The 288358-nt window shown below is 44.4% G+C and overlaps 2 protein-coding genes across 2 annotated transcripts; both read right to left on the bottom strand.

The window, feature by feature from the left end:
* Window positions 1-39214: 39214 nt before the first annotated feature.
* Window positions 39215-71168, bottom strand: CAMLG (calcium modulating ligand). The gene is made up of 4 exons (XM_069763852.1): window positions 70905-71168; window positions 63707-64131; window positions 50226-50291; window positions 39215-39609 (listed from the first exon to the last, which is right to left on the bottom strand). Exons 1-4 carry the CDS (start codon window positions 71071-71073, stop codon window positions 39418-39420), a joined length of 852 nt encoding a protein of 283 aa, XP_069619953.1. The 5' UTR covers window positions 71074-71168; the 3' UTR covers window positions 39215-39417.
* A 70068-nt stretch (window positions 71169-141236) lies between these two features.
* Window positions 141237-263622, bottom strand: SEC24A (SEC24 homolog A, COPII coat complex component). The gene is made up of 23 exons (XM_069763851.1): window positions 263349-263622; window positions 237466-237999; window positions 227120-227266; window positions 203254-203328; window positions 189866-190029; window positions 187226-187410; window positions 184000-184102; window positions 183499-183625; window positions 183303-183412; window positions 181805-181917; window positions 178017-178135; window positions 174229-174284; window positions 160328-160534; window positions 158690-158813; window positions 158418-158576; window positions 154775-154948; window positions 151080-151190; window positions 149900-150075; window positions 149147-149284; window positions 148661-148765; window positions 147971-148063; window positions 146738-146841; window positions 141237-144071 (listed from the first exon to the last, which is right to left on the bottom strand). The coding sequence occupies exons 1-23, from the start codon at window positions 263404-263406 to the stop codon at window positions 143957-143959; spliced, it is 3297 nt and encodes a 1098-aa protein (XP_069619952.1). The 5' UTR covers window positions 263407-263622; the 3' UTR covers window positions 141237-143956.
* Window positions 263623-288358: the final 24736 nt, after the last annotated feature.

The following is a 288358-nucleotide window of genomic DNA, read 5'->3' as shown; positions in this document are numbered from 1 at the left end:
ACACCTGAAGCCGATCCACAGACCGTGCTGCTGTGCTAGCACAGTGCTGAAAAACACTTCCCCATATCACATAATGAACGGTACATAGTCCGGTATATGTAGGGCAAGTGCCCTCACATAGGGAAGTACAGCATAGATTAACAGTGTATCAACATACCTACAGTAGGCAGCACAGGTGCAAGGAACAGACAAGCAGGCCTGACCTCGACGCGCGTTTCGGAGCGAGCAGCTCCTTCATCAGGGGATAGCCATACTGAATTTGGCGCGCATATTTAAGTGCTGCTGGCAGGAACCGGGAGAAACGAACAGGAACGCCCCCATAGCCGTAGAAGGGCTCCGGACAGCGCGCGCCACCTCCAACACGGCCGCCGGCACCGGAAACACGTGGGGCACCACGTGACCTATGCCGGACGGCAGTGACAGGTGCGCACACCGACTCGGAACCCCGGCGCATGCGCACATGTAGCCGGGCGCAGCGCCGCCATATTGGAATAGGTAAAACGTAAGGGCGGAAACGCAGGGCGTACCTGCATAAATATATAATGCACAGATGCCCCACACTATAACAATAATAGGCGTAAATACAAGAGGGATCGGTATAAAAGATGCAGAAACCACAGAAAACATGTGGAAACAAGACTCAATTAATGAAAATAAATAACTGCATATAAGGGAATAGAAATAATGCATATACACACATATGTGCGCCAAAAGCGCACACATGTATACATACACAGAACACATCAGTAAACCATAGAGATACCAAAATAACACTAACAGTACAAACACCAATACCTCTTATTAAAATCAACAATAGCATAGCCAAAGAGACAATAAACTGTGCATACACATACGTATACACATATATATGCCTCTCTTTAGTGTGCATCAATATATACAAGCAATATCAGGAAGCAGAAATATACATGCACAAGATACAAGAAATGGTACAGCAAAATATAAATGATGATAATATTAGTAGTAGCAGGCTCCAGATGTTGACACGCAGAAGAGATCTGCCAGCAGCATCATACATGCACGGCTCCAAACTATCACCACTACGCAGACTAGAAATAAAAGAAAAAGGTTAAAATACCAATAAAAGAAACATAGGCCATAGGTGACGTAGCCTATAGAGTGAACAGACAGACGCGGATCACAAAAATGGGGCAAAAGAAATATTTTCATTTAAACCGTCAGGGTGAATAGTACGCAGTGTCCAAATCCACCTTGACTCAAGTTGAGCAAGGCGTTTGGACAACCCTCCACCCCGAATATTAATGTTGAGCAGATCTATACCACGCACCCTCAACGACGCTGCGTCACAGGAGTGGAAGTCTCTAAAATGTCTTGGTAGTGTTTTAAGGGTGGTAACATCAAGACATGTGGTTGCCGCCCGAATACCAAGGACGTGTTCTCTAACTCTGACTTTCAATTGCCTCGTGGTCAAACCAAGTTTTGTGACGCAACAGCGATCTCAGTAGCGATCTCGCTATGTGTGACACGTAGCAGCGATCAGGCCCCTGCTGTGAGATCGCTGCTCATGTCGGAATGGCCTGGGCCATTTTTTGATCGTTGAGGTCCCGCTGACATCGCTGAATCGGCGTGTGTGACGCCGATTCAGCGATGTCTTCACTGGTAACCAGGGTAAACATCGGGTTACTAAGCGCAGGGCCGCGCTTAGTAACCCGATGTTTACCCTGGTTACCATCGTTAAAGTAAAAAAAAACAAACACTACATACTTACCTACCGCTGTCTGTCCCCGGCGCTCTGCTTCTCTGGTCTGGCTGTGAGCGGCGGGCAGCCGGAAAGCAGAGCGGTGACGTCACCGCTGTGCTTTCCGGCCGCTGTGCTCACAGCCAGAGCAGAGAAGCACAGCGCCGGGGACAGACAGCGGTAGGTAAGTATGTAGCGTTTGTTTTTTTTACTTTAACGATGGTAACCAGGGTAAACATCGGGTTACTAAGCGCGGCCCTGCGCTTAGTAACCCGATGTTTACCTCTGGTTACCAGGGACCTCGGGATCGTTGGTCGCTGGAGAGCTGTCTGTGTGACAGCTCTCCAGCGACCAAACAGCGACGCTGCAGCGATCCGGATCGTTGTCGGTATCGCTGCAGCATTGCTAAAGTGTGACGGTACCTTTAAGCTAGTTACACACTAGCGTTTTGAGGAGCTGCAGAGTCCTGCGGAATTCCTCCATGAAGCCCCGCCCCCGGCCGCACCTCCGCCGACTTCTGAATGCGGCCTGCATACCTATCTTTAACATTAGGTACGCAGGTCGTGCAGCTGTATATGGATGCTCCTGCATGCGTCGTTTTGACGATGCGGCGACCAGCGTAGAACGCAGCTGGTAGTAATTTCTTTTTTTTTCTCCGCATCGTCAAAACGACGCATGCGGAAGCATCCGCAAGAACAGAGCAAGGGAAATCTGTACAGTTAGAAGGCAAAGCAGAATCATCCAGTGCAGGTACACGTGTAGCCAGATGCAGTGATCTTCTGACCTCTCTGTCACGGTATTCCCATGACAATGCCTTTATCAGTGTTTACCTACCTGTAATATTATATTGGGGTTGACACCTTTATTATATATATTTTTATTTTCTTATGCTTGTTTTTTTGTTATATATTTTTATACTATTATCTTTATATACTTTCCCTTTTTCAATATTTTCGTTCATTTTTATTTTAATCTTATTATATATTTTCAATTTTTCATGTCTGTTTTGTTTTTACATGCTATTGGAGGGGGGGTTGGCCAGTGGACATGTATATCTTATGTAGAGTATTTTAATGCGTTAAGGCAAAATTCATGTTATGTTTCATGCAAAGTTAAATGTGTTCGCTGCAGGCAATCTGAGCTGCAAAGAATTTAGTGACATTTGGACATTCGCAATAACATTGTAGTGTTTTGCATTTATATACCTTTGGATTCTTGTGAAACCACCTTGGGTATATATGATTGTTTTCTACGTTCTGTGTGCGCAAGTGCACTGTCTTGTATGTGTGTGTTTAGCGCATGCGCACTTCATTATTATACAGTGAGTATGGAAAGTATTCAGACCTCTTGAAATTTTTCACTCTTTGTTTCATTACAGCCATTTTGTAAATTCAAAAAAAGTTCATTTTTTTCTCATTAACCCCTTTCTGACATCAGACGTACTATCCCATTGAGGTGGGCTGGGCCCGTATGACTACCGACGGGATAGTACGTCATCACCGATCAGGTGTCAGCTGATTATCACAGCCGGTATCTGGCACTATGTGCCACATTAACCCCTGGAGCACTGCGATCAAATATGATCGCAGCGTTCTGGCGGCGTAGGGAAGCAACACGCAGGGAGGGGGCTCCCTGCGTGCTTCCCTGAGACCCTTGGAACAACACTATGTGATCGCGTTGTTCAGAGGGTCTCCTACGTCCTCCTCCCTGCAGGTCCCGGATCCAAGATGGCCGCGGAGTCCTTTCGGGTCCTGCATGGAGGTGGCTTGCCGGCGCCTGCTGAGAGCAGGTGCCGGCAAGCCTGCAACACTGCCTGTCAGATCGATGATCTGACACAGTGCTGTGCAGTGTCAGATCAGCGATCTGACAATATACAGTGATATCCCACCCTGGGACAAAGTAAAAAAGTTTAAAAAAAAAAAGAAATTTACATGTGCAAAACTATTTTTTAAAAATTCCTAAATAAAGAAAAAAAATAAATATTGTTCTAATAAATAAATTTCTTACGTAAATTAAAAAAAAACAATAAAAGTATGCATATTTAATATAGCCGCGTCCGTAATGACACGACCTATATAACTGTCCCACTAGTTAACCCCTTCAGTGAACACCGTAAAAAAAAAAAAAGAGGCAAAAAACAATGCTTTATCATCATACCGCCGAACAAAAAGTAGAATAACACACGATCAAAAAGATGGATATAAATAAACATGGTACCGCTGAAAACGTCATCTTTTCCCGCAAAAACGAACCACCATACAGCGTCATCAGCGAAAAAAGTTATAGCCCTCAGAATAAAGGGATGCAAAAATAATTATTTTTTATATAAAATTGTTTTTATTGTATAAAAGCGCTAAAACATAAAAAAAGATATAAATGAGGTATCGCCGTAATCGTACTGACCCGAAGAATAAAACTGCTTTATCAATTTTACCAAACGCGGAACGGTATAAACTCCCCCCTCCCCAAAAGAAATTCATGAATTGCTGGTTTTTAATCATTCTGCCTAACAAAAATAGGAATAAAAAGCGATCAAAAAATGTCATGTGCCCGAAAATGGTGCCAATAAAAACATCAACTCGTCCCGCAAAAAACAAGACCTCACATGACTCTGTGGGCCAAAATATGGAAAAATTATAGCTCTAAAAATGTGGTGACGCAAAAACTATTTTTTGCAATAAAAAGCGTCTTTTAGTGTGTGACAGCTGCCAAACAACAACCCGCTATAAATAGTAAATCAAACCCCCTTTATCACCACCTTAGTTAGTGAAAAATAATAAAATTAAAAAAATTATTTATTTTCATTTTCTTATTAGGGTTGGGGCTAAAGTTAGGGTTACGGTTGGGGCTAAAGTTAGGGTTGGGGCTAGATTTGGGGTTAGGATTACGTTTACGGTTGGGTTAGGGCTGTGTCAGGGTTAGGGTTGGGATTAAGGTTAGGGGTGTGTTGGGGTTAGGGGTATGTTGGGATTAGGGTTAAGGGCGTGTTGCAGTTAGGGGTGTGTTGGGGTTGGGATTAGCGTTAGGGGTGTGTTCGGGTTAGGGGTGTTTTAAGGTTAGGGTTGGGATTAGGGTTAGGGGTGTGTTGGGGTTAGGGGTGTGGCTAGGGATACGATTAGGGTTAAGAGTGTGTTGGGGTTAGGGTTGGAGTTAGAATTTGGGCACATCAGAGGCTCTGCAAACGCAAAGTGATGCCCACAGTCCATTCCATCAAAGTCTGCATTACAAAACACCACTTCTTCCCTTCCGAGCTCTGCTATGCACCCAAACAGTAGTTTACCCCAACATATGGGGTATCAGCGTACTCAGGACAAATTGGACAGCAACTTTTGTGGTCCAATTTCTCCTGTTACCCTTGTGAAGTAACAATTTGGGAGCTAAAAAATCATTTTTGTGGAAAAAAAATGATTTTTTATTTTCACGGCTCTGCGTTATAAACTTTAGTGAAACAGTTGGGGGTTCAAAGTTCTCATAACACATCTAGATAAGTTCCTGTGGGGGTCTAAATTCCAGTATGGGGTCACTTGTGGGGTTTCTACTGTTTAGGTACATCAGGGGCTCTGCAAACGAAATGTGACGCCCGCAGACCATTCCATCAAAGTTTGCATTCCAAAATGGCGCTCCTTCCCTTTCCGAGCTCTGCCATGCGCCCAAACGTTGGTTCCTTCTCACATTTGGGGTATCAGCATACTTAGGACAAATTGCACAACAACTTTTGGGGTCCAATTTCTCCTGATACCCTTGGGAAAATAAAAAATTGGGGCAAAAAGATAATTTTTGTGGAAAAAACATGATTTTTTAATTTTCACAGCTCTATATTATAAACTTTAGTGAAACAATTGGGGGTTCAAAGTGCACACCACACATCTAGATAAATTCCTTAGGTGGTCTAGTTTCCAAAATGGGGTCACGTGTTGGGGGTTTCCACTGTTTAGGCACATCAGGGGCTCTCCAAACGCGACATGGCATTTAATCTCAATTCTAGCCAATTATGCGTTGAAAAAGTCAAACGGTGCTCCTTCCCTTCCGAGCTCTGCCATGCGCCCAAACAGTGGTTTATCCCCACATATGGGGTATCAGCGTACTCAGAACAAATTGCAGAACAACTTTTGGAGTCCACTTTCTCCTGTAACCTTTGGGAAAATAAAAAATTAGGGGTGAAAAATCATTTTTGTGAAAAAAATGTTTATTTTTACGGCTCTACAGTATAAATTTCTGTGAAGTACTTGGGGGTTCAAAATGCTCACCACATATCTAGATAAGTTCCTTAGGGGGGTCTACTTTCCAAAATGGTGTCATCTGTGGGGGGTTTCCACTGTTTAGGCACATCAGGGGCTCTCGAAACTCGACATGGCATCCTATCTCAATTCCAGCCAATTTTGCTTTGAAGAGTCAAATGGCACTTCTTCCCTTCCGAGCTCTTCCATGCGCCCAAACAGTGGTTTACCCCCCAAAACGGGGTATCGGCGTACTCAGGACAAATTATAAAACAGCTCTTGTGGTCCAATTTCTCCTATTACCCTTGGTAAAATAAAACAAATTGGATCTGAAGTAATTTTTTTGTGAAAAAAAAGTTAAATGTTCATTTTTTTAAACATTCCAAAAATTGCTGTGAAGCACCTAAAGGGTTAATAAACTTCTTAGGCTGGAGTCACACTGCCGTATTTCTCCTGCGAGAATGGCATCTTAAAACTTGTACTGGCTGAAGGCTCTCCTGACCTGAGCTTGACAGCTGCATAGTAATCCATCATGCTGTCATGCTCGGGTCAGGTGCCGCCAGTCCATGCAGTGTGATGCGATTATTGCAAGAGAAATACGGCAGTGTGACTCCAGCCTTAAAAGTGGTTTTGAGCACCTTGAGGGGTGCAGTTTTTAGAATGCTGTCACTTTTTGGTATTTTCTATCATATAGACCCCTCAAAGTGTCTTCAAATGTGATGTGGTCTCTAAAAAAAATGGTGTTGTAAAAATGAGAAATCGCTGGTCAATTTTTAACCCTTAACTCCCTAAAAAAATAAGTTTTGGTTCCAAAATTGTGCTAATGTAGAGTAGACATGTGGGAAATGTTACTTACTAAGTATTTTGTGTGACATATCTTTGATTTAAGGGCATAAAAATTCAAAGTTGGAAAATTTTCGCCAAATTTCTGTTTTTTTTTTTTTTCACAAATAAATGCAAATAATATCAAAGAAATGTTACCACTAACATGAAGTACAATATGTCACGAGAAAACATTGTCAGAATCACCGGGATCCGTTGAAGCGTTCCAGAGTTATAACCTCATAAAGGGACAGTGGTCAGAATTGTAAAAATTGGCCCGGTCCATAACGTGCAAACCACCCTTGGGGGTAAAGGGGTTAACCCCTTTCTGCCATTAGACGTACTATTGCGACCATGTGGGGTGGGCTTTACTTCCCAAGGACGCAATAGTACGTCATATGCGATCGGCAGCGCTCACGGGGGGAGCGCCGCCGATCGCGGCCGGGTGTCAGCTGTTTATCGCAGCTGACATCCGGCACTATGTGCCAGGAGCGGTCACGGACCGCCCCCGGCACATTAACCCCCGGCACACCGCGATCAAAGATGATCGCGATGTGCCGGCGGTACAGGGAAGAACCGCGCAGAGAGGGGGCTCCCTGCGGGCTTCCCTGAGCCCCCCGCAGCAACGCGATGTGATCGCGTTGCTGCGAGGGTCTCACCTCCCTCCCTGCTCCCTCCAGCCCCGGATCCAAGATGGCCGCGGATCCGGGTCCTGCAGGGAGGGAGGTGGCTTCACAGAGCCTGCTCAGAGCAGGCACTGTGAAGCAGCCTGCACTCCTATCAGATCAGTGATCTGACAGAGTGCTGTGCAAACTGTCAGATCACTGATCTGTGATGTCCCCCCCTGGGACAAAGTAAAAAAGTAAAAAAAAAAAAATTCAAATGTGTAAAAAAAAATAAAAAAAAATATTCCAAAATAATGAAAAAAAAAAAAAATATTATTCCCATAAATACATTTCTTTATCTAAATAAAAAAAAAAAAACAATAAAAGTACACATATTTAGTATCGCCGCGTCCGTAACGGCCCGACCTATAAAACTGGCCCACTAGTTAACCCCTTCAGTAAACACCGTAAGAAAAAAAAAAAAAAACGAGGCAAAAAACAACGCTTTATTATCATACCGCCGAACAAAAAGTGGAATAACACGCGATCAAAAAGACAGATATAACTAACCATGGTACCGCTGAAAACGTCATCTTGTCCCGCAAAAAACGAGCCGCCATACAGCATCATCAGCAAAAAAATAAAAAAGTTATAGTCCTGAGAATAAAGCGATGCAAAAATAATTATTTTTTCTATAAAATAGTTTTTATCGTATAAAAGCGCCAAAACATAAAAAAATGATATAAATGAGGTGTCGCTGTAATTGTACTGACCCGAAGAATAAAACTGCTTCATCAATTTTACCAAACGCGGAACGGTATAAACGCCTCCCCCAAAAGAAATTCATGAATAGCTGGTTTTTGGTCATTCTGCCTCACAAAAATCGGAATAAAAAGCGATCAAAAAATGTCACGTGCCCGAAAATGTTACCAATAAAAACATCAACTCGTCCCGCAAAAAACAAGACCTCACATGACTCTGTGGACCAGAATATAGAAAAATTATAGCTCTCAAAATGTGGTAACGCAAAAAATATTTTTTGCAATAAAAAGCGTCTTTCAGTGTGTGACGGCTGCCAATCATAAAAATCCGCTAAAAAACCCGCTATAAAAGTAAATCAAACCCCCCTTCATCACCCCCTTAGTTAGGGAAAAATTAAAAAAATGTATTTATTTCCATTTTCCCATTAGGGCTAGGGTTAGAGTTAGGGCTAGGGTTAGGGCTAGGGTTAGGGCTAGGGTTAGGGCTAGGGTTAGGGCTAGGGTTAGGGTTAGGATTAGGGCTAGGGTTAGGGCTAGGGCTACAGTTTGGGTTGGGGCTAAAGTTACAGTTAGGGTTTAGATTACATTTACGGTTGGGAATAGGGTTGGGATTAGGGTTAGGGGTGTGTCAGGGTTAGAGGTGTGGTTAGGGTTACTGTTGGGATTAGGGTTAGGGATGTGTTTGGATTAGGGTTTCAGTTATAATTGGGGGGTTTCCACTGTTTAGGCACATCAGGGGCTCTCCAAACGCGACATGGCGTCCGATCTCAATTCCAGCCAATTCTGCGTTGAAAAAGTAAAACAGTGCTCCTTCCCTTCCGAGCTCTCCCGTGTGCCCAAACAGGGGTTTACCCCAACATATGGGGTATCAGCGTACTCAGGACAAACAGGACAACAACTTTTGGGGTCCAATTTCTCCTGCTACCCTTGGGAAAATACAAAACTCGGGGCTAAAACATATTTTTTGTGGGGAAAAAAAGATTTTTTATTTTCACGGCTCTGCGTTACAAACTGTAGTGAAACACTTGGGGGTTCAAAGCTATCACAACACATCTAGATGAGTTCCTTAGGGGGTCTAGTTTCCAAAATGGTGTCACTTGTGGGAGGTTTCTACTGTTTAGGTACATTAGGGGCTCTGCAAATGCAATGTGACACCTGCAGACCATTCCATCTAAGTCCTCATTCCAAATGGAGCTCCTTCCCTTCCGAGCCCTCCCATGCGCCCAAACAGTGGTTCCCCCCCACATATGGGGTATCAGCGCACTCAGGACAAATTGGACAACAAATTCTGGGGTCGAATTTCTCCTTTTACCCTCGGGAAAATACAAAACTGGGGGCTAAAAAAATAATTTTTGTGGGAAAAAAATGTTGTTTTATTTTTACGGCTCTGCATTATAAACTTCTGTGAAGCACTTGGTGGGTCAAAGTGCTCACCACACCTCTAGATAAGTTCCTTACGGGGTCTACTTTCCAAAATGGTGTCATTTGTGGGGGGTTTCAATGTTTAGGCACATCAGTGGCTCTTCAAACGCAACATGGCGTCCCATCTCAATTCCTGTCAATTTTGCTTTGAAAAGTCAAACGGCGCTCCTTCCCTTCCGAGCTCTCCCATCCACCCAAACAGTGGTTTACCCCCACATATGGGGTATCAGCGTACTCAGGACAAATTGTACAACAACTTTTGGGGTCCAATTTCTTCTCTTACCCTTGGGAAAATAAAAAATTGGGGGCAAAAAGATAATTTTTGTGAAAAAATATGATTTTTTATTTTTACGGTTCTACATTATAAACTTCTGTGAAGCACTTGGTGGGTCAAAGTGCTCACCACACCTCTAGATAAGTTCCTTAGGGGGTCTACTTTCCAAAATGGTGTCACTTGTCGGGGGTTTCAATGTTTAGGCACATCAGTGGCTCTTCAAACGCAACATGACGTCCCATCTCAATTCCTGTCAATTTTGCATTGAAAAGTCAAACGGCGCTCCTTCCCTTCTGAGCTCTCCCATCCGCCCAAACAGTGGTTTACCCCCACATATGGGCTATCAGCGTACTCAGGACAAATTGTACAACAACTTTTGGGGTCCAATTTCTTCTCTTACCCTTGGGAAAATAAAAAATTGGGGGCGAAAAGATAATTTTTGTGAAAAAATATGATTTTTTATTTTTACGGTTCTACATTATAAACTTCTGTGAAGCACTTGTTGGGTCAAAGTGCTCACCACACCTCTAGATAAGTTCCTTAGGGGGTCTACTTTCCAAAATGGTGTCACTTGTGGGGGGTTTCAATGTTTAGCCACATCAGGGGCTCTCCAAACGAAACATGGCGTCCCATCTCAATTCCAGTCAATTTTGCATTGAAAAGTCAAATGGCACTCCTTCGCTTCCGAGCTCTGCCATGCGCCCAAACAGTGGTTTACCCCCACATGTGGGGTATTGGCATACTCAGGACAAATTGTACAACAATGTTTGGGGTCCATTTTCTCCTGTTACCCTTGGTAAAATAAAACAAATTGGAGCTGAATTAAATTTTTTGTGAAAAAAAGTTAAATGTTCATTTTTATTTAAACATTCAAAAAATTCCTGTGAAGCACCAGAAGGGTTAATAAACTTCTTGAATATGGTTTTGAGCACCTTGAGGGGTGTAGTTTTTAGAATGGTGTCACACTTGGGTATTTTCTATCATATAGACCCCTCAAAATGACTTCAAATGAGATGTGGTCCCTAAAATAAAATGGTGTTGTAGAAATGAGAAATTGCTGGTCAACTTTTAACCCTTATAACTCCCTAACAAAAAAAAATTTTGGTTCCAAAATTGTGCTGATGTAAAGTAGACATGTGGGAAATGTTACTTATTAAGTATTTTGTGTGACATATCTCTGTGATTTAATTGCATAAAAATTCAAAGTTGGAAAATTGCGAAATTTTCATAATTTTCGCCAAATTTCCGTTTTTTTCACAAATAAACGCAGGTACTATCAAATAATTTTTACCATTGTCATGAAGTACAATATGTCACGAGAAAACAATGTCAGAATCACTAGGATCCATTGAAGCGTTCCAGAGTTATAACCTCATAAAGGGACAGTGGTCAGAATTGTAAAAATTGGCCCGGTCATTAACGTGCAAACCACCCTTGGGGGTAAAGGGGTTAATGTACATCTTGACTGAAAAAAAAACCAAACATAGTAATTTGAGTTGTGAGGCCTTATATTGACAGGTCAGTTTCCAAATCAAGTCCTATCAGTTTAATTAAACATAGCTGGACTCCAATAAAGGAGTAGAACCATCTCAAGGAGGTTCACAAGGAAATGGACAGCATGTGACTTAAATATGAGTGTCTGAGCAAAGGGTCTGAATACTTATGACTGTGACATCAGTTTTTCTTTTTTAAGAAATTTGCAAAAATTATTACATTTCTGTTTTTTTCAGTCAAGATGGGGGTGCAGTGTACATTAATGAGAAAAAAATCAACTTTTTTTGAATTTACCAAATGGCTGCAATGAAACAAAGTGAAAAATGTAAAGGTGTCTGAATACTTTCCATACCAACTGTTTCAGGACCCTGCAACCACGTCATGGTCGCACCAATGGACTCGTGGAATGACTCGCCTCCCTGATGGCGCATGTTAAATGTCGATGTCAAAGATTAACAGAGTCATTTTACATGTTTATAGTAGCAGGCAGAGCTCCACTTCACTTGCGGCTGTTAGTCAGATGATGACTGAATAATTTGGCAATCATTTGCTGTGAAAGATGCAAGCCGGCATCAAAGTCAGGGACTCAACCAACATATTACGTAACTGTACGTCATATGTTGGGAAGAGGTTAAAGGGAACAGGTCACCAGGTTTAACCTATATAAACTATAACCATTAACTTTAAGCTGCATATAAATTCCGTCCTGCAAAAGCCCAGCTTCACCACATAACTAAGCAAATATCTTGTATCTTTGTCCTGCATCTAAGCTAATCAGCAGCGTCCATTCTGAGGAGCGTCAGGCCATACTCAGTGCCTCCTCTGACCCCACAATTGCTGTCCTTTTATAGATGTGGCTGACATCTCCATGTCATCCAGGCTGTCACACCTGCGCAGTTGAACAGACTGTGGATGACATATGAGACGTCAACCGCATCAATCCAGGCAGGACAGCCAGTGAATCGGGCCCCTAGTGAGCGACTGTCGGACATAATCGGAAAACAGCCTCTCTTTATTTTACTATCGCTCTGTTATTAGAGAAAAAAAAACGAATATTCCAGCTTCCTCTTGATAAAATATAAATCTTTAATCCAAAAGGTTAAAATAGCGATACATGCTCCTGGGACCCACCATAAACCCCGTGAGGGAGAGCGACGCGTTTCAACTGCAGAGCAGTCTTTATCCAAGCTGATCTATCCGACATTAACACCGGTATATAAGGAGGGGCGATGTATCTGCCATACAGGATTTCATTTTTTACATTAACAATAATGATTTCAATATCAGATTTACTTTTGTCAAAAATTTTGTTTCTTGATTTGGAACTTACAGGTGTGGTTAACCAATTGATTTCTACTCAAACTTATTTGAAGCCATTAGCAGGTAACACCATCCTGCACGCGAATAGCAGCCATCCGAAACACACTGTGCGTTCGATTCCTGTTGGGGAGTTTACTAGATTGAAAAGGAATTGTAATAATAATAATGCCCTCTAATATGATTTAGCTAAATCTTGTATTAAATTCAACAAACGCGGTTATCCTAATTGGATGCTGAATAGAGCCCTTAACATCGTATCTCCGAATATTCACGAAAATCCTGCTACATCAACAGCAACTAATGATACGAATATAATTAGTAACTCAAATAGAAATAAAAATAAAAACATCAAATCAGTTACTAATCAACGTGGTGACAAACCTTTTGTTTGCCTACAATACAGCCCACAATTCAATGACATCAAAGCTCTCATCAACAAATCTATTCCGATTTTATATGAGGATCCAATTCTTGCTAATATTTTGCAGGGGGGGGGGTGTAATATTGTGGCAAGGAGAGCACCCACTTTGGGGAATATTTTGTCACCTAGTTTGTTTGTTTCAGGTAAATCGCAATCGACATGGCTAAACTGTAAAGGTAGCTACAGGTGTAACGTTCTTAATTGTTCCACCTGTAGACACATGATTACAACTAAATCTTTTACTGATTATACTGGTTCCAACAGTTTTCAAATACAAGGGTTTGTTAATTGTAATACTCGTTTTGTAGTGTACAAAATTGATTGTGTTGCATACAGTAAATCTTATGTAGGTTGCACCATCCGCAAATTGAAAAATCGTATTTCGGAGCATCTGTATGACATTTCTAATATAAGGAACACTAATCGTAACATTTCCTCCGCAGCCAAACATTTTGTTGATCATCACTAACGTGATATTTCATCTTTTCGAGTTACTGGTATTGAAAGGGTGATCAAACCTTATCGCGGTGGCGATTTACATAGAATTTTACTTACCCGTGAAGCCTACTGGATTTTCGTGTTGGGCACAAGATTTCCTGACGGACTTAATCACAAAAGTGAAATTATGTTTCATTATTGATATTCGCCATCCTGCAGCATGTTGTTCATTTAATGTTATGTTCTCTTGTATTTTATTGAGTGTATTTCCCTTTTTCCCGTATTTTGTTAAATTGTGTATATGCTTTTCCATTTTAACATTTACCTTTCAGGACCTGTTGATTGCGTGCATCATGTGACTCGTGCATGACATTACATTGGTAGTTGGGTCCTTATATACCGGTGTTAATGTCGGATAGATCAGCTTGTATAAAGACTTCTCTGCAGTCGAAACGCGTCGCTCTCCCTCACGGGGTTTATGGTGGGTCCCAGGAGCATGTATCGCTATTTTAACCTTTTGGATTAAAGATTTATATTTTATCAAGAGGAAGCTGGAATATTCGTTTTTTTTCTTTCATACATTCCACGTCTCATCAGGACTGTTTCCGTGCTTCTCTTTAGGATCGGTGAGCTGGCTTCTACTTTCTTTTTTCTCTCTGTTATTAACTTCCTATTTCCTGCCATATTCTCAGTTTTTGTATTTATTTCTTCATCCAGTGATCTAGTCTGCTTTTCACTGTCATGTGTCTCATTATGTGAACTATTGTCCTCTGTTGTCTGCCTCTCAACCCTGTGCTTGTGTGCCATCATAAGCTTGTCATCCATCCCTTGTGCCTGTGCTCTTTGTTATCAGCCTTCCAGCAGTTTGTAATCTGTTATTTGCTTGCTATCACCTGTGCCTGTTCTTGTTATCAGCCTGTAGCTCCCAGTGTCTGTGTTCCTAGTGATTCAGCACTTGTGCCTGTGTAAAGGTACCGTCACACTAGACGATATCGCTAGCGATCCGTGACGTTGCAGCGTCCTCGCTAGCGATATCGTCCAGTGTGACAGGCAGCAGCGATCAGGCCCCTGCTGTGCTGTCGCTGGTCGGGGAAGAAAGTCCAGAACTTTATTTCGTCGCTGGACTCCCCGCAGACATCGCTGAATCGGTGTGTGTGACACCGATTCAGCGATGTCTTCACTGGTAACCAGGGTAAACATCGGGTAACTAAGCGCAGGGCCGCGCTTAGTAACCCGATGTTTACCCTGGTTACCATCGTAAAAAAACAAACAGTACATACTTACATTCAGCTGTCTGTCCCTTGCCGTCTGTTTGCTGCACTGACTGCTGGCCGCAAAGTGAAAGTGAAAGCACAGCGGTGAGTCACACAGCGGTGACTCACCGCTGTGGCTGTGCTCTGCTTTCACTTTGCGGCCAGCAGTCAGTGCAGCAAACAGACGGCAAGGGACAGACAGCTGAATGTAAGTATGTACTGTTTGTTTTTTTACGATGGTAACCAGGGTAAACATCGGGTTACTAAGCGCGGCCCTGCGCTTAGTTACCCGATGTTTACCCTGGTTACCGGGGACCTCGGGATCGTTGGTCGCTGGAGAGCGGTTTGTGTGACAGCTCTCCAGCGACCAAACAGCGACGCTGCAGCGATCCGGATCGTTGTCGGTATCGCTGCAGCGTCGCTAAGTGTGACGGTACCTTTAAGGTACCTTCACACATAACGATATTGTTAACGATATCGTTGCTATTTGTGACGTAGCAACGATATCGTTAATGAAATCGTTATGTGTGACAGCCACCAACGATCAGGCCCCTGCTGGGAGATCGTTGGTCGCTGAATAAAGTCCAGAACTTTATTTAGTCGCTGGATCTCCCGCAGACATCGCTGGATCGGCGTGTGTGACACCGATCCAGCGATGTCTTCACTGGTAACCAGGGTAAACATCGGGTAACTAAGCGCAGGGCCGCGCTTAGTAACCCGATGTTTACCCTGGTTACCATGCTAAAAGTAAAAAAAAAAAAACACTACATACTTACCTACCTCTGTCTGTCCTCCAGCGCTGTGCTCTGCTCTCCTCCTGTACTGGCTGTGAGCCGGAAAGCAGAGCGGTGACGTCACCGCTCTGCTTTCCGGCTCCCAGACAGTACAAGAGGAGAGCAGAGAAGCAGAGCGCAGCGCTGGAGGACAGACAGCGTTAGGTAAGTATGTACGGTTTGTTTGTTTTTTACTTTTAGCATGGTAACCAGGGTAAACGTCGGGTTACTAAGCGCGGCCCTGCGCTTAGTTACCCGATGTTTACCCTGGTTACCGGCATCGTTGGTCGCTGGAGAGCGGTCTGTGTGACAGCTCTCCAGCGACCAAACAGCGACGCTGCAGCGATTCGGATCGTTGTCGGTATCGCTGCAGCGTCGCTAAATGTGAAGGGGCCTTTATAGTCTTCTGTTATCAGCCTGACACTCCTTGTTTGTTTGCTGGTGTCATTTCCTGTGGTTCTTGCTGCTGTTCCTTGGCTGTCAGCTCCTCCTAGTCAGAGGCAGGCAGTGATCTGTGCTCACAGTGTCAGGGGCAGAGCCCCTGTGTGTTCTGGCTGCTAAAGACTTCAACAATGGAGGGAATTTTGAAGAGTGCGCTGAGCCAGGATTGGTTGAGTGACCACAAGTGTTGAGCAATACCGTCCGATACTTGAAAGTATCGGTATCGGATAGTATCGGCCGATACCCGAAAAGTATCGGATATCGCCGATACCGATATCCGATACCAATACAAGTCAATGGGACACCAAGTATCGGAAGGTATCCTGATGGTTCCCAGGGTCTGAAGGAGAGGAAACTCTCCTTCAGGCCCTGGGTTCCATATTAATGTGTAAAATAAAGAATTAAAATAAAAAATATTGATATATTCACCTCTCCGGCGGCCCCTGGACATCACCGCGGGTAACCGGCAGGCTTCTTTGTTTAAAATGCGCGCGTTTAGGACCTGAGGAATGACGTTGCGGCTTCTGATTGGTTGCGTGCCGCCCATGTGACCGCCACGCGACCAATCAGAAGCCGCGACGTCATTCCTCAGGTCCTAAATTCCTAGAATGAGGAGTTTAGTGCCTGAAAATGACGTCGCGGCTTCTGATTGGTCTCGTGGCGGTCACATGGGCGGCACGCGACCAATCAGAAGCCGCGACGTCATTCCTCGAGTCCTAAACGCGCTCATTTTAAACAAAGAAGCCTGCCGGTTACCCGCAGTGATGTCCAGGGGCCGCCGGAGAGGTGAATATATCAATATTTTTTATTTTAATTCTTTATTTTACACCTCACTATGGATCCGATACCGATACCCGATACCACAAAAGTATCGGATCTCGGTATCGGAATTCCGATACTTGCGGTATCGGAATGCTCAACACCAGTGATCACCCTTCCCCTTCTCCTCCACAGACTGCAGAACAGCAATCACATGACTCTCTCTCTCTGTACTCTGATTGACGGCCGATCCTACCGTCTCCTGTGCTGACTCCGTGATCGGATTTGTACTGCGTGCGTGTTTTGATATATGTACAGTACAAACTCAGGGAAAATAACAGAAAATCATTGACAGTTGACAACTAGGAGCCAGGGGCCCCTTAGGGGAAAAGGGCCAGGACAATTGCCTAGTTTTTCCCCCTACTGCCAGCCCTACACCAAGACATTCACACACACTCTCTTACTCTCCCCTACCGCTGTCTTCCTTAGCCTCACTCCACGACACTGACAATGCCACTGTTTTTTTTTGTGAACAGTGTACTTTATGTTTGCAAAGGAAATATGGGGTCATACCTTCCCTTTAAATGAGACACAAAGACTAAGCACAAGGATGCAAAGTAGTCAGTCAAGATTTTGTATTTTTATTCATTAGGTACATGTTACTGAAAACAAACAAAAATTGCAAGGCGATGGCAAGCATATTTCATGTGTTTTAAGGGGAAAAATGAGCAGAATGCATAAAATCACAAAAATGCTTTAAAATATGCACTCATGTATCTGAATTTTTAATAAAAGCATATTCAAGTCCATAAAATCTAGGAATAATACCTCTGCTGCAGAACAATTCTTATATAGCAATAATATAGCTATCTGTACTATTCATAAGTGAGACTACAGGAACAGGAGAAAAGGTCAGCACTGGGCTAGGCTTTCCTATATAAAACTTTTACATCAAGAAACTCATTTAGCAGAAAAAAATTTCAGGGCCAAAAGCCGCAAAGCGGTTTACAGAATGCAATACTATAGCTCCATGCATTTACCCCCCACTCCCTGAAGATGGCTGGACCATGATTGTAAATACACACCTGTACTTTGTATCTCCCCCACCTCATTGTAGATTGTAAGCTCTCACGAGCAGGGTCGTCTTATTTTGCTTTATTACTGTATTGTTAACATTGTTACCTATGACTGTTGTGTTTGAAACTGTTAAACTGTAAAGCGCTGCAGAATATGTTGGCGCTATATAAATAAAGATTATTATTATTATGAGCTGAATATAGGGATAGCAGTGGAATTTGGAACATAAAGCATGACATTTTAAAGTGTTTGCTTCATACATTATATATATATACGCAGTTGTGTGAAAAAGTGTTTGCCCCCTTCCTGATTTCCTATTCTTCTGCACGATTGTCACACTTTAATGTTTCAGATCACCAAACAAATTGAGATGCTGTGGCATGACCTTAAAAAGGCAATGTGACTGAATTACAGCAGTGCTACAAAGATGAGTGGGCCAAAATTCCTCCAGAGCGTTGTAAAAGACTCATTGCCAGTTATCGCAAACGCTTGATTGCAGTTATTGCTACTAATGGTGGCCCAACCAGTTATTAGGTTTAGGGGGTAATCACTTTTTCACACAGGGCCATGTAGGTTTGGATTTCACACTTCCGTGTTTTATCCTCCGTCGCAATCTGTCGGTTTGGGCAAAAAACGGATCCTGCAAATGTGTTGCCCATAGACTTGTATTAGCGACGGATGGCCACACAGATCCGTCGTGTTTTGGCAGACGCGACGCACAAAAAAAGCTCAATGTAACGTTTTTTGTGCATGCGCTGCCGAAACTCCACCCCTTCCTCCCCGGACTGCAGAATGGGAAGCGGATGCGTTGAAAAACTGCATCCGCTGCCACGTAGTGCAGTAATTTCACAACGTCCGTCAGTACGACGCATTGCAACGGGCCCGTACCGACGGAAATGTGAAAGTAGCCTTAATAATAAAGACCTTAATTTAAAAACTACATTTTGCGTTTACTTGTGCTATCTTTGTCTAATATTTACATTTGTTTGGTGATCTGAAACATGTAAGTGTAACAAACATGCAAAAGAATAGGAAATCAGGAAGGGGGCAAACACTTTCACACAAATGTATTTATCTGCTTTGTCCTGATATGATCCAATTACATACCTGTTATCAAGTTTCTACATTAAGACGTGTTATAGCATTTTGAATGCATCAAAATTTCCAGTATGGGCTATCTTAATAAACTAAACTTTTACAGATAAATCTTGAAACAAATACTTCATGAAAATAAAATTATTGCACAAGGAAATTGTAAGGACGTATTCACAAACGTGTTTCAAGTCGTACAGCACTTTAATCTTCATTGTTAATAAAGTCTTGCCTTTTATTTATACAATTGTGGTGTGCATTCTCTTCGGTGGTACTTTTCCTTGTTGTTGTTCCCCTTTTTGCCACTTGATTGCACTCACCCATATCATTTATTATGACACGTGGTGCGCCTAGGTCCCTCCATTACCCTCAAGTCGGACAGCAAATCTGTATGCTGTCCATTTAAAAGTTTATATTGTGCGCTGATTCATTAAAATCTGTGCGTGAAATAGGACTATTTCAGGGCATAAAGTTTTTTGTGACCATCAGTTTGCAAAAAAAGTGAAAAGATAAAGAGTATAGTTCATTATTATATCAGCTGCAACCATCATCCCCATTGATCTACTGTTATTAGCTTAAATGGCCAGATATGAACACTGAATGAAGCTGAACAGCACAGCTTCATTCAGAATGTAGTAGCAGGGTAGTCATTGTCAGAGCTAACAGTTGATCAGCGAGGATACAGGATGTCAGATTGGGCTAGCAGCTTAAGATACCTATTTTTAATTACTCCAGTTCTGGATTCACAGACACACAGCTTAGTAGTGCTGTGTAATATTCTTACCATTCTCCTGCTCCTATGTCATGTGCTACAGAGAAAGAAAAGCTGGAATTAATTTTCCTCTTTATGAATTTTATAGTAAACATCATAGCCACTAGCTTCCACTCACCAACTCAGAGAGAACTGAAAAGTAGAGATAAAGCCTGCAGAGGGAAATTGGGGACTCTGTATGATAGAAGTCATATAATAACCAGAAACCGAACATAAACACACAATTCTTTGGTCTTTGGTACAATACACTTCAGTGCTTCGCTACTGCAGAATATTGTCAGCAGTCCCCGGTATGAGTACTATTTGGAAGCTACAGGAATTTTCAGTAGACCACCAACTGTCATAAGGGGGTTGCTTTTTTGCTGCAGCCATAACCTGCTCTCTTGGCAGTAAAAAGTCTGCAGACAAAAAGAAGGTTTTAATAGCTTTTTAGCTGCATTTTCCAGGATCGCAAATTTCAGCGTTGCTTCCACCATAGAGAATGAACAATGCAAGGTGTTAGGGCACAAATGCAAGACATATGTGAAACCATAAAACATTTTTGGAAAAAAGGGAACAATTTTAAAGTTATTTAGTGGAAAACGATTTTTATATCTGAAAAAATAGTACCAGGAAAATGGCCGCCAGAGGTGGTGCGCATGCGCAACTGAGATCTCAGTGCCAAGATTTCAATCTGCGCATGTGCTGCCTACGGTGGCCATTTTCCCAAAGTCCACCACATTCAAAAGCATGGAAAAAGCAGAGGCCGAGCCCCTGCACCGCTTAACGCCCCTCCTGCTAGCCTGGGAGCCGCAGCATTACCTTTTTTTCACTAAAAACGCAGCAAAAACTGAAGGCACCATTTTTTGCTGCATTTTTTTTTCTTGCTAATTGCTTTCTCTTTTCTTCACTGAAAGAAGCAAGATGCTGCAGTTTTCCACTTCAGCCAGGAAAGAAACCAATGTGTGTGCATAAGATTTCTGAAATCTGATAGCTTTTGATGGTACTGTAAAAAGAAGCTTTAGGGTATGTGCACACGTAGAATGGTCCTCTGCGGATTTTTCCGCAGCGAATCTGATAAATCTGCAGGGCAAAAACGCTGCGTTTTTGCTATAGATTTATCGCAGATTTACCGCTTTTTTTGGCGGATTTCACTGCGGTTCTACACCTGCGGTTTTCTATTGGAGCAGGTGTAAAACCGCTGCGGAATCCGCAGAAAGAAGTGACATGCTGCAGAATGTAAACCGCTGCATTTCCGCGCGTTTTTTTTACGCAGCATGTGCACATCGCGGAACGTGCATGTGCGGAAACGCTGCGGATCTGCATTGAAATCCGCATCGTGTGCACATAGCCTTAAAATTGCATTTACAAAAAGCAGCAAAAAATGCAACATGTTAACATAGCCTAACAATCCATTGATGATCACACTGCAGTGGTGGCTAAAATTGGACGGTGGATTGTGCGAGACATAATGTCCCAGATGTGTTCAATCGGATTCAGGTCTGGGGAACAGGCGGACCAGTCCATAGCTTCAATGCCTTCATCTTGCAGGAACTGCTGACACTTCAGCCACATGAGGTCTAGCATTGTCCTGCATTAGGAGGAACCCAGGGCCAACGTCTTATAATGCAATGTACCTTACCGGTATCGTTGCTGCAGGCTGGGATGAAGGGGTATACAGCGGTGCTCCGGGTGTTGGCGCTGCTACCCAGTGCTCTGCAGGTGTCTCCGGTGCCCGGCGGTGCTACTGTGGGTGTCCTGCGCTGCTGCCCGTTGTTCTGCTGGTGTCTCTAGTGCTGCGGGTGTGCTGCCGGCGCTGCCTGATGCTGCAAGGGCCCACCCCGGCAGTCCCATGGTTTCCTGTGCAGTGGACTCCTGGAAAATGGCCACCGGGCAGGGCGGCGCATGAGCCGATGGAGAAAAGCTGCTGAGATTTACATCTGCGCATGCGCAGCTCCCCCAGCGGCAATTGTCCTGGAGTCCACCGCACAGAAAATCATGGGACTGCTGGGTCTCTGGCCTTTCACAAAGTGTTGGCAGAGCCACAGCAGCACCGGAGACACCAGCAGAGCATCGGGCAGCAGCACCAGAGACCCGCAGCAGGACTGCCGGACACCCTCGCAGTGCTGCCAGGCACCAGCTCCAGACACCAGCAGCAATGCCGGACACCCCTTCATCCCAGCCTGCGGCATCACCCCACTCCTGCCTCCTCCAGCAGAGACCTTGGGTCCCCTCTCCACCGCAGCCACCACCCCCGGTACGCAAGAAGACGCATGGATTATAAGAAGCATCACCATTTTATTAAGAAAAAAATCCTATTTTTCTCCTCAAAATTTGGGTTGCGTCTTATAATTCGGATTTTATTTTTGATATACTATCCCTCAATATTAAAATTAACCTACCCTTAAAATTATAGAATGTTCATGTCTTTGTCAGTGGGAAAACTTACAAAATCAGCAAGGGATCAAATAATTATTTCCCCCACTGTATATACAGCTCTGGCAAAAATTAAGAGACCACTGCAAAATGTTCAGTTTGTCTGATATTTTATCTTTATACGTATAATTTTTGAGTAAAATGTTCTTTACTATACAATTGTCCAAGTGTCACTTCCGTCTTTCTGTCTGTCCTTCTGTCTGTCAAGGAAATCCCAAGTTGCAGATTGGTCGTGGCAATTTTGCCACGACCAATCAGCGACGGGCACAGTCCGGTGGCAAAATGGCCGCTCCCTACTCTCCTGCCGTCAGTGCCCGCTCCGTACTCCCCCTCAGTCAGCGCTCACACAGGGTTAATGGCAGCGTTAACGGACCACGTTATGCCGCAGTGTAACACACTCCGTTAACGCTGCAATTAACCCTGTGTGACCAACTTTTTACTATTGATGCTGCCTATGCGGCATCAATAGTAAAAAGATCTAATGTTAAAAATAATTTAAAAAAATAAAAAATCATTATATACTCACCTTCCATGGGCCACCGGATCCAGCCGAGGCCTTTCCCACTCCTCGTGACGCTCCGGTGACTGGTCCATGCATTGCGGTCTCGCGAGATGATGACATAGCGGTCTCGCGAGACCGCTACGTTATCTCGCGAGACCGCAATGCACTCTTGGGACCGGAGCGTCGCGAGGAGCATCGGTAAACGCCTCGGCTGGATCCGGGGGGCTGACGGAGGGTGAGTATATAACTATTTTTTATTTTAAGTCTTTTTTTAACAGGGATATGGTGCCCACATTGCTATATACTACGTGGGCTGTGTTAGATACTGCGTGGGCTGTGTTAGATACTACATCTCTGTGCTATATACTACACTATGTTCCAAATTATTATGCAAATTACATTTTTCTCGGATTTTCCTAAATGGTCGGTGCAAATGACAGTCAGTCTAATAAAAGTCATCACCCGTTAGAGCATACATTGAATTTCATTGAAGAAACCTCCCAATGATAACAGTATAATCTCCAAAATGAATAAAAACTCAAAATGCACTGTTCCAAATTATTTGGCACAGTAGAATTTCTAAACATTTGATATGTTTTAAAGCAGGGCTGTGGAGTCGGAGTCGTGGAGTCGGAGTTAGTTTTGGTTGGAGTCGGAGTCGGTAGAAATGTACCGACTCCGCCACCAGCTTTAAAAAAAAATGTATTAATTTTTCATAATTGAACTTTCATATGAATTTTGTAAATGTTACTCAAATATATATGTTCTATCAAACTATGAACAACAGTGATAAGCAGTTCTGCTGGAGATAGACATTTCTTACTTCTTGTGTGTCACTGTTCTCCACTGCCCTTATCTAATCTTATACTTGGTTAACCTCATGCTGCCCCAACCCCCCTACTTACAATGTATGAAACAAAGAGAAAATGTGTTGCAAATTCTTAGTAGTAAAGCTCCTCCTCTAGACTAGATGTTCTTATTAACTGCATAACAGTGTTTATTGAATATTTACTTACAAGAGTTTAGAAAAGTTATTTGCTATTTTCTAATTGTATTCTAATAAATATAGCTTTTGCTCTAAGTAGTCTGATTACTTATATGATGGTGAGAAACTGAATAAGCACGATGTTAATATTTGACAACAGTAAATTTATTGTTACGAATTGGCCATTTATGAAGGAGTCGGAGTCTGAGTCGGAACTGTGGCTTACCGACTCCACAGCCTTGTTTTAAAGAACTAAAAAAAAATGCTCATTTGTGGAATTTTCAGCATTAGGAGGTCACATTCACTGAACAAAAGAGGGATTTTTGGTACTTACCGTAAAATCTCTTTCTTGGAGCCTTCATTGGGGGACACAGGACAACCATGGGTGTATGCTGCTGCTGCTGCTAGGAGGCTGACACTATGCAAAAAAAGGAAAAGGCGTAGCTCCTCCATGGCAGTATACTCCCACCGACAGGCACCAAGTACCTCAGTTAGTGCAAAAAGCAGTAGGAGAAAAGACAGAACTGATAATAGTAAAAGTACCAACTCAACTAGGGCCTCCAGGCCCCAAACACGGTACCAGAACAACCAAGTAGGGAGGGTGCTGTGTCCCCCAATAAAGGCTCCAAGAAAGAGATTTTACGGTAAGTATCAAAAATCCCTCTTTCTTTATCGCTTCATTGGGGGACACAGGACAACCATGGGACGTCCAAAAGCAGTCCCGGAAAAGGGTGGGTAGAAAGGAAATGAGAAAAGGTCTCAGGTCGGCCGGTGTGCGACCGCCGCCTGCAGTACCTTCCTACCAAGACCTGCATCGGACGAGGCTTGGGTACGAACCCGATAGAACCTCGTAAACGTGTGCAAAGATGACCAGGTTGCGGCCTTGCAAACTTGCAAGGCGGAGGCCTGGTGAGGAACAGCCCAAGAAGCTCTGACAGCTCTGGTGGAGTGACCTCGCACCCCCGGAGGAGAACGTGCATCATGAACACGGTATGATTCTGAAATTGCCGAGCGAATCCAGCGCGAGATAGTGGATTTAGACGCTTGAAGGCCCTTCCGACGGCCTTCAGAAACGACAAGGAGAGAATCGGATTGACGGAAAGGAGCAGTTCTAGAAAGATAGAACCGAATGGCCCTGACCACGTCAAGCTTGTGAAGGGACTTCTCCGAAGGATGAGCCGGAGAAGGGCAAAATGATGGAAGGACAATGTCCTCGTTGATGTGGAAAGCCGAGACCACCTTGGGAAGGAATTCGGGAACCGGTCTAAGAACGACCTTATCCTGATGAAGAATCAGGAAGGGGGAACGGCATGACAGGGCTGCCAGCTCAGAGACCCTCCTGATAGATGTAATGGCAATGAGGAAGGCGACCTTCCAAGAAAGAAGGGAAAAGGACACGTCATGAAGAGGCTCAAAGGGAGCAGCCTGAAGAGCACCAAGGACCAGGTTAAGGTCCCAAGGTTCCAAGGGAGGACGGAAAGGAGGGGCGATATGCGCAACTCCCTGTAGAAAAGTCCAAACTTGGTGAATGGAGGAAAGGTCATTCTGGAAGAGGATCGACAGAGCGGACACTTGTCCCTTGAGTGTGCTGAGGGATAAGCCCGAATCGAGACCAGACTGGAGGAAACCGAGAAGCTCCGGAAGAGAAAAGGACATTGGAAAAACTTCATTAGTTTCACACCACCGGAAGAATGCTTTCCAGTACCTATGGTAGATATGGGAAGATGCCGGTTTTCTGGCTCTGATCATGGTCTGTATGACCTGAGGAGAGAGACCAGAGTTCTTCAAGACTGCGGCCTCAGCCATGCCATTAAACTCAGCGACTGAGAACTTTGGTGGTAGAGCGGTCCCTGCGAGAGGAGGTCTGGGCAATCCGGGATTCTCCAAGGAGTGTCCGCGAGCATGTTTACGAGCTCGGCGTACCACGGCCACCTTGGCCAGTCCGGCGCTATCAGTATGACTGGAATCCCTTCCAACTTGATCTTCTTTATCACCCTTGGAATCGAGGGGAGGGGTGGGAACAGGTAGGGAAACCGAATCTGGGACCATGGAATTACCAGAGCGTCGTGGCCGACGGCAAGAGGGTCCCGGGATCTGGCGACAAACTGAGGGACCTTGTGGTTCATCCGGTACACCATAAGGTCGACGTCTGGCGTGCCCCAGCGGTGGCAGATTTGATCGAAGACTGCGGGGTGGAGAGACCACTCGCCCGCTGCTAGGCCCTGGCGACTGAGAAAGTCAGCTGCCCAGTTTTCGACCCCGGGGATATGAACGGCTGATATGGCCAGAACGTGGCGTTCCGCCCACCGAAGAATCTTTGCCGCTTCTGCCATTACTTGGTCGCTGCGAGTCCCGCCCTGGTGGTTTAAGTACGCCCCGGCCGTGGCGTTGTCCGACTGTATGCGGACGGGAAGATTCGTCAGAAGAGACTGCCAGTGGATTAGCGAAAGGAAGATTGCCCTGATCTCAAGAAGATTGATGGGAAGGAGAGCTTCCTGGGTGGTCCAACGGCCCTGAGCCGTGTGCTGTCGGAAGACTGCTCCCCACCCGAGAAGGCTGGCATCGGTGGTGATGACCTGCCACTGAAGGGGAAGAAATGATCTTCCTCTCAGGAGAGAGGAGGACAGCATCCACCAGGTTAGGGACTGACGGACCTGGAGAGGAAGGTGGACGGGACGGTCCAGGGAGTCCAAAGACCTGTTCCAGGTAGATAGGAGGAATAGCTGGAGGGGGCGGGTGTGGAACTGGGCGTAAGAAACAGCCTCCATGGAGGCCACCATTTTTCCCAGGACTCCCATGCAGAACCGAAGCGACTGGGGAGCTGGGCGTTTGAGAAGGCGGACCGCCTTGAGGAGCACTGAGAACTTGTCCTCTGGGTGGAAGACCCGAGCTAAGTTCGTGTCGAACACCATGCCCAGGAAGGATAGTCGTTTGGACGGAATCAGGGAGGACTTGGTCCGGTTGATAATCCAGCCGAGACGGGTCAGAGTGTCCAGAGAGACCTGGAGACTGTGAGCACAGTCTAGACGAGAGGACCCCTTGATCAACAGATCGTCCAGGTAGGGGATAACGAGGATCCCCCTGGAACGGAGGAGAGCCATGACCGCCGCTATGATTTTGGTGAAGACCCTGGGGGCAGACGCTAACCCGAAAGGGAGAGCCGTGAATTGGTAGTGACTGTCTTCGATAGCAAACCAAAGGAATCTCTGATGCCATACACAGATGGGGACATGAAGGTACGCATCTTGAATGTCGACAGAGCAGAGGAACTCCCCGGGTTCCATGGCGGCGATCACTGACCGCAGGGATTCCATTCTGAAGTGGCGAGGTCGGATGTGGCAGTTCAGAAGCTTCAAATCCAGGATAGGGCGAAGAGACTCGTCCTTTTTTGGGACTACAAAAAGGTTCGAATAAAACCCGGAAAAACGTTCTTCGGAAGGAACGGGAACTACGACTCCGGCGGCGACCAGAGACGTTCTGGCTTGAAGCAAGCTGGGTAAATGGGACGGTTGCTTTGGGGGACGAGAGAAAAAAAGCGATTTTCTGGGAGGGTAGAAAATTCGATCTTGTACCTGGAGGTAATAATCTCTCTGACCCAGGCATCGCTGATCACTGACAGCCAGGTGTCTTTGAAGAGAAGAAGCCTGCCTCCCACCCTGGAAAGACTCCCAAGGTGGGGGCGACCCGTCACTTGGAACGGTATCTGTTGGAACGAGGTCCGGAAGACCTGGGAGGTGGAGCCCTGGATCTCTACATGGGAGCAGGCTTGTAAGAGGGTTTTCTACGTTCACCCGTAGTAGTAGGTCCCTCTTGTTGCGATGTGGAATCTGAGGCTGCAAACGGGTGAAAGGGGCGAAATGTTCGAGGACCCTTTGGGTTAAAGAAGCGTTTTGGCTTGGACTGGGGGAGAGAGGTACTCTTGCCCCCAGTCGCGTCTGAGATAATTTGATCCAGACGAGCACCAAAAAGCCTGGAACCCTTAAACGCCAGGTTGGTGAGAGACTTTTTGGAAGTAGCATCTGCATTCCATGCTTTGAGCTAAAGAATGCGGTGAATAGAGACAATGTTGCTGCTTGCCCTGACCGAACAGGCTGCTGCATCTAGGGAGGCAGTGAGAAGGTATTTCCCTGCGTGGTTAATCTGGTCTGCGAGGTCAGCCAGCTCTGTAGGGGAGGCCGAAGCCAAAATGCCCCGACGGAGGATCTTGGCCCAGGCAGAGATGGCCTTAGCCACCCAGGTGGAAGCAAAGCTGGGACAGAGAGAAGCACCCGTTGCCTCGAAAGCTGACTTAGCCAGTGCCTCAATTTGTCTGTCCGATGTATCCTTAAGCGATACGCCGTCCGATAAGGAGAGAACCGTCTTGGAAGAAAGACGGGAAATCGGCGGATTGACCTTAGGGGACTCAGCCCACTTGGAGAGAAGATCGGCGCTAAAGGGATAGAGCACGTCCAGATGTTTTCTACCCAAAAAACGTTTTTCAGGATGTTCCCAGTGTTTAGACAGGATAGAATCAAACTCATCATGGGTAGGAAAGGAGCGAGAGGGACGCTTCACCCGCTTAAATGAGACAGAGGAATCCTGGGGGGAAACCTCATCTTGTTTTAGTTTGAGGGTTTGCGAGATAGCAGAAATAAGACCATCTACGACAGCCTGCATGCTAGAAGCCTGGTCTGAATCGGATTCAGAACCGGATTGGGAATCCACATCAGACCCAAATGTCCTCCTCCGAAGAGGGGAATTGGGAGGAGGAGAGAAGTTTGAGCGCTGCGGAGGGACCCGGAGAACCAGACGAAGAGCCAGAGTCCTCTTTCTAGAGCGGCTGGCTGATTTGTCTCCCTGTGGTTCAGGGTCAGGTGCAGCCGACTCGCCATGGGAGACGGTCGGAGCACTGGTGGCTGAAGGAAGCTGTGGAAGACGTTCAAGCGCCTGGAGCAGGGACTGAGATAACTTAGTCAAATCGGAGACCGACTGCGAGATAGCAACGGCCCATTCAGGGGGAGGGGGATCACCCCATCCCGAGAGTCAGAAGCTTATTGCGGGGCAGACATGGCAGGAGGACTGCAGGACTGGCAGAGAGGCGACGATTGGCCTACTGACCACTTTATCTTACGAGCACAGGCGTAGTGAGTTATGGTAGGTTTGGTAGGGAAGGCTCCAGAAGAGTTGAATATAAGGATATTCTGCAGTACTATACTACAGAAAAGACTAAGGGGCCTACAGTGGTATGGATAATACCGAGGGAGGGGCCAATATAGCGTCACAATCCTACCGCACCGCAGAGCAGAGTTGTCTGTGTCCCCCAACGCAAGATGTCTCCTGTGCACGGAGCAGCTGAGGCAGGAAGTGCCAGCAGTGAAGAAGGGGCGGTGCTGTGCTGTGAGGAATAAGCCAAGGCTCCTGACAGGGCCGCACCGAAAGGGCAGGGCGTGCCCCAGATGTAAGAGCCATCCTGAGTGGAGAAGGAAAAGAGCGCCGAAAAAGCGCGTCCTAAAAGGGACGTGGCCTATCGGAGGGGCGTGGCCGGCCGCAGCTGTGAAAGTGAAAGTAAAAACGGCCGGGACTCTGTGTGAGAGCACTGTACATCTAGACAGGGCAAGCTACTGCTGCTGTGGAGCGGCTGCTGAAGCGCTGGTACCTGCATATCCGGTTCCGCAGGTAGAGTGGGGAGAGAGGATCGTCCAGGGGCTCAAAGAGAGAGGGGTTGCTGGAAACTGAATCCTTCGTCCAGAAGACGGCCTCAACCCCAAAGACAAGGGGGAGGGTCACCGCTGGTGACCACCGTCTTCCTCTCAGCCTTCTCCGAGGAGAGGGGTGACGGGGACCGTTTGGCAAGGACCGCCACCATAAAGACCCTGGAGCACCTGGGAGGGTGACAGAGGATAATGTCTTGCCGGCGGTCTGAGAGCTGCGATGCGGACGACACCACACTGCTCGCTCAGCCACCCTCCTGGGGAGGCAGGGTAGAAGATTGCACCCTGGATCCCTGAATGCTGTGATCTGAAAGAGAAAGCCAAAACGTTAATAAAAATAAAACCTGGAAAGGAATCAAGGTTAATAGCGGATCTGAAGATCCAGGTCTGCCTCCTACAGACACTAAGCACAAACTGAGGTACTTGGTGCCTGTCGGTGGGTGTATACTGCCAGGGAGGAGCTACGCCTTTTCCTTTTTTTGCATAGTGTCAGCCTCCTAGCAGCAGCAGCAGCATACACCCATGGTCGTCCTGTGTCCCCCAATGAAGCGATAAAGAAAAAGCTATTTAACTCCAAAACATCCTAACAGGCCAAGTTACATGTTAACATAGGAACCCTTCTTTGACATCACCCTCCCAATTCTTGCAACCATTGAACTTTTGAGTTTTTGGAGAGTTTCCGCTTTTATTTCTTTGCATGAAGTCAGAATAGCCTCCCAGAGCTGCTGTTTTGATGTGAACTGCCTCCCACCGTCATAGATCTTTGGCTTGATGATACTCCAAAGTTTCTCTATAGGGTTGAGGTTAGGGAAAGATGGTAGCCACACCATGAGTTTATCTCCTTTTATGCCCATAGCAGCCAATGACTCAGAGGAATTCTTTGCAGCATGAGAAGATGATTTTGCTCCTGAAGGCACATTTCTGCTTTTTACACATGGAAGAAAGTTGTCAGTCAGAAACTCTGTATACTTTGCAGAGGTCATTTTGACACCTTCAGGAACCTTAAAGGGCCCTACCAGCTGTTTCCCCATGGTTCTGGCCCAAAACATGACTCTTCCACCTCCTTGCTGATGTCGCAGCCTTGTTGGAACATGGCGGCCATCCACCAACCATTCAATACGCCATCCATCTGGACCATCCAGGGTTGCTCGACACTCATCAGTAAACAAGACTGTTTGAAAATTAGTCTTCATGTATGTATGGTCCACTGCAACCGTTTCTGCTTGCGAACACTGTTTAGGGGTGGCCGAATAGTAGTGCACCACAGCAAGCCTTTGAAGGATCCTACACCTTGAGGTTCGAGGGACTCCAGAGGCACCAGCAGCTTCAAATATCTGTTTACTGGTTGGTAATGGCTTTTTAGCAGCTGCTCTCTTAATCCGATGAACTTGCCTGGCAGAAACCTTCCTCATTATGCCTTTATCAGCACGAACACGTCTGTGCTCAGATTCAGCCACAAATCTCTTAAGAGTAAAATGATCACGCTTAAGTTTTTGGGAAATATCTAATCTTTTCAACCCTTGACCAAGGCATTGCACTATTTGATGCTTTTTGGCAGCAGATAGATCTTTTTTATTTCCCATGTTACTTGAAAACTGTGGCCTGCCTAATAATGTGGAACATCATTTTTAAGTAGTTTTCCTTTAATTAGAATCACCTGGAAAACTAATTATCCTGTGTTGAAGATTGATTTCAGTGATCCATTGAGCCATGAGAAACAATACCATCCATGAGTTTATTTGAAAAACAAAACAATTAAATCTTTATGACACTTAAATCCAATTTGCATAATAATTTGGAACACAGTGTATATGGGCTGTGCTATATACTACGTGTCTGTGCTATATATTATGTGTGGGCAATATACTATGCAGCTATGCTATATACTACGTGGCTGTGTTATATACTACGTGGGCTGTGTTATACAATACTTGGCTGTGCTATATTTCTCTGCTGTATCTGTGCATCATGAATCGTGGTATGTCTTAAAGAGGGGGAACCACTGAGACTCTACTCTTTCGCCCGGGGCCCTCAAAAACCTGGACCGGCCCTGGCTTCACTGATTGGTCACGCCCAGCTGCGAACAATCAGCGACAGGCGCAGTCCAGACGCGAATTGGCACGGAATTTGAACCACACTTCGCTAATTGATCGCGGCCGGCCGGCTGAATCCTGTGTATAAATTGCATTATTCTGAAAACTTCATAAATAAACTACATACATATTCTAGAATACCCGATGCGTAAGAATCGGGCCCCCATCTAGTAGTCTATAAACTCCTGACAAAATGTCTCCGAATTTCCAAGCGATAAATTTGGGTTTTTTTCTGACTAAGTAAAATGGTCAAAATTAAAAAAAATATATATATATATATATATATCTCTTTATTATTTCACATGTTGAAACATGAATACCTGGTTTCCCATCCATCCCTACCTATACCTTGCTCTCAGTGCTCACCCTTTGGTATCAAGGGTCAGTTGATATAGCCTATTAAGGTGATATGTTGGTTACATTGTTCATTAACTGTTGACTATCTGTTTGTCGATTTATTATGGTTCCCCAACCCGGAGGATGCTCCTCTTCGCTTGGAGCTTTCACGAACTTTCCCCCGTTCAAGAAGGAATTCGCCGTTGATTCCTCCTCTGAGAAGACAAGAAGACGGAGAATCCCTCTCTTCAAGTTACTAAAATCAAGTATTGCGTAAATATACCATCTAACTGCTTTTTTTCCACAGGTTACAGTTTCTCTTTACTGTCTTCAGATTTCAGAAACCCCACAAATAGACCATTCCCCTAACCAGCACTATTTCCACACTCAGAATACTTTAAACACTTTCGAACATGGCAATCTCTTTAATGACGTATAATGTCAGAGGCCTAAACAGCCCCCCAAAAAGATTCAGCATCAAAAAAAGAACTATCAAAATCTAAGATGGATATCATGTGTATCCAACAGACCAAATTTAGGAGGGGTGACCATCCTAAATTCGATGATAGGAGATTTATGCACACATACGAATCTTGCGGACAAAGAAAGAAGGCAGAGGTTATGACATTAATAAGCAACAACGTGCAGTTTGAGTTCATAGAGGAGGTCATGGACGAGGGGGGACACTTCCACATTCTGATCTGCAACATTAACAATCAAGTACTCACAATAGTTAACACATACGTCCCCAACAAGGGACATATCCGTTTCCTTAGCAAATTAATAAAAAAGGCGGCAAAGGTTAGGAAGGGAGAATTGATCATAGCAGGCGACTTTAATGTAGTCCCGGACGGGCACATGGATTCTACGGCAAAAAATAGACACAAATCCCTTACTCTAAATGATTGGCTATTCCAAAATGAATTTTACGAAGTTTATAGATGCCTAAACACCACATCAAAGGAATTCACCCACTACTCAAGATATATACCACATGGCTTCCAGGATAGACCTTATTATCTGTGACGTTTTTTCCCTGACGAGATTTAGCAACATTAACATCCTCGCTAAAACTATTTCTGACCATGCCCCGGTCACTGCTGAGCTAATCCTTGGACCTCCCTCAAGGAAACAATTCTTATGGAAAAGCAACGCACTCCCCATCAACAACCCACTCCAGAAGGAAACCATAAACAAAGCAATAAAAAACTACTTTGAGAAAAATGGCTCAGAATCAATAAACCCATTTACTTTATGGAATGCTCATAAGGCAGTGATTAGGGGCATAATGATGCAGATATCGGCAAGGGAAAAGAGGTCAAACAGAGCAAAAATAAAAGAACTCCAGGCCCTAATTAGATCCAAAGAAATGTCCCAATTAAATTGTATATCCCCCTCATCGAACGTTCACTCCGAAATAATCAATCTGAGATAGGAACTCAGAACCCTCATATTTTCATTCTACGACTCAGCGGTAAAATCCTCCAAGTTTAAAAACTACTCCTCGTTAAACAAACCCACAAGACACATGATGTGTAAGTTGAAAAAGCAGAGAATTGCAAACACCATCAACAAAATTAAATCCCCAACAGGAGCCCTGCTGCATCATCCTCAAGATGTGGTAGATGAGTTCGCCTTGTTTTACTCTAAACTTTATAATCTCAAAACAGACCCTAACCATATCCAACCCAACCAACTAAATACCTCTACATTTCTAAACGCCCTCTCCCTACCTAAATTATCAGAGGAAAACCTCTCGGACCTTAATGCCCCATTCTCGACAGAGGAGGTTCTGGGGGCGATGGGAGAATTAAAACAGTTTAAGTTTCCGGGGCCAGATGGCTTCATAAACGAGTACTACAGGACATTTAAAGAATTGCTTGCTCCCTCCCTCTCAAGAATCTTCAATGAGGCGGCCAAATCAGGTTCCTTTCCCCGAGAGATGCTAGAGGCCACAATAATACTAATCCCGAAGGGCAAGGGGGACAGGTCCAATATCGCAAACTATAGGCCGGTCTCACTGGTCAACTCAGACATTAAAATCTATGCCAAATTACTAGCAAACAGGATAAATGGTTTTCTGCCAAGAATGGTTGACAAGGACCAGATTGGCTTTGTCAGGAACAGGCAGTCGGTGGATGGCACCAGAAGGATCATCGATATTATAAAATTAATAAACTCAAAAAAGATCCCTTCTGTGGTCATCTCATTAGATGCCGAAAAGGCCTTTGATAGGCTCAATTGAGACTATTTGAGGTCCACCTTGCAATATTTTGGCTTTGACTCACAAAGCATGTCCGCTATTATGGCCCTTTACTCAAAACCCTCAGCGAGAATTTTCTCCAACAACCACTTATCAACCCCTTTCGACATATTGAATGGTACCCGTCAGGGGTGTCCCCTCTCCCCCTTGCTCTTCGCATTGGCAATGGAACCACTGGCCCAAAGCAGCAGAGAAGATTCGGATATCTCAGGATTTCAAACGCCCTCTAAAAATTACAAAATCGGTCTGTTTGCAGACGATGTAATTTTAACACTGACTAACCCTATGACCTCCATCCCCAGAGTACGAGGAGTGATTGAGACACTTTCTAGCATCTCCTACTTTAAGATAAACGAGGCTAAATCCCAAATCCTTCAGTTTAACCTTAATCCCAGACAAATTGAAAAGATTAAAAAACATACGTCATGGAGTTGGGCAGAGGAGGATATCACCTATTTGGGTATCAAAATTACCAGAGACCTCAACACACTAATATCAACAAATCTAGATTTGCTGACGAAAAAATATTTCACTCGACCTAGGGTTTTTTTCCGGCAAAGACCTGACATGGTGGGGAAGGAATCTGGCTGTCAAATGCTTCACAATACCAAAAATCTTATATATATTCAGATCTATTCCTGTCCCTATCCCCACCCCATACCTGAATAATATCCAAAATCTAATAAACACATACATTTGGAGGAATAAGAGAGCTAGGGTGGCCAAAGGAGTACTATATAAAAACAAACACTCAGGAGGCATGGGTCTACCAAATATAATTGCGCACTACAATGCTAACATAATAAAACAGAGTTACTTCTGGTGGGCCACAGATGACACCCCTGCATGGGTAGATTTAGAAACCTTCATAAACTTAAACCAAGCGCCATAAGACCTAATTATTAAGCAACTTCTGAAATCTAAAACCTGGAGCCATAGATCACACCCTGTATTCATGGCGTCATATGATGCATGGCGTGAATTTGCCAACCTGAACACCGAGCCAAATAAATTTAAAACACTTGGAAACATGCACTTATCCTTTATCTTCAGTACATATAATGAAATAATCAACCCCATTTGGGCAAATCACCAAATTCTGAAACTCAGGGATATTTTCAATGGAAAAAATTTCCTTCCCTTTAAATCACTAAGGGATACTTTTGCCGTTCCGTCCTCAGCCTTCTGGGACTACCAGATAGTAAAAAGCCAAGTAAAAAAATTTATCGCAAATAAACCATCATTCTCAGAACCTTTTATTAACCTGCTGTGTAATCCTGGCCATAGCATCTTCTGGAGCTATAGGTACATTTATGGGTGGTTCAGCAAGAATATGGTTTTTACCAAAACTGCTTCCATGATTAGGTGGGAGAGAGACCTTCAAACTACATTCCAGACAGAAGAGTGGGAGGAGGCCCTTTCTTACACTTACTCGTCCACGATCTCCTTAACCCTGCAAGAGTCCTTCTTCAAAATGATATCTAGGTGGTATCTAACCCCTTCAAGGCTATTCTCCATAAATGATGGCATCTCTCCTGACTGCTGGAGGAATTGTGGGAAAAGGGGAAACATACTTCATATTTTCTGGCAATGCCCTAAACTGAAGCCATTGTGGCGAGGAATCTCCAACATTATAAACACTTTAGCAAAAGGGAAGATTGACCTCTCCCCTCAACTCGCACTGCTGTCCATAGGTATTGACCGTATTAACCCCTCTCTTAGGCCCATTGTGGCACATATTCTCCTCGTAACTAAAAATTCCATTGCATTCCATTGGAAAAAACCTTGCCCTCCTACAACGCAAGAAATTATTGATCTGGTCTCCCTACATAAATCTTACGAATATAAATTTTCCATCGCCAATGCAGGTTTTAAAAAATTTGCCATCAAATGGCATCGCTGGTTAGAGATTTATCCCGAATATATCTGGTCATACATATGTGGGTTCTTGTAATTACAGAATGTTGATAAATGTTAAACTTACATTGTTTATTTCTTCTACTACATAAAATATTTGAGTTATTGATTTTCCTAACTAATAAAACCAATTAGAGGTATTCAGTTTTCTAGGTTGCTATACCTGCATTATTTGCTACTGTTTTGTACCAACTACTGATTGTTATACAAATATCCACCTATAAAGGTTTCTATAGTTGCATAAGCTATCTACGCTGCGTACGTAGATCATATTTGTCTTCTTACCTTGTTCTTGTCCCTTCCCCTATGTCCTCATGTGTCTCCCCTTCTCCCTTGCCCCTCGACCCCCACCATTTCCTCCCCTCTCGTGTTATGTCTTGTTGACATGGTTGAGAAAATTTTCAATAAAAATTACTTGAATGAAAATTTAAAAAAAAAACAGTGCTTTCAGACCTCAAATCATGCAAAGAAAACAAGTTCTTAATCATTTGGAAACAATACTAATGTTTTAACTCAGGAAGAGTTCAGAAATCAATATTTTGCGGAATAACCATGATTTTTAATCACAGCTTTCATGCATCTTGGCATGCTTTCCACCAGTCTTTAACACTGCTTCAAAAATGAAAGCAGTTCTTCTTTGTTTGATGGCTTGTGACTATCCATCATCCTCTTGATTACATTCCAGAGGTTTTCAGTGGGGGTTCAGGTCTGGAGATTGGGCTGCCCATGAAAGGGTGTTGATGTGTTGGTCTCTTAATTTTTGCCAGCGCTGTATATACGATTGAGGGTTTGAAAGAATTAAAATGTTATTTAAACCTTCTTGACCTTGCGATTGTACGTTTTTGTTTGCTCCTCCCCTTCTTCCAAGAGCCATAACTTTTTTAATTTTCCGTCAATATGGCCGTGTGAGGGCTTGTATGTTGGGGGACAAACAAGCCCTCACACGCCCATATTGACAGAATGACACCTTTGATTTTACCATACAGTGAGTGTACTGGAAAATGGGGAAAAAAAATCAAGTGCTTTGAAACTACCAAAAAAAGTGCAATTACACAATTGTTTTTTGGGTTATTTATCTACCATGTTCACTATATGGTAAAATTGACCTGGCAATAGGATTCCCCGTGTCAGTACGAGTACACAGATATGAAACATGTATAGGGTTTTGTTTTTAATTATTTTTTTATTAATATTTAAGTGAATTATTTTTTTCTAAATTTGTAAGAACCAAAATTTTTTGCTTTTGTCGCCATTTTCCGAGACCTGTAGCGTTTTCATTTCTCTGAGTCTTGGGCTGGGTGAGGGCTTATTTTTTTGTTCCCTGAGCCGCTGTTTTTATGGATATCATTTTAGGGTAGATACGATGTTTTGATCGCTTCTTATTGCTGCAGACAAAAAACGCAATTCTGGCATTTTGGTTGTTTTTCCCATTACGCTGTTTACCAATAGTATTGTTTTTATATTTTGATAGATCAGACATTTCTCAATGTCACGATACCAAATATGTGTATTTTAAAATTTTTTTTTATTTTTAATGGGGCAAAATGTGTTGATTTGAACCTTTTTTTTCCCACTTTTTACGGACTTCAATCCTTATCGTTAGATCGCCTGTAATAGAGATATATCCTCCGACTGTCATGACAACCCATCGGCGCCCCGTGATCATGTGCCATGGTGCTGATGGGCGGGGTTTGAGACATGCTTTCTGGTGGCGTGTGTTAAATCCTGCTGTCAGTCATTGACAGCAGGATTTAACATGATAACAGCCAAGGTCAGAGCAGTGCTCCACCTGCAACTATTAAATTAGCCATCAAGTGGGAGGAAAAATACAGGCTCAGCATCGGAGTCCATATCAAAGGCAGGGTCATGACCTTTAATGTAAATACATGTCAAAGGTCGTGAAGGGGATAATGTCACAGTAAGCACAAGCCTAAGGACTAATTCACAAGACATCCATTTTTTCTCGTGCGTGAAAAAACATACCGATATTTACCAGTGTGTTAGATCAGATTTTCCTTCTTGATTGGTCAGTGTCAGTTTTAACCATCAGCAGTTGGTCAGTTTTTCTTATATGCAAAAACACCACCAAAAAACTGATGGCGGTTTCTTAAGCCTCTCCTAGCAGTCAGTGAGCATTTTTTTAATGGACCTATAGACTATAATATGTGATTTTGATACAAGTCTCAAAAAAAATGGGCATGTCTCTTTTTGGTGGGCACTCAGCCATCCCACACTCCCCTAAAAAACAACGGATATGAGAACAGCCACACAGAACACAATGGATACATATTGTATTGTTAAAAACACGAATTGAACTGGAATGTAAAACCCAGACCTGTGTTACTATAGATTTAGCCTCATTCAGACGTCCAAGTCTACAACGTGGCTGACATTCATTACACACTTCTATGTCACATTTACACATATGGAAATGCGGTTTTTATAAGTAAGGTGGGTATTACACAAGCCAATATCACTAAGTGGGCAGAATGGAAGTTTTAAGACCATGTATTTCTCATGGGGTTCAGTTAAGCTAATCAACAATATCTAAAGAAAAAGGTTTAAAATATAGCACAACTGCATTTCAACCAGAAAAATCCCCAAAACAGCATGAAATGTGCTTGGCTGAGATGTAAGAGACCACACGTACAAATAGGAGAATTCTCAAGGACAATCTGCTATAGTCTAAAAAAACCAAACAGTATTATTTCAGATCAAATACAACCAAAATATGCAAAAGTATACAAAATGGCTTCAATGTTGCCCTCAAGAAAATGAGTTTATGGCATAAAAGTTTGGGAATAAAGAATGAAGGAAATTAAAACTTCCATGAGCAAAGCTTATATTAAAGGAGTTTTCTGGTGCTTTATATTAAATGGCCTATCCTTAGAATAGAATAGGTCATCAATATTAAATTGGTCGGGGTACGACACCTGGCACCGCCACTGACCAACCATTCGTGATGCCGGTTGGATGTGCTCAGCTGCAGAGCTGAACTACACAGCTCTGTCAACTATATAGCGGTTGCAGCGAGGTATGCAAATTCATGCCGATTTATCTCAATAGGGGCAAATATGCAGTATATCCCGCTGCCGCAAGTCAAAGCCATGCAGTTCGCCTCCGCAACAGAGAATATCCGACTGCCATCAGGATCGGCTAAGTGGCAAGGGTGACAGGTGTCGCACCCCCACTGCTTTGATATTGATAACCCATCCTAATCAGCATAAAGTGCCAAAGTACAATAACGTGTGGCGAAAGCAGAATCTGTTTCTACAGCGATGTATACAAGAGACAGGAGTCCTTCATGTGGACATTGCTGAGCAGTACTTTGTTGGAAGGAAAGATTGATGAACTCTTCTTTGATAAAGTATTCTGGGGAATATATTTATTTCATAGACACTTTCTAGTCGTTATACAAATTGAAACTTCAAATTCCAATTTCATATATGATAAACGAGACTGTAAATTTGTCAACTATGATGTTGCTAATAATTTAGACTCCATATGAGAATAAATCAGCCTGGACTGTTATACTCAGTCTTTTAAAAGCATGACTAATCAAAGATCGTTTGTACCAAACAATAAAAGTACTTCATGACAGAATATAAAGGTGAAGAAGTAAACGCAGAGGTCAGTAAAAACATCCACCATCTTGCCATATGTATCCAGTGAACGACTTATCACTTCAGAAGGTATTCCAGACAAAAGAAGAGCAGCGGTGAGGACAGTTGTTTTAGTCTTCTTTTCACCCTAAAAATGTAAAATAGTGTAAACTTGTTAGTATTTTCAGAACTGTTAAACACATTTTGTCAAGTTTCTCTTTCAATGGTCAAACTATGCTGACTCGTGGGGTCACTAGATGCCATTTCTAAGGGAATCATACTAGTATACTATAAACTCAAAACCTATACCTTTAGAGAGATTTTCTCTGATCTTCCTCACTGCATCATGACAAAATGGAAAGTAATGTGCATTACAGCTAATGTTCCATACAAGATTTATGGGACTGAAGGAAAAAGCCATTCACTAAAAAATGAAAAAAGTTACACTAGCCACGTGCAACCATTTGCTCCGCTCACTCCTGACAGAGTGGGCAAACAGGGGAAACGGACTCCTATTCTGGCGAATGGCATTTATTGCATGACAGAACATTACTGCATAACTGTAGTTTCAGGTAACTTTACTTGATCTGGTGAGTGTGTACATAAAAATAACATTTTTGGGGGCCATTATATAACATGCAGATATATTCTGCATTTTTCAAGAGGATTCCCATCTGCAGACTATTTGTCAGTTGTCCCTGTGGAGAGTAGTTGTTAAGATGTCTCCCATACACTGAACGAAGAAACATTAGAAACTTTTACTCTTGCCTCTCTGTAATGTTTTTAGATGCAGTAAAGAGTATGTTACACAGCAGTTAGCAATGTTGCTGTGAATCCAACTATGAGGTGTAACAAAACGCTTAGTACAAAGAAGCGTCATCCTCTGAGCCAGCTGTAATTGAATCCCTCAGTAAACTGTAATTCCATGTTGTCTTGAGTAAGATGAATTTTAGCTGCAATTGCGATAAATAATTAAAGGCAGTTAAGTAACTGACTAGCTGTATATGCATTGGATAGTACAATTTATTTACATTTGCTTGGCCCATTGATAGCGATGTTCTATCGCCTACTGATAGCAGCTAGTGTCCGAACCGTGAATAGCAACATCATGAGGTGAACAAGACAAAGATAGAATAGCAACAAATATGACTTTAGCTTTATTAAAACCCTAATTTTATTCCTGAATCTGCTCAGGAACCAGAACAGAAGAAGTGGTGTGGAGGCACCAACAGTCAGAAAAGCCTGACGAGGAGAAGATGAACCCAATGAGCGTAAAAAAGCCGGGAGTTCCATAGTGCAGAATTCCTTAATAAAATGCAGATGGTGAGGTCTGACAGAGCAGATAGCACTGCGCTCACCTTGGAGCGAGGTGCAAATACCAGAGGTGAAAGGAATCAGCTGCACTTCCCCCAGGACCAGGAACCACCATGTATCAGAAAAGAGATTGAAAAAATTGAAATAAAAAGGGGGTGATAAAAGCTCTGCCGATTGCGACTGGCAGGTAAGAAATTTCTACACAAGAATTTGTTAAAAGAATAAGGGTTACATGTTTCAACATCAGACAGAGGTTTTATTCAGACCAAGCATGTATGTTATCAGTAGAACAGACAGATTAAATGGACAAAAAAGAGAAAAGGCACCGTCACACATAGCGACGCTGCAGCGATACCGACAACGATCCGGATCGCTGCAGCGTCGCTGTTTGGTCGCTGGAGAGCTGTCACACAGACCGCTCTCCAGCGACCAACGATCCCGAGGTCCCCGGTAACCAGGGTAAACATCGGGTAACTAAGCGCAGGGCCGCGCTTAGTAACCCGATGTTTACCCTGGTTACCATCCTAAAAAGTAAAAAAACAAACGCTACATACTTACCTACCGCTGTCTATCCTCGGCGCTCTGCTTCTCTGGTCTGGCTGTGAGCGCCGGGCAGCCAGAAAGCAGAGCGGTGACGTCACCGCTCTGCTTTCCGGCTGACTGACGCTCACAGCCAGTGCAGGAGGAGAGCAGAGCACAGCGCTGGAGGACAGACGGCTGTAGGTAAGTATGTACTGTTTGTTTTTTTACTTTTAGGATGGTAACCAGGGTAAACATCGGGTTACTAAGCGCGGCCCTGCGCTTAGTTACCCGATGTTTACCCTGGTTACCAGCAAAGACATCGCTGAATCGGTGTCACACACGCCGATTCAGCGATGTCTACGGGGAGTCCAGCGACGAAACAAAGTTCTGGACTTTCTTCCCCGACCAGCGATCTCCCAGCAGGGGCCTGATCGCTGCTGCCTGTCACACTGGACGATATCGCTAGCGAGGACGCTGCAACGTCACGGATCGCTAGCGATATCGTCTAGTGTGACAGTACCTAAAGAGTTACACAATGACATCATGGGGGCAAGGGGGAAAAAGTTAATTTCAGTTCTTCAATACAAAAAGTAAAACGCATATTATATAGAGTAATTACGCACAGGGTGATCTATTTCAAGCGTTTATTTTTGTTAATGTTGATTATTATGGCTTACAGCCAATGAAAACCCAAAAGTCAATATCTCAGTAAACTAGAATAATTAACAAGAAACACCTGCAAAGGCTTCCTAAGCATTTAAAAAGGTCCCTTATTCTGTTTCAGTATCTCCACAATCATGGGGAAGACTGCTGACTTGACAGATGTCCAGAAAGCAGTCACTGACACACTCCACAAGGAGGGTAAGGGGTATGTGCACACGTTGCAGATTTGGCTGTGTAATTTTCTGTGCAGATTCTTCCTCTCTTGGCATAAAACGCAGGTGTGGATTTGATGTGTTTTTATGAGGATTTTGATGCGTTTTTGTCATGCAGATTTGTATGTGTTTTTGTAACCTAAATAAAGATATAGTATTTAACAAAAAAAAAAGAATTGTGATGTATTTTCTTTGTACAACCTCTTCTTTTACATACTTCATTGGAGAATAATGTTTACACACACATAGATAGACATACCTATAGACAGACAGACAGACAGACGTACCTATAGACAGACAGACGTACCTATAGACAGACAGACGTACCTATAGACAGACAGACGTACCTATAGACAGACAGACGTACCTATAGACAGACAGACGTACCTATAGACAGACAGACGTACCTATAGACAGACAGACGTACCTATAGACAGACAGACGTACCTATAGACAGACAGACGTACCTATAGACAGACAGACGTACCTATAGACAGACAGACGTACCTATAGACAGACAGACGTACCTATAGACAGACAGACGTACCTATAGACAGACAGACGTACCTATAGACAGACAGACGTACCTATAGACAGACAGACGTACCTATAGACAGACAGACGTACCTATAGACAGACAGACGTACCTATAGACAGACAGACGTACCTATAGACAGACAGACGTACCTATAGACAGACAGACGTACCTATAGACAGACAGACGTACCTATAGACAGACAGACGTACCTATAGACAGACAGACGTACCTATAGACAGACAGACGTACCTATAGACAGACAGACGTACCTATAGACAGACAGACGTACCTATAGACAGACAGACGTACCTATAGACAGACAGACGTACCTATAGACAGACAGACGTACCTATAGACAGACAGACGTACCTATAGACAGACAGACGTACCTATAGACAGACAGACGTACCTATAGACAGACAGACGTACCTATAGACAGACAGACGTACCTATAGACAGACATACCTACCTACCTATAGACAGACAGACATACCTACCTATAGACAGACATACCTATAGACAGACATACCTATAGACAGACATACCTATAGACAGACATACCTATAGACAGACATACCTATAGACAGACATACCTATAGACAGACAGACATACCTATAGACAGACAGACATACCTATAGACAGACAGACATACCTATAGACAGACAGACATACCTATAGACAGACAGACATACCTATAGACAGACAGACATACCTATAGACAGACAGACATACCTACCTATAGACAGACAGACATACCTACCTATAGACAGACAGACATACCTACCTATAGACAGAAAAAATCTGCGTTAGGCCGGGGTCACACATGTGAGAAACTCGAACGAGTCTCACACCTTAATACCCAGCACTGCTGCTGGCACTCAGAGCGGAGCGTTCAGCTGCATAGAAATACATGTAGCCACACACTCTGGTCCCGAGTGCCGGCGGCAGTGCCGGGTATTGACGTGCGAGTTTGTCGCAAGGGTGACCCCGGCCTTAAATGCAATATCCGTTTAATTTAAAAAAAATAAATAAATTGTGTGGGCTCCCGCGCAATTTTCCAGTCCAGAGAGGGAAAGCCAGTGACTGGGCCAATGTTTATAGCATGGCAAGGGAAATACCCATGGATCTTCCCAAGCTATTAATATCAGCCCACAGCTGTGTGCATAGCCTTTACTGGCTATTTAAATAGGGCCCCCCCCCCAAAAAAAAAAACACCAGCCCGCATCCGCTCCAGAAATGGCGGATCTGTAAGATGTGCCAATTCCGGCGCTTAGCCTCTATTTCCCCTGCCGTGTATCGGTGGCATATGGGGTAATAAGGGGTTAATGTCACCTTTGTATTGTAAGGTGACATCAAGCCCGGTTAGTAATGGAGAGGCATCAATAAGACACCTATCCAATTGTCTCCTCTCCAAATCGCACCCCACCTCACCACCTGTGCGCTTGACCCTATCCCATCCCACCTCCTCCCCAACCTCACCACCACACTTATCCCATCCCTAACCCACTTCTTCAACCTATCACTAACTTCTGGCACCTTCCCTTCTGCTTTCAAACATGCCAAAATCGTGCCTGTCCAGCTATCGCCCAATATCGCTGCTCCCTTTCGCCTCCAAACTCCTGGAGCAGCACGATAACGCTAAACTTTCCTCCCACCTCTCATCTAACTTGCTCTTTGACAATCTACAATCTGGTTTCTGCCATCACTCAACTGAGACAGTCCTGACCAAAATCACTAACAACCTACTTACAGCCAAAAGCTAACGGACAATACTCTGTACTCCTCCTTCTAGACCTGTCCTCTGCTTTTGACACAGTTGACCACTGCCTCCTACTACAGATCCTCTCCTCCTTTGGCATCAAAGACCTCGCCCTATCCTGGATCTCCTCATACCTTTCCAACCGCACATTCAGCGTCTCCCACACTACCTCCTCATCCCACCCTCTCTCTGTTGGAGACCCCAAGGCTCTGTTCTAGGTCCCCATCTCTTCTCAATCTATACACTTGGCCTGGGACAACTCAAAGTCCCATGGATTACACTACCACCTTTATGCTGATGACACTCAAATCTACCATTCTGGCCAGACGTCACCTCTCTGCTGTCCAGAATCCCGGAGGGTCTATCAACCATATCCTCCTTCTCCTCTCGCTTCCTAAAACTCAATGTGGACAAATCTAAACTCATCATTTTTCCTCCATCCCATAGATCTTCCTTACCTGACCTATCTATCGCAGTTAACGACATCATGTTTTCCCCCGTACCGGAAGTCCGCTGCCTCTGAGTAATCCTTGACTCTGCCCTGTCCTTCAAACCGCACATCTAAGCTCTTTCCACCTCCTGTCGCCTCCGGCTCAATATCTCCAGAATCCGTCCTTTCCTCAACCGTCAATCTACTAAAATGCTTGTGCATGTCCTCATCTCCCGCCTTGACTACTGCAACATCCTTTTCTGTGGCATCCCTGCTAACACCCTTGCACCTCTCCAGTCCATCCTTAACTCTGCTGCCCGACTAATTCATCTCTCTCCTCGCTACTCCTCCGCTTCCCCCCTCTGCAAATCTCTTCACTGGCTTCCATTCCTCAGCGTATCTCATTCAAACTACTAATACTGACCTACAAGGCCATCCATAACCTGTCTCCTCCATATATCTCTGAACTATTCTCCCGATATCTTCCCTCACGCAATCTCCGGTTCTCCCAAGACCTTCTTCTCTCCTCCACACTTATCCGCTCCTCACCCAACCGCCTCCAGGACTTCTCCAGAATATCCCCCATCCTCTGGAATTCTTTGCCCTAACACGTCCGACTATCAACCACATTCGGATCCTTCAGACGGAACCTGAAAACCCACCTCTTCAGGAAAGCCTACAGCCTGCACGGACCTTGCTACCTGCTCACCACTACCAAAGCTACCGCCTCACCAACGCCGGAGCTCCTACAACCCTCAACCTATTGTCTCCATCCCCACCATCCTGTAGAATGTAAGCCTGCAGAGGCAGGGTCCTCGCCACTCTGTATCAGTCTGTAATTGTTAGTTTGCTTACTGTAAGCGATATCTGTAATTTGTATGTAACCCCTTCTCATGTACAGCACCATGGAATCAATGGTGCTATATAAATAATCCATTATTAATCCTATAGTAGTGAAAGAGTTAAATAAAGACACACACACACAGCAAGAAAAAGTATTTTAATATTCTTAATTTCACCATATTTACAACCATGCCTAATTCCCCAACGCCCTCAATCACCTGCAAAAAATAATAAACCAATAGTGTATACTCTGTTCCAACGTAGTCCAATTAATAACGAGTGTCCCACGACGATCTCCCCTATAGAACAGTGACATTGGGTGATGTCACTGCTCTATAGGGCCTCCCACGATGCACTGACAGGAGACAATGGCTCCTGCAGTGCATCACTGAAGAGGTTACTTGAGTTCAGGCTCACTTTACGGCAATACTGAGTGGGAATTTTTTCACAGCGCTGCCGGTGAGAGAATGAACTCAGCTGACCTCTCTCCTGATGGCGGAGGGATACACCATGGAGGATTACCTCCGCCTGTCAGTACATGGCGGGAGGCCCTGTAGAACAGTGACATCTCCTTTCATAAAAAAAAAATTAGAGAAATAACCGCATCCGAAGTACAGAAGTACAGGACTAAATTTATATATATAGTTCTACGTTAATTACCGATAAATAGAAGCATATAGACAAAGAAACGTAAATTGAACAAAAATAGAAAATGTTATTGATAACAGTAACAAACAAAAGTTAAAAGGTGGCCAATGGTGCCTGAAAAGAGCCAAATAGATCTTGGTGGCACCACCCTGGGTAAACAGGCAAAAGTGGTTTTGTTACAACTAAATGGCATAAAATGGCGGTGTTACAATAAATGTCCATACCATAGACACGTATATAGATCAAACAGTTACATTAAAGTCATGTGACATATAGACAGAAATCCAAACACGATTAGTGAAAAAACGCCAAAACTGCCAAAAAGAAAGGTTTAGAAGAGACCTTTAAAGCTGCATGTAGAAATACCTTGCCTAGACCCACTTCACCAAAAGCCATAGGTTGGTTTATTATGTTATTTTTATTACAGGAGATCGAGGGCTTCGGGGACTAGGTGATTAGCGAGAATATACTGTATGTTATATGTTGTATGTACTGTCTGTAATGTATGTCTTCCGTATGTTCTGTATGTTTTTTTTTTTTACTACTGAATACATGCATTGTCTGATGGGACTACTTTCCCATCATCGCCAATGCTATGACTGTGAGCATTAATAGCCGGATGGGAGCCGTAGTCCCATCAGACAATGGCTGCTTACACAAACACGTACACACTCACACATACTACGCACAAACCCCCGCACACACATACACGCACATAGTTTCCGCCCACACATTCTTCCCCCTACCGATCTGCAGCGTTTCTCACACTCAGATCCGCAGCAAATCTGCAGGTCTTTTTTACATCTGCGGATTTGCTGCTGATGTGCCTGATTCAATGGAAGTCAACGGGTGCAGAAACGCTGCAGGTCCGCAAAAAAAAAAAATTGACATGCTGCAGAAAATAAAACGCTGCAATTCTGTGCGGATTTTTCCGCAGCATGTGCGCAACAATTTTTATTTTCACATAGAATAACATTGCTTGTGCACTACACTGTGGATTTGATGCAATTTCGGCACGTCCAAAGATGCTGCGGAAACGCATCTAAATCCGCAACGTGTGCACATAGCCTAAAGGTACCGTCACATTAAGCGACGCTGCAGCGATATAGACAATGATGCCGATCGCTGCAGCGTCGCTGTTTAGGTCGCTAGGAGACGTCAAACACTAACAGATGAACGATGCAGGAGTGATCCAGTGACGTACTTATCGCTCTCGCTGGTTGTTCGCTCCATGAAAAAAACATTGCAGGCATCGTTGCTTTTGCTGTCAAACATGACGAATCACGCCGACCTGACGACCAAATAAAGTTCCGGACTTTCAGCTACGACCAGCGATATCACAGCGGGATCCTGATCGCTGCTGCGTGTCAAACACAACGAGATCGCTATCCAGGACGCTGCAACGTCACGGATCGCTGTCGTTCTCGTTGGCAAGTTGCTTAATGTGATGGTACCTTAAGCCACAAAAGGTCATTGCTAAAGAAGCTAGCTGTTCACAGAGTGCTGTATCCAAGCATATTAATAGAAAGTTGTGTGGAAGGAAAAAGTGTGGTAGAAAAAGGTGCACAAAAAAAAAAAAACAGGATAACCGCAGCCTTGAATGGATTGTCAAGAAAAGGCCATTAAAAGATTTGGGGGAGATTCATAAGGAGTGGTCTGCTGCTGGAGTCATTGCTTCCAGAGCCACCACACACAGACATATCCAGGACATGGGCTACAAGTGTCGCATTCCTTGTGTCAAGCCACTCATGACAAATAGACAACGCCAGAAGCGTCTTACCTGGGCCAAGGAGAAAAAAGAACAGGACTGTTGCTCAGTGGTCCAAGATGTCTTCCGATTAAAGCAAATTTTGCATATTATTTGGAAATCAATGTCCCAGAGTCTGGAGGAAGAGTGGAGAGGCACACAATCCAAGCTGCTAGAGGTCTAGTGTGAATTTTCCACAATCAGTGATGGTTTGGGGAGCCATGTCATCTGCTGGGGTAGGTCCACTGTGTTTTGTCAAGACCAAAAAGTCAGCGCAGCAGTCTACCAGGAAATTTCAGAACACTTCATGCTTCCCTCTGCCGAAAAGCTTTTTGGATATGGAAATTTAATTTTCCAGCAGGACTTGGCACCTGTCCACACTGTCAAAAGTACCAATACCTGGTTTAAAAACAACAGTATCACTGTGCTTAATTTGCCGACAAACTCGCCTGACCTGAACCCCATAGAGAATCTATGGAGTATTATCAAGAGGAAGAAGGGAGACACCAGACCCAACAATGCAGACGAGCTGAAGGCTGCAATCAAAGTAACCTGGGCTTCCATAACACCTCAGCAGTGCCACAGGCTGATCGCCTGCATGAAACGCCACTCTGATGCAGTAATTGATGCAACAGGAGCCCCGACCAAATTTTGAGTGCATTTACTGAACATACATATCAGTAGGCCAACATTTCGTATTTTAAAATCATTTTTCAAGCTGGTGTTATAAAGTATTTACTGAGATAATGACTTTTGGGTTTTCATTGGCTGTAAGCCATAATCATCAACATTAACAGAAATAAACACTTTAAATAGATCACTCTGTGTGTAATGACTCAGTTTCACTTTTTGTATTGAAGAACTGAAATAAATTAACTTTTAGATGATATTCTAGTTTTGTAAGAAGCACTTGTAAATAAGATAAAGGTAAAAGTACATAATGTGTGACCAGCGCTATACAAAAGCCTTTTTTGTGTGCAATTTTAATACTAAGCAATCACCCCTCCATGAATTGGTAGGTTGTGAGTGGTTGTCTCATCAGTATTTTGCATTTGTGTTGCCGCCATCTTTATTATATGGGTTTGCTGCATACTGGCAGGTAATACTGTTGCTCTTTTTTGCAGTGTGTAACTTTTCCTTCCTTTCCCATTTTTGCAGTGACATTTCCTTCCTTTCCCATTTTTTGCAGCATGTGACTTTTCCTTTCTTTCCCGTTTTTGCAGCATGTGACTTTTCCTTTCTTTCCCGTTTTTGCAGTGTGTGACTTTTCCTTCCTTTCCCATTTTTGTAGTGTGTGACACTTCCTTCCTTTCCCATTTTTGCAATGTGTGACTTTTCCTTTCTTTCCCGTTTTTGCAGTGTGTGACTTTTCCTTCCTTTTTCGTCCATTTAAACTCTGTTGTACTGATAACATACATGGCTGGCTTAAAAAACAAATCTGTCTGATGTTAAAAAGCCTAGCACTTATTCTTTTTGAGAAATTCTTATACAGATATTTCTTGCCTATCTATTGCACTCAGCAGCGCTTTTATTGCCCCCTTTTCTATTTCAATTTTTTTTAAGAAAAATTTCTGACGAGGTGAAGAACATGCCTTTGAGGAAGAGCAGTACAGACAAGTCTGACTATGGCCACCCTTAGCAAAGTTAACCTTTATTTTTACAGGCATGACTGCTAAGCTGGATGGAGAGGGACTATGAAACGGATGGGTATTGGAAACAGCTAAGCTCCAATGCCTGTCTCCATCCCCCTCACCCAAGTTACATTTCCGAGAATGCTGCACTTCGCATACACTGAAGGACCAATGCTTCCACCCATCTTCAATAGATCGGGAGGGGTTTGCTTGATGGTTGTAACTGACATGCTGTAAAATAAAGTGTTCTGGTGTCTACCCCATTGGAAACTTGTGTCACAGTCCTACTAAATGCTTTAAGGTGATACAAATAGCTCTACAACCAAAATTCAAACAACACAGTATACTACAGGAGCAAGAACATTCAACAACACATTAAAATATTTTAAAAAGACCAAATAAATGCTTAAAGAAAAATTTCAAAAGATTACGGCAGTTTCATTCTTTTTTTATTACCTTTGGAAAATACTTGGACAGTCCCATAAATGCAAGTTGCAATGTAAGGAATGGAGCAAATATTGACTGTAAGAAAAATGAAAACAAACAATTAATATACTAAAATATAGGGTATACCGACACATATATTATATGTATATATGTACATATACAGACATACACAACTTATTTTGGCCACCTCATAAATACCGTACTCAGATAAAGGGTGGAAGAGAATGAGGGAAGGACAATCTTAAACTTCTTCATTTCTTAAAGTGAACCTGTGTCAGCAGGATTGTGCACAGTAACCTACAGACAGTGTCAGGTTGGCGCCGTTATACTGATGGTTTATGAAATCAGTCTTGTGGTTGATTAATCTTTTTTTTCAGTTAATGATATTCACGTGCTTCCGAGGTGGCCTGTGGGGGGTCTCCATGTGGTACTCTGCTTACATATTCTTCTGTATGGTTTCTGACAGGTTCCTGATCCCTCACTGACCTGCCCCCTATTTTACATACTGAATATACTATTGTTTGAAAAAAAAAAAAAAAGAATATTATTCATGCCAGTGCTGTAGCATGATACGATGCATGATATGCCTATATTCAATTTTTGTGGGCATTTTGCTTTGCTGCCTAAGGTATAGCATCTATCCGATCGCCGATGCGCCATTTTGATGTAACCAAATTTTTTTTTCTCTCTAGCAAAATGGCACCAGCACCTAGCATCTATTGAAACGTGAACAGATGCTACTGCGCAGGCACAGCCACCATCAATTGATCAAAATTATTTTTCTTCCAACAAAACGCCTAAATAAAATGAAATTATGTATAGTATCTATCTTATGCTACAACGCAGGTGCTGCCACAGTCGCCTGAAAGATGAATTTTTTTTTCAAACAATAGTATATTCGGTATGTAAAATAGAGGGCAGGTCACTGAAGAATCAGTGACCTGTCATAAGCCCATAAGGAATCATATGTAAGCAGAGCACCACATGGAGACCACCACAGGCCGTCCAGGAGCATGAGCATATCATTAACTGAAAACTACAAATGCAGATTAAACACCAACCACAAGACGGATTTCATCAACTCAAGTATCGCTTTAATCAGTATAACAGCGCCGACCTCACACTATCTGTAGATTACTGTGCACAATCCTGCTGACAGGTTCCCTTTAAGTATTTACACAGGAACATCTAATGGTAAATGGCATGATCTGGGATACCATTAAGTTCTGCAATAAAGATCGCCTGCTTAACCCAGCAGGAAATAAAGTTTTTGCCTCAAAACACTAAAACAGATAAATTACCGGGCTCGGGTGGCAAGAATTAAAGGGAACCTGTCACCCCCAAAATGTGAGCCAAGTCCACTGGCACCAGGGGCTTATCTACAGCATTCTGGAATGCTGTATCAGGGGTGTCAAACTGCATTCCTCGAGGGCTGCAAACAGGTCATGTTTTCAGGATTTCCTTGTACTGCACAGGTGATAATTTAATCACCAACTCATTATTTGTGTAGGTGATTAAATTATCACCTGTGCAGTACAAGGAGATCCTGAAAACATGACCTGTAAGCAGCCCTCGAGGAATGCAGTTTGACACCCCTGCTGTAGATAATCCCCCGATGTATCCTAAAAGATGAGAAAAAGACGTTAGATTATACTCACCAAGGGGCGGTCCCCCTGTTGGTCCGGCGCCTCCCATCTTCATCAGATGATGTCCTCTTCTGGTCTTCACGCTGCGGTTCCGGCGCAGGTGTACTTTGTCTGCAGAGCAAAGTACTACAGTGCGCAGGCGCCGGGCCTCTCTGACCTTTCCTGGCACCTGCGCACTGCAGTACTTTGCTCTGCCCTCAAAAGGGCAGACAAAGTACACCTGCGCCAGGGCCGCAGGGTGAAGACCAGAAGAGGACGTCATCTGATGAAGATGGGAGGCGCCGGACCCGGACCGCAGCAGGACCGCCCCTGGGTGAGTATAATCTAACCTCTTTTTCTCATCTTTTAGGATACATCGGGGGATTATCTACAGCATTCCAGAATGCTGTAGATAAGCCCCTGATGCCGGTGGGCTTACCTCACTCGGGATTTTGGGGGTGACAGGTTACCTTTAAGTACAATAACAAAAGACCAACATTTCTAATGTTTAACCCCTTTACCCCCAAGGGTGGTTTGCACGTTATGGACCGGGCCAATTTTTACAATTCTGACCACTGTCCCTTTATGAGGTTATAACTCTGGAACGCTTCAACGGATCCCGGTGATTCTGACATTGTTTTCTCGTGACATATTGTACTTCATGATAGTGGTAAAATTTCTTTGATATTACTTGCGATTATTTGTGAAAAAAACGGAAATATGGCGAAAATTTTGAAAATTTTGCAATTTTCCAACTTTGAATTTTTATGCAATTAAATCACAGAGATATGTCACACAAAATACTTAATAAGTAACATTTCCCACATGTCTACTTTACATCAGCACAATTTTGGAACCAAAATTTTTTTTTGTTAGGGAGTTATAAGGGTTAAAAGTTGACCAGCAATTTCTCATTTTTACAACACCATTTTATTTTAGGGGCCACATCTCATTTGAAGTCATTTTGAGGGGTCTATATGATAGAAAATACCCAAGTGTGACACCATTCTAAAAACTGCACCCCTCAAGGTTCTCAAAACCACATTCAAGAAGTTTATTAACCCTTCAGGTGTTTCACAGGAATTTTTGGAATGTTTAAATAAAAATTAACATTTTACTTTTTTTCACAAAAAATTTACTTCAGCTCCAATTTGTTTTATTTTGCCAAGAGTTACAGGAGAAAATGGACCCCAAAACTTGTTGTACAATTTGTCCTGAGTACGCTGATACCACATAAGTGGAGGTAAACCACTGTTTGGGCGCATGACAGAGCTTGGAAGCGAAGGAGCGCCATTTGACTTTTTAATGCAAAATTGACTGGAATTGAGATGGGACGCCATGTTGCGTTTGGAGAGCCACTGATGTGCCTAAACATTGAAACCCCCCACAAGTGACACCATTTTGGAAAGTAGACCCCCTAAGGAACTTATCTAGAGGTATGGTGAGCACTTTGACCCACCAAGTGCTTCACAGAAGTTTATAATGCAGAACCGTAAAAATAAAAAATCATTTTTGTGAAAAAAAAAATGATCTTTTCGCCCCCAATTTTTTATTTTCCCAATGTTAAGAGAAGAAATTGGAACCAAAAAGTTGTTGTACAATTTGTCCTCAGTACGCTGATACCCCATATGTGGGGGTAAACCACTGTTTGGGCGCATGGGAGAGCTCGGAAGGGAAGGAGCGCCGTTTGACTTTTCAATGCAAAATTCACAGGAATTGAGATGAGACGCCATGTTGCGTTTGGAGAGGCACTGATGTGCCTAAACATTGAAACCCCCCACAAGTGACACCATTTTGGAAAGTAGACCCCCTAAGGAACTTATCTAGATGTGTTGTGAGCACTTTGACCCACCAAGAGCTTCACAGAAGTTTATAATGCAGAGCCGTAAAAATAAAACAAATTTTTTTTCCCACAAATATTTTTTAGCCCCCAGTTTTGTATTTTCCCGAGGGGAACAGGAGAAATTGGACCCCAAAATTTGTTGTGCAATTTGTCCTGAGTGCGCTGATATCCCATATGTGGGGGGGAACCACCGTTTGGGCGCATGGGAAGGCTCGGAAAGGAAGGAGCGCCATTTGAAATACAGACTTAGATGGAATGGTCTGCAGGCGTCACATTGCGTTTGTAGGGCCCCTAATGTACCTAAACAATAGAAACCCCACACAAGTGACCCCATATTGGAAACTAGACCCCCCAAGGAACTTATCTAGATGTGTTGTGAGAACTTTGAGCCCCCAAGTGTTTCACTACAGTTTCTAACGCAGAGCCATGAAAATAAAAAGAAAAATTCCCCCCAAAATTATTTTATAGCCCCCAGTTTTGTATTTTCTCGAGGGTAACAGGAGAAATTGGACCCCAAAATTTGTTGTCCAATTTGTCCTGAGTGCGCTGATGCCCCATATGTGGAGGGGAACCACCGTTTGGGCGCATGGGAGGGCTCGGAAGGGAAGGAGCGCCATTTGGAATGCAGACTTAGATGGAATGGTCTGCAGGCGCCACATTGCGTTTGCAGAGCCCCTGATGTACTTAAACAGTAGAAACCCCCAACAAGTGACCCCATATTGGAAACTAGACCCCCCCATGAACTTATCTAGATGTGTTGTGAGAACTTTGAGCCCACACGTATTTCACTACAGTTTATAACGCAGAGCCGTGAAAATTAAAAAAATCTTTTTTTTCCCACAAAACTTATCTTTTAGCCCCCAGTTTTGTATTTTCCCAAGGGTAACAGGAGAACTTGGACCCTAAAAGTTGTTGTCCTATTTGTCCTGAGTACGCTGATACCCCATATATTGGGGTAAACTCCTGTTTGGGCACACGGGAGAGCTCGGAAGGGAAGGAGCACTGTTTTACTTTTTCAACGCAGAATTGGCTGGAATTGAGATCGGACGCCATGTTGCGTTTGGAGAGCCCCTGATGTGTCTAAACAGTGGAAACCCCCCAATTATAACTGAAACCCTAATCCAAACACACCCCTAACTCTAATTCCAACGGTAACCCTAACCACACCTCTAACCCTGACACACCCCTAACCCTAATCCCAACCCTATTCCCAACCGCAAATGTAATCCAAACCCTAACCCTAACTGTAGCCTTAACCCTAACTGTAGCCTTAACCCTAACCCTAGCCCTAACCCTAGCCCTAACCCTAACCCTAGCCCTAACCTCAGCCCTAACCCTAGCCCTAACCCTAGCCCTAGCCCTAGCCCTAACCCTAGCCCTAACCCTAATGGGAAAATGGAAATATATACATTTTTTAATTTGTTTTTACTTTTCCCCAACTAAGGGGGTAATGAAGGGGGGTTTGATTTACTTTTATAGCAGGTTATTAAAAGCAGATTTTTATGATTGGCAGCCGTCACTCACTGAAAGACGCTTTCTATTGCAAAAAATATTTTTTGCGTTACCACATTTTGAGAGCTATAATTTTTCCATATTTGAGTCCACAGAGTCATGTGAGGTCTTGTTTTTTGCGGGACGAGTTGATGTTTTTATTGGTAACACATTCGGGCACGTGACATTTTTTGATCGCCTTTTATTCCGATTTTTGTGAGGCAGAATTACCAAAAACCAGCTATTCATGAATTTCTTTTGGGGGAGGCGTTTATACCGTTCCGCGTTTGGTAAAATTGATAAAGCCATTTTATTCTTCGGGTCAGTACGATTACAGCGACACCTCATTTATATCATTTTTTTATGTTTTGGCGCTTTTATACGATAAAAACTATTTTATAGAAAAAATAATTATTTTTGCATCGCTTTATTCTGAGGACTATAACTTTTTTATTTTTTTGCTGATGTTGCTGTATGGCGGCTCATTTTTTGCGGGACAAGATGACGCTTTCAGCGGTACCCTGGTTATTTATATCTGTCTTTTTGATCGCGTGTTATTCCACTTCTTGTTCGGCGGTATGATAATAAAGCGTTGTTTTTTGTCTCTTTTTTTTTTTTTTTTTTTTCTTACGGTGTTTACTGAAGGGGTTAACTAGTGGGCCAGTTTTATAGGTCGGGTCGTTACGGACGCGGCGATACTAAATATGTGTACTTTTATTGTTTTTTTTTTTTATTTAGATAAAGAAATGTATTTATGGGAATAATATTTTTTTTTTTTTTTTTTTTTACACACTTGTAAAAAATTTTTTTTTACTTTTTTACTTTGTCCCAGGGGGGGACAATACAGATCGGTGATCTGCCAGTTTGCACAGCACTCTGACAGATCACCGATCTGTCTGAGAGCAGTGCAGCGTTACCAAGTGCCTGCTCTGAGCAGGCACTTGGTAAGCCACCTCCCTCCCTGCAGGACCCGGATCCGCGGCCATATTGGATCCGGGACTTGATGCAGGGAGGGAGGTGGGAGACCCCCGGAGCAACGCGATCACATCGCGTTGCTGCGGGGGGCTCAGGGAAGCCCGCAGGGAGCCCCCTCCCTGCGCGATGCTTCCCTGCACCGCCGGCACATCGCGATCATGTTTGATCGCGGTGTGCCGGGGGTTAATGTGTCGGGGGCGGTCCGTGACCGCTCCTGGCACATAGTGCCGGATGTCAGCTGCGATAAGCAGCTGACACCCGGCCGCGCTCCCCCCGTGAGCGCGGCCGATCGGCTATGACGTACTATTCCGTCCTTGGGAAGTAAAGCCCACCCCACATGGACGGAATAGTACGTCTAATGGCAGAAAGGGGTTAATGATTCCATAATGACAGGTTCTGATCCACTGACACTGGCATTTAACAAACGCTTCCGGCCATCGGGCCGGAGATGCGCGCACGGCTGACCCCCATCACGTGTGGTCGGCGCTCATAGCAATGCTGTAATTCTACTACATAGAGGCGATCGAGTTATGACAGCTTATAGCCTCCAGTGCTATTAGAGCATGCCAAAAGTAAAAAAAAAAAAAATGTAAATATATAAAGGTTTTTCCCCATTCAAAATAAAATAATAATAATAATAAAAAAAAAAAATCAAACCTAGACATATTTGGTATCGCCACGTTCAGAATCGCCCAATTTGTCAATTAAAAAAAAGGATTAACCTGATCGCTAAACGGCGTAGCTAGAAAAAAAAGTCAAAGCGCCAGAATTACGTTTTTTGGTCGCCTCGACATTAAAATGCAGTAACGGGTGATCAAAAACGTAACTGCACCAAAATGGTACCATTAAAAACATCAGCTCGGCATGAATAAAATAGGCCCTCACCCAACCTCAGATCACGAAAGATGGAGACACTACGGGTATCGGAAAATTGTGCAATTATTTTTTATAGCAAGGGTCAGATTTTTTTTTCACCACTTAGATAAAAAAAGAACCTAGACATGTTCGGTGTCTATGAACTCATAATGACCTGGAGAATCATACTGGCAGGTCAGTCTTAGCATTTAGTGAACCTAGCAAAAAAGCCAAACAAAAAACAAGTGTGGGATTGCACTTTTTTACAGTTTCATAGCACTAGGAATTTTTTTCCTGTTTTCTAGTACACAACATGCTAAAACCAAAGGTGTCGTTCAAAAGTACAACTCATCACGCAAAAAAGAAGCCCTCACATGGCCATATTGAAGGAAAAATAAAAAAAGTTATGGCTCTAGGAAGGAGGGGAGCGAAAAACGAAAAAGCAAAACTGAAAAAAGCTCTGGGGGTTAAAGGAATGGGTGAATAAAGACAGGTTATCAAACTTGGGGTTATTCACTTAAATAAAATGAAGGCTTAGACACCATCTTATTACAATCTACAAATATATGCAGGGACAGCACAGAGATCATGCTGATGCTCTGCCGCAAAACAAACTTACTTCTCATCCCTCATATCCTCCCTGTCCCACAACCCTAAACAGCTTTTCAACACTTTCAATTCTCTACTCCGTCCCCCCGCACCTCCTCCCTCCCCCCTCATTTCTGCTGATGACTTCGCCTCTTTCTTTAAACAGAAGATCGATACGATCAGAGAAAGCTTTGGCCCACAGCGCCCACTACCCCTCTTAGCTGCTCAGCCCTGCTCCTCAAAAACCAGCTTCTCCACCATGACAGAAGATCAGCTCTCCACCCTCCTGTCAAGATCACACCTCACCACCTGCACGCTTGACCCGCTCCCATCCCACCTCATCCCTAACCTTTCCACGGTCTTCATCCCAACCCTAACGCACCTCTTCAACCTCTCACTCACAACAGGTGTCTTTCCCTCATCCTTCAAGCATGCCAAGATCACACCCATCCTCAAAAAGCCCTCCCTCGACCCATCCTCTGTGTCTAGCTATCGCCCGATATCTCTTCTCCCTTATGCCTCCAAATTGCTGGAGCAACACGTCCATCTTGAACTGTCCTCCCACTTCTCCTCCTGCTCCCTCTTTGATCGGATACAATCAGGCTTCCGTTCCCATCACTCAACTGAAACTGCCCTAACTAAAGTCACCAATGACCTACTAACTGCCAGGAGCAAGCGACACTACTCTGTCCTCCTTCTCCTGGACCTGTCTTCTGCCTTTGACACTGTAGACCACTCCCTTTTGCTACAAATCCTCTCATCCCTTGGCATCACAGACTTGGCCCTTTCCTGGATCTCGTCATATCTGACAGACCGAACATTCAGTGTCTCCCTCCCCCACCCCACCTCCTCACTTCGCCCCTTGTCAGTCGGTGTTCCTCAAGGCTCTGTTCTAGGACCCCTACTCTTCTCCATCTACACTTTCGGCCTGGGACAGCTCATAGAATCCCACGGTTTGCAGTACCATCTCTACGCTGATGACACGCAGATCTACCTCTCCGGACCTGACCTCTCCTCCTTGCTTACCAAAATCCCGCACTGTCTGTCTGCCATTTCAGCCTTCTTTTCTGCTCGCTTTCTACAACTGAACATGGACAAAACAGAATTCATCATCTTTCCCCCATCTCACTCTACCCCTCCACCAGACCTATCCATCAATGTCAATGGCTGCTCACTATCCCCAGTCCCACACGCCCGGTGCCTCGGGGTGATCCTCGACTCTGCCCTCTCTTTCAAGCCACATATCCAAGCCCTTGCCTCCTCCTGTCGTCTCAAACTCAAAAATATTTCCCGGATCCGTGCTTTCCTTGACCGCAACACTGCGAAAACGCTAGTGCATGCCCTTATCATCTCCCGCCTCGACTACTGCAACCTCCTACTCTCTGGACTCCCCTCTAGCACTCTGGCACCACTCCAATCCATCCTACACTCTGCTGCCCGACTAATCCACCTGTCCCCCCGCTATTCCCCAGCCTCTCCCCTGTGTCAAGCCCTTCACTGGCTTCCTATCGCCCAGAGACTCCAGTTCAAAACCCTCACACTGACATACAAAGCCATCCACAACCTGTCTCCTCCATACATCTGTGACATGCTCTCCCGGTACCTACCTACACGCAACCTCCGATCCTCCCAAGACCTCCTTCTCTACTCCCCTCTCATCTCTTCTTCCCATAACCGCATCCAAGACTTCTCCCGTGCTTCCCCCATACTCTGGAACTCTCTACCCCAACACATCAGACTCGCGCCTACCATAGAAACCTTCAAAAAGAACCTGAAGACTCATCTCTTCCGACAAGCCTACAGCCTGCAGTGATCCTCAACCTACTGAACAGCCGCACAGCCAGCTCTTCCCTCTCCTAGTGTATCCTCACCCACCCCCTGCAGACTGTGAGCCCTCGCGGGCAGGGTCCTCCCTCCTTATGTACTCGTGTGCCTTGTTATCTGCTCATGTTTAATGTATTTGTCTATATCTGCCCCGTATTCACATGTAAAGCGCCATGGAATAAATGGCGCTATAAAAATGCATAATAATAATAATAATAATAATGCTCTTCTTACACCTAGGGCTGCAATGGTGATAATTGAGCATCCTCTATATCTAAAGGTTTAATCCTAATCACATATGGCAATACTATACTTTAAGAGCAGTAAGATTTTGGAGCTCTGCCACAATATGTTGTTTAGTGAATCAGTCGTTACACGTTCAGGCTATGTGCACACGTTCAGGTTTTATCACGTTTGTTTCGCGGTTTTTCGCGGTTAAAACGCTATAAAAACTCATTAAAAATGCATACATTATGCATTCTATCATTTAGAATGCATTCTGCATGTTATGTGCACATGGATGCGTTTTTTTCCACGAAAAAAAACGCATCGTGGTAAAAAAATGAGCATGTTCATTATTTTTGCGGATTTTCTGCGTTTTTCCCGCAATTCTATGCATTTGGGAAAAAACGCACAAAAAACACGTCAAAAATGCGTCAAAATCGCGGTAAAAACGCATGCGGATTTCTGGCAGAAATGTCCGGTTTTTGTCAGGAAAATTTCTGCAAGAAATCCTGACGTGTGCACCCAGGGCCGTGCTTAGTAACCGGATATTTACCCTGGTTACCTAAAAAAAAAAAAAAACTACCGTATATACTCGAGTATAAGCCGAGATTTTCAGCCCAAATTTTTGGGCTGAAAGTGCCCCCCTCGGCTTATACTCGAGTCACGGTAGCGGTGGGGTCGGCGGGTGAGGGGTTGAGGGCGCTGAGGTATACTTACCTAGTCCCAGCGATCCTCGCGCTGTCCCTGCCGTCCCACGGGCTTCTGTGCTGCAGTTTCTTCCTCTCTTCAGCGGTCACGTGGGACCGCTCATTAGAGATATGAATAAGCGGCTCCACCTCCCATAGGGGCGGAGCCGCCTATTCATTTCTCTAATCAGCGGTGCCGGTGACCGCTGATAGAGGAAGAAGCTGCGGCACCGAAGACAGGAGGGGACAGCGCGAGGATCGCCAGGACTAGGTGAGTATAGCATATTCACCTGTCCTCGTTCCAGCCGCCGGGCGCCGATCCATCTTCCCGGCCGGCGCCTCCATCTTCCCGGCGTCTCTGCTCTCTGACTGTTCAGGTCAGAGGGCGCGATGACGCATATAGTGTGCGCGGCGCCCTCTGCCTGATCAGTCAGAGCAGAGACGCCGGGAAGATGGAGGCGCCGGAACGAGACGCCGGGAGCTGCAAGCAAGGGAGGTGAGTATGTGTTTTTTTTTTTCTTTATTGCGGCAGCGGCGGCAGAGATTTATGTGGAGCATCTATATGGCACAGTGAACGGTGCAGAGCACCGTATATGGCACAGCTATGGGGCACAGTGAACGGTGCAGAGCACCGTATATGGCACAGCACAGCTATGGGGCACAATGAACGGTGCAGAGCACCGTATATGGCACAGCACAGCTATGGGGCACAATGAACGGTGCAGAGCACCGTATATGGCACAGCACAGCTATGGGGCACAGTGAACGGTGCAGAGCACCGTATATGGCACAGCACAGCTATGGGGCACAGTGAACGGTGCAGAGCACCGTATATGGCACAGCACAGCTATGGGGCACAGTGAACGGTGCAGAGCACCGTATATGGCACAGCACAGCTATGGGGCACAGTGAACGGTGCAGAGCACCGTATATGGCACAGCACAGCTATGGGGCACAGTGAACGGTGCAGAGCACCGTATATGGCACATCTATGGGGCACAATGAACGGTGCAGAGCACCGTATATGGCACAGCTAGGGGGCACAATGAACGGTGCAGAGCACTATATGGTTCACACCTATGGGGAAATATGAACGGTGCAGAGCACTATATGGCACAGCTATGGGGAAATAATGATCTATTTTTATTTTTGAAATTCACCGGTAAATGCTGCATTTCCACCCTAGGCTTATACTCGAGTCAATAAGTTTTCCCAGTTTTTTGTGGCAAAATTAGGGGGGTCGGCTTATACTCGGGTCGGCTTATACTCGAGTATATACGGTACATACTTACATTCCGGTGTCTGCCGCGTCCCTCGCCCTCAGCTTCCCGCACTGACTGTGAGCACCGGCCGTAAAGCACAGCGGTACAATGACCTACTCGGAGATCCCGAGTTGCCAGAAAAGCAGAACCCCATTTTACAAACAGTCTCTCAATGAATTCATCCAAGGGAGAAGTGATCATATTGATATCACGGGAGTGACACAGAATTTTATATATACCATCAGGTAGTGAAGAAAAAATGATAACAAAATATTTTGTGGTAACAATGTAATCAGTGTCGTTCTGGTCGGTCTCCAGCAGGTCATGACCTGCAGATCGCTCCAGTGTTTGGGTGAGTCGGAAGTCACTTCTCAATGTAAGTCTATGAAAGAGATAACGAGGCCAGGAAGACGCGGTCATAGACTTACAAGATGGCTGATTGGTACAGCAGCAGTGCCAGAAAGAGTTGGAGACGGCGTCTGGTAAGTAAAATACTAGGGGCAGGGACTTACATTAGTGACATCACTCCAGCACTAAAAAAAAACACTGAAGTGGTGCGCTAAACCACTGCTACTGCCAATACAACTAAAATGTGCATGACTGCGCCTCTTTAACAATCGGTCATGTAATTGCCATCAACCATCAGACTTCTATCTAAAGTGTACATACCTTAAAGGGAAGTTATGTCCCCAAACTCTATTAACCTGCAAATATGGGGTTAATCTGTAGGTTAAGAGCATTCTAAAACTGGGCGCCCACTGCACTGAAAGCCCGCCCAGTCACATTAACCGACACTGATTTACCGGCATTAAAGTGCTATCAACCTGCAGATTAACCCCATACCTGCAGGTTAATAGCGATTGGGGACATCACAGCTTCACTCTAAGTGCCACAAAATGAAGCAAACTCCTAAAGGAACAAGTAAATGGTTGATCCCTGGGATCTCTAATGCCGGTTCTGTTATGTCCCCGGCACCTGCGCTGTAATTTTTTATTCTCGGCATGCGCAGTCAGCGCTGCCCTTCCACTGACATCACATCTTGACCTGCGTGTATGCGCGGCCCAAGATTCCCAGCCCCGTAGTGTGAATAAATCCAATATGCTGTTGCCGGCCGGCAGATCTCTTCGGGCGTACTGAGCATGTGCCTGCCATTTTCTTTTTCAGGAAGAGTAGGCGGAGGGAAGGGGCACAGAGCTGGAGGGACAGGTGGATGGCAGAGGTACCGTTGGGGCTTGGGGACCTCATTTCTCTCTCCTCTGACATGTATATCATGTCAGAAGAGAGATAAATGCTTTTAATAGCGGACACACTTTTTTTACGTGATCACGGACCGGAAAAAAAACCTCTTATCGTGTTCTGCAGGGTCTCTGCTACCACTGGTAGATGAAACCCCGAAGCTTTTACGACGCTGGGGGGCGCTATACCCTTATTCCAGATTGCCATTTTAAAAGAGCATTGAGGGAATAAGACCTCTTAACGGCCACCGTCTTAATCCATATTGGCGGTCGTTAAAGGGTTTTTAAAAAATTGGAAACTGCATAGTGAAGTGGTGATATACTTGCAGTCATGTCACCAATACTGAGCATACGCCATAAAGAATAAATTACAGGTAGAATCTGTCAAAAGGTTTCTGATATTTAATTTGAGAGCAGAAAAATATAGAGCAAGAGATCCTGATTCCAAAGATGTATTACTTACTGGGTTGTGTGCTGTCGTTTGAATACAAGTCGTGTTTTATCAGGAGAATATCACTGCCTGACTGGGATTCACATGCAGCACAGTCCCGCTAATTTGTGTAACCCACCCCCATGACTGATTGGCTGATTGCTGTCCATGAACACAGAAAGCTGCCAATCACAGGTGTGGGTGGGGTTATATAAAGCTCCGTATTCTGACCAATGCTACATCTACAGCAGAGAAAACAGATATTCCATGAAAACTGCCCTGAGCTGCCCAGAAACTGATATATCGCTGGAATCAGGCTCTTTTGCCCTATATTATGCTGCTCTCTAAGCATTTTCTTCTAAGGTATTGATTCTAGTGAAAGCTACTGTGCCCAACAGACCCAAATGGTAGTAATGGATTACGATACAGAACATTTCAAAGGTAATCTTACCAGATACTTGCACACAAACAGCCTAACCGTCAAGGCCAGGAGAGCACTTCCAGCAAGCCTAAAAATGCGGAAAGAGTCCATTTCTTCCACTCCACTACCATTCTCAGGAGTTGGCTTTTCACTACTGAGCTGGTTCCTAAGCTTCATGGCCTCATCAAACCTTGTTATGTATTGATTCAGGCCTCGTGGTGTGGAGTCCAAGGTCACGTCTGTTCTGTTTCTCAGGCCATTGCTGTCTTTCTTGAACTCAGAATTTTTGGTCAAGTCTGTCCTTTCCACAGTGTCCGACTCCATACCATCCCCACTGCCACACGGGTGACCACTTGATGTACAATTGCCTCCAACAAGAATGGACCCCAGCTTGGTTAAAGATGGATGCAATGGAGGGTCTGGTTTATTAACTCGTTCCATTCGGAGATCTTCAACTGAGAAAAAAATGAAAGTGAAATGCTTTAATTAAGAAAGTTATTTTACACAAAAACATTTCTCAGAGACAATGTCGGCGGATTTTTGCTTAAAGGGGTTGTCTCATGAACAAAGTTAATTGTAATCAATACATCTTGGAATAATAATAATTTCCACAATTGGATGCATTTAAATAAAATGTTTCTGTGCTGAGATAATCTTAGATATGTGCTCTAAATATGCCATTTTATTGCCTAATGTATTGTGCCCACCTTATGGATCTGAATATGCACCCCATAAATTGTTGAACGGCTTGTCCAGGACTTAAAGGGAGTCAGCACAGAATGACTGTTCAGTGTACAGGTGCTCGATAGACACTGAGCTGGCTAGCGCTGTTCACCGGCGCTGGGTGCTGAAGACGGCTCTCATCATTCTCCTGGTCTGCCGGCGATCAGCGCTAGCAGAGGAGAATGTTGAGAGTTGTATTCAACTGACAACAATGAGAGCAGGCGGTAGCGGACGGGACTATTAGGCTATGTGCCCACGTTGCAGATTTTAAGCAGAATTTTCTGCTTAAAAACCGCACACCCTTGGCAGGAAAAACACACGCGGAATTAGACGTGTTTTGCATGCGTTTTTCAAGCGTTTTTCTAATGCATGTCTATGGGTGCGGAATTGCCGCGATTCTGCAAAAATAACGAACATGTTGCGATTTGTACCGCGAAGCGTTTCCGCCGTGGAAAAAAACGCATCATGGGCACATCAATTGCGGAGTGCATTCGAAATTAATGGGATGCTGTTTGTAAGCGCTTTTTAAGCGTTTTCGCAGCGGAAAATCGTGGCAAAAATGCTTTAAAAAACGCAACGTGGGCACATAGCCTTACTCTCATCAGCCTACACCTACTGCCGCTAATAACAGTGAGAACAGGTGGCAGATGATGGGAGTATTCATCACCTGCCGTCTGCGAAATAAATTGAAAAAAAAAAAAAAACGGCGTGGGTTCCCCTGTATTTTTCATACCCAGCCAGGTAAAACGGACAGCTGTAGGCTGCAACCCTCAGCTGTCAGCTTCAACAAGCCTATGTATCAAGAATAGAGGGGTCCCCATGCCGTATTTTTTAATTATTTAAATAAAATTTTTTAAAAAAACGACATGGGGTCTCCCCATTCTTGACAACCAGCCTTGCTAAAGCAGACAGCAGGGGGCTGGTATTCTCAAGCTGGTAAGGGGCCATGGATATTGCTCCCCCTCCAGCCTCCCAGAAAAGGCGCATCTATTAGATGCGCCAATTCTGGCGCTTTGCCCAGCTCCTCCCACTTGCCCTGTAGCGGTGGCAAGTGGGGTTCATATTTGTAGGTTTGATGTCACCTTTGTATTGTCTGGTGACATCAAGCCCACGGCTTAGTCATGGAGAGGCTTTATGGGATTTATGTGATACATCAAGAAAGTAGTATTTGTGTGTTCTAATTATTTTAAAAATATAAATCTGAAAACTGTGATGTGTCTTTGTATTCAGCCCCCTGTAATCTAAATAAAATCCTGAGTGACCAATTGGGTCCAGAAGTCACATAATTAGTAAATTGAGTCCACTTGTCTGTATTTATTCTCAGCATAAGGCCACATTCACACGTTCAGTATTTGGTCAGTATTTTACATCAGTATTTGTAAGCCAAAACCAGGAGTGGAAGTGTCAGAAGTATAATAGAAACAAATCACCACTTCTGGATTTATCCCCCACTCCTGGTCTTGGCTTTTAAATACTGAAGTAAAATACTGACTGAATACTGACCGTGTGAACGTGGCCTAATCCAGCTGTTCTATGAAGGTCTCAGGTTTGTTTGAGAACATGAGGGATCAAACAGCATCATGGAAACCATGTAAGACACCAGACTGGTGACCAGCCTGCACATGTGCAAAGCTGGCAGAGACATACCCCAAAAGATCTGCAGACGCAACAAAAAGTGGTCCCACAAAGTACCGGCTCATGGGGGTCCAAGTCATAATTTTCAGATTAAAATTTTTAAATACATAGAAAAACCTTGTATCACTTCCTTTACACATCACAAATACTTGCTAATTTCTGTTGTTATATCACACAAAATATCAATACACACAAGTTTGTAAATATTAACAACAATGAATCTTATTATTAATATCCTCCAGATTTTGTGTCAAATCTGCGCAGAAAAAGCACAGACCCGAAGGCTATGCTCCCACGATGAGATTTTGGTGAGCGTTTGATGTTACCAATTTTCTGCACCCATGAAGTAAAACGGGCACTTGAATTTTTTTTTAAATACACAGAACAAAAAAGCTCAACATTAAAATCATTGTGGAATGTAGGCCTGGCGTCTGTGCACACATTGTGGAATGTAGGCCTAGTGTCTGTGCACACATTGTGTAATGTAGGCCTGGTGTCTGTGCACACATTGTGGAATGTAGGCCTGGTGTCTGTGCACACATTGTGGAATGTAGGCCTAGTGTCTGTGCACACATTGTGGAATGTAGGCCTGGTGTCTGTGCACACATTGTGGAATGTAGGCCTGGTGTCTGTGCACACATTGTGGAATGTAGGCCTGGTGTCTGTGCGCACATTGTGGAATGTAGGCCTGGTGTCTGTGCACACATTGTGGAATGTAGGCCTGGTGTCTGTGCACACATTGTGGAATGTAGGCCTGGTGTCTGTGCACACATTGTGTAATGTAGGCCTGGTGTCTGTGCACACATTGTGTAATGTAGGCCTGGTGTCTGTGCACACATTGTGGAATGTAGGCCTAGTGTCTGTGCACACATTGTGGAATGTAGGCCTGGTGTCTGTGCACACATTGTGTAATGTAGGCCTGGTGTCTGTGCACACATTGTGGAATGTAGGCCTGGTGTCTGTGCACACATTGTGGAATGTAGGCCTGGTGTCTGTGCACACATTGTGTAATGTAGGCCTGGTGTCTGTGCACACATTGTGTAATGTAGGCCTGGTGTCTGTGCACACATTGTGGAATGTAGGCCTGGTGTCTGTGCACACATTGTGGAATGTAGGCCTGGTGTCTGTGCACACATTGTGGAATGTAGGCCTAGTGTCTGTGCACACATTGTGGAATGTAGGCCTGGTGTCTGTGCACACATTGTGGAATGTAGGCCTGGTGTCTGTGCACACATTGTGGAATGTAGGCCTGGTGTCTGTGCACACATTGTGTAATGTAGGCCTGGTGTCTGTGCACACATTGTGGAATGTAGGCCTGGTGTCTGTGCACACATTGTGGAATGTAGGCCTGGTGTCTGTGCACACATTGTGTAATGTAGGCCTGGTGTCTGTGCACACATTGTGTAATGTAGGCCTGGTGTCTGTGCACACATTGTGGAATGTAGGCCTGGTGTCTGTGCACACATTGTGGAATGTAGGCCTGGTGTCTGTGCACACATTGTGGAATGTAGGCCTGGTGTCTGTGCACACATTGTGTAATGTAGGCCTGGTGTCTGTGCACACATTGTGGAATGTAGGCCTGGTGTCTGTGCACACATTGTGGAATGTAGGCCTGGTGTCTGTGCACACATTGTGGAATGTAGGCCTGGTGTCTGTGCACACATTGTGTAATGTAGGCCTGGTGTCTGTGCACACATTGTGGAATGTAGGCCTGGTGTCTGTGCACACATTGTGGAATGTAGGCCTAGTGTCTGTGCACACATTGTGTAATGTAGGCCTGGTGTCTGTGCACACATTGTGTAATGTAGGCCTAGTGTCTGTGCACACATTGTGGAATGTAGGCCTGGTGTCTGTGCACACATTGTGGAATGTAGGCCTAGTGTCTGTGCACACATTGTGTAATGTAGGCCTGGTGTCTGTGCACACATTGTGGAATGTAGGCCTGGTGTCTGTGCACACATTGTGGAATGTAGGCCTGGTGTCTGTGCACACATTGTGTAATGTAGGCCTGGTGTCTGTGCACACATTGTGTAATGTAGGCCTAGTGTCTGTGCACACATTGTGGAATGTAGGCCTGGTGTCTGTGCACACATTGTGGAATGTAGGCCTGGTGTCTGTGCACACATTGTGTAATGTAGGCCTGGTGTCTGTGCACACATTGTGGAATGTAGGCCTGGTGTCTGTGCACACATTGTGGAATGTAGGCCTGGTGTCTGTGCACACATTGTGGAATGTAGGCCTGGTGTCTGTGCACACATTGTGGAATGTAGGCCTGGTGTCTGTGCACACATTGTGGGTTTGCCACAAAACCTGATGGATTTCCTAGTAGCAGCACAGTGAATGCGACACCCTAAGACACAATGTTAGGGAATGTAGACAGTGAGGCCATAGGGACAGCGATGGGAATGGGTGCCGACTTAAACCTTCCGCAGGTCACTACTGTCAGCAGCTTTCACCCATACTAGAAATGGGGAAAATACATAAAAAACATCAGAAATGCAGGGATTTTTTGCTGATTTTTTCCTGCCAAAGATCAGTATTTAATAGCAAAACCATCAGTATTTGCAGATTTTCCTGGAGCAAATTGTGAACAAGTGCATGTATCCTAAGGGCATGTTACAACGTATTTGGGGCAGGAAAAACGCAGTGTAACCCATGGGCGGATTGGTGGCGTTTTTGCTACAGACTCATCTGCAGCACTGAAAAGTGACAGATACTGATCAGCAGCACAGATAAGCTGCAGGCGACAGATACTAATCGGCAGCACAGATAAGCTGCAGGCGACAGATACTAATCGGCAGCACAGATAAGCTGCAGGCGACAGATACTAATCGGCAGCACAGATAAGCTGCAGGCGACAGATACTGATCGGCAGCACAGATAAGCTGCAGGCGACAGATACTAATCGGCAGCACAGATAAGCTGCAGGCGACAGATACTGATCGGCAGCACAGATAAGCTGCAGGCGACAGATACTGATCGGCAGCACAGATAAGCTGCAGGCGACAGATACTGATCGGCAGCACAGATAAGCTGCAGGCGACAGATACTGATCGGCAGCACAGATAAGCTGCAGGCGACAGATACTGATCGGCAGCACAGATAAGCTGCAGGCGACAGATACTGATCGGCAGCACAGATAAGCTGCAGGCGACAGATACTGATCGGCAGCACAGATAAGCTGCAGGCGACAGATACTGATCGGCAGCACAGATAAGCTGCAGGCGACAGATACTGATCGGCAGCACAGATAAGCTGCAGGCGACAGATACTGATCGGCAGCACAGATAAGCTGCAGGCGACAGATACTGATCGGCAGCACAGATAAGCTGCAGGCGACAGATACTGATCGGCAGCACAGATAAGCTGCAGGCGACAGATACTGATCGGCAGCACAGATAAGCTGCAGGCGACAGATACTGATCGGCAGCACAGATAAGCTGCAGGCGACAGATACTGATCGGCAGCACAGATAAGCTGCAGGCGACAGATACTGATCGGCAGCACAGATAAGCTGCAGGCGACAGATACTGATCGGCAGCACAGATAAGCTGCAGGCGACAGATACTAATCGGCAGCACAGATAAGCTGCAGGCGACAGATACTGATCGGCAGCACAGATAAGCTGCAGGCGACAGATACTGATCGGCAGCACAGATAAGCTGCAGGCGACAGATACTGATCGGCAGCACAGATAAGCTGCAGGCGACAGATACTAATCGGCAGCACAGATAAGCTGCAGGCGACAGATACTGATCGGCAGCACAGATAAGCTGCAGGCGACAGATACTGATCGGCAGCACAGATAAGCTGCAGGCGACAGATACTAATCGGCAGCACAGATAAGCTGCAGGCGACAGATACTGATCGGCAGCACAGATAAGCTGCAGGCGACAGATACTGATCGGCAGCACAGATAAGCTGCAGGCGACAGATACTGATCGGCAGCACAGATAAGCTGCAGGCGACAGATACTGATCGGCAGCACAGATAAGCTGCAGGCGACAGATACTGATCGGCAGCACAGATAAGCTGCAGGCGACAGATACTGATCGGCAGCACAGATAAGTTGCAGGCGACAGATACTGATCGGCAGCACAGATAAGCTGCAGGCGACAGATACTGATCGGCAGCACAGATAAGCTGCAGGCGACAGATACTGATCGGCAGCACAGATAAGTTGCAGGCGACAGATACTGATCGGCAGCACAGATAAGCTGCAGGCGACAGATACTGATCGGCAGCACAGATAAGCTGCAGGCGACAGATACTGATCGGCAGCACAGATAAGCTGCAGGCGACAGATACTGATCGGCAGCACAGATAAGCTGCAGGCGACAGATACTGATCGGCAGCACAGATAAGCTGCAGGCGACAGATACTGATCGGCAGCACAGATAAGCTGCAGGCGACAGATACTAATCGGCAGCACAGATAAGCTGCAGGCGACAGATACTGATCGGCAGCACAGATAAGCTGCAGGCGACAGATACTGATCGGCAGCACAGATAAGTTGCAGGCGACAGATACTGATCGGCAGCACAGATAAGCTGCAGGCGACAGATACTGATCGGCAGCACAGATAAGCTGCAGGCGACAGATACTGATCGGCAGCACAGATAAGATGCAGGCGACAGATACTGATCGGCAGCACAGATAAGCTGCAGGCGACAGATACTGATCGGCAGCACAGATAAGTTGCAGGGCCGCACTCACTCGGCCGCTTCCAGAAACCCTTCAGGTTGTCACAAGTCAGTGAGGAAATGAGAGGAATCTGCAATGTGTGCACAGGCCCCAAGTGTCTGAGGGGCGCACAGGACCCCAATATCGGGACATCTAGAGTCAGCCCTCGGTCCGCGCCCTCCTGTACCCGCTACGAGGCTGGCACCGCTGCTGGCCGGCTTGTGGATGCCCATGATCCTGTTCATCCTCTCCTCCGAATTACTCATCAGCTTCCTCCGCCGGATCTCGGCTCTCCTCTGTGATGCGGTCATTGGCACGTCGGGGCCAGGGTCTCCACTTGCCGCTGCAGTCGCCATACTGTGCCAGTCACTCGCCACCGCCCGCAGCACTGCACACACAATAAGCTGCTCACATCGCCGGAGGTGGCGGCGCCCGCTGTTCACGTCACGGACAGGCGCCGGCTGTAGCGCCATCTTGTGGCTGGGAATGGGTCACGCACGCTCAGGTTATTGTCGTGTATGTCTCCTCAGCCTTCCCTTGGGGTCGGCCGGGAGGAGCAGAGACATTTTATCTTTTCCCAGTAAGTTCACATTGGTGAACAAAACGCCACGTTTTAACCCTTTTCTTGACCATGTGATTTCCCATTTTTTCTCTTTCATGTTCTCCTCCCCTTCTGGCTTCTCCACCACAAACATGGACGCGTCTCGTTGTAATTTTCAGTGACACTGTTCATTCTGCCGTATAATGTACTGAGACACTGGGAACAATCGAAGTGGGGTGAAATGGGTAAAAAAAATGCAATTGTTCCTTTGTTTTGGGGTTTTTATTCTTTCCGGAGTTTATTTTGCAGTACAAATTACTGAGCAAAATAATTCTTCAGGTCACTGCAAATATATAGATACCAAACATGATAGTTTAGATTTTAGAGGCTATAAAAAAAAAAATCAGAAAATTGTAAAAAAAAAAAAAAATTAAACAATAATTTCCTCTGGGCTCTTTTATTGGGCTTTTTCTCACTTGCGAGAAATACGTCCGAGTCTCGCATGTTAAAACCAAGCTCTTTTCCATTGTTCTGATGGCAATTGCGGATGCTGAATGTCGATTTGTCACCGTTGACATTGGCTCATTTGGACAAGGAAATGACTCACAGACTATCAAAAACTCATGGGACAACGATTGTATGGGAATGACTTTAATTTTCCCCCGCCACAACCTCTCCCTAACACTGAAGGACCGCCAATGCCGTTTGTTATTGTTGGGGATGAGGCCTTTCAAATGTCTGGCAACATCCTATATATAACATATTGCACGACTCGTTAAAGGGTTGATTGCGACTTGTAGGATCGCTACTTTCAACAGGTGGCGCTATAGAGTTTAAGTCCTCTTTTTCTCAGAAGAGGCAATTTGCATACTGGCAAAATCCTAAAACCGTACTCCAGTCAGGACTTGAGTCACACAAAAAGGATTTTCAACTACTCACTGACAAGGGCACGAAGAACTGTGGAGTGTGCCTTTGGTTTGCTGGCATCTAAATGGCGCATTTTGGGCACAGCCATGAATCTAAAAATAGAGACTATTGATGAGGTTGTGAAAGCGCGTGTTGTTCTGCATACCTACATCCTGTCAAAAGAGCAACTTGAGAAGACTGTTAATACCACATTGCAGGATTACCAACATCACCCTCTGAGGACTACAGTCAAAGTTGCCCAAATGAGGGATACATTTGCAGCCTATTTTGTTTCTGATAGTGGATGTGTCTCATGGCAAAATGAAATGGTTTAACCTGTAAATAAAATGTACCTGTAATGTTATGTACCTGTAATGTTTTCTGACTCTAATATTAATACCTTGAATCTAACTTGTACAATAAACAATAAACACCTTGAGGCTATGTGCACACATTGCGGATTCTCTGTGGATCCGCAGCGTTTTTTGAGGTGCAGAACGCTGCAGATCCGCAATTGATTTACAGTACAATGTAAATCAATGAGAAAAAAAAATGCTGTGCACACTTTGCGGAAAATCCGCTGCGGAAACGCTGCGGTTTAAATGAAGTAGCATGTGACTTCTTTTTTGTGAATCTGCAGTGTTTTTGTACCCATTCCATTATAGAAAACCGCAGGAGTAAAAAACGCAGCAAATCTGCAAGAAAACCGCAGCAAAAACGCACAAAAAACGCTGCGGAAATGCACAAAAAACGCAACAAATCCGCAGGTGCGTTTTCTGCCAGGAGAGGCAGAATCCGCACCAGAAATTCCTAAGGCTAATCTGCAACGTGTGCACATAGCCTTGTACTTCACTCAACAATACACACATGATTAAATAAAGAGATAAAGAAAACACAATGAGACTGGTATTGTGAATCAAAACAATTTTTACTAACAGAAATAAAAAAATTACAATTTTTTTTTAAAAAAAGGAAAATGATTAATTACTTTTGTGGTCTGTGGGAGTAACATGGTGGACCAGGGGGGTGTCGAGCTGTGATGGTAGGTTAGGGGTGGTTGGGGAAGTGGTTACAGGGGAAGTGTAAGACAATTGGAGGATTGGGCCAGACACATTGGGGGAAGACACATTGGGGGAAGAGGACACATTAGAAGTGGAAAACAAGTTGGAAGGGATTGACACATTGGAAGGGAAAGAACGAAGCGAAGGTGTGGACAGACTAGAAAACACAGACACATTAGGAGGTGAGGGTTGAGGAGGAGGGCATGTAATATTATTTTCCAGTTTTTTCTCCTCTGGAACTTGGTTTTTGCTGCTTTTTTTCCCTGGTGCTACGTTGGTGTAGGAGAAGCGTGGGCTGGTGCACTCGGCTTGATGGTGGAAAAGGACAGCTGGGCTGCTGCACTAGGCTGCGTGGTGGTGGATGTGGATGGCTGGTCTTCTGCACTCGGCTACATGGTGAAGCTTGGGATTCTTGGAAGTGTAATGTCCAGCAGTGGTGGTGGTAGATAAGTCCCTTGACGAGTCGGTCCAGGCTGACTTTGTGCCTGCTGATATCGGGACTGCTGCATGGTCTCGGTATAAGAATCCTAACAGGCCTTCATCACAAATAGCTGGAGATCAGGACTAAGGTTTTCCGTCACGCTCCATTCTATAGTGGATAATGTCGCGCCGGTCTATTAAGGTCGCCTTCCAGGCGGTCAAGGCATTTGTGGACTTCCTGGAAGAGTGTGTTCATGAGTGAACCCAGTCTCCATCATATCCACAACAGCCTTCATCCCAGCATGGAAGACCGAGCTCATTGAATAAACTTGGGCATGACCTCTGCCGCTGCCGAGCGGACGCTGCCACTGTGTGGAAATGAAATAAAAAAAGATTATTACAAAAAAGAAAAATTAAATAATTGTGAAAGACAACACAAAAGATACTCACATTCGCTGAGCAAGCGCTGGCTTCAGAAAAGAAAGCTCATTATGATACTTGTATTTTCTGATTTTTCGAGCTGCACCACTTCGAATTTCCTCTCTCATGTCCTTATTAAAGCGATCCTTCATCGAACGCCAACAAACTTTTACTCTCTTCTCTGCGAAGGGGGAAGAAAAATAAAATTGTTAAAAGACAGCAAAATTTACAGAAAAACAGAGGCGGCCAAAACAGATCAGGGACAGTCTAATCAAGGACAGAATGGTGTGTGGCATAAAGGACAGTCATCTCAAATAAAGATTACTGAGAGAGGAAGGCATGACTTTATAGAAATGTATGCAAATCTGCAGGGCTGCTGAGCTCACAAAGCACAGCCTGAAGATGATGGCAGGCACCAGTGAGAATGATGATGACAAGGTACATGCAGTATCTATGAAAGGAAAGACAGGACCAGACTACCCTATAAACACTGTCCACTGCAAGTATTGTGGGAAAAGACATGAGAGAGACAAAACCAAGTGTCCAGCATATGGGGAAACCTGCAGGTCATGTGGCAAGAAGAATCATTCCTCTGCTGTCTGCAGGCAAGGAAGAGGCAAACAGTACAGACAGCTCCACACTGTGACACCAGACACTGACAGTGCAGAGGACATTACATGGCTACAAATGCAGTCTACAACAGAGAAAGTCAATATAGTCGGGCAGTCAGTAGTGAAGGATGCCAAGCAGCTTTATGCAACATTCTTGTTGGATGAGAAGCCCATTAGATTTCAGCTGGATTGTGGAGCAAGCTGCAATGTAATTTCATTTGATCTGCTAAACAAACAGGTTTCTATTGAGCCAACTGACAAGGTACTGGTGATGTACAACAAAAGTGTTCTGAAACCAATGGGGACATGTAAGCTAAAAATACGAAACCCATGTAACAGAAAGAGTTATAGAGTTGAATTTACCGTGTTACGGGGGTGGTAACCATGTACCATTACTGGGAGTAAAAGCAGTTCAGGCAATGGACTTAATAAAAGTACAGTCTCAGAACATTATGTCTGTTGAAGTTGCCCAGGATATACAAAATCCAAAACTAAATGCAGAGCACAACTTGGACATGCAGAAAATAAAAGCAGAGTATGCTGATGTATTTGAAGGTGATGGATGCTTTGAAGGTAAATATAGGCTAGAAATTGACAACACAGTGCAGCCCACCAGATTACCTACAAGAAGAGTGCCTGTAGCGTTAATGCAACCGCTGAAAGTAGAACTGCAAGATCTACAGAAAAGAGGCATGATAGCACCAGTCCATAAGAGCACAGATTGGATCAGCAGTTTGGTCATAGTGCAGAAACCATCGGGCAAGTTAAGAATATGTATTGATCCTAAGCCACTCAACAAGGCGCTGAAACGAAATCATTACCCAATGCCAACATTAGATGATGTTCTACCAGATTTATCAAAGGCTAAAATATTTTCTGTATGTGATGTAAAAAATGGATTCTGGCATGTGGCCCTGACTGAACATTCAAGTTTATTGACAACATTTTCTTCACCATTTGGACGCTTTAAATGGCTGAAAATGCCCATGGGACTAAAACCTGCTCCAGAGATATTCCAGCAGAAATTGATGCAGGCTTTGGAAGGACTTACTGGAGTGAAGACAATAGCGGATGATATCCTAGTAGTGGGAGAAGGTGAAAATATGGAATCTGCAATCAAGGATCACGATCAGAAGATGATACAATTTTTGGACAGATGCAGAGAAAAAAACATAAAGCTGAATTTGGACAAATTCAAATTGAAAATGACAGAAGTGGCCTATATTGGTCATCGACTGACTTCAACTGGGGTCAAAGTGGATCCTGAAAAGGTGAGAGCAATACAAGATTTGCCTACCCCTACTGATGTTTCTGGAGTACAACGATTTTTGGGCATGGTGAATTATCTCTCAAAATTTTGCAGACATCTGTCAGACATGTGTGAGCCACTGAGACAGCTAACCCACAAAGATGTGCGCTGGGAATGGACAGAAAGCCAGGAGACTGCTTTCCGAGCAGTAAAGAATGCCATTGCAGATACAGCAACCCTAAAGTATTTCGATCCAGATCGAGAAGTGGTGGTACAATGTGATGCTTCGGAAAAAGGCCTTGGAGCCACATTAATGCAGAACAAACAGCCAATTACATTTGCAAGCAGAGCCCTTACAACAACAGAGCAGGGATATGCGCAGATTGAGAAGGAACTACTGGCTGTGGTATTTGGGATGGAGAAGTTTCACCAGTACACCTATGGTCGACGGGTAACAGTGCAGTCGGATCACAAAACATTGGAGAGCATTACAAAGAAACCATTACTAAATGCCCCAAAGAGACTACAGCGCATGCTGTTGCGACTTCAGAAATATGATGTTGACATCGGGTACTGTCCAGGAAGAGACTTACTGATTGCAGATACGCTAAGCAGAGCTTACCTTCCTATCACAAATGATGAGGAGGAAGACATTGAAACCATCAATATGTGTAACTACCTTGCAGTGTCAAAAGAAAAGGTCAAGCAAATCCAGACTTTTACAGAGAAGCATAAAAGTCTCCAGAGTTTAAAGACTGTCATCTTGCAGGGCTGGCCAAAATACAAGCAGCATGCTCCGAGGGAAGTCTCACCATTCTTCCACATAAGAGATGAATTGTCAGTGCAGCAAGGAATCATCTTTAAAGGAGACAAGGCTGTTATACCTGAAGTTCTCAGAAGAGGCATATTGAAGACATTGCACTCTTCTCACTTAGGCATGGAAGGATGCCTACGTCGTGCACGAGAATCAGTTTATTGGCCAGGAATGAATGACCACATAAAAAATTACATAGCACAATGTGAAATATGTGCATCCTGCAATGATAAGCAACCAAAGGAGACATTGCAACCTCATGAAATTCCACATAGGCCTTGGTCAAAAATAGGAACAGACTTGTTCACATGGAATGACAAAGAATACCTGATTACTGTGGGCTATTTCTCTAACTTCTGGGAGGTTGATTTGGTGCAGGACACAAGGGCGAGAACAGTGACTAAAAAACTCAAGGCCCATTTTGCCAGGTATGGCATTCCAGATATCATTTTCTCTGACAATGCGGCACAGTTTACGTCGGAAGAATTCAAAACTTTCAGTAAGAAATGGGAATTTGAACACCAGACGTCTTCTCCAAGATATCCTCAGAGTAATGGGAAAGCAGAGTCAGCAGTAAAAACGGCCAAAAGACTCATGCAGAAAGCAAACCAGGCGGGTGCTGATGTATATCTGTCTATACTGGATCATAGAAACACACCCACCCAAGGCCTAGACAGCAGTCCGGCACAGAGGCTCATGAGTAGGCGCACAAAGACACTAGTACCAACTGCGTGTCATCTGTTAGAGCCAAAGCTGCTGGGAAACATCGAAGCTAATTTACAGAAGAATCAAGCTAGGCAAGCTTTCTATTACAATAAATCTGCAAAGGATCTGCCTGAGCTCCAGAAAAATGACAACATTCGGCTGCAGCCAAGCACCACATTTCACAAACACTGGCAAAAGGCAAAGGTTGTCCAGAAACTGGGACCTCGGTCTTACGAAATTCTAACAGACGACGGAAGAAGACTAAGGAGGAATCGGAGATATTTGAGGAAAACGCAAGAAAGAGATGATTCATGGCCTTTTGAACAGTATCCAGACACCCAAGACAACGAGGCAGCAAGTACAAGTCAGGCACCAACAGTGACAGCTGACCATCAGGATAAGGACTCTGGCCAGAGACAGACAATATCAGAAGAACTACCAGATGTACCAGATGTAGAAAGTGACACATCTTATATTACCAGAGCTGGCAGAATTAGCAAAAAGCACCTCAAAGATTATATCTAACTGGACGTACTAGGTTAATTTCTAACTTTGTCATAGTATACATTAGTTTAGTATCTTTTATTGTTCCTCTAGTTAAAAGAGAAAGGATGTAGCAATATGTTATATGTTCATGTGGCCTCTAGGGGTCTCACTACTTTTATGTGTGTTCTATATTCTTTGTTTGGAACTTGTTGGATGTTGTTGTACTCGGAATTCATGTAATGGAGGTTGAGACATGATGTGAATAAAGAGCCTGGAGATACTCACAGAGTGTGATTTATGACAGGATTCATCAAACAGAACACCCTTCTGGTGCTTCACAGGAATTTTTGGAATGTGAAAGAAAAAAATAAACATTTACATTTCTTTCACAAAAAAATTCCTTTTAGACCTAATTTTTTTTACTTTTGCAAGGGTAACAGGAGAAAATGAACCATACATTTTGTTGTGAAAATTCTCCTGAGCATGCCAGTACCCCATATGTGGGGGGAAATCTTCTGTTTGGGCACACGGCAGGGCTCGAAAGGCAACAAACGCCATTTCACTTTTTGAATGTAAAATTTGCTGGAATAATTAGTGGTTGACGTGTTGCATTTGGAGAGCTACTGATGTGCCAAACCAGTGGAAACCCCCAACAAGTGACACCATTTTGGAAACTAGACCCCGTAGCGAACTTATCTAGATGTGTATGGAGCAACTTGAACCCACAGGTGCTTCATAGAAGTTTATAACGTAGAGCCGTGAAAATTTTAAAAAAAAAATCTAATTTTTCGCAGATAAATCTTTTTTGCTCCAAATTTTGCAAGGGTATCCATCACAAAACGTGTAAACCAAAAAATAATTCGGTCACCACTATAGTACTATATTAAAAATGTAAATTTTATTAAACATATATCATTTCTAAAACAAGAACAATAAAATAGTATGCATTACTACATAGATGAAAGAAGGTGCAAATCCTCACAAATGAGGGACTATATTGCCATAAGTAAGCATCAAAATACTAGGCCAAGCATATACATCCAGTAACATCACCGGATCATGGGGAGACACACTCCAACAATGTATCCCACGTGTCAAAATAACCCATATGGTACCATAACCCCTAATAGGGAATGACACGAGATTATATGATGGTCTTCACCCATAGATAAACAAGATGCCCAAAGTATATGTATAGCAGCTTGATAAACGGTGTATTACCTGATAGATGGGCCTAGTGTGCGAACCTCGGCGTCCCTCTGCCCCTACGCACGTTTCGCAATAGCTTCTTCTGGAGGCGTGTCAGGGCAGGGGGTGCACAGGTTTATATATATTAACCCCTATTGTTGATTGGGTGATATCACTATACTAACGTCTTACAGCTGATCGGGAGCGCCGGAGATCTGCGCCGAGCATTGTGGGTATTTCCTGTGCGGCACCATAGCAACATCCCCCTCCTGTACGGAGATCGGAAATGCCGCACAGGTGACCCCTCTGCATGTATCGTACGTACACTCCTGTATGGCCTTGATTACCGCCTCCCGTACGGAGACCGGAAGTGCCGAAGTGTCACAGGAGCTAGAGGCTGTACGGAAAGCTAGTGTGCCAAGGAGAAACGGCGCATGCTCCAAGTGCGGATCCAGTGCCAAATGGAGAGTCAGGTAGCGGCACACGGGATCCAGAACGCCAAGTCGTCCAATTGTCCGACTCCGCATCTCCGCATCCCAATTGTCCGCCAGCCGTCCTCTCCCCTGGTCCGCACTCCGACCATGCGCACATCCTGGCATCACTAAAAGATGATAAAATGCCAGTATGTAGATATGAGAACGAACCTAGTTGAATAAAGTGTCTCGTGCAGTGATCCCTATTGCATATTAAATTGTGTCACTAAGTATCTCTTGTGTACAGTTGAAACCTATATATGGTAATGTGATATATAATATAATAAGGACCTGATATGAGTCTTAAAGTATACATGTAATCGGGTCTGTTTGAACTAGGGCATGCACATGTAATGATTTCTTAAAATACTATAAAGGTGTCCTTCCAACCCTTTGTGTCCATATAAAGTGCCCAATTTCTATAATGGACCATAACTACAATACAAAAAATGTGATATGCAGCATTAATAAATTAGAAAAAATCGCACTTATAAATACAAACATACAGATAAATTTGTGTAAGAGACAAACCTTATCCCAACTAACAAACTATCATGGTACAGTTTTAACAATACAATAGTATTATGATACTATATTATTATAATAGTTCTCCCTCTGGACTCAAGGGTGACTAGAATTCAGCTCATTATCTTCATCTCAGGAATCCTAATGTGTTGATTCCATTCTTCCTCAGTGGTCTCCCGGATAATCACACTCCACTTAAGAATATCAGACCCCTATGCTCCCAAGGTTGATGACGGCAATCATAAAGAGGAATATGATGCTGTAGTAAAACATATAAAGATAAAATGAGTAACAAACCGACAAACACATATAATAAAAACATGTTACTGGTGTGGCAAAAACCACCCAGAGATATAAAAATAAAAATAAATCCCCCCTACCTGTCTACTTCCTCTCTTTTATAAAAATGCACCAAAACCAAAACCTTAATTTAGACCCTGGGGTACCAGAGTTCCCAATCGGTATATCCACTGGCATTCTTTTTTAGCCAATCTTTTGCCCACATCCCCACCTCTTGGTCCCAAATCCAGCATGTCTATCCCCGTGAACACTAATAATCTAGAATTGCTTTGATGATATCGTTTGAAGTGTTTGGGAAGGGTCTTCAATGTGGCATCATCAGTAGCTGTTTTTGCCTTGTCTATATCTAGACAATGTTCACGCACTCTAATTTTGAGCTCGCGGCTGGTCATCCCAATACAGACCTTACCGCATGGGCATTCAGCATGGTATATAATGCCCTTAGACGAGCATGTAATGTGAGTCCTGATATCAAATGTTCTTGAGTTATCATGATTTTTAAAGGTGGTACTTTTTTTCATATTGGCACAGCCCTTGCAGACGCCACACGGGAAGAAACCCTTCCTATTCGTGGTTTTGATATTCCTGGCTATTCTTTTCGGATCATATGTACTGTGTACCAGCATGTCTCGTAGGCTGGGGGCTCTTTTGGCAACTAGGGACGGTTGTACCGGTAGGATTTTTTTGAGGATTGGGTCCGTAAATAGGATCTTCCAATGTTTTTGTATTATTTTACGTAAATCCTCCCATCCGGTACTGTAATTGGTAATAAATCTTACCTGGTTGTCCTGTGCTGTATTTGTTGATATACATTGGTTCTTATATAGTAATTGCTGTCTCAGAGTGTTTTTCGCCCTCCAGTATCCTTTTTGAATAACACGCCGGTTATAGCCTCTGTCTTGGAACCTGCTTCTTAAAGATTTGGCTTGCACTTCAAATTGCTCTTTTTCTGAGCAAATTCTTTTGATCCGTAAATATTGACCAATCGGTATGCTATTAGTTGTGGATTTGGGATGTAATGATGACGCATGTAACAAAGCGTTGGTTGCTGTGGGCTTGCGGAATACTGTAGTGGATAAGTGCCCCTCTGGTGATGCTGTAATGAGTAGATCCAGAAATTCAATTTGACGTCCAAATTTATATGTTAGTTTAATGTTTCTGTCATTTTGATTTAGTCTACTCATAAGAGCCTCAAGTTCTTCCACCGGACCCTCCCAGATAAACAGAATGTCATCAATGAAGCGAATCCAATGATGGATTCGCTCCACACCCTCAACCTCATTTTCTTGGAAGATGGACCATTCCCAAGCGCCCATAAACAAATTGGCGTACGAGGGGGCACATGAGGCCCCCATCGCAGTACCCTGCAATTGTAAGTAGACCCTCCCTGCAAACATAAAAGCATTATGTGTGAGGATAAATTTTAACAATTCCAAAATAAACTTAGATGTATCCTTCTCAATGTTGCTCTGGGCTAGATATATCTCCGCTGCTTGGAGGCCATCTGTGTGCCTGATGCTTGAGTATAGGGCCTCAACATCGGCCGTGACTAGGACCATATTCTCAGTAAGTTGTATGCCCTCAAGGTGTCCCAAGGCTGCGGTGGTATCCTTGATATGGGAGGGTAATTGCACCACCAGTGGTTTAAGATAGTGCTCCACAATATCACAAATGATCTCACATAACCCTTCGTTGGTGGCCACAATTGGTCTCCCCGGAGGATCATCCGGGTTTTTGTGGACCTTGGGTACCAGATATAGCGTGTTATGATAAGGTAATTCAGTACCACAATGGACATAGAGGTCAGAGCACATACAGTGACCTGACATTAACCCAAAAACATAGAACGAGCTCTGAGACGTGGGAACTCTGCTGACCGCAATCCCTAATCCTCTCCAACCACACTAGAGGCAGCCGTGGATTGCGCCTAACGCTCCCTATACAACTCGGCACAGCCTGAGAAACTAGCTAGCCTGAAGATAGAAAATAAGCCTACCTTGCCTCAGAGAAATACCCCAAAGGAAAAGGCAGCCCCCACATATAATGACTGTGAGTTAAGATGAAAAGACAAACGTAGAGATGAAATAGATTTAGCAAAGTGAGGCCCGACTTTCTGAACAGAGCGAGGATAGGAAAGGTAACTTTGCGGTCAACACAAAACCCTACAAAAACCACGCAAAGGGGGCAAAAAGACCCTCCGTACCGAACTAACGGCACGGAGGTACACCCTCTGCGTCCCAGAGCTTCCAGCAAGTAGGAAAAAACAAATAGACAAGCTGGACAGAAAAAAAACAGCAAACAAAATAGCAAAGCAGAACTTAGCTATGCAGAGCAGCAGGCCAAAGGAACGATCCAGGAGGAAACAGGTCAAATACTAGAACATTGACTGGAGGCCAGGATCAAAGCACTAGGTGGAGTTAAATAGAGCAGCACCTAACGACTTCACCACATCACCTGAGGAAGGAAACTCACAAGCCGCAGTACCACCTTCCTCCACCATCGAAAGCTCACAGAGAGAATCAGCCGAAGTACCACTTGTGACCACAGGAGGGAAATCTGCCACAGAATTCACAACAGTACCCCCCCCTTGAGGAGGGGTCACCGAACCCTCACCAGAGCCCCCAGGACGACCAGGATGAGCCATATGAAAGGCACGAACAAGATCGGGAGCATGGACATCAGAGGCAAAGACCCAGGAATTATCTTCCTGAGCATAACCCTTCCACTTAACCAGATACTGGAGTTTCCGTCTTGAAACACGAGAATCCAAAATCTTCTCCACAATATACTCCAACTCCCCCTCCACCAAAACCGGGGCAGGAGGATCAACAGATGAAACCATAGGTGCCACGTATCTCCGCAACAATGACCTATGGAATACGTTATGTATGGAAAAAGAATCTGGAAGGGTCAGACGAAAAGACACAGGATTAAGAACCTCAGAAATCCTATACGGACCAATGAAACGAGGTTTAAACTTAGGAGAGGAAACCTTCATAGGAATATGACGAGAAGATAACCAAACCAAATCCCCAACATGAAGTCGGGGACCCACACAGCGTCTGCGATTAGCGAAACGTTGAGCCTTCTCCTGGGACAAGGTCAAATTGTCCACTACATGAGTCCAAATCTGCTGCAACCTGTCCACCACAGTATCCACACCAGGACAGTCCGAAGACTCAACCTGCCCTGAAGAGAAACGAGGATGGAACCCAGAGTTACAGAAAAACGGCGAAACCAAGGTAGCCGAGCTGGCCCGATTATTAAGGGCGAACTCAGCCAAAGGCAAAAAGGACACCCAGTCATCCTGATCAGCAGAAACAAAGCATCTCAGATATGTTTCCAAGGTCTGATTGGTTCGTTCGGTCTGGCCATTAGTCTGAGGATGGAAAGCTGAGGAAAAAGACAAGTCAATGCCCATCCTACCACAAAAGGCTCGCCAAAACCTCGAAACAAACTGGGAACCTCTGTCAGAAACGATATTCTCTGGAATGCCATGCAAATGAACCACATGCTGGAAGAACAATGGCACCAAATCAGAGGAGGAAGGTAATTTAGCCAAGGGTACCAAATGGACCATCTTAGAGAAGCGATCACAGATCACCCAAATGACTGACATCTTTTGAGAGACGGGGAGATCCGAAATAAAATCCATAGAGATATGTGTCCAAGGCCTCTTCGGGACCGGCAAGGGCAAAAGCAACCCACTGGCACGAGAACAGCAGGGCTTAGCCCGAGCACAAATCCCACAGGACTGCACAAAAGAACGCACATCCCGCGACAGAGATGGCCACCAAAAGGATCTAGCCACTTACTCTCTGGTACCAAAGATTCCAGGATGACCAGCCAACACCGAACAATGAACCTCAGAGATAACGTTATTCGTCCACCTATCAGGGACAAACAGTTTCTCCGCTGGGCAACGATCAGGTTTATTAGCCTGAAATTTTTGCAGCACCCGCCGCAAATCAGGGGAGATGGCAGACACAATTACTCCCTCTTTGAGGATATCCGCCGGCTCAGATAAACCCGGAGAGTCGGGCACAAAACTCCTAGACAGAGCATCCGCCTTCACATTTTTAGAGCCCGGAAGGTACGAAATCACAAAGTCAAAACGGGCAAAAAACAGCGACCAACGAGCCTGTCTAGGATTCAACCGCTTGGCAGACTCAAGATAAGTCAAGTTCTTATGATCAGTCAATACCACCACGCGATGCTTAGCTCCTTCAAGCCAATGACGCCACTCCTCGAATGCCCACTTCATGGCCAGCAACTCTCGATTGCCAACATCATAATTTCGCTCAGCAGGCGAAAACTTCCTGGAAAAGAAGGCGCATGGTTTCATCACCGAGCAATCAGAGCTTCTCTGCGACAAACCAGCCCCTGCTCCAATCTCAGAAGCATCAACCTCGACCTGGAACGGAAGCGAAACATCTGGTTGACACAACACAGGGGCAGAAGAAAAACGACGCTTCAACTCTTGAAAAGCTTCCACAGCAGCAGAAGACCAATTGACCACATCAGCACCCTTCTTGGTCAAATCGGTCAATGGTTTAGCAATACTAGAAAAATTGCAGATGAAGCGACGATAAAAATTAGCAAAGCCCAGGAACTTTTGCAGACTTTTCAGAGATGTCGGCTGAGTCCAATCATGGATGGCTTGGACCTTAACAGGGTCCATCTCGATAGTAGAAGGGGAAAAGATGAACCCCAAAAATGAAACCTTCTGAACACCAAAGAGACACTTTGATCCCTTCACAAACAAAGAATTTGCACGCAGGACCTGAAACACCGTTCTGACCTGCTTCACATGAGACTCCCAATCATCCGAGAAGACCAAAATATCATCCAAGTACACAATCAGGAATTTATCCAGGTACTCTCGGAAGATGTCATGCATAAAGGACTGAAACACTGATGGAGCTTTGGCAAGTCCGAATGGCATTACTAGATACTCAAAATGGCCCTCGGGCGTATTAAATGCAGTTTTCCATTCATCGCCTCGCTTAATACGCACAAGATTATGCGCACCACGAAGATCTATCTTGGTGAACCAACTAGCCCCCTTAATCCGAGCAAACAAATCAGATAACAATGGCAAGGGGTACTGAAATTTAACCGTGATCTTATTTAGAAGGCGGTAATCTATACAAGGTCTCAGCGAACCATCCTTCTTGGCTACAAAAAAGAACCCTGCTCCTAATGGCGACGATGACGGGCGAATATGCCCCTTCTCCAAGGACTCCTTCACATAACTCCGCATAGCGGCGTGCTCAGGCACAGATAAATTAAACAGTCGACCTTTTGGGAATTTACTACCAGGAATCAAATCGATAGCACAATCACAATCCCTATGCGGAGGTAGGGTATCGGACTTGGGCTCATCAAATACATCCCGGTAATCAGACAAGAACTCTGGAACCTCAGAAGGGGTGGATGACGAAATAGTCAGAAATGGGACATCACCATGTACCCCCTGACAACCCCAGCTGGACACAGACATGGATTTCCAATCTAATACTGGATTATGGACTTGTAGCCATGGCAACCCCAACACGACCACATCATGCAGATTATGCAACACCAGAAAGCGAATAACCTCCTGATGTGCAGGAGCCATGCACATGGTCAGCTGGGTCCAGTACTGAGGCTTATTCTTGGCCACAGGCGTAGCATCTATTCCTCTCAATGGAATAGGACACTGCAAGGGCTCCAAGAAAAACCCACAACGCCTAGCATACTCCAAGTCCATCAAATTCAGGGCAGCGCCTGAATCCACAAATGCCATGACAGAATACGATGACAAAGAGCAGATCAAGGTAACGGACAGAAGAAATTTTGACTGTACCGTACCAATGGTGGCAGACCTAGCGAACCGCTTAGTGCGCTTAGGACAATCAGAGATAGCATGAGTGGAATCACCACAGTAGAAACACAGCCCATTCAGACGTCTGTGTTCTTGCCGTTCAACTCTGGTCAAAGTCCTATCGCACTGCATAGGCTCAGGTTTAAGCTCAGGTTATACCGCCAAATGGTGCACAGATTTACGCTCACGCAAGCGTCGACCGATCTGAATGGCCAAAGACATAGACTCATTCAGACCAGCAGGCATAGGAAATCCCACCATGACATCCTTAAGGGCTTCAGAGAGACCCTTTCTGAAAATAGCTGCGAGCGCACCTTCATTCCATTGAGTGAGTACTGACCACTTTCTAAATTTCTGACAATATACCTCTATCTCATCCTGACCCTGACACAGAGCCAGCAAATTTTTCTCTGCCTGATCCACTGAATTAGGTTCATCGTACAGCAATCCGAGCGCCAGGAAAAACGCATCGATATTACTTAATGCAGGATCTCCTGACGCAAGAGAAAATGCCCAGTCCTGAGGGTCGCCACGTAAAAAAGAAATAATGATCCTAACTTGTTGAACTGGGTCACCAGGGGAGCGAGGTTTCAAAGCCAGAAATAGTTTACAATTATTTTTGAAACTCAGAAATTTAGTTCTATCTCCAAAAAACAAATCAGGAATAGGAATTCTCGGTTCTAACATAGAATTCTGAACCACAAAGTCTTGAATATTTTGTACTCTTGCCGTGAGCTGATCCACACATGAAGACAGACCTTTAATGTCCATCGCTACACCTGTGTCCTGAACCACCCAAATGTCTAGGGGAAAAAAAAGGCAAAACACAGTGCAGAGAAAAAAAAATGGTCTCAGAACTTCTTTTTTCCCTCTATTGAGAATCATTAGTACTTTGGGCCTCCAGTACTGTTATGATAAGGTAATTCAGTACCACAATGGACATAGAGGTCAGAGCACATACAGTGACCTGACAATAACCCAAAAACATAGAATGAGCTCTGAGACGTGGGAACTCTGCTGACCGCAATCCCTAATCCTCTCCAACCACACTAGAGGCAGCCGTGGATTGCGCCTAACGCTCCCTATGCAACTCGGCACAGCCTGAGAAACTAGCTAGCCTGAAGATAGAAAATAAGCCTACCTTGCCTCAGAGAAATACCCCAAAGGAAAAGGCAGCCCCCACATATAATGACTGTGAGTTAAGATGAAAAGACAAACGTAAAGATGAAATAGATTTAGCAAAGTGAGGCCCGACTTTCTGAACAGAGCGAGGATAGGAAAGGCAACTTTGCGGTCAACACAAAACCCTACAAAAACCACGCAAAGGGGGCAAAAAGACCCTCCGTACCGAACTAACGGCACGGAGGTACACCCTCTGCGTCCCAGAGCTTCCAGCAAGTAGGAAAAAACAAATAGACAAGCTGGACAGAAAAAAAACAGCAAACAAAATAGCAAAGCAGAACTTAGCTATGCAGAGCAGCAGGCCAAAGGAACGATCCAGGAGGAAACAGGTCAAATACTAGAACATTGACTGGAGGCCAGGATCAAAGCACTAGGTGGAGTTAAATAGAGCAGCACCTAACGACTTCACCACTCACCTGAGGAAGGAAACTCAGAAGCCGCAGTACCACCTTCCTCCACCAACGGAAGCTCACAGAGGGAATCAGCCAAAGTACCACTTGTGACCACAGGAGGGAGCTCTGCCACAGAATTCACAACAATAGTGTCGCCAATCTTGGGTGCAATTTGGTATATACGTCCAGGAGTTTCTTTGGGATGACGTTGCCCTCAAAAGCATCTGTGAGGATACCAACCAATTCCTCTTTAAACTTCAAAGTAGGATTGTGAGTAAGTAGTTTGTATTCATTAGTATTTGATAACAATTTTTCTGCTTGGGCTTCGTACATATGGTTGGGCCATATGACGACATTGCCCCCTTTATCCGCCATTTTGAAGACAACGTCATCCCAACTCCTTAGTTCCCCCAATGCTACCCTCTCCTCCACAGTAAGATTGTCAACACCAAATCTACCAGATCTTGTATTAATATCCTCAACTTCACTGGTGACTATTTTGGTGAAGGTGTCTATAGCTGGGACCAATGTGAGCGGTGGGAATTTGTTTGACTTATTAATTAAATTCATTGGAAACTTACTGATATCGGTGTTATTCTCCTCAAGGAGAGATATAAGCGCCTCCAATGCTTCCTGTTCCCCATCGTCCTCCTCTGTCCCCCCAGAATTTTCTCTGTAATGTAGTTTTTTCAGTATGAGTTTTCTGGCAAATAGGTGGAGGTCTTTTATTGTTGTAAACGGGTCTAAACGAGAAGATGGGGAAAAGTTCAAACCCTTCTGTAATACTCCTTCCTGTGCTTTTGTTAGCACATGTGTAGATAAATTTATTACCTTTACAGAGTCTCCCTTACGGTTGTAGTTTCCTTGGGCGGGTCCCTTTTTGGTGTATTGGCGGGTTCTGGGTCCATTGTGTCCACTATAGGTGGTATCTCCACCCTCACTCATGGACGAGCCTGAGGCGATGGATGAACTCCTCGACACATTCATTCGTGCAGATGTCTTATTAGTTTGCCACTTGAATATTTTTTTATTTTCAAAATCTGCTAAGTCTCTCACATATTTCTTCTGTTTATTTTGGGATATGACACCTTCCCATTTTTCAATTTCCTTGTCCAACTTGCCCATCATCTCCTGGAAAGAATCTACATTGAGGTCCTGCTGGAGTGTTCTCTGCAGGGACTCAATTTCCATCTCTATAGTTTTCAATGTGTTGGTATTGTTTTCAATGATGATACTCATAAATTCAAAAGAGCATGTATTTGCTGCTTTTACCCATCTTTCCTTGAGGGTCTCATCATCCATGTCAAATGTAGGGAATAAGTGTACTCGTAGTCCTCTTGGAATAATCTGTTGTAAAATGTAATTTTCCAAGGTGGTTTTTGTCCACCATATTTTGATTTTTTTTGTGCACTATATTTTTATATTTTTTAACATTTTCTTGCTGGTTATAAGTTGAGGAAGTAGAGAGAGGACCTGCACCCTTCTATATATTTTGTTATATATTGGTGTATATATTTTCATAAGGGTAACAGGAGACATTTGCTGTGCAATTTCTACTGAGTGCGCAGAAACCCAATATGTGGAGGAAAATAACTGTTTTGGTGCACGGTAGAGCTTGGAAGGGAAGGAGTGCCATTTGACTTTTTGAAGGTAACATTTGCTGGAATAATTAACGGATACCATGTCGCCTTTGGAGAGCCCCTGATGTGCCTAAACAGTGGAAATCTCCCACAAGTGACACCATTTTGGAAAATAGACACCATTGGGAACTTGTCGCTCTCAGTGGCGTTGCAACATGGCGGCGTTGCGCAATTCCCCACACATGCCGGCAATTTAGGCGGGCATGACCACCATAAATAGACCGGGGCAGCACTTAGACTCCACCTCCTGACGAAGCCGGTGGTCCGGCGAAACGCGCGTCGAGGTGCGCTCCAGTCTGAGCCATAACCCCCCCTCTCCTCTCTGGTGCGGCTGATCAACATGACTGCAGGTATTATAACTGTCTTTATCTTGATGCATATGTAGCTCTTGTTATTATATTCGGCACGTGTCAGATTAAATAAGAGCGCTCACACCCAGCGAGATTTAGACTACTGAATGTAACTACTTATGTTACCTTACCTCTGATGTTTACTGATAGAATGCAGCATATGTGCAGCTAGGCTTGTTACGTCTTGGCCGGCAGGGAGTGTATTAGGGGGAGGCTAGCTCAGTCTCTGGCTGTGTGACGACTCCGTTTATGTGATTGTTTCTCACCTTATTATTATATGTTGTGTGTTATGTAATGCTGTTTTTATCTTGTTGTTATAAATAAATAGATTGATTTTATAATTATATTTACTCTTGACCCAGTCTCTTCATTGTTTCTCTATATATGCCCATTATGTATTAATGGAGGGGTCTTATTAATATTGTGAGGATATTTGTATGTATTACCATTGGGAACTTATCTAGATGTGTTTTGAACACCTTAAACCCCCAGGTGCTTCACAGAAGTTTATAACGTTAAGCTGTGAAAATAAAAAAAATCTAATTTTTCCCACAAAAATATTTTTAGCTCCAAATTTTGTATTTTCAAAATGGTAACAAGAGAAAATGGACCCCAAAATTTGTTGTGCAATTTCTCCTGAATTCACCGATACCCCATGTGTTATTGAAAACTACTTTTGTGGCACAGTGCAAAACTCAGAAGGGAAGAAACGCCATATTACAGTGCAGATTTTGCAGCCTTTGTTTGAGGGTGCCATGTTACATTGACAGAGCCCATGAGGTGCCAACATAGCAGAACCCCCCCATAAGTGACTCCATTTTACAAATTAAACCTCTCAATGAATTAATCTAGGGGTGCAGTGATCATATTGACACCACAGGTGTGTCACAGACTTTTACACCTTTGGGCAGTGCAGATAAAAATAATTTACAATTTTACCACCAAGATTGTGTGTGAGCTCCAATCTTAACATTTTCATACTGGGAAAACAGTAAAATGGCACCAAAATTTATCCTAGATATAGATATTCCTAGAATAGTTTGCTGATTCCATATAAAGAGCTCATGATTGCTAGAAGCACAGAATCCCCCAAATTTTGGAAATTATAACTAGAGATGAACCAATATCTTCGGCTCCCTCCTTATTCAGCAAGCTATAGTGCTTACTGAAAAAGCTGCATAGGGAACCCAGCTAACTGGAGTGCTCCTGATAATCAGCTGTTCTGAGCCGCAGCTGCATGAGTCCTGGGACATCACTGTATAGTGTAAGATCCTTGATGCAGAGCATTAGAGCAGCATCTGACAGGCAGTGAAAGAGGTATCTCAGGTCCTGCTCTCTGCTGGCACTGCAAAGTCACCTTCCCTAGAGGACTCCGAGGCCATCTTGCGGCTGGAGGTCTCCATGGAGACCATCAGGACAACGCGATCGTTAATGTTTGAGATTGGGGTTCCAGCTCTCTTCAGGTCATTGACAATGTCCTCCCGTGTTGTTCTGGGCTGATTCCTGACCATTATCAGAATCATCCTTAACCCATGAGGTGAGATTCTGCATGGAGCCCCAGACCAAGGAAGATTGGCAGTCATCTTGTGTTTCTTCCATTTTCTAATAAATGTGCCAACAGTTGTTGCCTTCTCAAGAAGCTTCTTGCCTATTGTCCTGCAGCCTATCTCAGCCTTGTGCAGGTCTACAATTTTGTACCTGGTGTCCTTAAACAGATCTTTGATCTTGGACTTAGTAGAGATGTTGGAGTGTGATTGTGTAGACAGGTGTCTTTTATACAGATAATGAGTTCAAACAGGTGCAACTAATACAGGCCATAAGTGCAGAGTAGGAGGGCTTCTTAAAGGGACACTGTCACCTGAATTTGGAGGGTCTTCTTACGATGACGTCCTCTTCTTGTCTTCAGGCTGCGGCTCCGGCACAGGCATAGTTTGTCTGACCTGTTGGGGGCAGAGCAAAGTACTGCAGTGCGCAGGTGCCAGGAAAGGTCAGAGAGGCCCGGCGCCTGCACACTGCATTACTTTGCTCTGCCCTCAACAGAGCAGACAAACTACGCCTGCGCCGGAGCCGCAGCCTGAAGACAAGAAGAGGACATCATCGTAAGAAGATGGGAGCCCCCAGACCGGACCACGACGCCCATCGGACCAGAACAGAATCAGGACCGCCCCTGGGTGAGTATAATCTAACCTCTTTTTCTCATCTTTCAGGATATATTGGGGGCTTATCTACAGCGTTACAGAATGCTGTAGATAAGCCCCTGATGCCGGTGGGCTTAGCTCACCTTCGATTTTGGGGGTGATTTTGGGTGGTTATAAATGGTATAGTCTCTAACTGGGTCGCTGTGACCAGTGGGGTACCGCAGGGGTCAGTATTGGGACCTGTTCTCTTCAACATATTCATTAATGATCTGGTAGAAGGTTTACACAGTAAAATATCGATATTTGCAGATGATACAAAACTATGTAAAGCAGTTAATACAAGAGAAGATAGTATTCTGCTACAGATGGATCTGGATAAGTTGGAAACTTGGGCTGAAAGGTGGCAGATGAGGTTTAACAATGATAAATGTAAGGTTATACACATGGGAAGAAGGAATCAATATCACCATTACACACTGAATGGGAAACCACTGGGTAAATCTGACAGGGAGAAGGACTTGGGGATCCTAGTTAATGATAAACTTACCTGGAGCAGCCAGTGCCAGGCAGCAGCTGCCAAGGCAAACAGGATCATGGGGTGCATTAAAAGAGGTCTGGATACACATGATGAGAGCATTATACTGCCTCTGTACAAATCCCTAGTTAGACCGCACATGGAGTACTGTGTCCAGTTTTGGGCACCGGTGCTCAGGAAGGATATAATGGAACTAGAGAGAGTACAAAGGAGGGCAACAAAATTAATAAAGGGGATGGGAGAACTACAATACCCAGATAGATTAGCGAAATTAGGATTATTTAGTCTAGAAAAAAGACGACTGAGGGGCGATCTAATAACCATGTAAAAGTATATAAGGGGACAATACAAATATCTCGCTGAGGATCTGTTTATACCAAGGAAGGTGACGGGCACAAGGGGGCATTCTTTGCGTCTGGAGGAGAGAAGGTTTTTCCACCAACATAGAAGAGGATTCTTTACTGTTAGGGCAGTGAGAATCTGGAATTGCTTGCCTGAGGAGGTGGTGATGGCGAACTCAGTCGAGGGGTTCAAGAGAGGCCTGGATGTCTTCCTGGAGCAGAACAATATTGTATCATACAATTATTAGGTTCTGTAGAAGGACGTAGATCTGGGGATTTATTATGATGGAATATAGGCTGAACTGGATGGACAAATGTCTTTTTTCGGCCTTACTAACTATGTTACTATGTTGCTATGTTACAAGTTCCCTTTAACGTGTAAAAAAAAATAAAAAAAATTCCTAGATAAAGAAAAAAAAATGTTCCAATAAATACATTTCTTTGTGTCAATAAAAAAAAAAAAATACACATATTTAGTTTGGCCGCGTCCGTAACGACCTGATCTGACCTATAAAACTGTCCCACTAGTTAACCCCTTCAGTGAACACAGTAAAAAATATAAAAAGAGGCAAAAAACAATGCTTTCTCATCATGCTGCCGAACAAAAAGTGGAATAACACGCGATCAAAGAGACGTATATCAATAAACATGGTACCACTGAAAACGTCATCTTGTCCCTTAAAAAATGAGCCGCCATACAGCGTCATCCGAGAAAAAATTATAGCCCTCAGAATAAAGCGATGCAAAAATAATTTTTTCTACAAAATAGTATAATATTGTATAAAAGCGTCAAAACATAAAAAAAGATATAAATAAGGTATCACTGTAATCGTACTGACCCGAAGAATAAAACTGCTTTATCAATTTTACCAAATGCGGAACGGTATAAACGCCTCCCCCAAAAGAAATTCATAAATTGCTGTTTTTTGCTCATTCTGCCTAACAGAAATCGGAATAAAAAGCGACCAAAAAATGTCATGTGCCCAAAAATGGTACCAATAAAAACGTCAACTCGTCCCACAAAAAAACAAGACCTCACATGACTCTGTGGACCCAAATATGGAAAAATTATAGCTCTCAAAATGTGGTAACGCAAAAACTATTTTTGTGAAATAAAAAGCGTCTTTTAGTGTGTGACAGCTGCCAAACATAAAAACCCGCTATAAATAGTAAATCAAACCCCCCTTTATCACGGCCTTAGTTAGGGAAAAATAATAAAATGGAAAAAATGTATTTATTTCTATTTTCCCATTAGGGTTAGGGCTAAAGTTAGGATTAGGGTTGGGGCTAAAGTTAGTGTTTGGATTACATTTACGGTTGGGTTTAGGGTTGGGATGATGGTTGTTTTGGAGTTAGGGGTGTGGTTAGGGTTGGGATTAGGGTTAGGGGCGTGTTCGGGTTAGGGGTATGGTTAGGGTTATGGTTAGGGTTGGGATTAGGGGTGTGTTGGGGTTAGGGTTGGAGTTAGAATTGGGACGTTTCTACTGTTTAGGCACATCAGGGGCTCTCCAAACGTGACATGGAGTCTGATCTCAATGCCAGCCAATTCTGCGTTGAAAAAGTAAAACAGTGCTCCTTCCCTTCCGAGCTCTCCCGTGTGTCCAAACAGGGGTTTACCCCAACATATGGGGTATCAGCGTACTCAGGACAAATTGGACAACAACTTTTGGGGTCCAATTTCTCTTGTTACTCTTGGGAAAATAAAAATTTGGGGGCTAAAAATCATTTTTGTGGGAAAAAAAGGTTTTTTATTTTCACGGCTCTGCGTTATAAACTGTAGTGAAATACTTGGGGGTTCAAAGTTCTCACAACACATCTAGATAAGTTCCTTGGGTGGTCTAGTTTCCAATATGGGGTCACTTGTCGGGAGTTTCTACTGTTTAGGTACATCAGGGGCTCTGCAAATACAATGTGATGCCCGCAGACCAATCCATCTAAGTCTGCATTCCAAATGGCGCTCCTTCCCTTCCAAGCTCTGCCATGAGCCCAAAAGGTGGTTCCCCCACACATATGGGGTATCAGCATACTGAGCACAGATTGGACAATTTTTTGGGTCTAATTTCAGCTGTTACCCTTGGGAAAATATTTTCACGGCTCTGCGTTGTAAACTGTAGTGAAATACTTGGGGGTTCAAAGTCCTCACAACAAATCTACATAAGTTCTTTAAGGGGTCTACTTTCCAAAATGGTGTCACTTGTGGGGGGTTTCCACTGTTTAGGCACATCAGGGGCTCTCCAAACGCGACATGGCTTCCTATCTCAATTCCAGTCAATTTTGCATTGAAAAGTCAAACGGCGCTCCTTGCCTTCCGAGCTCTGCCATGCGCCCAAACAGTGGTTTACCCCCACATACGGGGTATCAGTGTACTCAGAACAAATTGCACAACAACTTTTGGGGTTCAATTTCTTCTGTTACCCTTGGGAAAATAAAAAAATTGGGGGCAAAAATATTATTTTTGTGAAAAAATATGATTTTTTATTCTTACGACTCTACATTATAAACTTCTGTGAAGCACTTGGTGGGTCAAAGTGCTCACCACACATCTAGATAAGTTCCTTAGGGGGTCTACTTTCCAAAATGGTGTCACTAGTGGGGGGTTTCTACTGTTTAGGGACATCAGGGGCCAGGGCCGGACGGGCCATCTATCAATTCTGGAAAATGCCAGAAGGGCCTGTCTGGTCATGGGCTGCCTTGTCTGCTATGTTGTTAGCAGAATCTGTGCTCTCAAGACACCCATACTGTTAAGAGTTTTGACAGAGCACAAAGTCTCTGTTCTGTCATTTACCCCAGCAGGCCAAGGGTATCATTAGAAATATTGGTCTTGTAGTAAATCTTGCTTTCCTCCATGAAGGGTAATATTAATAACTAGATGGTGGCCCGATTCTAACGCATCAGGTATTCTAGAATATGTATGTCCTCGTAATATATTGCCCAGTCACATAGTATATTGCCCAGCCACATACTATATTGCCCAGTCACATAGTATATTGCCCAGCCACGTAGTATATTGGCCAGCCACGTAGTATATTGCCCAGCCACATAGTATATTGGCCAGCCACGTAGTATATTGGCCAGCCACGTAGAATATTGCCCAGCCACGTAGTATATTGGCCAGCCACGTAGTATATTGCCCAGCCACATAGTATATTGCCCAGCCACGTAGTATATTGCTCAGCCACGGAGTATATTGCCCAGCCACGTAGAATATTTCCCAGCCACGTAGAATATTTCCCAGCCACGTAGAATATTGCCCAGACACGTAGTATATTGCCCAGACACGTAGTATATTGCCCAGACACGTAGTATATTGCCCAGCTACGTAGAATATTGCCCAGCCACATAGAATATTGCCCAGCCATGTAGTATATTGCCCAGTCACGTATTATATTGCCCAGTCACGTAGTATATTGCCCAGTCACATAGTATATTACACAGCCACGTAATATACAGCACAGAGCCACGTAGTATATTGCCCAGCCTTGTAGTATATTGCCCAGTCACGTAGTATATTGCCCAGCCACGCAGTATATTGCACAGTGACGTAGTATACAGCACAGAGCCACATAGTATATTGCCCAGTCACGTAGTATATTGCCCAGTCACATAGTATATTGCACAGCCACGTAATATACAGCACAGAGCCACGTAGTATATTGCCCAGCCTTGTAGTATATTGCCCAGTCACGTAGTATATTGCCCAGTCACGTAGTATATTGCCCAGCCACGCAGTATATTGCACAGTGACGTAGTATACAGCACAGAGCCACATAGTATATTGCCCAGCCTTGTAGTATATTGCCCAGTCACGTAGTATATTGCCCAGTCACGTAGTATATTGCCCAGCCACATAGTATATTGCCCAGTCACGTAGTATACAGCACAGACACGTAGTATATTGCCCAGCCAGGTAGTATATTGCCCAGTCACGTATGTAACAGGTTAAAAAATAAAAAAGAAACATACTCACCATCCGAAGAGCCCGTTGTAGTTCCGGGGCTTGTGAGCGGTGTCCGGTCCAAGGATTGGTATGAGCGCAGGACCTTCCATGACGTCACGGTCACATGACCGTGACGTCATGGAAGGTCCTTCTCCCATAGCATCTTTGGAAGCGGAACCTGCCGCTTGCAGTGCCGAGTAGAGGATGCGACGGCAGAAGGTGAGAATAAGATTTTTTTTATTATTATTATTATTATTTTTAACATTAGATCGTTTTACTACATACATACGCAGCATCAATAGTAAAAAGTTGGGGACACACAGGGTTAATAGCGGCGGTAACGGAGTGCGTTACCTGAGGCATAACGTGGTCCGTTACCGCCGGCATTAACCCTGTGTTAGCGGTGACCGGAGGGGAGTATGCGGGCGACAGGCACTGACTGCGGGGTGTAAGGAGCGGCCATTTTCTTCCGGACTGTGCCCGTCGCTAATTGGTCGCGGCAGCCATGACAGGCAGCTGCCGAGACCAATCAGCGAATGAATACCCGTGACAGACAGAAGGACAGACAGACGGAAGTGACCCTTAGACAATTATATAGTAGATATATTCCCATCTGGTGCTTGGGGACGGGAACAACGTGGGCCTGTGTGATTTCAAATGCCAGGGCTGAATAAGTAGTAACAGAGGTTATAGATAGATTTGGACAGTGTCCAGTCAGGTTGCGGACCTGATAGATGATGTGTCTCAGCAGTGTTCCCGCGCCTAGCTGCTGGTGGCGTGCTGCGGGAGCACTGTCCAAATCTATCTATAACCTCTGTTACTACTTATCAGCAGCAACCCCCATATCCCATATGGGATCTACAGTATGCAAATATACATAGTATACCATTTTTACAGTGACTCTATGAGTAAGGCTCGGGAGAGTCGAAACGTCAAAGTTTGGTCGCTTACTGTACATACTACACCATTTCTGCTCCCTTAATGATGTTATGTGAATAAAAATCATATATTGCATATAATTATCTATAGAGTGTGCCGTGTATCCAAAATTCTTATACTGTTTAGGACTTTCATAGTCCATTACACCTGCTCTTCGCCTTTTTCGACAGAGTACACACCATTATATATTCTAACTTTAGAATAAACCATAACATGAGGGGTTCTCATCTCACATAAATTATTAGAAAAAAAAACATCTCTTTTGCACAAATATCGGGCCCAGATTAATTATGACTGGCATTTCGTACGACAATCTTAATCAGTGGCTTTCTTCAATAAGATGTGGCAAATTTATTAAGAGCCACACACCACTTAATAAATTTAGCACATCTTATAGATTGGAGCAACTTTCTAGCATAAGTAATTACACATATTTTATAGCATAGCAGTGTCCTATTTCAGCTCCTCCTCGGCTTTAGCCAAAGTCAGCAACAATTTTTTTTCCTCAACACCCCTTTGCAAAAAAGATTTTGACACTTTTCAAGGAATTTTAAGCCAGTTTTCTGGCATAAAACACTTTGATGAATACTGCTTGGAATTTAAAGATAAGAGTCTTTGGGATCTTTTAAACAAAGCATCTGAAGAGACAAAATCTTCGTTTGAAGATTATTCTAAGAGTGGGCAATAGTTCAGATTTGAGAGAGATATAAAGATTAAAGTTATTTTTCACAATTATGTGAGTAGTCAGTGCAATCGCTTGATTTGCGATACCCTCCTCCAAATTAATGAAAACAGCCCAAGATATTCCTCACTTTGTATAGGAGCAATAATTGGCAAAGACATAGTAGCCTCAAAGATGTGGTCCGGCCTCTAAAGTGTATTAACCCCTTTACCCCTGAAGGTGGTTTGCACGTTACTGACCAGGCCAATTTTTACTATTCTGACCACTGTCATTTTAAAAGGTAACAACTCTGGAACGCTTCAACGGATCCCAGCTTTTCTGAGACTGGTTTTGGGTAGCATATTGTACTTCATGATAGTGTTAAAATTTATTTGGTATGATTTGCGTATATTTCTGAAAAAAATGGAAATTTGACAAAAATTTTGAAAATTTTGCAATTTTCAAACTTTGAATTTTCATGCCTTAAATCAAAGCGATATGTCACACAATAGTTAATAAGTAAAATTTCTAACAGGTAAACTGTACATCAGCACAACTTTGGAAGCAAAATTTTCTTTTCTTAGGAAGCTATAAGAGTTAAAAGTTGACCAGCAATTTTTCATTTTTCCAACAAAATTTACAATATCTGGCAGCACGGATAAACAAACCTTCCAAATGTTATATGTGTACCAGACTATTATTCCAGGTTTTACATCACAGAGGACATAAACCTCTGTGATACATATATATATATACATATATATATATATATACATGCATAGATTCTAAGCAATTCACTGCTAAATGCAGACAGGCCCCAATGATAAAAGGTGAAAAGATAATATACATACATATAAAAGCGGCAGTCTCATCAAAATATACCATTTTCTTCCTTTTCGGATGTAAATCCACACGATTTAAATCCAAAGCTATATATGAATTAAAGAAAATACTTATTAGTCAGGGTACAAAAAGTAATATATACACAGTGTGTGTGTACAGCACAGACCAAAAGTTTGGACACACCTTCTCATTTAAAGATTTTTCTGTATTTTCATGACTATGAAAATTGTAAATTCACACTGAAGGCATCAAAACTATAAATTAACACATGCGGAATTATATACTTGACAAAAAAGTGGGAAACAACTGAAAATATGTCTTATATTCTAGGTTCTTCAAAGTAGCCACCTTTTGCTTTAATGACTGCTTTGCACACTCTTGGCATTCTCTTGATGAGCTTCAAGAGGTAGTCACCGGAAATTGTTTTCACTTCACAGGTGTGCCCTGTCAGGTTTAATAAGTGGGATTTCTTGCCTTATAAATGAGTTTGGGACCATCTGTTGTGTTGAGCAGAAGTCTGGTGGATAAACAGCTGATAGTCCTACTGAATAGACTGTTAGAATTTGTATTATGGCAAAAAGTAATATTTACACAGAGTATTTGTGTATATAAATATATATACAGCTCTGACAAAAATTAAGAGACCACTGCAGAGTTTTATAAAAATCAGCTTCTCTACACGTCTGACAGCCATTCCATTCCAGTGTCAGTTGAATTCCAACCAGAGTACATCTCATTCTACTTAATGTGCTTCTGATTAGGTGATCACCTGAACCAAATCTTATTTCATGAAGGAAAGAAACTCTGCTGTGGTGTTCACAATCCTCTTGCAATAGGACAAGCTGGATGGCAAAAAAAGGGCTAGTAATATCCCTAAAGTAATAGGAATGAAAAATAACTTTTAACCATGCCAAAGCAGTTGAAAAGAAAAGTCTTGAGTGAGGAAAAGAAGGGCTCAATTCTGACTTTATTAGTAGAAGGACACAGTGAGCGTCATGTTGCCTCCATCCTTAAAATTTATAAGATGGCAGTCCATTACAACAAGGTCAAGCAGCAGACATTGGGGACAACGAAGCTACAAACTGGCAGAGAGTGAAAACGACTCTCCACTGACCGGGATGACCGTCATCTTATTCAAATGTTACTCAGCAACCGCAGGATGACATCAAGTGACCTACAAAGGAATGGCAAATGGCAGCTGAGGTGAAGTGCACGGCAAGAACAGTTTGTAATAGGCTCCTAGAGGCAGGGCTCAAGTCATGTAAAGCTATAAAAAAGCCTTTCATCAATGAGAAGCAAAGGAGAGCCAGGCTGAAGTTTGCCAAAAACCATGGGGGTATATACAACTAATCCCACACAATTTCTTGTGAGAAGTACGAAGAGATCCCATAGTAAAAACCAAATGTTTATTAATATTATTTAAAATTCACAGAATAAAAAAGCAAAATTACCGTAGGGGACACTGTTGTGAGTTCTGTTTTTGGGCTCCCTCTGGTGGTTACTGATGGTACTGGGTGATTTGTGTTCTGCTGTCTCTGGTGTCCACCTGTTCTATTAGGATTTGGGAGTTTCCTATTTAACCGGGCTTTCTTGTCATTTCCCCGCCGGCTATCAAGGTTATCAGAGTGTTTTGTTACCTCAGCTTCTGGCTTCAGTAATCTTCAGGACAAGCTAAGTTTTTGATTTTCTTGTTTCTCGTTTTGCTTTATTTTTGTCTTGTCCAGCTTGCATGTAATTGTTTCTTTGCTGCTGGTTGCTCTAGTGGGCTGTAATTGCTCCTCATGTTCCATGAGTTGGAACATGAGTTCAAGTAATTACAGGATGGTTTTTTGAAGGGTTTTTTGCTGACCGCGCAGTTTACTTTTGTATCCTCTGCTATCTAGTTTTAGCGGGCCTCATTTTGCTAAATCTGTTTTCATACTGTGTATGTGCCTTCCTCTCATTTCACCGTCATTATATGTGGGGGGCTGCTATTTCTGTGGGGTATTTCTCTGGAGGCAAGAGAGGTCTGTGTTTCTTCTAATAGGGGAAGTTAGATCTTCGGCTGGTGCGAGACGTCTAGGATCAACGTAGGCACGTTCCCCGGCTATTGTTATTTGTGTGTTCAGGTTTAGGGTCGCGGTCAGCTCAGGTTCCATCTCCCTAGAGCTCGTGGGTGCTTGTCCTTTTGTGATTCCCTGCCATTGGAATCATGACAGTATAGCCGGCCAAAAATGTTTGGGCTGAAGTAGGAGGAAAAGTAGTCTGAGGAAGTTTTTTTTTTTTTTTTTTCTCTCCTCTGAGGTTGCTGCCTAGCCTTAATTGCAGCCTGGCTGATTTTTTTTTTTTCCTCCTCTTAATCCTTGAATGGCTCTGACCTTAGCTGTTTATCATGGACGTCCAGAGTTTAGCTTCCAGCTTGAATAATCTTGCTGCTAAGGTTCAAAATATACAAGATTTTGTTGTACATGCTCCTATGTCTGAACCTAGAATTCCTATTCCAGAGTTCTTTGCTGGAGATAGATCTAGTTTTCTGAATTTTAGGAACAATTGCAAGCTGTTCCTTTCTTTGAAATCTCGCTCTTCTGGAGACCCTGCTCAGCAGGTTAAGATTATTATATCTTTCCTGCGGGGTGACCCTCAAAATTGGGCATTTGCATTGGCACCAGGGGATCCTGCGTTGCTTAATGTGGATGCGTTTTTTCTGGCATTGGGTTTGCTCTATGAGGAACCTAACCAGGAGATTCAGGCTGAAAAAGCTTTATTAGCTCTCTCTCAGGGGCAAGATGAAGCAGAAATATATTGTCAAAAATTTCGGAAATGGTCACTGCTTACTCAGTGGAATGAGTGCGCCCTGGCTGCAAAGTTCAGAGATGGCCTTTCTGAGGCCATTAAAGATGTTATGGTGGGGTTCCCTGCGCCTACGGGTCTGAATGAGTCTATGACTATGGCTATTCAGATTGATCGGCGTTTACGGGAGCGCAAACCTGTGCACCATTTGGCGGTGACTTCTGAACAGGCACTTGAGACAATGCAATGTGATAGAGTTCAGTCTAGAAGTGAACGGCAAAACTATAGGCGGAAAAATGGGTTATGCTTTTATTGTGGTGATTCAGCTCATGTTATATCAGCATGCTCTAAATGCACAAAAAAGGTTGATAAGTCTGTTGCCATTAGTACGTTACAGTCTAAATTCATTCTGTCTGTGACTCTGATTTGCTCATTATCATCCATTTCCGTCGATGCCTATGTAGATTCAGGCGCTGCCCTGAGTCTTATGGATTGGTCATTTGCCAAGCGATGTGGGTTTAGTCTTGAGCCTCTGGAAGTCCCTATTCCTTTGAAGGGAATTGACTCTACACCTTTGGCTATGAATAAACCTCAGTACTGGACACAAGTGACCATGCGTATGACTCCCGTTCATCAGGAGGTGATTCGCTTCCTGGTATTGTATAATTTACATGATGTTCTAGTACTTGGTCTGCCATGGTTACAAACTCATAATCCAGTCCTTGACTGGAAAACAATGTCTGTGTTAAGCTGGGGATGTCAGGGGGTTCATGATGATGCACCTCCGATTTCTATCGCTTCATCTACTCCTTCTGAGGTTCCTGTATTTTTGTCTGATTATCGGGATGTTTTTGAGGAGCCTAAGCTCAGTTCGCTTCCTCCTCACAGGGATTGCGATTGTGCTATAGATTTAATTCCTGGTAGTAAATTTCCTAAAGGTCGTTTGTTCAATCTGTCAGTGCCAGAGCATACTGCTATGCGGGATTATGTTAAGGAGTCCTTGGAAAAGGGACATATCCGTCCATCTTCGTCCCCTTTGGGAGCAGGTTTTTTTTTCGTGGCCAAAAAAGATGGGTCCTTGAGGCCTTGTATAGATTATCGTCTTTTGAATAAGATTACCGTAAAATATCAGTATCCTTTGCCTTTGTTGAGTGATTTGTTTGCTCGCATTAAGGGGGCTAAATGGTTCACTAAGATTGATCTTCGGGGTGCGTATAATCTTATACGAATAAAGCAACGTGATGAGTGGAAAACCGCATTTAATACGCCTGAGGGCCATTTTGAGTATTTGGTAATGCCTTTCGGACTTTCTAATGCTCCTTCAGTCTTCCAGTCCTTTATGCACGATATTTTCCGTGAATATCTGGATAAATTTATGATTGTGTATTTGGATGATATTTTGTTTTTTTCTGATGACTGGGAGTCCCATGTTCAGCAGGTCAGGATGGTGTTTCAGGTCCTGCGGGCTAATTCCTTGTTTGTAAAGGCATCAAAGTGTCTCTTTGGAGTCCAGAAGATTTCTTTCTTGGGGTATATTTTTTCCCCTTCTACTATTGAGATGGATCCCGTCAAGGTTCGGGCTATTTGTGACTGGACGCAGCCTGCATCTCTTAAGAGTCTGCAGAAGTTCTTGGGCTTTGCTAATTTCTATCGTCGTTTTATAACTAATTTTTCTAGTGTTGTTAAGCCTTTGACGGATTTGACTAAGAAGGGTGCTGATGTTGCTGATTGGTCTCCTGCGGCTGTGGAGGCCTTTCAGGAACTTAAACGCCGGTTTTCTTCTGCTCCTGTGTTGCGTCAGCCTGATGTTTCGCTTCCTTTCCAGGTTGAGGTTGATGCTTCCGAGATTGGAGCGGGGGCGGTTTTGTCACAGAGAAGCTCCGATTGCTCGGTGATGAAGCCATGTGCGTTCTTTTCTAGAAAATTTTCGCCCGCTGAGCGGAATTATGATGTGGGTAATCGGGAACTTTTGGCCATGAAGTGGGCATTTGAGGAGCGGCGTCATTGGCTGGAGGGTGCTAGACATCGTGTGGTGGTCTTGACTGATCACAAAAATCTGATTTACCTTGAGTCTGCCAGGCATCTGAATCCTAGACAGGCTCGTTGGTCACTGTTTTTCTCTCGTTTCAATTTTGTGGTTTCATACCTGCCAGGTTCAAAGAATGTGAAGGTGGATGCTCTTTCTAGGAGTTTTGTGCCTGACTCCCCTGGAAATTCTGAGCCCACTGGTATCCTTAGGGATGGGGTGATTTTGTCGGCCGTCTTCCCAGACTTGCGACGTGCTTTGCAGGAGTTTCAGGCGGGTAAACCTGATCGTTGTCCGCCTGAGAGACTGTTTGTTCCGGATAGTTGGACCAGTAGAGTCATCTCCGAGGTCCATTCTTCTGCGTTGGCAGGTCATCCTGGAATATTTGGTACTAGAGACTTGGTGGCCAGGTCTTTTTGGTGGCCTTCCTTGTCGAGGGATGTGCGTTCTTTTGTGCAGTCTTGTGAGGTTTGTGCTCGGGCTAAGCCTTGCTGTTCTCGAGCCAGTGGATTGTTGTCACCTTTGCCTATCCTGAAGAGGCCTTGGACGCACATTTCCATGGACTTTATTTCGGATCTCCCTGTCTCTCAAAAAATGTCCGTCATCTGGGTTGTGTGTGACCGCTTTTCTAAAATGGTTCATCTTGTACCCTTGCCTAAGTTGCCTTCCTCCTCTGAATTGGTCCCTCTGTTTTTCCAGAACGTGGTTCGTTTGCATGGGATTCCGGAGAACATCGTTTCTGACAGGGGATCCCAGTTTGTGTCTAGATTTTGGCGGACGTTCTGTGCTAAGATGGGCATTGATTTGTCCTTTTCGTCTGCATTCCACCCTCAGACGAATGGCCAGACGGAGCGAACTAATCAGACCTTAGAAACTTATTTGAGGTGTTTTGTTTCTGCTGATCAGGATGACTGGGTTACCTTTTTGCCGCTGGCCGAGTTTGCCCTTAATAATCGGGCTAGTTCTGCTACCTTGGTTTCTCCTTTCTTTTGTAATTCGGGGTTTCATCCTCGTTTTTCCTCTGGTCAGGTGGAGCCTTCTGATTGTCCTGGAGTGGACATGGTGGTGGATGGGTTGCATCGGATTTGGAGTCATGTGGTGGACAATTTGAAGTTGTCCCAGGAGAAGGCTCAGCAGTTTGCTAATCGCCGTCGCCGCGTGGGTCCTCGACTTCGTGTTGGGGACTTGGTGTGGTTGTCTTCTCGTTTTGTTCCTATGAAGGTCTCTTCTCCTAAGTTTAAGCCTCGGTTCATCGGTCCTTATAGGATCTTGGAAATTCTTAACCCTGTGTCGTTTCGTTTGGATCTCCCGGCATCGTTTGCTATTCATAATGTGTTCCATCGGTCGTTGTTGCAGAGGTATGAGGTACCTGTTGTTCCTTCGCCTGAGCCTCCTGCTCCGGTGCTAGTGGAGGGAGAATTGGAGTATGTTGTGGAGAAGATCTTGGATTCTCGTGTTTCCAGACGGAAACTCCAGTATTTGGTCAAGTGGAAGGGTTATGGTCAGGAGGATAATTCTTGGGTGGTTGCCTCTGATGTTCATGCTGATGATTTGGTCCGCGCTTTTCATAGGGCTCATCCTGGTCGCCCTGGTGGTTCTTGTGAGGGTTCGGTGACCCCTCCTCAAGGGGGGGGTACTGTTGTGAGTTCTGTTTTTGGGCTCCCTCTGGTGGTTACTGATGGTACTGGGTGATTTGTGTTCTGCTGTCTCTGGTGTCCACCTGTTCTATTAGGATTTGGGAGTTTCCTATTTAACCGGGCTTTCTTGTCATTTCCCCGCCGGCTATCAAGGTTATCAGAGTGTTTTGTTACCTCAGCTTCTGGCTTCAGTAATCTTCAGGACAAGCTAAGTTTTTGATTTTCTTGTTTCTCGTTTTGCTTTATTTTTGTCTTGTCCAGCTTGCATGTAATTGTTTCTTTGCTGCTGGTTGCTCTAGTGGGCTGTAATTGCTCCTCATGTTCCATGAGTTGGAACATGAGTTCAAGTAATTACAGGATGGTTTTTTGAAGGGTTTTTTGCTGACCGCGCAGTTTACTTTTGTATCCTCTGCTATCTAGTTTTAGCGGGCCTCATTTTGCTAAATCTGTTTTCATACTGTGTATGTGCCTTCCTCTCATTTCACCGTCATTATATGTGGGGGGCTGCTATTTCTGTGGGGTATTTCTCTGGAGGCAAGAGAGGTCTGTGTTTCTTCTAATAGGGGAAGTTAGATCTTCGGCTGGTGCGAGACGTCTAGGATCAACGTAGGCACGTTCCCCGGCTATTGTTATTTGTGTGTTCAGGTTTAGGGTCGCGGTCAGCTCAGGTTCCATCTCCCTAGAGCTCGTGGGTGCTTGTCCTTTTGTGATTCCCTGCCATTGGAATCATGACAGGACACCAAAAGACAAGGCAAAATGTCAACAATCCACACTCAGTGGCACTTAGATAGTATCAGTGGATATTTAACTCTAATGCAATGATGAAAGGTGATTAGCACAGTGGCTTAATATATCATATATATATATATGGTGGTTATAGATCCCCATCTAACCAGCATGGGGCAACATCAATATAAAACTCACACAGTGGCTTAGTGTATCAATACAATTGTTGCAGGAGATCCTGGACTGACCGCAATGGAGCAACCTGACTGACCACTAAATACATAGACCAGTGAAGAGATGGTGTTACCTTCTGCTGATGGCGTCCCCTCACCCCAGGAGTTTTATACAGGAGGTTATTACACTTGGGGCTATTTAGTTTGGAAAAACGAAGACTAAGGGGTGATCTTATTTTAATGTATAAATATATGAGGGGACAGTACAAAGACCTTTCTGATGATATTTTTAATCAAAGACCTGAAACAGGGACAAGGGGGCATCCTCTACGTCTGGAGGAAAAAAGGTTTAAGCATAATAACAGACGCGGATTCTTTACTGTAAGAGCAGTGAGACTATGGAACTCTCTGCAGTATGATGTTGTAATGAGTGATTAATTACTTAAATTTAAGAGGGGACTGGATACATTTCTGGAAAAGTATAATGTTACAGGGTATATACACTAGATTCCTTGATAGGGCGTTGATCCAGGGAACTAGTCTGATTGCCGTATGTGGAGTTGGGAAGGAATTTTTTTCCCCAAGGTGGGGTTTACTCTTTGCCACATGTTTTTTTTTTTTTTGCCTTCCTCTGGATCAACATGTTAGGGCATGTTAGGTTAGGCTATGGGTTGAACTAGATGGACTTATAGTCTTCCTTCAACCTTAATAACTATGTAATTATGTAACTATGCAACTATATAAGAATTGGACCATAGATGACTGGAGTAAGGTAATCTTCTCTGATGAGTCTAATTTTCAGCTTTGCCCAACACCTGGTAGTCTAATGGTTAGATGGAGAACTAGAGAGGCGTACAAGGCACAGTGTCTTGCACCTACTGTGAAACTTGGTGGAGGATCAGTGATGATCTGGAGATGCTTCAGCAAGGCTGAAATTGGGCAGGTTGTTCTTAGCGAAGGACGGATGAATCAATACAAGGTGATCCTGGAAAAAGAGTTTAATCATTCTGCTAAGGCAAAGTTCCCCAACTTTGTGGACTTTTTTTCCAGCAGGACAATGCACCATGCAACACAGCTAGGTCAATCAAGGTCTGGATAAGAGACCACCACATCAAATCCATGTCATGGCCAGCTCAATCTCCGGACCTGAACCCCATTGAAAACCTCTGGAATGTAATCAAGAGGAAGATGGATAGTCTCAAGCCATCAAACAAAGAACTGCTAAAATGTTTGTAGCAGTCGTGGCATAAGGTCATCCAAAAGCAGTGTGAAAGACTGGTGGAAAGCATGCTAAAACACATGAAAGCTGTGAATAAAAATCATGGTTATTCCACAAAATATTGATTTCTAAACTCTAGGGTTGAGCAAAACGGATCGTTCATTTTCATAAGTCGCCGACTTTTGGCAAAGTCGGGTTTCATGAAACCCGACCCGATCCTTGTGTGGGGTCGTCCATGCGGTACGCGACTTTCGCGCCAAAGTCGCGTTTCCATTTCTCAGCCAATGAAGGTGGACGCAGAGTGTGGGCAGCGTGATGACATAGGTCTCAGTCCCCACCATCTTAGAGAAGGGCATTACAGTGATTGGCTTGCTTTCTGCGGCGTCACAGGGGCTATAAAGGGGCGTGCACGCCGACTGCCATCTTACTGCTGCTGATCTGAGTATAGGGAGAGGTTGCTGCCGCCAAACCACTTGTGCTGTAGCGATTTCCACTGTCCAACACCACCTTTGGTTTGCAGGGACAGTGGAGGCTAAATTTTTTTTCCTCAGCGCTGTAGCTCATTGGGCTGCCCTAGAAGGCTCCCTGATAGCTGCATTGCTGTTTGTACGCCGCTGTGCAAACCAACTGCTTTTTTCAAAGCACAAGTCCTGTTGCTCCTTCCTTTCTGCACAGCTATCTTGTTTGTTTGTCCACACTTTTGACTTTTTTTTGTGCAGCAGTCCACTCCTTGTTATTGCTGCCTGCCATACTTTGCTGAGATTACTGCAGGGAGATAGTAATTGTAGGACAGTCCCTTTTTTTTTTCGTTATATCTCTTCAAGCCACTTTCTGCCACAGAAAATATACTCTAATACAGTGGCCCAGATTTATTCACTAGTCTCCCTGAAGAAAAAAAAAATAAAGGGTGCAGATTAAAATTGACAAATCTGCATCAGTGGCAGTCCTGTGTGTGGCATCTGTGTCTCATTTTCTGGCACAGAAAACATACAGTCTAACAGTGGGCCTGATTTCTTGCCAATTCTCACATAAATAAAAAAAAAAAATAGTGGGAGATTAAGATTGGCATTTCTGCTTCGGTGCCAGTGCTGTGTGTGGCATCTGTCTCTAATTTTGTGCCACAGAAACCCTAGTGTGTAATACTGGGCCAGATTTTTTTAAAATTCTCCCAGGGAAAAAAAAAATAGTGGGAGATTAACCCCTTTACCCCCAAGGGTGGTTTGCACGTTAATGACCGGGCCAATTTTTACAATTCTGACCACTGTCCCTTTGTGAGGTTATAACTCTGGAACGCTTCAACGGATCCCAGTGATTCTGACATTGTTTTCTCGTGACATATTGTACTTCATGACAATGGTAAAATTTCTTTGATATAACCTGTGTTTATTTGTGAAAAAAATGGAAATATGGCGAAAATTTTGAAAATGTCGCAATTTTCCAACTTTGAATTTTTATGCAATTAAATCACAGAGATATGTCACACAAAATACTTAATAAGTAACATTTCCCACATGTCTACTTTACATCAGCACAATTTTGGAACCAAAATTTTTTTTTGTTAGGGAGTTATAAGGGTTAAAAGTTGACCAGCAATTTCTCATTTCTACAACACCATTTTATTTTAGGGACCACATCTCATTTGAAGTCATTTTGAGGGGTCTATATGATAGAAAATACCCAAGTGTGACACCATTCTAAAAGCTGCACCCCTCAAGGTGCTCAAAACCATATTCAAGAAGTTTATTAACCCTTCTGGTGCTTCACAGGAATTTTTTGAATGTTTAAATAAAAATGAACATTTAACTTTTTTTTCACAAAAAATTTAATTCAGCTCCAATTTGTTTAATTTTACCAAGGGTAACAGGAGAAAATAGACCCCAAACATTGTTGTACAATTTGTCCTGAGCACGACAATACCCCACATGTGGGGGTAAACCACTGTTTGGGCGCATGGCAGAGCTCAGAAGCGAAGGAGCGCCATTTGACTTTTCAATGCAAACTTGACTGGAATTGAGATGGGACGCCATGTTTCGTTTGGAGAGCCCCTGATGTGCCTAAACATTGAAACCCCCCACAAGTGACACCATTTTGGAAAGTAGACCCCTTAAGGAACTTATCTAGATGTGTGGTGAGCACTTTGACCCACCAAGTGCTTCACAGAAGTTTATATAGTAGAACCGTAAAAATAAAAAATCATATTTTTTCACAAAAATTAACTTTCCGCCCCCAATTTTTTATTTTCCCAAGGGTAAGAGAAGAAATTGGATCCCAAAAGTTGTTATACAATTTGTCCTGAGTACGCTCATACCCCATATGTGGGGGTAAACCACTGTTTGGGCGGATGGGAGAGCTCGGAAGGGAAGGAGCGCCGTTTGACTTTTCAATGCAAAATTGACAGGAATTGAGATGGGACGCCATGTTGCGTTTGGAGAGCCCCTGATGTGCCTAAACATTGAAACCCCCCACAAGTGACACCATTTTGGAAAGTAGACCCCTTAAGGAACTTATCTAGATGTGTGGTGAGCACTTTGACCCACCAAGTGCTTCACAGAAGTTTATAATGTAGAACCGTAAAAATAAAAAATCATATTTTTTCACAAAAATTAACTTTCCGCCCCCAATTTTTTATTTTCCCAAGGGTAAGAGAAGAAATTGGACCCCAAAAGTTGTTGTACAATTTGTCCTGAGTACGCTGATACCCCATATATGGGGGTAAACCACTGTTTGGGCGGATGGGAGAGCTCGGAAGGGAAGGAGCGCCGTTTGACTTTTCAATGCAAAATTGACAGGAATTGAGATGGGACGCCATGTTGCGTTTGGAGAGCCACTGATGTGCCTAAACATTGAAACCCCCCACAAGTGACACCATTTTGGAAAGTAGACCCCCTAAGGAACTTATCTAGATGTGTGGTGAGCACTTTGACCCACCAAGTGCTTCACAGAAGTTTATAATGCAAAGCAGTAAAAATAAAACAAAAAATTTTTCCCACAAAAATTATTTTTTAGCCCCCAGTTTTGTATTTTCCCGAGGGTAACAGGAGAAATTGGACCCCAAAATTTGTTGTCCAATTTGTTCTGAGTGCGCTGATACCCCATATGTGGGGGGGAACCACTGTTTGGGCGCATTGGAGGGCTCGGAAGGGAAGGAGCTCCATTTGGAATGCAGGCTTAGATGGAATGGTCTGCAGGTGTCACATTGCATTTGCAGAACCCCTAATGTACCGAAACAGTAGAAACCCCCCACAAGTGACACCATTTTGGAAACTAGACCCCCTAACGAACTCATCTAGATGTGTTGTGAGAGCTTTGAACCCCCAAGTGTTTCACTACAGTTTGTAACGCAGAGCCGTGAAAATTGAAAAAAAAATCTTTCCCCCCAAAATTATTTTTTAGCCCCCAGTTTTGTATTTTCCCGAGGGTAAGAGGAGAAATTTGACCCCAAAAGTTGTTGTCCAATTTGTCCTGAGTATGCTGATACCCCATATGTTGGGGGAACCACCGTTTGGGCGCATGGGAGGGCTCGGAAGGGAAGGAGAGCCATTTGGAATGCAGACTTAGATGGAATGGTCTGCAGGCGTCACATTGCGTTTGCAGAACCCCTAATGTACCTAAACAGTAGAAATCCCCCACAAGTGACCCCATATTGGAAACTAGACCCCCATGGAACTTATCTAGATGTGTTGTGAGAACTTTGAACCCCCAAGTGTTTCACTACAGTTTATAACTCAGAGCCGTGAAAATAAAAAATCTTTTTTTTTTCCACAAAAATTATTTTTTAACCCCCAGTTTTGTATTTTCGCAAGGGTAACAGGAGAAATTGGACCCCAAAAGTTGTTGTCCTATTTGTCCTGAGTACGCTGATACCCCATATGTTGGGGTAAACCCCTGTTTGGGCACACGGGAGAGCTCGGAAGGGAAGGAGCACTGTTTTACTTTTTCAACGCAGAATTGGCTGGAATTGAGATCGGACGCCATGTCGCGTTTGGAGAGCCCCTGATGTGCCTAAACAGTGGAAACCCCCCAATTATAACTGAAACCCTAATCCAAACACACCCCTAACCCTAATCCCAACAGTAACCCTAACCACGCCTCTAACCCTGACACACACCTAACCCTAATCCCAACCCTATTCCCAACTGTAAATGTAATCTAAACCCTAACCGTAACTTTAGCCCCAACCCTAACTGTAGCCTTAACCCTAGCCCCAACCCTAACTTTAGCCCCAACCCAAACTGTAGCCCTAACCCTAGCCCTAACCATAGCCCTAACCCTAACTTTAGCCCCAACCCTAACTGTAGCCTTAACTCTAGCCCTAACCCTAGCCCTAACCCTAGCCCTAACCCTAGCCCTAACCCTAGCCCTAACCCTAGCCCTAGACCTAACCCTAGCCCTAACCCTAACCCTAGCCCTAACCCTAGCCCTAGCCCAAACCCTAATCCTAGCCCTAACCCTAGCCCTAACCCTAATGGAAAATGGAAATAAATACATTTTTTTAATTTTTCCCTAACTAAGGGGGTGATGAAGGGGGGTTTGATTTACTTCTATAGTGGGTTTTTTAGCGGATTTTTATGATTGGCAGCCGTCACACACTGAAAGACGCTTTTTATTGCCAAAAATATTTTTTGCGTTACCACATTTTGAGAGCTATAATTTTTCCATATTTTGGTTCACAGAGTCATGTGAGGTCTTGTTTTTTGCGGGACGAGTTGACATTTTTATTGGTAACATTTTCGGGCACGTTACATTTTTTGATCGCTTTTTATTCCGATTTTTGTGAGGCAGAATGACCAAAAACCAGCTATTCATGAATTTCTTTTGGGGGAGGCGTTTATACCGTTCCGCGTTTGGTAAAATTGATAAAGCAGTTTTATTCTTCGGGTCAGTACGATTACAACGACACCTCATTTATATCATTTTTTTATGTTTTGGCGCTTTTATACGATAAAAACTATTTTATAGAAAAAATAATTATTTTTGCATCGCTTTATTCTCAGGACTATAACTTTTTTTTTTTTTTGCTGATGATGCTGTATGGTGGCTCGTTTTTTGCGGGACAAGATGACGCTTTCAGCGGTATCATGGTTATTTATATCTGTCTTTTTGATCGCGTGTTATTCCACTTCTTGTTCGGCGGTATGATAATAAAGCGTTGTTTTTTGCCTCGTTTTTTTTTTTTTTTTCTTACGGTGTTTACTGAAGGGGTTAACTAGTGGGCCAGTTTTATAGGTCGGGTCGTTACGGATGCGGCGATACTAAATATGTGTACTTTTATTGTTTTTTTTTTTTATTTAGATAAAGAAATGTATTTAGGGGAATAATATTTTTTTTTTTTTTTCATTATTTAGGAATATTTTTTTTTATTTTTTTTTACACACTTTGAAAATTTTTTTTTAACTTTTTTACATTGTCCCAGGGGGGGACATCACAGATCAGTGATCGGACAGTGTGCACAGCACTCTGTCAGATCACTGATCTGACATGCAGCGCTGCAGCCTTCACAGTGCCTGCTCTAAGCAGGCTCTGTGAAGCCACCTCCCTCCCTGCAGGACCCGGATCCGCGGCCATCTTGGATCCGGGGCTGGAGGAAGCAGGGAGGGAGGTGAGACCCTCGCAGCAACGCGATCACATCGCGTTGCTGCGGGGGGCTCAGGGAAGCCCGCAGGGAGCCCCCTCCCTGCGGGAAGCTTCCCTATACCGCCGGCACATCGCGATCATCTTTGATCGCGGTGTGCCAGGGGTTAATGTGCCGGGGGCGGTCCGTGACCGCTCCTGGCACATAGTGCCGGATGTCAGCTGCGATAAACAGCTGACACCCGGCCGCGATCGGCGGCGCTCCCCTCGTGAGCGCCGCCGATCACGCTGGACGTACTATCCCGTCCGTGGTCATGGGGGCCCACCCCACCTCGACGGGATTGTACGTCCCATGTCAGAAAGGGGTTAAGATTGGCATTTCTACTTCGGTGCCAGTCCTATGTGTGCCACCTGTCTCTAATTTTGTGCCACATTAAACATAGTGTGTAACACTGTGCCAGATTTCTTTTAAATTCTCCCGGAAAAAAAAAATAGTGGGAGATTAAGATTGGCAATTCCTGCTTCGGTGCCAGTCCTGTGTGTGCCACCTGTCTCTAATTTTGTGCCACATTAAACCTAGTGTGTAACACTGGGCCAGATTTTTTTCAAATTCTCCCTGGAAAAAAAAATAGTGGGAGATTAAGATTGGCATTACTGCTTTGGTGCCATTCCTGTGTGTGCCACCTGTCTCTAATTTTGTGCCACATTAAACCTAGTGTGTAACACTGGGACAGATTTCTTTCAAATTCTCCAAGAAAAAAAAAATAGTGGGAGATTAAGATTGGCATTTCTGCTTCGGTGCCAGTCCTGTGTGTGCCACCTGTCTCTAATTTTGTGCCACAGAAACCCTAGTGTGTAATACTGGGCCAAATTTTTTTAAAATTCTCCCTGAAAAAAAAAAATAGTCGGACATTAAGATTGGCATTTCTGCTTCGGTGCCAGTCCTGTGTGTGCCACCTGTCTCTAATTTTGTGCCACAATAAACCTAGTGTGTAACACTGGGCCAGATTTTTTTCAAATTCTCCCTGGAAAAAAAAAATAGTGGGAGATTAAGATTGGCATTACTGCTTCGGTGCCGGTCCTGTGTGTGCCACCTGTCTCTAATTTTGTGCCACATTAAACCTAGTGTGTAACACTGGGCCAGATTTCTTTCAAATTCTCCCTGGAAAAAAAAATAGTGGGAGATTAAGATTGGCATTTCTGCTTCGGTGCCAGTCCTGTGTGTGCCACCTGTCTCTAATTTTGTGCCACATTAAACCTAGTGTGTAGCACTCGGCCAGATTTCTTTTAAATTCTCCCGGAAAAAAAAAAGGTGGGAGATTAAGATTGGCATTTCTGCTTCAGTGCCAGTCCTGTGTGTGCCACCTGTCTCTAATTTTGTGCCACATTAAACCTAGTGTGTAACACTCGGCCAGATTTCTTTTAAATTCTAACTGAAAAAAAAAAATAGTGGGAGATTAAGATTGGCATTTCTGCTTCGGTGCCAGTCCTGTGTGTGCCACCTGTCTCTAATTTTGTGCCACATTAAACCTAGTGTGTAACACTGGGCCAGATTTCTTTTAAATTCTCCCTGAAAAAAAAAATAGTGGGAGATTAAGATTGGCATTTCTGCTTCAGTGCCAGTCCTGTGTGTGCCACCTGTCTCTAATTTTGTGCCACAGAAAACCTAGTGTGTAACACTGGGCCAGATGTCTTTTAAATTCTCCCTGGAAAAAAAACAAATAGTGGGAGATTAAGATTGGCAATTCTGCCTCAGTGCCAGTGCTGTGTGTGGCATCTGTCTCTAATTTTGTGCCACAGAACATATACTGTATAAGAATGGGCCACATTTCTTCAATATTCTCCCAGAAAAAATAAAAAGGGGGAGATTTTAATTGTTAGTGTCTGCATCAGCGTCAGTCTTGTTAGTGGCATATCTGTCTGCCACTGAAGCTGTGTACTGTTATACATTGGGCCTGATTTTCCCTGCAGTCTCACTCACCTATAAATGGATATATAAATCCAACAGAAGTTTGAGTTCACCTTGTAACTGGTTTTACAGTAACAAATACCGTTAGTTTGGTTACGTTTTTCAAACAATGAGGAAGTCTGGTGGAAGAGGTCGTGGCCGTGGGCGGTCATTGCCAGCTGGTAATGATGGTAGTGGTGGTGGAGCATCAGGTGGTCGTGGGAAAAACAATATAGCACCTAAGTCTCGAGTTGTTGAGCCAGGTTCGTCGTCTGGCTACACAAGGCCTCGAACGCTCCCTTTTCTATGAGTAGGAAAACCGCTTTTAAAGCCGGAGCAGCAAGAACAAGTTTTGGCTTTCCTTGCTGACTCAGCCTCTAGCTCTTTCGCCTCCTCTTCTGAAACTGCTAAATGTAAAAGCAGCGCGTCGTTAGTGGATGTTCACGGTCAGGGACAAGTCGCTTCCTTGTCTTCTTCACCAAGAACAACAGAGAAGGATGCATCAGGCGACACAACGGGTTACTCCATGGAGCTCTTTACACATACCGTTCCTGGGTTAGAAAGTGAAACAGTTAACAGGCCATGCCCATTACAAGTTGAATCGGACATGGAGTGCACAGATGCACAGCCACAGCCAGATTACTATGCTGTTCCTTTGACTCAGACCAGAACATTGCCCTCGCAGTGTACTGATCCAGAATCAGACCCTGATGAGACTATGGTGCCCCGTCACGAACGCTATACCACCGGCTTACACGTTGACACAGACGAAGTTGCACACGAGATAGAAGAGGAGGTCATAGATGACCCAGTTGTTGACCCCGATTGGCAGCCATTGGGGGAACAGGGTGCAGGGGGAAGTAGCTCTGAAGCCGCAGCAGGTATCAACATCGCAACAGGTTCCATCTGCCGGGCCCATATCTGGCCAAAAACGCGTGGCAAAACCAGTTGTAGGACAGCGTGGCCATCCGTTTAAAGAAGCTCAGTCTGCAATGCCTGAAAAGGTATCCAATAGTAGAAAGAGTGCAGTCTGGCATTTTTTTTTTAAACAACATCCAAATGATCAGCGCAAAGTCATCTGTCAAAAAAGTTCAACTACCTTAAGCAGAGGTCAGAATCGTAAAAGTCTAAATACAAGTTGCATGCGTAGACATTTAACCACCATGCATTTGCAAGCCTGGACTAACTACCAAACGTCCCTTAAGGTTGTAGCACCCTCGGCCAATGAAGCTAGTCAGCAACACTACATCCCTTCCCTCACTGTAAGCCCACTGTTTACCGCACCACCTGCAGTAAATGTGCAGGTTTTGTCGCCAGGCCAAAGCAGCCAGGGAATCACCAGGTTCATGGTAGGAAACACTGCATGTAGGGCACCAGCAAGAATACCATCTCCAACCCTCTCACAGTCTGCCATGTCCACCAGCACCCCCGTTAGTTCCACCATCTGCAGCTCTCCAGTCCAGCTCACCCTACATGAGACTCTCGTTTGGAAAAGGAAGTACTCATCCTCGCATCCGCATCCACAGGGTTTGAACGCCCACATTGCTAGACTAATCTCATTAGAGATGATGCCCTACCGGTTAGTTGAAAGCAAAGCTTTCAAAGCCCTGAAGGACTATGCTGTCCCACGCTACGAGCTACCCAGCCGACACTTCTTTTCGAGAAAAGCCATCCCAGCCCTCCACCAGCATGTAAAAGACCGCATCGTCCATGCACTCAGGCAATCTGTGAGTACAAAGGTGCACCTGACAACAGATGCATGGACCAGTAGGCATGGCCAGGGACGTTACGTGTCCATCACGGCACACTGGGTTAATGTGGTGGATGCAGGGTCCACAGGGGACAGCAATATTGGGACAGTTCTGCCCAGCCCACGGTCTAGGAAACAGTTGGCTGTAGGCGTTCGCCCCCCTCCTCCTCCTCGTCCTCCGCAGTCGCACGCCCACTCCATCCGCAGCTGCCACTGTTTCACACGAGGTGTCCCATTATGGGACAGCTAGTGGCAAGCGTCAGCAGGCTGTATTGGCAATGAAGTGTTTGGGCGACAACAGACACACCGCGGAAGTTCTGTCCGAGTTCTTGCAGAAAGAAACTCAGTCATGGCTGGGCACTGTACATCTTGAGGCAGGCAAGGTAGTGAGTGATAACAGAAGGAATTTTATGGCTGCCATAGCCCTTTCACAACTTAAACACATTCCTTGCCTGGCTTACACCTTAAACGTGGTGGTGCAGTGCTTCCTGAAAAGCTATCCGGGGTTACCCGACCTGCTCCTCAAAGTGTGCAGACTTTGCGCGCATATCCGCCGTTCGCCCGTACACTCCAGCCGTATGCAGAACCATCAGCAATCTTTGAACCTTCCCCAGCATCGCCTAATCATCGACGTTGCAACAAGGTGGAACTCCACACTGCACATGCTTCAGAGACTGTGCGAACAGAGGCGTGCTGTTATGTATTTGTGGGAGGATACACATACATGGGCAGGCAGTTGGATGGCAGACATGGAGTTGTCAGGTGTGCAGTGGTCGAAGGTACAAGACCTGTGTCAAGTCCTTCAGTGTTTTGAGGAATGCACACAGCTGGTTAGTGCAGACAACGCCATAATAAGCATGAGCATCCCCCTAATGCGTCTGCTAATGCAAAGTTTGACGCACATAAAGGAGCAGGCGTCTGCAGCCGAGGAAGAGGAAAGCCTTGATGACAGTCAGCCATTGTCTGGTCAGGGCAGTCTACAGGACGAGGTAGCGGGTGAAGAGGAGGAGGTCGAGGAGGATGATGGGGATGAGTATTTTTTGAATGAGGAAGCTTCTCAGGGGCCAATAGAAACTGTTGGCGTTGCAAGGCCGGGTTCAGTTTTTTTTGAGGGAGACAAGTGATGTAGATTTGCCTGAAACTGCCCCTCAACCCAGCACAACCGCAGATTTCACAACTGGAACTTTGGCCCACATGGCAGATTATGCCTTACGTATCCTCAATCCTCAAAAGGGACCCACGCATTATTAAAATGATGACCGATGACGATTACTGGTTGGCCTGCCTCCTTGATCCTCGCTATAAAGGCAAATTGCAAAATATCATGCCACATGATAACCTCGAACAAATATTAGCAACCAAACAAGCAACTCTGGTAGACCGTTTGATTCAGGCATTCCCAGCACACAGCGCCGGTGATGGTTCTCACACGAGGTGCAGGGGGCAACAGGGCAGAGGTGTTAGAGGTGCACAAATCAGAAGTGGCGTTGGACAGAGGGGTTTTCTGACCAGGTTGTGGAGTGATTTCGCAATGACCGCAGACAGGACAGGTACTGCAGCATCAATTCAAAGTGACAGGAGACATTTGTCCAGTATGGTTACTAACTATTTTTCATCCCTTATCGATGTTCTCCCTCAACCGTCATTCCCATTTGATTACTGGGCATCCAAAATAGACACCTGGCCTGAATTGGCAGAATATGCATTGCAGGAGCTTGCTTGTCCAGCAGCTAGTGTGCTATCAGAAAGAGTATTCAGTGCTGCTGGTTCAATATTGACCGAAAAAATGACTCATCTGGCTACCCAAAATGTTGATGATCTAACCTTCATTAAAATTAACCACTCATGGATTTCGAATTATTTTGCCCCACCTCTCCTGGCTGACACCTAGCTTTCCTATAAAAAGGTCTTGCTTGTGGACTGGTCTTACTGACTGTTCCAATCTCTTAATCTGCAGCAGCTGTTTGTCCAGCATACGACATGTTTACAGGTCCTTCTCAAAAAATTAGCATATAGTGTTAAATTTCATTATTTACCATAATGTAATGATTACAATTAAACTTTCATATATTATAGATTCATTATCCACCAACTGAAATTTGTCAGGTCTTTTATTGTTTTAATACTGATGATTTTGGCATACAACTCCTGATAACCCAAAAAACCTGTCTCAATAAATTAGCATATTTCACCCATCCAATCAAATAAAAGTGTTTTTTAATAACAAACAAAAAAACCATCAAATAATAATGTTCAGTTATGCACTCAATACTTGGTCGGGAATCCTTTGGCAGAAATGATTGCTTCAATGCGGCGTGGCATGGAGGCAATCAGCCTGTGACACTGCTGAGATGTTATGGAGGCCCAGGATGCTTCAATAGCGGCCTTAAGCTCATCCAGAGTGTTGGGTCTTGCGTCTCTCAACTTTCTCTTCACAATATCCCACAGATTCTCTATGGGGTTCAGGTCAGGAGAGTTGGCAGGCCAATTGAGCACAGTAATACCATGGTTAGTAAACCATTTACCAGTGGTTTTGGCACTGTGAGCAGGTGCCAGGTCGTGCTGAAAAATGAAATCTTCATCTCCATAAAGCATTTCAGCCGATGGAAGCATGAAGTTCTCCAAAATCTCCTGATAGCTAGCTGCATTGACCCTGCCCTTGATGAAACACAGTGGACCAACACCAGCAGCTGACATGGCACCCCACACCATCACTGACTGTGGGTACTTGACACTGGACTTCAGGCATTTTGGCATTTCCTTCTCCCCAGTCTTCCTCCAGACTCTGGCACCTTGATTTCCGAATGACATGCAAAATTTGCTTTCATCAGAAAAAAGTACTTGGGACCACTTAGCAACAGTCCAGTGCTGCTTCTCTGTAGCTCAAAAGTGGCTTTACCTGGGGAATGCGGCACCTGTAGCCCATTTCTTGCACACGCCTGTGCACGGTGGCTCTGGATGTTTCCACACCAGACTCAGTCCACTGCTTCCTCAGGTTCCCCAAGGTCTGGAATCGGTCCTTCTCCACAATCTTCCTCAGGGTCCGGTCTCCTCTTCTCGTTGTACAGCGTTTTCTGCCACATTGTTTCCTTCCAACAGACTTACCATTGAGGTGCCTTGATACAGCACTCTGGGAACAGCCTATTTGTTGAGAAATTTCTTTCTGGGTCTTACCCTCTTGCTTGAGGGTGTCAATGATGGCCTTCTTGACATCTGTCAGGTCGCTAGTCTTACCCATGATGGGGGTTTTGAGTAATGAACCAGGCAGGGAGTTTATAAAAGCCTCAGGTATCTTTTGCATGTGTTTAGAGTTAATTAGTTGATTCAGAAGATTAGGGTAATAGGTCGTTTAGAGAACCTTTTCTTGATATGCTAATTTATTGAGAAAGGTTTTTTGGGTTATCAGGAGTTGTATGCCAAAATCATCAGTATTAAAACAATAAAAGACCTGACAAATTTCAGTTGGTGGATAATGAATCTATAATATATGAAAGTTTAATTGTAATCATTACATTATGGTAAATAATGAAATTTAACACTATATGCTAATTTTTTGAGAAGGACCTGTACACCTCCCTAAATGCGCTAACTCCCCCCCACGGGGCCGTGGTCTCGTCACTTGGCGCAAGCACCCGTGAGAGTGACGTTTGTCTGAAGAGGTGGGTGTGCCTGCTTTTGGCCGACGGCACTGCCACTGGGTCCCTCATAGTACAATAAAGTGTCTCTGGCGGTGGTGGCGCGCAACCAACGTCAGACACACCGTTGTAACATGAAGGGCCCTGGGCCTGTACCGCCGGCCACAAGAGAGTTCCCCCCCCAGCTCAAACAGTGCTCTACCACTTGCAAAATTATCTCTCATAGCTCCACCAATGTTTAGTCTATGTGCTGACATCCTTCAATGTCTGGCACTGACAATACCAATTTGTTGACATGTATGATGCTAGTTAAAATAGTCAGGGTCAGTGTCCTATATTGACACCAGTAAATACTTAGCGGCGCCAAATTACTATGTCTGAAACTCAGCAGAGGAACCCACCCCTGTACCTAAGTATGCTACCCTTTTGTTTTTTGGTTTAGTTGTTTTGAGAGACATTAACATCTATTTATTTTTGGGGAGTACTAACTGTGTCAGACACTCATTCCAATCGTCCTCCGCTGAACAAACTAATGCTGCCTGTGTACCCCTGCAAGATAATTTGAACTGCATTGAGCCTAATTTTTTTTATTTTAGGACTACTAAGTCTGTCTGCGGTCCCTGCTTCCAAGAGTCCTCCGCTGACCACACCAATGCTGCCTGTGTACCCCTGGAACCTATTTAAAAGTGCATAGAGCCTACTTTCTTTATTGTAGGCCTACTAAGTCTGTCTGCGGTCCATCCTTCCATTTGTCCTCCGCTGAGCACACCAATGCTGACCCTGTACCCATGTACCGTTTTTTCAACCTGCAGTGAGCCAACTTTGTGGTGTAAGGCCTACTAGCAGTGTCTGTCTGCGCCATTTAATACAACTGTTCTCCTCTAAAAAAAAAAAAAAAAAAGGCTGGTTTTCAGCCTGTCAGAATTATAAAACTGCATTGGGGCCACAAGTTTCGTTGTGGTCTACAAACTGATTCTTCCGCTCCAAGGTGTTCTCCTGGTTGCCTTTCCTGAGCTTCAATCTTCAGGCTCTCGTTAAATAGTTTTTTAATGGAACAACTGCAGTGGGGCTACTAGTTGGGTTGGGGCCTATCAACGGTGTCTGCCGCTCCAAGGTGTTCTCCAGGTTGCCTTTCCTGAGCTTCAATCTTCAGGCTCTTGTTAAATAGTTTTTTAATGGAACAACTGCAGTGGGGCTACTAGTTGGGTTGGGGCCTACTACCAGTGTCTGCCGCACCAAGGTGTTCTCCTGGTTGCCTTTCCTGAGCTTCAATCTTCAGGCTCTTGTTAAATAGTTTTTTAATGGAACAACTGCAGTGGGGCTACTAATTGGGTTGGGGCCTACTACCAGTGTCTGCCGCACCAAGGTGTTCTCCTGGTTGCCTTTCCTGAGCTTCAATCTTCAGGCTCTTGTTAAATAGTTTTTTAATGGAACAACTGCAGTGGGGCTACTAGTTGGGTTGGGGCCTACTACCAGTGTATGCCGCTCCAAGGTGTTCTCCAGGTTGCCTTTCCTGAGCTTTAATCTTCAGGCTCTTGTTAAATAGTTTTTTAATGGAACAACTGCAGTGGGGCTACTAGTTGGGTTGGGGCCTACTACCAGTGTCTGCCGCACCAAGGTGTTCTCCTGGTTTCCTTTCCTGATCTTCAATCTTCAGGCTCTTGTTAAATAGTTTTTTAATGGAACAACTGCAGTGGGGCTACTAGTTGGGTTGGAGCCTACTACAAGTGTATACCGCTCCAAGGTGTTCTCCAGGTTGCCTTTCCTGAGCTTCAATCTTCAGGCTCTTGTTAAATAGTTTTTTAATGGAACAACTGCAGTGGGGCTACTAGTTGGGTTGGGGCCTACTACCAGTGTATGCCGCTCCAAGGTGTTCTCCAGGTTGCCTTTCCTGAGCTTCAATCTTCAGGCTCTTGTTAAATAGTTTTTTAATGGAACAACTGCAGTGGGGCTACTAGTTGGGTTGGGGCCTACTACCAGTGTATGCCGCTCCAAGGTGTTCTCCTGGTTGCTTTTCCTGAGCTTCAATCTTCAGGCTCTTGTTAAATAGTTTTTTAATGGAACAACTGCAGTGGGGCTACTAATTGGGTTGGGGCCTACTACCAGTGTATGCCGCTCCAAGGTGTTCTCCAGGTTGCTTTTCCTGAGCTTCAATCTTCAGGCTCTCGTTAAATAGTTTTTTAATGGAACAACTGCAGTGGGGCTACTAGTTGGGTTGGGGCCTACTACCAGTGTATACCGCTCCAAGGTGTTCTCCAGGTTGCCTTTCCTGAGCTTCAATCTTCAGGCTCTTGTTAAATAGTTTTTTAATGGAACAACTGCAGTGGGGCTACTAGTTGGGTTGGGGCCTACTACCAGTGTATGCCGCTCCAAGGTGTTCTCCAGGTTGCCTTTCCTGAGCTTCAATCTTCAGGCTCTTGTTAAATAGGTTTTTAATGGAACAACTGCAGTGGGGCTACTAATTGGGTTGGGGCCTACTACCAGTGTCTGCCGCTCCAAGGTGTTCTCCTGGTTGCCTTTCCTGAGCTTTAATCTTCAGGCTCTTGTTAAATAGTTTTTTAATGGAACAACTGCAGTGGGGCTACTAGTTGGGTTGGGGCCTACTACCAGTGTCTGCCGCACCAAGGTGTTCTCCTGGTTGCCTTTCCTGAGCTTCAATCTTCAGGCTCTTGTTAAATAGTTTTTTAATGGAACAACTGCAGTGGGGCTACTAGTTGGGTTGGAGCCTACTACCAGTATATACCGCTCCAAGGTGTTCTCCAGGTTGCCTTTCCTGAGCTTCAATCTTCAGGCTCTTGTTAAATAGTTTTTTAATGGAACAACTGCAGTGGGGCTACTAGTTGGGTTGGGGCCTACTACCAGTGTATGCCGCTCCAAGGTGTTCTCCAGGTTGCCTTTCCTGAGCTTCAATCTTCAGGCTCTTGTTAAATAGTTTTTTAATGGAACAACTGCAGTGGGGCTACTAGTTGGGTTGGGGCCTACTACCAGTGTATGCCGCTCCAAGGTGTTCTCCAGATTGCTTTTCCTGAGCTTCAATCTTCAGGCTCTCGTTAAAGGGACTCTGTCACCTGAATTTGGCGGGACTGGTTTTGGGTCATATGGGCGGAGTTTTTGGGTGTTTGATTCACCCTTTCCTTACCCGCTGGCTGCAATATTGGATTGAAGTTCATTCTCTGCCCTCCATAGTACACGCCTGTGCAAGGCAATCTTGCCTTGTGCAGGCGTGTACTATGGAGGACAGAGAATGAACTTCAATCCAATATTGCAGCCAGCATGCAGCCAGCGGGTAAGGAAAGGGTGAATCAAACACCCGAAAACTCCGCCCATATGACCCAAAACCAGTCCCGCCAAATTCAGGTGACAGGTTCCCTTTAAATAGTTTTTTAATGGAACAACTGCAGTGGGGCTACTAGTTGGGTTGGGGCCTACTACCAGTGTATACCGCTCCAAGGTGTTCTCCTGGTTGCCTTTCCTGAGCTTCAATCTTCAGGCTCTTGTTAAATAGTTTTTTAATGGAACAACTGCAGTGGGGCTACTAGTTGGGTTGGGGCCTACTACCAGTGTATGCCGCTCCAAGGTGTTCTCCAGGTTGCCTTTCCTGAGCTTCAATCTTCAGGCTCTTGTTAAATAGGTTTTTAATGGAACAACTGCAGTGGGGCTACTAGTTGGGTTGGGGCCTACTACCAGTGTATGCCGCTCCAAGGTGTTCTCCAGGTTGCTTTTCCTGAGCTTCAATCTTCAGGCTCTCATTAAATAGTTTTTTAATGGAACAACTGCAGTGGGCTACTAATTGGGTTGGGGCCTACTACCAGTGTCTGCCGCTCCAAGGTGTTCTCCTGGTTGCCTTTCCTGAGCTTCAATCTTCAGGCTCTCGTTAAATAGGTGTTGAAACAACACTGCATTAGGCCTACAAGTTGGGTCTGGGTTCTACAAATGGTGTCTTCCGCTCCAAGGTGTTCTCCAGGTTGCCTTTCCCTAACTTCTATCTTCAGGCTCTCGTTAAATTGTTTTTAATATAACACTGCATTTGGCCTACTTGTTTTGTTGGCCCTACCAACGGTGTCTGCCGCTCCTTGATGTTCTCCTACACTGAACAAACCAGTGCCACCTGTTTACTACTGTTACCAATTTTGAACTGCATTTAGCCTACTTACTGATTTGGGCCTACTCACTGTGTCAGCCTCTCATTACAGTTGTACTCCACTGAACAAAGCAATGCCCCCTGGTTAGTCCTGTTACCAATTTTGAACTGCATTTAGCCCACTTTATTCTTTGGGCCTATATCTTTGTTTCCTCCTCATCCTGCCCATTGCCCAGCCAGTGATAGATGAGTCTGCTGGTACATTGACCCAGAACGCTACATTCCCCGTGCACGATACACAGCAAGAATGTGACTCTGCTGAAAGTCAGGTTCCCCTTCCCGCATACCATAACACCTTACACGGGGACAAAGAGGAAGGTGCAGATGAAAGTGCAGGTTCCTTCATCAGGTGGGGGGGGAATACTCGTTGGCGATGTCACTGGCACAGGGCCCCTCATAGTACGCAAAAAGTGTCGCTGCTGGTGGGAGGCGCCCCCGCCGTGCAAACACACCGCCGTATTTTGAGGGGCCCTGTGCCAGTGCCAACGAGTGGGCCCCCCTGCTTGCTCAGGATCACAGCACTTGCAAAGTTTAAATACTTACCTCTCCCTGCTCCACTGCCCTGAGGTGGTCCAGATTACCTGGGCCCACTAAATACTTGAACCAGCCTTACCCCCCACAACTTTAGCCAAATGACCCCCAATTTCCAATGCCTAACTATTATTATAAGGTAAATTAAGATTGACAAGCTTCAGTAACAAGAATGGATGTTTTTGCCATTAAAATGGGGCACTGTAGGTGTTTTCCTGGCCTCCACTCACTGCCGACTATGCTTCCCCATTGACTTGCATTGGGTTTCGTGTTTCGGTCGATCCCCGACTTTTCGCGATAATCGGCCGATTCCACTCGACTCGACTTTTGAGATAGTCGAGTTTCGCGAAACCCGACTCGACCCTAAAAAACTAAAAGTCGCTCAACCCTACTAAACTCTTCCTGACTTAAAACATTAGTATTGTTGTTTTTAAATGACTATGAACTTGTTTTCTTTGCATTGTTTGAGGTCTAAAAGCACTGTTTATTTTTTAAAAATTTTAACCATGTTTCTTTTTCTGAAAAAACAAAAAAAAAACACAACTTATTGCTTGGAAATTCGAAGACCTGTTGTCAGAAGTTTATAGAATAAAAGAACAATTTACATTTTACCCAAAAATATACCTATAAGAACTCATACCCATTTGCGAGAAAAAAACGGTCTGTAATCTGGACCAAAAAACATGGATGCAAACTATGCGATTGTCATGCGATTGTCTTGCGAGTTCAATGCGATTTTTAAGCGCACCATCCGTTTTACATCCATATGACACCCGTATGCAATGGGTTTATTCTCTCTGTATAATCATTTACAGGATCATTTACAGTGTTCTATGCCTCAGAATGGTAAGGTATCTGTAAAAAACGGACGGAATAAGGATGGTCCGTATTCCATGCATTTTTTTCTCGCACCCATTGACTTGCATTGGCGAGTCTCATCCGAGACTCGCAGCAAATCTCAGCATGCTGTGATTTTTTTCTCAGTCTGATTTCGGCTGAGAAAAAAATTGCAAATGAGATGTCACCTATTGAATAACAGTGGTCCGAGTACAATCCGATTTTTTTATTGGATTGCACTCGTTCGTTTTTATCGCAAATGGGTATGAGGCCTAAAGAGAAAAATCAGACAAACTAAACATTTTGCAGTGGTCTCTTATTTTTTTCCAGAGCTGTATATAATAAAAAATGCATAAATTCTAAGCAATTCACTGCTGAATGCAGACAGGCCACGATGATAAAAGGTGGAATGATAATATACATACATCGAAAAACGTCAGGCTCTCCAAAATGTACCATTTTCTTCTTTTTGAGATGCAAATCCACGTGATTTGAATTCATAGCTTCATATGAATTAAAGAAAATACTTATTAGTACAAGAATCAATACATACACAAAGTGTGTGTGTATGTAAATTGGCGGCCATTGTTGCTGTGGCTTTGTGCTGGTGGGGCGGCGCGGTCTGGAGTCATGGGGACTCAGCCTTGCAGCATGGGTTCTGTGGGGCAACAGATCGTCTGCCCTGCTGGTGCATTGCCGCTGTTGCGGTGGTCGCCGCACGGCTCCGCTCCGTTAGGGTGGTAGGGCCCACTACAAGGTTTGCCGTGACGTGGCAGTGGGCTTCATACAGTCTGATCAGAATGTTAAACTGAGAACCTCATGTTCAGTATATAAATTTTTGCCTAGCGGCTTTAGATCAACGTATGATTTTTGGAGGTGCGGTTCATGCTTTTTTTTTCGTTATGTACAAAATATGAATAATAACACCACAACTTTTACTCCACTCATGGTTAGTGGTTGGCTGAAGCCATTTGTCAAACTACTGTTTTCTCATTTTAAAATCATAATGACAACCCCAAACACCCAAATGACCCTGATCAAAAGTTCACATATCTCTTTTCTGAATACAGTGTATTGCCCCCATCTAACATCAGTGACAACTTGAAGTCTTTTGGTAGTTGTGGATGAGGTTCTTTATTTTCTCAGATGGTAAAGCTGCCCACTCTGTTTTGGCAAAAAGCCTCCAGTTCCTGTAAATTCCTGGGCTGTCTAGTATGAACTGCGCGCTTGAGATCGCCCCAGAGTGGCTCAATTATATTGAGGTCAGGAGACTGAGATGGCCACTCCAGAACCTTCCCTTTGTTCTGCTGTAGCCAATGACAGGTCAACTTGGCCTTGTGTTTTGGATCGTTGTCATGTTGGAAAGTCCAAGTACGTCCCATGCGCAGCTTTATGGGCTGATGAGTGCGAATTTGCCTCCAGTATTTGCTGATAACGTGCTGCATTTGCGACACACGCTAGGGCCGTGGGGTACTCTGAACCATGTCAGACGGTTCTTAAAGGGGTGGTCACAGCAGCGGTGACCCGGTCCGTGGCCCTGGGCGCGCAATGAAAGGGATGAGGGGATGTTTGTACGGGATGTGGGAATTGTTTGTGATGCCACCTGTGGTACTCAGCTAGGGAAGGCTGACGCTGCTTAAAGGGACTGCTGGGGCTGATGGTGATGCAGCACAGAAGGTACAGCTCTCCCCAGGTAGAGCCAAGTCCCAGGGCAGTTAAGATGTAAAAGAGGGTGATGATGGGTGTGGTGCAGGTTGGATGGTGCAGTAAAGACAGAGGACACAACAAGGTGTAGTCTTCAGGTTTTACTCACAGTTCTAGTACGGTTTCCAACGGGTGCTGTGTCCTCCGGGTCAAAGATCCAGCCAACTCCCCAGTAGCTTGGGGCACTTGTTCAGAACCCCCTTCTCATGTGCCTTTTCCTGGCCGTCTCACTGCACTGGCTTTCACTTTCCTGCCCCTCACAGTGTCCTAATCTGGGTAGTCGCGGGTCCTGGCGGGCGATGTCCTCACGGACCCCATTGACCATCTGTGACTCTTCCCAGTGCTATATATGTATGGGTCTGTGGCTGTCACACATACAGATACGAAGGCCTCCGGGTTTCCAGCGGAGACTTGTAGTACTTCACAGGCTTGGGGCAGGTCCCCTGCTGCGATCTGGTCCCTCTACTTGACGATGGTCAGCGTGGATATGGGCCCCACAGGTGGTCTCCACACTTCCTGTTCTCTTAGGACCCTTTCCTGCTTGGAGCTTCTCTCTCTTCCCTTCTTCTGTGCTCTCACTCTCCCGTCCTGGAACAAGCTCCTCACAGCTCTGTGGCCTGGGGAGGTCTGGTATTGGGTGCTAGTGTTCGGGTTCTGAAGTGTCCCCTCCTTACCAAAGAGTTGGGGCACCACACCTCTGGCTGCGGTGCAGTAGCTCTGTGGTGACTGGACCCTCAGGGGCGCCAGAAAATTCATCTTTTTTTCAACTTTGACCAAGTTTCCTGTGCCTTTGTAGCTCACACATCCCCAAAACATCAGCGATCCACCTCCGTGCTTTACAGTAGGAACGGTGTTCTTTTCATCATAGGCCTTGTTGACCTCTCTCCAAGTGTAACGTTTATGGTTGTGGCCAAAAAGTTCACGTTTGGTCTCATCACTAGTGATGAGCGAGTGTACTCGTTGCTCGGGTGACCCCCGAGTATTTATGACTGCTCGGAGATTTAGTTTTCATCAAGGCAGCTGAATGATTTACAGCTACGAGCCAGACTGAGTACATGTAGGAGTTGCCTGGTTGCTAGGGCATCCCCACATGTAATCATGCAGGCTAGTAGCTGTAAATCATTCAGCTGCCACAATGAAAACTAAATCTCCGAGCAGTCAAATACTCGGAGGTCACCCGAGCAACGAGTACACTCGCTCATCACTACTCATCACTCCAAATTACCTTGTTCCAGAAGTTTTGAGGCTTGTCTCTGTGCTGTTTTGCATACTGTAGACAAGATACTTTGTGACATTTGCGCAGTAATGGATTTCTTCTGGCGACTCAATCAGGCAGCCCATTTTTCTTCAAGTGCCTCCTTACTGAGCATCTTGAAACAGCCACACCGCTAGTTTTCAGAGAGTTCAGTATTTCAGCTGAAGTTATTTGTGGGTTATTCTTTGCATCCCGAATTTTCCTGGCAGATGTGGACGACATTTTTGTTGGTCTACCTGACCGTGATTTTGTTTTTACAGAGCCCCTGATTTTCCACTTGTTAATCACAGTTTGAACGCTGCTGCTGCTGCCTGGGATTATCAATTCCTTGGATATCTTTTTGTATCCCTTTTGTGTTTTATACAGTTCAACTACTTTTTTCCGTAGATCTGTTGACAATTCTTTTGCTTTCCCCATGACTCCCAATCCAGTAATGTTAGTGGCTGGATGAAAGATGCAAGAGTCTGTCTGGATCCCAGAGACTCACTCCGCTTTTAAGCACACACTGATTACAAGCAAACAGGTCACCGATGAGGATGTTACCCTTAGTAGCCATTCAAACCCATATGTGTCAACTTCTGTGCATGTTATGAGGCCAAAATCACCAGGGTATGTGAACTTTTGATCATGGTCATTTGGATGTGTTGGGTTGTAATTATGATTTAAAAAGAGAAAACACAGTAGTTTGACAATAAATGGCTTCAACCAACCACTAACCATGAGTGGAGAAAAAGTTTTGGTGTTATCATTCATATTCTCTGAAAAAAGGCCAAGAAAGCAAAAATTCTGCCAGGGTATGTGAACTTTTGAGTACAACTGTATATTGCACCCATAGCCCTTGTGAAAATGTAAAATCTGGGACCAAAACAACATATTGGAGGTAAAAATTATTTTTTTCTTCACTGCCCCATGGTATAAAATTCTGTGACACACCTGAGGTATAAGTAGGATTACTGCACCCCTATATTATTTCATTGGGGTGTGTAGTTTGTAAAATGAGGTGACTTACAAGGCTACTTTCACACTTCCGTCGGTAGGGGGCTGTCACAAACCGTCGGCCCGACGTACTGACAGACGTTGTGCTAAAGTTAGCACAACGTGGACAGCGGATGCAGTTTTACAACACATCCGCTGCCCATTGTGATGAGCGGGGATGAGGGGGCGGAGTGCACGGTCAGAAATGGCAGACGCATCGCACAAAAAAACATTACATTGAACTTTTTTTTGTGCGTCGCGTCCGCCAAAACACGACGGATCCCGATGTGTGCCCATCCATCGCTAATACAAGTCTATGGGCAAAAAATGAATCCTGCAAGCACATTTGGAGGATCAGTTTTTTGCCCATAATAACGGACTGCGACGGAGCCCAGAAGACGGAAGTGTGAAAGTAGCCTTACCCTCAAAACATTCCAGCAAAATCTGAACTCCAACCACATATAGGGTATCTGTGTACTCAGGAGAAATTGCACAATAAATGTTTGGGTCCATTTTCTCCTACTTTCCTTGTGAAAGTGAAAAAAAATTAGGGCTAAAACATTTGTGGGAAAATGTGATCTTTTTTTATTTGCACGGCTCAACATTATAAACTTCTGTGAAGCACATGAAGAAGCAACGAAGAGTGGTGGTGGTGGGAGACTCACTACTGAGAGGCACAGAAGCAGCCATCTGCAGACCGGACATAACTGCAAGAGAAGTATGCTGCCTTCCAGGTGCGATGATCAAGGATGTGACCGATAGGATACCAAAGCTCTTCAGCTCCAAGGACGTCCACCCATTTCTTCTGATACATGTTGGCACCAATGACACGGCAAGGAAGGACCTACCGACAATCTGCAAGGACTTTGAAGAGTTGGGGAAGAAAGTAAAGGAACTGGATGCACAGGTAGTTTTTTCTTCTATCCTTCCAGTAGACGGGCATGGCACCAGGAGATGGAACAGGATCCTTGATGCAAACAACTGGCTAAGACGATGGTGCAGACAACAAGGATTTGGATTCCTGGACCACGGTGTGAATTACTGGTATGATGGACTCCTCGCCAGAGACGGACTACACCTCAACAAACCTGGGAAACACACATTCGCCAGAAGACTCGCTACACTCATCAGGAGGGCGTTAAACTAAAAGAAGAGGGGACGGGAAGAAAAACATTAGACTCGAACAAAGACGACCCAGGAAAACATACTCAGAAGGGAGGTAAGAACATTTCTAAAACAATCCACAGTGAGGAGATTGGAACAAAACAAAATCCTCTGAACTGCATGCTCGCAAACGCCAGAAGCCTGACAAACAAGATGGAAGAACTAGAAGCAGAAATATCTACAGGTAACTTTGACATAGTGGGAATAACCGAGACATGGTTAGATGAAAGCTATGACTGGGCAGTTAACTTACAGGGTTACAGTCTGTTTAGAAAGGATCGTAAAAATCGGAGGAGGAGGAGGAGTTTGTCTCTATGTAAAGTCTTGTCTAAAGTCCACTTTAAGGGAGGATATTAGCGAAGGGAATGAGGATGTCGAGTCCATATGGGTTGAAATTCATGGAGGGAAAAATGGTAACAAAATTCTCATTGGGGTCTGTTACAAACCCCCAAATATAACAGAAAGCATGGAAAGTCTACTTCTAAAGCAGATAGATGAAGCTGCAACCCATAATGAGGTCCTGGTTATGGGGGACTTTAACTACCCGGATATTAACTGGGAAACAGAAACCTGTGAAACCCATAAAGGCAACAGGTTTCTGCTAATAACCAAGAAAAATTATCTTTCACAATTGGTGCAGAATCCAACCAGAGGAGCAGCACTTTTAGACCTAATACTATCTAATAGACCTGACAGAATAACAAATCTGCAGGTGGTTGGGCATTTAGGAAATAGCGACCACAATATTGTGCAGTTTCACCTGTCTTTCACTAGGGGGACTTGTCAGGGAGTCACAAAAACATTGAACTTTAGGAAGGCAAAGTTTGAACAGCTTAGAGATGCCCTTAATCTGGTAGACTGGGACAATATCCTCAGAAATGAGAATACAGATAATAAATGGGAAATTTTTAAGAACATCCTAAATAGGCAGTGTAAGCGGTTTATACCTTGTGGGAATAAAAGGACTAGAAATAGGAAAAACCCAATGTGGCTAAACAAAGAAGTAAGACAGGCAATTAACAGTAAAAAGAAAGCATTTGCACTACTAAAGCAGGATGGCACCATTGAAGCTCTAAAAAACTATAGGGAGAAAAATACTTTATCTAAAAAACTAATTAAAGCTGCCAAAAAGGAAACAGAGAAGCACATTGCTAAGGAGAGTAAAACTAATCCCAAACTGTTCTTCAACTATATCAATAGTAAAAGAATAAAAACTGAAAATGTAGGCCCCTTAAAAAATAGTGAGGAAAGAATGGTTGTAGATGACGAGGAAAAAGCTAACATATTAAACACCTTCTTCTCCACGGTATTCACGGTGGAAAATGAAATGCTAGGTGAAATCCCAAGAAACAATGAAAACCCTATATTAAGGGTCACCAATCTAACCCAAGAAGAGGTGCGAAACCGGCTAAATAAGATTAAAATAGATAAATCTCCGGGTCCGGATGGCATACACCCACGAGTACTAAGAGAACTAAGTAATGTAATAGATAAACCATTATTTCTTATTTTTAGTGACTCTATAGCGACAGGGTCTGTTCCGCAGGACTGGCGCATAGCAAATGTGGTGCCAATATTCAAAAAGGGCTCTAAAAGTGAACCTGGAAATTATAGGCCAGTAAGTCTAACCTCTATTGTTGGTAAAATATTTGAAGGGTTTCTGAGGGATGTTATTCTGGATTATCTCAATGAGAATAACTGTTTAACTCCATATCAGCATGGGTTTATGAGAAATCGCTCCTGTCAAACCAATCTAATCAGTTTTTATGAAGAGGTAAGCTATAGGCTGGACCACGGTGAGTCATTGGACGTGGTATATCTCGATTTTTCCAAAGCGTTTGATACCGTGCCGCACAAGAGGTTGGTACACAAAATGAGAATGCTTGGTCTGGGGGAAAATGTGTGTAAATGGGTTAGTAACTGGCTTAGTGATAGAAAGCAGAGGGTGGTTATAAATGGTATAGTCTCTAACTGGGTCGCTGTGACCAGTGGGGTACCGCAGGGGTCAGTATTGGGACCTGTTCTCTTCAACATATTCATTAATGATCTGGTAGAAGGTTTACACAGTAAAATATCGATATTTGCAGATGATACAAAACTATGTAAAGCAGTTAATACAAGAGAAGATAGTATTCTGCTACAGATGGATCTGGATAAGTTGGAAACTTGGGCTGAAAGGTGGCAGATGAGGTTTAACAATGATAAATGTAAGGTTATACACATGGGAAGAGGGAATCAATATCACCATTACACACTGAACGGGAAACCACTGGGTAAATCTGACAGGGAGAAGGACTTGGGGATCCTAGTTAATGATAAACTTACCTGGAGCAGCCAGTGCCAGGCAGCAGCTGCCAAGGCAAACAGGATCATGGGGTGCATTAAAAGAGGTCTGGATACACATGATGAGAGCATTATACTGCCTCTGTACAAATCCCTAGTTAGACCGCACATGGAGTACTGTGTCCAGTTTTGGGCACCGGTGCTCAGGAAGGATATAATGGAACTAGAGAGAGTACAAAGGAGGGCAACAAAATTAATAAAGGGGATGGGAGAACTACAATACCCAGATAGATTAGCGAAATTAGGATTATTTAGTCTAGAAAAAAGACGACTGAGGGGCGATCTAATAACCATGTATAAGTATATAAGGGGACAATACAAATATCTCGCTGAGGATCTGTTTATACCAAGGAAGGTGACGGGCACAAGGGGGCATTCTTTGCGTCTGGAGGAGAGAAGGTTTTTCCACCAACATAGAAGAGGATTCTTTACTGTTAGGGCAGTGAGAATCTGGAATTGCTTGCCTGAGGAGGTGGTGATGGCGAACTCAGTCGAGGGGTTCAAGAGAGGCCTGGATGTCTTCCTGGAGCAGAACAATATTGTATCATACAATTATTAGGTTCTGTAGAAGGACGTAGATCTGGGTATTTATTATAATGGAATATAGGCTGAACTGGATGGACAAATGTCTTTTTTCGGCCTTACTAACTATGTTACTATGTTACATGTGGGTTCAAGGTGCTCACCTCACGTCTAGATACATTCATTGAGGAGTCTAGCTGTCAAAATGGGCTCACTAAGCGGGGCATTTTCAGTGTTTAAATACACCAGTGGCTCTCCAAATACGAGATGGCACCAGTTAATGATTCCAAACAATTACGCTCCAAAAGTCAAATTGAAGCTTCTTCCCTTCCGAGTCCTGCGCCCAAATATTAGTTTTCCCCCACATATGGGGTATCAGTGTACTCAGGATAAATTGCACAACATATTTTGGGGTCTTTTCTCCCGTTGCGCTTGTGAAAATAAATTTGAGGCTGTCACAGCAACTCATCTTTACCCCACAATTTTGTTGTTTGCGACCCCCAATATTTAGCAAATTTGAGGCCACAGTCACTATTGAGCATGGCACCTATGGGGTAAACGATTGGACTAGTTCCGAGCAAGTCAGTTACAATTAGTAAGCTGTAAAACCAAGCCATCTATGCAGCTTATAGAGCAGATTTATATAGCTTATGTGCATGTGTCATGTACAGTACATGTAAATAACATACTGCCAACTGGTTACTACACTACCACTTCCTTAGGTTATGTGAGAAGTGATAGGCAATCATTAACGTAGTCGCTTCATTGTCACTGTAGCACAGGAGAAGCAGTAAAGATTCTCATACGGTACAATAGTCTGCGCATTTTAAAGCAGTTTGCCATGTATTAAAATAAATTTGAATCAACTGGTCTTTGATTAATAATGAGTTTCACAATTGGATGTGTTTAAAAAAAAAATGTTCCTGTGCTGAGATAATCTTATACATGTGCCCCCGCTGTATAATGGCTGTGTCTGACCGTGCAGGAACATGGTCTGATCATATCAAAGCTCAAAGTAGCGATGAGCCAATGTGCTCAGGTAATATCTTATCAGACTATCTTTGGCGTGCTCGTATATTATGTTCGAGTCCCTGCGGCTGCATGATTTGCATCTGTTTGTCATCTCCAACATGTGTTAAGGTACCGTCACACTAAGCGACGCTGCAGCGATACCGACAACGATCCGGATCGCTGCAGCGTCGCTGTTTGGTCGCTGGAGAGCTGTCACACAGACAGCTCTCCAGCGACCAACGATCCCGAGGTCCCCGGTAACCAGGGTAAACATCGGGTTACTAAGCGCAGGGCCGCGCTTAGTAACCCGATGTTTACCCTGGTTACCATCGTTAAAGTAAAAAAAACAGGATTTTTGGTTGCTTACCGTAAAATCTGTTTCTCGGAGCCTTCATTGGGGGACACAGGAACCATGGGTGTATGCTGCTGCCACTAGGAGGCTGACACTATGCAAATAAAAAAAAGTTAGCTCCTCCTCTGCAGTGTACACCCGGGACGATCAGAATGACTGGCACCCATCCCGCCTTGATCTTTTTCGACAGCTTGGAAAGCAAGGGAAGGGGTGGGAACCGATAGGGGAGCAGGAACTGCGACCAAGGAATGCAAAAATGTCAACACCACTGTGAGAGGATCACGGGACCCTGGGCCGACCCGAGGGACCTCCTGTTCAATCGGGACGCCATGAGGTCCACCTCTGGAGTCCCCCATCGAAGAGCAATCCGACAGGAAACCTCCTGAAGTACCATTCCCCTGCCGCGAGGCCCTCGAAGCCGAGGAAGTCGGCGGCCTAAATGTCCACACCGGGGACATGCACTGCGGAGCTCACCAGGACCGTTGCCTCTGTCCAAAGGAGGATCCTGGAATCTCGGCCGAGGCCAGAGAATGCCGAGTCCACCCCTGGTGGTAGACGCATGCCACTGCTGTGTCATTGTCTGTCTGGGTTCGAATTGGCAGGCTGCTAAGAATCCTTACCCAGTGAAGGCAAGACAAAGATGATCCGGAACTCGAGAACATTGATCGGCAAAGAGGACTCCTGCGCCGACCAACAACCCTGAAAGAACAGGAGACAAAGCCCCGCGCCTCCGCCGAGCGGGCTGGCGTCCGTCGTCACCACCTGCCAGGGAACTGGAAGGAAGGATATGCTGAGAAGGATCTACTCTGGGATAAGAGAAGTGACCTCGGCCACCAGTCGAGGAACCATTTGACCCGGGAGAACCGGATCGGACGATGCAGGGAGAAGACAGACCTGTCCCCTGTGATAGAATAGCCTGCTGAAGAAGTCTTGAATGAAACGGGCGAAGGGAAAATTGCTTCCGATGTTGCAACCAACCTCCTTAGGGCCTTTAAGGCCCATCGGAAAGGAGGGGAGCCGAGAACCCTGGAGCAAGCGAACTTCCTGACAAAGGAGGGATATCTTGTCTTCGGGAAGGAAGACTCTAGTCCGACAAGTGTCGAAGAACATGCCCGGAGATACGAGGCGCTGAACAAGACGGAACTTCTTCCTGTTGACGAGCCACCCGCAACGGTTAGAATGTCGGGAAAGATGGATAGACTTTCGGGAGCCTGAAACCGAAATTCCTGAGCCTCCATGGAAGCGATTACTGAACGGGGGAATATCGTCCTGAAGTGTCTCCGACGAAACTTCTTGTTCAGCAAATTGAGATCCGGACTGGGACGAACCTTGTCGTTCTCTGTCAGTACAAAAAGATTCGAAGAGAAGCCTGTGAACCGTTCCTGTTCTGGGACGGGAACGATTACTCCGGATTTAAGGAGGGAAACAATGGCAGTAAAGAAAACCCGGGACTAGAGCGGGGTCTCTTGTAGGTTGGGATTTGAAGAAAACGATCCCAGGACCGTGAAATGAAGATTTTGTATCTAGAGGGAACAAGTGCCCTGGCCCATGCGACCTCTGCTGAGGAGACCCAGACGTCCCTGAGGAACAGGAGACGGTTGCCCAGCCTGAGAAACGGGCTGGGGTCTAGTCGTGGGTCATGCCTAGGTGGAACTTCCAGTCCTGGACCTGGAGAATCCACCTTAGGAGTAGCGGGCACGCCGGGAAAGAGTGAGCCGAAAAAGGTCGAAAAGACCAAAGTAGCCGCCTAAAGGGAAGTAGGTGAGGTCTGGAGAAGGGGACTGGTGCCACCAGTGGCGTCCTTAATAATTTGGTCCAGCTTGGAACCGAAAGGACGTGAACCTTGAAAAGGCAGGCTAGTGAGGGACTTCTTCGATGACTCTTGAGCCAAAGAGTGCGACAGCTGGCAACAACATTACTGGGCGCCTGTGCGGCAGAAGACGCGACGTCCCGGGAACAAATTATTCCCCGGCATGAGTAATCTGGGTGGCAAGTTCCGCCAGCCGGCCTGACGGAGCTTCAGCTTGAATGCCCCAACGGAGTTGTTTAGCCTCTCAGATACAGACTTCGAAACCCAAGTGGAAGCCAAAGCCGGGCATTGGGATGATGCGGCAGTTTCGAAAGCAGACTTCACGAAGGATTCCATGATCCTATTGATGGAATCTTTCAGAGCCGCCCACCGGACAGTGTAAGGACTGTGTTGGCGGCAAGTCTAGCAGCCGACGGATCCACAGGGGGAGAGGTCGTTCTCTAACGCCTCTCATTCCGGTTGGCAATGAGATCCGGAGGAAAGAGATATGAGACTCCAAGACGCTTGTCTCTTTGAGAACGTCTGGTCGAATTCGCTCTCTCTGGCCAGAAGCTCCTCGAATTCAGGATGAGGAGCAAATACCTTGGGAGGTAGTTTAGACCGTCTAAACGAAACCGCCTGATCTGCGGGTTTTGTAGAGGAATCTTCGATGCCACAGGTCTGATTGGTCGCTCCAATGAGGCTTTGAACCATATCCCTCATGTTAGCGATTTGGTTCAAAACCGGCCCCAAATTGTCCTCCGAAGGCGCATCAGAGAAAGCCTCGCCTGACTCAGCGGAGGAGGATCGGGAGGACGCCGACCGCAGAGGACCGAGTGGCGAGATGGAGCGAGAAGAGGACTCAGACCGGCGTTCCTGTCTGGACCTTTTGCAGCTAGCCTTGGAGGGCTTGGACGGAGCTTCCTGCGACCCGGTGGCTACTGCGGGGGTCTGCAGGGGTAACCGATCCAGCACGGAAACCAGGGTTTGAGACACCCCTGTTAAATTGGCCACCGATTGAGACAGAGAGGAGGCCCAGCCTGGGATGGGTATCACTCTGGGGCGGATCGGCTGGGGGATCCTGGGCGGTGGGAACAATCGGGTTGCTGCAGGACAGACATAGCGGAGTGTCAGTCTGTGGTGCAGAGCTACTTACGGCAGACAAAATCCGGAGGAAGCTGTCCGGCTAGATGGTATGGACCTCCGGCGAGAAATAGACCCTTAGGCCGGAGGGTGGTAAGGCCTGCTGCCGTAATCTTGATCGATCTGCGTTGCTTAAAATTAACTTTCATTGCTGGGGTTCGAACTCACAGCTCTCTGTTTGCAAGCCTGCACACCTTACCACTGTACTATATCACTCTCTTGTTCCGGAGGAGGGGACTCGTGGTTCAGGAGTCCCAAGATGGCGCTGGTGGGAGGAGAAAAGGCGGTTCTCAGAGAAATTGTCAGGCGGGAGAAAAGCCCGCCCGACGAACAAGGAAAGGGGGCGGAGTCCGGCACCGGAAGTAGGCCCAGGCAGAAGCCGGGGCCTAAATTAGCGATCGGTGACCGGCATGGAAGGGCCGCAGTGGAGAACAGTGCGCCGCAAAAGGCGATGGGTGAGCGGCTGCCTACAGCGGCGGGAGTAGCGCAGCCGCAGGTCCAAAGCGGTGTGGCGGTCTGGCAAGCCGCCGCGCTGAGGGAGGATGAGCGGCACTGTAAGCGGCCAGAGGGACGCAGCTGCAGGGGGCCCGAAGCGATGCGGCGGCCGGCAAAGCCACCACGCAGAAAAGAAATGAACGGCCGCAAACAGCGGCCGGAGCAGGGGAGCCACTGAGGGCCGAAGCCGCCGCGCTAAAGCTGGGAAGCCTGCAGGACCCGAGGTGGAAATGTCCAACCCTGAGCAAGGCCACGCAGATAGCGTGCCTGGACAAGAAGCGGCGCGGTGGTCCGTAAAGGCAGCCGCGCCGGAACAGGGGACAGGGAGGCCGCATCCACGGAAGTGGCGCGGCTGAAAAGAGATGCGATTCGCATCAGAAAAACCCTTAAATAGGAACCCCCTTTTTTTCTTTTTTTTTTTCTGGGATCCAGGGAAGCCACAGGGTGGGGAGGGAAAATACTCACCTAAACATCCCCCGCCGGTACTAACCTGGAAGGAATGAGACGTCCACGGAGCTGATGGACGTCCTCGTCTCCTCCGACCGACAGGCTCTGGTGGGCGAGTGGGTGGGGGACGGAGCCAGGACCGGACTTCTGAGCATGCTTGTGTGCTAGGATCTTGGTCCTGGAGAGGGATCTATGAAGATACGGGGTGGCAGTACACGCCGTACTCATAGTCCGCATAGTGGGACTACAGGTGTGACTGCTCACCCTGTATCCCATCCGGAAAAACCTGAAAGGAAACGACGCACATTGAGGTAGATAAGGGTCTAATGAAAGACCCGTGTCCACCTCCTACTGACACTAAGCTAAACTGAATATCCTACTTCCTGTCGGTAGGGTGTACACTGCAGAGGAGGAGCTAACTTTTTTATTTGCATAGTGTCAGCCTCCTAGTGGCAGCAGCATACACCCATGGTTCCTGTGTCCCCCAATGAAAGGCGATAGAGAAACAACCACTACATACTTACCTACCGCTGTCTGTCCCCGGCGCTGTGCTTCTCTGCTCTGGCTGTGAGCGCGGTGACGTCACCGCTCTGCTTTCCGGCCGCTGTGCTCACAGTGAGTGCAGAGAAGCCCAGCGCCGGGGACAGACTGCGGTAGGTAAGTATGTAGTGGTTGTTTTTTTTACTTTAACTATGGTAACCAGGGTAAACATCGGGTTACTAAGCGCGGCCCTGCGCTTAGTAACCCGATGTTTACCCTGGTTACCAGCGAAGACATCGCTGAATCGGCGTCACACACGCCGATTCAGCGATGTCAGCGGGAGATCCAGCGACGAAACAAAGTTCTGGACTTTCTTCCCCGACCAGCGATATCACAGCAGGGGCCTGATCGCTGCTGCCTGTCACACTGGACGATATCGCTAGCGAGGACGCTGCAACGTCATGGATCGCTAGCGATATCGTCTAGTGTGACGGTACCTTTAGGATTGGTTTGTTAGACAGCCTCAACATATGTGGGCATTGCTTAACAGTCGCAAATCATGCAGCTGCAGGTACTTGAACATATTCTACAAGCATTCCCAGACGCTCGGATAACACCTGAGCGTGCCCAGATAAGACATTATCCGAGCACATTCGCTAATCACTAGTATTATACAGACATTACAGCATCAGATCACAGCTCATTTCTTCTTTGAGGTAAAACATTGCAGAAAAACAAGCAGTGAATGTTTTACCTCACAAAAAGAAATTGGCTGTGATCCCGTGCTGTAATGTCTGTATACACTTGCATCCTCCCCTGCCCAGGAGCTGTGATATGATCAGACCACTTTTCTGCACAGTCAGATATAGACATTAAGTTTTTAAACTCATCCAATTGTGGAAATTATTATTATTCCAAGATCTATTTAGGCGGAAACCCGCAGCGGAAACCGCGGAACAAACCGCGATAAATCTGCAGGGAGAACCGCAGTTGTTTTGCCCTGCAGATTTATCAAATCCGCTGCGGGAGAACCCGCAGAGGGACGCCGCAAAGTGTGAACATAGCCTAAGTCACTAGCATCTGCCTCCTCGCTCTTTTCTAAAGCTGGGAGACAGAGGAAACATCTGATTGCGGAATAGTGTTCAAACTCTATAGGTTTTCAAAATATGATCAACTAATGATGACTCTTTAAATTCTAATTGTTTCTTGGTCTCTAACCAGATATAGAATCACTTATGTATCAGATGACTTTTCGGCGTTCTAGTAAAACAGAGCCATGGCGAACAACCTGCCGAGTGTTTTTAGTTTTCCATAAATAATGGCCGAACATGCATACAACTTTAGAGTAATTACTTGATCTTTAAAAACTTTATTAACATGAAATTCAGAATAAAAGGTGCATTTTATTAAAACGCTGAAAATCAAAATCTCTTCCTACCTTTTCACATAACAATAAATTAACCAGTAATATAGAAAGTTGTGCCAAATCATTAAGAAAAATGACAAGGACGGGAGAGACTCCTTGCTAAACAAAGTTGTCTAATTTGTTCTGACAATTTGCAGTTAGAAGTCAAATCCCCTATTCCCAAAGTGGTAGCAATTCTGTGTAAATGTCTCTTTATCAAGTGAAAATAAGCATTTGATCTACATTTTTAGTTCATTTCCCAGCATTGTGGGTTTTCATCATTTAGTACCATAATCCCGAAGTACAACATGGGTGATGGTAGGGGAAACAAAATGGCTTTGTATTCCTTAAAATGTTCACGTTGATAGAATCCCAAATAAACTAATATAGAAAAACAGTTTGACAATCTTCATAACTTATTATGCAACAATAGAAATAATGGAATCATCTAGCTATGAGTGCCATTAGTGTAAATTCTCAAAGTTGCAAATATTAATGCATGTGTGGTTCAATATTTCAGATATATTGCTTAATGTCATATGTTAAAGGAGTTTTTCCCATTTAGCATTCTGCGTGCCATTGGTGTGCCTATGTTTATCAATGAGACAGCTGGCGCTCACCACCCCGCTTATACAGCGCTGTATCTCCACTGCTGCTCTAGTGGTGACATCACAACAAAGCCGCTGAGCCTAGCGATTACCAACTGCCGCACAGGCATCTTCGTCAGCAACGCTGCCGCCAATGACAGAACTCAGCGGGACATAGCTGGGGATGTGACGTCAACACTGCAGCCGCAGGAGGTCCTCAACTCTTCTGAAAGAGCTGTGAAAATTGTTGGTGAACCACATTCAGCGCTGAGAGGGTCGCGAGCCACATCCAGCTCCTGCCCCACTCACAGTAGTGACGCCCAGAGTCCCCATTACCGGTATAATAAAAGCCAAAGTTTTTCCATTGTAATCACACAAGGCAGTATGCCAAGCTCCAGGGTTTCCTACCTTACCCCCAATTCAGATCTGCTCTTCTGTGCAGGGCTACACCCAAAAGTCACCATCTAGAGATCTTCTTTCAATAGCAGTTTGCTACACCTGATGCACCAAGGTGGCAGAGAGACGCGAGCCATCCATCACGAGCCCGCGAGCCACAGGTGGCAGGTTGGGGACTCCTGTGCTAAACAATGACTAGAGAAGTTGTGGAGACACCACTGGACCCAGGAGTCCCAGCGGTTTCTGTAACATAGGCAAAGTGACGGCGTGCAGAATCTTGAATGTAGAAATGCTCCCCCCTTTAAAGCACATAGTTTACCCCTTTGCACTAAATACAGGGATTACGTTTAGTTCATTTTCAACAAGAAAATCTTTTCTGGTCTTTAGCAGTTCTTAAAAAATATAGCTTTTCCACAATGTTATGAACCATGACAACCAGTCATTACACAGAATGCACAATTTTCTTACTTTGGTCCTAGAGGAGGAACAAAATCATAAAAATGGGCATGCGCTTGCATATATATTGGTGATTGTTAGCACTAAATTTGGCCATTGTTTAACAGATCACTGCCTACCTTGCAAAACGTAGGTGCTTACTATTGCTAAAATACAAATGGCTTCTCTGTCAAATAACTTCATTTGATATTCACAGCATATGTTCTGTTACCAAACTTTGCCAGAAGTCAAAGTGGTACTCAAGAGTTGAGTAGGTTTTCTGGTGTCTTCCCCATCTTCCCTCTAACTCTTATCTTCTAACCATCTGCAGATTAATGGTTGGTTGGGATCTGAAACAACCAACCTTGTCACTTCCTTCAAGACACCATGAGAGCCAAGAGAAAAAAACATACCACACTAAGAGGTTGGGTTGAATTTTTAGGCTGAAATTCCTGAAGGATTGCCTCCGAATTCTAGGTTTTCAGCGTAGTGGAATGTGCTCTCACCTAAGATGTTTTCCATTAATATACATCACATGAAGGCTTGCTGTCCAATTACAATTTAATCCTGTATGTTTTTATGCCAAAATAATGGCAACAAAATACAGGAAAAAAAAAAAACTGCAGACAAAATAACTTCTTTATGGCCTGCTGTAATTACATCATCTTCTACACAGGTAAAGTTCTGCCAATTTATCAAAACATATACACATATACATGTGAGTAGAAAGCAGTTTCTGTCATAGCAGCAACTTGTATTTCAGCTAGTTAAATTTCAAAATCTAGCAGCAAAATAATGAAATAAAAGCAAAAAAAAAGAAAGAAAAGAAAAAAATTAGGAAAAATAAAAACTTTTCTGTAGTAAGATCGGACTTTATTTTCTTAAATGTCTTTTCACCTCCTGACTATTGCAGAAACATACGGCGCCAATGTGGGCTCCTGCATAAGGGCAGTAATCGCTTATCTGAAAAGAAGCAGTTCTTGGAGACTCCAGGTACGAAGGCATGTCTGAAATCTTTTCCTACACCACTGGAAATCGCTTGTGTGCGTGCACAGCTCTGGAGCAATATATAGTCACTAGATTCATGTTGTTCCTGAAATCACAGTGTATCTTATTTCAGAAGGCCTAATAAGCCTTGGCGATGCAGGTGTAGCTCCCCACCTCTGGATGGCATACTGTTGGGATAGATTTAGGTTCACGTACACTTTTTCTTTGTGCAAACATTTTATTAGTTTTTTTTCTTTCATTTTTTACTTGTTCACTTGTTGCTGGAGGTGGAGGAGAAACTCATAGTATGATAAGGCGGATTCTGTTCTGTCTTCAATCAATTTTTGAAGGAAAGTAGACTTTAGAGGACTTTCATCCCTTTAGAAGAAAAAAAAACCAAAACCATTAACTAGTCTTACATTATTATTATTATTATTATTTTTTTTTAGATAATTTGCTGTATAAGAATGTTCATTTTTTGAAGTGCATAAATTACGGAAATGGCACCATTTCTATTAATTCCCCCTACTGGTGCCACCATTCCATAGTGCTGTACAGTGACGCTGACTACAGCAGTCTCCACAGATCTGGTGGTCTCGTCCAGCAGTCACACATACTAATAACTACTCCTGTAGCTCCACAGTATGGGTGGAAGTGGCAGGACGGCAAGGAGAGTGTACAGGCTCCATGCACACGGCCTTGCATAGATTTCAATTTAAAAAAGTCTCTTGTGAGTTTGGCCCTTTTATTTCCTTGCTGAAAAAGACTGTAAAAAGTCATGTCATTTCTTGAGGCTCTCTTAGCACAAAAAATATGTATATGCTAAATTTACTCACAGAATAATTTAAAAGCAGAAAAAAAATGTTTTGTAAAAGATAGTTTTGACAGAAAAAAAAACTTGTGCTTGCATGCTCCAGTACTGCAAGCTCAATAGGCTTGACGGCAAATCTGTGCACTATTCTGCACTTGCCCAGACCACTGCTGGAGGAAACACCGCATTGTTATCTACAAGCATTAGAATGCCAGTGACAATGCACGTTGTTGTGGGCAGTTATAGGGTAAGATGGGCGCAGGGGAAAATCACTTATTTTAATGCATTTACAATTTGGAGAGTGTCAAAATACAGTTGCAAAAATGGAAGTGAACGGTTTGGTCTTAACTGGATCATTGCATTGATTTTTAGTAAAATGTGGTTCATGGCACAATTATACACAACTAATAACCCACAATTATAGCAGGAAAGTGAGAAAGGAAGAGTGAATGTAACCTCTTCACGGCGTATGATGTAAATTTACACCATATGGTCCCAGCCTTTATTGATGGCTTGCTCGCAGAGTCCGCATCTTTTCCTGCACATGATGACCAATTTTTTTTTCAACCATCATGTGCCTCTAACAGTCATGGGTGGAATAGAGCGGCGCCCGCAGTTGTTAACCTGTTATAGCATCGGCAAGAAAGTGTCTTTCCACACTCCCACCTCGTGCCCATAAGGTGATCGTGAGGTGCTAATAGACTGTCATGACAGCCAAGGTGATGACCTCTTTTCCAGTCACTACAATCCTCCCGTGATGATGCAGCCCGTGGCTTACCAAAACCATTTCCCCTGATGAAGCCCGTTTGGACAGAACCGGGGGAAAAGCGTCAGATGGGGCATCTTTTCCTTTGCGATAAGTATCACTTTATTTGTATCATTGCCCAAAGTGGGCTGTATTCCTGTACCCAGTATTCCTGTACCCTCTCTATCATGGGAATTTTTTGCATATGTCTAATACAGGTTTACGGTGTCTCTAGGGTCATGCACATGCACCATGCTATTTGTGTCTGCTGCATGAATTGATTGCTCTAAACCCTTCTCGATTTAATATACAAGATTTTTTGTTTCTCCATATAATCATTTTGAGACATAATTCTAAGCCATTCTGTGCACATCGATTCAATACAAGAACACTTGCAACATATCTGCAGAAAGACAATCTCTTTGGAACATTACGCCATATCCCTGCACGGCTCACTTATCTAGACACACAGCATTGTACATCTACACTATGCACTTTATTTAGGTGTTGGCTTTTTTGTTTTTAGGGAGTCCTCTGAGAGTCAGGGAGGGCTAGTCGATGTGGAACGGGAGCGCCAATTCATGTATAAAGAGTGCCTGACCTCCGCCGTTAGGAAGGGACATACAGGGTAATACACAACCTATCTTCCCTCGACCTTTCCTAACTGACTTTCCAGTGCCAAATCCTAGGCGCAAGTTACTGGGATAACCTGGTTCAGACCCTCTTATGCCCATTTTATTGTAAATTAGGTATTTTGGGGTATTTTCTAACGTATACCAATAAAAGCTATTTTTTTTTAAGGGGTTTCTTTTTCTTTCTGGTTTTCAATCAGTTGATAGCAGGTGTATCTGTATTAAATACAGTAAAAAGTTGGCGAAAATGACAAACTGCCATGTCATGAAGGGGGTTAATAGCCTATAGGTCCCCTGTAAGGCAGTATTTACCCCCACTAAACTGTCTGAAATCAGACATGCAAGATTTACATCTCTCCAGACCACCAGTCAGCCAACGCCCCCATAAAACCACAGTGTCAGCCGAACCCATCGATATTAGCCTCATGCATTATAGGGGGTAGCTTTCATTTCAACCAGGCTTGTGGAGTCGGCCCATTTTGGTGGAGTTGGAGTCGGTGTCATGGATATTGAGGAGTCGGAGGTTTGGCTTACTGACTCCACAGCCCTGTTTTCAACCACTGTTTACTTGATTTACTCTTGTAAATAATGGAAGACAGTTTTTTGGTGAAAATTGCACCAGGACTTCATTGGGCAGATGAATAAATGTGGCTCAGACAACAATCAGATAACATGTATTCATAAAAAATAAATGCAGTAATTGAGGTTATTCCTTCTTCTGTCAACTGTATGACCTGTGGGAGCCATTTGCTTTTTTATTGCCAAAACAGGACTGGATTCTATCATATGAATGGAGAACGGAAAACGTTAGAAGCTCAACAAAAGAAAACGCCACAATAATGAAGCTTCTGCTTACCGGATTACATGTAATGTCGGGAAGAAAGGTCGTTGCTCCCGAAGCCAACCGATGAAAGCCATCAGTCTGTTAGACTCGGCCGTGTCCAGCTCCGGAAGCTGAGTCTGTTTCAGAATAGAAAACCGTGCATTACTTAACGCCTGCTTAGACTTTTACTCAAGTCCTGTCTGTCCTTCATTCTAAGAAGTCATGTCAAGACGACAAATAAAAGCAGTGTGAAACAAAATATACACAAAAGTAACTATGTTCCAGAGCCTTTACTTAACCCCTTTCTGTCCTCAAACGGAATAGTACATCCGAGGACAGAACCCCCGCTTGGATGCGGGCTCCGGTGGGGAGCCCGCATCAAAGCCGGGATATGTCAGCTGTTTTGAACACATGACATGTTCCCGCAGTAGGCGCGGGAGGAATCGCGATCCGATCGCACCTATTAACTAGTTAAATGCCGCTGTCAAACTCTGACAGAGGCATTCAACTAGTGCTTCTGGCCATTGGGCAGGAAATGCGCACATTGCTGGACCCCGCCACGTGATCGGGGGTCAGTGATCCGTCGGCATGACAACCAGAGGTCTCCTGCAGTCCTCCATGGTTGTTGCAGCAAGACTGCTGCGAACGCCACCCTGCGGAAGGCGCTCATAGCAATGCAGTAATTTAGCTACATAGGTGCGATCCGAACATCGCTCCTATGCAGATCAGATCCTACGTCACCCCGGCACACAAAAAATAAGCCCTCACCCAACCCGAGATCCCGAAAAATGGAGATGCTACGGGTATCGGAAATTTGCCCAATTTTTTTTTTTTTTTTTAGCAAAGTTTGGAAATTTTTTTTTACCTCTTAGATAAAAAATAACCTAGACATTACTATGAACTCGTAATGATCTGGAGAATCATAATGGCCGGTTCAGTTTTAGCATTTAGTGAACCTCGCAAAAAAGCCAAAAAAAAAAAAAAAAAACAAGTGTGGGATCGCACTTTTTTTTGCAAATTCACCAAACTTGGAATTTGTTTCCCGTTTTCTAGTACACGAAATGCTACAACCAATGGTGTCGTTCAAAAGTACAACTCGTTCCACAAAAAAAATAAGCCCTCACATGGCCATATTGATGTAAAAATAAAAGAGTTATGGCTCTGGGAAGAAGGGGAGCGAAAAACGAAAAAAGCTGGGGTCATTAAGGGGATAAATTACTTGTTATGAATGTAAACTACTGAAGACTTCCAGCATTGGAAACTTACCATGTCTTGAGATAATGCCGAGTAGTTAGCAACTCCGAGGACTTGGGTCAAGAAGTTCTGTCCACAACTTCGGCCCACCCACAGCAGCATAATCTGAATATATAACGAATCATTATCACATTTAGATGAAGATAATGATTACAGTGATGGAGAAAATCAAACACTAATGCATATTACGCTGTATTCTGGTACAATCATACTGCCACTACAATTCCATTTTGAAGGGATTTAACAAGACGAATTCTCTGTTATCAGTCTAAACCACACTGCATTGTGCAAAACATCTTAAAATATGTAATCTCTTCCTGTAGCTCCAGACTGATCATTCACCAATAAAGTTTCACTGATGGATCAGGTAACAGCTGCTGCTCATAAAAGTCTATGGCGAGTAGAGCTGGAGCTAGATATACAGAAGCAGACAGACCACCGCAAGTTCACAGAAGACTTGGCTACACTTTAAAGTTTCCAACAATCCAATTAAAGGGGCAGTGCAGGGTGCCTAAGGAATGTAGTGGGTATCCAATACATACCAAAGGCCCATTGGCTGTCAGAGCAGCACTTGCACCAATGAGCAAATTATGCAGGTCATGTCTCCACAACGCAATGTGTGCTTGATTGCAGCAAAAACGGTAAGGGACTGCATACAGTGATACACCTGCAGTGATTTGGTTCTCCCGTCATGAAACCTACCGTGCCAGCATCCATCAGGTAGGCTCCATCTCTGCTCAGCTTTTCTACAGACAGCTGAAGAACAGGCGGCTGAGGTATTGTTTTGTCATTGATGTTAAGGGCTCCCTGCGTGAGAAGAAGTCACAGTGAAGAAGACACCAACATATAGACACGTTAATAGCGATGAAAACTAGTGATGAGCTGTAGTGCTGGGCTGAGGTGTTATCTGAGCATGCCCAGGTGCTGATAGACCATCTTCAGCGTGCTCTAATACAATGTTCCAGTCCTCGTGGCTGCATGTCTCGTGGTTGTTCGGAAGCCGCAACACATGCAGGGATTGGCTGTTTGTAGTGGCTGTCGAACAGATGAGACATGCACCCCGAAGACTGTCTATTAGCACCCGGGCATGCTCAGAAAACACCTCGTCATCACTAATGATAGCCAAACCTTTGGCCCTACTTATATCAAGACGTTCTGAGGAAATTCTGTTTACACTGTAAGACCAACCTCATCTGCCAGATTGTCTACTCGGTACAGATTAGGATGTGTCATAAGCATCAGGTGCACCAGCGGCTGGTTCTTAATCTGACACATTGAGTATATTCGCTCATCCAAACTTGCATTTGTCCCTGTTTGGAAAGCTTTCTGTAAGGAAAAGAAGAACAGGCTTGTAAACTTCACATTGTGACCCGGAGAAATTTACTTCTCCAATCCAACAATTTGTCATTTATTTTCTTATATGTAATAAATATGGCTCCACGATAGAAAAAATGTCCATTGCTAACATCACAGATTGTGTGTCAGCCACAAGCCGGTGGCTCCAGCAGAACATTCGTCTGAAGTCCTGAGATTCTGTCCTATCCACCGAAGGGGGTCATTGACTTTAATGAAGCAGAATCACTTTGTGCCCCCTTTCTAAACTCCTTTTTGGGAGTGTCCGTCTGTTTTTGGAGGGCACAGCCAGCCACACTATTTGTGTATATGTGAAAAAGTTGGATACTGCCGAAAGAAGATCAGAGAGCCCAAAGGGAGTCTGATCTTCATGTAAGTCAATGGCCTGGTGGTCGGTAGATAAACCAGAATCCCATTTTTTAGAGAATTATAGTGAAGTCCCGATGGAGGCAATGACATGTGGCTAAAATATTATGTGAACTCAACATCAAAATGCCTTTTTTTGCAATATTTATGTCCAGGTTGTAGTAAATGTATAGGCTACTGGTTACATTCAAGACAAGTATGCAGACACACCAAAGAACTGACCTGCTTCAAAAGAGCCAGCACAAACATAGGGAAGAGGCGCAAGGAGTTTGGTGCCAGAAGACCGGGCTGCTGTACAGTCAGCACCGAAGAGCGGTAAGCAGACAGGGAATCGATAGCGGCATTCACTAGGGCATCCCGAGCATCACTCAGACTTGATGAAATGGAACGGTCAACAGCTAAAAGAATAGATCAATCAGTTTTCATGTCTACATTTATTACACTTCTATTCTATGTAGAAATCTCAGCTTGTGCCCGACATAGGATTTACATGTCCTAAATCTGGTGTGGATGGATGGAGCGGGCTCAGGAGCTGAGCCCACTCCATACACAGCGGGCGCCAGTGGCATGACACAGCCAGCACCTTCCTCTAACAGTGACTGGAAGCCATTTATACGCTGCTTCATAGGAGATTGTCATTTACTATGTAAGGGTATGTGCACATGTAAAGTATTTGCTGCAGACATTTCTACTGCAAATACTGAAGTGTCTGCATCAAGATCGTGCGTATTGTAAGCCTCACTTTCCCTGCCATTTTTACCCCATTCATTAAAATAAGTGAAAAGTGCTGCAAAAACCCTGCAAGAATTGACATGCTGAATCCGAAACAGCCTCAAATCTGCAAGGAACAAATAAGCAACGTGTGCACGAGCGTTCAGGGAAACTCATTCACTTTCCTGGTACTAGAAAATCCTTCATTTGTGACAAAACGGAGTGGAAAAAATGTACCAGAAATGCAGCAAAGTATTCACATACCTGAATACTGAATAAAATACAAAAACGAAAAAGCTGTTTCCTGACCAAATCTATAAAAATAAATATTTGTATTTCAGTGGTTGATCTATGAACATATAAAATGAATTAACCCATGTGATGAACAAATCGGAATTGCAGTTTTTCCTTTATTTTGCATGTCCCTCAAAAAATGAAAATAAAAAGTGATCAAAACATAGCAAGTACTGCAAAACTGTACAAATAAAAACGACCGTTCACCATCCAAAAAAAGTCCCAAACTGCTCCACTGTGTATATATCACACGGGTGTCAGAAAATGGAAGCACAACAATGTTATTTGTTTTTCAGCATTGCTGCACAATACATTGAGAAGTGAATGTGGTCATTCAAACTACAACTTATTAGGGTTCGATGGAAAAGTACTATATTGATGGGCTTCATATACCTACCCATGTTTGCCAGCAGTCCAATCACCGCCTGCACATCTGCCCCCGCATAGACATCGGATAGCGCCGACACAACAGGGAGGCACATTGTGTGCACACGAATCCTTCGCTCACCTGTTGGGAAGCAAAGAAATATTGGGAATTGCATTGAAAGCCAACAAGTAGGATACTGAAAATGTGGAAAAATAAATTGAGGTAATTTGTAAATATTCTAGAAAGAACGATGACGAGTAATTAGGCTCCGGCAATCACCATGTTGTGGCTGAGGCTCCCGACGAGAATGAATAAAGCCCTGTTGTAAAGCAAGTGCTAGCAATAATTAGCCATGTGTATAGTAAGGCGGGTCAGAAACCGACCTAATGTTTAAAGGGAACCGTTCACCCCCAAAATCGAGGGCGAGCTAGATTTTTCTATCTGAGAAAAAGAGGTTAGATTATACCCACCCAGGGGCATTCCCGCTGCGGTCCGGGACCTCCTATCTTCTTAAGATGACGTCCTCTTCTTGTCTTCACGCTGCAGCTCCTGCGCAGGTGTACATTGTCAGCCCTGTTGAGGGCAGAGCAAAGTACTGCAGTGCGCAGGCCTCTCTGACCTTTCCCGGCGCCTGCGCACTTCAGTACTTTGCTCTGCCCTCAACAGGGCAAAGTACGCATGCGCTGGAGGGTGAAGACAAGAAGACGACGTCATCATAAGAAGGTCGGACGGCGACGCCCATCAGACCTGACCGCAGCAGGACCGCCCCTGGGTGAGTATAGTATAACCTCTTCTTCTCATCTTTCAGGATACATCGGGGGCTTATCTACAGCATTACAGAATGCTGTAGATAAGCACCTGAAGCCGGTGGGCTTACCTCACCATCGATTTTGGGGTGACAGACTCCCTTTAATTCAGATCTTTATAGTAATTTTTTTTTGTAATAATAAAATAAAATGAAGATACAAATGTTGCAGTTATTACAGTGGCCACTGGGGAGATTCTTTCAGGAAATCCACATGTACATTAACAGCAATAAAGCGAATGACCCCAGCTTTTGTATTGAAGCATCTAATGATAATGTGCAGAGGCCATTGTGAAAGGTGGGTGACCTGCGACAGTATTGTGACTCTGATGATAATGAGACTTCTGAATAGTCTTCTGTAAAGAACATGACGTCTAAAGTAGCCTAAGTGGTAAATGTGAAAAATTGCAAGATCACTATTTTTTTGATAGATTGTGATGTGGAGAAACTGCTAAATGTGGATTAACCCCTTCACCATCTTTGAAGTACTTGTTTGTCAAAAAACATGCTCTGCATTTGAAGCAGGCTTGCATACCAAGCCCACATCTTTTCCCACACTTGATCACTGGATTTAATCAGTCATCATGTGCCTTTAACAGCCAGGGGCTGTTAACCTATTAGATCCTTTTGTCAGTCTCCGACAGTGGCATTTAACACATGCCTGCAAAGAAGGGGGTGGAGAACCTTATTCCAAGCTTCAATTAACATGCCTGTAGCGTGATGGATGGGTGCTAATGGAATGTCATGACAACGGGGAGGGGGTGAGAGATCAGCTTATGACCCCCACACCTGTCATTACAATCAGCCAGTGAAAGTCTGCCCCTGGCTGGCGTTCATAGAACGTGATTTCTGCTATACATAGCCATGCTGAGGCCCTGCTATGTGTAGCACAGGCGCAGCTTCAAGTCCCCCAAGGGGAATATTAAATACAGTGTAAAATGAAAACAAATAAAGTTACATTTAAAAAAATAAAAAATTAATTTCAAATCACCCGCACCTCCAAAAATCATACGTTGACCTAATGCTGCCAGGCAAAAATTTACAAAACTGAACTTGAGGTTTTTAATTTAACATTCTGATCTGTCTGTATGAAGCCCACTGCCACGTCACAGCGCACCTCTCAGTGGGTCACTAGCTTAAGAGTTGCAGTGCCATGCGCAAACAACCATTGCATTAACAATGCACCTGGTGTTGGTGCTCTGTCGCGGCCATTGTTGCTGTGGTGTCATGCCTCTGGGGCAGTGTGGTCTGGAGTCATTAGCATGGATCCTGCTGGTGCATTGTTGCTGTGATGTTGCTTTGTGCACGGCACCTTCCAGGCTAGGGACCACAAAAGTTTACCTTGACGTGGCAGTGGGCTTCGTACAGTTTGATCTGAATGTTAAACTAAGAACCTAAATTTTTGCCTGGCGGCTTTAGATTAACATAGGATTTTTGGATGTGCAGTCCATGTCTGTTTTCTACAGTTCTGAAACTGTACATTTTTGACATTATGCACTCACACTGACTTGGGGAACCATATTAGCAGATCAGCTTTATATAGTGAACATGACAAATAAAGAAAAACAAACAATCGTTGAGTAGCACTTTTTTTTCTACTATTTCAACGCACTTACAATTTTTCCGCTTTTCCATGCATCACGATAAAATGACTGACGTCATTCAAAAATACAACTCGTCCTGCAAAAAGCAAGCTCTCATATGGCTAGCTATATTGATGAAGGATTAAAAAGTTAACCCCTTATTGACAGCCAATACGTCTTTTAACTGACCTGAGATATTTGAGAATAGCCTCCCCATACAGGTGACAATCCAGCAGCCGTCGGCTGTACACTATAGCTGACAACTTGCTGCATCAGCCACGATCAGTGTTGTCACCGTCCAACTCTGTTTAACCCCTTAGATGCTGCTGTCAATAGTGACTACATCATTATAAATGGTTAACAGAGTGTGGGGGCTTCCGATTTAACCAAATTGGTGCCCTCAGATCATGATTGTGTGGTCCTGATGTTTGCTGTGGCAATTCACGACCAAATAGTGGCCTTAGAGTCTGTCGGCTGTAGTAATCTGTTCAGAAGTTAGAGACATTTAGGTGGTAACAATACACATTTTCATTTCTGTCATACCACTTTGCATTAATTCCTGTAGAGCACCTGAAGGGTTAATAAACTACCTGACAGCAGTTTTCAATATGTCAGGGGGTGCTGTTTTTAAAATGGTATCACGTTTGGGGGTTTCCCAATATATGAGACCCCTAAAGTCACTTCAAACATGGATAGTTCCCTAAAAAAAATAAACTTTGTAAATTTCCTTGAAAAAATGAAAAATTGCTGCTACATTTTTAAACCTCCTAAAATGCTAACAAAATAAAAGAACATTTTACAAATGGTGCTGATGTAAAGCCGACATGTGGGAAATGTTATTTATTTATGGTTTGCTGTGGTATGACCATCTGTATTAAAGGGATAATTATTCAAAATTTGAAAATTGCTAATTTTTTAACATTTTTCTCAAATTTTTTATATTTTCTATAAATAAACACAAATTTACCATTATCATAAAGTATAATGTGTCACGAAAAAACAATCTCAAAATCAGTGGGATTCGTTGAAGCGTTGCAGAGTTATTACCACATAAAGTGGCACTGGTCAGATTTCAAAAATTTGGCTCCGTCACTAAGGGGTTAAGGCTCTTGGAAGAAGGGGAGAAAGCAAAAATGGAAAGAAACTAAAAATTGCAACGTAGTGAAGGGGGTAAGGAATATATTTAAAAATAAAGACATTGATTAAATCAATAGGCGATTTCCTCATGATAAAATGCACATATAATTCTTTCCTGCTGACTTCTATACAAGAACATACAATCTAATGTATATACTTCCATGGCAGAAGACAGTTACTACTTGATGTACAGAACTCACCTTTACTGGAAGTGTACAGGAGAGCAGACTGGAAGGAGACCACCGGTGTATCGGTCAGGTTTTCCTCCACAGACATCTGTACGGCATATCCAGCATCGGGATTAACATTGGGAAGGGACAGTAGATCCGTAGACCGAACAAAGAAGTTTCCATGAAACGTATGGATAGAAAGGCCTAGAGCAGGGTGCAAATAATATGGTGAGTTCTTGTAGGTTTTCCCTACATTCTAATAAAAGCCAAGTAAAGTTGTACATACAGATTAATAGTTTGAAGTAAATGACTACCAATTTAAAATGCATTGAAGCCAACACACTGCGTCCTGTCTGAGGGCAGCAGAAGAGTAAGACACTATAGAACAAAAATACAATACATTCTGGATCAAATTCCCTGAACAGCTAGACCATAAAATATAGGCAATTTGGGAGCGTGGCCTAGCGTGCTATGTGAGATAAAGTAGCTCTGTACGCCAATGACCTTTTGCTTTTCTTGGAGGATTCGGGGGGGACCTTGTGCAAGGAGGAAGCTATAATTAAGGAATTTGGGGGGTATTCTGGCCTAAGGATTAATTGGGATAAATCTCATATGATGTTGATAGATGGGGACAATGGAGGTAGTGTAGGTATGAAAACTTCTACGAAGTTGAGTGTAGTGAATAAATGTAAATATTTGGGGATTCAGATTGCTCTCCCTTTGACCTGCTTTGAAGAACTGAACTTGGGGCCTCTTTTGCGGAGAATACGTACTAAAATCCAGGCATGGAAAAAATTACATCTGTCGGTAGTTGGCAGGGTGAATCTTATAAAGATGATAGTGATGCCTCAACTTCTTTATGCGTTGCATAATTCTCCCATTTAGATACCGCAGAATAGATTTTGGGGGATTAGATCCTTGTTTGGTGAATTGATTTGGGGAGGAAAGAGCCCAAGATTTAAACAAGAAACCCTGCAAAGGCCTAAGGCTTGGTTCTCATTGCGCTATGGCTCTACGTTTAACGGACTACGTTGCACCACGGCATAACGCGGTGTAATGTAGTCCGTTAACGCCGCCATAGACTGCAATGTCAGACGCATCTCTAGCGCACGCCCACACTGGGCGTACGCTAGCGATGTGCCGTCATTTGAGTGGCCCAAGACGAGGGCTGCAGTGTTTCCGGGTCCGTCACTGCTAGCGCAGATGGAGCTAGCAGAAGCTCCATCTGCGCTAGCGCTGTGCAAGAGCTGGCACTTGCATTAGTGCAGTCCGTTTAACGGATATGTTGAACGGACTGCACTAACGTAGTGTGAACCTAGCCGAATACGGAGGGTGGTTTGGCACTCCCTAATCCTTGGCTATACTTCTTAGCATCACAGTGTCAACATTTTAGGAGATGGGGAGAGGAGTCTGGGAGGGCAAGGATACCCTGCTGTCTGAAGACACCGATTGGGCCGAAGATACTGGGTGAGGGTCTGGAGGGTGGACACTTCCAGGGGAGGGGTTCCACATTTTGTACTATTAGACTTATTCATAAGGTTTGGAATAATGTAAAAGATATTAGGGGTGTGAATGCTCTTACTAGATTTTCACCTATCTGGAATAATAGATATTTACAAGAGTTCAGACAGATGTCGGGATTTCATATTTGGAAAAAGGCACGTATTTCTCGGATGGGGCAACTTATGAACCAGGGTAAAATCAAGAACTTTGAGGTACTGCAGGAGGAATTCCAATTGCCAAGTTCTGAGATATATCAATATAGCCGTATCTCCCACGCATTTCTGGCACAGTGCAAAAGAGAACCTATAGTGCTGCAGGTAGATCTTCTGTTGGACTTTATTCTTATGGGTGGTGGCACGAAGGGGCCGATTTCGGGTGTATATGAATATCTTCTTTACTCCTTCCTGGAGGGGCACCATATCAGAGCCAGATTGAAATGGGAAAATGAACTGGGGGTGATTGATAATGATCGATGGGACTCAGTATTGGAATATGTACCCAAGATCTCTATGAGTGAGCCTGGGAGGTTGTCACAATTATTTGTTATTCATAGGGCCTATAGAACTCCGGAGATGTTATTCAAAGCTGGACTGAGACCCAATTCAGAGTGCCCTAGGTGTTCGCAGTCCGAGGCGGGTATTCTCCATATGATGCGGCAATGTCTCAGGTTATCCTCCTTTTGGATTGTGGTGCTAAATAGAGTCGAATTGATATATAACTGTACTATACCACGAGAACCTTTGGTGTGTATTCTAGGTTATGTAGAAGAGATTGTAACTGATAATATGTACAAAATAGCTATTGCTAGATTATTATTTATTGCGCGGAAGCTAATTGCAAAGATAAGGGAGGAACCACCAACGAGAAGAGACTTTCTGGTACAAGTGGACCATATTCTTGCCTTGGAGAAAAGCATTTACTTTAAGAGAAATAAGATGGACCTCTACCACAGGTTATGGAATCCATGGATTGACTCAAATTAAGGGGCTTTATGTGACCGTTTGGGCCTTGGGGTTCCCTGGGAGGGTTATTGGAACGTCATCTTCATTTTTGCACGATGCTATAAATTGTGGAGGCTCACTACAGGTCACTAAAGGTGGGAAGAGAGGGGGGGTTGGAGTTTGGGTTGGGGTTAAATGTTCTTAAAAATCTATACATGTTTAATAGGAACAGGAATGTAATATACTTGTATTATCCTTGCTGTTTAATAAAAATTATCTGATTAAAAAAAAATATAGGCAAACTAATTTATAAGCTGCTTAAAAAAAATCCAAAGAAAAGTTATAACATATACTGCTACAGTATGGCACCACCCAGCATTCAGTGTAATGTGCAGGAGAGCGCCAATTACACATTTTTGTATTCTGTCCGGCTTGCTGTTTCTATTGGCTGCTCTAAAGTGCACAGAGGATGATCACTAAGCGGGTCCCCGAGCAGGTGCGACCCCCCCAGAGCAGGTGCGACCAACCCTCCCCCTCAGAGCAGGTGCGACACCCCCTCCCCCTCAGAGCAGGTGCGACCCCCCTCCCCCAGAGCAGGTGCGACCTCCCCCCCACAGAGCAGGTGCGACCTCCCCCCCACAGAGCAGGTGCGACCTCCCCCCCACAGAGCAGGTGCGACCTCCCCCCCACAGAGCAGGTGCGACCCCCACACCCCCAGAGCAGGTGCGACCCCCACCCCTCCAGAGCAGGTGCGACCCCCCCCCCCCCCCCCAGAGCAGGTGCGACCCCTGGTCTGGTCCTCTTCTTTCTACCGCCATATCTCCGGTCTCTTCACTATGGACCAGATCTCACGGATGGGTTGACTGTGTGTTAAAAGGTTGTGTAAGTCATTGGAACCATATGACCCATAGTTAAAGCAGATCTGAATGTAGCCTTAATCCTGATCTAGCAGGAGGTATGGCGGCAGAAAGAAGAGGACTGGATGGTGGCCAGCAAGCAGCGGGGTGGCTAGAGCTGTAAGTGGTAAGTATCAAGTTGTTGTTTTTTCCCCAATCTATTCCAACTTACATACCGTATATAAATGACTTAAATAGAACAAAGTTACAGCACATATCTATAGTGTCTATCCCAGGAAGTGCCTATATAGGTTAAAAATATGGTCTATAATAGCCACAGACTATAAAAAAAAATTCTGGCAGGTTAAGTGATCAGTCTGACTTCATACAGACCTTTAGTGCACCTTATCCGCATTACAGCCTCAAACCCAATCTTCCGAGTAAGGTACCGCTTTAACTCTTTCTGCAGTTTCTCCACTTGCACTGGATTATGCTGGTGATGGTAAGCACGATAATAGTAGACACTCCCGGCTGAGTATCTGGAAATGCAACCTGGAACAAATAGTGAAATAGAAGCAGATCTCTTAGCACAAAGCAATGAAACGGTCTTGTATGTGAAATAGTACATTGTTTAAAAAAATAAATAATTTCTGCCACCACCGTACCCAAAGAAGCCAAATCAGAGTATCTGCCACTAAGGAGAAACAGATCGACTGCTACTTGCTGTCCTGAACAATCCAATGCAAGCTTCTTGTAAAAGTCAGTTGCTGGTGTCAAATTGTGAATATCCTGGAAAATTATAAAAAGAATATTAATTCCGTTTAGTACAGCAAAAGCAAAATAGCAGTTTATTAAAGAGGCAGTTCCAGTGAAGAAGCTGGCCATGGGCCAACCACAGCAGCCATTACGGCCCATCGCTGGACTCAGGCTTTTGCTGTATACTCCTGAGGACAGTGGGGTACAGGCTGCAGGAAATGTAAGTAGTATATCGGCGGGGAGAAACAGGGATGCAGAGCCGGAAACAATGGGAGTCAAAATAATACATATATATCTTATGTACTTATTACCCTAAGCAATATATACTCAGTGGCCGGAAATTATAGGGGTGATCCGAACTGAAAACTAATTTTCATCCTAAATGTCCATTTATTAGAATTACAACTTCCCTATCTTTCCTTAACTACACTAACGGCTTTACTTATATTTTCTTAAAATTTCCATTTTGATGACACTTCGCTTCAAAATTCCCAGTGGGATACTCAAAGGAAAAGTAATCACTTCTGGAGGAGCGGCCCTGGTCTCTGCAACTTTACAGAAGGAAGCATACTTACACACGTGGTCAAAATTGTTGGTACCCCTCGTTTAATGACAGAAAAACCCACAATGGTCACAGAAATAACTTGACTCTGACAAAAGTAATATTAAATAAAAGATCTATGAAAATTTGTTCATTTGTTCATTTTCATAGAACTTTTATTTATTATTAATTTCGTCAGAATCGAGTTATTTCTGTGACCATTGTGGGTTTTCTGTCACCATTGTGGGTTTTCTGTCATTAAGAGAGGTACCAACAATTTTGACCACATTTGTATAACGCACAATGATAGTGCGGTCCGTTGTCGGCTTGAGCTGAGCCAGTGACAGAGTGCACCGTCGTCGTGCACATCGCACAGTGACAGAGCAACTGCTAGCCCAGCCCCTAAAACCCAAGGTCACCCATGAATCTTCAGTTCAGGGAGCGAGCAGGGGCTACGATAGTGACCCCTGATGATGCAGAGCATCCCAGCATGTACTGGGAATTCTAAATGAAGTGTCTTCAAAGAGGAAGTTGTAAAAAACAAAAAAAGAAAGGCAGTCAGTGTAACTAGGGAAGGGGAGAGAATTTTAATTAAAGTATATTAGAAAATAGATTATGGCATTAATCGGATAGACATTTAGGATAAAAATATATTTGCACTTCAGACCACCCCTTAAGTAGGCTGAAGGACATAAGTGACTGCAGTAACCAGGTATGACAGCAGTGATCTCTAGAACCGCTTCTGAAATGCCCAGCATTTACAACATTAACCAGTTCAGGACAGTGCTGTTTTTAGCTTGGTTATTTCTTCAGCTACCCAAGGGCAATCATTTTTCACTTTCATTGCCAATCTGTCTTTATGAGTTTTTAGCAGTAGGAGTTGTATTTTTTAATTGCACCATTTAATCTACCATCCAATTATTCAAAAATGAGAAAACAATTCTTTGTAGGAAAGATTAGGCAAAAATGTAGCCAAAATAAGCTCTTCATTTACATAGAGGCTCACCTTGGCAGAGGACTTTTGGTTCGGCTCCTCTCGGGGTTTCAAGGCTCCTGCACCCAATGTTGGCAGTTGTGTTTGGAACACAGATATCCTTCCTCCGGTGGGGGAGATCAGCTTGTAGGCGGCCTGGAGTGCTGGCCCAAGAGCGCTCTGAGTCTCTGATGACTTTGTGAACATTTCTGGAAGGTTCTTTAATAAGTCCTGGACCAACTAGATATAGAAATATTAAACATTAACTCTTTTCTGGCAGTTGTCTGGGATCTAAAAAAAATGGGGCAACAGGAAAGATTCCATAAATTAGTGGCAAGCATTACCTACCCATCAAACCCCCCAGTGCTCTGCTGATCCCCTCTAGTATTTGCTTGCCATACTATAGAGGTGCCGCACATCGGAAGCCAGTGATTGGTTGCAGCGGTTGCCGGTAATGTGTGAGGCCACTGATTGTGTACACAATCATCAGCCTCCACAGTGTCTAGTGGGGTCAGTTGTAGGGCAGAATTCATACAAGAACTCATGGGGAGCAGCAAAGCAGGGACGGATTCAACAAATGGGTAATATTTCATGTATTAATTCTCCATATTTTTGTTGACTTAAAGTCCATTTCCAAATATTCACTTTCACAGAAAGCTGTGTGGCAGAATCCCATTAATAGAAGTGAAAACTGAAGCAGTCAATTTGGACCCTTCCATACTGTGTATCATCATGTGTAAATTCTAATAGTCACACAATAATATAGTCTTCCTGTGGCACAAAGCTTATAGCCAATGTTTTAGTTACATTTTCTACATCACTATAGCCTATGTCCATCCAGATCATACTTTCTGGCTATTCTACCTGGTCTATTTAACCCCTTCCCGACCTGTGACACAGCGTATGCGTCATGAAAGTCGGTGCCAATCCGACCTGTGACGCATATGCTGTGTCACAGAAAGATCGCGTCCCTGCAGGCCGGGTGAAAGGGTTAACTCCAATTTCACCCGGCCTGCAGGGACAGGGGGAGTGGTAGTTTAGCCCGGGGGGGGGGGGGGGGGTGGCTTCACCCCCCCGTGGCTACGATCGCTCTGGTTGGCTGTTGAAAGTGAAACTGCCAATCAGAGCAATTTGTAATATTTCACCTAAAAAACTGGTGAAATATTACAATCCAGCCATGGCCGATGCTGCAATATCATCGGCCATGGCTGGAAACACTAATGTGCCCCCACCCCACCCCCCGATCTGTGGTCCGCTCCCCTCCGTCCTGTGCTCCGCTCCCCCGTCCTCCTGTCCGCTCCCCCCGTGCTCCAATCACACCCCCCGTGCTCCAATCAAACCCCCCGCGCTCCGATCACCCCCCCTGCACAGCGAAACCCCCCCCGTGCTCCGATTCCCCCCCCGTGCTCCGATCCCCCACCCCGTGCTCCAATCCACCCCCCCGTGTTCCGATCCACCCCCCCATGCTCTGATCCACCCCCCCCCCCCCCCGTGCTCCGACGCTCCCCCCGTGCCCTGATCTCCCCCCCCCTTATACTTACCTCCCGGGATCCGTCCGTCTTCTTTCCTGGGCGCCGCCATCTTCCAAAATGGCGGGCGCATGTGCAGCCGGGAGATTCGTTCCAAAGTGAGTTTTGATCACTGAGATATAACCTATCTCAGTGATCAAAATAAAAAAAAATAGTAAATGACCCCCCCCCCTTTGTCACCCCCATAGGTAGGGACAATAAAAAAATAAAGAATTTTTTTTTTTTTACACTAAGGTTAGAATAGGGTTAGGGTTAGGGGTAGGGTTAGGGGTAGGGTTAGGGGTAGGGTTAGGGTTAGGGGTAGGGTTAGGGTTAAGGGTAGGGGTAGGGTTAGGGGTAGGGTTAGGGGTAGGGCTAGGGGTAGGGTTAGGGTTTCGGTATGTGCACACGTATTCTGTTCCTCTGCGGATTTTTCCGCTGTGGATTTGATAAATCCGCAGTGCTAAACCGCTGTGGATTTATCGCGGTTTTTCTGCGCATTTCACTGCGGATTTACAACTGCGATTTTCTATTGGAGCAGTTGTAAAACCGCTGCGGAATCCGCAGAAAGAAGTGACATGCTGTGGAATGTAAACCGCTACGTTTCCGTGCAGTTTTTCCGCAGCATGTGTACAGCGATTTTTGTTTCCCATAGGTTTACATTGAACTGTAAACTCATGGGAAACTGCTGCGGATCTGCAGCGTTTTCCGCAGCGTGTGCACATACCTTTAGAATTAGGCTATGTGCACACGGTGCGGATTTTGCTGCGGATCTGCAGCGGATTGGCCGCTGCGGATTCGCAGCAGTGTTCCATCAGGTTTGCAGTTCCATGTAAACATATGGAAAATCAAATCCGCTGTGCCCATGGTGCGGAAAATACCACGCGGAAATGCTGCGTTGTATTTTCCGCAGCATGTCAATTCTTTGTGCGGATTCCGCAGCGTTTTACACCTGTTCCTCAATAGGAATCCACAGGTGAAATCCGCACAAAAAACACTGGAAATCCACGGTAAATCCGCAGGTAAAACGCAGTGCCCTTTACCCGCGGATTTTTCAAAAATGATGCTGAAAAATCTCACACGAATCCGCAACGTGGGCACATAGCCTTAGGGTTAGGGTTGGAATTAGGGTTGTGGTTAGGGGTGTGATTAGGGTTATGGCTACAGTTGGGATTAGGGTTAGGGGTGTGTTGGGGTTAGTGTTGGAGTTAGAATTGAGGGGTTTCCACTGTTTAGGCACATCAGGGGTCTCCAAACGCAACATGGCGCCACCATTGATTCCAGCCAATCTTGTATTCATAAAGTCAAATGGTGCTCCCTCAATTCCGAGCCCCGACGTGCGCCCAAACAGTGGTTTACCCCCACATATGGGGTACCAGCATACTCAGGACAAACTGCACAACAATTACTGGGGTCCAATTTCTCCTGTTACCCTTGTGAAAATAAAAAAATGCTTGCTAAAACAATTTTTGAGGAAAGAAAAATTATTTTTTATTTTCACGGCTCTGCGTTGTAAACGTCTGTGAAACACTTGGGAGTTCAAAGTGCTCACCACATATCTAGATAAGTTCCTTGCGGGGTCTAGTTTCTAAAATGGGGTCACTTGTGGGGGGTTTCTACTGTTTAGGCACACCAGGGGCTCTGCAAACGCAACGTGACGTCTGCAGACCATTCCATCAAAGTCTGCATTTCAAAAGTCACTACTTCCCTTCGGAGCCCCGACGTGTGCCCAAACAGTGGTTTACCCCCACACATGGGGTATCAGCGTACTCAGGACAAACTGGACAACAACTTTTGTGGTCCAATTTCTCCTTTAACCCTTGGGAAAATAAAAAATTCTGGGCTAAATTATTGTTTTTGAGGAAAGAAAACGTATTTATTATTTTCACTGCTCTGTGTTATGAACTTCTGTGAAGCACTTGGGGGTTCAAAGTGCTCACCTCACATCTAGATAAGTTCCTTTTGGGGTCTAGTTTCCAAAATGGGGTCACTTGTGGGGGGTTTCTACTGTTTAGCCACATCAGGGGCTCTGCAAACGCAACGTGACGTCCGCAGAGCATTCCATCAAAGTCTGCATTTCAAAACGTCACTACTTCACTTCCGAGCCCCAGCATGTGCCTAAACAGTGGTTTACCCCCACATATGGGGTATCAGCGTACTCAGGAGAAACTGGACAACAACTTTTGGGGACAAATTTCTCCTGTTACCCTTGGGAAAATAAAAAATAGCGGGCTAAAAAATCATTTTTGAGAAAATAATTTTTTTTTTAATTTTCATGGCTCTGCGTTATAAACTTCTGTGAAGCACTTGAGGGTTCAAAGTGCTCACCACACATCTAGATTAGTTCCTTTGGGGGTCTAGTTTCCAAAATGGGGTCATTTGTGGGGGATCTCCAATGTTTAGGCACACAGGGGCTCTCCAAACGCGACATGGTGTCCGCTAATGATTGGAGCTAATTTTCCATTTAAAAAGCCAAATGGCGTGCCTTCCCTTCTGAGCCCTGCCGTGCGCCCAAACAGTGGTTTACCCCCACATATGGGGTATCTGCGTACTCAGGACAAACTGGACAACAACATTTGTGGTCCAATTTCTCCTATTACCATTGGCAAAATAGGAAATTCCAGGCTAAAAAATCATTTTTGAGAAAAGAAAAATTATTTTTTATTTTCATGGCTCTGCATTATAAACTTCTGTGAAGCACCTGGGGGTTTAAAGTGCTCAGTATGCATCTAGATTAGTTCCTTGGGGGGTCTAGTTTCCAAAATGGGGTCACTTGTGGAGGAGCTCCAATGCATAGGCACACAGGGGCTCTCCAAACGCGACATGGTGTCCGCTAACAATTGGAGCTAATTTTCCATTCAAAAAGTCAAAAGGCGCGCCTTCCCTTCCGAGCCCTGCCGTGTGCCCAAACAGTGGTTTACCCCCACATATGAGGTATCGGCGTACTCGTGAGAAATTGCTCAACAAATTTTAGGATCCATTTTATCCTATTGCCCATGTGAAAATGAAAAAATTGAGGCGAAAATAAATTTTTTGTGAAAAAAAAGTACTTTTTCATTTTTACGGATCAATTTGTGAAGCACCTGAGGGTTTAAAGTGCTCACTAGGCATCTAGATAAGTTCCTTGGGGGGCCCAGTTTCCAAACTGGGGTCACTTGTGGGGGAGCTCCAATGTTTAGGCACAAAGGGTCTCTCCAAACGCGACATGGTGTCCGCTAACGATGGAGATAATTTTTCATTCAAAAAGTCAAATGGCGCTCCTTCCCTTCCTAGCCTTACCATGTGCCCAAACAGTGGTTTACCTCCACATGTGAGGTATCAATGTACTCAGGAGAAATTGCCCAACAAATTTTAGGATCCATTTTATCCTGTTGTCCATGTGAAAATGAAAAAATTGAGGGTAAAAAATTTTTTTGTGAAAAAAAAGTACTTTTTCATATTTACGGATCAATTTGTGAAGCACCTGGGGGTTTAAAGGGCTCACTATGCATGTAGATAAGTTCCATGGGGCGTCTAGTTTCCAAAATGGGGTCACTTGTGGGGGAGCTCCAATTTTTAGGCACACGGGGGCTCTCCAAACGTGACATGGTGTCCGCTAATGAGTGCAGCCAATTTTTCATTCAAAAAGTCAAATGGCGCTCCTTCCCTTCCAAGCCCTGCCGTGCGCCCAAACAGTGGTTTACCCCCACATATGAGGTATCAGCGTACTCAGGACAAATTGGACAACAACTTTCGTGGTTCAGTTTCTCCTTTTACCATTGGGAAAATAAAAAAATTGTTGCTGAAAAATCATTTTTGTGACTAAAAAGTTAAATGTTCATTTTTTCCTTCCATTTTGCTTCTGCTACTGTGAAGCACCTGAAGGGTTAATAAACTTCTAGAATGTGGTTTTGAGTACCTTGAGGGGTGCAGTTTTTAGAATGGTGTCACTTTTGGGTATTTTCAGCCATATAGACCCCTCAAACTGACTTCAAATGTGAGGTGGTCCCTAAAAAAAATGGTTTTGTAAATTTCGTTGTAAAAATGAGAAATCGCTAGTCAAATTTTAACCCTTATAACTTCCTAGCAAAAAAAAATTTTGTTTCCAAAATTGTGCTGATGTAAAGTAGACATGTGGGAAATGTTATTTATTAACTATTTTGTGTCACATAACTCTCTGGTTTAACAGAATAAAAATTCAAAATGTGAAAATTGCGAAATTTTCAAAATTTTCGCCAAATTTCCGTTTTTATCACAAATAAACACAGAATTTATTGACCTAAATTTACCACTAACATGAAGCCCAATATGTCACGAAAAAACAATCTCAGAACCGCTAGGATCCATTGAAGCGTTCCTGAGTTATTACCTCATAAAGGGACACTGGTCAGAATTGCAAAAAACGGCAAGGTCTTTAAGGTCAAAATAGGCTGGGTCATGAAGGGGTTAACCTATTTAAAGGGAATGTGTGGTGGTTTTTATTTTTGTATTAATAGTTATTATATAATCATTTTTTTTTTTGTTCAAATAAATTTTTATTAAGAATAACAGTACAATTAACATGTTTCATTTGCATTTTCAATACAGAGTATTTTTCCCCCCTCTCCCTTCAAACAGCCCCCTTCGATCCCAAAGCCCCCCTCCCCCACCCCACAAAGCAGCTCGTCTTGTTAATTACTACCATCATTAAAACAATTGAGTGTCTAATCCCTCAACCAATCGTATAAGCCACACTTCACATTACTATCCCATAGCAATCCATGGAGACCACATTTTATTGAACGTTTCAGTTTTCCCTTTCTTCTTATAAATCCCTTTTTCTAGTGTCAGGCCCTGTTTTACGTACTGGAGGAATTCTCCTCTTGACGGCGGCTCTTCCCTAATCCAGTTTCTAGCTATCACCTTCCTAGCCATATACAACAATCTGGCTATAGCTATCTTTAGGTGTTTATCCACTCCAATCTCACCCACGCATCCCAACAAACAGACAACTGGATCCCTTGGCACCGTGCATCCATACGCACCTTCCATACGACTTAAAACTACCACCCAAAAGGCAACCAACCTCGGACATGTCCACATCATATGGAAAATGTCTGCATCCGTAGACCTACACCTCGGACATTCAGAGTCATTACGCAATCCTGCCTTATATAGCACCATCGGAGACCTATAAACTCTGTGTACCACATAAAGCTGTGACAATCTATACGGTTCACTCAGCGACAGTCTTGGGATCCATTCCAACACCGACTCCCAAGTCTCATTATCCATTGGGCCCAGATCTCTTTCCCATTTAGCTCTCGCCATTATTGGAAACCCCAATAGGAAAGTGTGCAACAGATCCCTGTACAGAGTGGATATGACTCCTCCAGTCGTCCCGTCATTACACACATACTCCAGTACTATATCCCTTTGAATCCTAATACCTCCGTTCCTACTCTGAGCTCCAAAAGCGTGCCTCATCCGCAGATACTGATACTCCCCTGCATTTCCAAGGCCAAATTCCGCCTGCAATTGGGAGAATGATTTCAGTTCACCTTGCTCAATTATTTGATACACATACTGAATCCCTTTGCCCAGCCATTCTATCAATACCCCTAATGCCTCAAATTCTTTCAGATTGTTATTATGCCATAGCGGCGAGTATCTAGTCAAGTCCGTGATCCCACGTATGTGCCTCAATCTACTCCACAGCTTGCGTATCAACAGCAAAGTCGGGTATAGCTTCCCCAAACTCTCCAAGGATCCATCCTCCAAACATTGCACCACTGGCCTTCTTTTTGTCACCACTTCCATCAACCGCTGTACCGCTCCAGATGACCCCTCATGCGCCCAGCCCCTTAGATGCTGACTCTGGGCTGCGAGGAAGTACAATTCAGGGTTAGGCAATGCCAGACCCCCATCATCCTTGGGTCGCTGAAGTGTCTCTAGTTTAATACGCGGATGTTGCCTCCCCCAAATCAAGTTCCTAAACAGAGAGTTGATCTGTCTAAATTTCCCACGTGGTATCCAAACCGGTGCATTGTGAAGAATATACAGTATTTTTGGCATCAGAATCATTTTGATAAGATTCACCCTACCTACCACAGACAAATGTAGCTTGAGCCATGCATCCGCTTTTGCCTTGAGTGCACCCAAGATTGGAGTCAGATTCTCATGTATATAGTCAGTGACCGGCATAGATACCCATATTCCCAGGTACTTAAATTTACTCGTCACCTCCAGTCGCCCATTCTCCAATGGCTCCCCATCCACATCGTCCACCTTAAACAAGATAGACTTACTCCAGTTTATCCTAAGCCTCGACACTGATCCAAATCGTTCAATAATCCCAATGGCTCCTTCCAAGGATGCAACTGGATCTGCCAGAAACAACAAAATGTCGTCCGCATACAACGCCACCCTTTCTTCAATCACCCCATATTTAAATCCCGTCATCTCATCAGACCGTCGAAGCTTAGCAGCCAGCGGCTCCACTGCTAGAGCAAACAAAAGGGGGGAAAGCGGACACCCCTGCCTCGTCCCTCTAGCCAATTGTATGGTCCGTGACAACTCCCCATTTACCCTAACCCTGGCCATCGGCATCGAGTACATTAATTGAATCCAGGATATGAACTGCGGTCCAAACCCCATTCTTTGCAACACTTGCCAGAGATACCCCCACTCCACACTATCGAACGCCTTGTGGGCGTCTAAAGATGCAATAACTCTCTGGCCACAGTTATCAGCTCTGAGTTGCAAGTTCACATACAATCTTCGCAAGTTGATCGCAGTTGACCTATCAGGCATAAAGCCAGATTGATCTGCGTGTACCAGGCCAGAAATAACACTTGTCAACCTCATCGCCAACACCTTAGCCAGGAGTTTAACGTCAATAGTAAGTAAAGAAATTGGTCGATATGAATCCGGCTGTGTCAGGTCTTTCCCCTCCTTTGGAATCACCACTATTGTGGCCTCCCGCATAGATGCCGGCAGCCTTCCGCCAATCCTAGCCTCCTCCAAGACCACCTTCAATTTAGGGATCAACACTTCCCCCAAGTTTTTATAAATTTCAGCAGGAAATCCGTCTACGCCAGGCGCCTTCCCATTAGCCATCGACTGTAATGCCCGTCCCAGATCCTCTTCCGTAATGGGAGCCTCCAGATCCTCCCTATCCCTGTCACTCAGCCTCGGGAGCTCCAACTCCTCAAGGAACGCCACCGTGTCCTCCATTGACCCATCTACCCGAGAGGAGTATAAGTCTGCGTAAAAATCTGCAAAAGTCTCCAAAATCTCTGAAGTCTCCGAAACAGCAACACCACTCCCAGTCACCAGAGAATGAACAAAGGATGTATTTCCCTGGGCAGATGCCACCAGCGACAGTAAATGACCCACTGATTCACCCTCCTGATAATAGGCCAGATTCATGAATTCCCTCTTCCTTTCAGCCTTACTCAGCAAGACCGCCTCTAGCTGGTTTTGAGCTGCTTTCAACCTCCTCCCAGCCTCCAGAGTACCCGTTATTACCATCTCATCTTCAGCCACCCTCAGCCCATCAATCGCCAACCTCTCTGCCTCTCTCGATTTCCGCTTACACCTGCTAATATCCCTAAACAACAGCCCTCTCAAGTACGCTTTCATGGCTTCCCACACAGTAAGCACATCTACACTTCCCTCATTTATCTCAAAAAATTCCCCTAGTTCCTTCTTAATCTTCTCCAAATCTATACTGTGTAGCCAATTAGGGTGAATTTTCCACTCCCTTCTGCTCCCGTTCCGTGTCCCCACTGGTCTAAATTCCACTTTAACTGGACTATGGTCTGAGAGAGCCCTAGGTAAATATCTCACATCCCCCACCATCGTATCTAATAATCGGTTACCTAGTGCCAGATCAATCCTAGACAGCGTACCATGAGCTGGCGAGTAGCATGAATACGCCCTTTCCCCGATATGCCTAACTCTCCATAAATCAACCATGCCCACTTCCCCGACATAAGTCCCAAACGTAGTGGTATGTCCCGCCGTCCTATTCTGGGGGTTTTTGTTCTTGTCCCAAAAGTCATCACATATATTATTAAGGTCGCCGATAATTAGTAATGGTAACGGTCCCCAGCGCTCTACCGTCTCCAGCACCTCTCATCTTCTTGCTTGAGTATGGGGGCGGAATATACATTGCCACTATACACATCAATACTCCATTCATTTTACACTTCACCACCACATACTGACCATCCAAATCTTCCTTTACCGCTACCTCCTCATATTGCACCCCAGCAGGAATCAACACAGACACACCCCTAGAATACGTTGAGAAAGTAGAATGATATGCTTTCTGTATCCAGCGCCTATTCAATACATTCACCCTCTCCCGCACTAAATGTGTCTCCAGCAGACATATCATTGAAACCTTCTGCTCTTGAGCATACTGTAGACTTGCCGCTCGCCGTGTTTTATCCGCCAGACCTCTCACATTCCAACTCAATATTTTAATACATTCTCCCCCCCTGTGGCTCATCATTTCTCATTTTATCCAATTTCCCAAGTATGAGCTGCCCCACCCCTCCCATCCCCCCTACCCCCTGCCGCCCCCCTACCTCCTCCCAACTTACCCCCCTAACCCCCCCAGTGTAACGCATTTTTCCTCTCAGCAAGAGTGGGGCTCCACTGCCCACTGCGAACACTCTCCCTCACTTAACCCTCTCCATTCGCGTCCCGCTGCCACACTAAACATAATTTCCCCCTAACTTTAACTTAATTATAACTTAACATTGCACTTCTATGACATGTAAGAAAAATAGCAAACCAATTTACAATATCCGTCATAGCCCTCCTCCCCCACATTTGGTAGACAGTACTGTCCCCTCCGGCCAGTCCTCAACATGGCCTAGCAGAACCCTCAGCAGTTGCTCAACTTTAAAACCAACGCTAACCAGCGCAAAACTCTCCGCCAATGACAGAGAAACCAATTTCCAGCCAAATCTCGCCGGCATATCAGTCTCCCACTCCTTTCAACTTTTTCTCATTGGTGTCAAGCCACTGGGCAGCGTCCTCCGGTGTCAGGAAGAAATGTGTCTTATTAAAAGCCACCAGTCTCAGTTTGGCGGGAAACATCACTGAATACTGCACTCCCAGCTCCCTCAGTCGCCGCTTGACTCCAGTAAACTTCATCCGCTGCTTCTGAACCGCAGCGGAATAATCCGGATAAATGGCGATTTTCTGACCTCCAGCCGTCAGATCCTCCATCTCTCTAGCCTTTCTAAGGATAATGTCTCTGTCCCGGTAGTTCAGTATTTTAGCAAGCATGGTACGGGGATTCGCTCCTGGGGCAGGGGCTGCGGCGGGACCCTATGAGCACGTTCAACAGCAAAAACTTTTGTCAACACTGTGTTCCCAATCTTCTCCAGCAGCCAGTTCTCCACAAACTCAGTGGGATTTCTCCCCTCAGTCTTTTCAGGCAGCCCCACTATACGTATATTATTTCTTCTGGACCTATTTTCCAGATCCTCATTTTTGGCAGCGAGCTCGGCTATTGCTTGGGCAAACTTCTTTTCAGCTTTTTGTAGCTTAACTATGTGATCTTCTGCCGTGCTCACCCTCTCCTCCACCACTCCTATACGTTTGTCCATTTTCTGCAGAGCCGCATTTATCTGTGCCGTGTCCCCTTTAACTTCCTGCATCTGCTGGGCCAAGGAGTTCAGGGATTGCTGACATGAAGAGATCAGTGTGATAACATCTCTAAGGGTCGGCTCCTCTCCCTGTGATATGGCTTCAGGTCCCCCACTAGCCCCAGCCATGCTGCCTCTCTCCTTCCCCCTCTGTACCTCATGCTGCTCGGCTGTGCTTGCTTCCTCCTCCTCCTGGTCAGCTCCAGATCCTGGTTCTGCCTCCTCTGCAGCCTCCACTCTGGCATACTGCTGCAGCTTTGCGGCCACCTCCATGCGCCGCTGACATGCAGCGTTCTCCTTCTCGGCATCCTCCCTAGCATTGGAGCCATCTTGGCTGGCTCCTGCATCGCTGGTGCCAGCGTCTTTCTGCCGCCTCCTGGTCATCGCTGCCGACTCCGGACCTGCTGCTCCGCACCGCTGCACTCTCCGGACCTTCAGCCAGCCAGATTTAGGTGAGTTTACCCGAAAATCGGGGTTAAAACAGGATTTTTGTCCTTCTGGCAGCGGGAGCACTCTTCCCTGCTTCCACTCACATGGCCAGCTAGGACACGCCCCCTATATAATCATTTTTAAACCTAATTGAAACGTGTTTTAATATTTTCTTTTTCAAGTGCAAATGTCTGAACATGACACTTACAAACTGCAGATACAGCAGTCCCAGTGTCCGAACACATCTCCTACACTGTGGCTGCCTCAGCGCAGAATTGGGCACGTCCCATGGGCTCTCCAGGCCGCCGCTGTGGGGGACGCCAGGTGCCATTTCTTTGTAGCCCAGAGCCATGCAAGTATGGAAACAACCTAAGCCAGCAACCAAAAGGAATCACAACCTGGAATTTATTTCTTCAAGTTAAAAACATATCAAACATTGCGGCTTAAGTCTCACTGGATACATGTTTTTAACTTGAAGAAATTAAATTCCAAATTTGGATAAGTTTTTGATGCTGGCTTTGCTGGTTTCATTTTGTTGATCCATGGCCTAACAAGCAGGCGTACAACAAGTGGAGGTGAGCTGCGCAGATTCCCCCTGAGCAGGGCGCACAGCTACAATTTCTCCCTGTCACCACTCGTGCAGTTTCAGCCATGAGCGGTGACAGGAGATACGGGGCAGAGGTGGGGAGAGGAACAACAGGAAATCGAGCTGTTCTCACCACTGGAATAAGTCACCACCGCAGCTATGATGTGAGCGCCAAGAGCAGTGCTGCCGCTTTGTTAGCTTGACGTTAGTAGTACAATGTCAAGCTGCCGACCTGTGCTCACCGCTGCTGTCATCACAGTGTTCAGAGCACAGCAAAGTAATCACTAGTGATGAGTGCTATTGCTTGTTACTAGACTGCCTGAGGTATGACAAACATGGGCAATCCCTGCATATTTTGTGGCTGTGGGAACTCGAACCAGTCACTCGAATACCCGCGATACTTGTTACATACCCAAGCACCCTAGACAAACTCAGGTAATCTAGCACTTGCACTCATCCGTCGTAATCACCACACTGCTGTGCTCTGAACACACTCTGCTCTGCTATATCAGTGTAAAGCCTCATTCAGATTCCTGCATTACAGACATTTAATGAGGCTTTACAGCAACATCTGCAGCACAATCTACTTAGTGGTGTATCCAACGCTCATCATGTGTGCTACATCCAGCATAGATGTATCTAATCCTATCATGTTTACTACAGCCTGGTGAGCTGTGTATCTAATCCAATCATGTGTGATACAGTGAGCAGCGCAGAACCAACCGACAGTCGGCGCTGCCAGTGTTCTGTGGCACTGTCTACAAGTCGGTATCATTTTGCAGTCACCAACAAAATGGAGCCAAACTGTGATCCTAAACTTTATCCTCCCTTAGGCTATGTGCACACGTTCAGGATTTCTTGCAGGAATTTCCTGAGCAAAACCGGACATTTTCTGCAAGAGATCCGCATGTGTTTTTTTGACGCGTGTTTTGGGCGTTTTTGACGCATTTTTTCCGGAGCTTCCCAATGCATTAAATAGCAGGAAAAACTAAAAAAACCCGCAAAATGAATGAACATGCTGCGTTTTTTTTTTTTGCGGAAAAAAATGCATCATGTGCACAAAAATTGCGGAATGCATTCTAAATTATGGGATGCATGATGTATGTGTTTTTATGCGTTTTTATAGCGAAAAAACGTGAAAAAAACGCAACGTGTGCACACAGCCTTAATCTAATGCAAACACCAAGGAGGAGGAGGAGGAGGAGTGACACCAGAAACATGGAGCAGATCTCCCCCCCGCCCCCCCATTTCCTGCTGCCATATTATACCTAGTATTACACTAGGTTTTCATGGCAAATGTCATCAGCTGTGCTTTCTAGTGTTTAAAGTAGAAATTATCAAAACTAATTAATTTTCATATTTTGTATAATTTTTAAAAATTTTCTAAAATGTAAAAACATGCGGAAAAAAACGTGGTGTGTGGAATGGGCTCAGAAGTGGAGCACACTCCGCACATAAGTGACATTTGCTGCAGCGACTGCAACTAAAAGCTGGGCTTCATCCGAGACTAATGTGTTCCTCTGTTCTGCAAATATCCATGGGATAATGTTCCCTGTGGGGTCTAAAAATAAAAGAGGAAACAAACAGAAAGAAATAAAACAAAAATGGAAGAATAGAATGGAGTAACACTTCCCGGCAGATTTATGGTAAGCCCCTTACATATTTTATTGGTCTCGTTGGATACACTAATCCAATCAAACCCACTGCATAAACCTGAAGTGAACCCTTTCTTAAACAAGCTCGTCATTTTACAACGTGTGCGAATATTTGTACGATATTCCATACCTCTTTGCATTCATTTAAATTAACCAACAGGTTCTCCGGCATTGGGATAAACACATCTGCAAATGGACACAAATAATCTGAGTTACAGGTTATTGAGCAACAAATGTAGAAAACCAAATCAGTTCTGATTGTGTAAAAGCAGAGAGAAAACCCCATTGATGGTGGGAATGGTGCAAATAATCTCAGCTGCTGTGCAGGCGATGTACTATGAAGGGGCAAGGGCATCAAACAGGTTTTCCTCTCTACAAAACTTCTTATGGAATACAGAAGAGACGCATATAAAGTCCTGGATTTACCAACAAGTTCCCCAAGATTAAGCATTGTACATGCACCTTCTAAAAAGCATTAAGACCCGAAGATTGGAACAGAGAAATAATGACAATGCTGCACCAGAGACCAATTCTCAAGTATACACCATCTTATAGTGACCTTTCACCAGTTTGAGCATGTCAGACTGGTAACATGGAATAGTGGCTGAGCGGCTGAGATACGTTTTTATTTATTTTTAATTTCTCTTCCATGTTGTGGAGATTTTAGCTTGAAAAGTTTAGGTTATAATTTATGCTGTGTATTACTAGAGACCTGTCTCTGGGGTTGTATATTTCTTCCTCTGCAAGAGGTTGATCAATCAAAACCAGCAACATGCAGGGAATAAAAAATAAAAAAAGCCCTCACTATAGCTTTTAAAAGGAACCTGTCACCCCCAAAATCGAGGATGAGCTAAGCCCACGGACATCAGGGGCTTATGTACAGCAAGCTGGAATGCTATAGATAAGCCCCCGATGTATTCTGAAAGATGAGAAAAAGAGATTATACTAGACTCACCCAGGGGCGGTCCCAGTCTGGTTCTGGTCCGATGGGCGTCACGGTCCGGTCCCGGGCCTCCCATCTTCTTACGATGACGTCCGCTTCTTGTCTTTACGCTGCGTCTCCGGCGCAGGCGTACTTTGTCTGCCCTGTTGAGGGCAGAGCAAAGTACTGCTGTGCGCAGGGAAAGGTCAGAGAGGCCCGACGCCTGAGCACTGCAGTACTTTGCTCTGCCCTCAACAGAGCAGACAAAGTACGCCTGCGCCGGAGCGTGAAGACAAGAGGACGTCATCCCATGAAGATGGGAGGCCCCGGACCGCGAAGCCCATCAGATCGGTCCGCCCACGTGAGTATAATCTAACCTCTTTTTCTCATCTTTCAGGATACATCGGGGGCTTATCTACAGCATTACAGAATGCTGTAGATAAGCCCCTGATGCCGGTGGGCTTAGCTCACCTTCAATTTTGGGGGTGACATGTTCCCTTTAACAGGTTTTATTTTGTTTAAGGAGCTCAAACTGTGTTATATATCATAATGGGCCGAGAATAAAGTGTGTACAGCAGCCACTGTGAGGAGGGACAGTACAGCAGAGCTAACCTTTGTCTCATTACAAACACCTTTACACTCTTCTCCACAGTGCAAGCCGCTCTCTTGCATACCCTCCCCCCACACTGACCGCTGTGAGATTAAAGCTGAAGAAGTGTATGGAATCATACAGACCTCTGGTCCCCCCACATGTAATCACTCCACAGTGAGATCAGACTCATTACATGAGTCAAGCAGGAAGGCTTGACCAAAGCCATTAAAGGGGCATGCCCCCCCTCCCCACTGTATGTTGCTGCATGCTTCTGCTTGATCAACATCATACAAAGAAAAAAGTACACCCACTTGGAAAAAAAATCTCTGGTATCACAGTTTTGAGCCTATCATAAATTATAATCTAAAATTTACAAGGTAATATCTCCTCAATGAAGAGGAGACATTAAAAAGGAAGTTTTTATTATTTTTTACTCAGCTTTGCACTATTCCATAATATGGCCAGTTTAACATGTTCAAACTGGTAAAGGGTCCGCTTTAACTATATCCAAGCATTGAGCAAACTATTAAAGGAATGTATCATCAGAAAACCAGCCAGTTATATCAGGTTTTTATGATTGCAAAAAAAGTTAAAGTGTTTGGGTTTCTGAGCATGCTATGCTGGGGTTCTGTACTACATACTGTATATCAGCGTTTCCCAAATGCCAGTGCTCAAGGCGCCCCCCAACAGGTCAGGTTTTCAGGATTTCCTTAGCAGATGGCAGATGTGACAGTACTGTGTGATCGTTTTACATCTGCTACATGGGTAAGGAATCATACCTAGGACATATTACTAAATGTGGGCTGATTTCTTAAGGAGACACCTCTGATTATGGGATATGTGATATGTGTACTTGGTCCTAGGGGATTCTGGGTCCCATGATATCTTTGACATAGGCACAGAGCACTTTACTTTATATATTGAGCAGGTGTGATAGGTCACACAGGTCTGGTACCGGTTGTTCCCTTGCTGAGCATGTTTAAAAACTATACATTTCTTGGAGATTTTATGTAAAGAATTTATATGTGTTACAAATAAAAATGATTTTCACTTTTATAATATTTTGGACTTGAACTCCGTTTTTCTATGGGTTTAGTAGTCTTAGAAAATGAGGCATTTTTTTTTTTTAATACAAACTTTGGATTCTTTCCACCACTTAAATAAAAAAAAGAACCCGTACATGTTTGGTGTCTATGAACTCGTAATGACCTGGAGAATCATAATGACAAGTCAGTTTAGCATTTGGTGAACATGGTATAAAAAAAAAAAACAACACATGTGGAATTGCACTTTTTTGCAATTTCTCCACTCTTGGAATTATTTTCCCGTTTTCGAGTACATGACATGGTAAAACCAATGATGTTGTTCAAAAGTACAACTCGTCCTGCAAAAAGCAAGCCCTCACACGGCCATATTTACGGAAAAATAAAAGTTGTGGCTCTGGGAAGAAGGGGAGCAAAACACAAAAGCAAAAGAGAAAAAGGGCTGTGGCGTGAAGGGGTTAAGCACGGTCTTTTGTCATGAGGTAGTGTAGGTTCTGTTTGACCATGTACCTGCTGATTTGTAAAGTGCAGCAGAATACGTAGGCGCTATATAAAGCGAGATACTGTGTGATAATGTCCATCAGCAGCGAGTGGCTGGGGTTAGTTGGCCACAATATGAATAGTAAGGCTACTTTCACATTTACGTTTTTTGAAATCCATTGCTATGCGTCATTGTTGGATGCGTTTTTTTCCACATAGACTTGTATTACCGATGCATCGCGACGTATGGACACACGTTCCATGCACTGGATGCGTCGGTATTTGGAGGACCGTCGTAGCGAAAAAACGTTCAAGGGAACGTTTTTTCGTACGTCGTGGCGTGCATTTTAAACTGTGCATGCCCGGCCGGAACTCCACCCCCTCCTCCCTGGGAGTTTACTATGGGCAGCGGACGCGTTGGAACACTGCAGCAAAGTGAAGGACAGCATCCAATCCAGGTGAAGTATAAAAAGTCCTTTATTGTGCCAAATGCAACGATTCAACCATATAGGTCTTTTTCGAGCAGGACTAGGACGGGCATCCTTATATCAGTTGTGCTGTCGGCTATTTTCTATGCGTTGAAACACTGCGTCGCTCCCCAACTAGTGCAGAAAATCACCACTGTCCATCGGTACGTTGCGCAGACGCTTTGTGATGGGCCCGTACCAACGGAAGTGTGAAAGTAGCCTAAAGGAATCCAGAGCACACGCATTATTGGGCATTGTGACCACTATAATCGGTGACAGTTACTACCTAGTGGCGGACTCTCCTTACCTTCCTCCCCACCAGTTCTGCCAGGAGAGACGTAGCATCAATGAATGGAGTCAGATGCCGATAGCATGTCTCCCCAGCTAAGCACAAGGAGCACGGAAAGTACTTACCATCGATATCAGACACCACTAACATTTGGGGCTGTGACAATCCCTCCTGTAAACTGTAGAAATGGATTGTGCTGTCAAATGTGATGAAGCCAATCTTCGTCCTTGTGTTGCCAGGAAGCCTGTATGGGAAGAAGAGAGTTTGGAAAAGCCAGTGATGGTTCGTTACATGACAATTTACTTCCACACAAGTGGTATTCAAAGCAAAAACAGTCAGCGTTTGGTCATGTGCATGAGGCTCTACTGGCCATAAAGACTCCAGTGCCGTTACAAAAATGCCAAGCAGAACTTTACCAAGATGCGACTAAAGCTTTACTGGCAACAACAGGGCAACTGCAATCATGGGTAACTTGGGAAGCAGCATAAAGGCAATAAAGGCATGTTCAGATAACAATGGGGATACAAAAAAATGAGGAGTTTTCCTATGGTCATCTGAATCTGGTCTAAAAACATACTCCTGGGCAGCAGGCAACAAACTTAATAAAGGGGATGGGGGAACTACAATACCCAGAGAGATTAGCAAAATTAGGATTATTTAGCTTAGAAAAAAAGACGACTGAGGGGCGATCTAATAACCAGGTATAAGTATATAAGGGGACAACACAAATAGCTCTCCGAGGATCTGTTTATACCAAGGAAGGTGACGGGCACAAGGGGGCATTCTTTGCGTCTGGAGGAGAGAAGGTTTTTCCACCAACATAGAAGAGGATTCTTTACTGTTAGGGCAGTGAGAATCTGGAATTGCTTGCCTGAGGAGGTGGTGATGGCGAACTCAGTCGAGGGGTTCAAGAGAGGCCTGGATGTCTTCCTGGAGCAGAACAATATTGTATCATACAATTATTAGGTTCTGTAGAAGGACGTAGATCTGGGGATTTATTATGATGGAATATAGGCTGAACTGGATGGACAAATGTCTTTTTCAGCCTTGCTAACTATGTTACTATGTTAGGGTGGCTCAGTGGTTCGCACTATTGCCTTGCAGCATCAAGATCCTTGGTTTCAATCTGACCAATAACATTTATGGAGTTTGTATGTTCTCCTTAAGGTACCCCATACTCTTCCCAAACCAATAGGGAATTTCAATAGTGACAGCAAGTGATGATATTACAAGTTTAGTACTGCAAAATATGTTGGGTGTTATAAAAGCAAACGAAAATATACATATTTTTATATTAGCCACATACAGTATATGTTGCCACAAAAACCTCTTAGACATATTTTATCTACCATGCAGGCTAAATATAGCCTATCCAGCAAGAAAAACTACCCACTCGAGGCAACATATTAGAACAGGAGAACATACGAGCTATAGTAGGTAGATGTAGATACAACAACTAATTTTTATTCAAAATTGCACATAAATAATGTTACACATATATATTACAGCACTATACATATAAAATGATACAAGTACAAAGACTGAAAACTTCAGGGTAGCCCCAGACCGCCAAACTAACCCTATCATATGCCTGTATAGGACCCTCTAAAGTGCATGTGCAAAGTATTCCGGCATAGACCGGGTGACCCACCAACTGAGCCTATATACTGGCATCCTATTATTGTCTCACATAAACATAACCTATGTACTAAACCAGCACAGGCTTACCAATGGTGGGAGTTGGAAAGTACCGGGGTGGGGTGAGTGTAACATTATTTATGTGCAATTTTGAATAAAAATTAGTTGTTGTATCTACATCTACCTACTATAGCTCGTATGTTCTCCTGTTCTAATACAGTATATGTTGCAGGCCAGTAAAGGTACAACCTCGATTTCATTTTTTATGTAAATGTTTAATTTTACCTTCTAGAAACACTTTATCATACAATGAAATCATTCTACCAGTACCGCCAATCTCGTGGGATTTACTCCATCATACCGTTCTTTGCTTAGAGTTTTCTGTAGGGTCATGGTACACAGCAGGGACCTGATGTCCGTTTCTGGACTTTTTGTTCTGGGAAGAGGTCCCTATATCTCAATGACCTACACATTCATGTCACAGACTGCACTGGGGATGTGAGGACACATTTCGTGTTCCTCACCACCCCTGTACTGACATCAGTACGCAATCTTCTCAAGGTGTGTCAGCCCCAAAACGTTGCTGGGCAGCACTCCCTTTAGAGAGAGGGAAGGAGGATTAGACTAGGATGGCAAAAGATTCCGGAAACCAAGAAATAGAGCCGGTAAATTCTGCTGCACGCTGGAGACATACATTGAGACCTCATTCACATGGTACCGGTATCAGTGTGTCCATTTTTTACCATAAGTGTAATCTGTCTGTCCATCATCCATGTGTCCTTTGTTACCATCAGTATTAATGACGGATGGACAAAAAGGACAGAGCTTCTCCTATACTTTGCAGTGTTAATCATGGACAGTACAGATTGTACACTCATGCCATCAGAGTGCTGTATGTGTTTATAAACTGGCCCATAGACTTCTACTGGCCCCGGTCTTCCGTGCTGACAGAAGAAAATAGACATGTCTTGGGAGTTTTGCACAGACACACGGTCTGTGAAATAGTCTGTGAATATAGCACCATCTCTTTATATAATTGCTTTGTAAGGTTTTAAATTTCCTGTTTGGTCCAGATGTCACCGTATCCCAGAATTCCATGCGGAGGAAGTTCACCAACTGCCATATTGGGACACCCAAAGTGATGGGTGTCTCAATATGGAAACTGCTGCTGGTACCAACCTATTGCGTGGTACCACCAGCGGAACACAGTCGCACCACACATACACACACTATACGCACCACTCACACAGCCTCTTGCGCGGTACCCCCAGTGGAACCCCGTCGTGAACACGCCGCCACCGGGATCAGCCGAATGATTCACTGACTGCCGACATCTTTGTACATGAGGAGCGCATGCACAGTCTTAATGTGACTGCTGCCATCTGTCTGCACAAAGATGGTGGCGGTCTGATTTACTACGTCTGTGCGAATTAGGCGCAGGTGCAGTGAATCATTCGGCTGATCCCAGCGGCAGATGCACGACGTGTCTACAGGCAGAGGAAGCCGGTCACAATAAAGGGGTTTTCCCACGAACGAAAGTTCATTTTAAAAATTGACTGTGTCTGACCGTGTACAGAGCATACCACATCTCCTGGGTAAGGGAGGAAGCAAAAGACAATACTGACATTACAGCAGGGGATCACAGAGGATTCATTTTGTGAGGTAAAATATTTCACTGACTTATTAAAATATATTTTACCTCACAAAATGTATCCTCTGCGATCTCCTGCTGTAATGTCAGTATTGTCTTTTGCTTCCTCCCATGCCCAGGTGCTGTGGTATGTTCTGTACACGGTCAGACACAGACAATTTTTAAACTGAACTTTTGTTCGTGGGAAAACCCCTTTAAAAAGCAAATATCAATGCCAACATGGCTCCTCATAAAAAGTACACCAATGAAAGGATAGAGCAGAGGCACAACGTCGAAGACAACAAAGGGCAAATGAGACTCTTGAAGAGCAACAGCATCGCTGGGACAAAAACAATGCATATAAGCATAGGCGTCAAGCACATGAGTCCCCTGACGCAAAAGTCATTAGATTATCAAAGGATGCCATTAGGCAACAACAGCGCCGCATGCCTGCCCCCATCGTGACATTACCGCCCTCCCGATGAGATAGCATCAGGCCTCCATCTAGTAGATAATGGGTAAATGTATACATGGGGAAAAAAAAAATGTACGTTGCTACATACACATCTTCATGATGTGTAAGAAAGTGTCTAGAAGAGAATAACAGTACTGACAAACATTCACATTTATAGTGCTTCTACTCACCATTCCAGATTGTCAAGTAAAATCTGACAAACCGTGCTGAGATAGCCCGTCTCTATGGCATTGTGGGACACATCCAACATAAACAGGTACACAGGAGGCTGAGGGGGACGCAACTGGAAAATAAAGGGGAAAGGTAAAAGGAGTTTTGCCAATAAAAGTAAAATCAAGTAAGGAGTATTTGGATGAAAACATTCTGCACCATTTCTGCAGCTCTTGGCAGGAAAAATGCAGAGTAAAATATGCACGTGTTTGCAAGCTGTTTTTGGACAGCAATGAATGCTATAGAGATAGACAAATACATACACAAATATGTAGACAGACATACAAATAGACCAATAGACATAATTGAACAACTCTGCCAACATATTATAAAATTGCACACTGTGGAGCTTATTGGACAGCTTTTTATGATTAAATAAATGAGAAAATTTACATGGAGTCCCCCTTTCCCATTGTTTGTAACCAGCAAAATTAAAGCAGAAAGCGGTCAGCTGATATTAGCAGACTGAGGATGTCCCTGGCTATTTGACCCTTCCCAGCCTAAAAATACAACTGCACATCTGCCCCCAGCTCTGCCCGGCTCTTCGGCAATCGGAGTAATGAGACTTAAGGCTTATGTCAGCTGTGAACGGTGCAAAAACACAGCCGCCATCAAGCCCTGGTGTTAGTAATGGAGAGGTGTCCATCAGACACCCCCACTTCTAGCCCAGTAGGAAAAAGACATACAAAAATACTTCACTGAAATATAATAGCAAACATCTGATGGGAGCATAAAATGACGCACCCTCATGCCGATGCGCTGATAAAGTCGCTATCAGATTGACAGCGGCCTTTAAGAGGTCAACAGACGCAAGCAGAGCTTTGCTTCACACACAGCTATGAGAGGCAGATCCTGGATGTAACAGCCATTATCTGCTGGCTATACGGCAGGCTCAGCTTGTGAGCCCGCTCCATATACGCACTACAGATGTACAGCAGATTCCAGGAAGGGGTTATTCTGTAAATGTTGTATTGTCCCATTACATAGAGTATTCTGCAAAATTCATGCTTCAAAATAAGCATACTTGATTTATATACATAGTGTATTGTTGGTCACTGAAGAGCTGGTTAGTGTGCCCGCTCACATGTATCCCCATCCTGTACATTCATGGCACGTGTACGGGACAGGCGATAACGTATTGTAGATGTTAGGCACACCAATGGGATGGGTATCCATCTTGACCGGTCATCGTTAATAGAGCGGTGGTCAGAATGCACACTCATTTTTGGTGAATTCAGGCCCCTCTGCACTGGCAGCAGCACACGGAGGTAAAGGTAGATGAGGCCTCACGTCTACGGCATATCTTTCACATACGTCATTAATGTGCAAGAAGGGAATACTGCATTAAATATAACATTCACAATTCAGTTCATAAAAGTAAAAAAAAAAAATATACAGAACATACGGGAGATAAGTAAAGTACATGAGCTGTGATATTAGCAAAAGGAGCAACGTTACCATGTATTCAGATGGGGCCATAAACTCAATCGTGGCATTCTGCACTTCGGGCCTTTTGTGGGGCTCACCATACACTCTTGTTACTGGGTTGTACATAAACTCTTCAGGCACTGGGAGGATATAGGTAGAAAAGGTCAAATATTATGGTTCCTGGAGATATCAGCAAATACATCCAAGAAAGTGTAAATCCAGTTACCATCATTTACTCGGTAGCACAAATTGCATTTCCATCGCCTTTGGTCCAGAAAACTGACAAAGGGATTGATGTACGTCCGACAAGAGCGACATCTGACGATAGTACTGGATGTTACAACCGGCAGTTGCTGGGAAGAGAAAGTAACGACAAATTGATGGAAAGTCCTACAGGTGAACAACTTTACAGGGTTAATCCCTCAAAGAAACAGCATAGTTGATAAATGTAAAATCACTAGGAAAAGAGTGACCTCCGCGCCATTCCAACGCCTATCAGCGATCGCTGCGAGTGGGGATGAAATGGTGGTCATGTATGTGCATGCAGTGAGAAGGATCGGTGGGCTTGGAACCCCACCATTCATTATTTTACACATACTGCAACAATAAAATCGCATTTAGTAGTAAAAGCCAAACGCAGCCTTTATACATACATAATGTATTGAAAACCATCAGCACAATGCTCTCTGCTTGGCAGAAGATTTCGCCACATTTTATGTTCCCTTACCGACAGATCTTTGAATGGATGCAGCAGGAGGCCGAGGGGCAGCTTGGCTTTATTCAGTAGCGCCTGTGTCTGAGGGATGTTGGTTAACGTACAGCGGAACAGCCTATGAGAAGGAGCACGGGAAAAGGAAAAAGAGGCAGGTTACGGTGAACTGTTTGCAGACAGAACAGCAAGGGTTAATACTCATAAGAAATGTCAATCAAAATGAAACATCACATAAAATTAGTAGAAAATAAGTCAAAAGATTACATGCAAAACATGTGTTTTAAAAAGGCAGCTACGCCAGGAAACTGCCAGAAAGATATGAACATTGTTATGCCCACGTTCAGTCCTTTGTTGCTTCTTTCAGCTGCCTCAGAGTTGGGAAGGGACAGGTTTATTCTTCTCCAGGTATGTGTGACTCCAGCTTTATACTATAACGATATCATTAACGATATTGTTGCAATGTCACGCTTTTGGTGACATAGCAACAATCCCGCTAACGATCTCGTTATGTGTGACCGCGACCAACGATCAGGCCCCTGCTGGGAGATCGTTGGTCGTTGGGGAATGATCAGGACCATTTTTTGGTCACTGATCACCCGCTGTCATCGCTGGATCGGCGTGTGTGACGCCGATCCAGCGATGTGTTCACTTGTAACCAGGGTAAATATCGGGTTACTAAGCGCAGGGCAGCACTCCGGCCGAGAGCTTCCCTGCACTGTGTCAGCGCCGGCCGTAAAGCAGAGCACAGCGGTGACGTCACCGCTGTTACTGCCGGCGCTGACACAGTGCAGGGAAGCTCTTGGCCGGAGTGCGTGCATTAGCAGCGCTCTTGCCGAAAGCAGTTTTAACCCTGTGGACGCTGGTGGGGGACTTGACAGACATCAGAATGTGAGTATGTAGTGTTTTTTTTTACTTTTACAATGGTAATCAGGGTAAATATCAGGTTACTAAGCGCGGCCCTGCACTTAGTAACCAGATGTTTACCCTGGTTACCCGGGTGCTGCAGGGGGACTTCAGCATCGTTGAAGACAGTTTCAACGATGCCGAAGTCGTTCCCCTGATCGTTGGTCGCTGGAGAGAGCGGTCTGTGTGACAGCTCCCCAGCGACCACACAACGACTTACCAACTATCACAGCCAGGTCGTATCGCTGGTCGTGATCGTTGGTAAGTCTTTTAGTGTGACTAAAGGCTTAAATAGAAGAAAAACTACGAGATCAACAAACACAACCGCAGAGCCACTTCAAGAAAAAGACCACTGTTTCCCTGCAGCGGCTACGCACAGGAAAACCACAGTGAGTGCACATACCCTGAAAGGTAAATCAAAGTGATGGATACCTTTGACATGGAACATATGATTTTACACGTTGACACAATTTGAATTTTTCATTCACTTTCAGACCCACTGATGTGCAGTGCAGCCTGATCCAAGTGATAGACTTTTTCTCATGTGCGAGTGTCTCTTCCTGCAATACAGGCTGGATGCAAGCTCCGAATGTGGATCTAGGATGCTGCCATGTTCACCTATAAGGCTGTACAGATAATCCACTTAAAACGCTTGTGTGAGCCTGGCCTAACACAGAGACAAAGGCTGGTAAGAGCGGACCAGAACCGAGCAGGATGGATTTTTAAGATTTTTTTCTATGCAAAAGCATTTAGCAGAACATGAACTTACGGACACTCTGCAGCACAAAATTGTAAAACATTTATAATAAAAACTGTTTGTAAGGTTGCTTAACTTTTCATTTAGAAATCAAGTTAAAGAAAAAAAAAGTCTAAGTTTTTCACTTTTAAAAGATTAGATCCCAAATGTTCCGGTGATGAAATAAAGTCAGATCGTGCTGGCGAGTATGGTATCCCACAGCTCACAGTGTGGCTGCAACTCTGTCTATGCAGACGGCATAGACTGCTGAGCTCAGTGATGGGCTGCAGCGGTGATGTGACGTCACTACTGAGGCCATAGTCAGAGAGCCAGCACTGGAGTGGGGGAGGAAGAGTACCAGGAGCCTGAGATTTTACATTATTGGAACTGTATGGGGTCCATCTTCCGAAAACTGGAAAACCCAGTTAAGGTTTTAAGCAGTGATATATTTCCTGGACCTACCCTAAGAGGCCTGTTAAGATTATCTCTTATCTGCCATGCCTGTTTACTTAATATTTGTATTTTTTGAAACAACAAAAGGTGAAGAAAAAATACCTACTCCAAAACAGTGAATAAACCAAATCAAAAAAGGTATATGAAAATAATTTTTATTAAGCCATAATATTAAAATGTAGGAAACAATTAAAACCATATGAGGATGGAGGTAAACCAAACGCCAAAATATAAGGAGACCACTTTGCACAGAAATATTAATGAAGGGTGTAGTGACTAAATGGCACAGTAATAGGGAAAACACTTCCATACAGATAGCCAATTATATGTAAACCATAATAAGGAGGCATAAAGAGAAAGGAAGTGAAAAATAATTATATACCGTATACACTAGTAGTCAGTATCCTGTGGCTCCTGTGACTCCAGCATACGTTTCGCCTAGTGGTTTTATCAAGGAGTATATCATTTGAAAAATTGCGCCATTTTCCATTACCTGTCGCGTCTCCATTTTTTGTGATCTCCGAGCTGACGTTTTTAATAATACCATTTTGGTGCAGATACGTTCTTTTGTTCACCCGTTATTGCGTTTCAATGCAATGTCGCGGTAACACCGATGGGCGGATTTCTGGCCTGATAGCCGGCAGTGCATGTTAAATGCCACGGTCAGGGTTTGAAGGCAGCATATAACGGGTTAATAGCTGCGGGTGGATCACCATTCCACCTGCAGCTGTTCCAAGCATATGTAAGCTGTCCAAAACAGCTCACATGTGCCAGGAAAGATGTGGCCTCACTGCCGAAGCCCACATTAAAGGGAGCGAGTCAGACATCGGCGTAAATGTACACCCATGTAGGAAAGGGGTAGTGTATTATTCCTCATGGAAAACAGAGCTGGCTGTTAACATTAGTGCCGCACACTGATGCTGTCCAATCAATGCTGTCACATTGCCCTTTAAATAAAACCACTGTATCACCCAATTGTCAGCTCTGACAAGTGCTGAGGAGGAGTAACAGAGCAGCACAAGCGGAGTCCTAGGAAAGGGCAGTCCAGAATGGTTTCCTTTCTAGGGAAACGGACATGTCAGCACTGATGGCTGGTTCTGTGGCGGAGTAACGCGATCATGACCAAACAGAACAATGGAAGATACTTACTCTGGGCTGCAATTCAGTCTCTGGATATCTTCCTGCAGACAAGGTGTGGGGGCCTTGAGGGAGGTTGGTGGTAGTATGTTCCTCTCTTGGAGAAGATTTACAGCCCGAAGCTCATCCAGCTGCTGAGCTTGATGAATACTCAATCCTCCTACTGATGACACCAAACTGTTCACTCCAATGTTCGGCTACAAATGAGAAAGGACACAGTGCTACCGGTAAGGTGTGCAGAAAACGGCAGACGTATCACCAATGGCAAACATTTCTACACACATCTACATCGGGTTACTAAGCGCGGCCCTGCGTGTGTGTGTATATACAGTGGGGCAAAAAAGTATTTAGTCAGTCAGCAATAGTGCAAGTTTCACCACTTAAAAAGATGAGAGGCGTCTGTAATTTACATCATAGGTAGACCTCAACTATGGGAGACATACTGAGAAAAAAAAATCCAGAAAATCACATTTCTGTTTTTTTAACATTTTATTTGCATATTATGGTGGAAAATAAGTATTTGGTCAGAAACAAAATTTCATCTCAATACTTTGTAATATATCCTTTGTTGGCAATGACAGAGGTCAAACGTTTTCTGTAAGTCTTCACAAGGTTGCCACACACTGTTGTTGGTATGTTGGCCCATTCCTCCATGCAGATCTCCTCTAGAGCAGTGATGTTTTTGGCTTTTCGCTTGGCAACACGGACTTTCAACTCCCTCCAAAAGGTTTTCTATAGGGTTGAGATCTGGAGACTGGCTAGGCCACTCCAGGACCTTGAAATGCTTCTTACGAAGCCACTCCTTCGTTGCCCTGGCAGTGTGCTTTGGATCATTGTCATGTTGAAAGACCCAGCCACGTTTCATCTTCAATGCCCTTGCTGATGGAAGGAGGTTTGCACTCAAAATCTCACGATACATGGCCCCATTCATTCTTTCATGTACCCGGATCAGTCGTCCTGGCCCCTTTGCAGAGAAACAGCCCCAAAGCATGATGTTTCCACCACCATGCTTTACAGTAGGTATGGTGTTTGATGGATGCAACTCAGTATTCTTTTTCCTCCAAACACGACAAGTTGTGTTTCTACCAAACAGTTCCAGTTTGGTTTCATCAGACTATAGGACATTCTCCCAAAACTCCTCTGGATCATCCAAATGCTCTCTAGCAAACTTCAGACGGGCCCGGACATGTACTGGCTTAAGCAGTGGGACACATCTGGCAGTGCAGGATCTGAGTCCATGGTGGCGTAGTGTGTTACTTATGGTAGGCCTTGTTACATTGGTCCCAGCTCTCTGCAGTTCATTCACTAGGGTCCCCCGCGTGGTTCTGGGATTTTTGCTCACCGTTCTTGTGATCATTCTGACCCCACGGGGTGGGATTTTGCGTGGAGCCCCAGATCGAGGGAGATTATCAGTGGTCTTGTATGTCTTCCATTTTCTAATTATTGCTCCCACTGTTGATTTCTTCACTCCAAGCTGGTTGGCTATTGCAGATTCAGTCTTCCCAGCCTGGTGCAGGGCTACAATTTTGTTTCTGGTGTCCTTTGACAGCTCTTTGGTCTTCACCATAGTGGAGTTTGGAGTCAGACTGTTTGAGGGTGTGCACAGGTGTCTTTTTATACTGATAACAAGTTTAAACAGGTGCCATTACTACAGGTAATGAGTGGAGGAAAGAGGAGACTCTTAAAGAAGAAGTTACAGGTCTGTGAGAGCCAGAAATCTTGATTGTTTGTTTCTGACCAAATACTTATTTTCCACCATAATATGCAAATAAAATGATAAAAAAACAGACAATGTGATTTTCTGGATTTTTTTTTCTCAGTTTGTCTCCCATAGTTGAGGTCTACCTATCATGTAAATTACAGACGCCTCTCATCTTTTTAAGTGGTGGAACTTGCACTATTGCTGACTGACTAAATACTTTTTTGCCCCACTGTATATATATATATATATACACACACTATATAATTGTCTAAGGGTCACTTCCGTCTGTCTGTCCTTCTGTCACGGTTATTCGTTCGCTGATTGGTCTCGGCAGCTGCCTGTCATGGCTGCCGCGACCAATCAACGACGGCCACAGTCCGATTAGTCCCTCCCCTACACTCACTGCCCGGCGCCCGCTCCGTAATCCACTCCACTCACCGCTCTCACAGGGTTAATGGCAGCGGTAACGGCCCGCGGCGTAACGCACTCTGTTACCGCTGCTATTAACCCTGTGTGTCCCCAACTATTTACTATTAATGCTGCCTATGCTATACTACGTGGCTCTGTGCTGTATACTCCGTCGCTGTGCAATATACTATGTGGCTCTGTGCTGGCCAATGACCCCTCCACTTTACATGGCAAGGGAAGTATTTATAAATAGGAAAAAATGTTTTTTGTTATTTTCTGCTGCCTAAACCTGGAGAGCGTTTTATGGTAACGTGCATTATATAGTCTGACATATTATGGTAACTGCCAGTGATGGTCTTCTATCTAAGAGACACTCTAAACTAGTGTCCCCCAACAGGTCATGTTCTCAGGATTTCCTTGGCATTGCCCATGTGATGCAATCATCATGACCCCTTGGTGGCTCTTGAGGAGCGGAGTTGGGGAACACTGCTCTATAGCAATGTAATGATTGCAGCCGGGTAGATACCCGCCATATATTCTACCTGTGATAGCGGTTGTGGTCTGTTGGGATACTGCTGGCTGGTGGGTGTTAATCCTTGGCCACCTGATGGGAAAACATTCTGGTAGCCCGGTGGTAATGACGGGTATGCATTCCTTGCAATTTTAGGGTTCTGTGGTGGAGTAGGCTGAACAGGTTGAACCATCCCTATAGTATAGAAAAAAAAGAAAAAACAAATGTGAAATATCAAGACATTTTCTACATCAATTATTTTCTTTCAATGTGCCCAGTATGGATCCAACTTGTGTCATTACATGGATAGTTCTACACAAAGCTAAACTAGTAAGAAGGGATATTTATTAGTGTACTGTAATCCTAGCTTCTTAAAAGGGAATGTGTAATCAGAAAATGAAAAAAAAACACATTTAATAAATACCTGATTTAAACATTTTCATATAACTCATTTGATATCCAATTTCTGTTCTGTACATAACACATTCAGTATTCTCAATCATTACAAAGGCAGAGAACACATCTGCATACAAAAGATACAGCAGGATGCATCATTTAAAGTAGGTGATATTCTGACCTTTGCCTAGATCATGCCAACAAAGCTTTCCCTGTAAAGTCAATGAGTCAGAACTAGTCTATTGCAACCAATGTCCAAGAAGGAACAGGCACTGTGAGTTTAGTATTAAATCTTTGTGATCAGTGTAAAAATTCAAGATTTTAATTGTATTTATAAACATTAAAAAAATACAACACACATTTATAGGGGTTGGCTGGTCACAACATATTAAATGGCCTATCCATAAAATAGATAATCAATATTACATGTGTTGGGGGGTGGGGGAGAGAATCCAACACCTGGCTCCCCAACCAACCAGCTGTCATCTGTTGCTGAGGTGCCCCGGCCAGATGTAAGCACACTGAATGTGTAGCAGCAGCTGCCGGATACTGCAGAACCCTTCATAGTCTGCAGCAGCCATTACACATGCAGCGCAGTTCAAAGCACTTACATCCAGTGGCTGCCGGAGCATATTTCAGCTGATTGGTGATGTTGTCAGTGTTGGTCCGCCACCAATCTGACACGGATGACCCATCCTTTAGTGAAAGAACAGGATTTAACCCCTTAGTGACAGAGCCAATTTGTTACTTAATGACCAGGCCAATTTTTGCAATTCTGACCACTGTCACTTTATGAGGTTATAACTCTGGAACGCTTCAACGGATCCCGCTGATTCTGAGATTGTTTTTTCGTGACATATTGTACTTCATGTTAGTGGTAACATTTCTTCGATATTACTTGCGATTATTTATGGAAAAAAAACGGAAATATGGCGAAAATTTTTAAAATTTTGCAATTTTCAAACTTTGTATTTTTATGCCCTTAAATCAGAGAGATCTGTCACGAAAAATAGTTAATAAATAACATTTCCCACATGTCTACTTTACATCAGCACAATTTTGGAAACAAAATTTTTTTTTGTTAGGGAGTTATAAGGGTTAAAAGTTGACCAGCAATTTCTCATTTTTACAACACCATTTTTTTTTAGGGACCACATCACATTTGAAGTCATTTTGAGGGGTCTATATGATAGAAAATAATGAAGTGTGACACCATTCTAAAAACTACACCCCTCAAGGTTCTCAAAACCACATTCAAGAAGTTTATTAACCCTTTACGTGCTTCACAGGAACTGAAACAATGTGGAAGGAAAAAATGAACATTTAACTTTTTTTTGCAAACATCTTAATTCAGAACCATTTTTTTTATTTTCACAAGTGTAAAAACAGAAATGTAACCATAAATTTTGTTATGCAATTTCTCCTGAATACGCCAATACCCCATATGTGGGGGTAAACCACTGTTTGGGCGCACCGCAGAACTTAGAAGTGAAGGAGCGCCGTTTGACTTTTTCAATGCAGAATTGGCTGGAATTGAGATCGGACGCCATGTCACGTTTAGAGAGCCCCTGATGTGCCTAAACAGTGGAAACCCCCCACAAGTGACACCATTTTGGAAACTAGACCCCTTAAGGAACTTATCTAGATGTGTGGTGAGCACTTTGAACCCCCAAGTGCTTCACAGAAGTTTATAACGTAGAGCCGTGAAAATAAAAAAATCGCTTTTGTTTACACAAAAATGATCTTTTCGCCCACAAATTCTTATTTTCACAAGGGTAACAGGAGAAATTAGACCACAAAAGTTGTTGTGCGATTTCTCCTGAATACGTCGATACCCAATATGTGGGGGTAAACCACTGTTTGGGCGCACCGCAGAGCTTGGAAGAGAAGGAGTGCAGTTTTACTTTTTCAATGTAGAATTGGCTGGAATTGAGATTGGACGCCATGTCGCGTTTGGAGAGCCCCTGATGTGCCTAAACAGTGGAAACCCCCCACAAGTGACACCATTTTGGAAACTAGACCCCTTAAGGAACTTATCTAGATGTGTGGCGAGCAGTTTGAACCCCCATGTGCTTCACAGAAGTTTATAACGTAGAGCCGTGAAAAAAAAATATTGCATTTTTTCTACAAAAATGATCTTTTTGCCCACAAATTTTTATTTTCACAAGGGTAACAGGAGAAATTAGACCACTAAAGTTGTTGTGCAATTTCTCCTGAGTACGTCGATACCCAATATGTGGGGGTAAACCACTGTTAGGGCGCACCGCAGAGCTTGGAAGAGAAAGAGTGCCGTTTTACTTTTTTACTTGTAGAATTGGCTGGAATTGAGATCGGACGCCATGTCGCGTTTGGAGAGCCCCTGATGTGCCTAAACAGTAGAAATCCCCCACAAGTGACCCCATTTTGGAAACTAGACCCCCCATGGAACTTATCTAGATGTGTGGCGAGAACCTTGAATGCCCAAGTGCTTCACAGAAGTTTATAATGCAGAGCAGTGAAAATAAAAAATATTTTTTTTTTCCACAAAAAAGATTTTGTAGCCCCCAAGTTTTTATTTTCACAAGGGTAACAGGAGAAATTGGACTGCAATAGTTGTTGTCCAATTTATCCCGAGTACGCTGATGCGCCGTATGTGGGGGTAAACTACTGTTTGGGCGCACGGCAGAGCTCGGAAGGGAAGGAGCGCCTTTTTGGAATGCAGACTTTGATAGAATGGTCTGTGGGCATTATGTTGCGATTGCAGAGCCCCTGATATACCTAAACTGTAGTAACCCCCCACAAGTGACCCCATTTTGGAAACTAGACCCCCCAAGGAACTTATCTAGATGTGTGGTGAGAACTTTGAATGCCCAAGTGCTTCACAGAAGTTTAGAATGCAGAGTCGTGAAAATAAAAAATATTTTTTTTTCACAAAAAAGATTTTGTAGCCCCCAAGTTTTTATTTTCACAAGGGTAACAAGAGAAATTGGACCCCATAAATTGTTGTCCAATTTATCCCGAGTACGCTGATGCCCCATATGTGGGGGTAACCCACTGTTTGGGCGCACGGCAGAGCTCAGAAGGGAGGGAGCACCATTTGACTTTTTGAGCGCAAAATTGGCTGTCGTGTTTGGAGACCCCCTGATGTACCTAAACAGTGGAAACCCCCCAATTCTAGCTCCAACCCTAACACACCCCTAACCCTAATCCCAACCTGATCCATAATCCTAATCACTACCCCTAACCATAATCACAACGCTTACCCCAAAACAACCCTAATGTCAACCCTAATCAAAACCCTAAATCCAACACACCCCTAATCCTAATCTCAACCCTAACCTCAAACCTAACCCTAATCCCAATACACCCCTAATCACAACCCTAACCTTAACCCTAATCCCAAACCTAACCCTAATCCCAAGCGTAACCCTAATGCCAACCCTAACCCTAATACCAACCCTAATCCAAACCCTAACCCTAATCCCAGCTCTAACCCTAACTTTAGCCCCAACCCTAGCCCTAACTTTAGCCCCAACCCTAACCCTAAGGCTACTTTCACACTTGCGTCGTTTGGCATTCCGTCGCAATCCGTCGTTTTGGACAAGAAACGGATCGTGCAAATGTGCCCGCAGGATGCGTTTTTTGCCCATAGACTTGTATTGCCGACGGATCGTGACGGATGGCCACACGTCGCATCCGTCGTGCACTGGATCAGTTGTGTTTTGGCGGAGCGTCGGCACAAAAAAACGTTCAATGAAACGTTTTTTTGTACGTCGCATCCGCCATTTCTGACCGCACATGCGTGGCCGTAACTCCGCCCCCTCCTCCCCAGGACATAGATTGGGCAGCGGATGCGTTGAAAAACTACAGCTGCTGCCCACGTTGTGCACAATTTTCACAACGTGCGTCGGTATGTCGGGACGACGCATTGCGACGGCCCCGTACCAACGTAAGTGTGAAAGAAGCCTAACCCTAAATTTAGCCCCAACCCGAACCCTAAATTTAGCCTCAACCCTAACCCTAAATTTAGCCCCAACCCTAACCCTAGCCCTAACCCTACCCCTAGCCCTACCCCTAAGTTTAGCCCCAACTGCTGTTCTCCTGCCGGCAGATGGAGACAGATGGCGGGCGCACTGGGCATGCGCCCGCCATTTTCTTCTGCCGGCGGCCAGGAGGAGCAGAAGAGGATCCAGGGACCTAGGTGAGTATGCTAGGGTCCCCGAATCCCCCTATTTCTCTGTCCTCTGATGTGCGATCACATCAGAGGACAGAGAATTACACTTTACTTTTTTTTTTTTTTGCGGTCGCCGGTAAACAGTTAATTACCGGCGATCGCAAAACAGGGGTCGGTAATACCGACCCCGATCATGCTCTTTAGGGTCTCGGCTACCCCCGGCAGCCGAGACCCCAAAGATTCTCTCGGTGCCGGCCGGCGGGCGCACCGGGAGACACGAGGAGCATCGGGGGAGCTAGGTGAGTATTGGGGGGCCACCTGGGACCCCTTTTCTCTGTCCTCCGATGTGCGATCACATCGGAGGACAGAGAAATTAAAAAGAGATCGCGTTTTTTTTTTTTGCGATCGCCGGTAAACGGTTAATTACCGGCGATTGCAAATGCGGGGTGGGTTAAAAAAAACCCCGAATCATGTTCTCTGGGGTCTCGGCTACCCTCGGCAGCCGAGACCCCGGAGAAAATCGGCCTCTGGGGGGCGCTATTGACTTTTTCCACAGCGCCGTTAATTAACGGCGCTGTGGTTTAAGTACCCTTAGCGGCCGCCGTTAAAAGGCGTATCGGCGGTCGCTAAGGGGTTAAATACATCATTTTAATGATGACACATTGCAAAAAAGAAGAGAAAGAAATAGACCAAAAATCGGGGATCACCGGAGGCACGGATCAAGTAAAAAAAGGCAAATTTTATTCAAAAGTGTATAAACGGACACAGAAAACCGCATAGAGCACACATTAAAAACATTTAAAACATTGGTCATCCATGTGACCTATACATGGTACACTTAGGCCCAAAATGGAGCCATGCCCCTGTATGAGTCAACTCCCCAGTATCAATAGATGACAAATATAAAGAAAATCCTAACTATTACCGAGTGTGATGTCTATGTGAACAGCACCTTATTTTATCATACAGAAAATATTGAAGATATTGATTAAAGAGAGCTAAATGGTAAGTACACATATAGTCATATAGCTAGCACATTCAGCATGTGTCACAATGACTTGTAAGGAGATCCACATTGCCTAGATGCACCAGCATACCCCCTGTCTCCACTCCCCAGGTGGTCCCGTGTGTGTCCAGCAGCCCTTGGCTTCACTTTACATGCCGTGATTGAGCTTTGGTCATCTAGCCCCAGAGGCTCTGGTAACTGTGTGTATGCCTCTTCAGCATGGGAGTCTCTGCAGCTTTGGCACATGGAGTCTCGTACTTGCTCTGCTAATAGATAGATTAGTCTTTGAACCTGATTGTGCCCTCAGCTGGGCTGGTTATCTGCATCTCCATATGTATCTTTATTTCTATGGCAATTGGGGTTCATGTCTAGATGACTCATTTTTTCATGCGTTTGCACCATGGATATTGCCTTCACTATAACATGGTGCATCTAGGCAATGTGGATCTCCTTACAAGTCATTGTGACACATGCTGAATGTGCTAGCTATATGACTATATGTGTACTTACCATTTAGCTCTCTAATCAATATCTTCAATATTTTTTGTATGATAAAATAAGGTGCTGTTCACATAGACATCACACTCGGTAATAGTTGATGGCTCCATTTTGGGCCTAAGTGTACCATGTATAGGTCACATGGATGACCAATGTTTTAAATGTTTTTAACCCCTTCATGACCAGGGGATTTTTCGTTTTTCCGTGTTCGTTTTTCGCTCCCCTCCTTCCCAGAGCCATAACTTTTTTATTTTTCCATCAATTTGGCCATGTGAGGGCTTATTTTTTGCGGGACGAGTTGTACTTTTGAACGACATCATTGGTTTTAGCATGTCGTGTACTAGAAAACGGGAAAAAAATTCCAAGTGCGGTGAAATTGCAAAAAAAGTGCAATCCCACATTGGTTTTTTGTTTGGCTTTTTTGCTAGGTTCACTAAATGCTAAAAATGACCTGCCATTATGATTCTCCAGGTCATTACGAGTTCATAGACACCAAACATGACTAGGTTATTTTTTATCTAAGTGGTGAAAAAAAATTCCAAACTTTGCTAAAAAAAAAAAAAAAAAAAAATTGCGCCATTTTCCGATACTCGTAGCGTCTCCATTTTTCGTGATCTGGGGTCGGTAGAGGGCTTATTTTTTGCGTGCCGAGATGACGTTTTTAATGATAGCATTTCGGTGCAGATACGTTCTTTTGATCGCCCGTTATTGCATTTTAATGCAATGTCGCGGCGACCAAAAAAACGTAATTCTGGCGTTTCGAGTTTTTTTCCCGCTACGCTGTTTAGCGATCAGGTTAATACTTTTTTTTATTTGATAGATCGGGCAATTCTGAGCGCGGCGATACCAAATATGCGTAGATTTGATATTTTTTTTATTGATTTATTTTGATTGGGGCGAAAGGGGGGTGATTTAAACTTTTATGTTTTTTTTATTTTTTTCACATTTTTTTAAACTTTTTTTTTTAACTTTTGCCATGCTTCAATAGCCTCCATGGGAGGCTAGAAGCAGGGACAGCACGATCGGCTCTGCTACATAGCAGCGATCTGCTGATCGCTGCTATGTAGCAGAATTGCACGTGTGCTGTGAGCGCCGACCACAGGGTGGCGCTCACAGCGACGGGCAATCAGTAACCATAGAGGTCTCAAGGACCTCTATGGCTACAATGGAGACGCATCGCCGACCCCCGGACATGTGACGGGGGTCGGCGATGACGTCATTTCCGGCCGCCCGGCCGGAAGCGGTAGTTAAATGCCGCTGTCTGCGTTTGACAGCGGCATTTAACTAGTTAATAGGTGCGGGCAGATCGCGATTCTGCCCGCGCCTATTACGGGCACATGTCAGCTGTTCAAAACAGCTGACATGTCCCGGCTTTGGTGCGGGCTCACCGCGGAGCCCTGCATCAAAGCAGGGGAGCCGGCATCGGACGGTATAGTACGTCCGATGCCGGTAAGGGGTTAATGTGTGCTCTATGTGGTTTTCTGGGTCCGTTTATACACTTTTGAATAAAATTTGCCTTTTTTTACTTGATCCGTGCCTCCGGTGATCCCCGATTTTTGGTCTATTTCTTTCTCTTCCTTTTTGAAATGGTTCATATCATATAGACCTGGTTGGATCCCTTGGAATCTGTGGTGCCCCCTCTCTTTCTTATCAATGATGACACATTGCTAAGCTATGGTACCCGTAGCACAAGACGTACACTATGCTTCAAGTACAGCATGACAACGTAGTGTGCAGTAACCTGGACTTTGGGGAACACTGAAGAAACATTTTTAATAGGACTCTGTTTTCAATTTTGACAAATAATTAAAAACAGTAGAACAACTCACCCAATGTTAAGAGTCAACGCCTCGATAAAGGGGCTGCTCGGCCTTGGGCTACAAGACTGCAGTCAATTCATGTGACTGCAGACTTGTCAATCTTCACATCACGAGCAGTTGTGCACTGTGAAGATTCTCCGGTGTCTGGAGTATATGATTTGCATACTTCTGGTCACATACCGACTAGACTGTCTGGCCTCGCTCAATACACTTGAGTGCAAGTCTAGTAGACACATTACCACGTATACAAATCACATACTGAAGGTCACGCACCGCTCTCGTCACTGGAAAATCCTCACAGCGTGCGTGATGTGAGGATTCACAAGTCTGAAGTCACAACAAGACTCCACATTTGTAACACAGGGCCGGACAACCACTTTAATGTGATGCTCCTACTTGACACAGTTATGGCATAACAGGACAGGTAATGAATGTCGGCTACAGGTGGGTCCCACATTTATTGGATAGCCTGACAACTTGCCATAAATGTCTTTCTTAGATGGAAACAGACCTTACATGAGATTTTCATCCCCTGGATCACCCCTTAGGAGTGTCTTTAAATTACTGCATAAAGAATAAAAATTTGAATACTTTCCTCCCACAGTGGATTCCTGTGTATAAAGTAAAATAAAATGTCATGGTACGTGCTGCAGCCTTCACATTCATCGTATCGGCATGTGTAACTGTACCATCAAGGTAGTTCAACATCAGATGAGTGAAGGACCGACAACTGACGAACAGATGTCTATAACATATTGGTTATCCTACAAGGCGAATGTGCCCCATCATCACTATGTACCCAAAGATGGTACCATGAAAATCACACACACATCAGTTTAACCCCTTCATGACCCAGCCTATTTTGACCTTAAAGACCTTGCCGTTTTTTGCAATTCTGACCAGTGTCCATTTATGAGGTAATAACTCAGGAACGCTTCAATGGATCCTAGCGGTTCTGAGATTGTTTTTTCGTGACATATTGGGCTTCATGTTAGTGGTAAATTTAGGTCAATAAATTCTGTGTTTATTTGTGATAAAAACGGAAATTTGGCGAAAATTTTGAAAATTTAGCAATTTTCACATTTTGAATTTTTATTCTGTTAAACCAGAGAGTTATGTGACACAAAATAGTTAATAAATAACATTTCCCACATGTCTACTTTACATCAGCACAATTTTGGAAACAACATTTTTTTTTGCTAGGAAGTTATAAGGGTTAAAATTTGACCAGCGATTTCTCATTTTTACAACGAAATTTACAAAACCATTTTTTTTAGGGACCACCTCACATTTTAAGTCAGTTTGAGGGGTCTATATGGGTGAAAATACCCAAAAGTGACACCATTCTAAAAACTGCACCCCTCAAGGTGCACAAAACCACATTCAAGAAGTTTATTAACCCTTCAGGTGCTTCACAGCAGCAGAAGCAACATGGAAGGAAAAAATGAACATTTAACTTTTTAGTCACAAAAATGATTTTTCAGCAACAATTTTTTTATTTTCCAAATGGTAAAAGGAGAAACTGAACCACGAAAGTTGTTGTCCAATTTGTCCTGAGTACGCTGATAACTCATATGTGGGGGTAAACCACTGTTTGGGCGCACAGCAGGGCTTGGAAGGGAAGGAGCGCCATTTGACTTTTTGAATGAAAAATTGGCTGCACTCTTTAGCGGACACCATGTCACGTTTGGAGAGCCCCCGTGTGCCTAAAAATTGGAGCTCCCCCACAAGTGACCCCATTTTGGAAACTAGACGCCCCAAGGAACTTATCTACATGCATAGTGAGCCCTTTAAACCCCCAGGTGCTTCACAACTTGATCCGTAAAAATGAAAAAGTACTTTTTTTTTTCACAAAAAATTTCTTTTAGCCTCAATTTTTTCATTTTCACATGGACAACAGGATACAATGGATCCTAAAATTTGTTGGGCAATTTCTCCTGAGTACACCGATACCTCATATGTGGGGGTAAACCACTGTTTGGGCACATGGTAAGGATCGGAAGGGAAGGAGCACCATTTGACTTTTTGAATGAAAACTTATCTCCATCGTTAGCGGACACCATGTCGCGTTTGGAGAGCCCATGTGTGCCTATGCATTGGAGCTCCCCCACAAGTGACCCCATTTTGGAAACTAGACCCCCCAAGGAACTTATCTAGATGCATACTGAGCACTTTAAACCCCCAGGTGCTTCACAGAAGTTTATAATGCAGAGCCATGAAAATAAAAATAATTTTTCTTTTCTCAAAAATGATTTTTTAGCCTGGAATTTCCTATTTTGCCAACGGTAATAGGAAAAATTGGACCACAAATGTTGTTGTCCAGTTTGTCCTGAGTACGCAGATACCCCATATGTGGAGGTAAACCACTGTTTGGGCGCACGGCAGGGCTCAGAAGGGAAGGCACGCCATTTGGCTTTTTAAATGGAAAATTAGCTCCAATCATTAGCGGACACCATATCGCGTTTGGAGAGCCCCTGGGTGCCTAAACATTGGAGATCCCCCACAAATGACCCCATTTTGGAAACTAGACCCCCAAAGGAACTAATCTAGATGTGTGGTGAGCACTTTGAACCCTCAAGTGCTTCACAGAAGTTTATAACGCAGAGCCATGAAAATTTAAAAAAAAATTTCTTTTCTCAAAAATGATTTTTTTGCCCGCAATTTTTTATTTTCCCAAGGGTAACAGGAGAAATTTGACCCCAAAAGTTGTTGTCCAGTTTCTCTTGAGTACGCTGATACCCCATATGTGGGGGTAAACCACTGTTTAGGCACATGCTGGGGCTCGGAAGGGAAGTAGTGACGTTTTGAAATGCAGACTTTGATGGAATGCTCTGCGGGCGTCACGTTGCGTTTGCAGAGCCCCTGGTGTGCCCAAACAGTAGAAACCCCCCACAAGTGACCCCATTTTAGAAACTAGACCCCGCAAGGAACTTATCTAGATATGTGGTGAGCACTTTGAACTCCCAAGTGTTTCACAGACGTTTACAACGCAGAGCCGTGAAAATAAAAAATAATTTTTCTTTCCTCAAAAATTGTTTTAGCAAGCATTTTTTTATTTTCACAAGGGTAACAGGAGAAATTGGACCCCAGTAATTGTTGTGCAGTTTGTCCTGAGTATGCTGGTACCCCATATGTGGGGGTAAACCACTGTTTGGGCACACGTCGGGGCTCGGAAGTGAGGGAGCACCATTTGACTTTATGAATACAAGATTGGCTGGAATCAATGGTGGCGCCATGTTGCGTTTGGAGACCCCTGATGTGCCTAAACAGTGGAAACCCCTCAATTCTACCTCCAACACTAACCCCAACACACCCCTAACCCTAATCCCAACTGTAGCCATAACCCTATTTCCAACCCTAACCACAACCCTAATTCCAACCCTAACCCTAAGGCTATGTGCCCACGTTGCGGATTCGTGTGAGATTTTTCAGCATCATTTTTGAAAAATCCGCGGGTAAAGGGCACTGCGTTTTACCTGCGGATTTACCGCGGATTTCCAGTGTTTTTTGTGCGGATTTCACCTGTGGATTCCTATTGAGGAACAGGTGTAAAACGCTGCGGAATCCGCACAAAGAATTGACATGCTGCGGAAAATACAACGCAGCATTTCCGCGCGGTATTTTCCGCACCATGGGCACAGCGGATTTGGTTTTCCATATGTTTACATGGAACTGTAAACCTGATGGAACACTGCTGCGAATCCGCAGCGGCCAATCCGCTGCAGATCCGCAGCCAAATCCGCACCGTGTGCACATAGCTTAATTCTAAAGGTATGTGCACACGCTGCGGAAAACGCTGCGGATCCGCAGCAGTTTCCCATGAGTTTACAGTTCAATGTAAACCTATGGGAAACAAAAATCGCTGTACACATGCTGCAGAAAAACTGCACGGAAACGCAGGGTTTTACATTCCGCAGCATGTCACTTCTTTGTGCGGATTCCGCAGCGGTTTTAAAACTGCTCCAATAGAAAACCGCAGTTATAAAACCGCAGTGAAATGCGCAGAAAAACCGCGGTAAATCCGCGATAAATCCACAGCGGTTTAGCACTGCGGATTTATCAAATCCGCAGCGGAAAAATCCGCAGAGGAACAGAATACGTGTGCACATACCGAAACCCTAACCCTAGCCCTAACCCTAGCCCTAACCCTAGCCCTAGTTCTTACCCCAACCTTAGTGGAAAAAAAAAAATTATTATTATTTTTTTTTATTGTCCCTACCTATGGGGTTGACAAAGGATGGGGGGGCATTTAGTATTTTTTTTATTTTGATCACTGAGATATAACCTATCTCAGTGATCAAAACGCACTTTGGAACGAATCTGCCGGCCGGTAGATTCGGCGGGCGCACTGCACATGCGCCCGCCATTTTGGAAGATGGCGGCGCCCAGGAAAAGACGGACGGATCCCGGGAGGCCGGGTAAGTATAAGGGGGGGGGGAGAGATCAGGGCACGGGGGGGCGTCGGAGCACGGGGGGGGGGGGGGGGGGGGTGGATCGGAGCATGGGGTGGGGGATCGATGTGCAGGGGGGTGGATCGGAGCAGGAGCACGGGGGGGGATCGCTGTGCGGGGGGGGTGATCGGAGTGCGGGGGGGGTTTGATTGGAGCACGGGGGGGTGTTATTGGAGCACGGGGGTGGATCGGAGCACGGGGTGGGGGATCGCTGTGCAGGGGGGTGGATCGGAGCACGGGGGGGGGAATCGCTGTGCGGGGGAGGGTGATCGGAGTGCGGGGGGTTTGATTGGAGCACGGGGGGTTTGATTGGAGCACAGGGGGTGTGATTGGAGCACGGGGGAGCGGAGCACAGGACGGAGGGGAGCGGACCACAGATCGGGGGGCTGGGGGGGCGATCGGTGGGGTGGGTGCACATAAGTGTTTCCAGCCATGGCCGATGATATTGCAGCATCGGCCATGGCTGGATTGTAATATTTCACCAGTTTTTTAGGTGAAATATTACAAATCGCTCTGATTGGCAGTTTCACTTTCAACAGCCAATCAGAGCGATCGTAGCCACAGGGGGGGTGAAGCCACCCCCCCCTGGGCTAAACTACCACTCCCCCTGTCCCTGCAGATCGGGTGAAATAGGAGTTTAACCCTTTCACCGGATCTGCAGGGACGCGATCATTCTGTGACACAGCATATGCGTCACAGGTCGGATTGGCACCGACTTTCATGACGCATACGCTGTGTCACAGGTCGGGAAGGGGTTAATAATAAAAAAAAAAAAAAAAAAAACACGTCACGGCTCTGAGAATGTGGTGACAAAACCACACAAAAGGCGTTTTGAAACTAAATTAGTAAAACTAATAAACAAAAAGCTATATAAAAAGGTCACCAACTGAAATTGTAACAAAAAAGTCATGACTGTCAATGTTAGAAGCTGTAAAAAAAACTGGAAAAAAAAAACATTAAAAAGAAAAACTTCACCACAATTCATAAAGGGTTAATCTTACTGTCACAATAACAACTATTATCCAAACATGCAGTGAGGAGAGAAGGACTTTAGACGTTAAACCTTGGTGATACAGAGGACGGGCGGCCACGTACCCATGAATCCACCACCTTCTATAGTGTCGTAGCTGTTCTGGACAGGAGTGCCGGCACTCGGAGGTTGGGCAGCGCCTGACAAAATACAAGAGCAAACATTTAATACAAAGAATGGTATACTTCACAAGCAAGAAATGTTCCCTCTATACAAAGCCTATATTCACAACTGGGGTTAAAGTGCAGCCAAAAACTGCATCAAAACCACGTGTGAAAAATACAAATAATAATGCTGGCGGCCTCACTGTCATTTATCACCATTTTGTGACGAGCAATATTTTATTTTTTTTACTGGCAAAACATAAAATAACATTTTTCACATGTTAAAAACCTGGAGCCGATTACCGAACTGGAAAACCACGTAAAGCCACATGCAGATATTCAGACACAAAATGGCTGCCAACTGCTACATGAGACTAATACACAATCCATGGGAAATGGAGACTACACCTACACAGCAGCCAATGGCCATTACACCTCTTACACGGTGGGCCATGGGACTCAAGACCCCATACAAACACATTCAGGCTCATTCAAGCATCAATCATTTTTCACACATGCAGAAACAGTTGAGATCCGTCAGCATTTTTGATCAGAAAGTCAGAGATTGGCGTCAGTGACCACTCGGATTTTATTCTCACCAGTTTTTCCCATCAGTCTGTGGAAAACAAGCAGCCCACAAGCACACAGATGGCAGATTTTTTGGAGGACCCCATAACCCTGCATTGGCGAGTTTTTTTTCAGCACTACAGTGATTTTCAACTATGTTATAGATGCAGTAATATGGAATACATAGAAGGGGTATGGTCATCTCTAATGGCATGTTATCGGCATATGCAGTCACTTAAAGGGAGTCTGCCGGCACCTACTGCATCGCCACACAGTGCACCCTCGGCATGGAGGGGCAGTTCTGTGCACACTCACCCATTTGTTTTCCATCTGATTCTGCCCTTCTATGGCTCCTCTCAAGTCAGAACTGTCAATCAAGGAAGCCTACATATGCTTGGCTTGAACAGTCATTTTGTGCTGACAGTTCCTTTAAAGGGATTGTCCCATGAACAAAAAACATTTCAATCAATAGATCTTAGAATTAAAATAATTCTGTCTTGTGTGTATTCTCTGTGATCCAGTGCTGTCCTGTCTGTATCCTCTCTTTTCCTTCTCCTGCCCAGGAGCTGTGATCCAGTGCTGTCCTGTCTGTATCCTCTCTTTTCCTTCTCCTGCCCAGGAGCTGTGATCCAGTGCTGTAATGTCTGTATCGTCTCTTTTCCTTCTCCTGCCCAGGAGCTGTGATCCTCTGCTGTAATGTCTGTATCCTCCCTTTTCCTTCTCCTGCCCAGGAGCTGTGATCCCCTGCTGTCCTGTCTGTATCCTCCCTTTTCCTTCTCCTGCCCAGGAGCTGTGATCCTCTGCTGTAATGTCTGTATCCTCCCTTTTCCTTCTCCTGCCCAGGAGCTGTGATCCCCTGCTGTCCCGTCTGTATCCTCTCTTTTCCTTCTCCTGCCCAGGAGCTGTGATCCTCTGCTGTAATGTCTGTATCGTCTCTTTTCCTTCTCCTGCCCAGGAGCTGTGATCCCCTGCTGTCCTGTCTGTATCCTCTCTTTTCCTTCTCCTGCCCAGGAGCTGTGATCCTCTGCTGTAATGTCTGTATCCTCTATTTTCCTTCTCCTGCCCAGGAGCTGTGATCCCCTGCTGTAATGTCTGTATCCTCTCTTTTCCTTCTCCTGCCCTGGAGCTGTGATCCTCTGCTGTAATGTCTGTGTCCTCTCTTTTCCTTCTCCTGCCCAGGAGCTGTGATCCAGTGCTGTAATGTCTGTATCCTCTCTTTTCCTTCTCCTGCCCAGGAGCTGTGATCCCCTGCTCTCCTGTCTGTATCCTCTCTTTTCCTTCTCCTGCCCAGGAGCTGTGATCCAGTGCTGGAATATCTATGTCCTCTCTCTTGCTTTCCCCCTGCCCTAGAGCTGTGATCCAGTGCTGGAATATCTGTATCCTCTCTTTTTCTCCCCTCCCACGGCCAGGAGATGTGGTATGATCAGGCCATGTCCCTGTATGGTCAGATACAATGTTTTGATCGCCTCTTATTGCAATGTTGTGGCGACCAAAACAAATATAATTTGGGCGTTTTCACTTTTAAGTTGTTTACAGTTTGGCTTATTTACTTTATATTTTGATAACTCAGGCGATTCTGAACACAGCGATACCTAACGTGTATTTTTTTTTATTTTTTATTGTTTTATTTTGAATAGGGCAAAAAAAGGGGTTATTTGAACTTGCTTTTTTAAAAAAATGTTTTTTTAATTTACTTTAGACTAGTTTTAATACTTTTTACTTGAAGCTGCAATCTTCAGCACTTCTATGTGTAGAAAACATGTTGATCTATGAAAGCTGGCGTTCATTAGGAGGTTCCCTTGGGTCTGCTGCAGACTCTCGGCTGTCAGGACAAGTCATCGGCGCCCCGAGATCACATGACAGGGGCACCAATGAACGTGTCTTATGACGCACATCCAGTTTGCGCAAGTTAAAACGAAGCTGTCACCAGGTTTGGCCAATATGAGATACGGCCACCACCTATCAGGGCTGTGGAGTTGGAGTTGGTATAAAATGGACTGACTCCGACTCCTAGAAGATATAATAAATTGGGTACAGCAGTACAATGCAGGATGTGCTGTAAATGTGTTTATAATAATTTGGGAAAGTTATGAAATGTCCTATAAATGTCTGTTCTGTTCCTGATCTCAGGATCTCGGCTATTAGTGGAGATGAATCTGTGCTGCACCTTATGTACATGCTCAGTAGTGATCAGTACTGTGGAGTCGGACCCATGGAGTCTGAGTTAGAGCCGGAAGCCAGGGAAATTGGGGAGTCAGAGTCCGTGGTTTGGCTTGCAGACGCCACAGCCCTGGCTGATATATAGCATTCTATAATGATGTATATCTGTCCACAACCCGACCTGTAAAAGAAGAGAGAGTGTTTATTATACACACTTGCTGGGTGGGCCGGTTCAAGGTGCAACGCTGGTCTTGGTCCGGCACCTCATATCTTCTTACGATGTCCTCCTTCTTGCTTTGTGTGCATGATGCGTCAGCCACAGTGTCTCCCCGGCACCGCGCTCCTGCGCAGACATGCTTCTTTGCCCTGTTGAGGGAAGAGCAAAGCACTGCAGTGCACAGGCACCAGGAAAGGTCAAAGAGCCCTGGCACCTGCGCACTGCAGTACTTTGCTCTGCCCTCAACAGGACAGAGAAGTACGCCTGCGCAGGAGCACAATGCACGGGGATGAATCATCCACACGAAGCAAGAAGGAGGACGGCGATTTTAAGAAGGTGAGAGGGATTATAGAATGCTGTATATAAACCCTGAAAGGTGGTGGCCATATCTCATATCGGCTAAACCTGGTGAAAGGTTCCCTTTAAGTGCTACTGTCATAGATTTACAGAGGCATTTAACATGTTAACAGCAGTAGATGGATTACAATTCCACCCACAACTGTTTGAGCCACATGCCAGGCGATCAAATCAGTTGTCATGAGCCGGGAAAGATGCGGGCTCAGTGCCGGAGCACGCATCAAAGGCAAAAAGACTACTTGGACTTGCCTATACGTCCAAGGTCGTAAAGGGGTTAACATCTATGATCTATGTGACAATCTGCCTGAAGAGCTATTTTTAAGTTAAAGGGGCATTACCAGTGTGATATGTAATGACTGACATTTTGCCCTCATACACTCACAGCTGTGCAGGGTAATCAGTACTAGCCCAGAACTTTGTCGCTCTACAAAAAGATTTGCAGATTGTCCTTTCATGATGCCTGTGAGATAGAAGCTGAAGCACCAAGTGTGGCAGAAGAGTAGTGCAGCAGAGCTGACAGCACAGAGGCAACTACAAAAATTCTTGTTGTATTTGTAATGAGACAAAGTTCAACTCTGCTGTACTGGGTTTGCTAGGTTGGAGTCACACTAGCGTATAGCATCTGATGTGATATGCTAATGGCCCCCTGCTCCTGCTCTGCTGAGACCGTGAGCAGAGTCATGCTACTGTGCTCCGTTCCTCTTGCATGAGATGATCGGAGCACAGCTGCGGAGGAGACAGTCATTTCTCCATCCCCTCTGCTACCAGCGAGAATTGCCCTGCACTTGGGTGATATCCGAGTGCATGAGAACAAATCGCAGATCTGAGCAGGCCCATAGTATAACACGGGGCCGAGAGCTATGAGAGGTTTTATCGCAAAGCACGCGGCTGTGCAACTCTGGCCTTATAAATCAGTCACAGCTATGAGCAGCGTTAACAGCACTATGAGAGGACAAGTGCTGCAAATATTTGCAATGAGACAAACTTATCTTCTGCTGTACTTGGTCAGTTCTGATGCATGATGTTAAGGGTACCGTCACACAGTGGCAGTTTGGTCGCTAGGACGGCACGATCCGTGACGTTCCAGCGATATCCTTACGATCTCACTGTGTCTGACACGCTACTGCGATCAGGGACCCCGCTGAGAATCGTACGTCGTAGCAGATCGTTTGAAACTTTATTTCGTCGCTGGATCTCCCGCTGACATCACTGAATCGGCGAGTGTGACGCCGATTCAGCGATGTCTTCACTGGTAACCAGGGTAAACATCGGGTTACTAAGCTCAGGGCCGCGCTTAGTGACCCGATATTTACCCTGGTTACCAGTGTAAATGTAAAAAAAAAAAAAAAAAAAAAAACACTACATACTTACATTCCCGGTGTCTGGTCATGTCCCTCGCTTTCAGCTTCCCGCACTGACTGGTGAGCGCCGGCCAGCCGTAAGGTACAGCGGTGACGTCACCGCTCTGCTTTCCGGCGCTCACTGTCAGTGCAGAGAAGCACAGCGCCGAGGGACGCGACAGGAATGTAAGTATGTAGTGTTTGTTTTTTTTTACGTTTACGCTGGTAACCAGGGTAAACATCGGGTTACTAAGCGCGGCCCTTAGCTTAGTAACCCGATGTTTACCCTGGTTACCCGGGGACTTCGTCGTCGTATCGCTGCAGCGTCGTTTTAGTGTGATGGTACCCTAACTCTGCTGTACTTTGATGGTTCTGATCTCACTGCAAAGCTGTGTGTGTATGAGTGCAAAGTGTCAGCCATTATATAACACACTGGTAATTGCCCCCTTTACTTTAAAATTAGCTCTTGGGGCAGCTTTTCATACAGATCAGGGCCTGCCCATAGATCTGAACAGCTCATTTACAATGATAAAAACCAAAGATTAATCTGGAATAAGACCTCAGATATCAAGGTATCATTTTATCAGCTTCTTATGACCTAGATGCCCATATAGACGACTTAGGAGGGTTGATCCTACTGACAGATTCCCTTTAAGGAACAGCATATCCTAATCATTACTTCTTGTGATGGGAATACTCCTTAAATATTCTGTAACGTTATGTCTTTGTAGGATTGTAGACATGCTGTAAGATTTCTCATATTGTCATACGCATTGCCAGACTACAGAGGCCTTGCACTGCCGGACTGGATTGCAATGTGACAAGTGAAATGGCTTACCAAGCTCCACAGTGACTAAAGCTCAGAAATCTAACATGTACGGTCTTGTGAATTTGGGGTGGATTTTAAAAACTTCATGATGTAATTTTTACAATCTGTGCACATATCTTAGAAAAAGGTCAAAGTCTGTATACATACAGTGTAACACACCAGCAAAACAAACAAACAAAAAAAATATACAGTATATATCTCTACTTTACGACAAGTAACCTAAACAATGTGGCAATAGGTGCCAGGAGCCGCACCAGCAGGGTCTCAGGCTCTCGGAGCACATCATTACACGCACCCGGTGGGTACAAGCCTAATTATAGCGCCTGCATAGAGTTTCTGGAGTAGATTTCTGTTCTCCAGAGAAGTGACCTTCCCGGGGGATAAGCTGGAGTAAATATCAGCACAGCAAAATACAGCTTCTGAAACCTACCGCAACTCAAGATCATGACGAAAATACACCCCTTAACTACAATACTACACACAGAACTGTCTAGTAATGAGCAATAATGAAAATATCTACAAATACTTTAGAAACATGTTATTTTCTGTAAGCAGTTATAGTTCTGCCCTGTAAATTACTAACAAATGGAAATCAATGGTCAAATTATCCAAGAAAAACACGTTTCGCCACTAAGAGCTTCGTCAAGGTGCCTGTGCGCCATCCATAACGTTTGGCCGTTCACTGTATATCTATATACTGTGCAATGTGTGATGTATTAAGGCTATGTTCACATCTGCGTTGTGTGATGTTGCGTCGGAGACGCAACGCACAGCGCAAACAAAAACGCAACAAAACGCACGCTAAAACGCAGCGTTTTGCGACGCATGCGTCCTTTTTTGCCGAAATCTGGACGCAAAAAAAAATGCAACTTGCTGCGTTTTCTGCGCCCAACACTTGCGGCAAAATAAAAAAACGCATGCGTCGCAAAACGCAGCACAACGCATGTCCATGCGCCCCCGACGCATAGGGGTGCATGACGCTTGCGTCGCCGCTGCTGTGCCCGACGCAACAACGCAAAACGCTAATGTGAACGTAGCCTTAGGCATTCTAAATACTGTCTATCTCATGTACACCACCATAGAATGGTGCTATATAAATAATAAAATGCCATTTCTCTAGTTATTGTATATGATACAGTCATTTCCTTTTATACTACACGTTACTCTAATTTAGGCATTTCGTGTTGGACATGTAACTGCTTTAGAGAGGATTTTCTTAAATTCTAGGTATATGGATTCATGTTGCTTTATGACCTCTTTATATTTCTGAGCTTTACTGGAGACATCACTCGGTTACGCTCCTCTATGTTCCTTTTGTGCACCTTTCCACCATCTCTATCCATATATGATACATTGATATTCATTGGAGGCATACCTTTATGGGGGACTTACAGTCTCCATTTCAGGAATGCATCTTCCAATTAATCTATTTTACACATCATTTCTGATTGGTTTACAGTTTTTAGCAGGACTTTCTTGCCACATACGGTATGTATACTGATGAATTGCGTAATAAACCTTAACATTTATAACTGTCGAGCTTCTGCCTCTCCTTGATTCTACCTTACTATCCGAGTCATTTTTCTCATCTGTCTTTCTAAGGATAATACCATACTTAATTAGTGGAGATTTTTCATGCGTTGTTAGGTAAAGTAGTGTCTGCAGGTAACCATGAAGCACAGTGGGGGGTCCTTCAAGTTTGAGGCTGCATTTCAGTAAATGGAGTTAGGGTTTTGCTCAAAATTAATAGTGTCCTCAACGCTGAGAAATACAGGCAGGTAGTCATCCATCATGAAATGCCACCAAGGAGGCGTCTGATTGGCACTGTATATTTGGGGTTGATGTCCTGCTACAACATACACTTGGAGCCAATGTCATTAGGAACTAGATCTTGCAAATTGTGGAAGAGCGCCTGGAAGAGCACCTGGGAGAGCGCCAGGGAGAGAGCCAGGGAGAGCGCCAGGGAGAGAGCCTGGGAGAGCGCCTGCTTTAATACTATTTTGAAGACAAATGGTGGTCCCACCAAGTACATAATACTGAATTGCCTTAACAAACAAGGTGTTACTGTTAACACATATTTCTGAAAGAATTCTTACTTTGCATAAGTTTGAGGCAAAGGTGGAAGAGCTGTAAACTGCTGTAGGTTAACCCTTTAAATCGAAACCTGCACATCCAGACATGGTGTGACCGCAGCTCCATCCAATGTGCCGTTGTATCTCAATTTCTTTTTTGTAACTGAGATATTGACTGTCCTGAGAATCTTTTTCTATTTGGTCCAGCTATACAGAAAACATCTCTAACATGCATTAATAGAAATAGATTTACTTAAGACGTCTCCAGGGAGAGGTGCGGCTTCGTTATGGTGTGAAGCAATTAGAAGTCTATTAGCAGGGCACATATGGCGTCTTGCCGCGGTCTACCTTCAGCCTCATGGCACTATGATATTGGAGATGATGTGCCTGAGATTCTACATAAAGAAATTTACAGCCCGTATGCCCTTGTGCCGTGCACCAGGATATTCTACATACACCATTTATTCTAAGATTCACTAGTGATAGAACAATCCTATAAGGGAACACCACTGCAATAAAACAATAAAACCAGTTATCCCCAAATGGAAACATGACCATGGCCTTTTTCCAGAAGAAGATTTGCTTACATATCTAAGTAAAGGAGAATGTGTAAATTCACCATTGAGGAACTGACCAGCCACTTATAAACTCTCAGAAAGATGAAAAACTTAACACCTTTGTGATCCGCTGCTGATGTTGTTACAATGCATACAGGGACCCACTGTAGTGTCTGATCATGGACATCGTGTAACGACTGAAGTCAATCATTGGCCATCACAGGGACCAACATGCCACTGGTGTAGTCAGTGATTGTCTGCAGCGTTCTCCTGTCTACACACCAAGCAGGAAGCGCAAAGGCCAGTAGGGGTCCCAAGAAGTGCTGGAACGGGAACCCCTTTAAACATTGCACATTCTGAGATCTATAATGTAGACCCACACAGTAGACACCCTACTTCCAGGCCAGAGCAAACGTGGAACCAGATGCATCTGCTTTACACCAACTTAAAAAAGGAGAACATTTCACATAAAATTCAAGATTCATTTTCACGTATAATATTTCTCTGGTAATAGAAACCTGTGGATATTTGCTGGAACTATTTCTTGGAAAACAGAAAAAAAAAAAAACCTATCACAGCAAACGCACGTCAGAACTGGTTATTCCTGTTGGCCTTTTGCATGTTGAAAGCTCTAATACTGGCATATGATTTGAAGCTTCTAGAAGGATTGCATAAGATCGGCCTTCTTCACTGTGTGTATTTCTGCATTTCCCAGGTGCATTACTCAATCACAGTTCCATCTTGCATGGCTTATATTCAGCAGATAGGGCCGCTGTTCAGTGCCCTGCAACCCTCCGAGGCAGCCAGGCAAGTGGAGAGAAGGGCTCAGCGCTAAAAGTCAGCTACACCCGGGAGAGCACAGCACACTAAGCAGTAGGAGACGAGTGACTGTCCTCTGCAGGAATGTATTTAAGATACAGTTACCATAAAACTGGGCCTAAGAAAGGGAATCAATAATACAGGAACAATACTAATCATATCTGGACATCACATGCAATGCATCAGGTCCTATATTACAGAGATATACCCAGGGCAGCCCAGCACATGCCAGGAGGACACCATCAGTACACACTGGGTGTCTGGGGTTCTAGGACTTGTGTTGGGAGCTTTCTGTACATATCGAAATAAAGGGGCGCAAACCGTGCCCTACACCTGGGTATGGAGACGTGTAAGGGGACACTGCTACCAAAACTACAAATAAAAATGGTCAACCTACATGAAACTTTAGTTATGCAACCTTTCACTAACCGTTTAGCAGCTTACTTTTGCGAGGTTACTCTATTGGGGGTGGGGAGAGGATCGTTGAGGGAATTTATTAGGCTGCGTTCACATATTGTGACAACATTGGGGCTTTTGAAAACACCCCAGGAAAGGGAGTAAAAAAAAAAAAAGATGCACTGGCCAAAATACCCCAAGGGAATGTTCCCCATGACACTTTAAAAGGTTGGGTGGTCTGAGGAGCTCAGAGGAAACTTCCTCTTCATGTTCAGTTTGTCCAAAGGCAGCGACTGAGACCACAGCACGGATTGGACGCTGTTGTCACGTGTTATTCCACCGCATCACAGCCCCGTGACCGCGAGTGCCGACACCGTGGGAATACAGCTGGGGAGGCGAGTTTAGGCTTGATCATGTTATTGGGGTATAACATTTAGTTTAAGAAGGGGTTGTCCTAGTATTGTTTAAAAGGGGTTGGCCACAGGTTGTAATATAACAAAACAGCTAAAAAGCCAAGGGGGTGAATTCTTTCCAAAGGCACCATAAATGCATGCATGTTTGCTTATACTGGGGAGAAAGGAGTATACTTTAGACTTTCTACATAAAAGTATTCAACTATTATTCTATACAGCGGGTGAAATAAGTATTGAACATGTTACATATTTTCTAAGTAACTATATCCGTAAAGGTGCTATCGACATAAAATTCTCACCAGATGTCGTTAACAACCCATCCAATCCACACAAAGAAACCAAACCATAGATGTCGATAAATGAAGTTCTGCGTAATGAAGAGAAATGGCGCAGGGAAAAGTATTGAACATGCTTACTGAAATTGGTGATGACAGCTTCAAAAAACACCTCCTGTATGGAGAAACTAGTCGCATGCATTGCTCAGGTGTGATTTTGCCCCATTCTTCCACACAAAACTCTTCAAAAGACGGGTTACAAATTCTGTATTTTTTAAAATCCTTTTATGTTGAAAATCTAAAGTGATTGAAGGCTCCTGGACATCTACCTAATGAAACACAATAGCAGCTAACGGACCAGTAACAAGAAAAGCTTTATCTGCATAAACATCAGGGAAAAACAGCACATAGAAACTAAGACAAAGGTAATGTGCTATTCAGTACATAACAGTCTGAAATTTCCCACACAAGAAAACGTGATCATCATCATACAAGGTCACTTCTTACCTATCACCGGAGGATCTCTTTCCAGATTAATGGCGAGAACCTATGTACAGCACGCAGACATGTTGCTTTACAGATTATGGGAGGGGAAGCTTAAAACTGGAGCGATAAAAACCACACTGTGCAACTCTAGGGGCCTAGCAAGTCTTCAGGGAACACTTAGGGCTGAACTTCTAAGGAAGGGACCAAGGGATTTCACATGTCAGCTAGTGTATGGCTGCCTCACAGCAAGTCAGCTGTCACACTGGATTCACTGTGCTTAAAGTGAACGGCACCGTGGAGGTATCAGGTCCAATACATGACCAGTTGTCATACCCAAGGATCAATAAGGCTTATGTGGGATGCCTGAAAACAGATGGAAATACACAATGGAGTGTCTTTGTACCAAAAAAGGGAGAAAGTGCAGCAAAAATGCAATAATCAGCTTAGATGACATATTTTGGAGACAATATAAAATAATAAAGCACAGCTTTAAGACCATGTTCCCACATGGCGCAAAACACAGACATTTCCTTCATAGGTACCAAGGCCAGCATGACACATGCACACAATGCATCTAGTTAAGCCGTATTGCTGAAGGTTTTTCCTCCACATGTGCGCATGTACAACCTACAGCAGATTCCATTACCAGGCAATGGATGACACCTTGCAAATCTCATTCACGTGTTAAAAATTTGTTTTCTTGTGAAAAATTGAGCAGTCTCTGCATTTTCAGTGTGAATTCTAAAACTTTGCTGCAGATTCACCTCCAATACGGAACAAGACCGGCAGCAGACCTCACCGACACCAGACTTGGAAGAAGACGAAACGCCGCCGGTCACTAGTGAGAAGAGATGAGACGTCGTCAAGTATTGTGGGTGGACGACAAGTCTCCATGGACTACTCAGCATAAAACCATTTATAATTTACCCACAACCTAGGTGCATCTCTTATTGTGAGAGCCATGGGGGCACAGAACCAAGCCAAGCATAAAGGAATCCATACAAGGAGCACGGAAAGTCAACAAGCCAAGCCTTTTAAATCTTTCTACATGCATCATCTGTTGGGGGAAATCAGGAAGCCCCTTTCTACATAGGACAGCCCACCAGTCCCATAAAAAGAAAAAAAAAAAAAAACACAATTATGTAACAGAAGAAAATTGTGGATTGAAAGAAAATACACATTTTGTGCGCTACTCTCTGGATGGTCAGCTTTGCAGAAGTCACTGAAGACATCTTTATTTCCAGTGATGTAGCAGTGAGCGGGTTTGCTTGGCCCCAAGGGGCAGCGCCTGCGCAGTGACATCCATCTCGCTAGCGTCATTAGGAGCTGACTGCGCAGGTGCCACTACCGCTGATCAAACAAACCAGGTAAGAACAGCTCAGAGGGAAGACTGGCCTGTCAGTCAATGAGTGGAGGCCGGTAGCGGGCCAATCAGAGCTAATGAGGGGAGTGTGTCCCAATGGACTTGAAAATAACATTTCAAAAATAGATTTCTTAAAAATGCTACAACAAAATACACCAAGAAGGTATGGGCATAATGAGCATTAAAGAAGCTTTACCGCCACACCTTTAGTCAGGGGTCAAATATCCTGCCGACAGGTCCTCTTTAAGAAGGTGTTGGCCAGTAGTGCACAGCCCGTTCAAGGATAACGATCCAAATTAAAAGGGGCTTTTCAGTTCTAAACTAGAATTCTGTGAGTCTGCAGCGGTGACATCATTGACAAGTGACCTCTGCAGCCGATCACTGGGCTCAGCAGTCATGCCACAGTAAACAATTAGTGTGAAGTATAAAGGGCAAGCTGAAGCGTTATGGGGCAAGTAATGATAGTGCATACATAAGAGCACAGCGTAGGAGGCTGCCCATTATAAGGAATTTATTTATATTTCTTAGAGTAATCCAAAGCGCCTTTTGTATAATTCCTAAAGAAAGTATTCGTCTTCTGCATTTTCGGGACCAACTGAATGCAGTGACCATAGCCAAATGTGGCTAAATAAAGCCCTCTATTGCAAGTCAATTGTAAAGCTGGTTTCACACATCCATGTATTACAGTCCAAGTTCAGACAAGCAGTGGGCCTGTGTGAAGATAGTCCATACACCACAGTAAATACAAAGCAGCAGCTGACAGCACTTCAAAAATAGAATTATTCTTACCGTTAATTCGGTTTCTAGAAGCCTTCCACGACAGCCACAGGAGGTTGTCTCCATACCCTAATGGGGGACAGGAAGCACAAGAGGTTAAAAACCCCTCCCACCTCCCATTAACCAGTGACTTACAACTGAACCCATAGCACCAGTTACCTTTAGGTTCTCAGAACAAATATCCAAGAACATCGGGAGGGAATTAATGCTGTCGTGGAAGGCTTCTAGAAACCGAATTAACGGTAAGAATAATTCTATTTTCTCTAGCAGCCTTCCACGACAGCCACAGGAGGAATGCCAACCAATTCTGTATTTAGGGAGGGACCACAGCCTGAAGAACCTTTCGGCCAAAGGCAAGATCCCAGTTGGACCAGTAGATCAATCTATAATGCTTAGTAAATGTGTGTAGAGAAGACCATGTTGCAGCCCTGCAAATCTGCTCTGTTGAAGCACCAGCCCTTTCAGCCCAGGAGACGGAAGTAGATCTGGTGGAATGAGCCTTTAGGCCCGCAGGAATCGCAATATTCTGAGCTAGGTATGCTTCAGTAATGGCCTTCTTTATCCAGTTGGCAATGGTACTCTTCGCTACCTTCTTGCCCTTGTTTCGGCCAGATAGATGAACGAAGAGATTTTTGTCGATTCTGAAGGATTTAGTTTGTTCCAAGTAGTATAGCACTATACGCCGTACATCCAATGTATGAAATCTGTGTACTTCCGGATTTGAAGGATTGTGACAGAACGATGGGAGGACTATATCCTGTGATCGATGAAATTCTGACACTACTTTCGGAAGAAAACATGGATCTGGTCGGAACACAATGGAATCATCTTTTATGGTAAGATAAGGTTCTTTAATTGAAAGGGCTTGTATTTCCCCGACTCGTCTTGCAGTAGAAATTGCAACTAAAAAGGCAGTCTTGTAGGACAGAAGCTGAGAGGAACAAGATGATAATGGCTCAAATGGAGGAGCCATAAGACCCTTTAGAACTATGTTTAAGTCCCATGATGGTACAAAGATTTGTTTTCTTGGACAATGTCTTGATGCTGAGACCATAAACTGTTTTATCCAACGGTGACCTGCAAGGTCTTGGTCGAAGACAGAACTCAAAGCTGACACTTGGACCTTTAAGGTACTTGGCTTCAGTCCCAACTCCAATCCTTTTTGTAGATATTTGTGAGATATTAGGATGGAAAGGGTCAGGATTATGAGGATGACACCACAAGGAGAATCTCTTCCAAATTTTGCTATATATAGCATTGGTGACAGGTTTTCTAAATTTCTGTAAAGTAGAGATTACGGACTCTGAAAGACTTTTAGCTCTTAGTACCTGGGCTTCAATAGCCAGGCTGCCAGCTTGAATTTTTTGCGGTTCCGGATGATAAAAGGGGCCCTGGCAGAGTAGATCCTCTGATGTTTGAAGAAAGACTGGACCATCCACCTTAAGTTCTCTGATGAGGTGATACCAGCTCCTCTTTGGCCATGCCGGAGCTACTAGGATAGTCGGGACCTGATCGTCTCGGATCTTCCTGAGGGTCTTTGCAAGCAAAGGTATTGGAGGAAACACGTACGCTAGATGGAACCTCCATGTATGAGCAAAGGCGTCTACTCCTTGAGACCGGTCTTTGGGGTCTAGAGTGAAAGTTCTCGACCTGTGCATTCTGGCTTGACGATAGAAGATCTATGTCGGGGAGTCCCCACCTGTCTGTCAACATTCTGAAAATGTCTGTCTTCAGGCTCCATTCTCCTGGATGTAAATCGTGACGACTTAGGAGATCCGCATGAATGTTTACTGACCTTTGAGATGTATTGATGATAGTGAGAGATGTTTCTCTGCCCAGCAAAAAATTCTGTTTGATATTGCTCTCAAATGGTTGAACTTCGGACTCCCCTGGTGTTTTAGATGCGCTACAGTCGTCATATTGTCTGAGTAGACTCTGACATGTTGACCTATGATGAGACTTGCTGGCTGCCAGAAGGGCCTTCTCCACTGCCATCAATTCTCTGAAGTTGGAGGAATTGGAGCTTTCTTTCCGATTCCAGTGACCCTGGAATGCCTGGAATGGGATTTGCGAAACCACTGCTCCCCAACCTTTTTGACTGGCATCTGTTGTCACCGTTACCAGCGGATCTTGTATCCAAGTCCACTCCTTTTAGCAGGTTTGATTGGATCGCCCACCAGGTTAACGAGGCCTTTACCTTCCCTGGAGTGTAGACTCTTCTGTTCAGGAAATTTGGATTTCCGTTCCAATTTCCTAGGAAGTGTGCCTGCAGAACTCTTGAGTGGCTTTGAGCCCACTGGACTGATTGTATACAGGCCGTCATCGACCCCAGAAGAGACATTGCAGTCCGCAGAGTCAGAGACCGTTGTTTCTTGAAGTCTAGGACCTTGGATATCAGGTTCCTCTGGTGTTCCTCTGGTAGAAAAGATTTTTGATTTTCCGAGTCCAGAAGGACTCCGAGGAATTTTATCACCTTTGAAAGTAATAGTTGAGACTTCTTTAGATTGGGTATCCAACTCAAAAGCTGCAAGATGTTCAGAGTTTTGGAAATTCTCTGATTGAGAATTTCGGCGGAAGGACCAATTATTAAAAGGTCGTCCAAGTACGGCACTATAGCGACATCTTGGTTCCTGATATGAGCTACCGCTTCCGCCATGACTCTGGAAAAAACCCTTGGGGCCGAGGAGATCCCGAAGGGGAGAACGTTGTACTGGAAATGTAAGATTTTTTGATTGAATCGGACCGCAAATCTTAGGTATTTCCTGTGGCGAGGATGCATTGGAATATGGAAATAGGCATCCTTGAGGTCTATTGTTGCCATATAGGAATGAGGAGCTATCAGAGGGATGGCTGTTTTTACGGACTCCATTTTGAACTTGCGGTAAGTAATGTGTTTGTTGAGAGCTTTTAGATTTATTATGATCCAAGCCTGCCCGGAAGGCTTTTTTACCATGAAGATACGGGAATAGTGTCCCTTCCCTTGCTCGTTTATCGGGACCACAGAAATAGCTCTCGAGTCTAGTAAGTCCTGTATTCCTGCCATCATCAGTTTTTGAGTCTCCCGAGATGACGGGGAGGTGACTCTTAAGATCCTGGGAGGAGGCGCATCGAACTCTATCAGAAGACCCACCACCCAAGGGCTGTTGGAGATATTCTGCCAACTGTGAACAAAGTTCGAAAGCCTCCCCCCCACCGGATCATTGTTTTTCTTGTTGTGTTTGTTGGGGAATAAGGATGTTTTTAGGTTTCCCCTTGGCATAACTCCACCTCCCAGATTTCCCTTTTCCTTTACCCTGGGAGGGCTGGGGCTGGGAGGGTCGAAAAAAACGCTTCCTGGGAGGTCTTTGTTCAGGAAGAGTTTTCTTTCTGTCCGTGGCTTTTTCCAGTATGTCATCTAATGAGGGCCCAAACACAGTCACCCTTAAAAGGAATGGAACAAAGCTTTATCTTTGAAGTGACATCCCCACTCCACATTTTTAGCCAGAGAGCTCTTCTGGCTGAATTTGTCTGGACTAGAGATCTGGCGGCCACACGGATGGATTCTAGTGAGGCGTCTGCAAGGAACCCAGTTGCTCGATGCAAAATAGGCAAGGAGTCCAATACTTCTTCTCTGGGGGTACCCTGAGAGATGTGGTTTTCTAGCTCTTCTATCCAGCGGAAGAGAGAGCGGGCCACACAGGTGGATGCAATGTTGAATCTGAGGGCCGAGGTAGAAGTTTCCCAGGATTTTTTGAGAAGGCTCTCAATCTTCCTATCTAAGGGGTCCTTTAACTGGGAAGAATCCTCAAACGGCAGAGCCGTCTTCTTAGCCACTCCTGCCACCTGAACATCTATTTTGGGGATGCTCCATTTGATTGAATCCTCATCTAGAGGAAACCGATGTTTAAAGTCTGAAGGAGTGGATAGCCGTTTCTCAGGCAGTTCCCACTCATTATTGATCATGTCTATGATGCTTTTATGTACGGGAAACCCAGGTTGTTTATCAGTATGTATACCGAATAATTTGTCTTGTATAGACTGAGGAACTGGTTCCTCTTTTAGCCCCATGGTATTCCTCACTGCAGACACCAATTCCTCAATGTATTCAGAGGAGAAAAGAGATTTTCTAATTTCTGCAGATTTATGGGGTAACACATCTTCCCATTTGACTGAAGATGACGTATAAGACTCTTCAGACTCTGACCCGGAATATTCCTGGATTTTCCTCTTTTTGGGAAGTGATGGACCAGGTGAGGACGGTGGTGGTGGAGGGGGGGCGAATGTGGCTAAAGAGGTTTGGACCTCTTGCCTAACCAGGGAGCGAATTTCTTCAATTAAAGAAGGGTGTTCCGCCCGGACTACTTTATCCGTACAAGGTTGGCACAACTTTTTCTCCCAATCTAAGGGCATTTTCACATTACAGGTAGCGCATTTGCGTTTAGTAACGGTTCTAGGGCCAGGCTTGACTCCCTGAAATGAGAGAGGAAGCGGTGTAAGAAGGTATATTTAAAACTACCTTAAAACGGGACCCATCTCTGCCGCACTTACTGGGGCTTGAGGAGCGCTGGGCTCTGCAGCTGCAGGGCAAGACGAATCCATGCTTTACAGCAGGCTTACCTGAGACGTCTTCGCAGCTTATATAGGAAATAAGACTGCACCAGCGCATGGCACTGAGCCGCCCCTCCCCCTCCCCGGTCCCTAGCAGGCGTGGGAGGGTGCAGCGTGCCTCACACGCCGTTCAGTAGTCCATACGCTGGACAGGATATCGCTCCTATGCAGGAGCGCCGACCCGGAAGTAGAAACACCACGTGACTTCCGGGTCGCCGAACAGCGTGCACAGGAGGGGGAGACGCTGGAGAGCTCAGGGAGGCCTCCAGGAAGGGCTCACCGGTCCGCTTTACCCCGCAAGGGGAGCGCAGGAGGACTGGGAATGCGGTCCCGAATCCAGAAGAAACAGGGAGCACAACGGAGGAGGAAGCCCCAGGGCCCGACCACCAATGCCCGTCACAAGAAAAAAAATGAAAGGTACAATGCAGACCCGGCCACGCAGCGCACCAGGAACCTCTCCATGCCCCATGGGGAACAGGAAAGACACTGGTTAATGGGAGGTGCTTTTAAACTCTTGTGCTTCCTGTCCCCCATTAGGGTATGGAGACAACCTCCTGTGGCTGTCGTGGAAGGCTGCTAGAGAAAATACGGATGCATGTTCAGAGTCCAATGAACCCAATTGGAAAATACATACCAAAAATGAAAGAACAGCATCCAGTCCAGGTGACTTTTTTTTTTTTTTTCACCTGGACTGGATGCTGTTCTTTCATTTTTCGTCCATACATCACAGTCTGCTCTCTGACTGTGATACGTGGATGTGTGAAACCTGCCTAAGGGGGAATAACACGACCATGTCAGGCCCCATGACCCAACACAAACCACGTCAGGCCCCATGACCCAACACGACCACGTCAGGCCCCATGACCCAACACGACCACGTCAGGCCCCATGACCCAACACGACCACGTCAGGCCCCATGACCCAACATGACCACGTCAGGCCCTATGAAGCAGCTCTCTCCCCACAGTACAGCCATGATGGAGATATGTGAAAAGGCCTCATGGAGCTGTCAACCACTCATCTAATGGCCTTCAAGCTATAACGCATTTAATTCATATATGACAACCCATGAGCGAGGGCCGTAAACTATGCGTATGCAGAATGTTAAAATGAGACAAATGGATCATTTCATTAGTAATATTTTGGAGACTTGGTCATAAAATGGCTTGTTTTGTTTTCGGGAAGAGATGCATTTCTCAGAGGAGGTCATTCCATTTCAAGTGAACCAATACAATTTTCCTCTACTTTTAGTTCTTTTGAGATTTTTTTTTCTCTGGTAGTGTAGAGAACGTTAAAGTGAAGAAAGAAAAAATCTCACACTTTTTTTTTTTTTTTATTCATTTTCAAAGGTTTTTTTTTTTTTTTTTTTTTTTTAAAGTGAAATTCTGAGTTGCATGTCTTTACGTTTCCCTCACAACTCAGGCAGGAACAAAAATAAAGAAAAGGGTACAGAAGGGTACAGGCTTCCACCCAATATGTCTCAATTGTGCAATGTCTCCCCCCGCCCCCACGTACAATGAGTGCAGCGTCCAGTCCTCTGTGATAAATAAGAAGCCAGCAGCAGAGCGGTGTCACTATGTTCATCTTTTATTATAGAACTTGCTGATTTCACTGCTGTACTATTCTTTTTAAAAACTTGAAAAAAGACGTCTAGTGACGCAATAAAAAAAAAACAAAAAACTTGTTACATGCATATTTAAAAAGTTGTTAAAGCGTTTGATTCTTTAACATTAGGTATTAAATATATGATTAGGATGAGACTGCATTTAAAAAAAAAAAATAATAATAATAACTTCCGAAATATGATCCTATGGAGATCCCAACTTAAATCCCTGAATAAGGCTGTGTACACGTTCAAGAATTCATGCAGAAAATTCCTGTGAAAATCCGGACATTTCTGCCAGATTTCCGCATGAAATCCGCATGCGTTTTTTGCGCGGTTTTGACGCGGTTTTTGCGCATTTTTCCCGAACATTTCCCAATGCATTAGACAAAAAACGCAAAATTAATGAGAAGGTTCATTATTTTTCCGCAATGCGTTTTTCATGCGGAAAAACGCACGTCATGTGCACAGGAGTTGCGGATTTCATTAAAAATGATAGGATGCTTAATGTATGCAGATTATTTGCGGTTTTATAGCGTTTTTATAGTGCAAAAACGCTAAAAAAACGCAAATAATCTGCAACGTGTGCACATAGCCTTAATGTGACAAAGAACACAAGTAACATACGTTTTCCCAAAATCGCACATAAAAATTTAGAATTTCACTCCTCAAACAAAAATGTCAGTCTTGTGACACATCAAATTAACCCCTTAAGCCCCGAGGGTGGTTTGCACGTTAATGACCGGGCCAATTTTTACATTTCTGACCACTGTCCCTTTATGAGGTTACAACTCGAACGCTTCACCGGATCCCGGTGATTCTGACATTGTTTTCTGGAGACATTGTACTTCATGATCGTGATAAAATTTCTTTGATATTAACTGCGTTTGTGAAAAAAAAAAAAATATGGAAATTTGGCAAAAATTTCACAATTTTCCAACTTTGGATTTTTATGCCCTTAAATCACAGAGATATGTCACACAAAATACTTAATAAGTAACATTTCCCACATGTCTACTTTACATCAGCACAATTTTGGAAACTTTTTTTTTTTTTGTTAAGGTACCGTCACACTAGACGATATCGCTAGCGATCCGTGACGTTGCAGCGTCCTCGCTAGCGATATCGTCCAGTGTGACAGGCAGCAACGATCAGGCCCCTGCTGTGATATCGCTGGTCGGGGAAGAAAGGCCAAGACTTTGTTTCGTCGCTGGATCTCCCGCTGACATCGCTGAATCGGCGTGTGTGACGCCGATTCAGCGATGTCTTCGCTGGTAACCAGGGTAAACATCGGGTTACTAAGCGCAGGGCCGCGCTTAGTAACCCGATGTTTACCCTGGTTACCATCGTTAAAGTAAAAAAAACAACCACTACATACTTACCTACCGCTGTCTGTCCCCGGCGCTGTGCTTCTCTGCTCTGGCTGTGAGCACAGCGGCCGGAAAGCAGAGCGGTGACGTCACCGCTCTGCTTTCCGGCTGCCCGGCGCTCACAGCCAGAGCAGAGAAGCACAGCGCCGGGGGACAGACAGCGGTAGGCAAGTATGTAGTGGTTGTTTTTTTTACTTTAACGATGGTAACCAGGGTAAACATCGGGTTACTAAGCGTGGCCCTGCGCTTAGTAACCCGATGTTTACCCTGGTTACCGGGGACCTCGGGATTGTTGGTCGCTGGAGAGCTGTCTGTGTGACAGCTCTCCAGCGACCAAACAGCGACGCTGCAGCGATCCGGATCGTTGTCGGTATCGCTGCAGCGTCGCTTAGTGTGACGGTACCTTTAGGGAGTTATAAGGGTTAAAAGTTGACCAGCAATTTCTTATTTTTACAACACTATTTTTTTTTTTTTAGGGACCACATCACATTTGAAGTCATTTTGAGGGGTCTATATGATGGAAAATACCCAAGTGTGACACCAGTCTAAAAACTGCACCCCTCAAGGTGCTCAAAACCACATTCAAGAAGTTTATTAACCCTTCAGCTGTTTCACAGGAATTTTTGGAATGTTTAAAAAAAAATGAACATTTAATTTTTTTTCACAAAAAATTTATTTCAGCTCCAATTTGTTTGATTGTAACAGGGGAAATGGACCCCAAAAGTTGTTGAACAATTTGTCCTGAGTACACCGATACCCCATATGTGGGGGTAAACCACTGTTTGGGCGCAGGGCCCCAACCCTAACCCCAATACTAATGGGAAAATGGAAATAAATACATTTTTTTAATTTTTATATTTTTCCCCTAACTAAGAGGGTGATGAAGGGGGGTTTGATTTACTTTTATAGGGGGTTTTTTAGCGGATTTGTATGATTGGCAGCTGTCACACACTAAAAGATGCTTTTTATTATAAAAAATACTTTTTGCGTTACCACATTTTGAGAGCTATAATTTTTCCATATTTTTGGTCCACAGAGTCATGTGAGATCTTGTTTTTTGCGGGACGAGTTGACGTTTTTATTGATAACATTTTCGGGCACATGCCATTTTTTGATCGCTTTTTATTCTGATTTTTGTGAGGCAGTATGACCAAAAACGGTTCACGAATTTCTTTTTTTTTTTTTTTTTTTTTGTGGGGCGCAGCGATACTAAATATTTGTTTTTTTAGTTTAGATTAAGGAATGTATTTATGGGAACAATATATATATTTTTTTTTCCCACACACATCACACTATAGTGTCAGATCGCTGATTTGACACTTTGCAGAGCACTGTGTCAGATCAGCGATCTGACGTGCACTGCTCCTGGCTTACTAGTGCTTGCTCTGGGCAGGCTCTTGGTAAGCCACCTCCCTGCAGGACCCGGAAGTAGCCCCACGGCCATTTTGGATCCGAGGCCTGCAGGGAGGATACGCTCGGTACAAGGTGTGCACATCGCCTTGTACCGAGGGTCTCAGGGAAGCCCGCAGGGAGCCCCCTCCCTGCGCGATGCTTCCATATGCCCCCGATAAGCTGTGATCATGTTTGATCGCAGTGTGTCGGGGGCGGTCCGTGACCGCTCCTGGCACATAGTGCCGGATGTCAGCTCCGATAGTCAGCTGAGACCCGGCCGCGATCCCCCCGTGAGTGCGGCCGATCGCATATAACGTACTATCCCGTCACTGGGAATTAAGTCCCAGGTCACCTGGACAGGATAGTACGTCATATGGGATTAATTGGTTAAAGCCTGTACAATTCTGAACAAAATGGTGCCTTTCACATAAATCTAGCCGAGATATGGTAAATGTAAAAAAAAAAAAAACGACAAACCCAAAATTCAGGCTTTCAAAACTATTTAAAAAAAATAATGAAGATAAAATTCAAAACTTATTTTAAATTCACTAAAGTAGCACTTCAAAAAAAAAAACACCATTGAAAATAAGTATCCTAAGAGGTCACTAAAAAAAAAATAAAATAAATAAAAATCAGTTTGGATCACTTGAAAGCGATTGACCCTGGTATTGTCAACACTGCCACTGGTTGGTTTTTTTTTTTGCATAAAAATGTTACGCTCTTCACTGTGCTGCATAGACAAGGGGTGGAGATACCAAATTTACAGAGTTGTATTAATAGGATTTTTTTATTTTTATTACTTTTGCACAGTTAATACACTTTGTTTTGGGGTCTCCATATTCTGAGAGCCATAAGTCTCAATTTCCCATTAGTGGAGCTGTAGGAGGACCTGGATGTGACAAGATGTCATTTACAAAGCTGGCAAATTGTGGTATGTGACTCTATTACTTTTCATTAAAGCTTTGGGAGGTAAAAACGAACAAATGAAACAGCAATTCTATTTTTTGATCATTAATTTTAAACACCAACCAGAGCTTGGTACGATTGCCGTCATCTTTGTTCTGTGGTTCGCCAAGATCAACAATACCAAGGTTACACACTTTTTTTAATGTTCTGCTACTTTTGCAAAACAAATGGCTCAAAAAAGTAAATTGAATATTTAATAAACAAGGGCTTGTTTTTTTGCCGGACAAAAAGAGCCAGAATCTGATTGGCTGAGAGATATGGCACAAGCAGACTATTGTAAGGCACCCCGCGATCGCTCTGAAGGGTGCCAACGGGCTGACAAAGGGAGCGATCTTGTAGGAGCCTGGCTGTGTGTATCAGCTGACCCTTGCTGCAGATGGTACAGGCACAACTCCTGTGTCATTCATCAGACATAGCTGGACAGTTACGTCAATTTGCGTGACGGTTTTTAACTTTGCAGCAGCTTAGCCAGAATAAATGTGGTGACTAAGCAGTAATGGGCAGGGATCACTGCCCTCCTGTCTCCTTGTTAGTATTACATAACATTTAGCCCATGTCAAAGGGAACCTGTTGGGTTGAAAATGGAACCGATCAGACTGATGTTAATTTTCTGTAGGAAGTTTCGGTGAAAGTTGCATTTCATTAACTGAAATCCCTGGCGTTTGTAGGCTTACAATTCCAGTGGGCGGTCCTATCTAGTGACTGACAGTCTTCCATGTATGACTGTGCATGCCGAGCTAGCCGTCAATCACTGAATAGGACCGCCCACTGGACTCATACAAACAAACACCAGGCACGTGTAGGAACTAAATGCAAGTAATGCGGAATCCGTTCCCACAAACCTTCCCTATATGCCATTCTGCTCAGTTTCGCTCTATGCTGTCCACAGAGCTGACTGCAGGTACAACGTGACAGGTTCCATTTATTGCCAAAGTTGTACAACACTGCAGAAAATGTGCTATATATATTAAAAAAAAAAAAAGTCGATAGTTGGGAATAACCTCTCCTTCACGATTATTTATTTTTTGGAAGACTGGATGCTGAGCAGATGCAAAGACGAGAACTCAGCAACAGCATCTCTCTTTTTAGAAAACTGCCTACACAATTACATTGCAATGTCTGCACAGACAGTAAGGACACGCGTCTCTTATTTCAGCTTCCAGGAAAGTCTTGAAGAACAGAAAATCTACAATAAGCTGCATTTAGTTCAATGAAACACAGAAGACGTTTGGCTACAGCTACAATTTAGAAATGGAGGTAATGAAGACCAGCCTTACTTACCAACCGGACGAGGAGGAGCACCGACTAAGGGTGGCACAGGTGCAGCGCTGACTGGTGGACCACATGGAGGTGCTGTGGGTCTGGTTAAGGCCGGTCCCAGAGGTTGCCGCACTGGCTGAGGCTGGCCTACCGGTGGGGGGACAGGACCTGAGAATTACAGTGCATAAAAACCATGAGATGGGCAAACTGAAGCATTTACAATGCAAACTAGGAGGATGCAAACCACGGTCCCCATCATGACATGACTAGAAATCACTGACTGATCTTATGGAAACATTAACAGAACCGTAGAATGAAACCTTGAGAGCAGCACAACAAGAAGAAGACAGATGAAATCGGGGGGAGAGAAGAACAGAGTGAAGTCTAATATGTCTTGGTTTATATACGGTTGGGTCCAGACGGTTTTTGGACAGTGAAGATTTTCAGAATATCACCTCTGTTCACTAATATAATGGATTTTGAGATTAAACAAAACCTCACAAGGCCCAAGAGCCATGAATTTATGATGATGCTTGGTCCTGGACTTCATTATAGATTTATGGAGCAAGTTAAAGCTCCCGCTATCTAGGAGGAGGGAGGTCAGGGCCAATCGTCAGACTCTTCTCCCCAGGGAGAGGACAGAAGAAGTTTAGAACCACTCCTGTCATCCATTTCAGTGAGCACCAAGTAGTACACAAGCATACGATGATCTCTTGGGGAACATGCAATACATTTTCTTCTACAAAACAAACACAATCTAATTTTTTCTATACAAAATATCCTCTAACAAAAACCTTGAAGTAATGGCTGCTGAAAAAGCATTTAGGTAGAGATGGTAGAGATTAGAGTATGGCTTTGCAGAACCCCAGTCCATGGTCCAGGTCAGTGCTGTCTGTCGTGGGCAGGAGCTGTACGAATTTCCTGACCTTCTGTATTCCATGATGTGATTTTTTTTTTTATCCACCGGCCGGGTGTGAAGTCATACTGTGCACCAGCATAGCAAATCATAAGACGAGCCTGGGATCCAGGAATGTCAGGATATTCGCGCAGCTCCTATAAAGGGCCAGAGAGCACGGACCTTGACCATAGACCGGGGTTGTGAAGCAATCCACTTATCTCTACTGTATATTTAGGCAAAAAAAAAAAAAGAAGCTTTGTCAGGTCAATAAGGTCCTTTTAGGACTGGTTATTAATGGGTTAATGTCAACATTAGTCCAAAGGCTTTTCAGAAATATTATATTACTAGTTGTATATATACACACACACACGCTCCTTGTGAGCCATGCACTAAAGAGCCGTTCTATGCAGCGTGTCCACATTGGACACTTCCTTTCTGAATCCTGCTCATACAGGTACTATACATATGACCAGGTTTTTAAATGCATCAGATTGGGATTATACACATTAGTTATGACTGCTCTAATATGTGTATACCTTGACGTTTGGTAGAGCGGCTCAATATACATTCTTTGCAAAAAAAAAAAGCATTAACTAAATGCCCTATGTTTTTCCATCCTTCTATTGGCACTTGCTGTTTACTGATTTTTTTTGCAAGAGTATTTTTGGGGTTTAACTGTGCTTTTTTTGTGTGTTTTCAGTCTCTTGGTGGTGTGAACAATGTCCCTACAGGCTTGTTCACTGTGTGCATGGCTCATGTGTTTCTGTTTTTTTTAATCAGGTATTTATATGTAGATTGGTAATACAATAAATTGGTTTGATAAGTTGAGGCTAGAAAGAAAAAAAAAAAAAAAATCTTGAGGTTGTGGTGCCCCCTGCAGGTTATTGTTTTTTTTCTGCAGGTTTCTGAAGATGAATGTTTAAACTCTATTTATTGATCAAATCGTGAATGTGTGGTTTGTTTGTGTCTTTTGTTGCTGAAGGGGGCAAGTTTGCCTTTCAAATGGTGTATTATTTGTGTGTGGGGGGGCGAAGTAATTAGTGAAAAACCAGTGCATGTTTACAAATGTGTTTGCTTATGTGACTCACATGCAGTGAAGTGTGCAATCCTCCAATGTGCCTGAAATCAGCTGGGCAAGGAGTATGGCAAGCTGGAAAGCTCCCAAGGCAGATGTTAGGATTTGTTTGTGATGTCTGTTTGCAGCTTTGTGGTAGTGTGCTTTGGGGTAGTGTGGTGCCACCTGCAGATCATTTTTTCTAACTGCAGGTTAATGAAAATTAATGTTTAAACTGTATTTTATGATCACATCGTGGATGTGTGGTTTGTTTGGCTATTTTCTTGCTGATGGGGGAAAGTTTACCTTTTAAATGGTGTATCATTTGTGTGTGTGGGTGCAGTATGAACGGAGATACAATGTAATCGCCGAAAAAGAGTGTTTTGAAACATAGAAGGATTCATTTAGGAAATACAGCCATATTTACAAGCTCAGCTCCTTCACGACACGGCCATTTTCCGTTTTTTTTTTTCCTCCCCTTCTTCCAAGAGCCATCATATTTTTTTCCCCCCCCGTCTACATAACTGTATGAGAGCTTTCTTGTATGTTGAGTTATAGTTTTGGATGACACCATTCATACTACCACCCAGTGTACTGAAAAACAGGGGGAAAAATTCCAAAGTGTGAGGAAATTGAAAAAAAAAAAAAAAAGGTACAATTTCACTTTTTTTTTTTTTTAAATAGGTCTTTTTTAGGGACTTCACATCACATTGGAAGTGACTGAGGGGCTTATATGGCAGAAAATAAAAAGTGGCACCATTCTAAAAACTGCACCCCTCAAGCTGCTTAACCCCTTAATCCCATATGACGTACTATCCCGTCCAGGTCACCTGGGACTTAATTCCCAGTGACGGGATAGTACGTCATATGCCGATCGCGGCCGGGTGTCAGCTGCCTATCGCAGCTGACATCCGGCACTATGTGCCAGGAGCGGTCACGGACCGCTCCCGGCACATTAACCCCTGGCACACCGCGATCAAAGATGATCGCGGTGTGCCGGCGGTGCAGGGAAGCATCGCGCAGGGAGGGGGCTCCCTGCGGGCTTCCCTGAGACGATCGGTACACGGTGATGTACTCACCGTGTACCGAGCGTCTTCTCCCTGCAGTCCCCGGATCCAAAATGGCCGCGGGGCTGCATCCGGGTCCTGCAGGGAGCACTTCCGGGTCAGGATCAGGCTGCAGCTGCAGCTCTAATCCTGCCCAGCTGTATGTCAGATCACCGATCTGACAGAGTGCTGTGCACACTGTCAGATCGGTGATCTGTGATGTCCCCCCCGGGACAAAGTGAAAAAGTACAAAAAAAAAAATTTCCACACGTGTAAAAAAAAATAAAAAAAAAATTTCCTAAATAAAGAGGAAAAAAAAAAATATTCCCATAAATACATTTCTTTATCTAAAAAACAAAAAAAAACAAAACAAAAGTACACATATTTAGTATCGCCGCGTCCGTAACGACCCGACCTATAAAACTGGCCCACTAGTTAACCCCTTCAGTGAACACCGTATCGTATCGTATAAAAGCGCCAAAACATAAAAAAAATGATATAAATGAGGTATCGCTGTAATCGTACTGACCCGAAGAATAAAACTGCTTCATCAATTTTACCAAACGCGGAACGGTATAAACGCCTCCCCCAAAAGAAATTCATGAATAGCTGGTTTTTGGTCATTCTGCCTCACAAAAAAATCGGAATAAAAAGCGATCAAAAACTGTCACGTGTCCGAAAATGTTACCGATAAAAACGTCAACTAGTCCCGCAAAAAACAAGACCTCACATGACTCTGTGGACCAAAATATGGAAAAATTATAGGTCTCAAAATGTGGAGACGCAAAAACTTTTTTGCTATAAAAAGCGTCTTTTAGTGTGTGACGGCTGCCAATCATAAAAATCCGATATAAAAAACGCTATAAAAGTAAAATCAAACCCCCCCTTCATCACCCTCTTAGTTAGGCTAGGTTCACATTGCGTTAATGGGTTAACGCTAACGGACAGCGACACCGTTAGCACACCCATTGACAGCAATGTGATTTTCGGGTGTAGCGCATCGCTATAGCGTGCCATTTTCGGCTCGCGCTAGCAAGGTGCCTTTCTTTTGTGGCGCGCCTCGGACGCTGCTTGCAGCGTCCGCGGCGCGCCCGAGGTCCGATCCCCGATCTTCCAGAGCGGGGACGTTAACGCAACCACTAAACACGACACCTAAAAAGACATTGCGTTAGCGCTAAACGGATTTCCCTAACATAATGTGAACCTAACCTTAGGGAAAAATAATAAAATTAAAAAAAATGTATTTATTTCCATTTTCCCATTAGGGTTAGGGCTAGGGTTAGGATTACATTTACGGTTGGGATTAGGGTTGGGATTAGAATTAGGGGTGTGTCAGGGTTAGGTGTGTGGTTAGGATTACAGTTGGGATTAGGGTTAGGGGTGCGTTTGGATTAGGGTTTCATTTATAATTGGGGGGTTTCCACTGTTTAGGCACATCAGGGGCTCTCCAAACGCGACATGGCGTCCGATCTCAATTCCAGCCAATTCTGCATTGAAAAAGTAAAACAGTGCTCCTTCACTTCCGAGCTCTCCCGTGCGCCCAAACAGGGGTTTACCCCAACATATCATCGTACTCGAGACAAATTGGACAACAACTTTTTGGGTCCAAGTTCTCTTGTTATCCTTGGGAAAATAAAAATTTGGGGGGCTAAAAATCATTTTTGTGGGAAAAAAAAAGGATTTTTTATTTTCACGGCTCTGCGTTGTAAACTGTAGTGAAACACTTGGGGGTTCATAGTTTTCACAACACATCTAGATAAGTTCCGTGGGAGGTCTAGTTTCCAATATGAGGTCACTTGTGGGGGGTTTGTACTGTTTGGGTACATCAGGGGCTCTGCAAATGCAACGTGACGCCTGCAGACCAATCCATCTAAGTCTGCATTCCAAATGGCGCTCCTTCCCTTCCGAGCTCTGCCATGCGCCCAAACAGTGGTTCCCCCCCACATATGGGGTATCAGCGTACTCAGGACAAATTGGACAACAACTTTTGGGGTCCAATTTATTCTGTTACCCTTGTAAAAATACAAAGCTGGGGGCTAAAAAATCATTTTTGTGTAAAAAAAAAAGAAAAATTATTTTAACGGCTCTGCGTTATAAACTGTAGTGAAACACTTGGGGGTTCAAAGCTCTCAAAACACATCTAGATAAGTTCCTTAGGGGGTCTAGTTTCCAAAATGGTGTCACTTGTGCTGGGTTTTAATGTTTAGGCACATCAGGGGCTCTCCAAACCAACATGGTGTCCAATCTCAATTCCAGTCAATTTTGCATTGAAAAGTCAAATGGCGCTCCTTTCCTTCCGAGCTCTGCCATGCGCCCAAACAGTGGTTTACCCCCACATATGGGGTATCGTCGCACTCAGGACAAATTGGACAACAATTTTTGAGGTCCAATTTCTTCTCTTACTCTTGGAAAAATAAAAAATTGGGGGCGAAAAGATCATTTTTGTGAAAAAATATGATTTTTTTTTTTTACGGCTCTGCATTATAAACTTCTGTGAAGCAATTGGTGGCTCAAAGTGGTCACCACACATCTAGATAAGTTCCTTAGGGTGTCTACTTTCCAAAATGGTGTCACTTGTGGGGGGTTTCAATGTTTAGGTACATGAGGGGCTCTCCAAACGCAACATGGCGTCCCATCTCAATTCCTGTCAATTTTGCATTGAAAAGTCAAATGGCGCTCCTTTCCTTCCGAGCTCTGCCATGCGCCCAAACAGTGGTTTACCCCCACATATGGGGTATCAGCGTACTCAGTACAGATTGTACAACAACGTTTGGCATCCATTTTATCCTGTTACCCTTGGTAAAATAAAAGAAATTGGAGCTGAAATAAATTTTGTGTGAAAAAAAGTTAAATATTCATTTTTATTTAAACATTCCAAAAATTCCTGTGAAACCCCTGAAGGGTTAATAAACTTCTTGAATGTGGTTTTGAGCACCTTGAGGGGTGCAGTTTTTAGAATGGTGTCACACTTGGGTATTTTCTATCATATAGACCCCTCAAAATGACTTCACATGAGATGTGGTCCCTAAACAAAAATGGTGTTGTAAAAATGAGAAATTGCTGGTCAACTTTTAACCCTTATAACTCCCTAACAAAAAAAAATTTTGGTTCCAAAATTGTGCTGATGTAAAGTAGACATGTGGGAAATGTTACTTATTAAGTATTTTGCATGACATATCTCTGTGATTTAAGGGCATAAAAATTTAAAGTTGGAAAATTGCGAAATTTCTAAATTTTCGCCAAATTTTCGTTTTTTTTCACAAATAAACGCAAGTTATATCGAATAAATGTTACCACTAAAATGAAGTACAATATGTCACGAGAAAACAATGTCAGAATCGCCAAGATCCGTTGAAGCGTTCCAGAGTTATAACCTCATAAAGGGACAGTGGTCAGAATTGTAAAAATTGGCCTGGTCATTAACGTGCAAACCACCCTCGGGGCTTAAGGGGTTAAACGCTTCAGGTGCTTCACAGGAATTAATGGAATGTGGAAGGAGAAAAAAAAAAAAAACACCTTACAGTAACTTTTATTCACAAACATTTTACTTTAGATCCAATTTTTTTTCGCAAGAATATCAGGAAAAAGAAAATGGACCCCAAAATTTGTTGTGCAATTTCACTCAAGTACGCCGATACACCATATGGGGAGGGCGCATGGCAGGGCTCGGAAGGGAAGGAGCGCCATTTGACTTTTTGAATGTAAAATTTGCTGGAATAATTAGCAGACGCCATGTTGCGTTTGGAGAGCCCATGATGTGCCTAAACAGTAGAAAACCCCCACAAGTGACCCCATTTTAGAAACTAGACCCCTCAAGGAACTTATTTAGATTTGTGTTGAGTACATTGAACCATCAGGTGCTTCAAAGAAGTTTAGAACGGTGAAAATAATCACATTTTCCCCACAAAAATATTTTTTTAGCCCCAAATTTATTTTCACAAGGGTAGCAGGAAAAAATGGACACCAAAATGTGTTGTGCAATGTCTCCCGAGTACGCAGATACTCCATATGTGGGGGGAAACTACTATTTGGGCGCACAGCAGAGTTCAGAAATGACGGATGAGTGACATTTTGGAATGCAGATTCTGATGGAATGTTCTGCGGGTGTAGTGTCCTGTTTGGAGAGCCCCTGATGTGCCCCAAAAGTGGAAACTAGACTCCCCTTAAGGAATTATCTAGATGTGTGGTGGATACCTTGAACCCCCAGGTGATTCATGGAAGGTTATAAAATTGAGCAAAAAAAAAAAAAAAATTATATATATATATATATATATATATATATATATATATAATTTTTTTTTTTTTTTTTGCTCAATTTTATAACCTTCCATGAATCACCTGGGGGTTCAAGGTATCCACCACACATCTAGATAATTCCTTAAGGGGAGTCTAGTTATATATATATTCCCCACAAAAATGTTTTTAGTCCCATTTTATTTTCCACAACAGGGGAAAATGGAGCCCTCAATGATGGAGTTTAGGCTTTTGTTGGGAACATTTTACATAAATATTTTTGATCACAATTATCCGGCGCTCTACTCTGAGCACTTATATCAGGAATTCCCTTTAAATTTTAAATCTCCGAGTGACAGGATTCAGATAAAACCCCCAAGGGAACCATTCACTATTATGCAGCAGAGTTACTCTGGCCTCTGTTCAGCATTATCCTTTTCAGAGGTGCACAAAACTGTAGCAGATGGCTCGTTTATGCACCCCTAAAAAGACGGACACTGCCAGATCACATGTCTAATGGCGTCCACAGTACCTTCATCTGCCTTCTTATAGGGAATCTTCCGCCGGAGGTTCCGTCTGAATCGCTCATTTCAAAGATTTACATGGAAACCCCGGTGTAAGTGCTCTGCACAGAATGCAGGATAAATGTGAGCCAAGCCTTAGGCTGGGTTCACATTGCGTTAGTGGGTGTCCGCTAACGGAATCCGTTACATGGCGAAATTAATGCTATATAACGGATCCGTTACCACATTGCGGTCAATTTTGGCATGTGTCAGCGATGTGCCGTTATTTTCGGACAGACCTCGAACGCTGCTTGCAGCGTTCAGGGTCCGTTCTTCGCTAGTGCAGATTGGGCATCTGCGCTAGCGGGATTGCCAAACGCAATCCCTTTTTGGACATTGCGTTAGCGCAATCCGTTAGCGTATCCGCTAAACGGATTGCACTAACTCAATGTGAACCCAGCCTTACTGCGATCTTTGGGACACAGAATGAACAAAAAACAGCAGGTAAAAAATTGTTTTTTTGTTTAATTTTTACGCCGTTCCTCATGCGGTATAAGTGATTAGGCGACTATTCTTCGAGTCGGTGCGATTACAGCGACACACTAAAAGATACTTTTCATTGGGCATAGTCATTTTGATAGCTATAATTTTCATATTTCAGCTGACAGTCATGTGGGGGCTTGTTTTTGTGACGAGTTGACATTGTTTATTGGTCCTATTTTCGGGCAAATTACATTTTTTGATTGCCTTATTTCCTCATTTTTGGGAGGTAGAATGAACAAAAAACAGCAATTCAGGAATGTTTTTTTTTTTTTTAAATGCCATTTCGGTGTGGTCAAATTGATAAGGCAGCTTTATTTTTCCTTTCAGAACGACTGCATAAATACCTCATTTATAAAAATATATGCTTTGGTGCTTTAACACAAACAATTTTATAGAAAAAAAACTTTTTTGCATCGCTTTATTCTGAGAGCTATAAATTATTTTTACGATGAAGGAGATGTATGGCAGCTTGTTTTTTGCGGGACAGGATGAGGTTTTCAGAGTTACCATTTTTATTTACATTCGTCATTTTGATTGTATTTTATTCCACTTTTTGTTTGGCGGTATGATGAGAAAGCATTGTTTTTACCTTTTTTTGTGGTGTTCACTTGTAGGGGGTAAACTAGTAGGACAGTTTTAGGCTATGTTCACACTAGGAATTTATGCTAATTTTCAGCAAAATCAAAAAGTCTATGAGATTTCAGAAATCTCATGTACACCACTTTTTTCCATCCTCAGTATTTTGTGCTTTGCTTGTTTTCTTGCACAATACAGCATCTCACTCAGCGTTTTTTTTAACCATTGAAAGTAATGGTAGTGAAAAATTAAATAAAAAAAAAAAAAGCAGGTAGCAGGTTTTGCTGGGTTTTTAGTGAAAATACAAGTACAGCAGTACGTGAAACCCATTTATTTTGTGATTTTCCCAGGTTTTACCATCTTGGTCACCTGAGATGGCAGTTGAGACTAAGGGTACCATCACACAGTGGCATTTTGATCGCTACGACGGCACGATCCGTGACGCTCCAGCATCGTAACAATATCGCTCCAGCTTCGTAGACTGCTGTCACACTTCGCAATGCACGACGCTGAAGCGATAATTTCATGACGTATGTGCGATGTAGAAGCCGTTGGTTACTATGCGCACATCGTATACAATATCGTGCACACCTTTGTTACACCATGCGATCATGCCGCCACAGCGGGACACTAGACGACGAAAGAAAGTTTCAAACGATCTGCTACGACGTACGATTCTCAGCGGGGTCCCTGATCGCAGGAGTGTGTCAGACACTGCGAGATCGTAACTATCGCTGGAACGTCACGAATCGTGCCGTCGTAGCGATCAAAATGCCACTGTGTGATGGTACCCTTAGTACACTTTAAATTAGCGAGGTGTACAAAAGTAAACATTGGCCAACCAAGGTGTGAAACTGAACAATGCCTATGGCTGACCAAGGTGTGAAATTGAACAATGCCTGAGCAACTCAATGGAAGACCAAAGTGTGAATGTAAACAGTCTCCTACAAACTCAAAGCTCTGCCTTGTTATCTGGTTTAGTATATCAGCCCCCTCATACAGGTTATCTGGTATACTATATCAAATCCTTCATACTTTTTATCTGCACATTGGCGCCTCGTGACAATGGTTGTGTTGCCAATCATGGGGGCACACAGAAACATTAGAATATTTATGGTATGTTCACACAACTATTTTCCTAAAACCTCTTCCTATGCATACGAGAGGGATTTTCCAGAACCACTTTTACAAGCATCAGAAAATGTGTATGTGGAAAATGTGTTATGTGGATCCGCAGCAGGTATCTGAAAGGCACAGTATACCAGACATGCAGCAGATTATCAGCCAGTTTCATCTTTTGCACCACACACCATGAAATTCACAGCAATCATCTGCATGGAAAATATCCACCATGCCTGACCTCAGCCTACAAAGAGATGAGCAGTACCCCCCATTGATAAGACCATTTATATACAATATATGGCTCTCATTCATGGTTTGTCATCACAAAATCTGCATATGTGAAACAACAAGAACATCTAACTTCTGCACAGCCCTTAGATTTCATACACTACCTGGACTCCTAAAACTGTTTTGATGAGCATGAACTCCAAAAGAAGGTCCATAGTGCTGAGTAGTGGGGGGTTGTGAATTTCCAAGCGTCGGTGGTGGGACAGGGACGACTCCTGCAGTGGACGACACATGATTGGTCATAGGTTGAACCTGTCCATGACTTAAAGGCGTTGGAAAATACTGCCAGCTTGACTGAGTGGGCTGACTCCCATGAGGAAGACTGCTGCCTACAGGTGCTGGTGGTCCAGCTGAGTTCTGAGGAGGAGGGGGCATCCTTGGTGAAGACGACCTTGTATTTGTAATGAGTGGCGCTGGTGATGTTCCTGTAGGAGGTCTATTGAAAGGCTGGCCGGATCCCTGATTAATTCCAGGTTGGGGGACAGTTTGTTGAGATCCACCATAGTTATAAACTCCAGGTCCTGATTGTGGAGGAGCTTTAGCTGGCATCTGTTGTGGGTATGAGCCTAGAAGTGCTGTACCATAGCCTTGTCCAAATGGTTGCTGTGGTGAATACATCATAGGGTTTTGAAGGGGACCTTAGGAAAAGCAGACAAACATATTATTGACACATATACATGTATAGATGCAGGTAATAGTTCTGAACACATCCAATAAGAGAAGTGTGCAGCAATTTTCCATCTCTATGGCTGCCTCTAATGAGCTCTAGTCACATTGTGCCATACGTTCATGCTGAACAATATACAAGAGAACCAACCACATACTGTAGCCTAGGAGCGCCTAGAAAAGTGCTGTTACTCAACCATACAAAGCTTCAAGAGAATATAATTCAGTAGAATCAAAATAAAAGTCCAATAGGATTTCAGCTAGCGATACATGAAGGGGTCAAACCTGACCGGGATCTTCCAATGTATTATCATGTATGGCGGCACCCTGCCGGCAGACATCCAAGTATGGGTAGGGGAAGAGGCGATAACATGGAGCGAGATGGGAAAAAAAAAAAAAAAAAAAAAAAAAAAAAAAGGGGGGGGGGAATTATATATATATATATATATATATATATATTTCCAAGTATTGAGGTTAAAGAGGCCAAAACATGCAACTTTGGGTTTTGCATGGTCCAGCAGATTCGGTTACTGTACTGTAGCAGTTCAGCCGGCTTTACAGAGATTCAGGAGTAAGGAATGGGCAGAGAAACACAATGAACAGGGCCGCACTCCATTCTGCCTTTTCATGCATGCCCAACTGATACTCCTGGGAGCAAGTTCCCACAACGCACTTACATAGTTACGGTAATGCTCCACTGCAGACTTACATGCGGATAACATGCTGCACATTACAGGAGCAGTGTGGTGAAGGAGTTCAAAAATCTGTAGCACAAATTGTAATGTACAGGCTACTCTGACAAAATCACATGAAAAACATGCAACTCACTGACAAATGTACAGCGCATAATAGGCACGTGAGAACATATCCCAAGGAGGCCAAATAAACAGGTTTAGAAGCCGAGGTCATCACTAATGCGAGGAGCACAGGATCACCATATAGGACATTCAGGTCACAGGAATCCGCAGCAGCCAAAGTGATGACTGTGCCCACATTGCTGGCAGGTCACATGAATGTCTCATGAGTCTATCGTGTGATGTTACAGGTAACTAGTCAGCACAGCTTCTCTGACATAGTTAGATGGGGACTTATAGTCTCACAAATGCAAGTTTTCATAGGATACAGGACCCCAAGTAATCCTGACAATGGGGCACTACAGAGTCCTGGCTAATGTCAGCGTTATTCTTCATCTCTGCTCCATTCATTGCACCCCAGAATATTGTGGAAATCATTCATAAGAATTGGGGATGTTTCTGCTACAAAATGACTACTGCAACTTTGGAGTGAGCAAATAGTTTAGCGCAGTGTCCCACCTTGTTTTCCATCTACCTCCGCTCTCCTCTTCCTTGATTGACATCCTCAGCATTACAAGAGTCAGAGAAAGGCAGAAACAGATGACAATAGGGCAAGTGGAAAAATGCACTGAACTCTAGCCGGCCAAGAGTCACTAATTTTTGCTTTGAATACTTACTGTACCTTATACTGACAGATTGCCTTTAAAAAAAACGAACCTGTCAACACATTTTTCATGTTGGAGAGCTGAATAAAGTTTTTTTTTTTTAAATTTTGCCTCTCCATTGCTGAGATTGTAGCCAAAGTATTTGACACCTAATGAATTAACTTTTAAGTCCAAGTATGAATGATCAGAGTTTTCACTGGGGGTGTACTTCTTCACCTCTGTTTGATGCTGACCCATCATAACCAGAAACACACTGGAGAAAGAAACACCCTCCTCCCCACTAGCTTAGTGCAGGCTCAGTGTGTGAGTAAAGGTAGTCCAGAACAGGCAGTCCACTTCGGTGTGAGATGAAACTAGTATGCCCTGCCCTCGCTGCAGAGATATTAGAAGTTGCCCTGAACACTGCAGATGCAAGTGTGATTACTGACACATCTCTAGACCCCAAGTGTGGGGGAGAGGCAGTACCACAGAGGTGACAATGCTGTGAGAGAAGAGCTGACAGAAGGGTTTGTACTGTGACACAGCTAAACTCCGCTGTGCTGCTCCTCCCCCACAGGAACCTGGAAGGTGTTCATCATCTATGCTCTACTCATAGCACTTTGCAATCGGTCAGGAAGGAGATCTGAGTTGTACCATTAAATCTCACATACCGGAAACCTGATCCAAGCTGTTGAGGGGAATGGTTTTTTTTCTCTTGATTGTTGCTGCCTACTTATGAATGGTTAATATTATACAGTCAGAAGAAATACATGTCCCCCCAGAGAAAACCCTTATAACTAGGGCTTTAAAAAAAACCTTAGGAAAAACCCCCAAACATGTTTTAACTTTGTTCTACAGACACCATTTCATTGTGTGTCCAGGTCAACATGTAAAGAGGAGCTTTTATCAAACTTTTAAACTTTATGAGTTCAGAACAGGATGTCCATCCAACAAGGTTATTGTGAAAGGCAACGACCCACATATCTCAGCCAAGCAATATGGATGGTGGATTGAAAAACTGCGTTTTTATAACACAAGAGTATGTTACTACATACAGTGGTACTCGAAAGTTTGTGGACCCTTCAAAATTTTCACTTTTACTGTATATATTTGACCAAAAATGATATCGGATTTTCACAAAAGTCCTAATGGAGAAAAGGGAACTACATAAAACACATGAAATTAAAAAAAAAAAAAAAAAAAAAAAAAAAACTTTTAAAATGAGGAAAATCAAATAACATGTCTGACTCAATTTAGGAAACTGTAAATGATCTTGTAAAAGATTAATTGCTAGGAAAAGAAAAAAAAAAAAAACTCAAAATGGATTGTATGTGGATGACAAATGAGAAGTGTCCCACTTTTCTGCATGAAACTCGGACTGATTTTTACACGCTGAACATGGCTGAATCCAGTAGGAATCCTTTCCCCCATCAACAATAGTTGATTAATAACAGTTTTTGCACATTAGTCTCTTATGATACACGCCTTAGCAACTCCCAAGAGCGGCAATATAGTTTGCGATGTATGCACCATTAATAACAATGCCACTCTGAGTATTTCTGGCCTGTAATGGGCCGGATCCATGAGGAGGATGCTGGAGGCAATGGAAAGGAATGTCCCAGGCTGCCCTCTAACATTCATGGAGTGCCAGAATATTCTCAAATGTTCTTGTGCAATTTTCCTTCAGTTTTTTTTACCCCCTTCAGCCCCACGACCCAGCCATATTTAACAATTCTGACCACTGTCCCTTTATGTGGCAATAACTCTGGAACGCTTCAATGGATCCCACTGATTCTGACATTGTTTTCTCCTGACATATTGTACTTCATGATAGAGGTAACATTTGTTCAATATAAGGCTACTTTCACACTAGCGTTAACTGCAATCCGTCACAATGCGTCGTTTTGCAGAAAAAACGCATTCTGCAAAAGTGTTTGCAGGATGCGTTTTTTCTCCATTGACTAACATTATGCAACGCATTGCGACGGATTGCCACACGTCGCAACCGTCGCGCGACGTTTTCGCCGGGTTGTGGCGGACCGTCGGCCGCAAAAAACGTTCCATGTAACTTTTTTTGCAGCCGACGGACCGTCTTTTCCGACCGCGCATGAGCGGCCGGAACTCCGCCCCCACCTCCCCGCACCTCACAATGGGGCAGCGGATGCGCTGAAAAGCAGCATCCGCTGCACCCGTTGTGCGGCGGAGACCATGCTAGCGTCGGTAACCTCAGCCCGACGCACTGCGACGGGCCGAGCCCGATGCTAGTGTGAAAGAAGCCTAACTTGCATTTATTTGTGGGGGAATCAGAAATTTGGTCAAAATTTTGCAATTTTCAAACTTAACTGTTGTGAATTCTGTGGCAGAGCTCCCTCCTGTGGTCACGAGTGGTACTGCGGCTTCTGAGTTTCCTTCCTCAGGTGATGTGGTGAAGTCGTTAGGTGCTGCTCTATTTAACTCCACCTAGTGCTTTGCTCCTGGCCTCCAGTCAATGTTCTAGTATTGGTCTTGCTTCCTCCTGGATCGTTCCTGTGGCCGTCTCCTCTGCATAAGCTAAGTTTTGCTTGTGTTATTTTTGTTTTGCTATTTTTTCTGTCCAGCTTGCTTAATTGGTTTTTCTTGCTTGCTGGAAGCTCTGGGACGCAGAGGGAGCACCTCCGTACCGTTAGTCGGTGCGGAGGGTCTTAATTGCCCCTCTGCGTGGTTGTTTGTAGGGTTTTGTGTTGACCGCAAAGTTATCTTTCCTATCTTCGGTCTGTTCAGTAAGTTGGGCCTCACTTTGCTAAATCTATTTCATCTCTGCGTTTGTATTTTCATCTCTGCTCACAGTCATTATATGTGGGGGGCTGCCTTTTCCTTTGGGGTATTTCTCTGAGGCAAGGTAGGCTTGTTTTTCTATCTTAGGCCTAGCTAGTTCCTCAGGCTGTGCCGAGTTGCATAGGGAGCGTTAGGCGCAATCCACGGCTGCCTCTAGTGTGGTTGGATGGGATTAGGGATTGCGGTCAGCAGAGTTCCCACGTCTCAGAGCTCGTCCTATGTCTTTTGGTTATTGTCAGGTCACTTTGTGTGCTCTGAACTTCAAGGTCCATTGTGGTTCTGAATTACCTAATCATAACAGTACTGGAGGCCGCAAGTATTAATGCTTCTCAATAGAGGGAAAAAAGAAGTTCTGAGACCATTTTTTTTTTCTTTGCACTGTGTTTTGCCTTTTTTTTTCCCCTAGACATTTGGGTGGTTCAGGATACAGGTGTAGTGATGGACATTAAAGGTCTGTCTTCATGTGTGGATCATCTCACTGCAAGAGTACAAAATATTCAAGACTTTGTGGTTCAGAATGTTATGTTAGAACCAAGAATTCCTATTCCTGATTTGTTTTCTGGAGATAGAGCAAAATTTCTGAGTTTCAAAAATAATTGTAAACTGTTTCTGGCTTTGAAACCTCGCTCCTCTGGTGACCCAGTTCAACAAGTTAGGATCATTATTTCTTTATTACGTGGTGACCCTCAAGACTGGGCATTTTCCCTTGCGCCAGGAGATCCTGCATTATGTAATATTGATGCGTTTTTCCTGGCGCTCGGATTGCTGTACGATGAACCTAATTCGGTGGATCAGGCAGAGAAAAATTTGCTGGCTCTGTGTCAGGGTCAGGATGAGATAGAGATTTATTGTCAGAAGTTTAGAAAGTGGTCCGTGCTCACTCAATGGAATGAAGGTGCGCTGGCAGCTATTTTCAGAAAGGGTCTCTCTGAAGCCCTTTAAGATGTCATGGTGGGATTTCCCATGCCTGCTGGTCTGAATGAGTCTATGTCTTTGGCCATTCAGATCGGTCGACGCTTGCGTGAGCGTAAATCTGTGCACCATTTGGCGGTATTATCAGAGCATAAACCTGAGCCTATGCAGTGCGATAGGACTTTGTCCAGAGTTGAACGGCAAGAACACAGACGTCAGAATGGGCTGTGTTTCTACTGTGGTGATTCCACTCATGCTATCTCCGATTGTCCTAAGCGCACTAAGTGGTTCGCTAGGTCTGCCACCATTGGTACGGTACAGTCCGTTACTTTGATCTGCTCTTTGTCATCTTATTCTGTCATGGCATTTGTGGATTCAGGCACTGCCCTGAATTTGATGGACTTGGAGTATGCTAGGTGTTGTGGGTTTTTCTTGGAGCCCTTGCAGTGTCCTATTGCATTGAGAGGAATTGATGCTACGCCTTTGGCCAAGAATAAGCCTCAGTACTGGACCCAGCTGACCATGTGCATGGCTCCTGCACATCAGGAGGATATTCGCTTTCTGGTGTTGCATAATCTGCATGATGTGGTTGTGTTGGGGTTGCCATGGCTACAAGTCCATAACCCAGTATTAGATTGGAAATCAATGTCTGTGTCCAGCTGGGGTTGTCAGGGGGTACATGGTGATGTCCCATTTCTGTCTATTTCGTCATCCACCCCTTCTGAGGTCCCAGAGTTCTTGTCTGATTACCGGGATGTATTTGATGAGCCCAAGTCCAATGCCCTACCTCCGCATAGGGATTGTGATTGTGCTATCGATTTGATTCCTGGTAGTAAGTTTCCTAAAGGTCGACTGTTTATCTGTACCTGAGCACGCCGCTATGCGGAGTTACGTGAAGGAGTCCTTGGAGAAGGGTCATATTCGCCCGTCATCGTCGCCATTGGGAGCGGGGTTCTTTTTTGTGGCCAAGAAGGATGGTTCGCTGAGACCTTGTATAGATTACCGCCTTCTAAATAAAATCACAGTCAAATTTCAGTACACCTTGCCGCTGCTATCTGATTTGTTTGCTCGGATCAAAGGGGCTAGTTGGTTCACCAAGATAGATCTTCGTGGTGCGTATAATCTTGTGCGTATTAAGCGGGGCGATGAATAGAAAACTGCATTTAATACGCCCGAGGGCCATTTTGAGTACCTAGTTATGCCTTTCGGACTTGCCAATGCTCCATCGGTGTTTCAATCCTTTATGCATGACATCTTCCGAGAGTACCTGGATAAATTCCTGATTGTATACTTGGATGATATTTTGGTCTTCTCGGATGATTGGGAGTCTCATGTGAAGCAGGTCAGAATGGTGTTCCAGGTCCTGCGTGCTAATTCTTTGTTTGTGAAGGGATCAAAGTGTCTCTTTGGTGTTCAGAAGGTTTCATTTTTGGGGTTCATTTTTTCCCCTTCTACTATCGAGATGGACCCTGTTAAGGTCCAGGCCATCTATGATTGGACTCAGCCGACATCTCTGAAGAGTCTGCAAAAGTTCCTGGGCTTTGCTAATTTTTATCGTCGCTTCATCTGTAATTTTTCTAGTATTGCTAAGCCATTGACCGATTTGACCAAGAAGGGTGCTGATGTGGTCAATTGGTCTTCTGCTGCTGTGGAAGCTTTTCAAGAGTTAAAGCGTCGTTTTTCTTCTGCCCCTGTGTTGTGCCAACCAGATGTTTCTCTTCCGTTCCAGGTCGAGGTTGATGCTTCTGAAATTGGAGCGGGGGCTGTTTTGTCACAGAGAAGTTCTGATTGCTCGGTAATGAAACCATGCGCCTTCTTTTCCAGGAAGTTTTCGCCTGCTGAGCGAAATTATGATGTTGGCAATCGAGAGTTGCTGGCCATGAAGTGGGCATTCGAGGAGTGGCGTCATTGGCTTGAAGGAGCTAAGCATCGCGTGGTGGTCTTGACTGATCACAAGAACTTGACTTATCTCGAGTCTGCCAAACGGTTGAATCCTAGACAGGCTCGTTGGTCGCTGTTTTTCTCCCGTTTTGACTTTGTGGTTTCGTACCTTCCGGGCTCTAAAAATGTGAAGGCGGATGCCCTGTCTAGGAGTTTTGTGCCCGACTCTCCGGGTTTGTCTGAGCCGGCGGGTATTCTCAAAGAGGGAGTAATTGTGTCTGCCATCTCCCCTGATTTGCGGCGGGTGCTGCAAAAATTTCAGGCTAATAAACCTGATCGTTGCCCAGCGGAGAGACTGTTTGTCCCTGATAGGTGGACGAATAAAGTTATCTCTGAGGTTCATTGTTCGGTGTTGGCTGGTCATCCTGGAATCTTTGGTACCAGAGATTTAGTGGCTAGATCCTTTTGGTGGCCGTCTCTGTCACGGGATGTGCGTTCTTTTGTGCAGTCCTGTGGGATTTGTGCTCGGACTAAGCCCTGCTGTTCTCGTGCCAGTGGGTTGCTTTTGCCCTTGCCGGTCCCGAAGAGGCCTTGGACACATATCTCTATGGATTTTATTTCGTATCTCCCCGTCTCTCAAAAAATGTCGGTCATTTGGGTGGTTTGTGATCGCTTCTCTAAGATGATCCATTTGGTACCCTTGTCTAAATTACCTTCCTCCTCTGATTTGGTGCCTTTGTTCTTCCAGCATGTGGTTCGTTTACATGGCATTCCAGAGAACATCATTTCTGACAGAGGTTCCCAGTTTGTTTCGAGGTTTTGGCGAGCTTTTTGTGCTAGGATGGGCATTGATTTGTCTTTTTCCTTGGCTTTCCATCCTCAGACAAATGGCCAGACCGAACGAACCAATCAGACCTTGGAAACATATCTGAGATGCTTTGTTTCTGCTGATCAGGATGATTGGGTGCCCTTCTTGCCTTTGGCTGAGTTCGCCCTTAATAATCGGGCCAGCTCGGCTACCTTGGTTTCGCCGTTTTTCTGCAACTCTGGGTTCCATCCTCGTTTTTCTTCAGGGCAGGTTGAGTCTTCGGACTGTCCTGGTGTGGATACGGTGGTGGACAGGTTACAGCAGATTTGGACTCATGTAGTGGACAATTTGACCTTGTCCCAGGAGAAGGCTCAACGTTTCGCTAATCGCAGACGCTGTGTGGGTCCCCGACTTCGTGTTGGGGATTTGGTTTGGTTGTCATCTCGTCATATTCCTATGAAGGTTTCCTCTCCTAAGTTTAAGCCTCGTTTCATTGGTCCGTATAGGATTTCTGAGGTTCTTAATCCTGTGTCTTTTCGTTTGACCCTTCCAGATTCTTATTCCATCCATAACGTATTCCATAGGTCATTGTTGCGGAGATACGTGGCACCTATGGTTCCATCTGTTGATCCTCCTGCCCCGCTTTTGGTGGAGGGGGAGTTGGAGTATATTGTGGAGAAGATTTTGGATTCTCGTGTTTCGAGACGGAAACTCCAGTATCTGGTTAAGTGGAAGGGTTATGGTCAGGAAGATAATTCCTGGGTCTTTGCCTCTGATGTCCATGCTGCCGATCTTGTTCGTGCCTTTCATATGGCTCATCCTGGTCGGCCTGGGGGCTCTGGTGAGGGTTCGGTGACCCCTCCTCAAGGGGGGGTACTGTTGTGAATTCTGTGGCAGAGCTCCCTCCTGTGGTCACGAGTGGTACTGCGGCTTCTGAGTTTCCTTCCTCAGGTGATGTGGTGAAGTCGTTAGGTGCTGCTCTATTTAACTCCACCTAGTGCTTTGCTCCAGTCAATGTTCTAGTATTGGTCTTGCTTCCTCCTGGATCGTTCCTGTGGCCGTCTCCTCTGCATAAGCTAAGTTTTGCTTGTGTTATTTTTGTTTTGCTATTTTTTCTGTCCAGCTTGCTTAATTGGTTTTTCTTGCTTGCTGGAAGCTGTGGGACGCAGAGGGAGCACCTCCGTACCGTTAGTCGGTGCGGAGGGTCTTTTTTGCCCCTCTGCGTGGTTGTTTGTAGGGTTTTGTGTTGACCGCAAAGTTATCTTTCCTATCTTCGGTCTGTTCAGCAAGTTGGGCCTCACTTTGCTAAATCTATTTCATCTCTGCGTTTGTATTTTCATCTCTGCTCACAGTCATATGTGGGGGTCTGCCTTTTCCTTTGGGGTATTTCTGAGGCAAGGTAGGCTTGTTTTTCTATCTTAGGCCTAGCTAGTTTCTCAGGCTGTGCCGAGTTGCATCGGGAGCGTTAGGCGCAATCCACGGCTGCCTCTAGTGTGGTTGGATGGGATTAGGGATTGCGGTCAGCAGAGTTCCCACGTCTCAGAGCTCGTCCTATGTCTTTTGGTTATTGTCAGGTCACTTTGTGTGCTCTGAACTTCAAGGTCCATTGTGGTTCTGAATTACCTAATCATAACACTTAACACTCTGATATAAGGGCATAAAAAATTGTCACAACTTTATTAACCCTTTAGGTGTTTCACAGGAACTGAAGCAATGTGGAAGGAAAAAAAACAAAATGAACATTTAACCCCCCTCCCCCCACACAAAAATGTTACTTTAGAACCAATATTTTTTTTCACAAGGCTAACAAGAGAATATGAGAATATGGACCCCAAAATTTGTTGTGTAATTTCTCCGGAGTTCACCGATACCCCATGTGTGGAGGGGAAACGACTTTTGAGGCACAGTGCAAAGCTCAGAAGGGAAGAGGCGCCATATTGGAGCGCAGATATTGCTGAAATGGTTTGAGGGTGCCATGTCAGATTGGCAGAGCCCCTGAGGTGCCAGAACAGCAGAAACCTCCATAAGTGACACCACTTTACAAACTGTACCCCTCAATGAATTCATCTAGGGGTGCAGTGATTATATTGACACCATAGAGGTGTGACAAAATTTTATACCATTGTGCAGTGAAGAAAATATAATTTCATTTTTAACCACCAAAAATTGAATTCAAGGCTATGTGCACACGTTCAGGAACTTTTTTCTGCAGGAAATCCACTCGCGCTTTTTTGCGTTTTTTTTTCCAGAGCTTCTCAATGCCACAATATAGCGGCAAAAACGTGAAAAATCCGCAAAATTAATGAACATGCTGCGTTTTATTACGTGGAAAAAAACACAGCATGTGCGCAAAAATTGCGGAATGCATTAAAATGATGGGATGCTTAACCCCTTACCGGCATCGGACGTACTATACCGTCCGATGCCGGCTCCCCTGCTTTGATGCAGGGCTCCGCGGTGAGCCCGCACCAAAGCCGGGACATGTCAGCTGTTTTGAACAGCTGACATGTGCCCGTAATAGGCGCGGGCAGAATCGCGATCTGCCCGCACCTATTAACTAGTTAAATGCCGCTGTCAAACGCAGACAGCGGCATTTAACTACCGCTTCCGGCCGGGCGGCCGGAAATGACGTCATCGCCGATCCCCGTCACATGTCCGGGGGTCGGCGATGCGTCTCCATTGTAGCCATAGAGGTCCTTGAGACCTCTATGGTTACTGATTGCCCGTCGCTGTGAGCGCCACCCTGTGGTCGGCGCTCACAGCACACGTGCAATTCTGCTACATAGCAGCGATCAGCAGATCGCTGCTATGTAGCAGAGCCGATCGGCTTGTGCCTGCTTCTAGCCTCTCATGGAGGCTATTGAAGCATGGCAAAAGTTAAAAAAAAAAGTTTAAAAAAATGTGAAAAAAATAAAAAAAACATAAAAGTTTAAATCACCCCCCTTTCGCCCCAATCAAAATAAATCAATAAAAAAAATATCAAATCTACGCATATTTGGTATCGCCGCGCTCAGAATTGCCCGATCTATCAAATAAAAAAAAGTATTAACCTGATCGCTAAACAGCGTAGCGGGAAAAAAACTCGAAACGCCAGAATTACGTTTTTTTGGTCGCCGCGACATTGCATTAAAATGCAATAACGGGCGATCAAAAGAACGTATCTGCACCGAAATGCTATCATTAAAAACGTCATCTCGGCACGCAAAAAATAAGCCCTCAACCGACCCCAGATCACGAAAAATGGAGACGCTACGAGTATCGGAAAATGGCGCAATTTTTTTTTTTTTTTTTTTAGCAAAGTTTGGAATTTTTTTTCACCACTTAGATAAAAAATAACCTAGTCATGTTTGGTGTCTATGAACTCGTAATGACCTGGAGAATCATAATGGCAGGTCATTTTTAGCATTTAGTGAACCTAGCAAAAAAGCCAAACAAAAAACCAATGTGGGATTGCACTTTTTTTGCAATTTCACCGCACTTGGAATTTTTTTCCCGTTTTCTAGTACACGACATGTTAAAACCAATGATGTCGTTCAAAAGTACAACTCGTCCCGCAAAAAATAAGCCCTCACATGGCCAAATTGACGGAAAAATAAAAAAGTTATGGCTCTGGGAAGGAGGGGAGCGAAAAACGAACACGGAAAAACGAAAAATCCCCTGGTCATGAAGGGGTTAATGTAAGCGTTTTTTTTTTCGCGGAAAACAGCGCAAAAAATGCAACAGCCTTAGCCCCAGATTTTACTTATTTTTTTACACTGGGAAATGGGTAGAATGGCACCAAAACTTATCCCACAATTTCTGCTGAAAATAGAAATACCCCATATGTGACTAACAGTACTGCCACGCGGCGAGATTCGGTAGAGACTAAGCGCTATTTACCTCCTGGAGTGCAGATTTTCCTAGAACAGTTTGAGGGCTCCAGAAACAGAGCCTATAAGTGCTAGAAGAGCAGAATCCCCCTTAAGTGACCCCGTTTTGGAAATCCTACCCCTTTGGGAATTTATATACAGGTGCAGTGACGATTTTGAGTACATGGGTGTTTTCCGGAAACAAGCAGCAATGGATGTTGCCAAGTGAAAATTGCAAACTGCCGTTGTAGTTACCAGTACGTTGTAGTGACCAGTATAATATGCCCAACTTGTGATTCTGGGGACACACACCTGTAAATTAGGCGGGCTCTGATCACTACAGAAACGTCAAACATGTGGACGCTATATATGGTTTAGACACACTGGGGCTCAGAAGGGAGGGAGGCATTTGGTTTTGGGAGCTCGGGATTTGTTGAGTTTCTTTTGGGAGGAGCTATAGCGCTTTTCCAGAGCCTTTGTACTACCAGTAACATTGAAGCACACTATATTTCCGTTAACAGATGACGAACCACAGTGGGGGCTTTTTTTGTGGATTGAGATGAAGCTTTTGTGGTGAACATTTTACAAAACATTTGGGATCATATTTATCCTGCGCTCTATGCTGAGCACTTATATCAGGGTTTTCATCTAAATCTCAAAGCGATGCGATTCAGATGAAATCCAAGGGAGCCGCTACTCACTATAATGAGGTAAGCAGAGTTATTCTGGATTCCATCTGGCCTCTGTTCACCGTTGTCCTTCATTTCAGAAGTGCATTAAACTGTGGCCGACCGTGCTTTATGTTCACCTAAAAAGATGGACACTGCCGGATCACAGGCCAGAAAATGTCCACAGCGCCTCCATCTGACTCATTATAGGAAATCTTTTGCCGGGGGTTCCGTGTGAATCACGTATTTCTGAGATGTACATGGAAACCCAGATGTAGGCACTCAGCGCAGAGTGCAGGACAGATGTGAGCTGAGCCTTAATGCGCTTTTTGGGAAGCAGAAGGGAGAGAGAAAAAAAAACAAAAAAAAAAAAACTCAGTAGTAGGTGAAGAATTTGTTTTATTTCTTACACTGATACTCGTGTGATATACAAGTGATTAGATGACTTTACTTTTCGGGTCGGTGCGATTACAGCGATACCAGATTTATAGTGTTTTTCCGTTTGATATGTGTCAGACATTAAAAACGCTTTTTATTCCGAAAACTAGATTTTGCATTGCCATATTTTGTCCAACAGTCATATGAGAGTTTGTTTGTTGTGGGACGAGTTGTCGTTTTTATTGGTAACGTTTTCGGACAAATTACATTTTTGATCGCTTTCTATTCCTAGGCAGAATTAATAAATATCAGCAATTCAGGAATTGTTCTTTAAGGTACAGTCACACTAAGCGACGCTGCAGCGATACCGACAACGATCCGGATCGCTGCAGAATCGCTGTTTGGTCGCTGGAGAGCTGTCACACAGACAGCTCTCCAGCGACCAACTATGCCGGTAACCAGGGTAAACATCGGGTTACTAAGCGCAGGGCCACGCTTAGTAACCCGATGTTTACCCTGGTTACCAGCGTAAAAGTAAAAAAAAAAAAAAAAACACTACATACTTACCTTCCGCTGTCTGTCCCTTGGCGCTCTGCTTCTCTGCCCTGTGTAAGCACAGCGGCCGGAAAGCAGAGCGGTGACGTCACCGCTGCGCTTACACAGGGCAGAGAAACAGAGCGCCGAGGGACAGACAGCGGAAGGTAAGTATGTGGTGTTTTTTTTTTTTTACTTTTACGCTGGTAACCAGGGTAAACATCGGGTTACTAAGCGCGGCCCTGCGCTTAGTAATTCGATGTTTACCCTGGTTACCAGCGAAGACATTGCTGAATCGGCGTCACACGCCGATTCAGTGATGTCAGCAGGAAGTCCAGCGACGAAATAAAGTTCTGGACTTTCTGCAGCGACCAGCGACATCACAGCAGGATTCTGATCGCTGCTGTGTGTCAAACTGAACGATATCGCTAGCCAGGACGCTGCAACGTCACGGATCGCTAGCGATATCGTTCAGTGTGACGGTACCTTTAGGCTATGTGCACACGATGCGGATTTGCTGCGCATCCGCAGCGGATTTTTCTGCACAGAAACGCTGCAGATCCGCACTGTGATGTACAGTACAATGTAAATCAATGGGGGAAAAAAAAAAAACAGCTGTGCAGATGGTGCGGAAAAATCAGTGCGGAATTGCTGCGAATTTCAGAGAAGTGAATGTCACTTCTTTTGTGCGGATCTGCAGCGTTTCTGCACCCTTCCATGTTAAAAATCCGCAGTGGCAAAATCTGCAGAAAATCCACAGAAAATGCGCATCAATTCCGCATAAAAACCGCGGCTGCGGATTCTGCCAGGAAATGCAGATTTTGTGCAGAAAATTCTGCACCTCTTTTCCTACATGTGCACAGAGCCTTGGGGGGGGGGGGGGGGAGGGGGGGGGGTTTATGCTGTTCAGCCTGTGGCAAAATTGATAAGGCAGTTTTATTGTTCAGGTCAGTACGATAAAAAAATATAGGTGTGGCATTGCTGTTATGTTTTGGCACTTTTATACAGTAAAAGCTTTTATAGAAAAATTATTTTTGCATCACTTTATTCTGAGAGCTATAACTTATTTTTCCACTGACCAAGCTGTATGGCGGCTTGCTGTTTGCAGGACAAGATGATGATTTCAGAGATACCCTTTCATCTTTTTTATCGCGTTTTAGTCCACCTTTTGTTTGGCGGTATGATAAAGCATTGTTTTATATTTATTTTTTATGGTGTTCACTGGAGGGGTTAACTAGTGGGACATTTATATATTGGGTCATTCCAGGGACAGCATTAACAAATGTGTACTTTTTTTGTTTTTTTACATAAATTTATTGGATTAATATTTTCTCATTTGTGTGATTTTTTTTTTTTTTTTTTCTTTCCAGTGTCCCAGGATGTGACACCAACTTCCACTAACTGATTGCTGATCTAATACTCTGCAGTGCTTCTGCATTTCAGGGCATTAGATTAGCGTCTAACCGGCATGGAGGAGGCATGCCGACTCACGCTCTGAGCAGGAGCATACAGGCCACCGTCCCCGAGTAACCCTGCGGCCATCTTTCTGCCAGGGGTCACCATAAAGACCACCGGTACAAAGCAACTGCAAAGGAGTTGGGCCGACTGGAGCAGAGAGGAAGCTTCCTCCCTCTGCGATGCCCCTTGTTGTTGCTGTCACTATTGGCAGCGGTATCAGAGGAGTCAAACGCCTGCGATCAGTGATCGCACCGATTGTGGGAGTAACTACAGACTGTCAGCTCTCACAAACTGCTTACACCTGCATCTGATTGTGCAGGCTCACAATGAGCGCTGCCGCAATCATGAAAAAGTATATGTATGTCGGTTTGTGGGAAGGCAGCGCTGTACACATACGCACATGTTGGGAAGGTGTTATAAAGTCACATTAGGCAAGGTTCATATTGCATCTTTGCCAAATGTCAATAGCTTCTGTCTGAAAGCCTGAAAGATGGGACTGGGAAAGTAGAAAGGGGGAGAACCGCTGACTCCATTTAGTTGTCCTCACAGACTATGAACATGCCTTTGCACCCAACTCTACTTAGCCATCAAAAAAAAAAAACTAATTTATGTTAGCAAGTAGAGAAATATGGACCGACTTACAACTAGCTAAAAATAAAACGTATCCACTAAAGTAAGAGCGTTGGTTGCAAATTCTGAAGTATTTTACAAGATAGATATTTTCTCAAAATGGCAAACGCCTGGAGACGCTTGTGCCATCCATTGACAATAGCAATTGCCGGTTTTCTATAAACAGAAATCATGGTCTAAAGGCCACCTTACACATTAGATAAAAGCTTGCTTAAGTCTTTGATTTGGGCATAATTGGCACACAAACTAATATATGCGGGGATCTCGAGACTTTGTTCCTCAATATACAGTGGGTACGGAAAGTATTCAGACCCCTCTAAATTTTTCACTCTTTCATTGCAGCCATTTGATAAATTAAATAAAGTTCATTTTTTTCTCATTAATGTACACTCTGCACCCCATCTTGACTGAAAAAAAAAACTGAAATGTAAAATTTTTTGCAAATTTAATAAAGAAAAACTGAAATATCACATGGTCATAAGTATTCAGACTCTTTGCTCAGACACTCATATTTACAATGGTGTTCAAAAGTCCTGTATAGGCGTGAAGAAAACTATATGTTTCATACTTCTGCATCTCTACAGTGAAACTGGTGGAACAGATATGTTTTTGTAATCCCTCATTGTATGCCATACTCATTTTTGAATGTCCCAAGTGTATAAATTGTTATGGTATGTGCATTTTTGATAATTTTTTTACAGCATAACCATACCTACACTAGTACAGTGTGTAGAATGGTGAACAGGTTTCTAAGTTCACTAACTTCCAATGCAAGTTCACACAGACTTAAATTTTAACTTTTTAAGATTTATTATTTTTTATTTAATTCAGAGTGTTGAGCAGAAGGCAGCATTTTCTTATTAAGGATGTCTATGTATTTTTTTGCATTAACCATACCCTCCACAACATGAAGCCTTCCAACACCATTGGCTGCCATACAGCCCCAGACCATTACTTTCATCGGATGATTCACAGAGAAGCTCAAACACTCGGGCTTGTACTCTTCATGTGGGAACCTTCTCACATAAGACTTGCCATCATTTCCTAAAATTCAAAAAGTGCTTTCATCACTAAAAAGCACTTTTTCCCACTCCTCCATTTTAACTATTTCAATGCCCACAGTTTTCGCCTTTCTTTGTATGGCTGTCATCAATGGCTTCTTTCGGGCCTTGCACCCTATCAATCCTGCTTCCAAACATCTCTTCCTAACAGTTGATGTTGCTACCTCAATATTGCACTTTTCTTGCCATTCTCGCAGAAGCTGAGGAGAGATGAGCTTTCGATTGGCAAGGGATGTTCTTATCAGTACTCTATCCTCCCTTTCTGGGCCGACCAGATCTGGGCCTGTCCTGGGTGATTCCAAGCTGCTTATGTTTCTGCAAAATTCTACGACTGTACTCTGATTACAGCCGAGCTTCCTTGTGATCTGGGGGCCAGTATAACCCTCTTCATGTAGCACCACAACTCCCACATGATCCTCCGCTGACAGAAGGCTCCATCATAAAACTCTACAGTACGATTCACTAGATAGACCAACAGATAAAACAAACAAAGCAGCAGATGTGATTGGCTGCCATATCCAGGTTATGATTGGTCACAAGAACCTCATCTGTGATTGGCTAATTTTGGATCTGAAGCTGTACAATGTTTAGTTCTGCTTTCAATTCCCATATTGTTGCAATAATTTCAGGCAAAACTGCTTCAAAAGCTAAAAAAATTATAGGGAGAGAATGCAAAATTGTATTCTGAACAAAACCATATAATATAATATGTCATATCAGCATCGAAGATATTCCACAGAAAACGTTTAAAACTTGAAGAATCAATTTATCCTATGCAGGACTTTTGATCACCACTGTAAGTCACATGATGTCCATTTCCTTGTGATCCTCCTTGAGATGGTTCTACCTCTTCACTGGAGTCCAGCTGTGTTTAGGTAAACTGATAGGACTTGATTTGGAAAGGCGCACACCTGTCTATATAAGACCTCACAGCTCACAGTACATGTCAGACCACATGAGAATCAGGAGGTCAAAGGAACTGGCCAAGGAGCTCAGAGACAGAATTGTGGCAAGGCACAGATCTGACCAAGGTTACAGCAGGATTTCTGCAGTACCCAAGGTTCCCAAGAGCACAGTGGCCTCCATAACGTTTAACCCCTTTACCCCCGAGGGTGGTTTGCACGTTAATGACCAGGCCAATTTTTACAATTCTGACCACTGTCCCTTTAGGAGGTTATAACTCTGGAACGCTTCAACCGATCCCGGTGATTCTGACATTGTTTTCTCGTGACATATTGTACTTCATGATAGTGATAAAATTTCTTTGATATTACCTGCATTTATTTGTGAAAAAAAAAAATGGAAATTTGGCAAAAATTGTGAAAATGTCGCAATTTTCCAACTTTGAATTTTTATGCAATTAAATCACAGAGATATGTCACACAAAATACTTAAAGGGAACCTGTCACCCCGTTTTTTGAGATTGAGCTATAAATACTGTTAAATAGGGCCTGCGCTGTGTGTTCCTATAGTGTATGTAGTGTACCCCGATTCCCCATGTATGCTGAGAAATAACTTACCAAAGTCGCCGTTTTCGCCTGTCAATCAGGCTGGTCAGGTCGGGAGGGCGTGGTGACATCGGTGGTTCTTCCTCAGCTTTACGTTGGTGGCGTAGTGGCGTAGTGGTGAACAAGCAGCGCGCGATCTCCGCTGTAATCCCTTGCATCGGTGGGGGCGGCCATCTTCCTGGGGCCGCGCGTGCGCAGATCGAGTGCTCTGCTGCACGGGGCTTCAGGAAAATGGCCGCGGGATGCCACGCGTGCGCATTAGAGATCGCGGCGGCCATTTTCCCAAAGCCGAGATGCAAACTCGGCTTTGGGAAAATGGCCGCCGCGATCTCTAATGCGCACGCGCGGCATCCCGCGGCCATTTTCCTGAAGCCCCGTGCAGCAGAGCACTCGATCTGCACACGCGCGGCCCCAGGAAGATGGCCGCCCCCACCGACGAAAGGGATGACAGCGCAGATCGCGCGCTGTGTCTTCACCACTACGCCACCAACGTAAAGCTGAGGAAGAACCAGCGATGTCACCACGCCCTCCCGACCTGACCAGCCTGATTGACAGGCGAAAACGGCGACTTTGGTAAGTTATTTCTCAGCATACATGGGGAATCGGGGTACACTACATACACTATAGGAACACACAGCGCAGGCCCTATTTAACAGTATTTATAGCTCAATCTCAAAAAACGGGGTGACAGGTTCCCTTTAAGTAACATTTCCCACATGTCTACTTTACATCAGCACAATTTTGGAACACCAATTTTTTTTTGTTAGGGAGTTATAAGGGTTAAAAGTTGACCAGCAATTTCTCATTTTTATCCCAACCATTTTTTTTTTTCTAGGGACCACATCTCATTTGAAGTCATTTTGAGGGGTCTATATGATAGAAAATACCCAAGTGTGACAGCATTCTAAAAACTGCACCCCTCAATGTGCTCAAAACCACATTCAAGAAGTTTATTAACCCTTCAGGTGTTTCACAAGAATTTTTGGAATGTTTAAATAAAAAAATGAACATTTAAACTTTTTTCACAAAAAAATTACTTCAGCTCCAATTTGTTTTATTTTACCAAGGGTAACAGGAGAAAAATGGACCCCAAAAGTTGTTGTACAATTTCTCCTGAGTACGCCGATACCCCATATGTGGGAGTAAACCACTGTTTGGGCGCATGGGAGAGCTCGGAAGGGAAGGAGCGCCATTTGACTTTTCAATGCAAAACTGACAGGAATTGAGATGGGACGCCATGTTGCGTTTGGAGAGCCACTGATGTGCCTAAACATCGAAACCCCCCCACAAGTGACACCATTTTGGAAAGTAGACCCCCTAAGGAACTTATCTAGTTATTGGTGAGCACTTTGACCCACCAAGTGCTTCACAGAAGTTTATAATGCAGAGCCGTAAAAATAAAAAAATCATATTTTTTCACAAAAATGAACTTTTCACCCCCAATTTTTTATTTTCCCAAGGGTAAGAAGAAATTGGACCCTAAAAGTTGTTGTACAATTTGTCCTGAGTACGCTGATACCCTATATGTTGGGATAAACCCCTGTTTGGGCACACGGGAAAGCTCAGAAGGGAAGGAGCGCTGTTTTACTTTTTCAACGCAGAATTGGCTGGAATTGAGATCGGACGCCATGTCAAGTTTGGAGAGCCACTGATGTGCCTAAACAGTGGAAACCCCCAATTCTAACTCCAACCCTAACCCGAACACACACCTAACCCTAACCACACCTCTAACCCTAATCCCAACCGTAAGAGACCCTCGCAGCAACGCGATCACATCACGTTGCTCCAGGGGTCTCAGGGAAGCAAGCAGGGAGCCCCCTCCCTGCGTAATGCTTCCCTATACCACCGGAACACTGCGATCATGTTTGATCGCAGTGTGCCGGGGGCAGTCCGTGACCGCTCCTGGCACATAGTGCCGGATGTCAGCTGCAATAGGCAGCTGACACCCGGCCGCGCTACCCCCGTGAGCACAGCCGATCGCTATGACGTACTATCCCTTCACCCCACCTCAACGGGATAGTACGTCTAATGTCAGAAAGGGGTTTAAAAACGTTTGGGACCACCAGAAGTCTTCTTAGACCTGGCGGTCCAGCCAAACTGAGAAATCATGGGAGAAGAGCCATTGTGTGAGAGGTAAAGAATGACCCCCAAGATCACTGTGACTAAGCTCCAGAGATGCAGTAGGGATATGGGAGAAAGTTCCACAAAGTTAACTATCACTGCAGCCCTCCACCAGTCAGGCCTTTATGGCAGAGTGGCCCGACAGAAGCATCTTCTTAGTGCAAGACATATGAAAGCCCGTATAGAGTTTGCTTTATTAAAAAAAAAAAAAAAAAAAAAAAAAAAAACACATGAAGGACTCCCAGACTATAAGAAATAAGATTCTCTGGTCTGTTGAACTTTTTGGTGATAATTCTAAGCGGTATGTGTGGAGAAAGCCAGGCACTGCACATCACCTGCCCAATACAATCCCAACAGTGAAACATGGTGGTGGCAGCATCATGCTATGGGCGTGTATTTCAGCTGCAGGGACAGGACGACTGGTTGTCATTGAAGAAAACATGAATGTGGCCAAGTACAGAGATATCCTGGATGAAAACCTCTTCCAAAGTGCTTTGGACCTCAGACTTGGCCGAAGGTTCACCTTCCAACAAGACAATGACCCTAAGCACACAGCTAAAATAACAAAGGAGTGGCTTCAGAACAGCTCTGTGACCATTCTTGACTGGCCCAGCCAGAGCCCTGACCTAAACCCAATTGAGCATTTCTGGAGAGACCTGAAAATGGCTGTCCACCATCCAACCTTACGGAACTGGAGAGGATCTGCAAGGAAGAATGGCAGAGGATCCCCAAATCCAGGAGTGAAAACCTTGTTGCATCATTCCCAAGTAGACTCATGGCTGTACTAGCTCAAAAGGTGCTTCTACTCATTACTGAGCAAAGGGTCTGAACGCTTATGACCATGTGATATTTCAGTTTTTTAATAAATTTGCAAAAACTACTACATTTCTGTTATTTTTCAGTCAACATGGGGTGCAGAGTGTACATTAATGAGAAAAAAAAATGAACTTTTTTGAATTTACCAAGTGGCTGCAATGAAATAAAAGTGAAACATTTAAAGGGGTCTGAATACTTTCCGTACCCACTGTATTATGGCAGAGGACATATGGATATGGAGAATGTAATTCAATGATGCCTCCCTTTTGTTTGTTAGAAAGATTAGCTGCTTGCAGAGGACGGGCAGCAGCTCGCTCAGAAAGAACAGGAACGTCCAGCCCAACTGAGTCTTCCGGTGTCTGCGGGGGTTGGAAGAGTTGTCGGACAGTTCAGCAGACAGACCTCTAATGTGTATGGCCAGTTTTAGCCAGAAAATAAGTACAGAAGAACGCTGCGATTTTATGTTAAAAGATCTATGCAAAACATATGGAAAACACTAACCATATGCTTTACTGCTGGTACTATACCAACACAAGCGCCGTCTCGTTTATAAAAAATATTTTTATATGCTTGGGCAAGGTAATAAAAAGGGAGATGTAGAGGTGAGGCGGAGGGGTACTGTAGAGGTCATCCAATGAACATGTTATAACCAGAAGAAACCTTCCAAAATGGCAGGGGATATTTCTTCTGTGTCAGGGGACCAGGAGAGTATGTGCATGAGGGGAGCATAGGCAGGGGATATTTCTTCTGTGTCAGGGGACCTGGAGGGCATGTGCATGAGGAGAGCATAGGCAGGGGATATTTCTTCTGTGTCAGGCGACCTGGAGGGCATGTGCAGGAGGGTCACATAGGCAGTGGATATTTCTTCTTTGTGAGGGGACCTGGATGGCATGTGCATGAGGGTCACATAGGCAGGGGATATTTCTTCTGTGTCAGGCGACCTGAAGGGCATGTGCATGAGGGGAGCATAGGCAGGGGATATTTCTTCTGTGTCAGGGGACCTGGAGGGCATGTGCATGAGGGTCACATAGGCAGGGGATATTTCTTCTGTGTCAGGAGACCAGGAGAGTATGTGCATGAGGGGAGCATAGGCAGGGGATATTTCTTCTGTGTCAGGGGACCTGGAGGGCATGTGCAGGAGGGGAGCATAGGCAGGGGATATTTCTTCTGTGTCAGGGGACCTGAAGGGCATGTGCAGGAGGGTCACATAGGCAGGGGATATTTCTTCTTTGTGAGGGGACCTGGAGGGCATGTGCATGAGGAGAGCATAGGCAGGGGATATTTCTTCTTTGTGAGGGGACCAGGAGAGTATGTGCATGAGGGGAGCATAGGGAGGGGATATTTCTTCTGTGTCAGGCGACCTGGAGGGCATGTGCAGGAGGGTCACATAGGCAGTGGATATTTCTTCTTTGTGAGGGGACCTGGATGGCATGTGCATGAGGGTCACATAGGCAGGGGATATTTCTTCTGTGTCAGGCGACCTGAAGGGCATGTGCATGAGGGGAGCATAGGCAGGGGATATTTCTTCTGTGTCAGGGGACCTGGAGGGTATGTGCATGAGGAGAGCATAGGCAGGGGATATTTCTTCTGTGTCAGGGGACCAGGAGGGCATGTGCATGAGGGTCACATAGGCAGGGGATATTTCTTCTGTGTCAGGAGACCAGGAGAGTATGTGCATGAGGGGAGCATAGGCAGGGGATATTTCTTCTGTGTCAGGGGACCTGGAGGGCATGTGCAGGAGGGGAGCATAGGCAGGGGATATTTCTTCTGTGTCAGGGGACCTGGGAGCCATGTGCATGAGGGGAGCATACACAGGATTTTAATCCTGGAAAAAGTGTTGAATGTTACAGAGGAAGCGCTGGGTGTGAGATTTCCCAAAAAACCTTATGAACACATTGTGGAAAAACACCCGTGTAAATTGACAGCTGCTAAAAATCTGAGATCCACAGCAAGACAACAGTTTATGCTAACCACAATTTTCACCCCTGACAAAGCTAAGAGAGAAGAGAAATGTGCACCTTTTTCCATATTTATCATTGCAGGTTTTGCTGTGGCATTTCCAGATTGAAACCGTGACATCCGCCTGTACTCAGACATTTACGGTATTATAGCTTTTATTCACAGTGTAGTCACAGCCTGAACGACAGAAGGCAAAGATCTTCCTGTCTCTACCTATAGCATATATACAGGAGAGCTGTCATAGGGTATGAATTTATCCAGAGACATGAGGGCCTGATATCGTCAGAATGGTGTTAAGATGCTACCAATTCCCATAAAACTAAAAAAAAAAAAATACGTTTAATACATGACAGTCCCTCACAACCAAGCTTCACAACATGGAGAAAAAAAACAAAAAAAAAAACCATCACTTCTCTGACACACGAAAAAGCTAGTAATGTGAGTGACTAAGAGGCTGTAGTGTCAGGGTGACGGACAGTGAGCGCCGTCTGGCAGCCCTGGCGGCATTAGCAGGTTCCATAGTTACCACAAAACCTCCACCGGCCACAGATGTCCGATGTGGCGACTGGTAAAAGCCAGAACTCTCAGCCAACTCCAGCAGATCCTGGCCGTCCACCATCGTCTGATTACTGGCAGATGTTAGGCATTTAGTATCAGAACTTAGAAACCGCTTTTCTCTACTGAAGCCGCTCCACACAAGATTACCCCACTGTGTGTCATCATAAGACAGGAGCAATCCTAATCTACACACCAAGTCATAGATAAGAGCCCCCCACACCTACATATACCTGAGAAACAAAAGGGTCCACAACTATGAGCAAGTACTATAAACTGGCCTGACCCGGGCACACACCGGACCTGGGGTCACATCGGCTCCATGTCCACTGGTGGGAGAGAAGCCTCAGCTCGGGGACCAGCTGCAGTCAGAGCTCAAAGGTGACAGCTGCTCCACGGGACACAGCACAACCTGAAGCCAGGAGCCCAGACAGTGTACGGCGAGTGCAAGCACCTGTGTATAGTGGTCTAAGGCCGCGTACAAGAGCCAGCACTGGTTACACCACCTGACCGCTGGCGGCCCAGCTCTCCATTACCTGACCACTGACAGCCCAGCTCTCTACATTACGTGGCCACTGGCAGCCCAGCTCTCTACATTACGTGACCACTGACAGCCCAGCTCTCTACATTACGTGACCACTGGCAGCGGCCCGGCTCTCTACATTACCTGACCACTGACAGCCCAGCTCTCCATTACTTGACCACTGACAGCCCAGCTCCCTATTACCTGACCACTGACAGGCCAGCTCCCTATTACCTGACCACTGACAGCCCAGCTCCCTATTACCTGACCACGGACAGCCCAGCTCTCTATTACCTGACCACGGACTGCCCAGCTCTCTATTACCTGACCACTGACAGGCCAGCTCTCCATTACCTGACCACTAACAGCCCAGCTCCCTATTACCTGACCACTGACAGCCCAGCTCTCCATTACCTGACCACTGACAGCCCAGCTCTCCATTACCTGACCACTGACAGACCAGCTCTCCATTACCTGACCACTGACAGCCCAGCTCTCCATTACCTGACCACTGACAGCCCAGCTCTCCATTACCTGACCAGACAGCCCAGCTCTCCATTACCTGACCACTGACAGCCCAGCTCTCCATTACCTGACCACTGACAGCCCAGCTCTCCATTACCTGACCACTGACAGCCCAGCTCCCTACTACCTGACCACTGACAGCCCAGCTCTCCATTACTTGACCAGACAGCTCTCTCCATTACCTGACCACATACAGCCCAGCTCTCCATTACCTGACCACATACAGCCCAGCTCTCCATTACCTGACCACTGACAGCCCAGCTCTCCATTACCTGACCACTGACAGCCCAGCTCCCTATTACCTGACCACTGACAGCCCAGCTCCCTATTACCTGACCACTGACAGCCCAGCTCCCTATTACCTGACCACTGACAGCCCAGCTCCCTATTACCTGACCACTGACAGCCCAGCTCTCCATTACCTGACCACTGACAGCCCAGCTCTCCATTACCTGACCACATACAGCCCAGCTCTCCATTACTTGACCACATACAGCCCAGCTCTCCATTACTTGACCACATACAGCCCAGCTCTCCATTACCTGACCACTGACAGCCCAGCTCTCCATTACCTGACCACATACAGCCCAGCTCTCCATTACCTGACCACATACAGCCCAGCTCTCCATTACCTGACCACTGACAGCCCAGCTCTCCATTACCTGACCACTGACAGCCCAGCTCTCCATTACATACACAGTACCTGCCATATGTACACAGATCTCGCCTCTCTAGTAACCCCTTCCCTGCTGGCAGCCTCCGCTCATTCTCCCCTACCGGATCCCAGGGGTCACCTACACAACACGGGCACCGCGGCTCCGCACCTGTGACCTCCAGGGGCCACACGCAGGGCTGCTGACCACACACAACACGTTCGTGCTTACCATTGGAGTAGGGCGGCCCTGATCCCCCATTTTGGGAGTTGTACCCGGCGTTGGACATGGTGGCGGAGTCCTGTGTAGGTGGAGGGAGGGCTACAAAGATTCACCCGCTCCGAGATACTGCTGAGGTGACAGCGGGAGCAACTTATCCGCTCATGGTGGCCCTCAGTGCCGGTGTCCGGATGCAGCAGGCCCGGGATTATTGGCGATAATAGAAGAATTCAGCACTGGGTATTAGGTAGCAGGAAGTGCACAGTCCCAGCCCCGGGGCGGCCCCGCGCATGCGTGCTTAGTACACGTGGCACTTCCTGTACGTGTTGCTCTCGTCTGCACAGGACAGTTCGGTGCCAGCCGTGTAGTGACGTAGGCGGCGCTGTGTCCACATACCGGCGCCCTAATGTAGCATGCCGGAGCGCTGAGCTGGCGTATGTGGCAAACTGTATGGGAGCCTGTGTGAGGCCAGTCTCACACCACACGTCCAGATAATTCCGGTACCGGAGTTATCCGTGTCCATGTGCTCACGTAGGCCATCCGTGTGATGTCCGTGAGTACGTGTATAGTGTCCATGTGCTGTACGTGTGTCCGTGTTTTGCAACAATTTTTACAATTTTAACCCTATGACAGGAAAAACGCACACGGAGTGCACACGGACAGCATCCGTGTGCAGTACGTGTTTACACGGACCCATTGACTTTAGCGGGTCCGTGTGCTCCCATGAACACTGACATGTCTCTGTGTTTTGCACACGGTCCGTTAAAACACGCTGACATGTGCAGAGACACATTTATTTTAATGTGTCTACGTGAGTCAGTGTCTCCGGTACGTGAGGAAACTGTCACCACACGTACCGGAGCCACCGATGTGTGAAACCGGCCTTAGGCCAGTCTATCACGTCCAGATATTTCCGGTACCGGAAGAAACGGTCCCAGAGCGTCCCGTGTGTCATCCGTGTTTATCGTCCATGTGCTGTCCGTGTATTCAGACAATTTGTTTCAATTTTAACCCTGTGACTTTAAAAAAAAGTACACGGATGGCATCCATGTGCTGTACATGTTTACACGCACCCATTGACTTTAATGGGTCCATGAGCTCCCACGAACACTGACATGTCTCCGTGTTTTGCCCACGGTCCGTGAAAACACGCCGACATCTGCAGAGACACATTTTTAATCCCTTAAGCTCCGAACGTGGTTTGCACATTAATGACCAGGCCAATTTTTACAATCCTGACCACTGTCCCTTTAGGAGGTTATAACTCTGGAACCCTTCACCGGATCCTAGCGATTCTGACATTGTTTTCTCATGACATATTGTACTTCATGATAGTGGTAAAAATTTTTTGATATTACCTGCGTTTATTTGTGAAAAAAACGGAAATTTAGCGAAAATTTTGAAAATTTCGCAATTCTCCAACTTTGAATTTTTATGCCCTTAAATCACAGAGATATGTCACAAAATACTTAATGAGTAACATTTTCCACATGTCTACTTTACATCAGCACAATTTTGGAAACATTTTTTTTTTTAGGGAGTTATAAGGGTTAAAAGTTGACCAGCAATTTCTCATTTTTACAACACCATTTTTGTTTAGGGACCACATCTCATTTGAAGTCATTTTGAGGGGTCTATATGATAGAAAATACCCAAGTGTGACACCATTCTAAAAACTGCAACCCTCAAGGTGCTCAAAACCACATTCAAGAAGTTTATTAACCCTTCTGGTGCTTCACAGGAATTTTTGGAATGTTTAAAAAAAAAAAAAAAACGTTTAACTTTTTTTCACAAAAAATTTACTTCAGCTCCAATTTGTTTTATTTTACCAAGGGTAACAGGAGAAAATGGACCCCAAAAGTTGTTGCACAATTTGTCCTGAGTACCCCGATACCCCATATGTGGGGGTAAACCACTGTTTGGGCGCATGGCAGAGCTCGGAAGCGAAGGAGCGCCATTTGACTTTTCAATGCAAAATTGGCTGGAATTGAGATGGGACGCCATGTTGCGTTTGGAGAGCCACTAATGTGCCTAAACATTGAAACCCCCACAAATGACACCATTTTGGAAAGTACACCCCCTAAGGAACTTATCTAGATGTGTGGTGAGCACTTTGACCCACCAAGTGCTTCACAGAAGTTTATAATGTAGAGCCGTAAAAATAAAATATAATATTTCTTCACAAAAATGAACTTTTCGCCTCCAATTTTTTATTTCCCAAGGGTACCAGAAGAAATTGTACCCCAAAAGTTGTTGTGCAATTTGTCCTGAGTATGCTGATACCCCATATGTGGGGGTAAACCACTGTTTGGGTGCATGGCAGAGCTCGGATGGGAAGGAGCGCCGTTTGACTATTCAATGCAAAATTGGCTGGAATTAAGATGGGATGCCATGTTGCATTTGGAGAGCAACTGATGTACCTAAACGTTGAAACCCCCCACAAGTGACACAATTTTGTAAAGTAGACCCCCCACAAGTGACCCCATATTGGAACCTAGAGCCCCCCAAAGAACTTATCTAGATGTGTTGTGAGAACTTTGAACCCCCAAGTATTTCACTATAGTTTATAACGCAGAGCCGTGAAAATAAAAAAATATTTTTTTCCTACAAAAATGTTTTTTTAGCCCCCCAAATTTTTATTTTCCCAAGGGTAACAAGAGAAATTGGACTGCAGAAGTTGTTGTCCAGTTTGTCCTGAGTACGCTGATACCCCATATGTTGGGATAAACCCCTGTTTGGGCACACGGGAGAGCTCGGAAGGGAAGGAGCACTGTTTTACTTTTTCAATGCAGAATTGGCTGGAATTGAGATCGGACGCCATGTCGCGTTTGGAGAGCCACTGATGTGCCTAAACAGTGGAAACTCCCCAATTATAACTGAAACCCTAATCCAAACACACCCCTAATCCAAACACACCCCTAACCCTAATCCCAACCGTAAGTGTAGCCCTAACCCTAATTGGAAAATGGAAATAAATAATTTTTTTTATTTTTCCCTAACTAAGGGGGTGATGAAGGGGGGTTTCATTTACTTTTATAAAATATAAATAAGTATATCGCAGTGTGTCGGGGGTTAATTTGCCAGAGTCGGTCCGTGACCACTCCTTGCACATAGTGCCGGATGTCAGCTGCGATAGTCAGCTGACACCCTGCCGCGATCGGCCGTGCTCCCCCCGTGAGCGCGGCCGATCGCTATGACGTACTATCCCGTCCCTGGGAATTAAGTCCCAGGTCACCTTGACGGGATAGTACGTCAAATGGGATTAAGGGGTTAATGTGTCTACGTGTGTCAGTGTCTCCGGTACGTGAGGAAACTGTCACCACACGTACCGGAGCCACTGACGTGTGAAACCGGCCTAATGAGGGCTGACCACTGGGCGGATGTGTGATTCTGGGCTAATGTACATCCTTCTGTACAGGACGGTGCCCAGATGAGGCCGAAGTTGGTTTCTTATTCGTCAGTTTCTTATTCATCAATTTTTTCTTATTTTTTTATAGGTTTAACAACAAATAATAAGCATCACAATAATAACATACAATGCAGCGAGCTGCCCTGATGTGAATGCACTTAACAACAGCTACAAAAATGATACAACTGGCACAAAAATGGGCATTAAAGTGGGCACCAAAGGGCTTTAATGAAAGGGTTAAATGACGTTGGGCCACTGATCTCACACTGCAGACATATAGAACAGGGAGCCCCACATCAAAAACAGGTCTCTCCAGCCAGGCCCAAGGTGTTCTGGGCATCAAAACTGGCATCAAAGTGGGTAAACAGCCGATTTTCACAGATTTGAATAAGTAACATGTTTTTAAGGGGTTAAATGACTTTGGGCCACTGATCTGACACTTAAAATACACAGATAGTGATGCCCTGCATCAAACCCAGGTCCCTCCAGCCTGGCCCAAATGGGTTCTGGGCATCAGAATTGGCATCAAAGTGGGCAAAGAGCCAATTTTCACAGATTTGTATTCCTAGTGTGAGATCAGTGGTCCAAAGTCATTTAACCCCTTAAAAACATCAGTTACTTATTCAAATCTGTGAAAATCGTCTGTTTGAACACTTTGATGCCAATTCTGATGTCCAGAAGCCATTTGGGCCAGGCTAAAGGGATGTAGGTTTGATTCAGATCATCACTATCTGTGTATTCTTAGTGTGAGATCAGTGGCCCAAAGTCATTTAACCCTTTCATTAACGCCCTTTGGTGTCCACTTTGATGCTCATTTTTATGCCAGTTTTATCATTTTTGTGTTCGTGACGCCACCTGTGGTGTTCGGTCAGTGGGGACCAACGCTGCTTAACCCCTTTACCCCCAAGGTGGTTTGCACGTTATGGACCGGGCCAATTTTTACAATTCCGACCACTGTCACTTTATGAGGTTATAACTCTGGAACGCTTCAACGGATCCCGGTGATTCTGACATTGTTTTTTCGTGACATATTGTGCTTCATGATAGTGGTAACATTTCTTTGATATTACCTGCGTTTATTTGTGAAAAAAAACAGAAATTTGGTGAAAATTTTGCAATTTTCCAACTTTGAATTTTTATGAAATTAAATCACAGAGATATGTCACACAAAATACTTAATAGGTAACATTTCCCAAATGTCTACTTTACATCAGCACAATTATGGAACCAATTTTTTGTTTTGTTAGGGAGTTATAAGGGTTAAAAGTTGACCAGCAATTTCTCATTTTATTTTATTTTAGGGACCACATCTCATTTGATGTCATTTTGAGGGGGTCTATATGATAGAAAATACCCAAGTGTGACACCATTCTAAAAACTGCACCCTTCAAGCTGCTCAAAACCACATTCAAGAAGTTTATTAACCCTTCAGGTGTTTCACAGGAATTTTTGGAATGTTTAAATAAAAATTAACATTTAACTTTTTTTCACAAAAAATTTATTCAGCTCCAATTTGTTTTATTTTACCAAGGGTAACAAGAGAAAATGGACCCGAAACGTTGTTGTACAATTTGTCCTGAGTACGCCAATACCCCATGTGTGGAGGTAAAGCACTGTTTGGGCGCATGACAGAGCTCGGAACCGAAGGAGCGCCATTTGACTTTTCAATGCAAAATTGACTGGAATTGAGATGAGACGCCATGTTGCGTTTGGAGAGCCACTGATGTGCCTAAACATTGAAACCCCCCACAAGTGACACCATTTTGGAAAGTAGACCCCCTAAGGAACTTATCTAGAGGTGTGGTGAGCACTTTGACCCACCAAGTGCTTCACAGAAGTTTATAATGCAGAACCGTAAAAATAAAAAAATAATTTTTTTTTACAAAAATTATCTTTTCGCCCCCAATTTTTTATTTTCCCAAGAGTAAGAGAAGAAATTAGACCCCAAAAGTTGTTATACAATTTGTCCTGAGTACGCTGATACCCCATATGTGGGGGTAAACCACTGTTTGGGCGCATGGGAGAGCTCGGAAGGGAAGGAGCGCCGTTTGACTTTTCAATGCAAAATTGACAGGAATTGAGATGGGACGCCATGTTGCGTTTGGAGAGCCACTGATGTGCCTAAACATTGAAACCCCCCACAAGTGACACCATTTTGGAAAGTAGACCCCCTAAGGAACTTATCTAGATGTGTGGTGAGCATTTTGACCCACCAAGGGCTTCAAAGAAGTTTATAATGCAGAGCCGTAAAAATAAAACAAACATTTTTTACCACAAACATTTTATTTAGCCCCCAGTTTTGTATTTTTCCGAGGGTAACAGGAGAAATTGGAACCCAAAAGTTGTTGTCCAATTTGTCCTGAGTGTGCTGATACCCCATATGTGGGGGGGGAACCACCGTTTGGGCGCATAGGAGGGCTTGGAAGGGAAGGAGCGCCATTTGGAATGCAGACTTAGATGGAATGGTCTGCAGGCGTCACATTGCGTTTGCAGAGCCCCTAATGTACCTTATCAGTAGAAACCCCCCACAAGTGACCACATATTGGAAACTAGACCCCCCCAAGGAACTTATCTAGATGTGTTGTGAGAACTTTGAACCCCCAAGTGTTTCACTACAGTTTATAACGCAGAGCCGTAAAAATGAAAAATCTTTTTTTTCCCACAAAATTATTTTTTAGCCCCCAGTTTTGTATTTTCCCAAGGGTAACAGAAGAAATTGGACCCTAAAAGTTGTTGTCCAATTTGTCCTGAGTACGCTGATACCCCACATGTGGGGGAAACTACCGTTTGGGCGCATGGGAGGGCTCAGAAGGGAAGGTGCGACATTTGGAATTCAGACTTAGATGGAATGGTCTGCAGGCGCCACATTGCGTTTGCAGAGCCCCTAATGTACCTAAACAGTAGAAACCCCCCACAAGTGACCCCATATTGGAAACTAGGCCCCCCAAGGAACTTATCTAGATGTGTTGTGAGTACTTTGAGCCCCCAAGTGTTTCACTACAGTTTATAAGGCAGAGCCGTGAAAATAAAAAATCTTTTTTTTCCCACAAAAATTATTTTTTAGCCCCCAGTTTTGTATTTTCCCAAGGGTAACAGAAGAAATTGGACCTCAAAAGTTGTTGTCCAATTTGTCCTGAGTACGCTGATACCCCATATGTTGGAGTAAACTTTTGTTTGGGCACACGGGAGAGCTCGGAAGGGAAGGAGCACTGTTTTACTTTTTCAACGCAGAATTGGCTGGAATTGAAATCGGACGCCATGTTGCGTTTGGAGAGCCCTTGATGTGCCTAAACAGTGGAAAACCCCCAATTATAACTGAAACCCTAATCCAAACACACCCATAACCCTAATCCCAACGGTAACCCTAACCACACCTCTAACCCTAATCCCAACCCTATTCCCAACTGTAAATGTAATCCAAACCCTAACCCTAACTTTAGCCCCAACCCTAACTGTAGCCTTAACCCTAGCCCCAACACTAACCCTAGCCCTAACCCTAGCCCTAATGGGAAAATAGAAATAAATACATTTTTTTAATTTTTTTATTTTTCCCTAACGGGGTGATGAAGGGGGGTTTGATTTACTTTTATAGCGGGTTTTTTTAGCGGATTTTTATGATTGGCAGCCGTCACACACTGAAAGACGCTTTTTATTGCAAAAAATATTTTTTGTGTTACCACTTTTTGAGAGCTATAATTTTTCCATATTTGAGTCCACAGAGTCATTTCAGGTCTTGTTTTTTTGCGGGACGAGTTGACGTTTTTATTGGTAACATTTTCGGGCACGTGACATTTTTTGATCGCTTTTTATTCTGATTTTTTTGAGGCAGAATGACCAAATACCAGCTATTCATGAATTTCTTTTGGGGGAGGCGTTTATACCGTTCCGTGTTTGGTAAAATTGATGAAGCAGTTTTATTCTTCGGGTAAGTACGATTACAACGATACCTCATTTATATCATTTTTTATGTTTTGGCGCTTTTATACGATAAAAACTTTTATAAAAAAAATAATTATTTTTGCATCGCTTTATTATGAGGTCTATAACTTTTTTATTTTTTTGCTGATGATGCTGTATGGTGGCTCGTTTTTTGCGGGACAAGATGGCGTTTTCAGCGGTACCATGGTTATTTATATCTGTCTTTTTGATTGCGTGTTATTCCTTTTTTTGTTCTGCTGTATGATAATAAAGCGTTGTTTTTTGCCTTGTTTTTTTTTTCTTACGGTGTTTACTGAAGGGGTTAACTAGTTGGACAGTTTTATAGGTTGGGTCGTTATGGACGCGGCGATACTAAATATGTGAACTTTTGTTTTTTTTTATTTAGATAAAGAAATGTGTTTATGGGAATAATTTTTTTTTCTTTATTTAGGAATTATTTTTTTTTATTTTTTTTAACACATGTGGGAATTTTTTTTTTTACTATATAACATTGCCCCAGGGGGGGTATCATGTTATAAGGTCAGATCGCTGATCTGACATGCAGGTCTCCAGGCTTACCAGCGCTTGCTCTGAGCAGGCTCTTGGTAAGCCACCTCCCTGCAGGACCCGGATGCAGCCCCGTGGCCATTTTGGATCCGGGGCCTGCAGGGAGGAGACGCTCGGTACAAGATGAGCACATCGCCTTGTTCCGTGGGTCTTAGGGAAGCCCGCAGGGAGCCCCCTCCCTGGGCGATGCTTCCCTATGCTCCCGGAACGCTGCAATCATATTTAATCGCAATGTGTCGGGGGTTAATTTGCCAGGGGCGGTCCGTGACCACTCCTTGCACATAGTGCCGGATGTCAGCTGCGATAGTCAGCTGACACCCTGCCGCGATCGGCCGTGCTTCCCCCGTGAGCGCGGCCAATCGCTATGACGTACTATCCCGTCCCTGGGAATTAAGTCCCAGGTCACCTTGACGGGATAGTACGTCAAATGGGATTAAGGGGTTAATGTGTCTACGTGTGTCAGTGTCTCCGGTACGTGAGGAAACTGTCACCACACGTACCGGAGCCACTGACGTTTGAAACCGGCCTAATGAGGGCTGACCACTGGGCGGATGTGTGATTCTGGGCTAATGTACATCCTTCTGTACAGGACGGTGCCCAGATGAGGCCGAAGTTGGTTTCTTATTCGTCAGTTTCTTATTCATCAATTTTTTCTTATTTTTTATAGGTTTAACAACAAATAATAAGCATCACAATAATAACATACAATGCAGCGAGCTGCCCTGATGTGAATATACTTAACAATAGCTACAAAAACTATACAACTGGCACAAAAATAGGCATCAAAGTGGGCACCAAAGGGCTTTAATGAAAGAGTTAAATGACGTTGGGCCACTGATCTCACACTGCAGACATATAGAACAGGGAGCCCCACATCAAAAACAGGTCTCTCCAGCCTGGCCCAAAGGGGTTCTGGGCATCAAAACTGGCATCAAAGTGGGTAAACAGCCGATTTTCACAGATTTGAATAAGTAACATGTTTTTAAGGGGTTAAATGACTTTGGGCCACTGATCTGACACTTAAAATACACAGATAGTGATGTGTTATGAACTGGTAATTTAGAACCACAATGGACATTGAAGTTCAGAGCACACAAAGTGACCTGACATTTACCAAAAACATATGACGAGCTCTGAGACGTGGAAACTCTGCTGACCGCAATCCCTAATCCTAACACACCACACTAGAGGTAGCCGTGGATTGCGCCTAACGCTCCCTATGCAACTCGGCACAGCCTGAGAAACTAACTAGCCCTGAAGGTAGAAAAATAAGCCTACCTTGCCTCAGAGAAATTCCCCAAAGGAAAAGGCAGCCCCCCACATATAATGACTGTGAGTAAGATGAAAATACAAACACAGAGATGAAATAGATTTAGCAAAGTGAGGCCCGACTTACTGAATAGACCGAGGATAGGAAAGATAGCTTTGCGGTCAACACAAAAACCTACAAACAACCACGCAGAGGGGCAAAAAGACCCTCCGCACCGACTAACGGTACAGAGGTGCTCCCTCTGCGTCTCAGAGCTTCCAGCAAGCAAGAAAAACCAATAAAGCAAGCTGGACAGAAAAAATAGCAAGCAAAAATAACACAAGCAAAACTTAGCTTATGCAGGAAGACAGGCCACAGGAACGATCCAGGAGGAAGCAAGACCAATACTAGAACATTGACTGGAGGCCAGGATCAAAGCACCAGGTGGAGTTAAATAGAGCAGCACCTAACGACTTAACCTCATCACCTGAGGAAGGAAACTCAGAAGCCGCAGTACCACTCTCATCCACCAAAGGAAGCTCATAGACAGAACCAGCCGAAGTACCACTCATGACCACAGGAGGGAGCCTGACCACAGAATTCATAACAGTGATGCCCTGCATCAAACTCAGGTCCCTCCAGCCTGGCCCAAATGGGTTCTGGGCATCAGAATTGGCATCAAAGTGGGCAAAGAGCCAATTTTCACAGATTTGTATTCCTAATGTGAGATCAGTGGTCCAAAGTCATTTAACCCCTTAAAAACATCAGTTACTTATTCAAATCTGTGAAGATCGTCTGTTTGAACACTTTGATGCCAATTCTGATGTCCAGAAGCCATTTGGGCCAGGCTAAAGGGATGTAGGTTTGATTCAGATCATCACTATCTGTGTATTCTTAGTGTGAGATCAGTGGCCCAAAGTCATTTAACCCTTTCATTAACGCCCTTTGGTGTCCACTTTGATGCTCATTTTTATGCCAGTTTTATCATTTTTGTGTTCGTGACGCCACCTGTGGTGTTCGGTCAGTGGGGACCAACGCTGCTTAACCCCTTTACCCCCAAGGGTGGTTTGCACGTTATGGACCAGGCCAATTTTTAAAATTCTGACCACTGTCCCTTTATGAGGTTATAACTCTGGAACGCTTCAACAGATCCTGGTGATTCTGACATTGTTTTTTCGTGACATATTGTACTTCACGATAGTGGTAAAATTTCTTTGATATTTCCTGCGTTTATTTGTGAAAAAAAACGGAAATTTGGTGAAAATTTTGAAAATTTTGCAATTTTCCAACTTTGAATTTTTATGCAATTAAATCACAGAGATATGTCACACAAAATACTTAATAGGTAACATTTCCCAAATGTCTACTTTACATCAGCACAATTATGGAACCAATTTTTTGTTTTGTTAGGGAGTTATAAGGGTTAAAAGTTGACCAGCAATTTCTCATTTTTACAACACCATTTTATTTTAGGGACCACATCTCATTTGAAGTCATTTTGAGGTGTTCTATATGATAGAAAATAAACAGGTGTGACACCATTCTAAAAACTGCACCCTTCAAGGTGCTCAAAACCACATTCAAGAAGTTTATTAACCCTTCAGGTGTTTCACAGGAATTTTTGGAATGTTTAAATAAAAATTAACATTTAACTTTTTTTTCACAAAAAATTTATTCAGCTCCAATTTGTTTTATTTTACCAAGGGTAACAGGAGAAAATGGACCCGAAACGTTGTTGTACAATTTGTTCTGAGTACGCCAATACCCCATGTGTTGAGGTAAAGCACTGTTTGGGCGCATGACAGAGCTCGGAAGCGAAGGAGCGCCATTTGACTTTTCAATGCAAAATTGACTGGAATTGAGATGACACGCCATGTTGCGTTTGGAGAGCCACTGATGTGCCTAAACATTGAAACCCCCCACAAGTGACACCATTTTGGAAAGTAGACCCCCTAAGGAACTTATCTAGAGGTGTGGTGAGCACTTTGACCCACCAAGTGCTTTACAGAAGTTGACAATGCAGAACCGTAAAAATAAAAAATCATTTTTTTTACAAAAGTTATCTTTTCGCCCCCAATTTTTTATTTTCCCAAGAGTAAGAGAAGAAATTGGACCACAAAAGTTGTTATACAATTTGTCCTGAGTACGCTGATACCCTATATGTGGGGGTAAACCACTGTTTGGGCGCATGGGAGAGCTCGGAAGGGAAGGAGCGCCGTTTGACTTTTCAATGCAAAATTGACAGGAATTGAGATGGGATGCCATGTTGCGCTTGGAGAGCCACTGATGTGCCTAAACATTGAAACCCCCCACAAGTGACACCATTTTGGAAAGTAGACCCCCTAAGGAACTTATCTAGATGTGTGGTGAGCACTTTGACCCACCAAGGGCTTCAAAGAAGTTTATAATGCAGAGCCGTAAAAATAAAACAAACATTTTTTACCACAAACATTTTTTTTAGCCCCCAGTTTTGTATTTTTCCGAGGGTAACAGGAGAAATTGGAACCCAAAAGTTGTTGTCCAATTTGTCCTGAGCGCGCTGATACCCCATATGTGGGGGGGAACCACCGTTTGGGCGCATGGGAGGGCTCGGAAGGGAAGGAGCGACATTTGGAATGCAGACTTAGATGAAATGGTCTGCAGGCGCCACATTGCGTTTGCAGAGCCCCTAATGTACCTAAACAGTAGAAACCCCTCACAAGTGACCCCATATTGGAAACTAGACCCCCCAAGGAACTTATCTAGATGTGTTGTGAGTACTTTGAGCCCCCAAGTGTTTCACTACAGTTTGTAACGCAGAGCCGTGAAAATAAAAAATCTTTTTTTCCCACAAAAATTATTTTTTAGCCCCCAGTTTTGTATTTTCCCAAGGGTAACAGGAGAAATTGGACCCCAAAAGTTGTTGTCCAATTTGTCCTGAGTACGCTGATACCCCATATGTTGGAGTAAACTTTTGTTTGGGCACACGGGAGAGCTCGGAAGGGAAGGAGCACTGTTTTACTTTTTCAACGCAGAATTGGCTGGAATTGAAATCGGACGCCATGTCGCTTTTGGAGAGCCCCTGATGTGCCTAAACAGTGGAAAACCCCCAATTATAACTGAAACCCTAATCCAAACACACCCATAACCCTAATCCCAACGGTAACCCTAACCACACCTCTAACCCTGGCACACCCCTAACCCTAATCCCAACCCTATTCCCAACTGTAAATGTAATCCTAACCCTAACTTTAGCCCCAACCCTAACTCTAGCCTTAACCCTAGCCCCAACACTAGCCCTAACCCTAGCCCTAACCCTAACCCTAGCCCTAACTCTAGCCCTAACCCTAGCCCTAAGCCTAGCCCTAACCCTAGCCCTAATGGGAAAATGGAAATAAATACATTTTTTTAATTTTTTTATTTTTCCCTAACTAAGGGGGTGATGAAGGGGGGTTTGATTTACTTTTATAGCGGGTTTTTTAGCGGATTTTTATGATTGGCAGCCGTCACACACTGAAAGACGCTTTTTATTGCAAAAAATATTTTTTGCGTTACCACTTTTTGAGAGCTATAATTTTTCCATATTTGAGTCCACAGAGTCATGTGAGGTCTTGTTTTTTGCGGGACGAGTTGACGTTTTTATTGGTAACATTTTCGGGCACGTGACATTTTTTGATCGCTTTTTTTATTCTGATTTTTGTGAGGCAGAATGACCAAAAACCAGCTATTCATGAATTTCTTTTGGGGGAGGCGTTTATACCGTTCCGTGTTTGGTAAAATTGATGAAGCAGTTTTATTCTTCCGGTAAGTACGATTACAACGATACCTCATTTATATCATTTTTTTATGTTTTGGCGCTTTTATACGATAAACACTAGTTTATAAAAAAAATAATTATTTTTGCATCGCTTTATTCTGAGGTCTATAACTTTTTTATTTTTTTGCTGATGATGCTGTATGGTGGCTCGTTTTTTGTGGGACAAGATGATGTTTTCAGCGGTACCATGGTTATTTATATCTGTCTTTTTGATCGCGTGTTATTCCTTTTTTTGTTCGGCTATATGATAATAAAGCGTTGTTTTTTGCCTCGTTTTTTTTTCTTACGGTGTTTACTGAAGGGGTTTACTAGTTGGACAGTTTTATAGGTTGGGTCGTTATGGACGCGGCGATACTAAATATGTGAACTTTTGTTTTTTTATTTAGATAAATAAATGTGTTTATGGGAATAATTTTTTTTTCTTTATTTAGGAATTTTTTCTATTATTTTTTTTTAACACATGTGGGAATTTTTTTTTTTTACTTTTTTACTTTGTCCCAATGGGGGACATCACAGATCACTGATCTGACAGTTTACACAGCACTCTGTCAGATCAGTGATCTGACTTAGGGAACCTTCACACTGACCAACTTCACAACGATATCGCTAGCGATCCGTGACGTTGCAGCGTCCTGGATAGCGAAATCGTTGTGTTTGACACGCAGCAGCGATCTGGATCCTGCCGTGACATCGTTGGTCGGAGCAGAAAGTCCAGAACTTTATTTTGTCGCTGGATCTCCCGCAGACATCGCTGAATTGGCGTGTGTGACGCCGATTCAGCGATGTCTTCAATGGTAACCAGGGTAAACATCGGGTTACTAAGCACAGGGCCGCGCTTAGTAACCCGATGTTTACCCTGGTTACCAGTGTAAATGTAAAAAAAAAAAAACACTTCATACTTACATTCCGGTGTCTGTAGCTTCCCTCGGCGCTCTGCTTCCCTGCACTGCCTGCGCCGGCCAGCCGTAAAGCAGATTACAGCGGTGACGTCACCGCTGTGCTTTACGGCCAGCCGGCGCTCACAGTCAGTGCAGGAAAGCACAGCGACGGGGGACAGACACCGGAATGTAAGTATGTAGTGTTTGTTTTTTTTTACATTAGCACTGGTAACCAGGGTAAACATCGGGTTACTAAGCGTGGCCCTGCGCTTAGTAACCCGATGTTTACCCTGGTTACCAGGGGACTTCGCATAGTTGGTCGCTGGAGAGCTGTCTGTGCGACAGCTCTCCAGCGACCACACAGCAACGCTGCAGCGATCGGGATTGTTGTCTAGATCGCTGCAGCGTCGCTAAATGTGACGGTACCTTTACAGTGCTGCAGGCTCTTACCAAGCGCCTGCTCTGAGCAGGAACTTGGTAAGCCACCTCCCTCCCTGCAGTACCCGGATGCCGCGGCCATCTTGGATCCGGGCCTAGAGCAGGGAGGGAGGTAAGGAGACCCTCGCAGCAATGTGATCACATCGCGTTGCTGCGGGTGTCTCAGGGAAGCCCGCAGGGAGCCCCCTCCCTGTGCGATGCTTCCCTATACCGCCGGCACACCGCGATCATGTTTGATCGCGGTGTGTCGGGGGTTAATGTGCCGGGGGCGGTCCGTGACCGCTCCTGGTACATAGCGCCGGATGTCAGCTGCGGCCGATCGCGCTGGACGTACTATTCCATCCTTGGGAATTAGGGCCCACCCCACATGGACGGAATAGTACGTCCGATGGCAGAAAGGGGTTAAAGGGGTCCTCTGGGGTGATGTTATGGCAGCTAAGATGGTATAACTTCCCACAGGTGAAGTTGGGTCCCCAGGGCTCCCGGTGTGTAGATGAAGATGGTGGGTGGTGCGGTAAGAAACAGAGGACACAGGGTTTTCAGTCTGTTTACCTGGTTTACTGAAAACTTCAGGCAGCCACAGTCCAGGGCACCAGATCACAGGTACCGACAGGGTCCGGCCAGCTTGGAAGCGAGTTCAGAGTCCCCTTTACCAGGTGGAGTTAGAAGCCTTCCTTCTAGCGTGGTGGTGTAGTCCCTTTCTGCCTGTGGCTTCTGTCAAGGTCCTCACAGTTCTTTCTGTCCTCCTTAAAGGTGGGACACTAACCCGTATGACAGGTGGCTCGAGCCTTTTTACAGGGTCTCTATCACGACCCGGGCTCTATGCGCCACTGTGTCTCCTAAGTATTAGGGCAGACAGGTGACGTGAAGTCCAGCTGTCCTGCCGATTTCTGTTGTAAGTCTTGGAGTCCCTCACAACCTTCGTCTTCTGGCTACCAGTATCTGCGCTTTACAGGGAGGTAGTCCCATCGCAGCTGTCCTCCCCAGTTGTCACTCTCCTGTGCTTCGCTCTCCTGCACGCTCACTACAATCTGTTCTTCCTTCTACTTTCTCTCTGTCCAGGAGCTGCAGCACTTTCTCGTGGCTGCATGGCCCCTCTGCTTCCTTCTCCTCTGTCTCTCTGACAGGAACTAACTGACTTTCCCTCCAGACCAGAATATATATATAGGGGAGCCACCCACAAGCAGGATCAGAGCTCCCCCTTCTGGGCTGGAGTGTAAACGTGTGGTATGCTTGTGTTTACCTAGTGAAAGAGATCTTCCTTCACTTCCAAGCGTGACATCACTCTCCCCGTGAGGAAAGCAATGCCAGTGTGACAACCAGGACCCTGGGGTGTCACATATAGGACGGTGCCCAGTCACGCTATATGGCACTACACTCCTATATGAGTCTATAGGATGTTGCCAAGTCACACTATATGGCGCTACACTACTGTATTCGTCTATAGGATGGTGCCAAGTCACACTATATAGCACTACACTGCTGTATGTGTCTATAGGACAGTTCCCCGTCATACTATATGGCACTACACTGCTGTATAAGTCTATAGGACAGTGCCCAGTCACACTATATGGCAGTACATTGCTGTATGAGTCAATAGGACAGTGCCCCTTCACACTATATGGTACTACACTGCTGTATGAGACTATAGGACAGTGCCCAGTCACACTATATGGCACTACACTGCTGTATGAGTCTATAGGACAGTGCCCCATCACACTATATGGCACTACACTGCTGTATGAGTCTATAGGATGGTGCCCAGTCACACTATATTGCACTACACTACGGAATGCATCTATAGGATGGTGTCAAGTCACACTATATGGCACTACACTGCTGCATGAGAATAGGACGGTGCCCAGTCACACTATATGGCACTACACTACTGTATGAGGCTATGGGATGGTGCCCAGTCACACTATATGGCATTGCACTGCTGTATGAGTATAGGACAGTGCTCAGTCACACTATAAAGCACTACCCTACTGTATGAGTCTATAGGTCGGTGCCCAGTCACACTATATGACACTACACTGCTTTATGACTCTATAGGATGATGCCCAGTTACACTATATGGCACTACACTGCTGTATGAGTATAGGATAGTGCTCAGTCACACTTTATAGCACTACACTACTGTATGAGTCTATAGGTCGGTGCCCAGTCACACTACATGGCACTACACTGCCTTATGACTCTATAGGATGATGTCCAGTTACACTATCTGGCACTACACTGCTGTATAAGTCTATAGGACAGTTCCCAGTCACACTATATGGCACTACAATGCTGTATGTATGAGTCTATAAGACAGTGCCCAGTCGCACTATATGGCACTACACTGCTGTATGAGTATAGGACGGTGCCCATTCTCATTATATGGCACTACACTGCTTTATGAGTCTATAGGACGGTGCCCATTCACACTATATGGCACTACACTACTGTATGAAACTTTAGGACAGTGCCCAGTCACACTCTATGGCACTACACTACTGTATGAGTCTATAGGACAGTGCCCAGTCGCACTATATGGCACTACACTACTGAATGAATCCATAGGACAGTGACCAGTTACACTACTGCTCTGACAAAAATTAAGAGACCACTGCACAGTTTTATAAAAAATCAGCATCTCTACATGTCTGACTGCCATTCCATTCCAGTGTCAGTTGAATTCCAACTAGAGTACACCTCATTCTACTTAATGTGTTTCTGATTAGGTGATCACCTGAACTAAATCTTATTTAACGAAGGAAAGTATAAGAAACTCTGCTGTGGTGTTCACAATCCTCTTGCAATAGGACAAGCTGGATGGCAAAACAAGTGCTAGTAATATACCATATGTAATAGGAATGAAAAAAATAACTTTTAACCATGCCAGAGGAGTTGAAAAGAAAAGTCTTGAGTGAGCAAAGGAAGGGCTCAATTCTGGCTTTACCAGCAGATGGACACAGTGAGCGTCATGTTGCTTTAATTCTTAAAATTTCTAAGACGGCAGCCCCTTACAACAAGGTCAAGTAGCAGACATTGGGGACAATAAATCTACAGACCGGCAGAAGGCGAAAACGACTCTCCACTGACCGGGATGACGTCATCTTATTCAAATGTCATTCAGCAACCGCAGGATGACATCAAGTGACCTACAAAAGGAATGACAAATGGCAGCTGGGGTAAAGTGCACGGCAAGAACAGTTTGTAATAGGCTCCTAGAGGCAGGACTCAAGTCATGTAAACCTAGAAAAAAGGCTTTCATCAATGAGAAGCAAAGGAGAGCCAGGCTGAAGTTTGCCAAAAACCATAAGGAATGGACCATAGAGGACTGGAGTAAGGTAATCTTCTCTGATGAGTCTAATTTTCAGCTTTGCCCAACACCTAGTCATCTATTGGTTAGACGGAAACCTGGAGAGGCGTAAAAGCCACAGTGTCTTGCACCTACTCTGAAATTTGATGGAGGATCGGTGATGATCTGGGGATGCTTCAGCAAGGCTGGAATTTGTCAGGTTAATCTTTGCGAAGGACGTATAAATCAAGCCGCATACAAGGTTATCCTGGAAAAACAGTTGATTCTTTCTGCTCAGGCAATGTTCCCCAACTCTGAGGATTGTTTTTTCCAGCAGGACAATGTGCCATGCCACACAGCTAGGTCAATCAAGGTGTGGATGAAGGATCCCCACATCAAATCCCTGTCATGGTCAGTCCAGTCTCCAGACCTTAACCCCATTGAAAACCTCTAGAATGTAATCAAGAGGAAGATGGATAGTCACAAGCCATCAAACAAAGAACTTCTTAAATTTTTGTACCAGGAGTGGTATAAGGTTGCCCAAAAGCAGTGTGAAAGACTGGTGGAAAGCATGCCAAGACACATGAAAGCTGTGATTAAAAATCATGGTTATTTCACAAAATATTTTGAACACTTCCTGAGTTAAAACATTAGTATTGATGTTTCTAAATAATTATAAACTTGTTTTTTTGTATTATTTGAGGTCTGCAATCAATGCATTTTTTTGTTATTTTGACCATTTCTCATTTTCAGAAAATAAGTACAAAATTTGTTGCTTGGAACTTCGGAGACATGTTGTCCGTAGTTTATAGAATAAAAGAATAATTTACATTTTACTAAAAAATATACCTATAAAGAGAAAAATCAGGCAAACTGAACATTTTGCAGTGGTCTTTTAATTTTTGCCAGAGCTGTATACTACACTACTTTATGCATTGTGCATGCTTGACCATCAAGTGGGCAATCGACACCCTGAGGTACTACCTGTTAGGCAGAAAGTTCAGGCTAATATCTGATCAAGCACACATGAGATGGATGAGGAAAAAAAGGGGAAGAATGCCCCGGTAGCTAGGTGGCTTTTGGCGCTCCAGGACTTCACTTTCCATGTGGAGCAGTGGCCAGGGAGGTTGCATTGGAATGTAGATGCCCTGTTCAGAGTCCCCTGTTTAGCGAGTGAAGGTGCCAAAACCCCCGGCTTTGGGCAGAGGGGGGAATATGTGACAGAGTCACTGGTGAAGTGATGGAGGGGAGGTACGTGTCACTGCATATGATCGCATCAGTGATATGAAAGTAGACTAGTTTCCTCCAGCACTGCGTGTTGGGACAGTATATATAAAATTTATATAATGGGCTGGTTTTAGTGGACATTCATAGAGCGGGAGGGAGAATGTCCACGTATCTCCTCCTGAAAAACTGCCAGGACCTGTGTGACGTCAGAATCATGTGATCAGTCACATGATGAAGGAGTCACAAGGTCAGGGCTTAAATGACTGACTGGCACAGCTTCCATTGTTCAGTGGTTCCTGGAGAGAGAGGTCTCCAGGGAGTTGTGTGCCCTAAAGGCCCCTTCACATTAAGCGACGCTGCAGCGATACCGACAACGATCCGGATCGCTGCAGCGTCGCTGTTTGGTCGCTGGAGAGCTGTCACACAGACCGCTCTCCAGCGACCAACGATGCCGGTAACCAGGGTAAACATCGGGTAACTAAGCTCAGGGCCGCGCTTAGTAACCCGATGTTTACCCTGGTTACCATTCTAAAAGTAAAAAAAACCAAACAGTACATACTTACCTACAGCCGTCTGTCCTCCAGCGCTGTGCTCTGCACTCCTCCTGTACTGTCTGTGTGAGCACAGCGGCCGGAAAGCAGAGCGGTGACGTCACCGCTCTGCTTTCCGGCTGACCGACGCTCACAGCCAGTACAGGAGGAGAGCAGAGCACAGCGCTGGAGGACAGACAGCGGTAGGTAATTATGTAGTGTTTGTTTTTTTTTACTTTTAGAATGGTAACCAGGGTAAACATCGGGTTACTAAGCGCGGCCCTGCGCTTAGATACCCGATGTTTACCCTGGTTACCAGTGAAGACATCGCTGGATCGGTGTCACACACGCCGATCCAGCGATGTCAGCAGGGCCTGATCGTTGGTCGCTGTCACACATAACGATTTTATTAACGATATCGTTGCTACGTCACAAAAAGCAACGATATCGTTAACAATATCGTTATGTGTGAAGGTACCTTAACTGAATCCTGCACATTGCTGGCTGTTAGGGGTCTGATTCTGCTAGGAAAAAGGACTGTGTTTTTCTTTCTTTTGTTTCTTTGTTATGCCTAGAAGGCTATGTTTACTTTTAAGCTTGGTTTATGCTGCTACAATAAACCAAGCACTTTCTTAAAGAGACTGTTCCAGAGATACATCTGTGTACAGCTGAGTGAGGCGCTCTACCACATCGTCTATAGGATGTGCCCAGTCACACTATATGGCACTACACTAATGTGTGAGTCTATAAGACAGTGCAAAGTCATACTATATGGCATTACACTAATGTATGAGTCTATAGGACGGTGCCCAGTCACACTATATGGCACTACACTAATGTGTGAGTCTATAGGACAGTGCCCAGTCACACTACATGGCACTACACTAATGTATGAGTCTGTCTCTATAAGGATGTCTCTAAAAGGATAGCAACAGAAATATGCCAGAAATGAGCCAGATGTGAACAGAAGGTACTACTAACCACTGTTAATAAATGTGCTAAATTTCTTTCCCTTTCCACCACACTTTCTCTCATCATGCTGACATACGCTCTAACAGTTTTGGCTCCATTACTCCTCACTCTCCTTTGCTATCATCAAACCCCAGCACCCTCTAACTAAGTAATAATCTCTCCTTCCCTCTTGCCTCCCCACCTGACCTCCTCCGCTGACCTGCTCCTCAACCTCAGATCTCTCCTAATAAAACACAAAACAAGCCACCCACTCTCCTTCTCCCACCTGCTCTGTCTCTCTCTGCTTCTTACTGCTGGCGACATCTCCCAATCCTGGACCTTCACATCTCATACCTCCCTTTACCCCCTCCTATCGCTCCCAACCCAACATAAAAGCCCAAAATATTGCCCACCTCAAATCCATGCCCTTGACGCCCACCACCCTGCTCCCTCTCTCTGGAGCTCTCTGGAATGCCCACTCCATCTGCAATAAACTCCACGTGATTCACGATCTCTTTACCTCTTATAATCTTTCCTTCCTAGGCCTCACCGAAACATGGCTGACACCCTCTGACGCAGCCTCCCCTGCTGCGCTATGTTACGGCAGCTTCCACTTCACCCATACTCCTCGCCCTGGCAACAGATATAGTGGAGGAGTGGGCCTTCTCCTTTCTTCTAACTGTACCTTTAACCCAATCCCACCTCTACCCTCCCTTATCCTTCCCTCTTTTGAAGTCCACTCTGTCCGTATCTACCCTCCCTCCAGTCTCCAAATGGCCATCATATACCGACCTCTGGGCCCGATCACTGCCTTTATTGACCAATTCTCCACCTGGCTTCTTCACTTTCTCTCTGCTGACATTCCCGCCATCATCATGGGTGACTTCAACGTCCCCATTGTCACCCACCAGTCAGCAGCCTCCAAACTCCTGTCCCTTACTTCATCCTTTGGACTTACTCAGTGGTCCTCCTCAGCCACCCACACAGACGGACACACATTAGACCTGGTCTTCACCCATTTTTGCTCTTAATCTAGCGTCACAACCTCCACTCTCCCTCTATCTGACCACCATCTACTCACTTTCTCATCTCTGTCCTCCACACCTGTCACCCATGTCCAGCAACATTCATACCCGAGCAGAAACCTCACCCACCTAGACCCTCGCACACTCTCTGACTCTATTCAGCCACTGTTCTCCATAGCATCACTCCATGACACAGACACTGCCACTAGTTTCTGCAATGCCACTCTGGCATCAGCCATCGACTCGATCGCCCCTGTCATGCATAGCAGAGTGCGATAAATCAATAGATAACCCTGGCACAATAACATCACTAACAAGCTTCGTGAAGTATCCAAAATTGCAGAACGGCGTTGGAAGAAAACGCATTCGCAAGATGATTTCACTGCACTCAGACAAGCAACACTCGCATTCAAATCAGCTCTCACCACTGCTAAACATGCCTACTTTACATCCCTTGCATCTTCCCTATCCCACAACCACAAACAGTTGTTAACACCTTTAACTTCCTCCTCTGCCCACCACTGCCCCCTCCGACTTCCCTAACCTCTGCTGAGGACTTTGCCACGCACTTAAAAAATAAGATAGACCAAACAAGACAAGTCTTTGTTGTCCGACCACTACAACCCCTTTCTATGCCAGACCAATGCCCTAACCCCATAACTTCCCTCTCCAAAATCACTGAAGGAGAGCTTGCTCATCTTCTCTCCAAATCACACCTCACCACTTGTGCACTTGACCCCATCCCACCTCCTCCCCAACCTCACCACTACACTAATCCCATCCCTAACCCATCTCTTCAATCTATCACTAACTACTGGTACCTTCCCCTCTGCTTTCAAACATGCCACAATCACACCTATCCCTTGACCCGAGCGCTATGTACAGCTACCGCCCTGTATCTTTGCTCCAATTTGCCTCCAAACTACTTGAGGAGCACGCCCACTCTGAACTTTCCTCTCACCCTGCATCTAACCCTACAATCTGACTTCCGTCCCCACAATTCCACTGAGACTGCCCTGACCAAACTTACGATCGACTTACTTACAGCCAAAGCTAACTGACAATTCTCTGTACTCCTCCTTCTAGACCTCTGTCCTCTGCCTTTGACACAGTTGACCACTGCCTTCTACTACAGATCCTCTCTTCCTTTGGTGTCAAAGACCTTGCCCTATCCTGGATCTCCTCATACCTTACCAACCACACATTTAGCGTTTCCTACTCCCATACTACTTCTTCATCTCACTGTTATGATCTGGTGGCCTTGGAGCAGCATGAGACGTACTCTGAAGAAGGTGGAACCTGTACTGACTGCAAACCCTGAACTTAACAGCGCAACTAGAAGTAGCCATGGGGGGTACCTAACACTCCCTAGACCCCTCGACACAGCCTAAGAACTAACTACCCCTAAAGACAGAAACAGGAAACCTATCTTGCCTCAGAGAGAATCCCCAAAGGAAAGACAGACCCCCACAAATATTGACTGTGAGAGGAGAGGGAAATAACATAAGCAGAAATGAAATCAGGATTTAGCATAGGAGGCCATACTAGCTAAAAAGAAAGAATAGAACAGAGTACTATGCGGTCAGTATTAAAACACTAGAAAATATCCACCACAGAAAATACAAAACACCACATCTGACTAAAGACATGGAGGGTATATCTGCATCTCCAGAGAAATAGCTAGGCTGCAAAAAATCCTTCACAGACTAAGCTGGACAAGACAAAAACATGAAAATGCACAGAACTATAAGGTCCACAGCAGGTGGACAGCAAAAACAAAGCCAGGACTTATCTTTGAAGAAAAGCACAGCAAACAGGAGAGACCAGAAGGGATGAGAATCCTACAAAAACAATGGACAACTGGCACTGACTAAAGGATCAAGCAAGGCTATATAGCCCAGCCCAAATTGCAAAAAATAGATACACCTGATAAATGCGATCCAACTACCGCAGCACTACCACTCATAACCACCGGAGGGAGCCCAAGAGCAGAATTCACAACAGTACCCCCCCCTTGAGGAGGGGTCACCGAACCCTCACCAGAGCCCCCAGGCCGATCAGGACGAGCCAAATGAAAGGCACGAACCAAATCGTCAGCATGAACATCGGAGGCAACAACCCAAGAATTATCCTCCTGGCCATAACCCTTCCATTTGACCAGATACTGAAGCCTCCGCCTCGAAAAACGAGAATCCAAAATCTTCTCAACCACATACTCCATCTCCCCATCAATCAACACTGGGGCCGGAGGATCAACAGAGGGAACAACGGGCACTACATACTTCTGCAACAAAGATCTATGGAACACATTATGGATGGAAAAAGAGGCTGGAAGGGCCAAACGAAAAGACACTAGATTGATAATCTCAGAAATCCTATAAGGACCAATAAACCAAGGCTTGAACTTAGGGGAAGAAACCTTCATAGGAACATGACGGGAAGACAACCAGACCAAATCCCCAACCCGAAGCCGGGAACCAACACATCGACGACGGTTAGCAAAACGTTGAACCTCCTCCTGAGACAACACCAAATTGTTCACCACATGAGCCCAAATCTGCTGCAGCCTGTCAACCACAGAATCCACACCAGGACAATCAGAAGGCTCAACCTGCCCTGAAGAAAAACGAGGATGAAAACCAAGATTACAAAAAAAAGGCAAAACCAAGGTAGCAGAACTAGCCCGATTATTAAGGGCAAACTCGGCCAATGGCAAGAAAGCCACCCAATCATCCTGATGAGCAGACACAAAGCATCTCAAATAAGTTTCCAAAGTCTGATTAGTTCACTCGGTCTGGCCATTTGTCTGAGGATGAAATGCGGAAGAAAAAGACAAATCAATGCCCAGCCTAGCACAAAAGGCCCGCCAAAACCTAGAAACAAACTGGGAACCTCTATCGGACACAATATTCTCCGGAATGCCATGCAAACGAACCACATACTGAAAAAACAACGGAACCAAATCAGAAGAGGAAGGCAATTTAGGCAAAGGTACCAAATGAACCATCTTAGAAAACCGGTCACAAACCACCCAGATAACCGACATCCTCTGGGAAACCGGAAGATCTGAAATAAAATCCATAGAAATATGCGTCCAAGGTCTCTCAGGGACCAGCAAAGGCAAAAGCAACCCACTAGCGTGGGAACAGCAAGGCTTAGCCCGCGCACAAATCCCACAGGACTGCACAAAAGAACGCACATCCCGTGACAAAGAAGGCCACCAAAAGGACCTACCAACCAGATCTCTGGTACCAAAAATCCCAGGATGGCCAGCCAGCACAGAACAATGAACCTCAGAAATCACTTTACTAGTCCATCTATCAGGAACAAACAGTTTCCCCACTGGACAGCGGTCAGGTTTATTAGCCTGAAACTCCTGAAGAACCCGTCGTAAATCAGGGGAGATGGCAGAAAGAATCACCCCTTCCTTCAGAATGCCGACTGGCTCAAGAACCCCAGGGGAATCAGGAAAAAAACTCCTAGAGAGGGCATCCGCCTTAACATTCTTAGTACCAGGAATGTACGAGACCACAAAATCAAAACGGGAGAAAAACAGGGACCATCGAGCCTGTCTAGGATTCAGCCGTTTGGCAGACTCGAGGTAAATCAGATTCTTATGATCGGTCAGGACCACAATACGGTGCTTGGCCCCCTCAAGCCAATGTCGCCACTCCTCAAATGCCCACTTCATAGCCAACAACTCCCGATTGCCGACATCATAATTGCGTTCCGCAGGCGAAAACTTCCG

The sequence above is a fragment of the Ranitomeya imitator genome, chromosome 4 (genome assembly GCF_032444005.1).
Source record: "Ranitomeya imitator isolate aRanImi1 chromosome 4, aRanImi1.pri, whole genome shotgun sequence".
NCBI lineage: Eukaryota > Metazoa > Chordata > Amphibia > Anura > Dendrobatidae > Ranitomeya > Ranitomeya imitator.
This window is presented reverse-complemented; position numbering and strand designations above follow the sequence as displayed.

Coding starts and splice junctions, on each gene's coding strand:
- CAMLG (XM_069763852.1), bottom strand. CDS start 71,073: ATGGCGACTGCAGCGGCAAGTGGAGACCCTGGCCCCGACGTGCCAATG. Junction 64,132..70,904: donor CGGTGCCAGCCTCGTAGCGG/GTACAGGAGGGC, acceptor TTTTTTTCTCAG/TTGAAGATCTCCGAATGGAA. Junction 50,292..63,706: donor TGTTTGTGTGCAAGTATCTG/GTAAGATTACCT, acceptor TTTTTCTTACAG/TCAATATTTGCTCCATTCCT.
- SEC24A (XM_069763851.1), bottom strand. CDS start 263,406: ATGTCCAACGCCGGGTACAACTCCCAAAATGGGGGATCAGGGCCGCCC. Junction 181,918..183,302: donor TGGCCCCATCTGAATACATG/GTAACGTTGCTC, acceptor TTTATTTTCCAG/TTGCGTCCCCCTCAGCCTCC. Junction 148,766..149,146: donor TAGACAATCTGGCAGATGAG/GTTGGTCTTACA, acceptor CTTCTCACGCAG/GGAGCCCTTAACATCAATGA.